Here is a 288358-nt window from a genome sequence, read left to right on the forward strand (position 1 = left end):
GCACTTGTTATTAATCAGATAAAGGGTGAATGGGAGACTCATCATGAGAAGCTGATCCCTTACCGTGACTATGCCAGACGTCTGTTGACATACTTTACCAAGGTTGAGCTGCACCACATCCCCCGGGATGAAAAACAGATGGCTGACGCTCTTGCTACTCTGTCTTCCATGTTTCGTGTGAATCATTGGAACGACGTGCCCGTAATCAAAGTACAACGTCTTGATAGACCCGCTCATGTATTTACTATTGAAAATACGCCGGATCAGGCTGATGAAGATGTGAATGATAAAAAGCCTTGGTATTATAACATCAAACAATTCTTGCAAAATCGTGAATATCCACCTGGTGCTTCCAACAGGGATAAAAAGACCTTGAGACGATGGGCTAGTAGATTCCTTCTGGACGGAGAAATCCTATACAAGAGGAACTATGACATGGTCTTGTTGAGGTGTGTTAACAAACAAGAAGCTGAGAAATTGATGCATGATGTACATGATGGTACCTTTGGAACCCATGCTTCGGGTCACACCATGTCGAGGAAATTGTTAAGAGCCGGCTATTACTGGATAACCATGGAGCGTGATTGCCACAAATATGCTAAGAGATGCCACAAGTGTCAAATTTATGCTGACAAGATTCATGTGCCTCCACATGCTCTCAATGTTATGTCTTCCCCATGGCCTTTCTCTATGTGGGGCATTGACATGATCGGAAGAATTGAACCAAAAGCTTCCAACGGACATCGTTTCATTCTAGTGGCAATTGACTACTTCACCAAGTGGGTTGAAGCTGCTTCCTATGCAAATGTGACCAAGCAAGTGGTAGTAAAGTTTATCAAGAATAACATCATCTGTCGATACGGTGTTCCCAACAAGATCATCACTGACAATGGTTCCAATCTGAACAATAGCATGATGCAAGCTTTATGTGAAGAATTCAAAATCGAACATCACAACTCTTCTCCTTATAGACCTCAGATGAATGGTGCAGTTGAGGCCGCTAACAAGAACATCAAGAAGATCGTTCAGAAGATGGTCACTACTTACAAAGACTGGCATGAAATGCTACCTTTTGCCTTGCATGGTTACCGTACTACGATACGCAGTTCAACCGGGGCAACTCCTTTCTCTTTGGTATACGGTATGGAAGCAGTTCTCCCTCTAGAAGTGGAGATTCCATCTCTTCGAGTGATCATGGAAGCGAAATTAACTGAGGCTGAATGGTGTCAAAGTCGGTACGATCAATTGAATCTGATTGAAGAGAAACGCATGGATGCTATGGCTCATGGACAGTTGTATCAAGTACGAATGAAGAATGCTTTTGACAAGAAAGTCCGTCCTCGAGAATTCAAGGAAGGCGAACTTGTATTGAAAAGAAGGATAAGTCAACAACCCGACCCAAGGGGCAAGTGGACACCCAACTACGAAGGCCCTTATGTTGTCAAGAAGGCTTTCTCTGGTGGTGCCTTGATTCTTACACACATGGATGGTATTGAACTCCCAAATCCTGTTAATGCCGATATAGTCAAGAAATACTTTGTCTAAAAAGAAAAGAACAGCGTGGTAGGTCGAAAACCCGAAAGGGAGGCCTAGGCAAAAATGCGCTTCCCGGTGGATCGAAAACCCGAAAGGGCGATCCAGGCAAAAGTTAGGGACAAAAAAAATGAATATGAAAAAGCTCGCTGAGATTGTACGCAACTCAGGCAAGAATGAGCGCCTCGATGAGCCGAAAACCCGAAAGGGCGGTTCATGCAAAAATGAGGTTGACAATAAAAGACAAGTAACTATATCTGGCAAATCACCATCACCCCTTTGGGCATCTGCAATTGTCAATGATCATCTTCATCAGAAGCTTCTGTACTTGTGAATTCAAAATTTCTATGAAATGTAGCGGTCATCGTGTTCAATGTATCACCAACCAATAAAATTACCATTTTCCAAGCTTTGTAAATCCGTGAAGTCATGCCTTTGGCTGACTTTCACTCTTCTACATCAATTTGAGCATGTGCTATTGTTTGAAACTCTATTTTTCTTTCTACTTTCAATGCTATATACAAAACACTTCCTTTCTATTTGATAGTGTCAATGTCTGAAACAAACATTTTTGAAAATTAAAACATCTTTTCCTGTCTATTTTGAAAACAAACCTGAGCAATAGGGTACATTTCAATGAAACATGCATGAATGAATGAGTGTCGATGTCTATTTCAATACATGTTACAAGCAGGTTACTCCCCAGGATGATCTGTGGTCAATGGCAAGAATGAAAAAACAGAATGAAAAGAAAAATGAAAATGAAAACAAAAGCTCGCTAAGTTGAAAACCCGAAAGGGCGGCTTAGGCAAAAATGAGCACCCCGCTGATTGACAACCTATGAAGGCAATTCAGGCAAAAATGGGGCAATGAAAAGAACTTTATTCCCCGTTGAATCGAAAACCCGAAAGGGCGGTTCAGGCAAAAATGGGATTGAAAAATGAAAGAATGAAATATTGAAAAGCATTGACCACAGATGCAAACATCCAATGTTTACCCAGCACTGACACGCCTAACAACGGCGACCTGTATCCAAGAATTTTCCAAGGGTCCCTCCTTTACAAGCTTTATTGCCCTCAGCTATGGTTTCGATACGTCTCTCAACGACAGTCTCTCCAAAGAGGTTTTCCCCTGTGAATATGTTGCAGCACGAACCACTACGTGCCCAATCTTCCAATGTTTCGTCTATCTCTGTGAAACTTTCTTGTCAAATTACAAACCAATCATGCATCTCAAGCATTCATACGTGCATAATCATGCATTTTATGTGCTCATACATTCAATAGTCCTGTTATACCATACATACATGCTGCATTTCCAATTTCAACTTTCAATTTAAATCAGTTTCCATTTTCAATTCAGTTCAATTTCTACTTTCAATTTGAATCAACATTCAATCTCCAATTCAACTCAACTTCAATTTCCAATTCAACTCAACTCCCAATTTCAATTCAATCCAAATTTCAACTGTCAAATTCAATTTCAATCTCCAATTTCAGACCAATCACAATTCCAATTTCAACTGTCAAAATCAATTTCAACCTTCAGTCCAGTTTCAATTCTCAATCTCAATTCAAATCAATTTCCAATTTCAATTCAAATCTCAACTTCAATTCAATTCAATTTCAACTGTCAAATTCGATGCAATCTCAACTCTCCAATCTCAATTTCAAATCATTTCAAATCTCAAATTTGATGCAATCTCAACTCTCAAATCCCAATTTCAATTCGAAGCAATCTCAATTTCAATTTCAACTCGATCTCCAATTTCAATCCAATCTCAATTTCAATTCAAATTCAATCTCAATTTTCAATCCAATCTCATTGTCAATTTCAACTCTCCAATCCAATGTCTATGTCTATGTCTCTAATCAATCTCAATTCTTAATCTCTCTTTCAATCTCAAACTTTCAATTCAATTCGAATCGATGTCAATTCACTCTCAATTTGCTTTTGGGCCAACAAAAATGGTCATGTCTATCTTTAAACCAAGTCAATGACAATTTACCCTCAGTTGGTATCTTGTTAAAACAGACTTCCAATTTGTATCTTGTTATCGGTCAAGTGGCTGGTTCGATCCAAAGAACAACTTGTACCTGCTTATATACCTATACTTCCGGACAAACGACAAGTTCGATCCAAAGAACAGATTGTACCCAGCTTATGCCTTGTTATCAGTCAAACGACAAGTTCGATCCAAAGAACAGTTTGCACCTACCCACATGATGTGGTGATGATCCAACGGCGAGTTCGATCCAAAGAACAGTTTGTATCTACCCTTTTGTCTATATCTCCAGCCAAACAACCAGTTCGATCCAAAGAACAGTTTGTGCCTACCTATCTGTTTGTATTTTCAATCAAGTGTCAAGTTCGATCCAAAGAACAGCTTGTATCTACCTATATGTCTATGTTTCCGGTCAAGTGCCAAGTTCGATCCCAAGAACAGCTTGCACCTATCTCTTGTTTTATATTCCTTGGTCAAGTAGCTAGTTCGATCCAAAGAACAGCTTGTACCCTATTCTCTTATCCCCTGGTTTGTCTACCCTGTCAATGTCCACCTGAATCCCCAGTGACATGACATGCTCCATAGACTCCAGTTGTTTGTCTTACGTTCATAATCAAAATATTGCATGGCATTCATGTTTTGAAAATCTGAAAACGTATTTTTATGTCCAAAAGCAGTGCAAATGTTAATATTTAAGTATCTTCGTCCCGTCAACTCTAAGACTTCGTCTCTTGACTCTCCGGACAAAGAAACTTAAATAGGGGCAGCTGTTATACCCTAATTTTGGACCTAAAAATACTTGTTCAATTCTTCTTTTCTTGCATTTCAAGTCATTTGAACTGTTTCTGATCAATTACATCTTTCTCTGCATTTTATTTCAATATTATTTGCAAAATTCAAGAAAAAGGGTATTTTAGTCTTTTCCTGTATTCAAGCTCATTTTAGTCCTTTAAAAATTGTTTGAGTCTTTTCAATTGGTTTGAATAAGTCTTTATTTCAATTCTATGTCAAAATCCATTCCAAAAATATCATTTGAGTCATTTTTGAGTCAGTTTAGTCCCTAGGGGCATTTTAGTCTTTTCATGTGTTAAAAACCTGTTTATATTCTAAAAATTGTCTCTGAGTCTTTTAAATCGCTTGAATAAACTCTTGCTTCAATTCTCTGTTAAAAATCCATGTTAAAATTTGCATCTGAGTCATTTTTAGTCATTTTAGCCCCAGGGGCGTTTTGGTCATTTCACATAAAATTTCTGATTCATTTTAATCTGCTTTGTTGTTTTTAATCGTCTCGTTTTACGTTAATTTTCAAATTACTTTTTCAATTCATTTTTAGTTTTAATTTTCATTTTGGTTCTTGTACTTTTGTTATTTGCATTTTAATCCATTTTTAAGTTTGTTAAAGTCAAAGTCAAGGTTTGTTACAAGTCAAGTGCCACATGGCATTGTTTCATTGGTCCAAGCATTCCCACATCACCTATAAATAAGTCAAGGTCATGGTCAAATAGAATTAACTAATCATTTTTTTCTTTCACCAATTTTATTTTCAATCATTTTTCCACAAAATACAAAAACCACAAAAAATCATTTTTCTCTTTTTCCCTCTTCTCTCTAACCGCCCCATTTCTTCTTCTCCCACCATAACAAAATTTCTCCTCCACCTTCAACCACCCTAACAAACTCCCTAACAACCTCTAACAACCTTCACTCTTCATCCCTAACCACCACATTCATCACCAAAAAGCTTCACAACCACCACAAAAAAACTTCACAACCTTGAATCCTCCATAACTAAACCTTCATCATCACCTTCAACTAACAACAATCATCATCATCATCATAATCCATCACAAACTCACACAATTCACCACTGAATTTTCTAGCACTCATCGACCACACCAATTACGAGTTCAAAACCATCACCGGAAAATCATCACCGAATCGGATTCAAGCACCACCGGCGATAGCAAAATCGAACTCAAACGGTGAATCACAGCAATCGGTCTCAATACCTCAACCAAGAAGCCAAGTCGGATTCGCGAATTTGAAGTAAAGGGGAAGAAGAGACCAACAACAACAACAACAATCGATCAGAAGGTAAGAGAGAAGTATTTTCGTTCTTCATTTTGCTCGATTTTGAAAGGTAGATCTAAGATCTTGTGTTAGTTTGCTGCAATTTTTGAGTTGATATTTGGAATGAGGGAAGAAAAAGAATTTAGAAAATGATGTTTGTTTTTGAAAACGATGGAGTTTAAGTTCCGACGCGGTGGTGCCACCGCCGACCACCGCGTCGGAAAATGCTTTGTTCACCGAAGAAGATGACCGCTGGAACTGTTTTAAAAAGAGAAGGGAGAGTGTTTTTTTAGGAAGAAGAACACAAGTAGAAAACGTTTTCCACCAAATAGCAAGCTAAAACTATCTTTAATACCTTTTCCAAATGTTACTTTATCTCTAAACCCATGTCCATAACCCATGACCCAAACCAATCCATACCCATGACCCAGCCCTTCTCTCATGTTTGGGCTTGGGCCCTCATGAGTTGTGGATTTCGTTTCTGGGAATTTACTTGCTGTTCGTATACTGCAAACTGATTTTTACACCTCTGCTTGTGTTCAAAACCTCTTGAAAATTTCACAAGATTTCTAATAAGTTTCTTGTATCTTTTGATGAATTTTGGTGTATCTTGCATGCTAAATCTTGATCACAACATGTGAAAAATATTTTGATTCTTGATTAGTGCTTTGTGTCAATTTTAGTTCAAATCTTGATGAAAATTTCTAAAGGTTTTTTGTGAAGTTGTGGTGATCAATTTTTGGCACTTGATACTTGCTTGTGGAATGTAATTACCTATTGGAACTTGTTTCAAAAATATATGTGTTCATGTTTTGTTAATTTGTGCACTTTTTGTTATGTTTCTTGTGAAAATTGTGATGTGATTTTATTCTTGAATTTTGATGCATAAATGTGACCTTGAATATGTAATCTTTGGAGTGAGCTTGCCTATTAAATGTGGTGTATGATTGCTGTCTTGGTATAGTTTTTTTGTGTGAATTTTACGTTGGTGAATAATGTGAAACTATCTTGTGAAATAAGGTGTATAAAGAACTTGCAATCTTTATGATCTTCGGTATAGTTAATGACCTTAATTCTCATGTTTTTTCCTTGAACTAAGTCACTCAAAAATTCTCTAATATCATGAGGATTTAGGCCTTTAACTATACCTTAGAATGATTTTAAAGGAATGTCAAGTCTCTTTCATCACTTTTAGTTAATTTCTCTTGTTACTTCATTTTCAAGTTACATTTACTTTACCATGTCTTTAGTGTGTTGTTTCTATTTCAATTGTGCTACTAACTCCTTTTGTTTCATGTCTCATATTCCATAGCATCTTGCATATTCACCTTGCATATTTCTCTTTTTTTCTTTCTATATTTCACTTGTAAGCAAATAGAATGTAAAGTTAGGACTTTGTAATTCCTTTTTTATTTTTCAAGTCTTCAAATTCTTGCAAGATCATAGAATGTATCTAGGCCAATGATGTAAAGGACAATGGACTCTAATGATGTACACTGACACAAGCACCGACACATGCACACACATCACATAGATATTTTAGATGTATGGCTAGGGTATGCATGTTTAGATGTATGTTTAGGATTGCATGTTTAGATGAATGCCTAGGACTTACACTTAGAAAAATCTTTTTCCAAAAGATATGAACAACATCACTCAAATCTTTTTCTTAATAAACCTTGGGGTCCAAAACCCCATTGATTTTCTCCTTTATTTTCTTAATCAAAAATTCAATGAACTTTAATCATACTTTGACTTTCTTTTGCAATTGACTAATTCCACCCCACTCTTTTCATAATCTCATGCCCTTGAGGCCTCTCTCTCTCTCATTCTTCAAATTCCAATTTTCAAACTTAAAATCAACCAACAAAAACAAAAACATTTTTGGAAGAGAACTACGGTGGATTTGATCCCTTAAACGGGTACGTAGGCAAGGAATCAAAATTCCTTCAATTCAAATAAAATAAAAATTCAAACACATTCTTCTCCCTCCAATTCTTCACTTAGTAAACCTTTAGGTGTAAATATCACTTTTAAATAGCATTTAAAAATAAAGCGCGCGCGTAGAAAGTAAAGACGGTTCCTATAGGATACTATAGTCGTTATGGGTGCCTAACACCTTCCCATAGCGAAAACAACTCCCGGACCTCGATTCTCAAGGGTTTTGCTTACTTTTTCCCTTCCCAAGAAAAAATAAGATATCACCGGTTAAAAAGGTTCAAACGTAATCAATGTTTGACACCCGAAAACCAAGATAAAACAGTGCTCACAATACAAATCAGATGCAGACTCAATGGACTTAAGAATTTCTAAGATATGACTTTGAGACACAGAAATTCTAAGTGAATGCAGAACAATTTCATCAGAGGTTTGGCACTTGTAAAAATATTGAGAATCTGTCGTTCAGCATTACCAAATCTCTAGGTCTTCACTCCTTTATATAGAGGTGTGAAACAGACGTTGTGAAATTGCCAGCACACCAAAGAGTCGTTGTTTGAAGCTTGATCTTTCACCAATGATCTTTTGCCTGATTTGGTTGTTGTCCTATGAAGAACCAATTTGAATTCCATTCCTTATCCAAAGGAACATCTATGCAGGCGAAGCCGTATTCTGGAGCTGTTTTCTTGTCTTGTAGCGTGGACACAAAACAGAGTAGTGGAGAAGGTGGTTGTACAGTTCGTACAATAGTACAATGTCAACGCTTTCGTCCAAATTGCAAGCACATGCCTTCCAACACCTTTGAAATGACCGTTGCAATGTTCCACTAATTTTCTGCTATGTTTTCGAATCCAATAGACAGCTTTTGCAATGTAGATTCTTCAATCTTTGAATCTTTTGCAAATCCAGTTGATCTTCAGCTTCTGGTGAAATGACTTCTGATGAGGCAGCTTCTGATGATGCAGCTTCTGCAGCTTCTGATGATGCAGCTTCTGCAGTTTCTGATGATGCAGCTTCTGCAGTTTCTGATGATGCAGCTTCTGCAGCTTCTGATGATGCAGCTTCTGATGATGTGGCTTCTGGACCTCTTGTCTTCAGGAGCACTATTCTTCAGGAGCGCTTTTACTATCTTCAGGAGCAGCTTGACTTCAGGAACGCTTTCCACTTTCAGGAGCGTATTGCCTTCAGAATCGTCTAAGCTTCATCTTCTTTTGCTCTTTATTTGCTCGTTCAGAACCAATTAATGATGTAACTTTTTAACTGTGGTCCTGTACACTTGAACAAATATTAGCTAGTCCAATTTACAATTTTTAATACCTTGTTATCATCAAAACTCTTTAAGGTTCATTGTTAAACACATTTTGTTACAACAGTGTCATCTTCCTGGGACAAGATTCCCTTCAATTTTGATTTTTTTTCTCTCCATGTTAGAAACTTTTAATCAACAAGTATGTAATTTTTTTTTTTAAGAAATATAATTTGGATTTTATAAAACTATATGGTGATGCATTTATCCAAACACCTTGACATAAGCTTATCAATGATAGTTTATAAATTAATGGGTTGATTAAGTAAATGGTCCCTATAAATATTCAGAATTTTGTTTTTAGTCCTTATAAAATAAAATCACACTTTTTAGTCTCTGTGACATTTTCCTTAAGTATTTTAGGGACCAAAAATGTTGACAGAAATTTTTGACAGGGACTAAAAATTAAATGATGATTGCAGAATTTTATAGGGACTAAAAAGTGTGATTTTATTTGGTAAAGACTAAAAACAAAATTCTAGATATTTATAGGGACCATTTACTTAATTAACCCTAGAGTTTCAAGTTAATATTATTTTATAACTAAATTTATTAATCCTCTTCAAAAAAAATTATTAATACAAGATTAATGATACTCAAAATCTAAGTTTCACTAAAGAGGATATGATTCCTATAAAATCCTTATTTATTAATTTTGTTACGTCTGCAGCAACTTAACCTAATTTTTTCCCGCTCATTTGCTTTATTAGATTTGCAATTATTTAACCTAACAAATTTCATCCAAAAAAATGCATCGCACCAATTTCATTCTATCCTCTTGCCTCTTTTTCTTCTACACTTATCCTTATTTATTAAAATTTTGTTACGTTTGCAACAATTTAACCTAATTTTTTCCTTATTTATTAATTTTGTTAGGTCTGCAGCAATTTAACATAATTTTTCCCGCTCATTTGCTTTGTTAGGTTTGCAATTATTTAACCTAACAAATTCCATCTAAAAAAATGCATCGCACCAATTTCATTCATATCCTCTTGCCTTTTTGTCATCGTTTGTATATATCTATTGTTTCTGTAGACTTTTTTTTTTTACAATAATTAATGTTAATATTCCTGAAGTCCAATAACTTTAAACCAAATATTCTCATACTTCTTTATTTTCATACGTCTTTAAAATTTTATTTTATGGCAAAGTATTATACCTTTTAACATATTATTTTATTTATGATGCAGACTATGAATATTATTTTCTACCACTATAAGCCAAGTATTGATAGCTTATTTAGGTGCGAAACTAAAGTCAATATTTGTTGGTTAAAGGATTTTAACCATAAATATGTTATGTTGTTTAATAAATTTTATTTATGAATTTAAATTATTTCAACCTAATATATTTATGTTTGCCCGAACACAAAAATTTGCTTATAATAATTAACCCGGACAACGCCGGGTTTTTAGGCTAGTAGTATATGATTCCTATAAAATAGTTTAAGGAGCGAGATGCACATCATTTAATATAGAACTCCCCTAAAGTTGACATAATATTAAAATCATATATAAGAAGTGTGTTAAGAGTACTTGCTTAGGATTATTTTTTGGGTAAAATTTTACTGTTGTCCTTTATTTTAATTTGCAGTTGTTTATAGATTAATGTTGTGTGAGATGTAGGTATTATTGTTTTTATGCCTCTTGAGTGAGAGTACCATAAGGTGATATACATTTTTGAAAAATCAAAGAGAGGGCAATATATCATTGTTCAAACTTCAAACTAGTAAATCATATAAGCATTTTTTTACCATGATATTTATATAAAGTTTTCACCGCCGCTTAACAGTGACTAATTTTCATCGGGGAACTTGTGAGGCACACAGAGTGGATTCTCCCCTCTTCACCAGATTTTTTCTGCATGAGTTATGAATCGAAATATTTAAGGGGCCCAAGTCCCTTACCACTTGAACCAATCTATTGTTGGTATATTTACTGCATCATTAATAGGTCAATATTTTTTGACAAAATTAATAAAAGGTCAATTAAGCCAACATTATTAATGTTTTATAACATGCGTGAGTAAATTAAAAAAGAGTAAATTACACTTCTCTTCCTTTAAAGATGTTTGAATTACACTCTCCTCCCCTCTTATGTTAAAATATACACTCCCCTCTCTTGAAAAGTAAAATGTATACTCCCCTCCCTTATAAGATGCTTGAATTATAACCCCCTCCCTTAATAATTAAATATGCATTACACTTTAATCTATTTTAACATAAATAAATATTTTTATGATATATATTAATTTTGATCCACCATTTCAGAAAAATTAATTCATTTCTTTATAATTTAAATGTCAATGATAATTAAATGTAAATATTTTGTTATTGATCTTATAATTTAGAGTATAAAATTAACTTTTGAATAACCATGCTTTATTGCCTTTAATAATTTTTCACATATTTTAATTTTATTTTGGGTTGTTTCATATGTTATAATAGGGTTAAAACTATATGTTAATGAATTTGTGAGTAAAAAATAGTGAAACATATGTATTCAATTTTTTATTATATTAAGATAGACTCGCAATACTATTTTTTGTCGAAGTGTATTAGATTATTATTTTTTTGCTAGATTATAAGAAATGAAAGAAAAAATATTGAGAGAGTAAAGTGTAAATTTTAACAAAAGAGGGGAAGGAAATGTAATTAAAGCTTTTCTCAGGGGAGGGAAGTGAAAAAATTTCTAATATGTTTTCAATAAGAGGGGAGGGAAGTGTATATTTTAAGATAAGATGAGAGTAGAGTGTAATTCAAGCATCTTTGAGAGGAGAGGAGTGTAATTTACTCATTAAAAAACAAAGAAGATTTACAATATTGTCTTCTAAAGGTATGAAAACTCTTGTTGTAATGGGTTTTGAGTATCAATATTCTTTTATTAAGAAAATTAATTATTAAATAATATTAACTTGAAACTCTAATTAATTTATAAACTAATCATTGATAAGCTTATGTCAATGTGTTTGGATAAATGCATCACCAAATAGTGCCTAGCCCTCCCCAGCCTAATTAACTAGACTCAAGTCAACTTCTTAAAAAAAAACTAGACTCAAGCCAAATTGTAAACACAAGAGACAAGATGATCCATCTCCCTTATAAATATGGCCTTAACTTCTTTGAGCAAAGGAACATAATAATATGCAGGAAATGGTGTAAAAGTGGAAAATATGTTTGGGGACTTCAGTCGCAGGAGAGATGACACCTTATGTTTTTAATGGCATAATTCTATAGCCAATTTTAACAGGAGTTGTCATCTTTCTTCGACTAAAGTCCATATACATCTTAACTTGTTTCATCGAGGAAATTAATTAAGATATCTTACGTTTTGATTCCTTCTATTTTTTCTTCACATGCAGACTTTGGGGGAGACATTGATTCCCAACTAGCACTACATTTTAATTCATCTATTGTTTTGTTTGCGGTAAGTACATTACTACTTATTGGGTCAATATTCGAGGTTTTTAAATTCCTTTTATAGAGATCAAACAGAGGAATTACTATAATTAAGTCATGACAATGGTTCAAGATTATGAATGTTAAAAAAAACTTATTAACCTTTTTTTATTTATCGAAATTAACTTATGTGATTTAGATTTCAGAGGCTTGCAAAGACCGATGAAAACGTTAATGCTCAAAGAACAACTACATCGTGTCTTCGTGGGTATGTACTTAATCTTTAGTCTTGATTTTGGAGAATGTGTTGTTCTTTCCTAACAACTGTATTGCTCACAATCCTTAGCTCAAATTATTGCAACTTTTGTCACCCATAACAACATGCTGAACCTGACCTTTGCATAAAGAATTCTTAATGATTTTGAAGGTGCAAAATTATAGAGATTTGGTAGTAATGTATTAAAATCAGCATGTTACTTTTTGCAAATAGTGATTTTGGAGACCTTCAAGTAATTTAATTGTACTATAAATATTAAAAAGAACACTACTACATTAATCCCCCCAAAACCAATAAGAACTCTAATTATAAGACTGTTATAAATCATTACATCAGGTAGATAAGTAAAATTAAAAATCAAGATGATACTACCAATCCAACTAATGGCTTTAGACTCCTGTACGAAAAAGGGAAGCAGAGATAAACACAGCCAAGCGAAACCAGGAAACGCCAATCCAAACTTGAGACGATAACGACACACTCCAACCAGCCTCGCTAATGAGACAGAAAAACCGCTGCAAAACTAAACGGTCTCAGCAGAACACACACCTTGCAAAAACGACCAAATAAAAATTGCAACACAACACCCCTCATCAGCTGACTAAGACTGAGCACTCCCCAACGATAAACAGATAACCAATTCACCGCAGAGCAGAACCAAACCTACTGAAAAAACCAACTGCTACTGACTATTGTAATATGGTTTCCGTGAATTGATAATTTAGAATACTACGGAATTCAACATATGATTTATTTTCCATTCTCCTCAACTGGGTTGTGAAAAGTTATATATGATATATGTAATATGCTTGGTCTAGTGTTGTCAAATAGCTTCTATAACGACGCTATAGTGCTAGTGTAGCAGAATTTGAACAAGTCGACGTTAGTACGAAATGTTTGAAGACCGATTTTGTTACAAAAATAAACTATCAGAGTACTTAATCATGTACTATGGATTTTTATTCAAATAATGTCACTCCAATATGAGGCGATTTACGCTCGTTACTGTTCTACTTGCATCATTGTTGATGATTATCCATACTTAATCACTTTCACATATAAGTTCTAAAGCCTAAAATAGTTTCAAAGGAAATTACCCAACTAGCTAGGCATCAACTATTCAACTTCCGTGATTGAATTAAACATATTGTTCAAAATCAAACTATAAATCAGACTAAGCAATTCAAGACAAACAAAAATTTAGATCGATAATGAATTTATTAAAATACACTAAACCAAGCACAAGGTGTACAAGGTATAGATTATTATAAAGTTCGAATTTACAAAAAATTGAGTGATCACACAAGCTAGGATCACAACATTAATCAGAGATTCAAACCACCCCAAACCTCAAAGGTACCCGATCAACCAACTGATACTAAGAAAAACACAATAGAACAGGTCCAATACACAAATCTAAGAAACTGAAAAGCTGCCGAAACAGTACACCAGAGATTGACAGACTAGTTCAAGCAGCCCCTGCAATCATACTAGAATCACCATGGACCTTTTGAATTTTTCTGAGCCTCAAAACACGCTATGGATAACCAAAAAACACAGCTAAAAAGATACGAAACAATCCCAAAATCCACTACTATTGGATGATCAAGCCTAAACTATTGAGAATAAAATGATAAACCTGGCCTGAGGCCTCAACATTTTATTGATGTGACTTGGTAATCAATTTACCATTTACTCAAGCACTCTCTTATTTTATTAACGTGCCTCTTCTTTTTTAATCATTCAAATTTCAAACCAGTTTTGGTAAATTCGCACTCAAAAGTAATTTTGATGTAAATCATCCAAACAACTTGAATTATGAAAAATCACTTTTCAATCAAGTTATCAAAACATAAATCACCTTATGTTAAAAAAAGAACTAACTCATGAGAGAACATAGTAGGACAAAAAAAAAAATGAGATGAAGGGGATGCATTAGTAGGTAGAGTAGAGAAGTAAAATTGGTTTAAGTAACCTAAGAAAAGAAAAGAAGAATAGAGTGTCCTTACTGTAAAGGGAAAAGTTACAAGGATGGATGGCTAGAGTGAAAGTTGAAAGTGAATGAAAAAGAGAAGTGGTGATGTAATGCAATACGTGAGTGCTATGCTAATTTTTTAATTGAAAGGAAATGAAATGCGAATATATATATATATATATAATAGCTACAAGAAGCATAGGTAGGAACATTATCAAAGAAAGAACTGAGTAACGGAACAAGCGGTGACTGTGTCTGAGTCTATTCAGAGAGTATGAAGGAGTGAATCAAAGGAAGAAAAATACCATTTCCCCTTTCTTCTTTACTTCACGCAATTATTATTATTCTCTTTTTCAATTTTCAATTTCTAATTTCAATACTATCATGGCTACAATATTCAGACTCGCTTCTTCCTCCTCTCCCTCTCTACGCCACGACGCAACACCACATAACTTCCATATTCGGAAAACCACCAGGGACTATTTTGTTCAACAACAATACAACATGATCAAATTGCTCTTTTATTTAGCAGAACACCTATTTATATGAAATTACAATTTCGATCTAATACAACACACAAAAATATTGAAACCATTGAAACAAACAACGTAAATTGGTGATAATAACAATGACAATAATTATGAACTCAACAATGAAAGAAATCACTGGGAGGCTTGTAATACTTGCAAGACAGAACAAACTGATTGAAGTAAAGTGAGAACAAGTAGTAAGATTCCAGCAATGGAAGCAGCAGTTTGCCAAGGAGTTTTGCCATAATCACGTCTGAGAGTAGCCTTCAACCTATGCCAAGGATTCTTACAAAAAGCATTTAAGTCTTTGCATAGAATAGAGAAATGAGAACTGATATTAGAATGTATAATATTTTTGCAAAGACTATTAAACATGTTAGCCACAGAATGATTGTCTCCAAACCAATTTTCCAGTATTTCGTTCTGAACAAGTATATCCGCATCCTTACCAGTATTTATAAGAAAATCCATAATAGTAACATAATCAAGAATATACGACTTCTTAGGGTAATGACACTGCTCCAAAGCAATCATATTCCGAAAGATAATTTCAATCCTATCGTGAACTATTAATTGAGGAATTTGAAGAACTCCTCCGGAAAACCTCAATTCAAGTAAATCACTTTTAGTGTTCACTTTAAACTTAACTCCAGCTTCTAACAACTCAGTTGCACTCGGTAGATGTATTATCCGTTCGTCGATCTCCTCTCTACTCGGCCGTCTTTCAATTGGATGTTTCAAATGAAATACCCTAATCAGATCAGTGAAGTGCCTTATACTAGTAATATCACCATTATCAAAAGACAAATTTGATTTATTGTAATAATCAAAATACTTAATAACGAGTACAAGAAAAGGAGGGATCTCTAAGTTAGGAACACTGGCATTTGTAGAACTAAATGAAAGATTGTAAATTTTTTCAATAACGAAAAAGGGAAGCTGATTTTCAAGTAACATTAAATCTAATCTTATACCAGTATCTAACCAAGGTTTATCATCATAAGGGTCTGTCCAAAAAAGTTGAATAATAAAACAGGAATCGATTAAGATTAACTTAACAAGTTCATCATGAGAAAATGGCAAGGTTTCAGAATAACATCGTTTGAAATGAGGTAAGATAGAATCTATGTAGCTGACCAAGGTGTTTAAACTTGTGTCGGTTCGTTGGAGAAAAGCTTTGAAGTGAATGAGTTTCTGACTTTCCATGTTTTGGAGCTGGGGTTGACGGTGGTGAAAGGGGCCAATGGAAACGACATTGGGAGTGTATGCGTCTTGGTTGAGTTTGCGAATAAGAGAGGGGACCTTGTAGATGCAACAGTCATCGGTTGAAGGTGGCTCTGCTGTGTTGAGCATCGCATTGATATCATCCACCAAGCCGGAGGATGACATATTGAGAGTTAGCAAGCAAATGAAAAGCTTGGTAGTTGGAATTAAGTTTCAAGATTTTTGACACTCCCTCTTATCCTTATTATATGACGATTTTCAAAAGGATTTTCATATATTTGTCAAAAGACTTGAAACTTATAAAAAGTACTACTATATTTGTCAAAAGACAATTATGATATCATTTAATATTTCGTAATGGTCAAAAGATTTTCAAAAGGAGCAATGCTATATATCTAGAAAAATAACATCAAGAATTCTTCAAGAATAAAGAATAGCCTATCACAATGCACTATTTGCCACAATTCAAGGAGGTGTGGCTGAAAAATAGGAAGTGGACAAATAAATCATCCAATTAAAATTTGCCAACTATTTCTTGAAAAATTCTTGAAGCTATTTTTCTTGAGAAGTAGCATTTTCCTTTCAAAAGTAGTCTAGGTGTAAAAGTGGCAAAATATGTATATGATCTTCATGGGTTATACCTGTCCTTTGGCACCAAGTAGAGAGAAAAAAATATGTATATGATCTTGCTAAGGGACTTGAAAGAAAGACAATAGATTTGGGTCAAGTTTAATGTATTAAAAATAAAGAGGGAAAATTTATTGTTTAGGAAATATATATTTCCTCTGCTCTTTTTTTAATTATTTATCCATGTGTGTGTGTTCTATTACTAGTATTTTAAGTGGATTCCTATTGAATTCGGACGAAGTTAACACCAAATCATCAAATTATATATTTGGATAGTCATGCTAAACACATGTAAGAAATTTGTATATTTTTCACAATTTTAGTAAGATTATAAATAAATTCTTTTTATATCCATCCGGTATCGCTCCACTACACATCATGGTGAATTGATTGCTTTTATAGTCGACCTCGTAGACATAAAACCAAATTGATTATCAGTAACTCAAGTCTCTTCTCTTACTCTCGGTTCAATCACTCATATCCATAACTTCATGGTATTTTTTTTTGGTTACACCATAACTTCATGGTATGACTTAAAGGTTTGATTCCTCTATAATTTTTACAATTTTTTATATCATCATTGTTCTTATAAATCATAATTAAATTGTTTTTCCTCACTCATCCGACATTCGCTTTGAACTCGTAATTTTGTTAAAAATTTAGGTGAGCCAATTATTGTCTCTATCTCGAAGACTTTTCCACATTTCAATTAGTATGTTTTAGGTCCAACTTTTTTTTTTTCCATTACTCATTCTTTTCAACACTTTTTTTTACCTTGTGTCCTTCACTACGATGATAGTAGTTATATTTTTTATCCTCGAATCAAATACCTAGCATGTTAGAGTCTTGTAAGATCGCATAATCTTCATTAAATAAATCAACACTAAATAATTTTTTCCATTTCCTATATATATATATATATATATATATATATATATATATATATATATATATATATATATATATATATATATATATATATATATATATATATATATATATATATATATAGACAAGGAGCATAAAAGAACGTAAGGAGCACCAGAGGCATTCAATAATTGTACAACCATAAAAAAATAAAAATAATAACATGAACATTAACCCAAAAAAACCCACGAAAAGTTTCTCTTGAACAAGCAACAAGTGAAAACCTGAATGAAAATGAAACCAATAAAAAATCACAATTGGGAACTAAATCAAGATGCAAGCTACCTCTTCAAACACAAAAACGACTTGTCCTTACTAGCCACACAAATCACTACTGGTTACAATAGAAAACATGTTCCACAAACCACTCATAATAGGAACAAGGGTCACCTGATATCTTACCAAAAAAACCATTTTCAAGAGGTAGATTCTATAATAGAAAATATAAATATATATTTTTTTGAAATATCAATATAATATATTCTTAAGTGCAAATATATTACGTTGGAGAGATTGAAACAACTACATCCATTTTTATTTTACTTTTTGAATGTCTAATGTTAGTAATTAATTTTTTTTAATAAAAATGTTAGTAATTAGTTGTTAGGTTAATATATACTCCTTCGTTCGAGTTTGAACTCAAGGTATGACTCAAACTTCTAATCTCTTAACCCAAACCAGCCGAGCTACCGTAAAACTTAACACCCCCTCCCCTAAACAAAAACTTCATATTTACTTTACTTTAATAATAAATGTTAGTAATTAGTTGTTATATTAATATTTACTCATTCATCGGAGTTTGAACCCATAATCTTCAACTCTTCATCTCTAAACTCATATGAGAACTGCTCTTTACCCAAACGTTTATGCTCATTCCCAAAGTAAATGTCCATATTGCCCCGGCGTGAGTTAACTTGCGCTGCGTGAGTTAAGTCACGCTACGTGATGTTATTTGCCCAGGCAGAGCCTCATTTCCTCATTTCCTCATTTCCAATCAAATCTCTCTCAAATCAGGCCACCAAACACAATCAAACATACATGTAAGAACTTCGATCGAGGGATGAGTCAAATACGTTAGTAACAGACCCTTTCGGGTTAACAGAACTAGACCCTTTCGGGTTTTTGAGTCACAAACATGCAGCCGCTGCAAAATGAGTACAAGTCTTTATCATTCAAACACAAAAACAAACCGTTGTCAGAGATCCACAAAACAAACACAAACAAACAACATCTGAACAAACAGAACAATAAAAGCACAAAAACAAACAGAACAATAAAGACACGAAACACAATCGGCGAGCAAATACACACGACCGGCGACGTAGCGGCAACGGAGTTCCACAAAGCAGTAGTCACAAACAAAAACAAAAAAAGCTACCGCAAACAAGAATTATCGCCACTGTGATACACAACACAGATCTGGTGCATATACCCAAGTACATCAAGAACAGTAAACCCAATAGTGGATCATGAGTTATTTTCTTGGGGGTACCAAAGTTTTATGAAATATATATTAAGTTGTTTGAAGGAATTGTCAAAATTGTTAACTAGTACTCAGTGGTTGATTTTGCTTGAATGCAGAGTAGGGGGTTTGGGTTTGAATCCCCGCAAGAACCATTATCAAACTCGCCAACTGAAAACTAGGTTTATTGATGGATTTCTACAAGGTTTACAACACATATGTAAGTGAAACCTAAACTGTGCAATATAACGATTGATATAGTATAGAAACATAGATATGGTTGACTTTGAAATCTGGAGAATACAAAACAAACCGCAAGAACCTCTATTTTTTCTTCACATTGTAGACTTTAGGCGAGACATCAGCTTAATTCATTTGTTGTTTTGTTTGTGGCAAGTACATTTCCCATCTACTATGCTGGGACCTTTTATGGCAGATATTGGTGCACAATCACCCTTTTTCTATATTTTTTGTGAAAGAGAAGTAATATATGATCTATTTGAAGCGGCGACAGGTATGAGAATGATATGCATAATTATTTTCGTATATATTAGAGTAGTGGCTGATCTATTTTACAGTTGGATATATAAATGTTTTGATTTCTACAATTATTATTTAACAAGGGTTATTGAATATAAAAACTGATTGTGTGAAATCCAATTTTTTTAGAACAAGTTGAAGACGTATAAACTTCATGAAATACAAGTCTATTTCTGTCCAAAACAAAATAAATACAACTCTTTGGGGGGTTTTTTCTTTCTATATTTCTTGGGATATAGGCTAAATTTTTGTTAAGATTATCTCCCCATTTTCTTTCACCGTTATTTGGGGTATAAATGTATAATTGAACAAGCTTATTCCTATGCCAAGAGTGATGGTTATTAGTTGATCAATATTATTTTCTTGCCAGTAGACGAAGTGGCAAACACCATCTGATACCCAATCTCACATAACTACGGTATTTTGAATTCGAACCCGAATGAAAGTGTCTAATCTAACAATATCGACATACCCAATCTCACATAACTACGGTATTTTGAGTTCGAACCCGAATGAAAGTGTCTAATCTAACAATATCGACATTAACAGATGAGCTAAGTCTTATAGATTATATTGATCTATACTATAGTAATCTTGTTTAATGCTTTATAAACTATAAATTTATATAATTTTGATGAGATTTTGTTTCTAAATGTGGATAACTAAGTAGGAAAACTCAACTATTGAATCCATTGTAAATGATTAGTTTCACTATTTTAGGTGTTGCTATTGACACTATTACATCTAGACTATTTAAAAGTTGCAGTGATGTTATAGCATTCATTTAACACTTTTTTAAAGGGACAATGTAATATAATTTTTGTGATTTGATAATTTGGAACACTATAGAATTCAGCATATGATTTTTTTTTCTTTTAAAAGGCAAAATTTATTAAAAGCACTAACCAAGCACAAGATGTGCAATGATTAGAAAAAACCAAGCACAAGATACAGCCACCAATTACACAAACTAGACAAATCTAACTTTCTAAAACCTGAGCAAAACAAGGATACCAAAAACACTAATTCATTGATCCCCCAAAACCAAAAAGATCACTACTTATAAGCACAGAGATAAAAGAGCAGCCTAGCGAAACCAGGAAACGCCGAACCAAGCATGAGACGATAACAACACACTCTAACCAGCCTCGCTAATGAGACAGAAAAAACGCAGCAAAACTAAACGGTGTCAGCCGAACACACACCTTGCAAATAAAAATTGCAGCAGCACAACGCCCTCGTCTGATTTTAATGTCACTCCAATATGAGGTGATTTACGCTCTTTACTGTTCTACTTGCATCATTGTTGATGATTATCCCTACTTAATCACTTTCACATATAAGTTCTAAAGCCTAAAATAGTTTCAAAGGAATTTACCCAACTAGCTTGGCACCAACTATTCAACTTCTTTGATTTAATTACACATTGTTCAAAATCAAACTATAAATCAGACAAACAAAAATTAGAATGATGATGAATTTATTAAAATACACTAAACCAAGCACAAGGTATAGATTATTATAAAGTTCGAAATCACAAAAAATTGAGTGATCACACAAGCTAGGATCACAACATTAATCAGAGATTCAAACCACCCCAAACCTCAAAGGTACCCGATCAACCAACTGATACAAAGAAAAACACAATAGAACAGCTCCAATACACAAATCTAAGAAACTGAAAAACCGCCGAAACAGTACACCAGAGATTGACAGACTAGTTGAAACAGCCCCTGCAATCATACTAGAATCACCATGGACCTTTTGAATTTTCAGAGCGCCACGAAAGCCTCAAAACACGCTATGGATAACCAAAAAACACAGCTAGAAAGATACGAAACAATCCCAAAATCCACTACTATTGGATGATCAAGCCTAAACTATTGAGAATAAAATGATAAACCTGGCCTCAACATTAAGTTAAACTCACTTTTCACCTAAATCAATTCTACAAAATCAATTCATTCAAAAACAATTTTTATAACCAAACACACATGAGACGTGACATTAGTTAGGAGTTTCTACCTGCACCCCTAGATTTTGCCAACCACACTATCAGGCCCATTTTGCTCAACAACAATACAACATGATCACGCTGCTTCTTTATAATAATTGGCATAACACCCTATTAATATGAAATTACAATTTCAATCTAAGTACACAACACACAAAAGAAAATGAAACTATTAAAACAAACAACTTACATTGGTGATAATACTAATACCAATAATTATGAACTCAACAATTAATGAAAGAAATCACTAGGAGGCATTAGGTTGTTATACTACTTGCAGGACAGAACAAACTGATTGAATAAAAGTGAGAACAAGTAGTAAGATTCCAGCAATGGAAGCAGCAGTTTGCCAAGGAGTTTTGCAATAATCACGCCTGAGAGCAGCCTTCAACTTATTCCAAGGATTCCTACAATAAGCATTTAAGCCTTTGCAAAGAATAGAGAAATTAGAACTGATATTATTAGAAGTTGTAATATTTTTTCCAAGACCATTAAACAAGATAGCCACAGAATCACTGTCTTCAAGCCAATTTTGCAGTATATTACTCCGAACAAGTATATCCACATCCGTACCAGTATTTATAAGGTAATCCAAAACAATAACATAATCAGTAATATGAGACTCATCATGGTAATGACACTGCTCCAAAGCAACCATATTCCGAAACAAAATTTCGGTCCAATCGTCAAGTAGTAAGTGAGGAATTTCAAGAACTCCTCCCGAAAACCTCAAGTCAAGTAAACACTCAGTTTTAGTGTTCACTTTAAACTTAACTCCAGCTTCTAACAACTCAGTTGCACTCGGTAGATGTATCATCGGTTCGTTGATCGTGATCTGGTGTCTACTCGGTCGACTTTCAATAGGATGTTGCAAATAAAATATCCTAAACAGATCAGTGAAGTGCCATATACTAGTAATATCACCATTATCAAAAGACAATTTTGATTTGTTGTAATAACCAAAATACTTAATAACGAGTACAAGAAAAGGAGGGATCTCTAAGTCAGGAACACTGCCATTTGTAGAACTAAATGAAAGATTGTAAATTTTTTCAATAACGAAAAAGGGAAGCTGATTTTCAAGTAACAATAAATCTAATAATATACGAACATTTAACCAAGGTTTAAAGATAATCTCACCATAAGAGTAGTATCTCCAAAAACGTTGAATAATAAAACAGGAATCGATTAAGATTAACTTAACAAGTGCATCATGAGAAAATGGTAAGGTTTCAGAATAACATCGTTTGAAATCAGGTAAGATAGAATCTATGTAGCTGACCAAGGTGTTTAAACTTGTGTGGGTTCGTTGGAGAAAAGCTTTGAAGTGAATGAGTTTCTGACTTTCCATGTTTTGAAGGTGGGGGTGACCGTGGTGAAAGGGGCCAATGGAAACGACATTGGGAGTGTATGCGTCTTGGTTGAGTTTGCGAATAACAGAAGGGACCTTGTAGATGCAACAGTCATCGGTTGAAGGTGACTCTGCTGTGTTGAGCATGGCATTGATATCATCCACCAAGCCGGAGAATGACATCTTGAGAGTTAGGAAGAAAATGAAAAACTTGGTAGTTGGAATTAAGTTTCAAGTCTTTTGACACTCCCCCTCGTATCCTTAAAATATTTGTCTCTACTTAATACTATTTAAAAAAAAAAAAAAATTAATCATACACAAGTGGAAGAGGAAGACCTTATTTAACATGCGAACAATTATATTTGTATAACTATTTGTGACAACTTTTTAAAAAATATTTTTTTATTAATAAAAAATAATAAAGAAAAATAAAGAGAGAATTAAAATATAATTTGATTATGAAACTGAAAATTATCAAAAAATTATTACAAAATAATTGTACAAATATCATTTCTTTTTAACGTATACATCCTCTAATCATAACTATAAGCATGATAAAAAAATGTATGATACTTGGCCTTTGTAGCCACATATATTGGATGAGATAATGTATGATACTTGGCCTTTGTAGCCACATATATTGGATGAGATTGTATGATACTTGGCCTTTCTTGCCCCATATATTTGAAGGGGAAAGACATAGTCACAAACATAAATGAATAGAGTTTGGACACACATAGTCCACATAAGTAGGGTCTTATTCTAGCGTTTTTAGGACATTTGTATATTTTTAGTTATTTTTATGACATTTTGGCGGATTTTGATGTAATATATTTACACTTCATGTGCGTTTTTTTATGACAATTTCATTAGTTTTTGGTTTTTATTTGAATTTCATTAGTTTTTAGTTATTGAATGAATGATTGATGAAAAAATTGATGAAAATGAATGAATGGATGGATAAATGAAGGAATGGATGAATGAAAATTGGGAAATAAAATCAATTTTGTTGTTCTATTATTGGACACGGGCACAACGTGAGTTAACTTACGCTGGGCTACAACCTAAGTGAGTAAAGTCACGTTGACGCGTAATCAGCGTGAGTTAACTCATGTGGGAGGTATTTTGGTCAGTTTATACAGGAGTGAGCAATATTTTAAAAGCATGATGGTGGCCATGGCAAAAGTCCAAGAAGCAATAGCACACCAGCCTTCACGGGTGTTTTATCTTGGTTTTTGGGTGTCAAACATTGATTACGTTTGAACCTTTTGAACCGGTGATATCTTATTTTTTCTTGGGAAGGGAAAAAGTAAGCAAAACCCTTGAGAATCGAGGTCCGGGAGTTGTTTTCGCTACGGGAAGGTGTTAGGCACCCATAACGACTATAGTATCCTATAGGAACCGTCTTTAATTTCTACGCGCGCGCTTTATTTTTAAATGCTATTTTGAAAGATGTTGTTAGACCTAAAGGGATTCTAAGTGAAGAATTGGAGGGAGAAGAATGTTTTTGGATTTTTATTTTAGTTGAATTGAAGGAATTTTGTTCCTTGCCTACGTACCCGATTAAGGGATCAAATCCACCGTAGTTCTCTTCCAAAAATGTTTTTGTTTTTGTTGGTTGATTTTAAGTTTGAAAATGGGAATTTGAAGAATGGAGATTGAGAGGCCTCAAGGGCATGAGAATTTAAGAAAAGGTGAGGTTTGATTAGTTATTTTGGAAAGGAAGTCAAAGTTTGATTAAAGTTCATTGAAATTTTGATTAAGAAAATAAAAGGAAAATTCAATGGAGTTTTGGACCCCAAGGTTTATTAAGAAAATAGTTTGAGTGAAGTTGTTCACATTTGTTTGAAAAATTGGTTTTTTCTAAGTATAAGTCCTAGGCATTCATCTAAACATACAATCCTAAACATACATCTAAACATGCATATTCTAACTATATAGTGATGTGTGTGCATGTGTCGGTGCTTGTGTCGGTGTACATCATTAGAGTCCATTGTCCTTTACATCATACCCTAGATACATTCTATGGCCTCTTTGCCAAGAAATTAAAAGCATGAAAGTAAAATTTTACAAAAGCTCCTAAGTATTACATTCTAATTTTTTGCATGAAATTGAAACTTAAAATGCAAGAAATAAAAATGGAGAAAGAGATGAGATATGGAATGCTTATGATGAATATGAAACATGAAGCGAAAGTGGTTAGTAGCACAAGATATAAAGCAAGTCAAAGATATCATAACAAAAGCAAGAAAATTTACATAAAAAAAACAAGCAAAAACAATGTGAAATAGGCCTAAAATTCATCATCAATGCAAGGCTTGAATATGACCTATAATCCTCATGTTTCAAAGGGTTTCCAAAGAACTTCAATTCAATTTTCACAAAGAGGATTAAAGGAATATTCACTACCAAGCATTTAAGACAAAAATTAGGCAAATTTCACATTATTTATTCACAAACAAAACTTGGAACACAAGGTATTAACAAATCACACTCCAAAACAGTAAAGAGCGACTCTAAATCAGGGGCATACGCATTGCAAACTCTCATACCAAGGACCAATATACCATAGCAAGACTTTGGGATCAAGAATATGCAAAATTTTCATAAGAAATTATCAAAAAGTGACACAAAGCCACAAGAAGTCTCCCTATATATTCTTATCAATTTTCAACATACCAAAATATCATGAGAAACCAATTTCAAGCATCAAAAATAATTGCAAGAGAGTTCACAATTTTTTGGAGGTTTTAACAAGGCTTTAACAAAATTAAAAGCACTAAACTAATCAAGAAATCAACATTTTCACCAATATTTTTCTAGCCAACATTAACAGGTAACAACCACCAAGAATCAACAAAAATATTAAGAAAAGCACTAGGAAAATTTTCTAGGAATTTTTTAAAGCAATTTTGAGTGCACCAGGGTGTAAAAAATCAATTTGCGGGGTGAAAATAGCACAAAAGTAAACTGGCAATTGAAAACAAAGTCAAGCAGGCCCAAGCCCAAATCCAAAATGCAGAAACGGGTAGGGTTATGGATCGGGCTTATGGGTTAGGATCATGGTTCATGGGTTAGCCATAAGTTAAAACGTGAAAGAGCTTCTTCTTCTTCCCCCATCGTTCCATTCTTTCCATTCTCTCATATTCATCTACTTCCTCCTTCATTTTTTCAGCACAACACTTGAAACATAACACACTCATGCATCGAATCACATCCTTTCCGTCATATTTCCTTGAGAAAAAACAATTAAACACAAAAGATTCACCTAGCTTTGGATCTGGAATCATGATTCTATCCTAAAATCGTTTTTGCAATTAAAACGAGTCAACCTTTTCGGTTGGCTCCAGATTTCAAGTTCCTCCCCTTTCTTAAACGTTCACTCTCTTTTCTTCTATCAATCGTTTTTCGTCTTTAAACACGCAGCATAAGCAGGAACAAATACACGCACCAACAAGAAAGAACGCAACAATAAACACGCCAAAGCTTAAATCCGACGCAAAGAATGGAGATTCAAACGAAATTGCACATGAATCAGCAACATATGAGAATTACAACATGATCACAGAGGAAGCACCAAACGTAGAACAACATGTGGAAAGAGGAAAGGATTACCTCACGTTCTTCGTTCGAAGCTTGACCGGTTGTGGATCTTGCTGCTGAAATCCTCGTTCTGATCCCTTGAATTGGACTGAAATCAGCTTCGTGTTCCTTCTTTCACGACCTGTTTCCGTCCTCCTTCTTGATTCTGGATTCGAATTCGCCGCTGCTTGTTCCGGTAGCAAGAAATTCGATGATGATGATGATGGAATGCAACTGAATCGAATTGTGCTTGGATTGTGAAGATGAGTCTATCAATTTGGCTTGTTGTTGTTGAACGAAAATGGAGAAGAAAACTAATTGGATTGTGGATGAATATTGGTGATGATGGTGGAAGGGAAAGGTTACGGTGGTGGAGTGGTGGATTTGAAGATTGGTAGTGGAAGAAGGAGGTTGTTGTGGTGGTTTGGAGGGTGGAGTTAGTTAGTTATGGTGGTGGAGTGGTGGTTTTTGTGGTGGAGAAAAGTTGTTAGAGATGGGGAAAGAGTTAGTTACGTGAGAGAGAAGAGAAGAGGGAAAAGAAAGAAAATTTATTTGTGATTTTTTTTGGAATTGTAAAGAATGATTGGTGAAAATGATTCATTGACCCTTTGACCAATTTATAGACTAAGTCATTAGCCTTGGACCAATAGGATAGAGACATGTGGCACTTGACTTGTAACAAACTTTTGTGGACCAATAACATTTGGACACGTGGCACTTGGACTCTAACAAACTTAAAAGGGATTAAAACGTAAATAACAAAAGTGCGCGAACTAAAATGAAAATTAAAACTGAAATTGAGTTGAAAAAGTAAATTGAAAATTAACGTAAAATGAGACGATTAAAAACAACAAAGCAGATTAAAACGAAACAGAGATATTATGTGAAATGACCAAAATGCCCCTAGGGGCTAAAAATGACTCGAAACGACTCAAATGCAATTTTAAAATGGTTTTTCTAACAAGGGATTTAAAGCAAGAGTTTATACAAGCGAATTAAAAGACTCAGAGACAATTTTAGAATTTAAACAGGGTTTTGACACATGAAAAGACTAAAATGCCCCTAGGGGCAAAATTGACTCAAAATGACTTCGAATGCAATTTAAAAATGGATTTTGACATAGAATTGAAATGAAGACTTATTCACACTATTTATACAAATTTTTAAAAGATTGAAAGAAATTTTAACACAGGAAATGACTAAAATGCCCCTAGGGGCTATACTGACTGAAAAATGACTTAACTGATATTTTTGAAATGAATTTTGACATGAGATTGAAACAAGGACTTATACAAACCAATTTAAAAGACTCAAACAATTTTCGAGGATTAAAATGAGTTGAATGCAGGAAATGACTAAAATACCCTTTTATGTGAATTTTGCAAATAAAATTGAAATAAAATGCAGAGAAAGATGCAATTGATCAGAGACATATCAGATGACTTATAATGCAAGAAAAGAAGAATTGGACAAGTATTTTTAGGTCCAAAATTAGGGTATAACAGCTGCCCCTATTTAAGTTTCTTTGTCCGGGGAGTCAAGAGACGAAGTCTTAGAATTGACGGGACGAAGATACTTAAATATTAACATTTGCACTGCTTTTGGACATAAAAATACACTTTCAGATTTTCAAAAAAAAAAAAAAACACATGAATGCCATGCAACATTTCATTTATGAATGCAGGACAATCGAACCGGAATCTACGGGCTGTGTCACACCACCAAGGGATTCATAGACATCAAGGTAGAAAGAACGGGCAAAAAATAGACAGGTACAAGCTGTTCTTTGGATCGAACTTGCCACTTGACCGAGAGATACAAACAAGAGACGGGTACAAGCTGTTCTTTGGATCGAACTTGCCACTTGACCGAGAGATACAAACAAGAGACGGGTACAAGCTGTTCTTTGGATCGAACTTGCCACTTGACCGAGGAGATACAAACAAGAAACAGGTACAAGCTGTTCTTTGGATCGAACTTGCCACTTGACCGGAAATACAAACAAGAAACGGGTACAAGCTGTTCTTTGGATCGAACTTGCCACTTGACCGAGAGAATACAAACAAAAGATAGGTACAAGCTGTTCTTTGGATCGAACTTGCCACTTGACCGTAAACAAAACATAAGCAAAGGGTACAAACTGTTCTTTGGATCGAACTTGCCGTTTGATCGGAAACATAGACATATAAGCAGGTACAAGTGGTTCTTTTTGGATTGAACCTTGCACTTGACCAGTAACAAAATACAAATTGAAAGTCTGGTTTAACAAGATACCAATTGAGGGTAAATTGTCATTGACTTGATTTGAAAATAGACATGACCATTTTTGTTGGCCCAAGAGTAAATTGACATTGGTTTGAGTTGAAAATTGACATCGACATTGACATTGACATTAGATATTGACATTGACATTGAAATTGACATTGACATTGGCATTGACATTGACATTGGCATTGACATTGACATTGACATTGGCATTTGACATTAACATTGACATTGACATTGACATTGGCATTTGACATTGACATTGACATTGACATTGGCATCGGCATTTGACATTAACATTGACATTGACATTGACATTGGCATTTGACATTAATATTGACATTGACATTGACATTGGCATTTAACATTAACATTGACATTGACATTGACATTGGCATTTGACATTAACATTGACATTGACATTGACATTGGCATCGGCATTTGACATTAACATTGACATTGACATTGACATTGGCATTTGACATTAACATTGACATTGGCATTTGACATTAACATTGACATTGACATTGACATTGGCATTGACATTGACATTGGCATTTGACATTAACATTGACATTAACATTGACATTTGATATTGACATTTGACAGCTGACATTGACATTAACATTTGACATTTGACATTGACATTAACATTTGACATTTGACATTGACATTAACATTGATATTGACATTGGGTATTGACATTGAATTTTGACAGCTGACAGTTGGATATGCAACATGTATGTATGATATAGCAAGATTATTGGATGTATGAGTACATAAAATGCATGATTATGCATGTATGGATGCTTGAAATGCATGATTGGTTGGCAATTTGTCAGAGAAATTTCACAAAGGCAGACAAGACATTGGGAGATTGGGCATGTAGTGGCTCGTGCTGCGACATATTCACGGGGGAAAAACCTCTTTGGAGAGACCGTTGTTGAGAGACGTATCGAAACCATGGCTGAGGGAAATAAGACTTGTAAAGGAGGGCCTTTGGAAGGTTCTTGGATACAGGTCGCCGTTGCTAGGCGTGTCAGTGCTGGGTAACCATTGGATGTTCGCATCTGTGGTCAATGCTTTTTCAATATTCTTTTCATTTTTCATTTTCAATCCCATTTTTGCCTGAACCGCCCTTTCGGGTTTTCGATTCACCGGGGAATAAATTCTTTTTATTGCCCCATTTTTTCCTGAATTGCCTTCATAGGTTGTCAATCAGCGGGGTGCTCATTTTTGCCTAAGCCGCCCTTTCGGGTTTTCAACTTAGCGAGCTTTTTATTTTCATTTTTTCCATTTTTCATTTTCATTCTGTTTTTTCATTCTTGCCTATTGACCACAGATCATCCTGGGGAGTAACCTGCTTGTAACATGTATTGAAATAGACATTGACATTCATTCATTCATGCATGTTTCATTGAAATGTACCCTGTTGCTCAGGTTTGCTTTCAAAATAGACAGGAAAAGATTTTTCAATTTTCAAAAAATGTTTATTTCAGTTATTGACATTATCAAATAGAAAGAAAATATTCTGTATAAAGCATTGAAAGTAGAAAGAAAATAGAATTTCAAACAGTAGAAAGGCTCAAATTGATGTAGAAGAGTGAGGGTCAGCCAAAGGCATGACTTCACGGATTTACAAAGCTTGGAAAATGGTAATTTTATTGGTTGGTGATACATTGAACACGATGACCGCTACATTTCATAGAAATTTTGAATTCACAAATACAGAAGCCTCTGATGAAGACGATCATTGACAGTTGCAGATGCCCCAAGGGGTGATGGTGATTTGCCAGATATAGTTACTTGTCTTTTATTGTCAACCTCATTTTTGCATGAACCGCCCTTTCGGGTTTTCGGCTCATCGAGGCGCTCATTCTTGCCTGAGTTGCGTACAATCTCAGCGAGCTTTTTCATATATTTGTTTTTTTTTGTCCCTAACTTTTGCCTGGATCGCCCTTTCGGGTTTTCGATCCACCGGGAAGCGCATTTTTGCCTAGGCCGCCCTTTCGGGTTTTCGACCTACCACGCTGTTCTTTTCTTTCTAGACAAAGTATTTCTTGACTATATCGGCATTAACAGGATTTGGGAGTTCAACACCATCCATGTGTGTAAGAATCAAAGCACCACCAGAGAAAGCCTTCTTGACAACATAAGGACCTTCATAGTTAGGTGTCCACTTGCCCCTTGGGTCGGGTTGCTGACTTATCCTTCTTTTCAATACAAGTTCGCCTTCCTTGAATTCTCGAGGTCGGACTTTCTTGTCGAAAGCATTCTTCATCCGCACTTGATACAATTGTCCATGAGTCATAGCATCCATACGTTTCTCTTCAATCAGGTTCAACTGGTCATACCGACTTTGACACCATTCAGCCTCAGTTAACTTTGCTTCCATAATCACTCGAAGAGATGGAATTTCCACTTCCAGAGGGAGAACTGCTTCCATGCCATATACCAGAGAGAAAGGAGTTGCCCCGGTTGAACTGCGCACTGTAGTACGGTAACCATGCAGGGCGAAAGGTAACATTTCATGCCAGTCTTTGTAAGTAGTGACCATCTTCTGAACAATCTTCTTGATGTTCTTGTTAGCGGCCTCAACTGCACCATTCATCTGAGGTCTATAAGGAAAAGAGTTGTGATGTTCAATTTTGAATTCTTCACATAAAGCTTGCATCATGCTATTGTTCAGATTGGAACCATTGTCAGTGATGATCTTGTTGGGAACACCATATCGACAGATGATGTTATTGTTGATAAACTTGACAACCACTTGCTTGGTCACATTTGCATAGGAAGCAGCTTCAACCCACTTGGTGAAATAGTCAATTGCCACTAGAATGAAACGATGTCCATTGGAAGCCTTCGGTTCAATTCTTCCGATCATGTCAATGCCCCACATAGAGAAGGGCCATGGGGAAGATATAACATTGAGAGCATGTGGAGGCACATGAATCTTGTCAGCATAAATTTGACACTTGTGGCATCTTTTAGCATGTTTGTGGCAGTCACGCTCCATAGTTATCCAGTAATAGCCGGCTCTTAACAATTTCCTCGACATAGTGTGGCCCGAAGCATGGGTCCCAAAGGTACCATCATGTACATCATGCATCAACTTCTCAGCTTCTTGTTTGTCAACACATCTCAGCAAGACCATGTCATAGTTCCTCTTGTATAGGATTTCTCCGTCCAGAAAGAATCTACTAGCCCATCTTCTCAAAGTCTTTTTATCTCTGTTAGAAGCACCAGGTGGATATTCACGATTCTGCAAGAATTGCTTGATGTTGTAATACCAAGGCTTTTTATCATTCACATCTTGATCAGCCTGATCTGGCATATTTTCAATAGTAAACACGTGAGCGGGTCTATCAAGACGTTGTACTTTGATTACGGGCACATCATTCCAGTGATTTACACGAAACATGGAAGACAAGGTAGCAAGAGCGTCTGCCATCTGGTTTTCATCCCGAGGGATGCGGTGCAGCTCAACCTTTGTAAAGTATGTCAATAGACGTCTTGCATAGTCACGGTAAGGGATCAGCTTCTCATGATGAGTCTCCCATTCACCCTTTATCTGATTAATAACAAGTGCGGAATCTCCATAGATGTCAAGGTGCTTAATTCTTAGATCGAGGGCTTCTTCAATGCCCAAGATGCATGCTTCATACTTAGCTATGTTGTTTGTGCAGTCAAAGGTTATTCGAGCGGTGAAAGGAATGTGGTGCCCCTGCGGAGTTACAATGATGGCCCCAATTCCTTTACCATAAACATTAACAGCACCATCAAACACCAATCCCCATTTGCTATTGGGATCTGGCCCTTCATTGATCAGTGGCTCTTCACAGTCTTTTGCTTTCAGATACATAACTTCTTCATCAGGGAAATCAAATTTAATTGGCTGGTAATCATCAAGAGGTTGACAAGCAAGATGCTCAGCAAGGACACTTCCTTTGATTGCTTTCTGAGCTTTGTACACAATATCATATTCAGACAACAATATTTGCCAACGCGCAATCTTTCCAGTAACAGCAGGCTTTTCAAAGATGTACTTGATTGGATCCATTCGGGATATTAACCAAGTTGTATGATTCACCATGTAATGACGCAGGCGTTTGGCAGCCCAAGCTAAAGCACAACAAGTCTTTTCAAGCATTGTATACCGAGTCTCACAGTCGGTGAACTTCTTGCTCAGATAGTAGATAGCATGCTCTTTCTTACCAGTCTCATCTTGTTGACCAAGAATACAACCCACTGAATCATCCAACACTGACAGATACATAATCAAAGGCCTTCCTTCCACTGGTGGGACAAGGATAGGTGGCTCTAACAGGTATTCTTTAATGCTATCAAAAGCTTCCTGGCATTCATCATTCCATACAACAGGCTGATTCTTTCTGAGCAATTTGAAAATTGGTCCACAGGTAGTAGTCATGTGAGATATGAATCTTGAAATATAGTTCAGTCGTCCGAGGAAACCTCTGACTTGCTTTTCAGTTTGAGGGGCCGGCATCTCTCTGATGGCTCGGACTTTGTCAGGGTCAACTTCAATGCCTCTCTGGCTGACAATGAAGCCTAGCAACTTTCCAGATCGTACACCGAATGTACACTTGTTAGGATTCAGCCGCAGCTTGTACTTTCTCAATCTTTCAAACATCTTTTTCAAATACACAACATGCTGCTCTTCATTACTTGACTTCACAATCATATCATCAACATATACTTCAATCTCTTTGTGAATCATATCATGAAACAGAGTGGTCATACCCCTTTGATAGGTAGCACCAGCATTTATCAAGCCGAACGGCATCACTTTATAACAGAACGTTCCTGATAGATCTCTGGCAAGTGCACCAAATACTATCGAAGTAGTAAAAATATCGATCCCACGAGGACTGTTTTTAATCTCAATAATTCAACTACGTTGTATTTTAGGATGTATAAAGGTTATTTTGATTTGCCACTAGGCAGTAGATTGGTTGATTTCATAAAAGTAATTGCTAAAAATAAATTGGTTTTCAAGAATAAGAGAGAGATGAGTTTAGGTCTATCGAATCATCTGTGTTCCCCTAATTGTTATGTTGCACCTATTCGTATGAATGATCTTCTAATCCCACGATAGTTAACAAAATAGTCCTAATCAATCCCTTGAGTTAGGACCCTCTTCTTAAACTACAGCCCCTAATCCCTTAGGTGGTCTAATAATCTTTGAAGGTTTAAAGCACGTTAACCTAATATCACTAATAAACGATTATCCATTCCTAGACTAACCATGTTTATTAGAACAATTCAATAGGTCTAAGTAGAAAGCTATGGTCAGTAGTCATTCATTCTCACAAAATCATATTTATATTTGATCAGGATATAAAAAGCATTAAGAACAATTGAATTGAATAAAGACTAGAATATCATTCACAATAAATAGAGTTTCACAACATAATATCTCAATTAGGGTTACAACGAATCATCTCAGACCTAACCTCTAATGGATTTAGCTACTCATAATAGTGTTTACAAATAACATAATCATTAGAGGTAATAAAACATACACAAAGTGGTTGGAAGATGAAGAAATCGTCCTCCTGGTCTTCCTTGCAGTTGCAAAATCGCACTTGGCTCTCTAGAATTCGTAACCCTTGTTTTTGGAATAGACTTCAGCATAAATAGGCACAGAAAATCGCCCAAATCGTGTCACGTTTTAAGTGAATCGTGACACGTTTTTACCTTCTGGAGCAAGAAACTGAATTAGGGCTTCACCAAATCGTGTCACGTTTTACCAATCGTGACACGTTTTCATAATGTCGAACCAAACCTTTCTGAAGCTCTTAAATCGTGTCACGTTTATGATAAATCGTGACACGTTTTCTTTCTTTGTATTTTCTTCAGTTTTTCTGCTCTTTTGCTGCATAAGTCTCCTTGTGAACTCCATTTTTGTGCTAAAATACATATAAAATTACGTAATGACAAGATGTCATCACAACCCCAAACTTAAACCATTCCTTGTCCTCAAGGAATTTACTTGCAAAGCTGACAATTGACAGTGAAATAACAATTACCTATTCAAGCAGTAGTACCCAAAAGTTCAACACCTTACTAGCTAATGATGAGCTAGTTTGACTTGTATGCATCCACCAATTCACAACTCCACGCAAATATTTGAAATAAGGTTCTACCAGTCGACATGCAGGTCTACATATTACCATACGCTTGAAAAGTTTCTCAACATCAATCAAAGTCAATATCATTACACACTTTGAGGTCTTTAAGGGTTATAACGGGGCTTAGGTGAAGGTGGGATAATATTTGGATAAGTAGGCTACACAAAATTTTGAGTTAGGCATTCCTACGGAAGTTAAGCACAAAATTCAATCCAACACATTCATTCAGCTAATAGAACCACAGTTGCAAAGGTACTAGAGAATATTTATAACTTTTAGGGACAATCGAGTTTGAAGTTACTCGTATGTTTCAAAGTTTGGTCCCTTTTTCATCATTCATTTCATTTTTTTTTTCATACACCAATTTTTGAATGTATTTTTGCATTTTGCATGACAATTCTTTTTCTTTTTGTTCTCTTATTCTCTAGTACCCCCACCCCAAACTTAATTGGTTGCAAATTCCAATAGCAACCCCAAACTTAATCTTTAGCAACATTCTACAATGCCTTAACTCAGAAAATACATTAAGGGACAAATCCTAAAAGTCTCTAGGCTTGTAATGTAGTTTGTCACCGAACAAAAAGTTCTAATCCTACCGGCTCAAATTGGCTAAGAAAAGGATAAATTTAACAATTAAAATCAGGGTAGGCTTCAAAAGGCTCACAGGACCAAGCACTTTTGCCTCAGTGTGTAATTTACAAAGACCAATCAATAATAGAGAAACAATGCAAGTTCTAGACATGTAGTTGCATGGAAAACTAATCTAAATATAAGTAAATTGAAAAACAAAATATGGCAATGAACCTTATGGCTGAGATTTCTGGGAGTATGTGACTACCTAGCAACGCCGTACACTTCGCCTTTGAAAACCAAGTCACTCCTCCTTTTGAACTTTTGGAATACCACTTGAACAACTATTTGTTATCAAACTGTAAAAAGTCAACTAAACAAACAAATTCATCAATAATAAACAAGTGCAGGAATAATTACATAAACGGGGAGTAAAACCGAGTTAAACTTAATTAAAAGCAATTAAAATTATTCGAACATAAAATTAAAGTTACATAACCAAAGTGCTGAAACAAAAACAGAAAAATACAAAATAATGGGCCATCAGTAGCCCACTCAATCATGCATCTGGTCCTCCGGAATCCAAGTATTGGGGTCCTCCTCTGCATAGGTATCCTCCCCAAAGTGCTGCCTAGACTGAGCTCCACCAGCAGCGAAGTCAGCTCGGATCTCCTGCTCTCTATCCTGAGCTCGACCTCTGGTGACATCAAAGTAGTGGTCCATAGCCTCCTCGGACCCATCAAAGCGCTCGAAAGACCCAGTCATCTTCCTCCTGTTGAGGCAGACCGCCTCAGTGAACTCCTGACCAAATCTCGGACGGTTCCAATACTCCTGATCTGACACCTCATTCATCCAGTTGGCATGGCCGAACATGTAGTCCAGCATCATAGGATGAATGGGTGCATAGGTACCCTGCTGACTGCTCCCCTCTCCAGCAAAAGTCTGACTCTGAGGTGGTGGCTGTGGCTGTCGTGGTGGTGGCGGCTGTGGCTGCCCTGCTGCTGCCTCGGCACCCATGATAGTCTGCATGCGGTCATGATAATCCTTGACAAAGCCATCCATGTAAGTGTCGGTGATGGGCTTCATCATTGCTGCACTCAAATCATTAGCAAACAAATCGCACTCCTCCTCCTCACAAAGCCAATTGATAAGGCTCAAATGAGGGAGTGCTTTCTTGGTACCTGAAGCAAACATATAGATATTGTCGGCAATTAACTCACCAACATTGATGGGTGCACCATCAAGAATAGCAGACAGCGTCAACAAGCGGGGCAGCGGAATCTCTGAAGTACAAGAGGTGCCCTCAATAGTTTGCACCACAAAAGATGCCCACGCCTTTGCATGGGGCTTGAAGTCAGCCCTCAACAGCATATGTGACCCTCCATGCCACTTAGCACCTTCAACACAAATCTGCAATAGCAACTCCTCCCACCTTTCATCATCCCAATTCTTGCACTCCTCCATCCTCCTCTTCACATCACAAATCTCCGGTGGCACAATCTCCAGCAACTGATTAATCCTCTCCGGGCTATAGTTTATCTCCTTCCCCCTCACATAGGACACATACTTCCTCCCCATATACCTAGCATTGGAATAGAATTCTATCCCAATCGTTTTGTTGGCCTGTTCAAATATCATACTCACAAGGGACTCCCACCCTCTCTCAGTGATCACTTGATGGAATTCGGGGTTGGAGATGAGTTTGGTGAAATCAAAACCTCTCTCCGGGATCACCCTATAGCCTCGGATGTCCTTGAAACGGTCACGGGCAGCAGTATTATAAAACCGGTGGTTGATGGACGGTGGGGGTGCGGTGTTAGGGCTAGGTTTGACAGGTTGTTTGCGTTTGGGGGCGATTTTGGCCTTTTTGGCTGGTTGGGCTGTGGCTTGGGACTTGCCTTTGTTGCGGGTCTCAACCATGGTTAGGGTTAGGGTTTGGAGAAAAATGGATATTAGGGTTAGGGTTGGAGTGGAGAGGATTGAGATGTTGGATTTGGTTTGTATGTGGGTGAAGATGAAGGTTAATGGTGATGGTTTGATGATTGGAAGATGAAAAGATGAAGATTTGTGGTAGAAAAGGGTTAGAAAATCGTAGGTTAGGGTTCTGGGAAAATTTTGGCAGAGTTTAGCTACTTTTGGAAGTGAATGGAATGAAAATCGTGTTGGGTATATTTATAGACTGGGAAAATCGTGTCACGTTTGGCCAAAAACGTGTCACGATTTGGTTTTGTAACGGTTAAATTTTTGAAACTGCTAAAATCGTGTCACGTTTGGGCTAAACGTGTCACGATTTCTCTTTTTGAAAATTTTTCTTGCCCAGAAATCGTGTCACGTTTTGGCCAACGTGTCACGATTTCTCAATGTCGAAATGCACCAGTTTGAGACTTAGAAAAAATTTTAGGTGCCAAAAATCGTGTCACGATTTCAGCATCGTGACACGTTTTTGGAAATGTCGAATGGCACCTTTTTTAACTTAGAAAAATTTCTGAGAGGAGCTTCAGAGGGAGGGCAAATCGTGTCACGTTTTGCCCAAAACGTGTCACGATTTGCACAGTATAACAAAAAATTTTCTTTCTTCTGTCTGTTTCAGCTAAAATCTTTATGTGTTTTTGAATATTTGAAAGCAATAAAAAGAAATAAGAAATACTACCTGAAATCTAAATGTGGGTTGCCTCCCACCAAGCGCTTCTTTACCGTCACTAGCTTGACTCATGACCACCCCTAAGGATCATTCAAAATAAGTCCTACCCTTGCCTTCGGTAGGTCGCCACCCAGATATGGCTTAACTCTTTGCCCATTTACCTTGAAACTTCGGTCACCTTCGTGTGTCATCAACTCGACAGCTCCATGAGGTGACACACTTTTCACCAAGAACGGTCCAGACCACTTTGACTTGAGCTTTCCAGGAAACAGTTTCAACCTGGAATTATACAACAAAACTAATTGCCCACAGTTAATATCCCTAGACACTAAGTTTTTGTCATGATACCTTTTAGTCCTGGCTTTATAAATGAGCGCATTTTCATATGCTCTAAGCCTCATCTCCTCCAGTTCATTAAGTTTCAAGAGTCTTTTCTTACCAGCGGCTTCTTGATCAAAGTTTAAGGTCTTAATGGCCCAGTACGCCTTATGTTCTAGCTCAACTGGTAGATGACATGCCTTTCCATAGACTAACTGATAGGGCGAGAGCCCGAGGTGAGTCTTAAAGGCAGTCCTATATGCCCATAGTGCGTCATCTAATTTTTTAGACCAGTCCTTCCTATTTGACGCAACTGTTTTCTCTAAGATTTGTTTCAGCTGACGGTTTGAAACCTCTGCTTGACCACTTGTTTGTGGGTGGTAGGGAGTTGCAACTTTGTGCCTTATGTTATACTTTTTGAGCAAATTTTCAAGAAAATTATTGCAAAAGTGCTTCCCCCCATCACTGATCAAGACTCTAGGTGTTCCAAACCTAGTGAAAATGTTTTTATGCAGGAAGTTAACAACTGTCTTAGCATCATTAGCAACACAAGGTATCGCTTCAACCCATTTAGTGACATAATCAACACAGACAAGAATATGAAGAAAAGAGTAAGAGGAAGGGAAAGGTCCCATAAAGTCGATGCCCCAACAATCAAATGGTTCAACTTCGATGATTCCTGATAGGGGCATCTCATTCCTCTTAGAGATGTTACCTGTCCTTTGGCATTTGTCACAATGTGCAACAAAGTCGTGGCAATCTTTGAAAAGGGTGGGCCACCAGAATCCATTTTGCAAAATTTTTGCCGCGGTTCTTTCTCCACTATGGTGGCCCCTATAAGCTGAGCTATGGCAATGCCACATGATACTATGAGCTTCCTTACCTGCAACACAACGTCTTATCAAACCGTCAGTTCCTATCTTAAACAGATACGGGTCATCCCACAAGTAGTGGTTTGCATCCTTGAAGAATTTTTTTCTCTGAGGATAGGTCATATCATCAGGAACTATGTTACCGGCCTTAAAGTTCGCAATGTCAGCAAACCAAGGCCTTTCTTCAATAGCAAACAGTTGTTCATCAGGAAATTCGGCCTTGATGGCCTTCTCTTTGTTTGTCACCTCATCATTTTCCAGCCTTGATAGATGATCAGCTACTACGTTCTCTACTCCTTTCTTGTCACGAATCTCAAGATCGAATTCTTGTAGCAAAAGGATCCACCTCAATAGTCGAGGCTTTGAATCCCCTTTGGTCAAGAGATATTTAAGAGCTGCATGATCTGTAAAAACAATGACTTTGGAGCCTATTAGATAAGAACGAAAATTTTCCAATGCAAAAATTACCGCAAGCAACTCTTTTTCAGTTGTGGAATAGTTAATTTGATTCTCATTTAAAACCTTGCTTGCATAGTAAATTGCATGGAAAAACTTGTTCTTGCGTTGTCCTAGAACTGCACCAACAGCATAATCACTTGCATCACACATAAGTTCAAATGGTACATCCCAATCGGGTGCAATGATTATTGGTGCAGTTACCAACTTGTTTTTAATCAAAGAAAAAGCATTCAAACATTCATCATCAAAATTAAATTCAGTTTCTTTGACCAAGAGGTTACAGAGGGGCTTGGAAATTTTTGAAAAATCTTTTATAAAACGCCGATAGAAACCAGCATGCCCCAAGAAACTTCTTATTCCCTTAACATTAACAGGTGGAGGGAGCTTCTCTATAACCTCTATTTTAGCTTGGTCCACCTCTATGCCCTTCGCACTTATTTTATGTCCCAAAACTATACCTTCGGTCACCATAAAGTGACATTTTTCCCAGTTTAAAACAAGGTTAGTTTCGGTGCATCGTTTAAGGACAGCATCTAGGTGAAATAAGCATTGATCAAAAGACTTACCAAACACAGAAAAGTCGTCCATAAATACCTCAATATTCTTCTCTATCATGTCAGAGAAGATGGAGAGCATACACCTTTGAAAGGTCGCCGGCGCATTACACAGCCCAAAGGGCATCCTCCTATAAGCAAATATACCAAATGGACAAGTGAAGGCTGTCTTCTCTTGATCTTCTGGAGCTACCGCAATCTGATTGTACCCCGAATACCCATCCAAAAAGCAATAAAAGGCTTGGCCAGCCAACCTCTCAATCATTTGGTCCATGAATGGTAAAGGGAAATGATCCTTCCTTGTTGCGGTGTTCAACCTCCGGTAGTCTATACACATCCTCCAACCAGTAACAGTACGGGTGGGTATTAATTCATTTTTTTCATTAGCCACCACCGTCATTCCACCTTTCTTTGGTACCACGTGGACCGGACTTACCCATGAGCTATCAGAGATAGGGTAAATCATACCTGCATCTAGTAACTTCAGCACCTCTTTCTTTACCACTTCCTTCATTGTTGGGTTAAGTCTCCTTTGAGGTTGAACCACCGGTTTGTATTCAGCCTCCATGTGTATTTTATGCATGCAATAAGCTGGACTAATACCCTTCAAATCAGAAATGTTCCACCCCAAAGCTCCTTGATTGTCTCTTAACACCCTCATTAATTTTTCTTCTTCCAAAGGTGTCAAGGTATTGCTGATGATTACTGGTTTAGAGGCATCCTTAGTGAGAAAAACATATTTCAAGTGAGAAGGGAGTTCTTTTAATTCTGGATTTTTCTCTCCTTCTCCACTCAAAATAGGAGCATCCATAGAGTGCTTACCCATTAATTCTTCTATTTTTACCGGACCCAACTCTTGCTTGCTTGCTGCTAGTTGCTTCACACAATCACTTACTTCAAGATCTTCATCATGCTCACAACTCTCTATAGAATTTACAATTGCTCTTTCAAGAGGTTGTGGTGGTTGAGGTTCACGAGAGTTGTCTTCTACTATTTCTTCAACAACATCAATCCGGTAACATTTGGGATTTTCCTCTCGGTGTTTCATTGCTTCGAAGATATTGAACACCACTTGCTCATTATGGAACCTCAACATTAGCTCTCCCATCTCAACATCAATCAAAGCACGACCAGTTGCAAGGAAAGGTCTTCCTAAAATGAGTGGCATATCTTCATCTTCAGCCATGTCTAAGATCACAAAGTCTGCTGGAAACACAAGATCATTAACTTTGACTAGCACATCTTCAAGTATGCCAACAGGAAAAGAGATTGACCGATCAGCTAAAGTAATGGTCATTCTCGTTGGTTTTGGCTCCCCACACTTGAGCTTCTTCATCATTGAAAGAGGCATCAAGTTGATACTTGCTCCTAGATCACATAAAGCTCTTCCAATGTCTACCGGTCCAATGGAACAAGGGATAGTAAAAGCACCAGGATCTTTCAGCTTAGGTGGTAGCTTCTTTTGAAGAATGGCGCTACAATTCTCGGAAAGAGAAATATTTTCATCATCTTTAGGCTTTCTTCTTCCTGTTAGCAAATCTTTCATGAACTTGGCATACAAAGGCATTTGATCAAGAGCCTCACTGAAAGGGATATTTACTTGAAGTTGTGAGACAAGTTGCATGAACTTCTTGAATTGTCCTTCCTCCTTCTTTTTCTTCTTCTCTAGATGAGGGTAAGGAAGCTTCACATATGATGGAATAATTTGTGGCTTGTCTCCATCTTTCAAGATTTGACTCTTTGACTTCCTCAAGATTGAGTCTTCATCTATCAATTTCTCACTTTTATCTCCCTCTATTTTTTTCTTCTTTTCATTTTCAACTACATCCTCATCATTTTTTTCAACTACATCGTTCTCCTCCACCTCAACTACTTCATCAACCTTCTTTGGAGCTTTTGGAACTAAAGGAGTCAAAACCTTTTTGCTCCTCAATTCAATAGCATTACAAGACTCATTCTTAGGGTTATCTTTAGTGTTACCTGAGAATCCGCCTTTACTTTGTTCAGCCAATTGCTTAGCTAATTGCCCCAGTTGAGTTTCAAGCATCTTCCTAGAAGCTTCATTGTTCTTTCTTTCAGCTTCTTGACTCTTCTTCATCTCTTCAAAGTTGCCTTGAGTCATCTTCATGAAGTTCATCATAGTTTCTTCAAGAGCTGATGGCTTCCTTTGTTGTTGTTGAGGAGGAGTAAGCATTTGAGAATTCAAAGCATTGTTATTTGAGTAGCTTAGATTTGGATGCTTATTAATGCCTGAATTGTAGTATTGATTCTGCCTTTGATAACCTCCCATGAAGTTAGCTTCTTCACTTGATCCTTCCGGAACGCATTCACCGTTGGGATGTTCTTCACCACATAAGTCGCACTTGATTGCAGCTACTTGTTGTTGTTTATGAGCCAAAGTGAACCCTTGAAACTCCTTAGTTAGAGCTTCAATTTGTTTGTTCATAGCTGCTTGGTTAGCAAGGATAGCAGTTTGTTCACTCACCCCAAACACTCCTCTTTCCTTCTTCTTAGCTTCAGCACGATACTCATTTCCAGCCATGTTTTCTATCAAAGCTTGGACTTCATGATCAGTTTTGCTCTTGAGACTACCTCCCGCGGAAGCATCTAAGAACATTCTAGTGTTTGGTGTTACCCCCTCAGTGAAGATTTGGAGGTATTGCTTCTCGGTGAACTCATGATTAGGGCATCTCTTAAGAAGCAAATTGAATCGCTCCCAAGCATCATACAATGATTCACCTTCTCCTTGCTTGAAGTTAGAGATCTCCATCTTCTTTTCCCAATATTTAGACATAGGGAAATATTTCTCCAAGAACTTCAGCTCTAACTCTTCCCATGTTTGGACAGTCCCGTTCGGTATTGTTAGCAACCAATCTTTTGCTCTTCCCGTCAAGGTGAAAGGAAACAGCCTTAGCTTCTTTTGTGCTTCAGTTACGGTGGCTGGTTGCACACAAAACTCGCAGGTTTCAGCAAAGCGGCTCAAGTGTTCATGAGGACTCATCGCTTCAGTCCCATCGAATTGCTTGTCCCTCAAACCGTTGAGGACAGTTGTCTTGATGTCGAAAGCTACGGGGTTAGCTGGTTGAAAAGTGTGGGTCAGTTGACCGCGATGAGTGGCTAACCCGTAGTCTCCTAGCTTAGGTCTTGGTGGTACAACTCCTTCTCCTTCCATAGTTGCAGATTTAGGAGAAGAGACTGTTTCAGATTCACTTGAGAGTTGTTCCGGTATTTGTTCTCGAACACCCGGTGGAACGGACTGAGCTAACCTTTGCGACCGGACAGCTTTCCGAAGTGCTCTAGCAGTCCTTTCAATTTCCGGATCGTACTCTAGGTCGTCAGAGCTCTGTTTACCTCGCATAAACAGCAAAATACCTTAGTAGCACTGCACAACGCAAAATAATCAAGTGAATATGAAAACAGAAAAATAAAAATAAAAAAAAACAGAAAAGTAAATTGCAAAAACCCTAAATTATAACGTAATTGCCTTGTTGAAATAATTCAACAGTCCCCGGCAACGGCGCCAAAAACTTGATAGATCTCTGGCAAGTGCACCAAATACTATCGAAGTAGTAAAAATATCGATCCCACGAGGACTGTTTTTAATCTCAATAATTCAACTACGTTGTATTTTAGGATGTATAAAGGTTATTTTGATTTGCCACTAGGCAGTAGATTGGTTGATTTCATAAAAGTAATTGCTAAAAATAAATTGGTTTTCAAGAATAAGAGAGAGATGAGTTTAGGTCTATCGAATCATCTGTGTTCCCCTAATTGTTATGTTGCACCTATTCGTATGAATGATCTTCTAATCCCACGATAGTTAACAAAATAGTCCTAATCAATCCCTTGAGTTAGGACCCTCTTCTTAAACTACAGCCCCTAATCCCTTAGGTGGTCTAATAATCTTTGAAGGTTTAAAGCACGTTAACCTAATATCACTAATAAACGATTATCCATTCCTAGACTAACCATGTTTATTAGAACAATTCAATAGGTCTAAGTAGAAAGCTATGGTCAGTAGTCATTCATTCTCACAAAATCATATTTATATTTGATCAGGATATAAAAAGCATTAAGAACAATTGAATTGAATAAAGACTAGAATATCATTCACAATAAATAGAGTTTCACAACATAATATCTCAATTAGGGTTACAACGAATCATCTCAGACCTAACCTCTAATGGATTTAGCTACTCATAATAGTGTTTACAAATAACATAATCATTAGAGGTAATAAAACATACACAAAGTGGTTGGAAGATGAAGAAATCGTCCTCCTGGTCTTCCTTGCAGTTGCAAAATCGCACTTGGCTCTCTAGAATTCGTAACCCTTGTTTTTGGAATAGACTTCAGCATAAATAGGCACAGAAAATCGCCCAAATCGTGTCACGTTTTAAGTGAATCGTGACACGTTTTTACCTTCTGGAGCAAGAAACTGAATTAGGGCTTCACCAAATCGTGTCACGTTTTACCAATCGTGACACGTTTTCATAATGTCGAACCAAACCTTTCTGAAGCTCTTAAATCGTGTCACGTTTATGATAAATCGTGACACGTTTTCTTTCTTTGTATTTTCTTCAGTTTTTCTGCTCTTTTGCTGCATAAGTCTCCTTGTGAACTCCATTTTTGTGCTAAAATACATATAAAATTACGTAATGACAAGATGTCATCAGTTCCCCATGGAGTGATGAAGGACGTCTTTTCTCTATCTTCAGGGGACATTCGTATCTGATTATAACCAGAGAAACCATCCATGAAGGAGAACACTTTGGATTGAGCAGTACTGTCAACAAGCACATCAATATGAGGCAATGGGAAGTTATCTTTCGGACTGGCTTTATTCAGATCTCTGTAATCAACACACATTCGAACTTTCCCATCTTTCTTTGGTACTGGTACAATGTTGGCAATCCACTCAGGATATTCAGCTGTCATGAGGAAACCCGCATCAATTTGCTTCTGCACCTCAGCTTTGATCTTAAGAGCCATGTCTGGACGTGACCTTCTCAATTTCTGTTTGACAGGAGGACATTCAGGTCTTGTCGGTATCCGATGTTCCACAATCTGGGGATCTAGACCCGGCATATCTTCATAAGACCATGCAAAGACATCTGGATAGTCGTGGAGAAGCTGAGTAATCTTCCTTTTCACTTCTGGCTCAAGTGCAGCACCAATCTTGATCTCTCGCTTGTTTTCTTCAGTACCCAGGTTGACGAGTTCAATCTCTTCCTGATGAGGCTGAATGGCTCTTCTTTCTTGCTCAAGCAGTCGAGTGATCTCATATGGTATCTCTTCATCATCCTCATCCTCATCTTCAGCTTCATATACAGGGAATTCAAAATTTGGAGGAACCATAGGGTCACGGTGTTCAACGGGTTTATTATGGTTCAATCTGCATAATATGATTGGGATGATTTTAGAAAAAGTTTTTCATGCAGATTTTTGAAATTAATAAGAAAAATACAGATGTTTTGGTTTTTTCTGGCATTACCATTATTTCCAAGAAAAAGGCACTAAAAAGTAAAAAACAAAGAGTCGTGAGAAAAACGACAACTTTTATTGATAACGGCAATGCCGAAACAAACATGCCCTTACAATGATATCACTTTCGCCTTGGGCAGAGCGAAAGGATTGTTATTTTGAAAACAAAAAACATGAGCAACAAAACACATTACATGGAAGCATGCATGACTAAGGGAACATCAATGGCTTCCCAATTTCTCACAGTGCCTCCTGGTGTAACAAATGTAGGCACGTGACCTCTTTCAGCAGCATTTTCAGCAATAGCATTGATGAACCCAGCACTGTAGAAGGTTCCCTTTGAAACAGCAGATGTTGGAGAGAATCCAAGGCCCTCTTTACGCTTGTTTTCCAGAATCTGAATCACTTTGCCCCAGCCAGCAGCTTGCCCTGCTTGAACAGCCTTCTGGGCGTCTTTCAGTGAAGCCATGCTAGTACCAGCCCTCCGGGGCTCTGCGCCCTCGACAGTCAATCCTTGAAATGATGTCCCTTCAGCAGACCCTGCTTCAACACAAGAGAACGATGACACTTGGCTAACTAGATATGCTTCCTCACCATGCACAGTGACAATCTTACCATTCCTCATGAATTTGAGCTTCTGATGCAAAGTGGAAGTTACTGCTCCAGCGTCATGGATCCATGGTCTTCCGAGGAGACAGCTGTAAGAGGCATTGATATCCATGACCTGGAAAGTAATCTGAAATGTCTCGGGACCAATGGTAATTGGCAAGTCTACTTCCCCAAGAACATCCTTGCGGGATCCATCAAAAGCTTTAACGAGATAGCTGCTACCCCTCAGGGAAATTCCATGACGGCTCAATTGCCTTAGTGTGGATTCAGGCATCACATTCAACGATGATCCAGTGTCCACCAAAACATTAGATATCATATCAGACCCACAGTGCACCGAGATATGTAGAGCCAAGTTGTGATGTTTCCCTGCTGCGGGAAGTTCATCATCACCGAATCCCAAACTGTTGCAAGCGGTAATATTACCCACTATTCCATTGAATTGCTCCACGGAGACTTTATGATCAACATAGGCCTGCTCTAGTATCTTCATCAACACCTTTCTGTGAGCTTCTGAGCTCATGAGCAGAGATAAGATAGATATTTTTGAAGGAGTTTGCAGCAGCTGGTCAACAATCTTATAGTCACTTTTCTTGATAAGCCTCAGGATTTCGTCTAGATTGGACTCTTCAATAGATTGGCCTGCTGGGCCAGTGTTTTTGTCAACAGGAGGAACAACTGGTGGAGTTACCGTGGCAATGGGTGTAACTACCTTCTTTTGAAACAAGGGCGGACGGACCTTTCCGCTTCTCAGAGTTGTAATTTCACTGGCAACATTGTCAACTGTAGCTGGGGATACCAGAGGCACTTCTGCTCCATTCTCAATCATGGTTGCACTGTACTTGTAAGGAATTGCTTTGGTAGAGGTATAAGATACCGGACCAGGTAACCTGATCACCAAAGGCTCAACATTTCTTGTTTGAGGTGCATTTTCAACAGGGGAGTCATGGAACACTGGCACAATCACACATACATCACTGGCAATCAAGTGCTTGTCATCCATCAGGCTCTGGATATCACCTTGCACAACACAACAGCCCATGGGATTTTGCAGACATTCTGAACAAGAATCATGATCATGTTTGAACAAAGAGGCCTGGCAGAGCTTGACATGTAATGGCACCAAGGGAGTAACGACATTGCGGACATCCAACATGGGATCCTCTTGAGGAGCGGGAATCCTTTCAAAAGCCTCAATCATATTGACAACAGCATGGTCTGGAAGTGGATTGCCGAGGACATGAGGAGCATTATTCTCAAAAGTCAACCGTCCCTTTTCTATTAGGTCTTTCACAATATACTTCAGAGCAAGGCAACCCTCAACGTCATGGCCTTGAGCACCCTGATGAAATTCACATGTTAGATCCTGTCGGAACCTGGGAGGCAATGGATTAGGCGGAGGCCTGCCTGGTCTAGTGACACAGTGTCCTTTGGCCAGTAGAGTTGGGAGCAGCTCACCATACCGCATTGGTATTGGTGGAAAGGAAGGTTTGGGTCGGGGACCCTGTTGTTGCTGCTGTTGAGCAGGAGGCTGTTGTTGCACTTGCTGAGCGATGGCATTGACGGGCACTGGTGGTTGGCCCGGTGGCAGAGGATATTGCTGGTAGAATGGTGGGAAGAAAGGATGCTGAGAGTACTGCATGTAGTGGTAGGGCAGAGGTAATTGTGTAGCCGCTGCAAATGGGTTACCAGACACCATCCCTACATCAGATTCTTTCTTCTTATGATGACCATTACCATATTTCTTTGGTGCACTGGTTGAAGATTCACCTTTCTCAAGGACAATAATACCATCTCGGACGGCCTCCTCTAGACGAGTTCCCATTGTAACCATATCAGAGAAGTTGTTTGGGGCAGAGACTATCATTCTCTCCTTATATTCCTTCTTCAGAGTCTTCAGGAATGTCTGCGTTAACTCTTCCTCATCAAGTCGAGGAGAAACACGGGCAGCTGCCCCTCTCCACCTCTGAGCATATTCTCGGAAGGTTTCATCTGATTTCTGAGACAAGGCTTTAAGAGAGTCTCTATTTGGCCTCAGACGGGTATTGAATTCATATTGACTTTCAAAAGCGGCAGCCAGATCCTCAAAAGTATGGATGTTGTCTTTGCTCAAGCTAGTGTACCAATCTGCCGCATCATCTGTCAAGCTACTCTGAAAGCAATGGATCATTAGTGCATCATTGTCGGCGTAGTTAGCCATCTTTCGGACATACCGGATAACATGGTTGTGCGGACAAGAAGTTCCATTGTATTTGTCAAATTCTGGCTCTTTGAATTTCTTAGGAACCTCAAATCGGGACACCAAGCATAGATCACGAGCTTTAGCAGGAGCACCATTGTTTCCTCGGCTAGCCTTGACCTCACGGAGTTCTCCAGCCAACTCCGTCAACTGTCTTCTCATAGCTTCCATTGCGGGATCTTGTCCACGCGGAGTATCGACATCAATTACCTGTTGCACAGTGTGTACAACAGGGTCGGTAACAACAGTAGTCACCTGAGGCATAGCAGTAGATACAGGAATCTGTCCTTGTCCAGCAAAACCAGAGACACCAGCAGCAGTATTAGGAGAATAGTAAGCTGAGAGACCATAAGGACGCCCATTGGGCATAACAAAACGAGCATCAGTAGCCACAGTAGATAGTGGGATAGACGGAATTGCTTCAGTAGAAACTGGGACAGATGTGGCTGGTTGTTCTTGTGCAGCCAGCAAAGCAGACATAGTGTCATGAGCTTTAGCCAAGTCTTCTTTCATAGCAGCCAATTCGGCACGGAGCCGAGCATTTTCTTCTTCAAAGTTAGCCATAATCCTTCTCTTGTGAAATCTTGTTTGGTGAATTCTATCTGGTTGATACACTTTGCGAGCACGAGCCACTTTTCAGACTGCGGCGGACAAAACCAGGAGGCAGTAAGCACGAGAGAAGCTTTTTGTGACCAATGAATGCATATGATGCATGAAATGTGTAAATGCATATGCAAAAAGATTCTTTTTATGTGTTATCGAAGGGTTTTTAGACAAATTAGAAACTTGTAAACATTACTAAACAACGATTAACATGAACGGGAAACAAATAACCAACATATAGTTTTTACAAGACGATTCCCTTTGAAATGCTAAGCCAAGGGATAGAATTTAAAATGTAAATCAACACAAAATGGAAATAACAACAGGAAATGGAGATCCTCAAGCATAGGAAGTGGAAGCATCATCCTCAGACTCAGACTCATAGCTGCAGTATCGTGCATAGAAATCACGGGCACCCCTAGCCCTCTTGGAGTCTCTCATAAGCAACCTATCTTTCTCTTCAATCTCCCTCTTAGCCTTAGCTAACTCTTTCTTCAGTGTCAAGACCTCATGAGTCTTCTGCTCATCCTTTCCATCCAAAGTCATGATCAAGTTCTCAGCCTCATAGTATCTAGACCTCCACTGATGTTTCTCCCGACTCTCCATAGCTAGATGCTCCTGATACATCTCCTGGGTAGGTGGGGGTAGAGGCAAAGGCATGGTAGGAACAGATGCAGACACATATCTCATAGAGGGGTAAGGCATACCAATCTCCTCAGCTTGGTTTATCACCCACTGTGTATAGGCCTCATGAGCAATACCGGACCTTACACCCATATGCTTTACCTCTTTCTTCCGAAGCTTAGTCCAAGCTTCCATGAAATCCTCTCTTATGCCTGTGGGAGCATTGGAGTAGTGAAAGAAGTAAGGAGCTGTAGCAAGATTGATGGGCTTATCTTTCATCGGAAAACCAAATTGTCGCAAAGCAAGCTCCGGGTTGTAGTTGATTCCACCCCGGGTACCAAGAAGAGGTACATTAAGAAACTTCCCACCACCAAAGATAATTTCCTTGACTCTAGAAGCTGGAGTGAGCCAAACCACTTCATTAGGAGTGAGAGCCATAATCCTCTGTGAAATAGACCAATTCTCCGGATTGGCGTGGAAAGACTCCGGAAGGTGCGAAATAAACCACCTATAGAGGAGAGGCACACAACAAAGAATGTAGCCACGACCCTTGCCAGTACGATCATGAATAGCATGGTATGTGTCAGCTAGCAAAGTAGGAACCGGATTCTTGGAGTGGAAGATCATAATGGCATTCATGTCCACGAAGCCATCAAGATTCGGAAAGAGAATAAGCCCATAGATGAGAAGTGCAAGAATAGCCTCAAGAGTGTCCTGACAAGTGGTATTGAGGTGAGCTTTCCCAAGAAGATACTCTGAAGTGAACCCTCGGATACGAGCCTTAGTGACAAGATTCTTGGAGACATCGGTGGTCTTGAGATAGAGATCCTTAGCAATAACCAATGGAGTAAGAGGAGGCTCAAGTCCTGAGAAAGGTACCCTCTTAGCAATAGATAAACCCATCAAGGAAGAATAAGCCTCTAGAGTAGGCACCAACTGAAAGTCTGGAAAAGTAAAGCACCGATGCTTCGGATCATAGAATTGCACTAGAGTGTGCACAAGCTTCTCATCCACATTAGTATGAAGAATAGGAAGTAAAGCCCCGTAACGACGTCGGAAACCAGTCGGATCCTTAACCTTGAGTGCCAAATCTCTCAAACTAGCCAAATCCACTTCCTTGAACTTGTAGGAATTAGTCCTCTTCATTCCTACAATGTTTACAAATTCAACTTGTCTAAGCCCTTCGATAACAATGCATGGAAAAAGTTTATGCATGTATGCATGTATGCATGAATGCATGATTATGTTCAAGTTCGGAGAAAACATAGTGGGTTGAGATTCAAAGTTGAGGAGTCATGGGTGGACACGGCGTCCGGTGAAACTAGGGCTTTAGGATAATAGTAACCGGGTTCTAAAAGGTTCCCAAGTTGCAACCTCTCCGACGTATCTCATGGTGTCACGAGACAACACTCGCTCCATGATTATCCGCGGAAGGTCTAACTTGAGTGTAGTATCGCGTGACGACTAAAACTCGAGACAACACTCGGTTTAGCCTCCGCACTACATCCTAGAAAATGGCCATGGATGGGTTTGGTTATCTACGGTTCATAGCGTCATAGAACAATTAGAAGTAAAGTGCCTAAACGCGACAACACGCGCCGACAACATCACCCCCAAAATGCCTCAGCTATGTGGGATTGATCGCATAATCCAAAACACGAGGCAACCCTCGGAATGAATTGTCGATTATATCCCTCCTAAATCCTAAGTTCACTCAGCCCGGGTGCAGGACTTTTGATATTCTCACCCCACACGTTTGCAAGAATTTAAACATTTATTCACATAGGAAAGCAAGTAAAAGAAGCAAGTAAAAATACAAGCGCAAGCGTGGAAATAAAGACTAGGCGTAACTCTCGAATCTCCCCAGTGAAGTCGCCAGCTGTTTTATCTTGGTTTTCGGGTGTCAAACATTGATTACGTTTGAACCTTTTGAACCGGTGATATCTTATTTTTTCTTGGGAAGGGAAAAAGTAAGCAAAACCCTTGAGAATCGAGGTCCGGGAGTTGTTTTCGCTACGGGAAGGTGTTAGGCACCCATAACGACTATAGTATCCTATAGGAACCGTCTTTAATTTCTACGCGCGCGCTTTATTTTTAAATGCTATTTTGAAAGATGTTGTTAGACCTAAAGGGATTCTAAGTGAAGAATTGGAGGGAGAAGAATGTTTTTGGATTTTTATTTTAGTTGAATTGAAGGAATTCTGTTCCTTGCCTACGTACCCGATTAAGGGATCAAATCCACCGTAGTTCTCTTCCAAAAATGTTTTTGTTTTTGTTGGTTGATTTTAAGTTTGAAAATGGGAATTTGAAGAATGGAGATTGAGAGGCCTCAAGGGCATGAGAATTTAAGAAAAGGTGAGGTTTGATTAGTTATTTTGGAAAGGAAGTCAAAGTTTGATTAAAGTTCATTGAAATTTTGATTAAGAAAATAAAAGGAAAATTCAATGGAGTTTTGGACCCCAAGGTTTATTAAGAAAATAGTTTGAGTGAAGTTGTTCACATTTGTTTGAAAAATTGGTTTTTTCTAAGTATAAGTCCTAGGCATTCATCTAAACATACAATCCTAAACATACATCTAAACATGCATATTCTAACTATATAGTGATGTGTGTGCATGTGTCGGTGCTTGTGTCGGTGTACATCATTAGAGTCCATTGTCCTTTACATCATACCCTAGATACATTCTATGGCCTCTTTGCCAAGAAATTAAAAGCATGAAAGTAAAATTTTACAAAAGCTCCTAAGTATTACATTCTAATTTTTTGCATGAAATTGAAACTTAAAATGCAAGAAATAAAAATGGAGAAAGAGATGAGATATGGAATGCTTATGATGAATATGAAACATGAAGCGAAAGTGGTTAGTAGCACAAGATATAAAGCAAGTCAAAGATATCATAACAAAAGCAAGAAAATTTACATAAAAAAAACAAGCAAAAACAATGTGAAATAGGCCTAAAATTCATCATCAATGCAAGGCTTGAATATGACCTATAATCCTCATGTTTCAAAGGGTTTCCAAAGAACTTCAATTCAATTTTCACAAAGAGGATTAAAGGAATATTCACTACCAAGCATTTAAGACAAAAATTAGGCAAATTTCACATTATTTATTCACAAACAAAACTTGGAACACAAGGTATTAACAAATCACACTCCAAAACAGTAAAGAGCGACTCTAAATCAGGGGCATACGCATTGCAAACTCTCATACCAAGGACCAATATACCATAGCAAGACTTTGGGATCAAGAATATGCAAAATTTTCATAAGAAATTATCAAAAAGTGACACAAAGCCACAAGAAGTCTCCCTATATATTCTTATCAATTTTCAACATACCAAAATATCATGAGAAACCAATTTCAAGCATCAAAAATAATTGCAAGAGAGTTCACAATTTTTTGGAGGTTTTAACAAGGCTTTAACAAAATTAAAAGCACTAAACTAATCAAGAAATCAACATTTTCACCAATATTTTTCTAGCCAACATTAACAGGTAACAACCACCAAGAATCAACAAAAATATTAAGAAAAGCACTAGGAAAATTTTCTAGGAATTTTTTAAAGCAATTTTGAGTGCACCAGGGTGTAAAAAATCAATTTGCGGGGTGAAAATAGCACAAAAGTAAACTGGCAATTGAAAACAAAGTCAAGCAGGCCCAAGCCCAAATCCAAAATGCAGAAACGGGTAGGGTTATGGATCGGGCTTATGGGTTAGGATCATGGTTCATGGGTTAGCCATAAGTTAAAACGTGAAAGAGCTTCTTCTTCTTCCCCCATCGTTCCATTCTTTCCATTCTCTCATATTCATCTACTTCCTCCTTCATTTTTTCAGCACAACACTTGAAACATAAAACACTCATGCATCGAATCACATCCTTTCCGTCATATTTCCTTGAGAAAAAACAATTAAACACAAAAGATTCACCTAGCTTTGGATCTGGAATCATGATTCTATCCTAAAATCGTTTTTGCAATTAAAACGAGTCAACCTTTTCGGTTGGCTCCAGATTTCGAGTTCCTCCCCTTTCTTAAACGTTCACTCTCTTTTCTTCTATCAATCGTTTTTCGTCTTTAAACACGCAGCATAAGCAGGAACAAATACACGCACCAACAAGAAAGAACGCAACAATAAACACGCCAAAGCTTAAATCCGACGCAAAGAATGGAGATTCAAACGAAATTGCACATGAATCAGCAACATATGAGAATTACAACATGATCACAGAGGAAGCACCAAACGTAGAACAACATGTGGAAAGAGGAAAGGATTACCTCACGTTCTTCGTTCGAAGCTTGACCGGTTGTGGATCTTGCTGCTGAAATCCTCGTTCTGATCCCTTGAATTGGACTGAAATCAGCTTCGTGTTCCTTCTTTCACGACCTATTTCCGTCCTCCTTCTTGATTCTGGATTCGAATTCGCCGCTGCTTGTTCCGGTAGCAAGAAATTCGATGATGATGATGATGGAATGCAACTGAATCGAATTGTGCTTGGATTGTGAAGATGAGTCTATCAATTTGGCTTGTTGTTGTTGAACGAAAATGGAGAAGAAAACTAATTGGATTGTGGATGAATATTGGTGATGATGGTGGAAGGGAAAGGTTACGGTGGTGGAGTGGTGGATTTGAAGATTGGTAGTGGAAGAAGGAGGTTGTTGTGGTGGTTTGGAGGGTGGAGTTAGTTAGTTATGGTGGTGGAGTGGTGGTTTTTGTGGTGGAGAAAAGTTGTTAGAGATGGGGAAAGAGTTAGTTACGTGAGAGAGAAGAGAAGAGGGAAAAGAAAGAAAATTTATTTGTGATTTTTTTTGGAATTGTAAAGAATGATTGGTGAAAATGATTCATTGACCCTTTGACCAATTTATAGACTAAGTCATTAGCCTTGGACCAATAGGATAGAGACATGTGGCACTTGACTTGTAACAAACTTTTGTGGACCAATAACATTTGGACACGTGGCACTTGGACTCTAACAAACTTAAAAGGGATTAAAACGTAAATAACAAAAGTGCGCGAACTAAAATGAAAATTAAAACTGAAATTGAGTTGAAAAAGTAAATTGAAAATTAACGTAAAATGAGACGATTAAAAACAACAAAGCAGATTAAAACGAAACAGAGATATTATGTGAAATGACCAAAATGCCCCTAGGGGCTAAAAATGACTCGAAACGACTCAAATGCAATTTTAAAATGGTTTTTCTAACAAGGGATTTAAAGCAAGAGTTTATACAAGCGAATTAAAAGACTCAGAGACAATTTTAGAATTTAAACAGGGTTTTGACACATGAAAAGACTAAAATGCCCCTAGGGGCAAAATTGACTCAAAATGACTTCGAATGCAATTTAAAAATGGATTTTGACATAGAATTGAAATGAAGACTTATTCACACTATTTATACAAATTTTTAAAAGATTGAAAGAAATTTTAACACAGGAAATGACTAAAATGCCCCTAGGGGCTATACTGACTGAAAAATGACTTAACTGATATTTTTGAAATGAATTTTGACATGAGATTGAAACAAGGACTTATACAAACCAATTTAAAAGACTCAAACAATTTTCGAGGATTAAAATGAGTTGAATGCAGGAAATGACTAAAATACCCTTTTATGTGAATTTTGCAAATAAAATTGAAATAAAATGCAGAGAAAGATGCAATTGATCAGAGACATATCAGATGACTTATAATGCAAGAAAAGAAGAATTGGACAAGTATTTTTAGGTCCAAAATTAGGGTATAACAACGGGTAGCACGTGGGTGACATTTATGACATTGGTCAATCACAATGTCACAAGTGTACAACAAAACAAAAAAAAAAATCTTGTAAAAGTGAAAGAAGAAAGCCGCCTATGATATTGTGATTGACCAATATCACCAACTACAATGTCGCACAGCTATTCTTCCATGGTCAGAAGACCAAATAAATAGTCTTTTAAACACACTCACATGAAGAGATTATCTTCAAAATATTTAATTATTTTTTTTATCAATTTCCATTTTATCATTACAAAAATACTTGTTTGTGTGTGTGACCAAACACTAGTGACCATGTTAGAATTTCTCAATGTTACCTCACCTCCACTTGACACAACAAGACTCCAAAACATACAATAGCACATTGGAGCAATCATACAAGCTAGTGGCAAACAAAAGCAAATCACACTTCGCCAAAAGTCACGAACACATAGGCCCACCAAGGCAAAAGGAGACGAAAGATTCCATAAAGAAACCATTGAAACAGAACAAGCTTTGAAGTGAATGAGTTTCTGAGGTTCCATATTTTGGAGCTGGGGATGACCGTGGTGAAAGGGGCCAATGGAAACGACAATGGGGGTGTATGCGTCTTCGTTGAGTTTGCGAATTTTAGATGAGACTTTGTAGATACAACGGTCACCAGTTGAAGGTGGCTCCGCTCCGTCGAGCATGGCATTGATATCATCCACCAAACCAGTGAATGACATTTTGAGAGTCTGCAAGAAAATGAAAAGCTTGGTTGTTGGAAAGTCTTTTGACACTCCCTCGTATCCTTATTATATCATATGATTTGATGCTGCTTTTTGATTTTCATATTTCTTATCTTCACATGATGACATGTGAAAAAAGCACGGTTTGTGGCCAGTGTGTCACACATGGTGTACAATAAAGAGAAAATTTAGTATTTGTACGCAGCATGAATTTAAAGTTAGGGGGGCCGAGTACAAGGAACACTTTTTTTAGCGAAACTTTAGTTACCTCTTGGCCGAACTCCGAATCACCATGACCGCTTTATCTTGACAATCAAAGTGTTAATACAAAAAGAGAACAACAATTGATTAAATAGAAGAACTTTTGTATGAGTGTGAAAGACATGAGATTTTTGTCACTAGAGAATAAAATCCATTAAGGACCAAATTATATTTTAATCCCCTATTTTTATTTTAGGTTTTAATTTGCTCATTTTTTACTTTAAAATAGTATTTTATTTTCCAAAGTTATATCATTATGTTTCATTCCATTTAAAATATGTTGTGGAAAGGACAATATGATACAATTTAATATAACATAACATATAAAACTAATGATATTAGTTTTTTATTAATCTAATAACACGGTGAACATTTTAATTGTTTGAAGCTTCTTCACTAATGGATTACCACTTCTTTTGCTTCACACATCTAAGTTTTATTCGTGTGATTATTTGTTCGAATTGACAACAAATATTGAGAATTCCTCATTCGATTTCATGAATTATTAACACAATATTGAGAAATTTTGGATCGAAAATGGGGTTCATGGTAGATGACTTGAATTTGTTAAGGAACACAGTCGCTGTACATTTGACAAGGAAAACCTTTGAAGAATTTTGATAATTGTTAATACCATGTATTGGAATTCATCGATTCAAATAGCCACACCATATATGATTGAAAACTAATTTCAAATCAAGCCACATACAAATAAAATAATAAAGCCATATACGACATACACAAACCCCTAATTTAATATCAAGAATAATTGAATCGATTTATACACAAATTGTGATTCAACCAAAATAGGGTTCATACGTGATAGCATAATTGTATCTATTTGGCTCTCATAACAATTGATAAAAGTTTAGAACTTAGTCATAGATCAATAGATACAAATTATAGCATATCATCAGTGACAAAAGAAGGAACAAGAAATTGTGTACCTTTGAATTAGGTTGATGAAGGATAAACGTAGACAACGCCGTCAACTATGAGAGGGATAACTACTCTCATTCCGTCTAGCTCTAGGTTTTCACCATGCATTCAGAATAATTAACGGGATGACGTTTAAATAGCTAAACGACTGAGGGCAGGGACCTCTCATTGGACTTAGCTAAATGGTCCAACCCATCACGGTCCATTTAGAAACAATAACCCAATCACACATATTCATCAACTAATTAGTGCTTAACACAATAGACCATAATTTATATTATAAGATTAACTTATAATAATTGATGATTGTCAATCCATAATTGATTAATTAATTTAATTAATCCAACAGTTCTCAGTTCAACGAGTTTAGCCAAACAATTTCATTTAAAAAGACTAGAATAGAGTATATATATATATATATATATATATATATATATATATATATATATATATATATATATATATATATATATATATGATAAAAACATCAAAATTATGTTGTCAGCTAGAGATTGAAGGGAATCCTGTCGCAAGAGGATGACACCACTAATATGATAATATTCATATCATAGACATTCATTAATGTACCATAGGCCGGTCCCATCACTCCTGGGACAGGATTCCCTCAAACCAACCTCGTATTGCATTCTCCTTGATTATTACTTGCTTCAATATGCAAACATATTTTATATATATATATATATATATATATATATATATATATATATATATATATATATATAGGTCGATTTTAGTCTTGGTCTTTTTATTTATTTATTTAATTTGTCCTTGCCATAAGTAACTTTAACCACATGCAGGAATTGCTGTGAAGTTGCCAGAACTTGGAAGTAGGAAAATAGAAATGTTGATGATGCAAAGATTTCAAAGTTGATGTTATAATTGAACCCCACCATTTCCCTTTCAAAGAAACTTACAAGCAGCTTACATTGATTAATTTATTAATATAATGAAATTGAAAGTTATTTTTGAGGAACTAGAGAATGCCACTTGTTGCATTTCGATGAACACAACGAAATAAGAGAGCTTCTTATTGAATGGTCAGCGGAAAATATTGGAAAGAGTTTTTCCTCGAGGGTCCAATTTGAATTCATTCAGCAGGAAAAAGAATACAGGCTGATAAATATAAGACAAGTTATGAGATACTTTTGTCTAGAGGTGTGGACTCAAACCGATAGATTTTTTTATGGTGGCCGGAGTTTGAACCCTGGATCTTACATATATTATACATTATCCTTATCAACTGAGCTAAAGTCACGAAGACACTTAAACCGATAGATTATGATATCATCTTAAATTTTTATATTAAAGTTAACTCATCTTCATCTTTACAAAACTGATTTATATATAATATAAGAGATGTGATAAAAGTTTAGCATTATAATCTCAATAGTAGAGTTCAAATCTCTTATGTCTTATGAGACAATTGTATGCTGTCTATGCTACCATTATCAATTTATCTTTAAAAGATTTCATGGTATTTTTATTTTTAAAATCTTATATTTGTTTTTTGAGAAATTAAAATGAAATATATTAAACCAAGAAGAGATCTTAACATGCACGAGTAGTGTAAAGATAGAGTCCAATTATGTTATAAATCAGATATCGACACGAAAAAATAACAAAACCCTAGCTATAACCCAAAATGGGCAATAGTTAGGTAACAAAGGTTCAAGCTCCGACAAGGATTTATCCACAAGTGATGAAAATCAAAAGTTATGTGTTTGTGTTTAGTTTTCAGCCACCAAAACCATACAAGTTTCACTTAGTAAATCGAAAAACAAAAAGGAGATTCACAAATATTGTCTTCAAAATGTATGACAAATCTTGTTGTAATGGGTTTTGAGTATGATTATTCTTGTATTAATAAATTTATTTATATAAAATAATATTAACTTGAAACTCTTATGAATTTATAAACTAATCATTGATAAGCTTATGTCAAGGTGTTCGGGTAAATGCATCACCAAACAGTACCGACCCCTGCCCAACCTATTTAACTAGACTCAAGTCAATTCTTCAAAAAAAAAAAAAAAAACTAGACTCGAGTCAAATTGTAAACACAAGAGACTAGATGATCCATCTCCCTTATAAATATGGCCTTAACTTCTTTGAGAAAAGGAACATAATATGCATATATGCAGGAAATGGTGTAAAAGTGGAAAATATGTTCAGGGACTTCAGTCGCAGGAGAGATGACACCTTCAGTTACTAATGACATGATTATGCAGCCAATTTTAATCTTTCTTCGACTAAAGTCCATATGCATTCTAATCTGTTTCTTCGTAAGGAAATTAATTAAGAACATCTTACATTTAAATTCCTTCTATTTTTTCTTCACATGCAGACTTTGGGGGAGACATTGATTAGCAACTAGCACTACAATTTAATTCATCTATTGTTTTGTTTGCGTTAAGTACATTACTACTTATTGGGTCAATATTAGAGGTTTTTAAATATCTTTTGTTTTCATGAGCTAAAAATTTATTAGTTAGAGTATGAAATATGACCTTTTTCTAGAGATCAAAGATCAAACAGAGGAATTACTATAATTAAGTCATGACAATGGTTAAAGATTATTGACTTATTTTTTATAGAGATTAAGCAACGATATCAACATTATAAATGTTAAATTTGTCCAAAAAAAACATTATGAATGTTAAAAAAACTCATTAACCTCTTTTTATTTATCGAAATTAACTTAGGTGACTTTCTCTATTTATTGGGATATAGGTCACATTTATCACCTAAGTTCATGTTAATTTTCTCTTCCCATTTTCTTTCACCATTATTTGAGGTATAAATGTATAATTGAACACTTGACAAATAAAAGTGTAAATAGAACAAGCTTATTCCCCCATGTCAAGAATGACGGTTATTTGTTGATCAATATTATTTTTTAGTTTGTAAACGAAGTGGCAAACACCGCCTATGATTGCGATGTCCTGATATTGAGTTTGAACCCAATTGAAGGCTACTGAAAGCTAAAAGCGAAACCAGGAAATGTTCAACCAAGCTTGAGACGATAATGACACACTCCAACCTGCCTCGCTAATGAGACAGAAAAAACGCAACAAAACTAAATGGTCTCAGCAGAACACACACCTTGCAAAAACGACCAAATAAAAATTGCAGCAACACAACACCTCTCATCAGCCGACTAAGGCTGAGCACGCCCCAACGACAACCAGAAAACCAATACCCCGCTGAGCAGAACCAGACCTACTGAAAGTACCAACGGCTACTGACTATGCAGAGAAAAAACTGAAACACCCACCACTAAGACCCCAAAACACAATCAACCAATACAAAATAAACAATCCATTGGTTAATTGAATAAACAAACCCACTTGACTTAGATTTTTATCTATCAACAAGAAGACTTGTTTGTGATACTTTTACACAAAGTGTTTAGAACAACAGCTGCTATCACTCATAACATGGACATCAATTTGCCATTACCTAAAAGGCTAAAACATCAAACAGAACAGTAGAATATACATCAAGGTCTAGGTATCCAAACACCAAACAACTTGAATTATAAAAAATCACTTTTCAATCAAGGTATCCAAACATAATTCATGTTACATTAAAGTCACTTTTTCACTTAAATCAATTCTATAAAATCAATTAATTCAAAAGCAGTTTTTTATCACTGTGGAACCAAACACATGAGACACGATGTTCGTTAGGAGTTTCTACCTGCACCCCTGGATTTTGCCAACTACACTATCAGACCCATTTTGTTCAACAACAATACAACATGATCAAGTTGCTTTATTTATATGAAATTACAATTTCAATCTAAGTACACAACACAGAAAATAATGAAACCATTGAAACAAACAACGTACAGTGATAATAATACTAATAGCAATAATTATGACCTCAACAATGTAAGAAATCACTAGGAGGCATTAGGTTGTTGTACTACTTGCAAGAACAAATTGTTTGAAGTAAAGTGAGAACAAGTAGTACAATTCCAGCAACAGAAGCAGCAGTTTGCCAAGGAGTTTTGCCATAATCACGCCTGAGAGTAGCCTTCAACTTATGCCATGGATTCCTACAAAAAACAATTATGTCTTCGGAAAGAACAGAGAAATGAGAACTTATAGTAGATTGTGTAACATTTTTCCAAAGACCATTAAACAAGTTAGCCACAGAATGACTGTCTCCAAGCCAATTTTCCAGTATTTCGTTCTGAACAAGTATATCCACATCCGTACCCGTATTTATAAGGTAATCCAAAACAGCAACATAATCAGTAATATATGACTCATGAGGGTAATGACACTGCTCCAAAGCAACCAGATTCCGAAACAAAATTTCGGTCCCATCTTGAACTGTTAATTGAGGAATTTCAAGAACTCCTCCCGAAAACCTCAAGTCAAGTAAACACTTACTTTCAGTGTTTACTTGAAACCTAACTCCAGCTTCTAACAATTCAGTTGCATTGGGTAGTCTTAACTTCCGTTCGTCGAACACGTCTCTACTCGGCCGTCTTTCAATAGGATGTTGCAAATGAAATATCCTAATCAAATCAGTGAAGTGCATTATACTAATATCATTATTATCAAAACCCAATTGTGATTTATTGAAATAATTAAAATATTTAATAGTGTGTTTAAGAAAAGAAGGGATCGTGGTGTTAGGAACACTAGCATTCGTAGAACTCAATGAAAGATTGTAAATTTGTTCAATAATGAAAAAGGGAAGCTGATTTTCAAGTAACAATAAATCGTATCTTATACCATTATCTAACCAAGGTTTATCATCATAAGGGTCTGTACAAAAAAGTTTAATTATAAAACAGGAATCGATTAAGATTAACTGAACAAGTTCATCATTAGAAAATGGTAAGGTTTCAGAATAACAGCGTTTGAAATGAGGTAAGATAGATTCTATGTAGCCGACTAAGTCGTTTAAACTTGTGTTGGTTTGTTGGAGAAAAGCTTTGAAGTGAATGAGTTTCTGACTTTCCATGTTTTGGAGCTGGGGTTGACCGTGGTGAAAGGGGCCAATGGAAACGACACTGGGGGTGTATGCGTTTTCGTTGAGTGTGCGAATAACAGAAGGGACCTTGTAGATGCAACAGTCAACGGTTGATGGTGGCTCTGCTCTGTCGAGCTTCACTTTGATATCATCCGCCAAGCGGGAGGATGACATCTTTGAGTGTCAGAAAGAAAATGAAAAGCTTGGTCTTTTGGCACTCCCTCGTATCCTTATTATATGAATATTTTCAAAATGATTTTCATATTTCTTATTTTATATTTGTCTTTATGATATCATTATTTCACAATTTTTTTAAAAATTATATCTGTAAATAAGCCTAATGGAAAATAAGCATTAATTATTAATTGATATTGTAAAATGACGTATAATTTGAAACAATTTTTTTAACATATGCTACATGTCAAGTTTGGTGTGGTCAGCATATAACAGAGCCTTTGATTTTGATTTTTTTTTTTTTGCGGTTCTCTATTTATTGGATGGGATATTGTGATGCAGCCTGTTGTGGTTGAAGATGCTAGCTTTGATATGGTTTTTCTTTTTGCGGTTCTCTATTTTTGGATTTTTGGTTTATAATAATTGTATGATCTAATTCTTAAAATAAAAATGAAAATGGGAGATTTTTCTTTTTTCTTTTAAATAAAAGGTTGGTAGTATCAATGATGTTGGTCTTCGTGGACCTCTAAAGCAAGAAGAAAATTGACCTCTAAAGCAAGAAGAAAATTGCTCTTCTCTCTTTTAAAAGCACTCATTCCCTTAACTTAGGAAGTTAGTTGTCGTTGGGTATTTTTCAGCGGCAATTAACTGATGTTGACAAATGTCGAGGAGCAGCTAACTTCCGTTGAGTTAAGAGAAGATTTACAATATTATTTTCAAAATGTACGAGAACTCTTATTGTAATGAGTTTTTATTATCATTGTTCTCGTATTAATAAATTTATTTATAAAATAATATTAACTTGAAACTCTAAATTAATTTATAAAATAATCACTAATATGCTTATGTCAAGGTGTTTGGGTATATGCATCACCAAATAATACCTACCCTTGTCCAACCTAATTAACTATACTCATGTCAAATTGTAAACACAAGAGACTAGATGATCCATCTCTCTTATAAGTATGGCCTTAACTTCTTTGAGCAAAGGAACATAATATGTGTAATACCCACACTAAACGTATCTAGAAAGTTTAGCGTGTGCATTAGTTTAGTACTGGATACATTAAAATTTACAACATTAAAACTTCGAATGAATATCTTATACAACAATATGCGTTCGTACAATAATAATACAACTCAACTTTTCTAATACATAGTAAATGTGTCCTTGCATATTCATATCATCCTGCAGCGGGTACGAATGAACACTTGCTGAAACATCCATTCAGCTACTAGCTTGTCATCCAACCTGTTTATCTGAAACAAATAAGGATTTGGATGAGACATAATGTCTCAGTGAGTTCTGCCTAATCCTAGGCTATAGGTAACCTCGGGGAAAACCTACGGTCACCACGTGTCTACAATACAACCTGACGGTTGATTATACGTGTGCGGGGACTTGCATACTTAGACAGTCGTGCATACTAGGGCAGTCATAAGATTCCTCTTACTTTGTTGTAGGCTTCACTTCTTATACGTGTCATGGCGGTCAAGGGGAATCTAAAACCGCATTGCCAAGAATACGCTCTACGTACTGAGGCCTAAGCATAACATAATCATGACACGATTCTAAACCGGACGATTAGGGGAAACCTAAGATCATCATCGAAATAACTTTCTCTACATGCTCTATTGCATAAATACGTTGTATCTAATAACATATCATTCTTGCTATCATACTAATTCCTGACGTTCTACGTCAAGGCTCTCTGACATAACATATAAATGTCTAATCAATATGCATAGTCAGATTCATTCATTAGGTTAGCGTTGATCAAACAATCAATATCTCAGTTCATTTTACGTAGATCCCCGGGGTGGAGTAAACCCGAGCACAATCCCTTTCTAACCGATGGAAACCTATCTAAGGTATAACCAACAACACTCCCTCAGTGACGTGCGGGTTCCTTACGGCTAACCCCGTTTCACCTAGTGGAAACCCCTTGAGCCAACCTAGTGTGGATCCCAAGAGACACGACATCTACTTGTTGCTTAAACTTTCTTTGTGAATAGATAACTAATCGTTTCACATCTTTAATAAAGTCTTGGTCTATACATGCATGAAGATTACATCTATATATGCTATCTCTTTTACCTCGGATCCCTATATGATCCTACTAGAGGTAAACTAAATGCTTGTTTAACTTCCTATGTGAAGAGATATCTAATCAATTCACGTCTAGTCATGCTTGCATGATCATTCTAGTTCCTATGCAAAGAGAATACTTTAAATCACTTCGCGTCTTATCAAGCATAATACTCATGCGTAGCATTCTATTTCTTTACAAGCTATTATAGTTCTTGACAAGCTATGTCAAGGCTCTACTTTCATTCCCTTCCTGAATGATTAATTTGCTACCTGAAGCGAGCAAACAGTGCACTTGCACACTGTCTACTCGCCTAGGCGAGTGACTTACTCGCTGTGGCGAGTTGGGGGCGAGCAACCCCCCCCCCCCCCCGTTCTGTGGTCTAGCTCGCCTAGCGAGCTACCTGCTCGCTGTGGCGAGTTGTGACAGTCCATCACTTGTAAAAATGGTATTTTTGACCCAAAAACCTCAAAACTAAGTGTCTCTATGTATATTATGACTCTAGTGGTCATAGAAAACCTGTAAAACCTTTGTATGGCAAGTATTTACAAGCTTAGTAAGCATGGCATAAAAAAAAGGGTACTAAACTCTATGTATAAACCCTAGAAATTCATGGTTATCTTACAAGAGTAAAACACATAATCCCAAGGGTGGAAAACTATCTAAGAACTCACCTAAACAAGATTCTCATAGCAGCTCCAAGTCCCAAGCTCAAGCAACCAAAACCCTAGCTCTTGATTCAACACCATTCCATGGCCTTAGCTCATCAATCCCACTTATTCCATCTTTCTCTTTGATTCTTGATCATGAAGAACCACATCATGAAGAAGTTCATGCTTCTATTTCCAACTTAACCAAAACCCTAACTTCTTGAAATTCTCTTGGTGAAAAGAAAGAGTAGTGGTAACAACCCAATCCAAGCTTCCAAGCAAACTTGCACAACATATATCTTAATTTGGAAGAAGTTTTGGAAAGGATTGAGGAAGAGAAAGAGAGAAGGAGGGCGTGGATGAAGAGAGAAGGAGGAGGAAATCCTTTGCCCAAAACCTAGAGAAAGAAAGGATAAGAGAAAATGAGATATTTTGGGGCCAAAACCATATAAATATCATTTTGCGTGCAATTACCATTATACCCTTGTCTCAAGCGTGATTAATACGACACTGATACTTAACTCGTATTTAGCTGACATCTCATAAAAAAATATTTCCGCCAAACTTTCTTCCCGAAACATTAATCATCTGGCACGATCGACTGGTAATATTCCGATACTGACAGGCGGGATATTACAATATGCATAAAGGCATCAAAGTATTTATACGTTGACGAAATGTTTAGGAGATTCAGTTGCAGGAGAGATGACACCTTCTGTTATTAATGACATATGATTCTATAGCCAATTTTAACGAGAGTTGTCATCTTTCTTCTACTGAAGTCCATGTGCATCCTAATTTATTCCATCAAGAGGAAATTAATTAAGAATATCTTACATTTTAATTCCTTTTATTTTTTCTTCACATGCAGACTTTGGGGGAGACATTGATTAGCAACTAACACTACAGCTTAATTCATCTATTGTTTTGTTTGCGGTAAGTACATTACTCAATATTAGAGGTTTTTAAATTCCTTTTGTTTTCATGAGCTAAAAAGTTATTAGTTTGAGTATGAAAGTTGACCTTTTCATAGAGATCATAGATCATAGATCAAACTGATGAAAGTTGACCTTTTTATCGTTCTATTGCAGTTCCTCCTGCTGGAATTAGTCTACTCCTATTAGCTGATGCTAGTAGGATTTCTTTTTCTAGATAGTTTTTTTTCTGTTCTTTTTTCCGATTCTACCAAAAAAAAAAAATAGATCAAACTGAGGAATCACGATAATTAAGTCATGACAATGGTTTAAGATTATTGACTTATTTTTTATAGAGATTAAGTAACGATATCAACATTATGAATGTTAAATTGGTAAAAAAAAAAAAGGTTAAATATGTTTTTCTTCCCTATAAATATACTAACTTTTCGTTTTAGTCCCTCTAAAATTTTCCTTTAACTTTTAGTCTCTATAAAATTTTCAATCACTACTTTTTGTCCCTATTTGTAAGTAGATTTTTGTATTTTTTTAATGAAATTGAGCAGAAATGTATAGAATATTGTAAAACTCCAAAAAAAATTAGAATTTTTAAACAAAACATAAATTAAATATAAATTTTTTACCGCCAAAAGTAAAAAAATTCATATTTAATTCATGTTATGGTAAAAAATTCTATTTTTTTGGGAGAGATCCTTATAATATTATAAATTTTTCTGCTAAATTTTATTCAAAAAGATAAATTCTACATATGAGTTTACTTTAAAAAAGGGACCAAAAATGAAGATGAAATTTTTTTGGAGGACTAAAAGTTGAAGAAATTTTTTAGAGAGTCTAAAACGAAAAGTTGACATATTTATAGGGACTAAAAACATATTTAACCAAAAAAAACATTATGAATGTTAAAAAAACTCATTAACCTTTTTTTATTTATCGAAAATAACTTAGGTGATTTGGATTTCAAAGGCTTGCAAAGACCGATGAAAACTTTAATGCTCAAAGAACAATTACATCATGTCTTCGTGGATATGAACTTAATCTTTATTCTTGATTTTGGAGAATGTGTTGTTCTTTCCTAACAACTGTATTGCTCACAATCCTTAGCTCAAATTATTGCAAACTCTCTAACAAGCTCTTCTATAGTTACATGTAAAGAATTCTTAAACTTAACAACTTTTGTCACCCATAACAACATGCTGAACCTGACCTTTGCATAAAGAATTCTTAGTGATTTTGAAGGTGCAAAATTATAGAGATTTGGTAGTAATGTATTAAAATCAGCATGTTACTTTTTGCAAATAGTGATTTTGGAGACCTTCAAGTAATTTAATTGTGCTATAAAATATTAAAAAGAACACTACTACATTAATCCCCCCAAAACCAATAAGAACTCTAATTATAAGACTGTTATAGATCATTACATCAGGTAGATAAGTAAAATTAAAAATCAAGATCCAACTAATGGCTTTAGACTCCTGTACGAAAAAGGGAAGCAGAGATAAACAAAGCCAAGCGAAACCAGGAAACGCCCAACCAAGCTTGAGACGATAACGACACACTCCAACCAGCCTCGCTAATGAGACAGAAAAACCGCTGCAAAACTAAACGGTCTCAGCAGAACACACACCTTGCAAAAACGACCAAATAAAAATTGCAACACAACACCCCTCATCAGCTGACTAAGACTGAGCACGCCCCAACGATAACCAGATAACCAATACCCCGCAGAGCAGAACCAAACCTACGCTAAGAAACTGGGTTGTGAAAAGTTATATATGATATATGTAATATGCTTGGTCTAGTGTTGTCAAACAGCCACTATAACAGCGCTATAGTGCTAGTGTAGCAGAATTTGAACAAGTCGACCTTAGTACAAAATGTTTGAAGACCGATTTTGTTACAAAAATAAACTATCAGAGTACTTAATCATGTACTATGGATTTTTATTCAAATAATGTCACTCCAGTGTTGATGATTATCCCTACTTAATCACTTTCACACATAAGTTCTAAAGCCTAAAATAGTTTCAAAGGAAATTACCCAACTAGCTAGGCATCAACTATTCAACTTCTGTGATTGAATTAAACATATTGTTCAAAATCAAACTATAAATCAGACTAAGCATTTCAAGACAAACAAAAATTAGATCGATAATGAATTTATTAAAATACACTAAACCAAGCACAAGGTGTACAAGGTATAGATTATTATAAAGTTCGAAATCACAAAAAATTGAGTGATCAAACAAGCTAGGATCACAACATTAATCAGAGATTCAAACCACCCCAAACCTCAAAGGTACCCGATCAACCAACTGATACTAAGAAAAACACAATAGAACAGGTCCAATACACAAATCTAAGAAACTGAAAAACCACCGAAACAGTACACCAGAGATTTACAGACTAGTTGAAACAGCCCCTGCAATCATACTAGAATCACCATGGACCTTTTGAATTTTCTGAGTGCCACCAAAGCCTCAAAACACGCTATGGATAACCAAAAAACACAGCTAGAAAGATACGAAACAATCCCAAAATCCACTACTATTGGATGATATTATGATAAAGCCTTAACTATTGAGAATAAAATGAGAAACCTGGCCTCAACATTTTATTGATGTGACTTGGTAATCAATTTACCATTTACTCAAGCACTCTCTTATTTTATTAACGTGCCTCTTCTTTTTTAATCATTCAAATTTCAAACCAGTTTTGGTAAATTCGCACTCAAAAGTTATTTTGATGTAAATCATCCAAACAACTTGAATTATGAAAAATCACTTTTCAATCAAGATATCAAAACATAAATCACCTTAAGTTAAACTCACTTTTCACCTAAATCAATTCTACAAAATCAATTCATTCAAAAACAATTACCTGCACCCCTAGATTTTGCCATGAACACTATCAGACCCATTTTGTTCAACAACAATACAACATGATCAAGTTGCTGTTTTATTTGGCAGAACACCTAATAGAATTTCGATCTAATACAACACACAAAATAATGAAACCATTGAAATAAACAACGTACATTGATAATAATGATAACAATAATTATGAACTCAACAATAAAAGAAATCAAGCTAGGAGGCTTTGTATTGTTGTACAACTTGCATGACAGAACAAACTGATTGAAGTAAAGTGAGAACAAGTAGTACAATTCCAGCAATGGAAGCAGCAGTTTGCCAAGGAGTTCTGCCATAATCACGCCTGAGAGTAGCCTTCAACTTATGCCATGGATTCCTACAAAAAACAATTATGTCTTCGGAAAGAACAGAGAAATGAGAACTTATAGTAGATTGTGTAACATTTTTCCAAAGACCATTAAACAAGTTAGCCACAGAATCACTGTCTCCAAGCCAGTTTTCCAGTATTTCCCTCTGAACAAGTATATCCACATCCTTACCAGTATTTATAAGGTAATCCAAAACAACAACATAATCAGTAATATATGACTCATCAGGGTAATGACACTGCTCCAAAGCAACCATATTCCGAAATAAAGTTTCGGTCCGATCCTGAACACTTAATTGAGGAATTTCAAGAACTCCTCCCGATTTTGAAAACCTCAAGTCAAGTAAACACTCACTTTTAGTGTTCACTTTAAACTTAACTCCAGCTTCTAACAACTCAGTTGCACTCGGTATATGTATCATCCGTTGGTCGATGTCGACTCTACTCGGCCGACTTTGAATAGGATGTTGCAAATGAAATATCCTAATCAGATCAGTGAAGTGCATTATACTAGTAATATCACCATTATCAAAAGACAAATTTGATTTATTGTAATAATCAAAATACTCAATAACGAGTACAAGAAAAGGAGGGATCTCTAAGTTAGGAACACTGGCATTTGTAGAACTAAATGAAAGATTGTAAATTTTTTCAATAACGAAAAAGGGAAGCTGATTTTCAAGTAACATTAAATCTAATCTTATACCAACTTCAAGCCAAGGTTTAAAGGGCCACACATCATAAGAGTATGTCCAAAAAAGTTGAATTATAAAACCGGAATCTATTAAGATTAACTTAACAAGTTCATAATCAGAAAATGGTAAGGTTTTGGAATAACAGCATTTGAAATCAGATAAGATAGATTCTGTGTAGCCGACTAAGTCATTTAAACATGCCTCGGTTCGTTGGAGAAAAGCTTTGAAGTGAATGAGTTTCAGACTTTCCATGTTTTGGAGCTGGGGGTGACGGTGGTGAAAGGGGCCAATGGAAACGAACTTAGGGGTGTATGCGTCTTCATTGACTTTGCGAATAACAGAAGGAACCTTGTAGATGCAACAGTCATCGGTTGATGGTGGCTCTGCGCTGTCGAGCATAGCATTGATATCATCCACCAAGTCGGAGAATGACATCTTGAGAGTCTGCAAGAAAATGAAAAGCTTGGTCTTTTCACTTTTGGCACTATCCCTCCCCCTCGTATCCTTATTATATGAAGATTTTCAAAATGATTTTCATTTTTTCTTTTTCTTATTTAGTTGTACTTGTCTTATGATGATATCATTTAATAGTATTCCACAAAAACCATGTAAAAAAATACTATTAAATGATTGCATTGCTTTTGATGTTTTTTTGGTTTTTTTATTTACTTTCTCTATTTCAAATCATTTTATATATATATATATATATATATATATATATATATATATATATATATATATATCAAGAAATCCATTAACGGAAAAATAAATATTAAATATTTATTGATATTGTAAAATTACATATTTAAAATAATTTTCTTTTTCTAATTAAATGACATAATTTGGAATGAATAGAGTATAACAAAGACCAAAAAGAGTATTTCCAACGACAATCCAAGTAATCATATGATAGACACACACCTAGAAGGTAGGTGTTATTTAACATATACTTCATCCGATCACTATTATAACCAATAATCAACTTTTTAGGTTTATCGAATAAATGATGTATTTGGTCAATAATATAGACCAAATACATTTATTTATTAAATGAATTTAAAAACTTAATTTTTGCTTATAATAATAATAATCAGATAGAGTACTACATGTCAAGTTTGGTATGGTCAACATGTGTTTGCCATTGCCACACACGTGACCAAAAATTGTGGCCGCAAAAGGATTCAACTTCATGTTAACCGAGTTCGCAAGATTCCTTTGTCTCAAAGAACAAATGTTAAAGATCTTTCCTTTGCATTGAATATGAGTAAGGAAACAATACATCGACGTCCGAACTTTTTTCCAACTTTTACATTCTTCATCTCATTTATCCTCAATTCTCTCAAACTTCATTGAGTCTTATAGTCTTTCAAATTCATACACTTTTTTTTTATAACTTCCTCCGGTCTTTATTATAAGAAAATTTTCAAAAAAAAAATTTGTCTAATTTTTAAGGTGTAGTTATTGTTTAAAAAACTTTTCTACCTCCATTTAATGTTTCTCTTTTTTATATTAGTGGATGTATTTGATGTTTCACAATTTTTATGAGGGTATATTTGTAAAAATATTCAAACAATTACATTAATTAATGAATGCATTGATTTTGATGTTTTTTGTTTTGTTTATTATAATAAGGATCGAGGGACTAGTATACTTCTTGTCAGTGGCGGTTCTAAGGCCCGGCGAGCCCGGGCACTTGGTCGGGATCCGGGCCAATTTTTTTGTAATTTCTTATGTAAATTCTCCTCATTTCTTATATAAACCCCTATAAATTGGGCAATTTCTTTAGATTTTTTATTATTTGCTTGCAATTTTTTATTTAAATCCCTATAAATGTGTTGCAATTTTGTTTTGCCCAGAACTTATAATAATTCTGGCTCCGCCGCTGCTTCTTGTCATAAGAGTGATTTTTTACTTCATGCATGATGGGTCCTTTTAATCTATCTTATCTTTATTTCTACTTCTTGTCAAAAGAGTGATTTTTTTTACTCTCTGCATGGTGGGTCCTTTTAATCTCTTTATATGATGTATTAATTATAGGGACACAAAAAAAGAAAGATTCATGTGGAAGTGTTTTTGTACCATGTTTCAATGGGATCTTTAGAGAGCAAGGTGGTGGCTTTGTAGCCTAAGATGGCTAAATGGATTAATGCTATTGTTTATGAGAAAATATTATGATATATACCTAACAAATTAATTCAAACCACGAGTTGAGATCCTCTCATATTACTACAATAAATGATGTTCATTATTATAATTTTGGTGTAAATACATAATATAAATGCACACATTTCTAAAATATATGACATTAATTGAACATTTATTCACTAAAACTATTAGTGTTATTTATTCACTAAAACACAAGAAAAACACATTTCTAGTTTTGGTGTTATTTTTCTTCTTTCTCGTCTAAAATTGGCATGTTTTTGAAAGAGTATACTTCTAGGGTACATAATTTATTTGATAATATACTTTTAGGCGACATAAGATTATTATTTTTCGTGTACATTCAAATTCATATTTAAATGTGGGCAATTTTTTTTTTAAAGGTTTCTCAACTGTAAAATCATATTTGAGACATATGCACTAAATGTGAATACTTCTATCTAAAATTTGAATATTAATTTACCATATTGTGAGAGTTTAATCCTTTTTGACAGTTTAATCTGGTTAGTTCTTTTAATCTTTATTTATTTATTAGATGAATTTAGTGTCATGCGGTGTAAATTTAAGACCCATTTTAAAGTATTTATTTTACCAAAGTCCATTTCAAGTTAGTTTTTGTCTTTCAATTTTGGCCAGGCATGTGTTCAAAAGGGTAAAGAAGATAAGATAAAAATAAAGAAAAAGAAAAAGATAAAGATCCAATGGAATAATTTTAGCTTTAGTTAAATTTTAAAAATACCAAAAGAAATTAAAAAGAAAAATAAATGATGTTGAGGTGTAATACTGTAGATAATTAATTGTAGAAAATAATATAACCCACAAAGGACTCAAACCGGAAAAAAGCACAGCCTTATTTGTATGTGTACCATGACTTAAAAAAAAACGATATATTGATTGATTCAAATTGATAGAGTACATCAAATACAATAACATGATAAAATCTAAGTCATCTGAATGTCCATGCTTTCGGTGTCACCTTCTTCATAGATACTCTCATCCGCCTGAATATATCAAAAACAAAATCCCTAACAAAGTCATTCTTGTATTTGAAACTGGAAAGCTCCTTACAATGAAATGCATGCTCTCCAAAGGTATCCAAACATGTCTGGCGGCTAATAGGACACACCTCATCAATCGAAAATAATAGAATCATGAGGAGATATCGGAGAATAAAGTCGCACTTTGCTGGTGACAAATGTTGAGCATGTGTTACTAAAAAAAACACCCAAAAACTTATTTTTGTCTTGTGGTCATGTAAAACTTCACTTTTATATATAGATATATAGTGTCGTGTTAACTAGTGTCTTGAGAGCATTGTTTAAGGATTCCATTACAAAAAAAATTATCTTAGAAAGACAAGTTGTTACTTTGAATAATGTAATAATTACATAACTTTTTAATACAAACTTACTACTTATGATACTTTAACCAATGTCTTAAGTCTTAATGGAGGGATTGCTACGCTCTAATGGGAGGATAAATAGGATTCGTTGTGACCTTTTATGAAGTTTGAACTAAGAGACAGTTGGATTTTTTATGACCTGCTTTTGTTTTGGAATTCAAAACTGAAGAAAATGATTGATCGGCATGATGTCATCGCAATTGGAAGAGAATGAGTCTTATTTTTATAAGAAACTCAAGATTGTTTGTTTTTTTCTTTAGAAACTAATTCAGCCAGCTACATATTTTGGGAGATTAAAATCTAACTTCACTCCATTTTTTAAATTCATGTAGAGTGTGTCTGATGGAAAATTTCTTTTTACAGAATTATCTTTAATGAATTTGAATATATCCAATAACATTTGGATGAAATTGTTTATGTCTCTTCCAACTTAATTATTGGATCTTTTTTAATCTAGTTTTTAGAATGCAACATTCTTAATTCTTGATGAAATTACTCTTGTGATCTCTTAACTTAATTTCATGTTTCGATTTGATCATTTATCTTTTTGTATGTTATTTTGTTTCTTCACTCATGTCTGCATATGAATTTTAAAACTTTAAAAAAAAATTTGAGCTATAAACTTTAAATCTATAGTTTTCTTTTGAGGCATAACATATATATTCAAGAACTAAATCATATTTTTGAAGTTATGCAAGGATGAATGAAGGATCAATATGATGCAAAAAAAAGATGTGATTATGTATATTTTATTACATATAAATGTAAACCAATTGATTGAGTTCAAGTGGTTAATGAGATCCACCAAAATAAAAATTATTCGAAAGAATCCTAATTCGATTTTTAGGTGGAACAATTATTGACCAACAAATGATGTGGTTATATGTGAGGTACATCAAATGTTTTTTTTGTTGTTGTGTAAATCGAGTATCATTTGCGCACTTATGCGGAGATTTATCTATTGAGCCTTGTAAAACTCAAATGTACAATAAATACTTCCTAAAAGTTTTAACGATATTGTGTGACACGCTGGATTCATACCTAAACATACATTAAGCTAGAAGAGGTCGTGACATCTCATCTAAGCGCTTTTGAGTATTTAATATGATTTTGCTCATCTAAGTATTTAATATGGTTTTGCACCTATTTTTTGTATATAAAATACAATATTATATCCTCTTGGATCTTGTGGAATGAAAGAAATAATCGGTTGTTTAAAAATCAGGAGTGCAATAGTTATCAGCTACTTGAAAAAGTAAAAAATTATTCTTTGTGGTGACTGAAAGCTAAACATGTTACTTTTGCTTTTGGTACCCAAATGTGGTGGTCGAACCCTCTAATGTGTTAGGGTATCAGCTAGCACTGTTTTGTTGTTTCTCATTGGATTGATTGTATTTTTGATAGTCTTTTTGGTATGCCTTGTGCTAAAGGGATTGATGTAGTTTTGTTAATATAATTCATTTTAGCTTGTTAACAGGGCCGGACCCTGGGGGGTGCAAGCAGCGCTATAGCACCGAGCCTCCCCAGGGCATGGGCCTCAAAAAAAATTTTATAGCCCACTACCCCCCCACACTAAAAAAAAAAAAAACTCTCATAATACATAATACATTAAAATTCCAACGCGCGTTCATTCTCTCACCATCACTCATCAGCGTTTCTGTTCTTCTTCGTCCTTCATGGTTTAAACTTTAAATCAAACACGACTGCCGATCATCATCACTTCCTTCAGCGTTTCTGTTTCTCTCACCATCACTCATCATCGATCATCCTATTGAAGTTTTCCCCTTTCCAAAACACACTGACACTGTTACTCTGTTAGGTAAATAACCCCTCTTTCCTGATTTCTTTTACTTCCTTTCATGGAATTGGTTGATTTTTGTTGAATGTTAAAATTGCTAAATACTTGAATAGAGATTGATAGAGATCAACTTAGGAGGAATCGTTGATCAAAGAATTTAGGGATTTGGAATTCTGGAAAATACACAGTCGGATTTAGATCGTGTCAGCCAATTGTGAGATTTTCCAGATCGAAAATTATCATGATAAGAGTTTAGAAAGTTTATAAGCTGAATTTTATAATTCCAGATCGAAATTTTCCAGTCGGATTTTTAATTTTATAAGCTTTTGGTTATTCTCTGTTTTAACTTGTATAATTGATAATGTTGCTAATTACTAATTATGTCTTTATTTTATTTTATGGTTCAACCTCAACATTGTATGTCTAATATGGTTCAACTTCGACATTGCGGAATTGCTTGCTCAAGAACAGTCAAGAATTTCAGGTTTTATACTTTTTCAATCTTCCTCTATGCCTCCTAAATTGCCTCCTAAATTTCCACCTAAGATTAGAAAGTTTCAGTCTGGTGCTGAGAAGCGTAGGAAAAAGAAAAAAGAAGCTGAGTTAATTGAATCCCAAACAGGAGCTCTTGATAAATTTATTGTAAAAGAAACACAAATTCCTATTGGTGATAGTTCTATTCCTATTGATGATAATGTTATTCCCATTGATGATAATGTTGATGCTATTCCCATTGATGCTATTCATGTTGATAATGTTGATGCTATTCCTATTGTTGACAATGTTGGTATGGATGTTGATGCTGAAAATTTGAATGATAATGAAGATAATAATCAAAATGTTGATGATGTTAATGACATTCACATTAGTGTAGATATATTTGATCCTAGAAATTGGGATTCTCTCGAGTCTAGAATGATTGAGTTGGTAGCTACAAAAGGCCCTAAAAGAGATTTAAAAATTATGACGGGTCCTAGAGATAAATTTTCTAGACGCTTTACGGCTAATTTGTATACTAGAACTTTATCAAATGGAGAGAAGTGTGATAGAGATTGGCTTGTTTATTCAAAAGAGCTTGATAGATTATTTTGTTTTTGTTGTAAAGTTTTCAAAAGAAGGATTGGTAGAAGTCAATTAGCAAACGAGGGTTTTAGTGATTGGTGTCATGTTGGTGATAGACTTAAAGAGCATGAGACAAGCTTAGATCACATTAAGAGCATGACTACTTGGTATGAGTTGCGTCAAAGGATGAATAGTTTTCAAACTATTGATAAAACAACTCAAAGATTGATTGAGCAAGAAAGGGATCATTGGAAAGGTGTTTTAAAAAGAATTATTGCAATAGTGAAATTCCTTGCTAAACATAATTTGGCCTTCCGTGGTTCTGTAGAAAAATTAGATGAAGATAACAATATGGGAACTTTTTGGGCTTAATTGATATGTTAAATGAATTTGATCCATGTGTCCAAGAACATGTTAGACGTATTACAGATGATAATCTTCAGGATAAATATCTTGGGCCTAAAATCCAAAATGAGTTAATACTTTTGCTTGCTTCTAGAATTAAAAATCAAATCATTGAAAAAATCAAGCAAGCAAAGTATTTCTCAGTGATACTTGATTGTACTCCTGATATTAGTCACCAAGAACAAATGTCTCTGATAATACGATATGTGGATGTTTCTTCAAATTCTGTTAGCATTGAGGAGTCTTTTTTAGGATTTTTGAATGTGAATGATACAACTGGGCAAGGGCTTTTTGATGTTTTACAAGATGAATTGAAAAATCTTGATCTTGACATCCTTGATGTGCGAGGACAAGGTTATGATAATGGGTCAAATATGAAAGGGAAACATCAAGGTGTACAAAAGAGGTTTTTAGATGTAAATCCAAGAGCCTTTTATACTCCTTGTAGTTGCCATAGTCTTAACTTGACATTGTGTGATATGGCTAACTCATGTGGTAAAGCTAAAGATTTTTTTGGAGTTGTTCAACGCATTTATACTATTTTTGCCAACTCTACTAAGAGATGGAAAATTTTGAAAGATAATTTAAAAGGGTTGACTCCAAAATCATTGTCATCCACTCGTTGGGAGAGTCATATAGAAAGTGTCAAAGCTATAAGAGCAGCAATGTCAGATTTTATTGAAGCTTTACTTGAAGTGTCAGAGAAAAGATCTTGATTCTAAAATAAAAAGTGAAGCTAAATCTTTAGCAACACATGAACTTGCTGATTTTGAGTTTATAGTATCTATAATTATATGGTTTGACATATTATCAGCAATTAATTTGGTTAGCAAGCTCTTACAGTCAGATGATATGCTTATCGATGTTGCTATGTCAAAAATAAAAGAGTTGATTTCTTTTTTTAAGAAATATAGAGAAAATGGTTTTAAGAAAGCCTTGGATGATGCTACAGAAGTTGCTATTGAATTGAATATTGACCCAGTATTTCCTCAAAGGCGCATAATTCGAAGAAAAAGGCAGTTTGATGAGGATTTGAATACCCCGTTGGTTGAGCAATCTGAAGAAGAATCTTTTAGGGTTAATTACTTTCTTTGCCTTGTTGATCAAGCTGTTGTATCTCTTAATAAGAGATTTGAACAATTCCAACAATATGAAGCTGTTTTTGGTTTTTTGTTGACTTCTGACAAGTTTAAATCATTGGATAATGCTACTTTGGAGTCTTGTTGTAGTAATTTTGAGAAGGCATTAAAACATAATGAGAATTCTGATATTGATGGGAGAGAACTATATCTGGAGTTAAGGTCACTAAAGGATATCTTGCCTGAAGAAGAAATGCGACCTATTCAGATTTTAAGATTTTTGAAAGGCGCGAGTTGTTTTTCTAATACAATTGTTGCATATAGAATTTTATTGACAATTCCCGTGACAGTTGCCTCCGCAGAAAGAAGTTTTTCAAAGTTGAAGTTGTTGAAGTCTTATCTGAGGTCTACCATGCTACAAGAAAGACTTAATGGCTTAGCAATGATAGCAATTGAGAGTGCTATGTTGCGAAATATACAATACGAAGAGTTGATTGATCAATTTGCTTCAGTAAAAGCGAGTAGGAAGACTCGTTTTAGTACCTAGAACGTCGATAAAGGTATTTTTCTGAACTTGTATTTTTTTTATTATTTATTATAATATGGATATTATTTGTGTTATTTACAATGATGATAATTTCTTATGTTTACGGATTTCATTTTCAATTTAAATAGGAATGGTAATTTCGTTTTGGTGTGAATGAAGACTCATTTTGCTGCCAGCTTTGTGGACGCATGGCTTTTGGTGGTTCTGTGCAGGTTTCCACTTTCCTTTTTTGCTGTTTTCTTTTAGGACTATCAGAATTGAGTCCTCTTACTTTTGTTGTTAGGTGGGTGTTTTTTTGGGAGGGTGGTTTGAGGTTCCTCATGTATATGGTAGTGATTTTCACCTTTGGGTGTACCGCATATATACGCCACCTTGTATTTATATTTTAAAAAATTTAAATAGAACATTGTTCTTTTAAAATAAATACATCTTTATTTTATTACGAGCCTCATTTTACTTCAGCACCGAGCCTCCAAATACTTTGGAACGGCCCTGCTTGTTAAAAAAAACTATGTCCTCTTAAAAAAAATACAATACATACACCTATTGATTTTTTTTTCGTTAATTAGAAATTTCTACTGTATACATATTGATTCGTGTTCTAAATCACCGACGTGTTTTTCTCTTTTATTTTATTTTCCTAGTTTTACCCTAACTTACATAATTTAATCTAATTATATTAAATATGTCGGCTGATTCAACATTTACTTGGTTGTTCCCTCTATGGAAATACCCTCCTTCGTAGCCAAGTTACCCTCCAAAATAGAGAATATTGGTGGGACATCGGTTTTAACATTTATTTGGCCAAAGCACTTTAGCTTCCAAAGAACCGGCAAATTCTAAACAACAATAGAACATTGTCAATAGATTGAAATATCATATATTCCATGGAAAGTTACAATAAAATGATTTTGGTTTTCTTCATAGGAGAATGTTAACGAGTGTCTTGAGACATTTGTTAAAGTTCTAAAAATAGTAAATTTATAACGAAAAATGTGTAATTATTGTATTGATTAAAGTAACAACGTGTATTTCTAAGATAAAATTTCCTTTAATGAAATTCTTAAACAATATCTTTAAGGCACTCGTTAGCACGACCCTTCTCGTTAATTGGTGGAATGTGTTCTATAAGGTGCGTTAACGTTGTGGTCGAAAACCACTCACACGTAGACATAGCTAAGGTGGTGCTAACAATGACTTCATTTTTTCGAGCGACCATTGCCTATTATGTATTTTTTGTATACATTACATTATAGTTCTCTTTCTAACTTGTGTAAGAAAGAAATACGATCACAAATGAAAGAAGCAATTGCGTTTGATTATAATTAGTAGAGATTAACGCCTTATAATTAAAGTGTTTAAGATATTAACCTCGATGTATCTCGTCAATGTATCTAAAAAGTTTTAGATTTATGTAACAAATTATATAGATGATTTATATGATATAAATTTCAATCCAACAATTAAATTTGAAAAACGTTACTAAGCGATGTTATACTGATGTAATTTGATCTTTCGTTTTTTACATAAAACTATTAGTGTTTATTCAAAAAATATCAAATAAACTAGATAAAGAAAGTGATCATTATAGAACACGTTGTGTCACGTTTTCAAATTGACCTTGAATTTAAATAAATATATAGATAAATAAATTGATCATTATATATGGGTGGTTACGTAGTAGCAGAAGTGAATAGGGAAGCAATGCATAAATTCAATCTAAGATAAAGAAAGTGGAGAAAGATGGGGAGGTGATGGAGAGGGAGAGACAGTGGCGGAGCCAGGACTCTGGGATAGGGGGTTTGAAGCTTTCAACTTCATTAGAGATATCAAATTTTTATGCAGTTATTTTCTCTTTTAATTATCATTTATTTTCTCTTTTAAACACTGCGACATACTTAGTGTAGTAGTAAAAGCTTCTTAAATCGGTTTTAGGATTTGTGTTCGATTTCCATACACTTTTAGAAGGAATTCAATTATTACAATTATTAATAAGAAAATATTACCAAGGATAAGAAAATAAAAGAAAACAAACTTGTCAGAATAATATGATGCCATGTAATCAAAAGTACAGAATAGTTTGGTTTATTTGCACATCAGAATAATAATTGTATTCTATCCCAACTAAACAAACTTACTTGTCTTTGAGAGGGAAACACAGAAGTGCATTTGAAATCAAATTTATATTTGCAGTACACAAATCAATCACGGTTCAGAGTCTTGCTCCAAACTACCGAAAAAATTAGACAGTTGAGAAATAAACTCAACATATGATTTATTTTCAATTCTGCTAAACTGAGTTGTGAAAAGTTATACATGGTATATGTAATATGTTTAGTCTAGTGTTGTCAAATAGATGCTATAACGGCGCTATAGTGCTAGTGTCGCGGAATTTGAACAATTCGACATTAGTGTGAAATGTTTAAAGACCTATTTTGTTACAAAAATGAACTATCAGAGTATTTAATCATGTACTAGGGATTTTTATTCAAATAATGTCACTCCAATATGAGGTGATTTACGTTCGTTACTGTTCGACTTGCATCATTGTTGATGATTATCCATACTTGATCATTTTAACATATAAGTTCTAAAGCCTAAAATAGTTTCAAAGGAATTTACCCAACTAGCTTGACATCAACTATTCAACTTCTGTAATTTAATTACACATTGTTCAAAATCAAACTATAAATCAGACTAAGCATTTCAGGACAAACAAAAATTCTATGGATAACGAATTACACAGCTAGAAAGATGCTAAACAATGCCAAAATCCACTTCTGTTGTGATGATCAAGCCTAAACTATTGAGAATAAAATGATAAACCTGGCCAGCACCACACAAACAATAGCAACCACTCACAGAAGAAGAAAAATAAATGCTGCACCATAACGGAACCAGACCCCGATGTCTTAACAAACAAAAACAGATCCCGATGCACAAATCGCACAGAAACGGACACACCAGACCCTGCACAAGATCAGAAGATTGCACTGACAGATAAAAAACTGAAGCCCAATAATGATATGACAAAGGAACCACCCGGCACCTGAACACTAATACCCAGCACCTAAACTGAAGACTGCACTATCAACAGCCACTCGGTTAAAGAGTAATTAAACCCTTTAGTCCTCGATGTAAGAATACTCCATGATAAAATCTTTGCCTCCTCCACCACCTTTTCCCAATTAAATCCGACTTGATTGAAAGTCATATCGTTTCTATCCTTCCAAACTGTAGAGACGTTTGAGTACCAAATTAAACCGAGGCTCTCTATAATATTTCTGTTACCAGACACAAGCCCTTTAAAAAAACGTAAGAGGAGCATACCCATCTTCCACAAAAGCAACCGGGATACCAAGCCAATTCACGGTCTCGCTCCAAACAACCGATAAAATAGGACAGCTAAAAAAGCTATGATTTATTGTTTCAATCATACCGCGCCCACCCAAACAAAGAACACGGAGTTCAAATAAACGCCTCTTTTGCTAAGATTATCCTTAGAATGAAGCTTATTAAGGAAAAGCCGCCAAACTAACACCGACAATATAGAGGGAATTAATGGATTCCACACATCTTAGGCCAACTCTACTTCTTCCAAGTCTACTGCACTTAATAGATTGTAGGCTCCATCCCCCTACTTCCAAACAATCTTTCTCTCCCTCCACTCTAGCAACCCCCAAAACCAAACCACTACAGACATCCACCATCTCCTCCTCCCATTGAAACAACTTTCGTCTCTATCTCCAATTAACAAACTTTACACCCTCTACTTCCACTATCATATCGACAACACATTTATCTTTATCAAGCGATAGATCAAAAAGTTTGCTTTTTTAAGTAAAATGGAGAGTGAGAGCATAAATGTAGGGATATATGGTAAAAATAATTAATGTCATGCTTTTTTGGTTGTGAGGTTGAAGACACTTGTCGTAAGTTCACAAGATCAAACGTGAGTTATGTACTAAATCAACTTGTCGTGGAAACTCTTAATAATTTTAAGTGATTGTTGTTCCAAAATCGATTCAAGGTTGGAGTTAGTATGGGTTGCATCCAAAGAAAAGCCTTCAACATTTTATTGATGTGACCCAGTAATCAATTTACCATTTATTCAAGTGTTGCTCTCTCTTATTTTATCGATGTTCCTCTTCTTTTTCAATCATTTAAACTAATTTTTGGTAATTCACACTCAAAGGTAATTTTGATCTAAATTATCCAAACAACTTGAATAATGAAAAAACACTTTTCAATTAAGGTGTTAAAACATAAATCACGTTACATTAAACTCATTTTCACCTAAATCAATTCATTGAAAAACAATTGTTATCACCGTGGAACCAAACACAGGCGAGACACGACATTAGTTTGGTGTTTCTACCTGCACCCCTAGATTTTGCCAACAACATTATCATACCAATTTTGTTCAACAACAATACAACATGATCAAATTGCTCTTTTATTTATCAGAACACCTATTTATATGAAATTACAATTTCGATCTAATACAACACACAAAATAATGAGACCATTGAAACAAACAACGTAATTATGAACTCAACAATGAAAGAAATCACTAGGAGGCTTGTACGACTTGCAAGACAGAACAAACTGATTGAAGTAAAGTGAGAACAAGTAGTAAGATTCCAGCAACGGAAGCAGCAGTTTGCCAAGGAGTTTTGCAATAATCACGCATGAGAGTGGCCTTCAACTTATGCCATGGATTCCTACAAAAAGCAATTAAGTCTTTGGAAAGAACAGAGAAATGAGAACTTATAGTAGATTGTGTAACATTTTTCCAAAGACCATTAAATAAGTTAGCCACAGAATCACTGTCTGCAAGCATATTTTCCAGTATTTCGCTCTGAACAAGTATATCCGCATCCGTACCAGTATTTATAAGGTAATCCAAAACAACAACATAATCAGTAATATATGACTCCTTAGGGTAATGACACTGCTCCAAAGCAACCATATTCCGAAACAAAATTTCGGTCCCATCTTGAACTGTTAATTGAGGAATTTCAAGAACTCCTCCCGAAAACCTCAAGTCAAGTAAACACTTACTTTCAGTGTTTACTTGAAACCTAACTCCAGCTTCTAACAATTCAGTTGCATTGGGTAGTCTTAACTTCCGTTCGTCGAACACGTCTCTACTCGGCCGTCTTTCACTAGGATGTTGCAAATGAAATATCCTAATCAGATCAGTGAAGTGCATTATACGAATATCGTTAATATTATCAAAACCCAATTGTGATTTATTGAAATAATTAAAATATTTAATAGTGAGTTGAAGAAAAGAAGGAACACTAGCATTCGTAGAATTCAATGAAAGACTGTAAATTTGTTCAATAACGAAAAAGGGAAGCTGATTTTCAAGTAACAATAAATCGTATCTTATACCATTATCTAACCAAGGTTTATCATCATAAGGGTCTGTACAAAAAAGTTTAATTATAAAACTGGAATCGATTAAGATTAACTGAACAAGTTCATCATTAGAAAATGGTAAGGTTTCAGAATAACAGCGTTTGAAATTAGGTAAGATAGAATCTATGTAGCTGACGAAGGTGTTTAAACTTGTGTCGGTTCGTTGGAGAAAAGCTTTGAAGTGAATGAGTTTCTGACTTTCCATGTTTTGGAGCTGGGGGTGGGGGTGACCGTGGTGAAAGGGGCCAATGGAAACGACATTGGGGGTGTATGCGTTTTCGTTGAGTGTGCGAATAACAGAGGGGACCTTGTAGATGCAACAGTCACCGGTTGAAGGTGGCTCTGCTCTGTCGAGCTTCGCTTTGATATCATCCACCAAGCGGGAGAATGACATATTGAGAGTAAGTGAAAAAAAAGATGAAAAGCTTGGTCGTTGGTATTATGTTTCAAGTCTTTTGACACTCCCTCTTATCCTTCTTATATCATACCTCCCGTCCCAAATTGTACTTCACTTTAGAAGAAAAAAAAAATTGTTCCAAATTACATATCGTTTTACAATACTAATCAAACATTAATGTTAATTTTTCTATTATATATCTTTAACTATTTATTACTCTCTCTTATTTCAATTCTTTAATTTATCTTTCTCATACCATTTATTAAAGACAATTTTGTAAAACAACTCGTAATATCTATTTATTTTCCAAACAAAATTAATTATATTTCTTAATACGTGTGAAACGTCATACAATTTGGGATTGAGGGAGTATGGTTTGATTTCAAAATGATTTTCATATTTCTTATTTGAGTTATGATACATAGACAATCTTAGGTGGCAATACACCTCTTGACATCCACACAAAAATCTGACACGTGGCCACGTGAAGCCACACAAACACACTTTCTCTTTCATCTCCTCTTCTCTCTTCCTAGTGCATGGGGTGTACAAGGGTGTATGGGAATAAATGGTGTCTATGTAACATTTTCCTTCTTATTTTCACACGATGACATGTGAAAAGGGCACGGTTTTCGGCCACAAGGTGTTGACACGTGCTAGTACAATTATTTGATGACTTTGACCAATTAATTTGACCAATTATCATATGTATATAGTCACCAGAGAGAAAGTTTTGGTGAGCTTAGCGCAATTGGTAAGAACAATGCATAATATATGTAAGGGCCGGGGTTCGAACCCCGAATACCACAAAAAAAAAAGTCACTAGTGAGAAAGAGAAAATTTGTGATGTTTACCACAACATATTAACTATATTTTTTTTACTATATATTTGTACGAAGCTTCCACCGCCGCTTATTGATGACAGTCAGTCATTCACTATTTTTAGAATCTTTTTAATTAAGTTTTAATTCCATTTTTATTAGTTTAATGTTTAATTTAAAGTCATTTTGAAAAAATTTGTCAATTTTAATTTATTGAGTCAAATAGCAAAAGATTGAGATTACAGGTTCATTATTGCTAAAGATAGTAGCCACATGACCAAACAAAAGAATAAAATATGTGTGTCACACATGAATAGTGTGGTGAGCCAATAAAAAAGTGTAAAGAATAGCATTTGAAGAAAACAATAGAAGCGGGCCTGAGAATAAGGTTTATTATTGCTAAAGTTAGTAGCCACATGACCAAACAAAAGAATAAAATGTGTGTCACACATGAATAGTGTGGTGAGCCAATAAAAAGGTGTAAAGAATAGCATTTGAAGAAAACAATAAAAGTGGGCCTGAGAATAAAAAGTCTACCCAGCACAAGTGTGGGATAGAAGAGAGCATATATTAGGAGACTTTGGACATCAGGAATTCATTCACGTTTTTGGTGATTGACGATTTGGAGAGAGCAAAGTGCGATTTTGAGACTACAAGACGGTTAGGAGGGCGATTTTTTCACTTACCAGTTCATATATGTATTGATTCCTCTAATGATTATGTTATTTGTAAACACCATTATGAGTAGCTAAATCCATTAGAGGTTAGGTTTAAGATGATTCTTTGTAACCCTAATTGAAACATGTTGATATGAAACTCTATTTATTGTGAATGACAATTTAGTTTTTATTCAATTCAATTGTTCTTAATGCATTTATATTCTAATCAAATACAAACATGATTTAGTGAGAACGAATGACTACTGACTCTAGCTTTCGACTTAGACCTAATTGAATTGTTCTAATAAACATGGTTAGTCTAGGAATGGATAATCCTTTATTAGTGATATTAGGTTAACGTGCTTAAACCTTCAAAGATTATTAGACCACCTAAGGAATTAGGGGTTGTGATCCAAGAAGAGGGTCCTAACTCAAGGGATTGATTAGGGCTATTTTGTTAACTATCGTGGAACTAGAGAATCATTCATAAGAATAGGTGCAGTATACCAATTAGGGGAACATCGATGAATCGAAAGACCTAAACTCATCTCTCTCTTATTCTTAAAAACCAACTTTATTTTCTGTCGTTACTTTTATGCAATCAAACCAATCAACTGCCTAGTGGCAAATCAAAAGAACTTTTATACATCCTATTTTACAACGTGATTGAATTATTGAGATTAAAATCAGTCCTTGTGGGAACGATATTTTTACTACTTCGATAGTATTTGGTACACTTGTCAAACGTCTATCACTTATCAATGACTAATCTTTATCGGAAAATTTTTGGGACACAGAATGAGTTCTCCCTTCTACACTGAATTTTTTCCATACGTATGAGTTAGGAATCAAACCCCTTACTATATCATTAAGTGGCTCAATTTCTTTATCACTTGAACTAATCAATAGTTGATATATTTACTACGTACATCATTAATAGATCAACAACTTTTTTTTAACAAAATTAATAAAAGTTGAATTAAGCCAACATTATTAAGGTTTTGTAACGTGCGTGAGTAAATTAAAAAACAAAGAAGGTTTACAATAATGTTTTCAAAAAGTATGAAAACTCTTATTGCAATGGGTTTTGAGTATCCTTATTCTTGTATTAATAAATTTATTAAAATAATATTAACTTGAAACTGTAATTAATTATAAACAAATTATTGATATGTCAAGGTGTTTGGGTAAGTGCGTCACCATATACTACCTACCTGCCCAAGCTAATTAACTAGACTCAAGTCAAATTGTAAACACAAGAGACTAGATGATATGGCCTTGACTTCTTTAATTTGAGCAAAGGAACATAATATGCATATATGCATCAAAATGTTTATATATTGAAGAAATGCTTAGGAACTTCGGTCGTAGGAGAGATAACACCTTCTATTACAAATTGTGTATTTGTATAACCAATTTCAATAGAAATTATCATTTATTTTTTTCAACTGAATGAAATCAAATATTGATCCCACGAGGAACAAGTCAGTCTTTCCAATATCTTCCATTGACCATTCAATAAGAAGCTGTCTCATTCCAATATCTTCAATCGAAACGGATGAACAAGTGGAACTTTCAATATTATAATAATAAATTAATCAATGTAAGCTGCTTCTAAGTTTCTTGAAAGGGAAATGGTGGGGTTAAATTATAGGCTTAATTACACTTTTCATGTGGAGAACATCTTCGTTGCTGGACATAGTCGCTGCGGTGGAATATCAAGGCTTATGAGTCATCCAGAGAATGGTATCTGCTCCATAGTAAGACATGAATTATACATAACACTAAGCTGAAACAAAATCGTTAATATTTACAATTTTTATGGTTTAATTGAATAATTATGCAGTGACTTTATAGATGATTGGGTGAAAATTGGTGATTCAGGAGAGGTGGAATTCAGTTATGAGGAAGAATCAGGATTGGTGACTATTGATTTGAGTGTGCCAGAGAAAGAGTTATATCAATGGAACATTTCTATTGATTTATAAATCATATACTTTTAGGTTGGTCATTAAAATTTGATGAGTCAATGTAGAGCTGTAGCAAGAAATATTTGTATTTTCCAGTTCTTCTAATGTATAACTAGAAATAAATGGATGAATATCACAATTTTTTCTATCAGTCACTTTTGCCTCATACAGAAGATATATTTGATAAATATTTCTTAAGTCCATGCATTTATTATTTAATTTTGAAGATATAACATATAATGAAGATTAGTTTAAAGCAAAACAACCCGAGTTATCAGCTCTAAACTCTCTGCAAATAGAACCACATGACCTCAACAATTTGAGGAGCCTTGCTGAGTTTAGCAAGAACCTCAGATTTAATCAAAATCGAGTTTCATAAAGAGAGGAGTAACTACTGTCACATGACAATAGGATAAGATAGATAAGCATACATAAGTAAAGCTTCTTCAAGCAGGGGGCACATGAAGATTATCAACCACATTGAGGACGACGGAAACTACAGTCAAAATTAAGAGAAAAATACATAAGTATTCAGGGTTCATTTTCTATGATGGAGTATTCAGTTTTCTTGACGTTAAAGCAAATGTAATGTCATTAGGTCGATGTAGAAACTTAGTGTAATCATGATTAAATAAAATCACATTTCAAGATAAGAGGTGGATTCACTTTGTAAGAAATTGACTCATAGTCTACACGATCGAACAATTTAAGCGACTTCTTTTTATTCAAAATACCTTCAAGATTTTTGCATACAGGTTCTGTTGGAACATGTGTGGAAATTGAGTAAAAAGACTAAACATAAATTCCCATGTTGGGTAGAACTAGTGTTGTGTGAATTGAAAAAAGTGGAAGTCCCACATCGGATGGAACACACACATTAGTAGTGTTTATATAGTGGGGGTGTACCTCTAATTAATGGGGGTACATAAGCACTAGAGAAAAAATATATATTGATATATATTTTATTATTTGGAAATGATAAATTAAATAATTAATTTAATCATTATTAGAAAGTGCTTTCTTAGTCCCCAAGTTTTGCTAAAATATTTTGGTACATAATATAATATATTTTTGTACTAAATTTAATATATTTTGGTACTCAATTAAGATATTTTTGTACTAGATCTAATATGTGAATTACTTAATCACAAAGTAATATGTTACTTGTTCCCAAAGTTTCTCATATTACTTGTTCCCAAAGTTTCTCACTTATTAGTTGTGAGTTTTCCCTATAAATAGAGAACTCACATAGTGCATTCCACACACCGAAAAGAATTTCATTGAGTTGTCGGGAATTCTTTTCTTCTCTTCTCCCTCCGACTTGTGTTAACAAGTTTCTTCTGCTTCTACTCCTTTCTGTCCCTTTCGGTTTCAAATAGAGCGGTTACGTACCGTATCGAGTGGCTTCGATCAATCGATTGAACCATATTTTTAAGAGTGTTCTTAAGACCATAGTCCCTTTTCGGTTTAATGTCCCTTCGGAATTAAGAATGGTCTTAAGCTCATAGCCCTTCGGAATAAAGAGTACTATTAAGATCATAGTCCCTTTCGTAATAATAATGTCCCGTCGGAATTATGAATGATCTTAACAGTATATAAATTATTTAAATATTTTTCTATTTGAGGAGAAATGGTGGTATCACCATATTTGAGTGGTCGTAGTACCATATTGAAAGTTTGGAGAACTTAAAAGTTAGAATGGTGGAAACACCATATTTGAGTGGTCTTAGCACCATAATAGAATGGTAATAATACCATATTAAAGTGGTTTCAGTATTAAAGAGTGGTCTTAGTACCATATTTAAAGGTGTAATTCTCGAACGATTTTCTACAGTGCAGTAGTTAATCGAACAGTTGTAGCTGGGCTTGTTTTATCCTGGAGGCGGCGTGGTTGATAGTCTACCTTGCACAATTTTGGGTAGTGCCACGAAACGTCTTAAAGAGAGCGACCTGGTCGTGACTCAACCTAGTAACAACTTCGGTAGATAATAAAATTTGGAAATTCAAATACAACAGTTTGAAAATCCAAAAACAACAATTTTAAGACGTTTCGATATGCTATGTCTACCGGAGAAGTTACTTATTGAGGTTAAGATTAAGGATAAATCAAGCTATAGATTTACATCTTTCGACTGAAACGATGAAGTGATTGTTGTTTCAATCAACAACAATAAAATTTTATTTGATGAAAACAATAATTTGTTACAAAACAAATTATTAGTTACAGAACCAAACAAGTTTTGATTGTTACAAAACATGAGAAAAAAAACGTTTGGAGCTCATAATACGAGCGTCGCGTATTTTTTGTTACAAAAACAAGAAAAAAATAATTTAGTTCCATTTGTTACAAAAATAGTAACAAAGAATGGAAAATGATAAAGTTTTATTTTTATATAAAACTTAATGTCCCTTACGTGTTATTTTAAAACAATAACAAGAATTGCCATAAATTTAATGGCATACTGGATATCTAGACATGTTGGATGCTCTAAATATTGAAAAGAATCTGAATTTCAGATTTCTATTGAATAAGACTGAGTTGACTCAGACTTAAAGAGAAACTTGTGTACCATGCATTCTTGTGGAAAAAGATTGCACCTTGATGGTACATTAAAAATTAAATTCTTCTATTTTATTAGTTGTGTGATTTTAATATTTGACATATCAAAATTGATCATGAACAAGAATTTAATTTTTGAGTAACTTGGACTTAATTCCAACGTTATATAATTAGACAATTTTATTTATTGCAGTCAAGATATATGAACCAAAAGTTCATATAAATCAGAATTTAGAGAATTGAATCTCTAAACATAATAAATTATGATATGTGTTAATTTGATGACACATAAATTAGAAATGATAAAATAATGTTTTTATCATATTTATTGATGACTGTGAATTTTGGAAAATAAAATTGATATGCTTGAATGTTCAATTTTTATAACGAAAATTGAAATTTATAAAGTACCCAAGTCTAAGAACAAAAATTCCAATTAAGAAATTTTTGAAGAAAAGACAATCCAACTTGTCTTATTTTTGAACTTGGGATTGTCCGGACTATATTTGGCTTAAGGACCCCAAGAGAGTTAAACTCACTAGTAGAGCCTATGAATGTGTATTCATTAGGTATGTTATAAATAACGAAGCATATAGGTTTTAGGACCTAAATGTTAAAGTGATCATAGAATTAAAAAGATGTTGATTTCTATGAAGTAAGTACCCCTGTAAATTAAAGAATAGTGGGGGCACTATATCTAATCACATTCATGTAATTAGAAATAGTTATGAAAACATCATATGAGATGTTATAGAACCTCAAGGAGGAAAGAAAGCTAGAATTGCTAAAGAGTATGAACTTGGTTTATACATTGGAAGAAGATCCATTAAGCCTTAAATAAGACATATCCTCATTGGATGTTGAATTTTGGCAAGAAGCAATAAACGATGAAATGGATTTTCTAGAGTCTAACAAAACATGACACTTTGTTGACTTGCCTCATAGTTGCAAACTAATCGGTTGTATTTGGATTTTGGAAAAAGGAACTAAAACCTGATGGAACGGTTGATGAATACAAGACTCTCCTTGTAGTCAAAGGTTTTAGACAAACAGAAATATATAGACTTCTTCGACATTCATTCACCAGTCACGAAAATCATATCCATAAGAGTACTAGTCCCTTTAGCCGCCGTTCATAACTCGATAGTACTCCAAATGGATGTGAAAGTTGCCTCTTTTTATGGTGAACTAGAAGAAGAAATCTATATAAAATAACCTGAAAGTTTTGCGATTCATGGACAAGAAAACAAGGTCTGTAAGTTAGATAATTATTTGTATGGTCTAAAATAAACTCCTGAGGAATGGCATGAAAAATTTGACATTCTAATGCTATCGAATGAGTATAAAGTGAATGAAAGTGACAAATAATATTTGCACGATCATAAGTCTCTATAAAGACGACTTGCTCATATTTGATTTAGAGATTCATGTTATGAATTATGTGAAATCATTGTTTATCAACAACATTGATAAGAAAGACCTAGACAAAATTGAAGTAATTCTTGGTTTCAGGATTACTAGATCAGAAAAAAGAATTTTTTTGATAAATCTCACAAAGTTGAGAAGTTCTTAAGGAAATATTATTATTTCACCGTAAACTTGCAATCATATATTATGATCAAAGTGTAAGAACACTTGAGATGGAGTTAAACAAACAGAATATGCGAGCATCATTGGCAGTCCTTAGGTAAGCCACTGAATGTATTAGACCCGACATTGCTAATGTCGTGAAACTCTTGTGCAAGTTTACTAGTAGACGGATGAGAAGCATTGCCATGCTATAGAAAGAGTCATGAGGTGCCTTGAGAAGACTATGACTCTAGGATTACTTCACTAGGAGTAACCTATTGTACTTAAATGGTACAAGATATAAAATAGAACATCTTTCAGATGATTATTTAGCTACTAGTGTTTGTATATTGAGCATCACTAGAGGAGTTGTTTGTTAAAACAAATGATATTGACTCAGTCCACTATGAAATTAATCTGAGATGAGAACACTAGAGAAAACTAGTTGAGAAGCAAGTTGACAAGATGCTTGCTAATTGAGATCCCTTAGTGGATAAAACCGTTTCCAGAAGTGTTAAATCATTGTGATAGTCTGCAGCTATTACAAAATTGAGAATCGTTACCACAATGGTAAGAGACGATTATTAAGGCACGAACACATAGAGAAATAGAGAGCTAGCTACTCTCAAAAGGAACGGTTAAAGTAGATCATGTACGTACTGATAAAGAATTAGTCAATCCTTTGACGAAAGGAATTACTAGAAAGAAAGTCCTAAACACATCCAATAGGATGGGACTAATGCCCAAAGGTCACAAGTGATGGTAACCCGACCTACATGACTGGAGATCCCAAGAAATAGGTTCAATGGGTAATAACGAGTCACAAGTGATAGAACATGCTATGATAAAAGTAAGAAAGCATGATTCCTGCAGCGATAGAAGGATGAGATAATAGAAACTCTTAATGAGATCTATACTCTATTTGGAGTGGAGTACATAGCTACAGGAGTACTCCTGATAGACTCACCTATACGAATGTGGAACTAAGGGCCGGTTCCTATGGGATTCGGGGCAGAATACCTAGAGCGTTCGTTAAAACCAGGATACACGTGCAAGGCCATAAACGCACGGGCTTTTAGAATACACCTTATGAAAAGGTTTGTGTGTGGGTTCTATGTCTGAGATAGAGTTCAATGCTGTAAGAAACTCTTGTTAATCAGAATTTTACTCGCTATGCAAAGGTTCAAGTTGTAGGCGACACCTTTGTTTACTAGCAAATCTTATGGAGACGTCTTTGACGTTATTTATGAAACCATTTTTTAAATTCAAGTGGGGGATTGTTGGAACATGTGTGGAAATTGAGTAAAAAGACTAAACATAAATTCCCATGTTGGGTAGAACTAGTGTTGTGTGAATTGAAAAAAGTGGAAGTCCCACATCGGATGGAACACACACATTAGTAGTGTTTATATAGTGGGGGTGTACCTCTAATTAATGGGGGTACATAAGCACTAGAGAAAAAATATATATTGATATATATTTTATTATTTGGAAATGATAAATTAAATAATTAATTTAATCATTATTAGAAAGTGCTTTCTTAGTCCCCAAGTTTTGCTAAAATATTTTGGTACATAATATAATATATTTTTGTACTAAATTTAATATATTTTGGTACTCAATTAAGATATTTTTGTACTAGATCTAATATGTGAATTACTTAATCACAAAGTAATATGTTACTTGTTCCCAAAGTTTCTCATATTACTTGTTCCCAAAGTTTCTCACTTATTAGTTGTGAGTTTTCCCTATAAATAGAGAACTCACATAGTGCATTCCACACACCGAAAAGAATTTCATTGAGTTGTCGGGAATTCTTTTCTTCTCTTCTCCCTCCGACTTGTGTTAACAAGTTTCTTCTGCTTCTACTCCTTTCTGTCCCTTTTGGTTTCAAATAGAGCGGTTACGTACCGTATCGAGTGGCTTCGATCAATCGATTGAACCATATTTTTAAGAGTGTTCTTAAGACCATAGTCCCTTTTCGGTTTAATGTCCCTTCGGAATTACGAATGGTCTTAAGTTCATAGTCCCTTTCGATAATATATGTCCCTTCGGAATAAAGAGTACTATTAAGATCATAGTCCCTTTCGTAATAATAATGTCCCGTCGGAATTATGAATGATCTTAACAGTATATAAATTATTTAAATATTTTTCTATTTGAGGAGAAATGGTGGTATCACCATATTTGAGTGGTCGTAGTACCATATTGAAAGTTTGGAGAACTTAAAAGTTAGAATGGTGGAAACACCATATTTGAGTGGTCTTAGCACCATAATAGAATGGTAATAATACCATATTAAAGTGGTTTCAGTATTAAAGAGTGGTCTTAGTACCATATTTAAAGGTGTAATTCTCGAACGATTTTCTACAGTGCAGTAGTTAATCGAACAGTTGTAGCTGGGCTTGTTTTATCCTGGAGGCGGCGTGGTTGATAGTCTACCTTGCACAATTTTGGGTAGTGCCACGAAACGTCTTAAAGAGAGCGACCTGGTCGTGACTCAACCTAGTAACAACTTCGGTAGATAATAAAATTTGGAAATTCAAATACAACAGTTTGAAAATCCAAAAACAACAGGTTCTTTTGAAACTAAATTACTAAAGAGTATGTACCTTTTGGAAAAATAAATAAATGCACTAATTCTACTTGATGCATATATTTTTTTGAGAGGAAGAGTTGAAAATGTAGTTGTTATTTCTTGAAGGTAATCGTAAAGTAGGGAAATTTATCTAAATTAAAAATTTGTTCTTTACTCCAAATTTTGTTGCACTAAAAAATTATATTATGAAGCCATGCCACCATGTTTATTATATTTTATTTAAATATCTCTTTCTCTCTGAGGATTTGGTAATATATCTCTGTCTCTCACCTTACCATTGGTATCATAAACTAAATAATTATAAGGTAATGATGCATATGTCATTGTATTTTGCTATCATAAGGGTATGTTTTAAGATCACAAAACTAAATTCTATTAGTACATTTACATATATAAAGTGTATCAGTTGCAATAAGGCTAAATTGCTTCTGTGTCCTATACATATACATATAGATACACAAAAGTTGTAGAAAATAGAATGTAAAAAATGAAAATATGAAACTTACACATTGAATTTAATTTTTCTACAGGCTTATGTGCAGCAACTTGAGTCAAGTAGATTAAAGCTTACACAATTGGAACAAGACCTAAAAGAGCACGCTCTCAGGTTCAAAAGTCAAATATTGTTATATAATATATAGTTTTTTTTATTATTATTATTTTTACTGATTAGTACATAACTGTTAATTTAAAAGGGTATATTCATAGATTGGAGTGGTGGTGTTGGAGGCAATATAAGTTCAGGTAAGTTTATTTTTCATTTTCATTTTTTGGGGTCATTTTTGAAATTAAGTGTATTTCTTAATTTGTCACATTCAGAAGAGGATATATTAAATTCATTATCACAACCTTTTAGAAATGATTTTATATATTTTGTCAAAAAAAAATATAGAATTTCTTTGACTGAAGATGATTCCATGTTCAAAGTTTTAACAATTTATATGTTACTGATGATCTCTCTACCAACCGGACTTAGAGTATGATTTTGTTTATTATAACTGTTTCTTCGATTAGTAATTTTATGCATATTCTCTCATGCTAACAACATTTATTCAATCAAGGATTATGCTAAAATCGATTCAAATATTTGGAATATCCTTGATCACTCAGGCAATTCTCACAATGCAATAAGGACTATTGTTTCCGCTCCTGATAGAAGGATTGAATATGCTGAAGGAATTTTACAACTTTGAGGATCTGAAACATGTTTTTTTGAACTACCTAGGGGCTGAAGGAATTTTACAACTTTGGTTTACTCGCATCATGACAATTGCATTTTGTATTGTTGTTAATGTTGAGGTTGATGGAGAGTGTTGGAAATATAATATAAATGAAGTTTCACTTTTCAAGCAGAAATAGAGTTCGGCGTATCATAAATGCATCACCATGTAGTACCTAGCCCTGCCCAGCCTAATTAACTAGACTCAAGTCAACTTCTTCAAAAAAAACTAGACTCAAGCCAAATTGTAAACACAAGAGACAAGATGATCCATCTCCCTTATAAATATGGCCTTAACTTGTTTGAGCAAAGGAACATAATATGCATATATGCAGAAAAAGGTGTAAAAGTAGAAGATATGTTCAGGGACTTCAATCGCAGGAGAGATGACACCTTCTCTTACTAATGGCAAGATTCTATAGCCAATTTTAACAGGAGTTGTCATCTTTCTTCGACTGAAGTCCATAAGCATCCTAATTTCTTCACATGCGGACTTTGGGGAGACATTGATTAGCAACTAGCACTACATTTTAATTCATCTATTGTTTTGTTTGCGTTAAGTACATTACTTACTTATTGGGTCAATATTAGAGGTTTTTAAATTCCTTTTGTTTTCATGAGCTAAAAAGTTATTATTTATAGCATGAAAGATGACCTTTTTATAGAGATCAAACAGAGGAATTACTATAATTAAGTCATGACAATGGTTTAAGATTATTGACTTATTTTTTATAGAGATTAAGTAACGATATCAACATTATGAATGTGAAATTTGTCAAAAAAAACATTATGAATGTTAAAAAAAACTCATTAACCTTTTTTTATTTATCGAAATTAACTTAGGTGACTTGGATTTTAGAGACTTGCAAAGACCGATGAAAACCTTAATGCTCAAAGAACAATTACATCATGTCTTCGTGGATATGAACTTAATCTTTAGTCTTGACAGATGAGCTAAGTCTTATGGACTCTTGTTTAATTATAAGCTATAGATTTATATAATTTTGATGTGATTTTGTTTCTAAATCTGTATAATTAAGGAGGAAAACTCATAACTATTGAATCCATTAAAGTAATTAGTGATTTTGGAGACTTTGAGTTAATCCCCCCAAAACCAATAAGAATACTAATTATAAGACTGTTATAAATCATTACATCAGGTAGATAAATAAAATTAAAAATCAAGATGATGCTACCAATCCAACTAATGGCTTCAGACTTCTGGATAAAAAAGGGAAGCAGAGACAAACACAGACGAGCGAAACCAGGAAACGCCCAACCGAGCTTGAGACGATAACGACACACTCCAACCAGCCTCGCTAATGTGACAAACAACGCAGCAAAACTGGTCTCAGAAGAACAACACACACCCTGCAAAAACATATTAAGCAAAGTACACCAATCCGGATACGTCGTCCACTTTCCAATGCTACTGAAAGCTAAAAGTGCAACCAAGAGAAACCAGGAAACGCTCAACCAAGCTTGAGATGATAACAACACACTCCAGCCAGCCTCGCTAATGAGACAGAAAAACCACTGCAAAATTAAACGGTCTCAACAGAACAACACAAACCCTGCAAAAATGACCAAATAAAAATTGCAGCAACTCAACACCCCTCATCAGCTGACTAAGACTGAGCATGCCCCGACAACAACCAGATAACCAATATTCTGCAGAGCAGAACCAAACCTACCGAAAAAACCAACCGCTACTGACTATGGTAATATGGATTCTGTGATTTGATAATTTAGAATACTATGGAATTCAACATATGATTTATTTTCCATTCTCCTCAACTGGGTTGTGAAAAGCTATATATGATATATGTAACATGCTTAGTCTAGTTTTGTCAAATCGCTTCTATAACAACGCTATAGGGCTAGTGTAGCAGAATTTGAACAAGTCGACATTAGTACGAAATGTTTAAAGATCTATTTTGTTACAAAAATGAACTATCAGAGTATTTATTCAGGTACCAGGAATTTTTATTCAAATAATGTCACTCCAAATGAGGTGATTTACGCTCGTTACAGTTCTACTAGCATCATTGTTGATGATTATCCCTACTTAATCACTTTCACATATAAGTTCTAAAGTCTACAATAGTTTCAAAGGAATCTACCCGACTAGCTTGGCATCAACTATTCAACTTCTGTGATTTAATTACACATTGTTCAAAATCAAACTATAAATCAGACTAAGCATTTCAGGACAAACAAAAATTCTATGGATAACGAAATTACACAGCTAGAAAGATGCTAAACAATGCCAAAATCCACTTCTGTTGTGATGATCAAGCCTAAACTATTGAGAATAAAATGATAAACCTGGCCAGCACCACACAAACAATAGCAACCACTCACAGAAGAAGAAAAATAAATGCTGCACCATAACGGAACCAGACCCCGATGTCTTAACAAACAAAAACAGATCCCGATGCACAAATCGCACAGAAACGGACACACCAGACCCTGCACAAGATCAGAAGACTGCACTGACAGATAAAAAACTGAAGCCCAATAATGATATGACAAAGGAACCACCCGGCACCTGAACACTAATACCCAGCACCTAAACTGAAGACTGCACTATCAACAGCCACTCGGTTAAAGAGTAATTAAACCCTTTAGTCCTTGATGTAAGAATACTCCATGCTAAAATCTTTGCCTCCTCCACCACCTTTTCCCAACTAAATCCGACTTGATTGAAAGTCATATCGTTTCTATCCTTCCAAACTGTAGAGACGTTTGAGTACCAAATTACACCGAGGCTCTCTATAATATTTCTGATACCAGACACAGGCCCTTTAAAAAACGTAAGACGAGTATACCCATCTTCCACAAAAGCAACCGGGACACCAAGCCAATTCACAGTCTCGCTCCAAACCACCGATAAAATAGGACAGCTAAAAAACCTATGATTTATTGTTTCAATCGTACCGCACCCACCCAAACAAAGAACATAGGAGTTCAAATAAACGCCACTTTTGCTAAGATTATCCTTAGAATGAAGCCTATCAAGGAAAAGCCGCCAAACTAATACCGACAATATAGAGGGAATTAATGGATTCCACACATCTTAGGCCAACTCTACTTCTTCCAAGTCTACTGCACTTAATAGATTGTAGGCTCCATCCCCCTACTTCCAAACAATCTTTCTCTCCCTCCACTCTAGCAACCCCCAAAACCAAACCACTACAGACATCCACCATCTCCTCCTCCCATTGAAACAACTTTCGTCTCCATCTCCAATTTAACAACTTTACACCCTCTTCTTCCACTATCATATCGACAACACATTTATCTTTATCAAGCGATAGATCAAAAAGTTTGCTTTTTTAGGTAAAATGGAGAGTGAGAGCATAAATGTAGGGATATATGGTAAAAAAATTAATGTCGTGCTTTTTTGGTTGTGAGTTGGAAGACACTTGACGTAAGTTCTAAAGATCTAACATGAGTTATGTACTAAATCAACTTGTCGTGGAAACTCTTAAAATTTTTAAGTGATTATTGTTCCAAAATCGATTCAAGGTTGGAGTTAGTATGGGTTGCATCCAAAGATAAGCCCTTCAACATTTTATTGATGTGACCCAGTAATCAATTTACCATTTACTCAAGTGTTGCTCTCTCTTATTTTATCGATGTTCCTCTTCTTTTTCAATCACTTAAACTAATTTTTGTTAATTCACACTCAAAAGTAATTTTAATCTAAATTATCCAAACAACTTGAATAATGAAAAATCACTTCAATTAAGGTATTAAATCATAAATCACGTTACATTAAACTCATTTTTCACCTAAATCAATTCTACAAAATCATTTCATTCAAAAACAATTGTTATCACCGTGGAACCAAACACACGCGAGACACGACATTAGTTTGGAGTTTCTACCTGCACCCTTAGATTTTGCCATCCACACTATCAGACTGTTCAACAACAATACAACATGATCAAATTGCTCTTTTATTTACAATATGAAATTACAATTTCGATCTAATACAACACAAAAAATAACGAAACCATTGAAACAAACAACGTACATTGGTGATAATAATAGTAATAACAATAATTATGAACTCAACAATGAAAGAAATCACTAGGAGGCTTGTACGACTTGCAAGACAGAACAAACTGATTGAAGTAAAGTGAGAACAAGTAGTAAAATTCCAGCAATGGAAGCAGCAGTTTGCCAAGGAGTATTGCAATAATCACGCATGAGAGTGGCCTTCAACTTATGCCATGGATTCCTACAAAAAGCAATTAAGCTTTTGGAAAGAACAGAGAAATGAGAACTTATAGTAGATTGTGTAACATTTTTCCAAAGACCATTAAACAAGTTAGCCACAGAATCACTGTCCGCAAGCAAATTTTCCAGTATTTCATTCCGAACAAGTATATCAGCATCCATACCAGTATTTATAAGGTAATCCAAAACAGAAACATAATCAGTAATATATGACTTATCAGGGTAATGACACTGCTCCAAAGCAACCATATTCCGAAACAAAATTTCGGTATCATCCTGAACTCTTAATCGAGGAATTTCAAGAACTCCTCCTGAAAACCTCAAGTCAAGTAAACATTTACTTTTAGTGTTCACTTGAAACCTAACTCCTGCTTCTAACAATTCAGTTGCACTCGGTAGATGTATCATCTGTTCTTCGAACTCGTCTCTACTCGGCCGACTTTCACTAGGATGTTGCAAATGAAATATCCTAATCAGATCAGTGAAGTGCATTATACTAATATCATTATTATCAAAACCCAATTGTGATTTATTGAAATAATTAAAATATTTAATAGTGAGTTTAAGAAAAGAAGGGATCATAGTGTTAGGAACACTAGCATTTGTAGAACTGAATGAAAGACTGTAAATTTTCTCAATAACGAAAAAGGGAAGCTGATTTTCAAGTAACAATAAATCTAATCTTATAACACGATCTACCCAAGGTCTAAAGAGGAGTCGATTACGATTGGATCCCCAAAAAAGTTGAATTATAAAAGTGGAATCAATTAAGATTAACTGAACAAGTTCATCATGAGAAAATGGTAAGGTTTCAGAATAACAGCGTTTAAAATCAGGTAAGATAGAATCTATGTAGCCGACCAAGGTGTTTAAACTTGTGTTGGTTCGTTGGAGAAAATCTTTGAAGTAAATGAGTTTGTGATGTTCCATGTTTTGGTGTTGGGGTTGACCGTGGTGGAAGGGGCCAATGGAAACGACAGTGGGAGTGTATGCCTCTTCGTTGAGTTTGCGAATAACAGAGGGGACCTTGTAAATGCAACAGTCACCGGTTGAAGGTGGCTCTGCTCTGACGAGTTTCGCTTTGATATCATCCACCAAGCGGGAGAATGACATATTGAGAGTAAGTGAAAAAAAAGATGAAAAGCTTGGTCGTTGGTATTATGTTTCAAGTCTTTTGACACTCCCTCTTATCCTTCTTATATCATACCTCCCGTCCCAAATTGTACTTCACTTTAGAAGGAAAAAAAAAATTGTTCCAAATTACATATCGTTTTACAATACTAATCAAACATTAATGTTAATTTTTCTATTATGTATCTTTAACTATTTATTACTCTCTCTTATTTCAATTCTTTAATTTATCTTTCTCATACCATTTATTAAAGACAATTTTGTAAAACAACTCGTAATATCTATTTATTTTCCACACAAAATTAATTATATTTCTTAATACGTGTGAAACGTCATACAATTTGGGATTGAGGGAGTATGGTTTGATTTCAAAATGATTTTCATATTTCTTATTTGAGTTATGATATATAGACAATCTTAGGTGGCAATACACTTCTTGACATCCACACAAAAATCTGACATGTGGCCACATGGACCCACACAAACACACTTTCTCTTTCATCTCCTCTTCTCTCTTCCTAGTGCATGGGGTGTACAAGGGTGTATGGGAATAAATGGTGTCTATGTAACATTTTCCTTCTTATTTTCACACGATGACATGTGAAAAGGGCACGGTTTGCGGCCACAAGGTGTTCACACGTGCTGTACAATTATTTGATGACTTTGACCAATTAATTTGACCAATTATCATATGTATATAGTCAACAGAGAGAAAGATTTCGTGAGCTTAGCGCAATTGGTAAGAACAATGCATAATATATGTAAGTTCCGGGGTTCGAACCCCGGATACCACAAAAAAAAAGTCACTAGTGAGAAAGAGAAAATTTGCGATGTTTACCACAACGTATTAACTATATTTTTTTACTATATATTTGTATGAAGCTTCCATCGCCGCTTATTGATGACAGTCAGTCATTCACTATTTTTAGAGTCTTTTTAATTAAGTTTTAATTCCATTTTTATTAGTTTAATGTTTAATTTAAAGTCGTTTTGAATAAATTTGTCAATTTTAATTTATTGAGGCAAATAGCAAAAGATTGAGATTAGAGGTTCATTATTGCTAAAGTTAGTAGCCACATGACCAAACAAAAGAATAAAATATGTGTGTCACATATGAATAGTGTGGTGAGCCAATAAAAAGGTGTAAAGAATAGCATTTCAAGAAGAAAACAATAGAAATGGGCCTGAGAATAAGGTTCATTATTGCTAAAGTTAGTGACCAAACAAAAGAATAAAATATGTGTGTCACACATGAATAGTGTGGTGAGCCAGTAAAAAGGTGTAAAGAATAGCATTTGAAGAAAACAATAGAAGTGGGCCTGAAAATTGAAAGTGTGGGATGAATTCGGACACCGTTGCGTCTGATAAGAATGCACAACTCCATCTATCATTTTCTGCATGAACAAATTGAAAGTTTAAACCAAATAAAGCCATTCTTTAAAGGATATTATCATTTCCTCTTGCCATACATCATCTGAGTTTTTTTAAGATACTTGAACAATCAATATAAATAGGATCAATGGTAAAACATTTGACAAAAGCCAACATGCGAAATATGAAAGAAACATCTTTATCCTTTCCTTTGCCTTTGCTTGGTTCACTTATGTCAAAGAATATAAAAAGGAAGATACTTGTTGGCAAGAACCATAAAAACTCCCTCCCAAGAAAAAAGAACCATAAAAACTAATTAAAATGAAAGAGAAAAGAGAAATAAAAAGGAAGATGTAATGCAATTGTTGTCCACTTTCACAAAGCACAAACCGTAGAAACTAAAGCAACCTTGCGGTTATTGTTTCTAGAGGGCTAGAATGTAACAAAGAGGAGGGGTATATTGACTCCAAGAGTAAGTCTAAAGACTTACTCCACATCCTCACCCTCTATTTCATCTAAATTTAATGGACTAGATTTAATTCTTATTAATAATCATGTAACCTCATTCACCTTAACCAATCTTATGATATTAATTACTGTTTTCTTCTTTTGACTCAATCATTATTTACCTTTTATAAACACATTTTTTTTTAGCAAACCTTTTATAAACACAATTAATCATTAGTAAGTTGGTAAAGAAATTATATAATTCCGAAATTATATAATTCCTAATTTTCGTCAAAAAAAAATATAATTCCTAATTATTCTTTACAAACACATCTCCTCCGCAATTTGATCATAAGTTGATGTTTTCATACATGTTTTTTTTTATTTTTTTTATTATCCATACAAGTTTTGCAGAAATGATTATTATTATTATTGATTTTATTCTTTTGAGGATTGATCGATCCATCAGTGAACTTTTATGTTGTTAATGCTAGTTGTGAATTAAATTTGACCGTGCCTTTAAATTTGAGTTAGAGTATCTTTTATCTATTTCTATCGTGGAAAAAATGAATAGATTTTTAATTTATTAAGATACGATTCTTTTTTTAAGAATTTTTTAGACGACCTCAACAATTTGAGGAGCCTTGCTGAGTTTAGCAGGAACCTCAGATTTAATCAAAATCGAGTTTCATAAAGATCAGAGAAGTAGCTTTTTGAAAATGCAGAGAAGTGTTATCAAATCTGATATATATGACTATTCCTAGCCAACCAAATTATGCAAATAACATGCACAACAATTGGAGCAATGAGATCCTCAATCTGAGTGCACCAGGACAAATTGCATACATAAGTAAAGCTTCTTGAAGCAGGGGGCACATGAAGATTATCAACCACATTGAGGACGACGGAAGCTACAGTCAAAATTAAGAGAAAAATACATAAGTATTCAGGGTTCATTTTTTATGATGGAGTATTCAGTTTTCTTGACGTTAAAGCAAATGTAATCTCATTAGGTCGATGTAGAAACTTAGTGTAATCAAGATTAAATAAAATCACATTTCAAGATAAGAGGTGGATTCACTTTGTAAGAAATTGACTCATATTCTACACGATCGAACAATTTGAGCGACTTCTTTTTATTCAAAATACCTTCAAGATTTTTGCATACAGGTTCTTTTGAAACTAAATTACTAAAGAGTATGTACCTTTTGGAAAAATAAATAAATGCACTAATTCTACTTGATGCATATATTTTTTGAGAGGAAGAATTGAAAATGTAGTTGTTATTTCTTTGAAGGTAATCATAAAGTAGGGAAATTTATCTAAATTAAAAATTTGTTCTTTACTCCAAATTTTGTTGCACTAAAAAATTATATTATGAAGCCATTCCACCATGTTTATTATATTTTATTTAAATATCTCTTTCTCTCTGAGGATTTGGTAATATATCTCTGTCTTTCACCTTACCATTGGTATCATAAACTAAATAATTATAAGGTAATGATGCATATGTCATTGTATTTTGCTATCATAAGGGTAAGTTTTAAGATCACAAAACTAAATTCTATTAGTACATTTACATATATAAAGTGCATCAGTTGCAATAAGGCTAAATTGCTTCTGTGTCCTATACATATACATATAGATACACAAAAGTTGTAGAAAATAGAATGTAAAAAATGAAAATATGAAACTTACACATTGAATTTAATTTTTCTACAGGCTTATGTGCAGCAACTTGAGTCAAGTAGATTAAAGCTTACACAATTGGAACAAGACCTAAAAGAGCACGCTCTCAGGTTCTAAAGTCAAATATTGTTATATAATATATAGTTTTTTTAAACTGTTAATTTAAAAGGGTATATTCGTGTGTGTTTGGTATAGCTTTTGCATCCAAGAATCACGGTGAAACACATCTCCCAATGCAAATTTTAAAGCAAAAGCCAAACTCTACTAATTGTAGCTTCTATGCAAACCGAGTTTTTTTTTCAATCCCACCGGTACACCAAACACAGGCTTCATAGATTGGAGTGGTGGTGTTGGAGGCAATATAAGTTCAGGTAAGTTTATTTTTCATTTTCATTTTTTGGGGTCATTTTTGAAATTAAGTGTATTTCTTAATTTGTCACATTCAGAAGAGGATATATTAAATTCATTATCACAACCTTTTAGAAATGATTTTATATATTTTGTCAAAGAAAAAATATAGATTTTCTTTGACCGAAGATGATTCCATGTTCAAAGTTTTAACAATTTATATGTTACTAATGATCTCTCTACCACCGGACTTAGAGTATGATTGTGTTTATTATAACTGTTTCTTTGATTAGTAATTTTATGCATATTCTCATGCTAACAACATTTATTCAATCAAGGATTATGCTAAAATCGATTCAAATATTTGGAATATCCTTGATTACTCAGGCAATTCTCATAATGCAATAAGGACTATTGTTTCCGCTCCTGACAGAAGGATTGAATATGCTGAAGGAATTTTACAACTTTGAGGATCTGAAACATGTTTTTTTGAACTACCTAGGGGCTGAAGGAATTTTACAACTTTGGTTTACTCGCATCATGACAATTGCATTTTGTATTGTTGTTAATGTTGAGGTTGATGGAGAGTGTTGGAAATAGAATATAAATGAAGTTTCACTTTTCAAGCAGAAATAGAGTTCGGCGTATCATAAATGCATCACCATGTAGTACCTAGCCCTGCCCAGCCTAATTAACTAGACTCAAGTCAACTTCTTCAAAAAAAACTAGACTCAAGCCAAATTGTAAACACAAGAGACAAGATGATCCATCTCCCTTATAAATATGGCCTTAACTTGTTTGAGCAAAGGAACATAATATGCATATATGCAGAAAAAGGTGTAAAAGTAGAAGATATGTTCAGGGACTTCAATCGCAGGAGAGATGACACCTTCTCTTACTAATGGCAAGATTCTATAGCCAATTTTAACAGGAGTTGTCATCTTTCTTCGACTAAAGTCCATAAGCATCCTAATTTCTTCACATGCGGACTTTGGGGAGACACATTACTTACTTATCCGGATTAGCACTACATTTTAATTCATCTATTGTTTTGTTTGCGTTAAGTACATTACTTACTTATTGGGTCAATATTAGAGGTTTTTAAATTCCTTTTGTTTTCATGAGCTAAAAAGTTATTATTTATAGCATGAAAGATGACCTTTTTATAGAGATCAAAGATCAAACAGAGGAATTACTATAATTAAGTCATGACAATGGTTTAAGATTATTGACTTATTTTTTATAGAGATTAAGTAACGATATCAACATTATGAATGTGAAATTTGTCAAAAAAAACATTATGAATGTTAAAAAAAACACATTAACCTTTTTTTATTTATCGAAATTAACTTAGGTGACTTGGATTTTAGAGACTTGCAAAGACCGATGAAAACCTTAATGCTCAAAGAACAATTACATCATGTCTTCGTGGATATGAACTTAATCTTTAGTCTTGACAGATGAGCTAAGTCTTATGGACTCTTGTTTAATTATAAGCTATAGATTTATATAATTTTGATGTGATTTTGTTTCTAAATCTGTATAATTAAGGAGGAAAACTCATAACTATTGAATCCATTAAAGTAATTAGTGATTTTGGAGACTTTGAGTTAATCCCCCCAAAACCAATAAGAATACTAATTATAAGACTGTTATAAATCATTACATCAGGTAGATAAATAAAATTAAAAATCAAGATGATGCTACCAATCCAACTAATGGCTTCAGACTTCTGGATAAAAAAGGGAAGCAGAGACAAACACAGACGAGCGAAACCAGGAAACGCCCAACCGAGCTTGAGACGATAACGACACACTCCAACCAGCCTCGCTAATGTGACAAACAACGCAGCAAAACTGGTCTCAGAAGAACAACACACACCTTGCAAAAACATATTAAGCAAAGTACACCAATCCGGATACGTCGTCCACTTTCCAATGCTACTGAAAGCTAAAAGTGCAACCAAGAGAAACCAGGAAACGCTCAACCAAGCCTGAGATGATAACAACACACTCCAGCCAGCCTCGCTAATGAGACAGAAAAACCACTGCAAAATTAAACGGTCTCAACAGAACAACACAAACCCTGCAAAAATGACCAAATAAAAATTGCAGCAACTCAACACCCCTCATCAGCTGACTAAGACTGAGCATGCCCCGACAACAACCAGATAACCAATATTCTGCAGAGCAGAACCAAACCTACCAAAAAAACCAACCGCTACTGACTATGGTAATATGGATTCTGTGATTTGATAATTTGGAATACTATGGAATTCAACATATGATTTATTTTCCATTCTCCTCAACTGGGTTGTGAAAAGCTATATATGATATATGTAACATGCTTAGTCTAGTTTTGTCAAATCGTTTCTATAACAACGCTATAGGGCTAGTGTAGCAGAATTTGAACAAGTCGACATTAGTACGAAATGTTTAAAGATCTATTTTGTTACAAAAATGAACTATCAGAGTATTTATTCAGGTACCAGGAATTTTTATTCAAATAATGTCACTCCAAATGAGGTGATTTACGCTCGTTACAGTTCTACTAGCATCATTGTTGATGATTATCCCTACTTAATCACTTTCACATATAAGTTCTAAAGTCTACAATAGTTTCAAAGGAATCTACCCGACTAGCTTGGCATCAACTATTCAACTTCTGTGATTTAATTACACATTGTTCAAAATCAAACTATAAATCAGACTAAGCAATTCAAGACAAACAAAAATTAGATCGATAATGAATTTATTAAAATACACTAAACCAAGCACAAGGTGTACAAGGTTTAGAATATAAGCTAGGATCACAACACCAATCAAAGATTCAAACCACCCCTAACCTCAAAGGTAACCGATCAACCAACAGATACTACAAAAAACACAATAGAACAGCTCCAATACACAAATCTAAAAAACTGAAAAACCGCCGAAACAGTACACCAGAGATTGACAGACTAGTTGAAACAGCCCCTGCAATCATACTAGAATCACCATGGACCTTTTGAATTTTCTGAGCCAAAATCCAAAAAACACAGCTAGAAAGATACGAAACAATGCCAAAATCCACTACTATTGTGATGATCAAGCCTAGGCATGGCCAGCACCACACAAGCAGTAGCAACCATTCCCTGAAGCAGAAAAATGAATACTGCACAATAACGGAACCAAATATCTTAACAAACAAAAACAGATCCCTATCCACAAACTGCACAGAAACAGACCATGCACAAGATCAGAAGACTGCACTCAGATGAAAAACTGAAGCCGGATAGTGATGTGACAAAAGGAACCGCCCAGACACAGCCCTTTAAAAAGACTTGATTGAAAGTCATATCGTTTCTAACCTTCCAAACTGTAGAGACGTTTGAGAACCAAATTACACCGAGGCTCTCCCTAATCTTCGTATTACCAGACACGGCCCTTTAAACAGATTAAGATGAGCATACCCACCTTCCACAAAAGCAACCGCGACACCAAGCTAATTCACGGTCTCGCTCCAAACCACCGATAAAATAGGACAGCTAAAAAAGCTATGATTTATTGTTTCAATCGTACCCAAACAAAGAACATGGGTGTTCAAATAAACTCCTCTTTTGCTAAGACTATCCTTAGAATGAAGCTTATTAAGGAAAGCCGCCAAACTAACACCGACAATGTAGAGGGAATTAATGGATTCCATACATTAGGCCAACTCTACTTCTTCCAAGTCTACTTCACTTAATAGATTGTAGGCTTCATTCCCCGACTTCCAAACAATCTTCCTCTCCCTCCACTCTAGCAACCCCCAAAAACCAAACCACTACAGTCATCCACCATCTCCTCCTCCCATTGAAACAACTTTCGTCTCCATCTCCAATTAACCAACTTTACACCCTCTACTTCCACTATCATATTGACAACACATTTATCTTTATCAAGCAATAGATCAAAAAGTTTGCTTTTTTAAGTAGAAAAAAAATTAATGTCGTGCTTTTAGGGTTGTGAGTTGGAAGACACTTAAGTTCATAAGATCAAACGTGAGTTATATACTAAATCAACTTGTCGTGGAAACTCTTAATAATTTTAAGTGATTGTTGTTCCAAAATCGATTCAAGGTTGGAGTTAGTATGGGTTGCATCCAAAGAAAAGCCCTTCAACATTTTATTGATGTGACCCAGTGATCAATTTACCATTTACTCAAGTGCTGCACTCTCTTATTTTATCGATGTTCCTCTTCTTTTTCAATCATTTAAACTATTTTTTGTTAATTCACACTCAAAAGTAATTTTGATCTAATTTATCCAAACAAAATGAATAATGAAAAATCACTTTTCAATTAAGGTATTAAAACATAAATCACGTTACATTAAACTCATTTTTCACCTAAATTTTCACCTAAATCAATTCCACAATCATTTCATTCAAAAACAATTGGTATCACCGTGGAACCAAACACATGCGAGACACGACATTAGTTTGGAGTTTCTACCAGCACCCCTAGATTTTGCCATCCACACTATCAGACCCATTTTGTTCAACAACAATACAACATGATCAAGTTGCTTTATTTATATGAAATTACAATTTCAATCTAACAAAACACACAAAAGATAATGAAACCATTGAAACAAACAACGTACATTGATAATAATAATAATACTAATAGCAATAATTATGAACTCAACAATGAAAGAAATCACTAGGAGGCTTGTACTACTTGCAATACAGAACAAACTGATTGAAGTAAAGTGAGAACAAGTAGTAAGATTCCAGCAATGGAAGCAGCAGTTTGCCAAGGAGTTTTGCAATAATCACGCCTCAGAGTAGCCTTCAACTTATTCCAAGGATTCCTACAATAAGCATTTAAGTCTTTGCAAAGAATAGAGAAATTAGAACTGATATTATAAGAAGTTGTAACATTTTTTCCAAGACCATTAAACAAGATAGCCGCAGAATCACTGTCTTCAAGCCAATTTTCCAGTATATTACCCCGAACAAGTATATCCACATCCGTACCAGTATTTATAAGGTAATCCATAAAAATAACATAATCAGTAATATGAGACTCATCATGGTAATGACACTGCTCCAAAGCAACCATATTCCGAAACAAAATTTCGGTCCAATCGTCAACTTGTAAGTGAGGAATTTCAAGAACTCCTCCCGAAAACCTCAAGTCAAGTAAACACTCAGTTTTAGTGTTCACTTTAAACTTAACTCCAGCTTCTAACAACTCAGTTGCACTAGGTAGATGTATCATCGGTTCGTCGATCGTGATCTGGTGTCTACTCGGTCGACTTTCAATAGGATGTTGCAAATAAAATATCCTAAGCAGATCAGTGAAGTGCCATATACTAGTAATATCACCATTATCAAAAGACAATTTTGATTTATTGTAATAATCAAAATAATAAATAGTGAGTTGAAGAAAAGAAGGGATTGTGGTGTTAGGAACACTAGCGTTTGTAGAAATCAATGAAAGAATGTAAATTTTTTCAATAACGAAAAAGGGAAGCTGATTTTCAAGTAACAATAAATCTAATAATATACGAACATTTAACCAAGGTTTAAAGAGATTCCCTTCATTATAGCATCTCCAAAAAAGTTGAATTATAAAAGCGGAATCGATTAAGATTAACTTAACAAGTTCATCATGAGAAAATGGTAGGGTTTCGGAATAACAGCTTTTGAAATCAGATAAGATAGAATCTATGTAGCAGACCAAGTTGTTTAAACTTGCGTTGGTTCGTTGGAGAAAAGCTTTGAAGTGAATGAGTTTCTGACGTTCCATGTTTTGGAGCTGGGGGTTGGGGTGGGGGTGACCGTGGTGAAAGGAGCCAATAGAAACGACTTTGGGGGTGTATGCGTCTTCGTTGAGTTTGCGAATAGCAGAGGGGACCTTGTAGATGCAACAGTCATCGGTTGAAGGTGGCTCTGATGTGTGGAGCATCGCATTGATATCATCCACCAAGCCGGAGAATGACATATTGAGAGTCAGCAAGAAAATGAAAAGCTTTTGTCGTTGGAATTAAGTTTCAAGTCTTTTGACACTCCCTCGCATCCTTCTTATATCATATGGTTTGATTTTCAAAATGATTTTCATATTTCTTATTTTCACACGATGACATATGAAAAGGGTACGGTTTTGCGGCCACAAGGTGTTCACACGTGGTGTACAATTTTTTGATGACTTTGACCAATTAATTTGACCAATTATCATATGTATATAGTCAAGAGAAAAAGTTCTGCGAGAAAGAGAAAATTTGTGATGTTTACCGGAACGTATTTACTATATATTTGTAAGAAGCATCCTCCACCGCTTATTAATGACTAATCTCTGTCAGAAAATTTAAAGAACACACAGAATGAGTTCTCCTCTGTCAACTGAATTTTTTTCCATACGCTTAGGAATTGAACCCTTGATCTTATCATTAAGTGGTTCAAGTTCTTTATCAGTTGGACTAATCAATTGTTGGTATATTTACTGCATCATTAATAGATCAATATTTTTTCACATAATTAATAAAAGGTCAATTAAGCCAACATTATTAAGGTTTTCTATAACAACCTCATATATCTCTTTCAATATTATAATAATAAATTAATCAATGTAACCTGCTTGTAAGTTTCTTGAAAGGGAAATAGTGGTGTTAAATTAAACCATCAACATAGAAATCTTTGCATCATCAATCTTCTATTTTCCTACTTCCAAATTCTGGCAACTTCACAGCAATTCCTGCATGTGGTTAAAGTTACTTATGGCAAGGACAAATTAAATAAATAAATAAATAAAAAGACCAAGACTAAAATCGACCTATATATAACTTTCAAAAATAACTTTCAATTAATCAATTCCATGATAATAATAAATTAATCAATGTAAGCTGCTTGTAAGTTTCTTGAAAGGGAAATGGTGGGGTTAAATTATACCATCAACTTTGAAATCTTTGTATCATCAAGCTTCTATTTTCCTACTTCCAAATTCTGGCAACTTCACAGCAATTCCTGCATGTGGTTAAAGTTACTTTTGCCTGCATATGTAACATGTTTGCAGGAAGCAAGTAATAACCAAAGGAGAAGGCAGTAAGAGGTTGTGACTATATATTTTGATGACACCATCTAAATACATTAAAACCAAACTTATAAATTTTGAGTTTGTGACTAGAACTCTCAATAAAAATATTTCGCTATATTAATATAACATGAATCTAACTGGAAACTGGTGTTGTGTTACACATTTGTTTTAACATTATTATTATTATATTATTATATAAGATTCATTGTTATCACTAAAGAGGATATGATTCCTATAAAATAGTTTAAAGAGCGAGATGCACATTATTTAATATAGAACTCCCCTAAAGTTTGACATAAAAATAAAAATTATATATAAGAAGTGTGTTGAGAGTACTTGCTTAGGATTATTTTATGGTTAAAATTTAACTGTTGTCCTTTATTTTAATTTGCAGTTGTTTATAGATTGTTGTGTGAGATGTAGGTATTATTGTTTCAATACCTTTGAGTGAGAATATCATAAGGTGATATACATTTGTTGAGTAATGTGCTATATCTATTTTATGTGTTTATCTCTCTCCAAATTGTGTACTTCCATTTATTTTATCAAATGGAGAGTGTTGTGAAAGTGCCTCAAAATTGAAGAAATTGGAATTCTGGTAGCAGAAAATCGATGGCCGATTTTCACAGCACGGTGGCCGATTTTGGACTCTGTTTTTTTTTTTTTTTTGTCTATTGGTTCGGCAAAAATCGGTGGCCGATTTGGAGCATTCGGTGGCCGATTTTGACAGCAGAAAATAAAACAGAAACGTATTTTCGGGACTAGATTTGATCCAGTTTTATTGAGGATTCTTTTACTATAAATATATGCATTGTATCAGTGTAAACCTTGAGATAGAGGGGGCTGAAACAAGGGTTTAGAAAGACAACAACAAATCTAGCGTTTGTATAGAGTTTGTCTCTTGGGAACAAACACTAGGGTTTGAGGGTTGATTCACCTTGGAAAACATTATTAGGATTGAGTCTCTTGGTTACGGGAAGAGATTGGGGCTTTGGGTAGAACTAGGCAGGAGACTTATTCTTGTAACTCATTGACATCTCTTTTGTAACGTTACTCATCATATAGTGAAACGGAAGGCTGCTCTCTCCCCCAGACTAGGTCAATTTGGACCGAACTGGGTCAACAAATTCTTTTGTGATCTCTCTTCTTTTCTCTCTCGCTGTTTTCTACTTTAGGCTTGTGTTTATAATTGTTCCATACACTTTGTTTTGGTTGCCTGATTATCCCTTGCTCCACACATCAAGTTTGTTATTGGTGTGATTTTTTCATCGAATCGTAACGTAACAGATCCTAACCCAACTAACACTACACCTTAATTCATCTATTGTTTTGTTTGCGGTAAGTACATTACTACTTATTGGGTCAATATTAGAGGTTTTTAAATTCCTTTTGTTTTCATGAGCCAAAAAGTTATTAGTTCGAGTATGAAAGTTGACCTTTTTATAGAGATCATAGATCAAATTGAGGAATTACGATAATTAAGTCATGACAATGGTTTAAGATTATTGACTTATTTTTTATAGCGATTAAGTAACGATATCAATATTATGAATGCTAAATTGGTAAAAAAAAGTTAAATATGTTTTTGTTCCCTATAAATATACAACTTTTCGTTTTAGTCCTTCTAAAAAATTTCTTCAACTTTTAGTCCCCATAAAATTTTCAATCACTGCTTTTGGTCCCTATTTTAAAGTAAATTTTTGTATTTGTTAATGAAATTGTGCAGAAATGTATAGAATATTGTAAAAATCACTCCAAAAAAAATTAGAATTTTTAAACAAAACATAAATTAAATATGAATTTTTTACCGCCAAAAGTAAAAAAAAAATATATTTAATTCATGTTTTGGTAAAAAATTCTAATTTTTTTCTGGAGAGATCCTTATTATATTATAAATTTTTCTGCAAAATTTTATTCAAAAATATAAATTCTACATATGAGTTTATTTTAAAAGAGAGACCAAAAGTGAAGATGAAAATTTTTTGGAGGACTAAAGTTGAAGAAATTTTTTAGGGAGACAAAAACGAAAAGATGACATATTTATAGGGATTAAAAACATATTTAACCCAAAAAAAAACATTATGAATGTTAAAAAAACTCATTAACCTTTTTTTATTTATCGAAAATAACTTACGTGATTTGGATTTCAGAGGCTTGCAAAGACCGATGAAAACTTTAATGCTCAAAGAACAATTACATCATGTCTTCGTGGATATGAACTTAATCTTTAGTCTTGATTTTGGAGAATGTGTTGTTCTTTCCTAACAACTGTATTGCTCACAATCCTTAGCTCAAATTATTGCAAACTCTCTAACAAGCTCTTCTATAGTTACATGTAAAGAATTCTTAAACTTAACAACTTTTGTCACCCATAACAACATGCTAAACCTGACCTTTGCATAAAGAATTCTTAGTGATTTTGAAGGTGCAAAATTATAGAGATTTGGTAGTAATGTATTAAAATCAGCATGTTACGTTTTGCAAATAGTGATTTTGGAGACCTTCAAGTAATTTAATTGTGCTATAAAATATTAAAAAGAACACTACTACATTAATCCCCCCAAAAACCAATAGATCATTACATCAGGTAGATAAGTAAAATTAAAAATCAGAGATAATACCAAAGGGAAGCAGAGATAAACAAAGCCAAGCGAAACCAGGAAACGCCCAACCAAGCTTGAGACGATAACGACACACTCCAACCAGCCTCGCTAATGAGACAGAAAAACCTCTGCAAAACGAAACGGTCTCAGCAGAACACACACCTTGCAAAAACAACCAAATAAAAATTGCATCACAACACCCCTCATCAGCTGACTAAGACTGAGCACGCCCCAACGATAACCAGATAACCAATACGCCGCAGAGCAGAACCAAACCTATTGAAAAAACCAACTGCTACTGACTATGGTAATATGGTTTCCGTGAATTGATAATTTAGAATACTACGGAATTCAACATATGATTTATTTTCCATTCTCCTCAACTGGGTTGTGAAAAGTTATATATGATATATGTAATATGCTTGGTCTAGTGTTGTCAAATAGCTTCTATAACGACGCTATAGTGCTAGTGTAGCAGAATTTGAACAAGTCGACGTTAGTACGAAATGTTTGAAGACCAATTTTGTTACAAAAATAAACTATTAGAGTACTTAATCATGTACTATGGATTTTTATTCAAATAATGTCACTCCAGTGTTGATGATTATCCCTACTTAATCACTTTCACACATAAGTTCTAAAGCCTAAAATAGTTTCAAAGGAAATTACCCAACTAGCTATGCATCAACTATTCAACTTCTGTGATTGAATTAAATATATTGTTCAAAATCAAACTATAAATCAGACTAAGCATTTCAAGACAAACAAAAATTAGATCGATAATGAATTTATTAAAATACACTAAACCAAACACAAGGTGTACAAGGTATAGATTATTATAAAGTTCGAAATTACAAAAAATTGAGTGATCACACAAGCTAGGATCACAACATTAATCAGAGATTCAAACCACCCCAAACCTCAAAGGTACCCGATCAACCAACTGATACTAAGAAAAACACAATAGAACAGCTCCAATACACAAATCTAAAACTGAAAAACCGCCGACTGAAAACTAGACCCTTTCGGGTTAACAGAACTAGACCCTTTCGGGTTTTTGAGTCACAAACATGCAGCCGCTGCAAAATGAGTACAAGTCTTTATCATTCAAACACAAAAACAAACCGTTGTCAGAGATCCACAAAACAAACACAAACAAACAACATCTGAACAAACAGAACAATAAAAGCACAAAAACAAACAGAACAATAAAGACACGAAACACAATCGGCGAGCAAATACACACGACCGGCGACGTAGCGGCAACGGAGTTCCACAAAGCAGTAGTCACAAACAAAAACAAAAAAAGCTACCGCAAACAAGAATTATCGCCACCGTGATACACAACACAGATCTGGTGCATATACCCAAGTACATCAAGAACAGTAAACCCAATAGTGGATCATGAGTTATTTTCTTGGGGGTACCAAAGTTTTATGAAATATATATTAAGTTGTTTGAAGGAATTGTCAAAATTGTTAACTAGTACTCAGTGGTTGATTTTGCTTGAATGCAGAGTAGGGGGTTTGGGTTTGAATCCCCGCAAGAACCATTATCAAACTCGCCAACTGAAAACTAGGTTTATTGATGGATTTCTACAAGGTTTACAACACATATGTAAGTGAAAGCTAAACTGTGCAATATAACGATTGATATAATATAGAAACATAGATAAGGTTGACTTTGAAATCTGGAGAATACAAAACAAACCGCTAGAACCTCTAACATTTTACTTACTTCTATTTTTTCTTTACATGTAGACTTTAGGCGAGACATCAGCTTAATTCATTTGTTGTTTTGTTTGTGGCAAGTACATTTCCCATCTGCTATGCTGGGACCTTTTATGGCAGATATTGGTGCACAATCACTCTTTTTCTATATTTTTTGTGAAAGAGAATTAATATATGATCTATTTGAAGCTGCTGCGACAGGTATGAGAATGATATGCATAATTATTTTCGTATTAGAGTAGTGGCTGATCTATTTTACAGTTGGATAGATAAATGTTTTGATTTCTACAATTATTATTTAACAAGGGTTATTGAATATAAAAACTGATTGTGTGAAATCCATTTTTTTTAGAACGAGCTGAAGACGTATAAACTTCATGAAATACAAGTCTATTTCTGTCCAAAACAAAATAAATACAACTCTTTGGGGGGTTTTTTCTTTGTATATTTCTTGGGATATAGGCTAAATTTTTGTTAAGATTATCTCCCCATTTTCTTTCCCCGTTATTTGGGGTATAAATGTATAACTGAACAAGCTTATTCCTATACCAAGAGTGATGGTTATTTGTTGATCAATATTATTTTCTTGCCAGTAGACGAAGTGGCAAACACCATCTGATACCCAATCTCACATAACTACGGTATTTTGAGTTCGAACCCAAATGAAAGTGTCTAATCTAACAATATCGACATACCCAATCTCACATAACTACGGTATTTTGAGTTCGAACCCGAATGAAAGTGTCTAATCTAACAATATCGACATTAACAGATGAGCTAAGTCTTATAGATTATATTGATCTATACTATAGTAATCTTGTTTAATGCTTTATAAACTATAAATTTATATAATTTTGATGAGATTTTGTTTCTAAATGTGGATAACTAAGTAGGAAAACTCAACTATTGAATCCCTTGTAAATGATTAGTTTCACTATTTTAGGTGTTGCTATTGACACTATTACATCTAGACTATTTAAAAGTTGCAGTGATGTTATAGCATTCATTTAACACTTTTTTAAAGGGACAATGTAATATAATTTTTGTGATTTGATAATTTGGAACACTATAGAATTCAGCATATGATTTTTTTTTCTTTTAAAAGGCAAAATTTATTAAAAGCACTAACCAAGCACAAGATGTGCAATGATTAGAAAAAACCAAGCACAAGATACAGCCACCAATTACACAAACTAGACAAGTCTAACTTTCTAAAACCTGATCAAAACAAGGATACCAAAAACACTAATTCATTGATCCCCCAAAACCAAAAAGATCACTACTTATAAGCACAGAGATAAAAGAGCAGCCTAGCGAAACCAGAAAACGCCGAACCAAGCATGAGACGATAACAACACACTCTAACCAGCCTCGCTAATGAGACAGAAAAAACGCAGCAAAACTAAACGGTGTCAGCAGAACACACACCTTGCAAATAAAAATTGCAGCAGCACAACGCCCTCGTCTGATTTTAATGTCACTCCAATATGAGGTGATTTACGCTCTTTACTGTTCTACTTGCATCATTGTTGATGATTATCCCTACTTAATCACTTTCACATATAAGTTCTAAAGCCTAAAATAGTTTCAAAGGAATTTACCCAACTAGCTTGGCACCAACTATTCAACTTCTTTGATTTAATTACACATTGTTCAAAATCAAACTATAAATCAGACAAACAAAAATTAGAATGATGATGAATTTATTAAAATACACTAAACCAAGCACAAGGTATAGATTATTATAAAGTTCGAAATCACAAAAAATTGAGTGATCACACAAGCTAGGATCACAACATTAATCAGAGATTCAAACCACCCCAAACCTCAAAGGTACCCGATCAACCAACTGATACTAAGAAAAACGCAATAGAACAGCTCCAATACACAAACCTAAGAAACTGAAAAACCGCCGAAACAGTACACCAGAGATTGACAGACTAGTTGAAACAGCCCCTGCAATCATACTAGAATCACCATGGACCTTTTGAATTTTTCTGAGCCTCAAAACACGCTATGGATAACCAAAAAACACAGCTAGAAAGATACGAAACAATCCCAAAATCCACTACTATTGGATGATCAAGCCTAAACTATTGAGAATAAAATGATAAACCTGGCCTCAACATTTTATTGATGTGACATGGTAATCAATTTACCATTTACTCAAGCACTCTCTTATTTTATTAACGTGCCTCTTCTTTTTTAATCATTCAAACCAGTTTTGGTAAATTCGCACTCAAAAGTAATTTTGATCTAAATTATCCAAACCACTTGAATTATGAAAAATCACTTTTCAATCAAGATATCAAAACATAAATCACCTTAACTTAAACTCACTTTTCACCTAAATCAATTCTACAAAATCAATTCATTCAAAAACAATTTTTATAACCAAACACACATGAGACGTGACATTAGTTAGGAGTTTCTACCTGCACCCCTAGATTTTGCCAACCACACTATCAGACCCATTTTGTTCAACAACAATACAACATGAGCAAGTTGCTCTTTTATTTGGCAGAACATCTAATAGAATTTCGATCTAATACAATACACAAAATAATGAAACCATTGAAATAAACAACGTACATTGATAATAATGATAACAATAATTATGAACTCAACAATAAAAGAAATCAAGCTAGGAGGTTTGTACAACTTGCAAGACAGAACAAACTGTTTGAATTATAGTGAGAACAAGTAGTAAGATTCCAGCAAAGGAAGCAGCAGTTTGCCATGGAGTTTTGCCATAATCACGCCTGAGAGTAGCCTTCAACTTATTCCAAGGATTATTACAAAAAGCATTTAAGTCTTTGCAAAGAATAGAGAAATGAGAACTGACATTAGAATTTGTAATATTTTTTCCAAGACCATTAATCAAGATAGCCACAGAATCACTGTCTTCAAGCAAATTTTGCAGTATATTACTCCGAACAAGTATATCCACATCCGTACCAGTATTTATAAGGTAATCCATAACAAAACGATAATCAGTAATATATGACTCATAAGGGTAATGACACTGCTCCAAAGCAACCATATTCCGAAACAAAATTTCGGTCCCATCCTCAACTGTTAATTGAGGAATTTCAAGAACTCCTCCCGATTTTGAGAACCTCAAGTCAAGTAAACACTTACTTTTAGTGTTCACTTTAAACTTAACTCCAGCTTCTAACAACTCAGTTGCACTCGGCAGATTTATTATCTGTTCGTCGATCTCGTCTCTACTCGGCCGACTTTGAATAGGATGTTGCAAATGAAATATCCTAATCAGATCAGTGAAGTGCCATATACTAGTAATATCAACATTATCAAAAGACAAATTTGATTTATTGTAATAATCAAAATAACCAATAGTGAGTTCAAGAAAAGGAGGGATCGTGGTGTTAGGACTCAAAGAAAAAGAAAGACTGTAAATTTTTTCAATAACGAAAAAGGGAAGCTGATTTTCAAGTAACAATAAATCATAAAATATACTGACATCTAACCAAGGTTTAAAGGGCCACCGACCACAAGCGCATTTAATAAAAAGATCAATTATAAAAACGGAATCGATTAAGATTAACTTAACAAGTTCATCATGAGAAAATGGTAAGGTTTCAGAATAACATCGTTTGAAATTTGGTAAGATAGAATCTATGTAGCTGACGAAGGTGTTTAAACTTGTGTTGGTTTGTTGGAGAAAAGCGTTGAAGTGAATGAGTTTCTGACTTTCCATGTTTTGGAGTTGGGGTTGACCGTGGTGAAAGGGGCCAATGGAAACGACCTTGGGGGTGTATGCGTCTTTGTCGTGTCTGCGAATAACAGAAGGGACCTTGTAGATGCAACAGTGACCGGTTGAAGGTGGCTCTGCTGTGTTGAGCATCACACTGATATCATCCACCAAGCCGGAGGATGACATCTTTGAGAGTCAGCAAGAAAATGAAAAGCTTGGTCTTATGTTTCAAGTCTTTTGGCACTCCCTCGTGTCCTTATTATATGAAGATTTTCAAAATGATTTTTATATTTCTTATTGTTATAATAAATTATATAGACATAATTATTATAGTTGAAATATAGACATAATTATTATAGTTGAAATATCTATCCAAATTGTCAACTTACAATAGTAAGTGATAATTACCTATTACCTAGGTAAATGTCAAATTAGAATAGTGAAACAAATAATTTCACACATGTAATAGTGGTAAATTTAGTAGTATAAATATCACACTTTGGTTCATGTAAAAATACACCATTATTGAGAAATCAAAATATATCATCCTACTTCTTTCTCTCTTGATTTACTTAGATTATAAAGTAGTAACTTATATCATCTTATTAGTTCACTAATATCTTAAAATAAGTATTTAAATATCTAAATCTTTAACACTTATTTAATATTTGTCTTTATGATATCATTATTCCAATTTTTTTTATAAAGTATATTCGTAAAAATATTCAAATAGTTACAAATGATTAATGATTGCATTGTTTTTTAACTCGGTCTACACTGATGTGGCACCCTAAGTGAGGTGCCACGTGTCATTTTTAAAAAAAAAAATTGCCTTGGGGGCAAAAACTACTACGGTTGCAAAACTTGGGGGCGGTTTTGTAGTTTTTTTTCTTTGGGAGCCAAAATCACAACTTTGGGAAAGTTAGGGGGTTAAAACTGCAATTAAGCCTATAACTTTAACTATTTATTACTCTCTCTTATTTAAATTCTTTAATTTAACTTTCTCATACCATTTATTAAAGACAATTTTGTAAAACAACTCGTAATATCTATTTATTTCCCACACAAAATTAATTATATTTCTTAATACGTGTGAAATACCTAAAACGTCATACAATTTGGGATGGAGGGAGTATGGTTTGATTTCAAAATGATTTTCATATTTCTTATTTGAGTTATGATACATAGACAATCTTATGTGGCAATACACCTCTTGACATCCACACAAAAATCAGACACGTGGCCACGTGGACCCACACAAACACACTTTCTCTTCCATATCCTCTTCTCTCTTCCTAGTGCATGGGGTGTACAAGGGTGTATGGAAATAAATGGTGTCTGTGTACCATTTTCCTTCTTATTTTTCACACGATGACATGTGAAAAGGGCACGGTTTGCGGCCATAAGGTGTTCACACGTGCTGTACAATTATTTGATGACTTTGACCAATTATCATATGTATATAGTGACCAGAGAGAAATTTTTCGTGAGCTTAGCGCAATTGGTAAGAACAATGCATAATATATGTAAGGTTCGGGGTTCGAACCCTGGATACCACAAAAAAAAGTCACTAGTGAGAAAGAGAAAATTTGTGATGTTTATCGCAACATATTAACTATATTTTTTTTACTATATATTTGTACGAAGATTCCACCACCGCTTATTGATGACAGTCAGTCATTCACTATTTTTAGAGTCTTTTTCATTAAGTTTTAATTCCATTTTTATTAGTTTAATGTTTAATTTAAAGTCATTTTGAATAAATTTGTCAATTTTAGTTTATTGAGTCAAATAGGAAAAGATTGAGATTACAGGTTTATTATTGCTAAAGTTAGTAGCCACATGACCAAACAAAAGAATAAAATATGTGTGTCACACATGAATAGTGTGGTGAGCCAATAAAAAGGTGTAAAGAATAGCATTTGAAGAAAACAATAGAAGCAGGCCTGAGAATAAGGTTCATTATTGCTAAAGTTAGTAGCCACATGACCAAACAAAAGAATAAAATATGTGTGTCACACATGAATAGTGTGGTGAGCCAATAAAAAGGTGTAAAGAATAGCATTTGAAGAAAACAATAGAAGTGGGCCTGAGAATAAAAAGTCTACACAGCACAAGGGTGGGATAGAAGAGAGCATATATAAGGAGTCACTTTGGACATCAGGAATTTATTCACGTTTTTGGTGATTGACGGCTTAGAGAGAGTAAAGTGCGATTTTGATACTACAAGATGGTTATGAGGGCGATTTCTTCACTCTTTTATTTATAATTTGGGACAAAGAAAGTGAACTTTTTCTTGTTAAAATTTAGGATGGTGGGAGTATTAAGCTTTGAAAGAATATAAAATATTAAGTAATATATATATATATATATATTTGCAAGAACTAAACACTGCGACATACTTGGTTTAGTAGTAAAAGCTTCTTAAATGGCTTTTAGGATTTGTGTTCGATTTCCAACCACTTCATTTCATTTTACTTTGGAAGGAATTCAATTATTACAATTATTAATAAGAAAATATTACCGAGGATAAGAAAATAAAAGAAAACAAATGTAATACAAAAAACCAAATAGAGTATATCGAAAGGCAAGTCAATTATCTCTAGTTGAGCCAAAAACTATTGTGCTAACATGAAAGTGAGACTAGTGTCATTTATAGGGTGAGGGAAACTTGGGTTATTACTTATTGGTGCAAAATCTTTGGGTCAGGTGGTGCAATGTTAAAATCTCATGAGGTTCAAGTAGCATTAAAACAGTGCCATCATGTGCAAAATTTAAAAGCCCAGGGGATGCAGCTGCATCCCCTCACTTATACGCTGCTCCGCCACTGGGGAGAGAGTATGAGATCTAGTCTCCTTAATATAAGAAAACATTATGATGTGAAAACTCCTTAATGACCTATCCTCATTGACGGCCAACTCACTCATTATGCAACTAGATGACCTCAGTTAACCAATATGATGTCATGTAATCAAAAGTACACAATAATTTGGTTTATTTGCACATTAGAATATAAATTGTATTCTATCCCAACTAAACAAACTTACTTGTCTTTGAGAGGGAAACACAAAAGTGCATTTGAAATCAAATTTATATTTGCAGTACACAAATCAATCACGGTTCAGAGTCTTGCTCCAAACTACCGAAAAAATTAGACAGTTGAGAAATAAACTCAACATATGATTTATTTTCAATTCTGCTAAACTGAGTTGTGAAAAGTTATACATGGTATATGTAATATGTTTAGTCTAGTGTTGTCAAATAGATGCTATAACGGCGCTATAGTGCTAGTGTCGCGGAATTTGAACAATTCGACATTAGTGTGAAATGTTTAAAGACCTATTTTGTTACAAAAATGAACTATCAGAGTATTTAATCATGTACTAGGGATTTTTATTCAAATAATGTCACTCCAATATGAGGTGATTTACGTTCGTTACTGTTCGACTTGCATCATTGTTGATGATTATCCATACTTGATCATTTTAACATATAAGTTCTAAAGCCTAAAATAGTTTCAAAGGAATTTACCCAACTAGCTTGGCATCAACTATTCAACTTCTGTAATTTAATTACACATTGTTCAAAATCAAACTATAAATCAGACTAAGCATTTCAGGACAAACAAAAATTCTATGGATAACGAAATTACACAGCTAGAAAGATGCTAAACAATGCCAAAATCCACTTCTGTTGTGATGATCAAGCCTAAACTATTGAGAATAAAATGATAAACCTGGCCAGCACCACACAAACAATAGCAACCACTCACAGAAGAAGAAAAATAAATGCTGCACCATAACGGAACCAGACCCCGATGTCTTAACAAACAAAAACAGATCCCGATGCACAAATCGCACAGAAACGGACACACCAGACCCTGCACAAGATCAGAAGATTGCACTGACAGATAAAAAACTGAAGCCCAATAATGATATGACAAAGGAACCACCCGGCACCTGAACACTAATACCCAGCACCTAAACTGAAGACTGCACTATCAACAGCCACTCGGTTAAAGAGTAATTAAACCCTTTAGTCCTCGATGTAAGAATACTCCATGATAAAATCTTTGCCTCCTCCACCACCTTTTCCCAATTAAATCCGACTTGATTGAAAGTCATATCGTTTCTATCCTTCCAAACTGTAGAGACGTTTGAGTACCAAATTAAACCGAGGCTCTCTATAATATTTCTGTTACCAGACACAAGCCCTTTAAAAAAACGTAAGAGGAGCATACCCATCTTCCACAAAAGCAACCGGGATACCAAGCCAATTCACGGTCTCGTTCCAAACAACCGATAAAATAGGACAGCTAAAAAAGCTATGATTTATTGTTTCAATCATACCGCGCCCACCCAAACAAAGAACACGGAGTTCAAATAAACGCCTCTTTTGCTAAGATTATCCTTAGAATGAAGCTTATTAAGGAAAAGCCGCCAAACTAACACCGACAATATAGAGGGAATTAATGGATTCCACACATCTTAGGCCAACTCTACTTCTTCCAAGTCTACTGCACTTAATAGATTGTAGGCTCCATCCCCCTACTTCCAAACAATCTTTCTCTCCCTCCACTCTAGCAACCCCCAAAACCAAACCACTACAGACATCCACCATCTCCTCCTCCCATTGAAACAACTTTCGTCTCTATCTCCAATTAACAAACTTTACACCCTCTACTTCCACTATCATATCGACAACACATTTATCTTTATCAAGCCATAGATCAAAAAGTTTGCTTTTTTAAGTAAAATGGAGAGTGAGAGCATAAATGTAGGGATATATGGTAAAAATAATTAATGTCATGCTTTTTTGGTTGTGAGGTTGAAGACACTTGTCGTAAGTTCACAAGATAAAACGTGAGTTATGTACTAAATCAACTTGTCGTGGAAACTCTTAATAATTTTAAGTGATTGTTGTTCCAAAATCGATTCAAGGTTGGAGTTAGTATGGGTTGCATCCAAAGAAAAGCCCTTCAACATTTTATTGATGTGACCCAGTAATCAATTTACCATTTATTCAAGTGTTGCTCTCTCTTATTTTATCGATGTTCCTCTTCTTTTTCAATCATTTAAACTAATTTTTGTTAATTCACACTCAAAAGTAATTTTGATCTAAATTATCCAAACAACTTGAATAATGAAAAAACACTTTTCAATTAAGGTGTTAAAACATAAATCACGTTACATTAAACTCATTTTCACCTAAATCAATTCATTGAAAAACAATTGTTATCACCGTGGAACCAAACACAGGCGAGACACGACATTAGTTTGGTGTTTCTACCTGCACCCCTAGATTTTGCCAACAACATTATCATACCAATTTTGTTCAAAAACAATACAACATGATCAAATTGCTCTTTTATTTATCAGAACACCTATTTATATGAAATTACAATTTAGATCTAATACAACACACAAAATAATGAGACCATTGAAACAAACAACGTAATTATGAACTCAAACAATGAAAGAAATCACTAGGAGGCTTGTACGACTTGCAAGACAGAACATACTGATTGAAGTAAAGTGAGAACAAGTAGTAAGATTCCAGCAACGGAAGCAGCAGTTTGCCAAGGAGTTTTGCAATAATCACGCATGAGAGTGGCCTTCAACTTATGCCATGGATTCCTACAAAAAGCAATTAAGTCTTTGGAAAGAACAGAGAAATGAGAACTTATAGTAGATTGTGTAACATTTTTCCAAAGACCATTAAATAAGTTAGCCACAGAATCACTGTCTGCAAGCATATTTTCCAGTATTTCGCTCTGAACAAGTATATCCGCATCCGTACCAGTATTTATAAGGTAATCCAAAACAACAACATAATCAGTAATATATGACTCCTTAGGGTAATGACACTGCTCCAAAGCAACCAGATTCCGAAACAAAATTTCAGTCCCATCTTGAACTGTTAATTGAGGAATTTCAAGAACTCCTCCCGAAAACCTCAAGTCAAGTAAACACTTACTTTCAGTGTTTACTTGAAACCTAACTCCAGCTTCTAACAATTCAGTTGCATTGGGTAGTCTTAACTTCCGTTCGTCGAACACGTCTCTACTCGGCCGTCTTTCAATAGGATGTTGCAAATGAAATATCCTAATCAAATCAGTGAAGTGCATTATACTAATATCATTATTATCAAAACCCAATTGTGATTTATTGAAATAATTAAAATATTTAATAGTGTGCTTAAGAAAAGAAGGGATCGTGGTGTTAGGAACACTAGCATTCGTAAAACTCAATGAAAGATTGTAAATTTGTTCAATAACGAAAAAGGGAAGCTGATTTTCAAGTAGCAATAAATCGTATCTTATACCATTATCTAACCAAGGTTTATCATCATAAGGGTCTGTACAAAAAAGTTTAATTATAAAACAGGAATCGATTAAGATTAACTGAACAAGTTCATCATTAGAAAATGGTAAGGTTTCAGAATAACAGCGTTTGAAACGAGGTAAGATAGAATCTATGTAGCTGACGAAGGTGTTTAAACTTGTGTCGGTTCGTAGGAGAAAAGCTTTGAAGTGAATGAGTTTCTGACTTTCCATGTTTTGGAGGTGGGGGTGACCGTGGTGAAAGGGGCCAATGGAAACGACATTGGGAGTGTATGCGTCTTCATTGTGTTTGCGAATAACAGAAGGGACCTTGTAGATGCAACAGTCAACGGTTGAAGGTGGCTCTGCTCTGTCGAGCTTCGCTTTGATATCATCCACCAAGCGGGAGGATGACATATTGAGAGTTAGAAAGAAGATGAAAAGCTTGGTCGTTGGTATTATGTTTCAAGTCTTTTGACACTCCCTCTTATCCTTCTTATATCATACCTCCCGTCCCAAATTGTACTTCACTTTAGAAGAAAAAAAAAATTGTTCCAAATTACATATCGTTTTACAATACTAATCAAACATTAATGTTAATTTTTCTATTATATATCTTTAACTATTTATTACTCTCTCTTATTTCAATTCTTTAATTTATCTTTCTCATACCATTTATTAAAGACAATTTTGTAAAACAACTCGTAATATCTATTTATTTTCCAAACAAAATTAATTATATTTCTTAATACGTGTGAAACGTCATACAATTTGGGATTGAGGGAGTATGGTTTGATTTCAAAATGATTTTCATATTTCTTATTTGAGTTATGATACATAGACAATCTTAGGTGGCAATACACCTCTTGACATCCACACAAAAATCTGACACGTGGCCACGTGAAGCCACACAAACACACTTTCTCTTTCATCTCCTCTTCTCTCTTCCTAGTGCATGGGGTGTACAAGGGTGTATGGGAATAAATGGTGTCTATGTAACATTTTCCTTCTTATTTTCACACGATGACATGTGAAAAGGGCACGGTTTTCGGCCACAAGGTGTTGACACGTGCTAGTACAATTATTTGATGACTTTGACCAATTAATTTGACCAATTATCATATGTATATAGTCACCAGAGAGAAAGTTTTGGTGAGCTTAGCGCAATTGGTAAGAACAATGCATAATATATGTAAGGGCCGGGGTTCGAACCCCGAATACCACAAAAAAAAAGTCACTAGTGAGAAAGAGAAAATTTGTGATGTTTACCACAACATATTAACTATATTTTTTTTACTATATATTTGTACGAAGCTTCCACCGCCGCTTATTGATGACAGTCAGTCATTCACTATTTTTAGAGTCTTTTTAATTAAGTTTTAATTCCATTTTTATTAGTTTAATGTTTAATTTAAAGTCATTTTGAAAAAATTTGTCAATTTTAATTTATTGAGTCAAATAGCAAAAGATTGAGATTACAGGTTCATTATTGCTAAAGATAGTAGCCACATGACCAAACAAAAGAATAAAATATGTGTGTCACACATGAATAGTGTGGTGAGCCAATAAAAAAGTGTAAAGAATAGCATTTGAAGAAAACAATAGAAGCGGGCCTGAGAATAAGGTTTATTATTGCTAAAGTTAGTAGCCACATGACCAAACAAAAGAATAAAATGTGTGTCACACATGAATAGTGTGGTGAGCCAATAAAAAGGTGTAAAGAATAGCATTTGAAGAAAACAATAAAAGTGGGCCTGAGAATAAAAAGTCTACCCAGCACAAGTGTGGGATAGAAGAGAGCATATATTAGGAGACTTTGGACATCAGGAATTCATTCACGTTTTTGGTGATTGACGATTTGGAGAGAGCAAAGTGCGATTTTGAGACTACAAGACGGTTAGGAGGGCGATTTTTTCACTTACCAGTTCATATATGTATTGATTCCTCTAATGATTATGTTATTTGTAAACACCATTATGAGTAGCTAAATCCATTAGAGGTTAGGTTTAAGATGATTCTTTGTAACCCTAATTGAAACATGTTGATATGAAACTCTATTTATTGTGAATGACAATTTAGTTTTTATTCAATTCAATTGTTCTTAATGCATTTATATTCTAATCAAATACAAACATGATTTAGTGAGAACGAATGACTACTGACTCTAGCTTTCGACTTAGACCTAATTGAATTGTTCTAATAAACATGGTTAGTCTAGGAATGGATAATCCTTTATTAGTGATATTAGGTTAACGTGCTTAAACCTTCAAAGATTATTAGACCACCTAAGGAATTAGGGGTTGTGATCCTAGAAGAGGGTCCTAACTCAAGGGATTGATTAGGGATATTTTGTTAACTATCGTGGAACTAGAGAATCATTCATAAGAATAGGTGCAGTATACCAATTAGGGGAACATCGATGAATCGAAAGACCTAAACTCATCTCTCTCTTATTCTTAAAAACCAACTTTATTTTCTGTCGTTACTTTTATGCAATCAAACCAATCAACTGTCTAGTGGCAAATCAAAAGAACTTTTATACATCCTATTTTACAACGTGATTGAATTATTGAGATTAAAATCAGTCCTTCGATAGTATTTGGTACACTTGCCAAACGTCTATCACTTATCAATGACTAATCTTTATCGGAAAAATTGTGGGACACATAGAATGAGTTCATGCATTTATTATTTAATTTGTGGGATAAATATTTCTTAAGTCCATGCATTTATTATTTAATTTTGAAGATATAACATATAATGAAGATTAGTTTAAAGCAAAACAACCCGAGTTATCAGCTCTAAACTCTCTGCAAATAGAACCACATGACCTCAACAATTTGAGGAGCCTTGCTGAGTTTAGCAAGAACCTCAGATTTAATCAAAATCGAGTTTCATAAAGAGAGGAGTAACTACTGTCACATGACAATAGGATAAGATAGATAAGCATACATAAGTAAAGCTTCTTCAAGCAGGGGGCACATGAAGATTATCAACCACATTGAGGACGACGGAAACTACAGTCAAAATTAAGAGAAAAATACATAAGTATTCAGGGTTCATTTTCTATGATGGAGTATTCAGTTTTCTTGACGTTAAAGCAAATGTAATGTCATTAGGTCGATGTAGAAACTTAGTGTAATCATGATTAAATAAAATCACATTTCAAGATAAGAGGTGGATTCACTTTGTAAGAAATTGACTCATAGTCTACACGATCGAACAATTTAAGCGACTTCTTTTTATTCAAAATACCTTCAAGATTTTTGCATACAGGTTCTGTTGGAACATGTGTGGAAATTGAGTAAAAAGACTAAACATAAATTCCCATGTTGGGTAGAACTAGTGTTGTGTGAATTGAAAAAAGTGGAAGTCCCACATCGGATGGAACACACACATTAGTAGTGTTTATATAGTGGGGGTGTACCTCTAATTAATGGGGGTACATAAGCACTAGAGAAAAAATATATATTGATATATATTTTATTATTTGGAAATGATAAATTAAATAATTAATTTAATCATTATTAGAAAGTGCTTTCTTAGTCCCCAAGTTTTGCTAAAATATTTTGGTACATAACAAGTGCTTTCTTAGTCCCCAAGTTTTGCTAAAATATTTTGGTACATAATATAATATATTTTTGTACTAAATTTAATATATTTTGGTAATCAATTAAGATATTTTTGTACTAGATCTAATATGTGAATTACTTAATCACAAAGTAATATGTTACTTGTTCCCAAAGTTTCTCATATTACTTGTTCCCAAAGTTTCTCACTTATTAGTTGTGAGTTTTCCCTATAAATAGAGAACTCACATAGTGCATTCCACACACCGAATAGAATTTCATTGAGTTGTCGGGAATTCTTTTCTTCTCTTCTCCCTCCGACTTGTGTTAACAAGTTTCTTCTGCTTCTACTCCTTTCTGTCCCTTTCGGTTTCAAATAGAGCGGTTACGTACCGTATCGAGTGGCTTCGATCAATCGATTGAACCATATTTTTAAGAGTGTTCTTAAGACCATAGTCCCTTTTCGGTTTAATGTCCCTTCGGAATTAAGAATGGTCTTAAGCTCATAGTCCCTTTCGATAATATATGTCCCTTCGGAATAAAGAGTACTATTAAGATCATAGTCCCTTTCGTAATAATAATGTCCCGTCGGAATTATGAATGATCTTAACAGTATATAAATTATTTAAATATTTTTCTATTTGAGGAGAAATGGTGGTATCACCATATTTGAGTGGTCGTAGTACCATATTGAAAGTTTGGAGAACTTAAAAGTTAGAATGGTGGAAACACCATATTTGAGTGGTCTTAGCACCATAATAGAATGATAATAATACCATATTAAAGTGGTTTCAGTATTAAAGAGTGGTCTTAGTACCATATTTAAAGGTGTAATTCTCGAACGATTTTCTACAGTGCAGTAGTTAATCGAACAGTTGTAGCTGGGCTTGTTTTATCCTGGAGGCGGCGTGGTTGATAGTCTACCTTGCACAATTTTGGGTAGTGCCACGAAACGTCTTAAAGAGAGCGACCTGGTCGTGACTCAACCTAGTAACAACTTCGGTAGATAATAAAATTTGGAAATTCAAATACAACAGTTTGAAAATCCAAAAACAACAATTTTAAGACGTTTCGATATGCTATGTCTACCGGAGAAGTTACTTATTGAGGTTAAGATTAAGGATAAATCAAGCTATAGATTTACATCTTTCGACTGAAACGATGAAGTGATTGTTGTTTCAATCAACAACAATAAAATTTTATTTGATGAAAACAATAATTTGTTACAAAACAAATTATTAGTTACAGAACCAAACAAGTTTTGATTGTTACAAAACATGAGAAAAAAAACGTTTGGAGCTCATAATACGAGCGTCGCGTATTTTTTGTTACAAAAACAAGAAAAAAATAATTTAGTTCCATTTGTTACAAAAATAGTAACAAAGAATGGAAAATGATAAAGTTTTATTTTTATATAAAACTTAATGTCCCTTACGTGTTATTTTAAAACAATAACAAGAATTGCCATAAATTTAATGGCATACTGGATATCTAGACATGTTGGATGCTCTAAATATTGAAAAGAATCTGAATTTCAGATTTCTATTGAATAAGACTGAGTTGACTCAGACTTAAAGAGAAACTTGTGTACCATGCATTCTTGTGGAAAAAGATTGCACCTTGATGGTACATTAAAAATTAAATTCTTCTATTTTATTAGTTGTGTGATTTTAATATTTGACATATCAAAATTGATCATGAACAAGAATTTAATTTTTGAGTAACTTGGACTTAATTCCAACGTTATATATTTAGACAATTTTATTTATTGCAGTCAAGATATATGAACCAAAAGTTCATATAAATCAGAATTTAGAGAATTGAATCTCTAAACATAATAAATTATGATATGTGTTAATTTGATGACACATAAATTAGAAATGATAAAATAATGTTTTTATCATATTTATTGATGACTGTGAATTTTGGAAAATAAAATTGATATGCTTGAATGTTCAATTTTTATAACGAAAATTGAAATTTATAAAGTACCCAAGTCTAAGAACAAAAATTCCAATTAAGAAATTTTTGAAGAAAAGACAATCCAACTTGTCTTATTTTTGAACTTGGGATTGTCCGGACTATATTTGGCTTAAGGACCCCAAGAGAGTTAAACTCACTAGTAGAGCCTATGAATGTGTATTCATTAGGTATGTTATAAATAACGAAGCATATAGGTTTTAGGACCTAAATGTTAAAGTGATCATAGAATTAAAAAGATGTTGATTTCTATGAAGTAAGTACCCCTGTAAATTAAAGAATAGTGGGGGCACTATATCTAATCACATTCATGTAATTAGAAATAGTTATGAAAACATCATATGAGATGTTATAGAACCTCAAGGAGGTAAGAAAGCTAGAATTGCTAAAGAGTATGAACTTGGTTTATACATTGGAAGAAGATCCATTAAGCCTTAAATAAGACATATCCTCATTGGATGTTGAATTTTGGCAAGAAGCAATAAACGATGAAATGGATTTTCTAGAGTCTAACAAAACATGACACTTTGTTGACTTGCCTCATAGTTGCAAACTAATCGGTTGTATTTGGATTTTGGAAAAAGGAACTAAAACCTGATGGAACGGTTGATAAATACAAGGCTCTCCTTGTAGTCAAAGGTTTTAGACAAAGAGAAAAATATAGACTTCTTCGACATTCATTCACCAGTCACGAAAATGCTATCCATGAAAGTACTAGTCCCTTTAGCCGCCGTTCATAACTCGATAGTACTCCAAATGGATGTGAAAGTTGCCTTTTTTGTGGTGAATTAGAAGAACAAATCTATATGAAACAACCTAAACGTTTTGCGATTCATGGTCAAGAAAACAAAGTCTGTAAGTTAGATAATTCTTTGTGAGGTCTAAAATAAACTCTTAAGGAATGACATGAAAAATTTGACATTCTAATGCTATCGAATGAGTATAAAGTGAATGAAAGTGACAAATAATATTTGCACGATCATAAGTCTCTATAAAGACGACTTGCTCATATTTGATTTAGAGATTCATGTTATGAATTATGTGAAATCATTGTTTATCAACAACATTGATAAGAAAGACCTAGACAAAATTGAAGTAATTCTTGGTTTCAGGATTACTAGATCAGAAAAAAGAATTTTTTTGATAAATCTCACAAAGTTGAGAAGTTCTTAAGGAAATATTATTATTTCACCGTAAACTTGCAATCATATATTATGATCAAAGTGTAAGAACACTTGAGATGGAGTTAAACAAACAGAATATGCGAGCATCATTGGCAGTCCTTAGGTAAGCCACTGAATGTATTAGACCCGACATTGCTAATGTCGTGAAACTCTTGTGCAAGTTTACTAGTAGACGGATGAGAAGCATTGCCATGCTATAGAAAGAGTCATGAGGTGCCTTGAGAAGACTATGACTCTAGGATTACTTCACTAGGAGTAACCTATTGTACTTAAATGGTACAAGATATAAAATAGAACATCTTTCAGATGATTATTTAGCTACTAGTGTTTGTATATTGAGCATCACTAGAGGAGTTGTTTGTTAAAACAAATGATATTGACTCAGTCCACTATGAAATTAATCTGAGATGAGAACACTAGAGAAAACTAGTTGAGAAGCAAGTTGACAAGATGCTTGCTAATTGAGATCCCTTAGTGGATAAAACCGTTTCCAGAAGTGTTAAATCATTGTGATAGTCTGCAGCTATTACAAAATTGAGAATCGTTACCACAATGGTAAGAGACGATTATTAAGGCACGAACACATAGAGAAATAGAGAGCTAGCTACTCTCAAAAGGAACGGTTAAAGTAGATCATGTACGTACTGATAAAGAATTAGTCAATCCTTTGACGAAAGGAATTACTAGAAAGAAAGTCCTAAACACATCCAATAGGATGGGACTAATGCCCAAAGGTCACAAGTGATGGTAACCCGACCTACATGACTGGAGATCCCAAGAAATAGGTTCAATGGGTAATAACGAGTCACAAGTGATAGAACATGCTATGATAAAAGTAAGAAAGCATGATTCCTGCAGCGATAGAAGGATGAGATAATAGAAACTCTTAATGAGATCTATACTCTATTTGGAGTGGAGTACATAGCTACAGGAGTACTCCTGATAGACTCACCTATACGAATGTGGAACTAAGGGCCGGTTCCTATGGGATTCGGGGCAGAATACCTAGAGCGTTCGTTAAAACCAGGATACACGTGCAAGGCCATAAACGCACGGGCTTTTAGAATACACCTTATGAAAAGGTTTGTGTGTGGGTTCTATGTCTGAGATAGAGTTCAATGCTGTAAGAAACTCTTGTTAATCAGAATTTTACTCGCTATGCAAAGGTTCAAGTTGTAGGCGACACCTTTGTTTACTAGCAAATCTTATGGAGACGTCTTTGACGTTATTTATGAAACCATTTTTTAAATTCAAGTGGGGGATTGTTGGAACATGTGTGGAAATTGAGTAAAAAGACTAAACATAAATTCCCATGTTGGGTAGAACTAGTGTTGTGTGAATTGAAAAAAGTGGAAGTCCCACATCGGATGGAACACACACATTAGTAGTGTTTATATAGTGGGGGTGTACCTCTAATTAATGGGGGTACATAAGCACTAGAGAAAAAATATATATTGATATATATTTTATTATTTGGAAATGATAAATTAAATAATTAATTTAATCATTATTAGAAAGTGCTTTCTTAGTCCCCAAGTTTTGCTAAAATATTTTGGTACATAATATAATATATTTTTGTACTAAATTTAATATATTTTGGTACTCAATTAAGATATTTTTGTACTAGATCTAATATGTGAATTACTTAATCACAAAGTAATATGTTACTTGTTCCCAAAGTTTCTCATATTACTTGTTCCCAAAGTTTCTCACTTATTAGTTGTGAGTTTTCCCTATAAATAGAGAACTCACATAGTGCATTCCACACACCGAAAAGAATTTCATTGAGTTGTCGGGAATTCTTTTCTTCTCTTCTCCCTCCGACTTGTGTTAACAAGTTTCTTCTGCTTCTACTCCTTTCTGTCCCTTTTGGTTTCAAATAGAGCGGTTACGTACCGTATCGAGTGGCTTCGATCAATCGATTGAACCATATTTTTAAGAGTGTTCTTAAGACCATAGTCCCTTTTCGGTTTAATGTCCCTTCGGAATTATGAATGGTCTTAAGTTCATAGTCCCTTTCGATAATATATGTCCCTTCGGAATAAAGAGTACTATTAAGATCATAGTCCCTTTCGTAATAATAATGTCCCGTCGGAATTATGAATGATCTTAACAGTATATAAATTATTTAAATATTTTTCTATTTGAGGAGAAATGGTGGTATCACCATATTTGAGTGGTCGTAGTACCATATTGAAAGTTTGGAGAACTTAAAAGTTAGAATGGTGGAAACACCATATTTGAGTGGTCTTAGCACCATAATAGAATGGTAATAATACCATATTAAAGTGGTTTCAGTATTAAAGAGTGGTCTTAGTACCATATTTAAAGGTGTAATTCTCGAACGATTTTCTACAGTGCAGTAGTTAATCGAACAGTTGTAGCTGGGCTTGTTTTATCCTGGAGGCGGCGTGGTTGATAGTCTACCTTGCACAATTTTGGGTAGTGCCACGAAACGTCTTAAAGAGAGCGACCTGGTCGTGACTCAACCTAGTAACAACTTCGGTAGATAATAAAATTTGGAAATTCAAATACAACAGTTTGAAAATCCAAAAACAACAGGTTCTTTTGAAACTAAATTACTAAAGAGTATGTACCTTTTGGAAAAATAAATAAATGCACTAATTCTACTTGATGCATATATTTTTTTGAGAGGAAGAGTTGAAAATGTAGTTGTTATTTCTTGAAGGTAATCGTAAAGTAGGGAAATTTATCTAAATTAAAAATTTGTTCTTTACTCCAAATTTTGTTGCACTAAAAAATTATATTATGAAGCCATGCCACCATGTTTATTATATTTTATTTAAATATCTCTTTCTCTCTGAGGATTTGGTAATATATCTCTGTCTCTCACCTTACCATTGGTATCATAAACTAAATAATTATAAGGTAATGATGCATATGTCATTGTATTTTGCTATCATAAGGGTATGTTTTAAGATCACAAAACTAAATTCTATTAGTACATTTACATATATAAAGTGTATCAGTTGCAATAAGGCTAAATTGCTTCTGTGTCCTATACATATACATATAGATACACAAAAGTTGTAGAAAATAGAATGTAAAAAATGAAAATATGAAACTTACACATTGAATTTAATTTTTCTACAGGCTTATGTGCAGCAACTTGAGTCAAGTAGATTAAAGCTTACACAATTGGAACAAGACCTAAAAGAGCACGCTCTCAGGTTCAAAAGTCAAATATTGTTATATAATATATAGTTTTTTTTATTATTATTATTTTTACTGATTAGTACATAACTGTTAATTTAAAAGGGTATATTCATAGATTGGAGTGGTGGTGTTGGAGGCAATATAAGTTCAGGTAAGTTTATTTTTCATTTTCATTTTTTGGGGTCATTTTTGAAATTAAGTGTATTTCTTAATTTGTCACATTCAGAAGAGGATATATTAAATTCATTATCACAACCTTTTAGAAATGATTTTATATATTTTGTCAAAAAAAAATATAGAATTTCTTTGACTGAAGATGATTCCATGTTCAAAGTTTTAACAATTTATATGTTACTGATGATCTCTCTACCAACCGGACTTAGAGTATGATTTTGTTTATTATAACTGTTTCTTCGATTAGTAATTTTATGCATATTCTCTCATGCTAACAACATTTATTCAATCAAGGATTATGCTAAAATCGATTCAAATATTTGGAATATCCTTGATCACTCAGGCAATTCTCACAATGCAATAAGGACTATTGTTTCCGCTCCTGATAGAAGGATTGAATATGCTGAAGGAATTTTACAACTTTGAGGATCTGAAACATGTTTTTTTGAACTACCTAGGGGCTGAAGGAATTTTACAACTTTGGTTTACTCGCATCATGACAATTGCATTTTGTATTGTTGTTAATGTTGAGGTTGATGGAGAGTGTTGGAAATATAATATAAATGAAGTTTCACTTTTCAAGCAGAAATAGAGTTCGGCGTATCATAAATGCATCACCATGTAGTACCTAGCCCTGCCCAGCCTAATTAACTAGACTCAAGTCAACTTCTTCAAAAAAAACTAGACTCAAGCCAAATTGTAAACACAAGAGACAAGATGATCCATCTCCCTTATAAATATGGCCTTAACTTGTTTGAGCAAAGGAACATAATATGCATATATGCAGAAAAAGGTGTAAAAGTAGAAGATATGTTCAGGGACTTCAATCGCAGGAGAGATGACACCTTCTCTTACTAATGGCAAGATTCTATAGCCAATTTTAACAGGAGTTGTCATCTTTCTTCGACTATAACATTATGAATGTTAAAAAAACTCATTAACCTTTTTTTATTTATCGAAATTAACTTAGGTGACTTGGATTTTAGAGACTTGCAAAGACCGATGAAAACCTTAATGCTCAAAGAACAATTACATCATGTCTTCGTGGATATGAACTTAATCTTTAGTCTTGACAGATGAGCTAAGTCTTATGGACTCTTGTTTAATTATAAGCTATAGATTTATATAATTTTGATGTGATTTTGTTTCTAAATCTGTATAATTAAGGAGGAAAACTCATATAACTATTGAATCCATTAAAGTAATTAGTGATTTTGGAGACTTTGAGTTAATCCCCCCAAAACCAATAAGAATACTAATTATAAGACTGTTATAAATCATTACATCAGGTAGATAAATAAAATTAAAAATCAAGATGATGCTACCAATCCAACTAATGGCTTCAGACTTCTGGATAAAAAAGGGAAGCAGAGACAAACACAGACGAGCGAAACCAGGAAACGCCCAACCGAGCTTGAGACGATAACGACACACTCCAACCAGCCTCGCTAATGTGACAAACAACGCAGCAAAACTGGTCTCAGAAGAACAACACACACCTTGCAAAAACATATTAAGCAAAGTACACCAATCCGGATACGTCGTCCACTTTCCAATGCTACTGAAAGCTAAAAGTGCAACCAAGAGAAACCAGGAAACGCTCAACCAAGCTTGAGATGATAACAACACACTCCAGCCAGCCTCGCTAATGAGACAGAAAAACCACTGCAAAATTAAACGGTCTCAACAGAACAACACAAACCCTGCAAAAATGACCAAATAAAAATTGCAGCAACTCAACACCCCTCATCAGCTGACTAAGACTGAGCATGCCCCGACAACAACCAGATAACCAATATTCTGCAGAGCAGAACCAAACCTACCGAAAAAACCAACCGCTACTGACTATGGTAATATGGATTCTGTGATTTGATAATTTGGAATACTATGGAATTCAACATATGATTTATTTTCCATTCTCCTCAACTGGGTTGTGAAAAGCTATATATGATATATGTAACATGCTTAGTCTAGTTTTGTCAAATCGCTTCTATAACAACGCTATAGGGCTAGTGTAGCAGAATTTGAACAAGTCGACATTAGTACGAAATGTTTAAAGATCTATTTTGTTACAAAAATGAACTATCAGAGTATTTATTCAGGTACCAGGAATTTTTATTCAAATAATGTCACTCCAAATGAGGTGATTTACGCTCGTTACAGTTCTACTAGCATCATTGTTGATGATTATCCCTACTTAATCACTTTCACATATAAGTTCTAAAGTCTACAATAGTTTCAAAGGAATCTACCCGACTAGCTTGGCATCAACTATTCAACTTCTGTGATTTAATTACACATTGTTCAAAATCAAACTATAAATCAGACTAAGCATTTCAGGACAAACAAAAATTCTATGGATAACGAAATTACACAGCTAGAAAGATGCTAAACAATGCCAAAATCCACTTCTGTTGTGATGATCAAGCCTAAACTATTGAGAATAAAATGATAAACCTGGCCAGCACCACACAAACAATAGCAACCACTCACAGAAGAAGAAAAATAAATGCTGCACCATAACGGAACCAGACCCCGATGTCTTAACAAACAAAAACAGATCCCGATGCACAAATCGCACAGAAACGGACACACCAGACCCTGCACAAGATCAGAAGATTGCACTGACAGATAAAAAACTGAAGCCCAATAATGATATGACAAAGGAACCACCCGGCACCTGAACACTAATACCCAGCACCTAAACTGAAGACTGCACTATCAACAGCCACTCGGTTAAAGAGTAATTAAACCCTTTAGTCCTCGATGTAAGAATACTCCATGATAAAATCTTTGCCTCCTCCACCACCTTTTCCCAATTAAATCCGACTTGATTGAAAGTCATATCGTTTCTATCCTTCCAAACTGTAGAGACGTTTGAGTACCAAATTACACCGAGGCTCTCTATAATATTTCTGTTACCAGACACAAGCCCTTTAAAAAAACGTAAGAGGAGCATACCCATCTTCCACAAAAGCAACAGGGATACCAAGCCAATTCACGGTCTCGCTCCAAACAACCGATAAAATAGGACAGCTAAAAAAGCTATGATTTATTGTTTCAATCATACCGCGCCCACCCAAACAAAGAACACGGAGTTCAAATAAACGCCTCTTTTGCTAAGATTATCCTTAAAATGAAGCTTATTAAGGAAAAGCCGCCAAACTAACACCGACAATATAGAGGGAATTAATGGATTCCACACATCTTAGGCCAACTCTACTTCTTCCAAGTCTACTGCACTTAATAGATTGTAGGCTCCATCCCCCTACTTCCAAACAATCTTTCTCTCCCTCCACTCTAGCAACCCCCAAAACCAAACCACTACAGACATCCACCATCTCCTCCTCCCACTGAAACAACTTTCGTCTCTATCTCCAATTAACAAACTTTACACCCTCTACTTCCACTATCATATCGACAACACATTTATCTTTATCAAGCCATAGATCAAAAAGTTTGCTTTTTTAAGTAAAATGGAGAGTGAGAACATAAATGTAGGGATATATGGTAAAAATAATTAATGTCGTGCTTTTTTGGTTGTGAGGTTGAAGACACTTGTCGTAAGTTCACAAGATCAAAAATGAGTTATGTACTAAATCAACTTGTCGTGGAAACTCTTAAAATCTTTAAGTGATTGTTGTTCCAAAATCGATTCAAGGTTGGAGTTAGTATGGGTTGCATCCAAAGATAAGCCCTTCAACACTTTATTGATGTGACCCAGCAATCAATTTACCATTTACTCAAGTGTTGCTCTCTCTTATTTTATCGATGTTCCTCTTCTTTTTGAATCATTTAAACTAATTTTTGTTAATTCACACTCAAAAGTAATTTTAATCTAAATTATCCAAACAACTTGAATAATGAAAAATCACTTCAATTAAGGTATTAAATCATAAATCACGTTACATTAAACTCATTTTTCACCTAAATCAATTCTACAAAATCATTTTATTCAAAAACAATTGTTATCACCGTGGAACCAAACACACGCGAGACACGACATTAGTTTGGAGTTTCTACCTGCACCCTTAGATTTTGCCATCCACACTATCAGACTGTTCAACAACAATACAACATGATCAAATTGCTCTTTTATTTACAATATGAAATTACAATTTCGATCTAATACAACACAAAAAATAACGAAACCATTGAAACAAACAACGTACATTGGTGATAATAATAGTAATAACAATAATTATGAACTCAACAATGAAAGAAATCACTAGGAGGCTTGTACGACTTGCAAGACAGAACAAACTGATTGAAGTAAAGTGAGAACAAGTAGTAAAATTCCAGCAATGGAAGCAGCAGTTTGCCAAGGAGTATTGCAATAATCACGCATGAGAGTGGCCTTCAACTTATGCCATGGATTCCTACAAAAAGCAATTAAGCTTTTGGAAAGAACAGAGAAATGAGAACTTATAGTAGATTGTGTAACATTTTTCCACAGACCATTAAACAAGTTAGCCACAGAATCACTGTCCGCAAGCAAATTTTCCAGTATTTCGTTCCGAACAAGTATATCAGCATCCATACCAGTATTTATAAGGTAATCCAAAACAGAAACATAATCAGTAATATATGACTTATCAGGGTAATGACACTGCTCCAAAGCAACCAGATTCCGAAACAAAATTTCGGTATCATCCTGAACTCTTAATCGAGGAATTTCAAGAACTCCTCCTGAAAACCTCAAGTCAAGTAAACATTTACTTTTAGTGTTCACTTGAAACCTAACTCCTGCTTCTAACAATTCAGTTGCACTGGGTAGATGTATCATCTGTTCTTCGAACTCGTCTCTACTCGGCCGGCTTTCACTAGGATGTTGCAAATGAAATATCCTAATCAGATCAGTGAAGTGCATTATACTAATATCATTATTATCAAAACCCAATTGTGATTTATTGAAATAATTAAAATATTTAATAGTGAGTTTAAGAAAAGAAGGGATCATAGTGTTAGGAACACTAGCATTTGTAGAACTGAATGAAAGACTGTAAATTTTCTCAATAACGAAAAAGGGAAGCTGATTTTCAAGTAACAATAAATCTAATCTTATAACACGATCTACCCAAGGTCTAAAGAGGAGTCGATTACGATTGGATCTCCAAAAAAGTTGAATTATAAAAGTGGAATCGATTAAGATTAACTGAACAAGTTCATCATGAGAAAATGGTAAGGTTTCAGAATAACAGCGTTTAAAATCAGGTAAGATAGAATCTATGTAGCCGACCAAGGTGTTTAAACTTGTGTTGGTTCGTTGGAGAAAATCTTTGAAGTAAATGAGTTTGTGATGTTCCATGTTTTGGTGTTGGGGTTGACCGTGGTGGAAGGGGCCAATGGAAACGACAGTGGGAGTGTATGCCTCTTCGTTGAGTTTGCGAATAACAGAGGGGACCTTGTAAATGCAACAGTCAACGGTTGATGGTGGCTCTGCTCTGTCGAGCTTTGCTTTGATATCATCCACCAAGCGGGAGGATGACATATTGAGAGTTAGAAAGAAGATGAAAAGCTTGGTCGTTGGTATTATGTTCAAGTCTTTTTGTAAGAGAATGGAATCGTTGTTCTTCTCATTACTGAATAGTATGTATATATACAAGTGTAGGTCAACTATCTAATTATGTTACAGCATAATTACAGGGAAATCATTAAGACTAATTATGGCAAATATTCTATTCTATCACACCCCCGCAGTCGAAGCGGGAGGTTCACGGACGCTTAGACTGGTCCGAAAATCATCAAAAAGAATACGAGGGAGCCCTTTTGTGAAGATGTCTGCAATCTGATGTCTGGAGGGAACATGAAGTACGCGTGCCTGACCACGAGCTACTTTTTCCCGAACAAAATGAATGTCCATCTCAATATGTTTGGTACGCTGATGCTGCACAGGATTACCAGATAGATAGATGGCACTAACATTGTCACAGTATACCAGAGTGGCATGAGGAATAGGAAAATGGAGCTCCAGAAGAAGGTTGCGGATCCAACAGGATTCAGAGACAACATTAGCAACACCTCTATATTCAGCTTCAGCACTAGAACGAGAGAGAGTAGGCTGCCTTTTGGAAGACCAAGAGATAAGATTGTCACCGAGAAAAACACAGTACCCAGATGTGGAGCGTCTAGTATCAGGACATCCACCCCAATCAGCGTCGGTGTAAGAGATCAGCTTAGTAATGGGGGACGGTGATAAATGTAGACCAAGGTGTATGGTACCCTGTACATAACGAAGAATGCGCTTAAGAGCAATCATGTGTTCTGTGCTGGGTGCATGCATGTGAAGACAAATTTGTTGAACTGCATAGGAGATGTCAGGTCTAGTGAACGTGAGGTACTGTAAGGCTCCTGCAAGACTGCGATATAAAGAAGGATTCTCATAAGGTGTGCCGGAGGAGGTGCTGAGTTTCTGTTTGGTATCCACAGGTGTGGCAGACGGTTTACAGGATGTCATGCCAGCACGCTCGATGATCTCAGAAGCATAGGTGCTTTGACTAAGAAAAAGTCCATCAGGATGACGAGATACAGCAATACCCAAAAAATAACTCAGGGGGCCTAAGTCCTTCATCGCGAATTCAGATGCTAAGAGTGACATAATTGACTTGCGAAGGGCATGAGTAGAGGTGATAAGTATGATGTCGTCCACATAAAGAAGAATGTAGGCCATGTCAGACTGTTGTCGATATATGAAGAGAGAGTGGTCTGATGTGCTATGTTGGAAACCAATGGTGGATACATAGTCAGCAAAGCGTTGGTACCATGCTCTGGGTGCTTGCTTGAGACCATAAAGTGACTTCTTCAAGCGACACACATAATCTGGATGATGAAAATCACGGAAACCCAATGGCTGATGCATGTAAACAGTCTCATTAAGATCACCATGTAAAAAGGCATTCTGGACATCCAGTTGATGAATGGGCCAGGATTTGGAGAGAGCAATGGTGAGCACTGTTCTGATGGTAGCAGGTTTAACCACCGGGCTGAAAGTCTCATCACAGTCCACACCTGCAACCTGTGACCTGCCATCACCTACAAGACGAGCCTTATATCGCTCAAATGAGCCATCAGAATTTTTCTTATGTCTAAAAATCCACATACATCGAATAAGATTAGCATCACAAGGACGAGGAACTAAATCCCACGTCTTATTTCTAATAAGTGCATCAAATTCAGATTGCATTGCGGATTTCCAATTCGGATCGGATAAGGCTAGTTTGGGGTTTTTAGGTATGGGAGAGATGATGTGGTCGGAGTGAGAGATTGATAAGTTAAAAATCTTGCGGGGTTTTACAATGCCTTTCATGCTACGGGTAGTGATGGTTCGTGTAGGTGGAGGTGGATTCGGTTGGATTGGTGATGGTGGGGTAGAGGAAGGTGTAGCAGACGAGCTGGTCGGAGAGGCAGTATATGGGGACTGTTGGTTTATTGATGAGGTTGGTTGATCAATTGTGGTTGTTGGTGTTGATTGGTTGTGTGTGACAGGTGGTAATATTTGATTTTGCCACTGGTGTATAATGTACGGGTGTAGGTCATTATCTAGGAAGTGATAAGAGTTCGGCGAGTGGGAATGCATCTTGGTAAAGGGAAATTGAGTTTCATCAAAGATAACATGCCTCGAAATTATTAATTTTCTGTTTGACAAATCATAACACTTGTAACCTCTATGATTCAAGGGATAACCCAAGAAGACACACGGAGTAGAGCGGGGTTGTAACTTATGAATGGTGGATGACGGAAATAAGGGATAACATAGACAACCAAAAGCTCGTAGATGTGTGTAAGTGGGATCACGGCGATATAAGAGTTGTGTTGGTGACTGATTTTTAAGTGTTTTACATGGAAGTATGTTTAACAGATAAGTTGCCATGTGAAGAGCATGATGCCAAAATGACGGGGGAACAGAAGAATGAGCTAGCATAGTGCGTATCATATTATTAATGGTTCTTATTTTTCGTTCCGCTTTCCCATTTTGCGAGGATGTGTGGGGACAAGAGAAACGAAAAACAAGGCCATGATCAGTGCAATATTTTTGAAAAAGCTCATTGTTATATTCACCGCCATTGTCGCATTGAAATGTTTTGACTTTTTGCAAAAATTGAGTTTGAATGAGTTGAGTAAGTGACTTGAACGTTTCAAACACATGAGATTTTCTGCTAATAGGAAAAGTCCACAAGAAGTTTGTAAAATCATCTAAAAATAAGACATAATATTTATGACCAGCAGAACTTAAAATTGGAGACGTCCATAAATCACTATGTAAAATGTCAAAAGGCATCAATGTCGTAGTTTGAGAATTAAAAAATGGCAATTTAACATGTTTGCCTAAAACACAAGAGTCACAAACAACAGAAGAATTAAAAGGTTCACAACATATGAACTTATTTTTGCGAAGTGAATTCAAAACAGACACGCCAGGATGACCAAGACGACTATGCCAAAGACTGGATGTGAGACCGGCAAAACTGGAAGAAGTGGTAACTGGATAAAGATCTCCACGACTGTCACATCTGAGAAGGGTGATCCCCGTCTGAAAATCAGAGACAGTAAAACCAAAAGGGTCAAAGGAAACAGAAACATTGTTGTCAGTGGTGAGTCGTCTCACAGAAATTAAATTTTTAATAATTTTCGGGGCATGCAAGACATGGTTAAGGTGAAGGGGTTGGTGAGATGTGGTTATTTGTGTGTGTCCGGTGCCGTGAATTGGAATTCCATGGCCACTGCCAACAATAACTTTCTGATTTGAATTACTTACTGGAGAATAAGACGAGAGATTACCTTGTGATGCGGCTGTGTGAGATGTCGCGCCAGTATCCATGTACCATTGATTATCAGGAGTGTGGAGTGACATGGTGTGCATTGCTGTCTCAATGTCTGTCGGTATCTGAGATGAGGTAGATGCTGCATACACCTGAGGACGCTGTCCTAGAATGCCTGGCTGCTTAGGAGGACCGGTAGGACGTGTCCATTGAGACGTGGGATATGGACACGGAGGCATAGTCCATGGTGGTGGAGTCCAACCCCATTGTTGCCAGGTTGGATACTGTTGTTGCTGCTGCTGCCAAGGAGGAGCGGACCAAGGTGGGGGGACGTTGGGAGCTCCAGACTGAGGTGCACTGCGGTTACCACGTCCCCCTCCACGACCCTGGTTGCCACGAGAGCGAGAACGGTTGCCGGGGCGGCGGTTGCCACGCTGAGAGGTGTCTTCAGTAGGTTTCGGTTGACTGGTGTGCATGGCAGCATGAGAGCCTGTGTTTGCCATCTTAGCCATACCGGCTTCTTCCAAAGTGAGCATGGAGCGAGCTTGATAGAATGCAGGAAGAGGATTACTCTGGCGAATCAAGGTGGCAACACTGCGGTAAGCTTCTGGAAGACCAGATATCAGTTGAAGAACCAAACGGTGATTGTTGACAGGAGAGCCGACATTTCTTAACTGGTCAGATAGCATCTTAAGACGCTGGCAGTAAGCAGAGACATTGGGAAAATCCTCCATGCGAGTGTTTGAGAACTCTTGCTCAAGAGTCACAGCACGAGCATTTTGATTATCCTGAAAAATGTCCTCCAAACGATTCCATGCTTCCATTGCAGTGGAGTTGGGTTCCAGAATAGTGGTCAACAAATCAGTAGAAATAGTGGAATAAATCCACTGAAGGACGGTGGCATCAAGAGTGGTCCATTGTTCATGTTCTGCGTCGGTAGGGGCTGGTGGTTCTTTTCCTGTAGAGGGAACAATATGATGAAGGACTCGATGCGAGCGAGCATGAATGCGGAACAATTCAGCCCATGTTCCATATTGATCCTTTTCCATCTCAAGAATAATAGGAATGTGGTTCCTAATATTGGAGACGGCAAGGGCAGGATGAAATTCTGATTTTGAACCTTTGAGCATGGTGACCTTGGGCTGGCCGGAACCACCGGTGGCAGCGGCTGAACTGGCATCGTCGGAATCAGACATGATTGGCAGCAAAATCAATTAGGAACAGTAAACCTGGTGCAGAGACAAATTGAACACAAATAACAAAAACTGTTACGAACAGAATTTCGAAACAGTAACTGTCACGGCACGAAGCAGAATTTCGAAACAACAAGAGTTTGGTTCCGAATCAGAGAAGCTACGGCGTGGAGGAAGGAAGGCACGGCGTGGTGGTTTCGTCGGAAGTGTCGAAACAGAGGCCGGAGTCGCGAACGGTGATCGGAAACGCGTGGGTCGCGGCGGCGGCGGCGCGAACAGGACAGATGGTGAGAGACACAATTGTCTTCGTGTTCGGCGGCGGCGGACGGTGAGGACAGAGGTCCTGTTGCGGCAAGGATTGCTTCAAGGAAGGAGAAGAAGCACGCGTTTCTGGTTTTGGTATTTTTTTTTTTTTTTTTTTTTTTTTTTTTAGAGAGAGGGATCGATTAGGGCTGATACCATGTAAGAGAATGGAATCGTTGTTCTTCTCATTACTGAATAGTATGTATATATACAAGTGTAGGTCAACTATCTAATTATGTTACAGCATAATTACAGGGAAATCATTAAGACTAATTATGGCAAATATTCTATTCTATCACTTTTGACACTCCCTCTTATCCTTCTTATATCATCATACTCCCTCCGTCCCAAATTGTACGTCACTTTAGAAGAAGAAGAAAAAAAGTTGTTCCAAATTACATATCGTTTTACAATACTAATCAAACATTAATGTTAATTTTTCTATTATATCTTTAACTATTTATTACTCTCTTATTTCAATTCTTTAATTTATCTTTCTCATATCATTTATTAAAGACAATTTTGTAAAACAACTCGTAATATCTATTTATTTCCCACACAAAATTAATTATATTTCTTAATACGTGTGTAATACCCAAAACGTTATACAATTTGGGACGGAGGGAGTATGGTTTGATTTCAAAATGATTTTCATATTTCTTATTTGAGCTATGATACATAGACAATCTTAGGTGGCAATACACCTCTTGACATCCACACAAAAATCTGACACGTGGCCACGTGGACCCACACAAACAAGCTTTTTCTTTCATCTCCTCTTCTCTCTTCCTAGTGCATGGGGTGTACAAGGGTGTATGAGAATAAATGGTGTCTATGTAACATTTTCCTTCTTATTTTCACACGATGACATGTGAAAAGAGCACGGTTTGCGGCCACAAGGTGTTCACACGTGCTGTACAATTATTTGATGACTTTGACCAATTAATTTGACCAATTATCATATGTATATAGTCATGAGAGAGAAAGTTTTCGTGAGCTTAGCGCAATTGGTAAGAACAATGCATAATATATGTAAGTTCCGGGGTTCAAACCCCGGATACCACAAAAAAAAAGTCACTAGTGAGAAAGAGAAAATTTGTGATGTTTACCACAACGTATTAACTATATTTTTTTTTACTATATATTTATACGAAGCTTCCACCGCCGCTTATTGATGACAGTCAGTAATTCACTATTTTTAGAGTCTTTTTAATTAAGTTTTAATTCCATTTTTATTAGTTTAATGTTTAATTTAAAGTCATTTTGAATAAATTTGTCAATTTTAATTTATTGAGGCAAATAGCAAAAGATTGAGATTAGAGGTTCATTATTGCTAAAGTTAGTAGCCACATGACCAAACAAAAGAATAAAATATGTGTGCCACACATGAATAGTGTGGTGAGCCAATAAAAAGGTGTAAAGAATAGCATTTGAAGAAAACAATAGAAATGAGCCTGAGAATAAGGTTCATTATTGCTAAAGTTAGTGACCAAACAAAAGAATAAAATATGTGTCACACATGAATAGTGTGGTGAGCCAATAAAAAGGTGTAAAGAATAGCATTTGAAGAAAACAATAGAAATGGGCCTGAAAATTGAAAGTGTGGGATGAATTCGGACACCGTTGCGTCTGATAAGAATGCACAACTCCATCTATCATTTTCTGCATGAACAAATTGAAAGTTTAAACCAAATAAAGCCATTCTTTAATAGATATCATCATTTCCTCTTGCCATACATCATCTGAGTTTTTTTAAGATACTTGAACAATCAATATAAATAGGATCAATGGTAAAACATTTGACAAAAGCCAACATGCGAAATATGAAAGAAACACCTTTATCCTTTCCTTTGTCTTTGCTTGGTTCACTTATGTCAAAGAATATAAAAAGGAAGATACTTGTTGGCAAGAACCATAAAAACTCCCTCCCAAAAAAAAAGAACCATAAAAACTAATTAAAATGAAAGAGAAATAAAAAGGAAGATGTAATGCAATTGTTGTCCACTTTCACAAAGCACAAACCATCATACTTATATCTAATCCTTCTTAACATTGCTAATGACTTTGCAAACCCTAAACCTAAATGGTTTTGGCTCCAAAACGATGCTGACCGTTGGATCTCATCATTTGGCTCAGCATGCATCTCATCCTCTGATCTAATTTGACTTCAAACTTTCATTTCCCCATATGCCTGATACATTAAATGCTCTTAGTTATTGCTTTCCACTATTCATGAGTACATTAAATGTTGTTATTGTTTCCCAAAATCCTCCTTCTCACGTTTTCAACTTCTTATGTTTCCAAAACTGAACCCCTCCCTCCCTCAGAGAAAAAAAAATCAAGAACTCATTCATTCTCCCCCTCATTTTTAGTTTCTCTTTCAGTTTCATTCCTTCTTCATATTCGCCACAGAATAACAAAAAACAACGTAGGTTAAATTCAAACCAAAATCGTAACATTCATCTTCATTATTATTTCTCTCTCCAATCGATTCAATTTTTCACAATGAACTAGAGAGTTCCTTCATCTCGAACTATTCGAATCGGCTGAGTCAAGCCTCAAGCTCCTGGTAATCGCACCATTTTCTGTGATGATCGTTAATCTAATCATCATCTTCGATTCAAGGGTCGCTCCATCCATTTCGTCGCATTGCACTTTTCCGATTTTGTTGCCAACGAAATTTTCGTAACTGTATAATCTTGATATTTTGGGTATTGCGTTTTTTTTTTTTTTTAGGATTTTAATTTCTGGATAGCTTTCTAAAGTAAATTGGTGATATTTCAATTGGAATTCAGTGAAATTGTAAGTATCGGAGATTCGGAGTGTAAGGATTGGAGTACGATGGTTCAGATGGAATATTTTGCATCAGTTTTAGGTACTCCCTCTCTCACTATTTTTCTCTAATTTGTATCAATTTGTTAAGGTTTAGAAATCTCTACCACCACTTTATCTTTGCAAAACATTTTCTTTTTCTCTCAATTGAATCTTCAATACCTCTTCTATTAGGTCAGAATTTATCTTACTTGATGGTTCTATCAAAATGGATTCTAAGTTTGTAGAAGAAAGTTATGAACTTTTTAACTTAAAATAGTTGGTTTCTCTATTCATTTGTGACATTTTGAACTATATCGTTTGTTAGATTGGTTGTTTCTTAATTTTTGTTTTGAAAAGTTTCTAGCTTTAGTTAAAAATAGTTGAAGAACTAAATGGGGTTGTGTGTTTCTGTTTAATAGAATTTCTATTTTGAGATGACGCCTTATTTGTGTGTTTGCTCATGATGTTTTTCTTGCTTTGTATTTTACTTTGTTTTTGTTACTTATGACGATTATTTTGGTTTTGTTTTAATAATGGAGGCCATGAAACATGAGCTTTATAAACAAGTGTTTGACAAAAGATATCTTTATAGCTGAGATGGTTTACTTAATTAGTTATTTAATTGACATCTGATTTATAGGAATGAATATGAAGTGTTTTTGTTTCTCTTGCAAAAATTTCATTCTATACTGATACATCTGCTAACATGGTTGTTTTGGGCAAGTTTTCTAATATTTTTGCCATTCTATAACATGATATACTTGATTACAATGAGTTTTACTTCTCTATTTAATAACTTGGGCATATTCATCGTTTCTTACTTGCTTTGGTATAGATTTATCAAGACATAAATGCCTGGAGAGGATTGATTAAATTCAACTGGTCAAATTGGATTTGTGATGTCACAACTCATAGTCTGATTAGTTTTAAACTACCTATACATGTTGTGATTAGTTTTAAAGAATGCTATAATAGACATTAAGTTATAATAGTTTAATCTTTGTTTGTTTATCATCTTCTACATGTTTCACATATGGAACTAATACAAAGTGATGAGGGTAGAACCTTGAAAGAAAAATGATTGCTATGGAAATATGATAATGTTCCTGGTATGAGTTAAAGTATTTTTTTTTAATTAAGAATGGGATAAAAGAGGCTCTCACTTATACTATTGAACTGGGTATTTAATAAGAAACTAAGACTTCATTACATATATCATATTTCACTTAAAGGAAGAATGTGGGAAATAAATAGGATTTTGAAACTTCTTATGAAGACTTTCTGTGTGCCTGATAAAAGAAGCATGCTGGAAATTAATTTGACAGTAGTACACATGAGAGTTGTGTGGATGAGTGCCTAACCTTTCATCTTTACTTCACACTCTATCTTTCACATGTTAATTACCTAATTTTTCTTAATTTCATCTAAATGAATGCTTTTTGTCAAGGTTTATGTTTGTTTTGAACTTTTAAAGCAATAAGAGCACCTCATGTATTTCAGGATTGTGAATTTGCTCAGAGAACAGTAGATATGTACCTTTTTATGAACAATAAGGCTCTTTTTGAGACTGTGATATAATATCTTATACTTAACAGGAAGCAAGATGCGCTCCAAATTTTTTCAGATGGTTCTAATTAGTATCAAATCAAAATTTATATGGTTCTAACTCCAAAATTTGTGTGCTCTAATTGTTGTGATACAATGTAAGTCTTATTAATTTATCTCTTAGGATCAGTTTTAACTGATTGCATTTTGTTTTCAGTCTGTCGGCATATTTTGCTGCTGCCAAATCTCATGATCATAAGGTGCTACAAGGGTCAAATTAGATCCACATGTTATGCAAGATGAACTTTCATTCAGTTTGGGTTGAAAGTGCAACAAGGAGAGCCACATGTGTCTCTAATTAAAGCAGAAAATGACAAGGCTCTAATAAGGACAACCACATGATATGCAAGAGAAACTTTCATTCAGTTAGAGGAGTATTAAGTTTGAGATTAGTATCTAGATTGTCTAACTTATTCTTTATATTAAACTAACTCAAACAGTTTGAAGCTTTATTTTTAGAATACTTCCCATTGCAACTAAGATCTTCATATAAAAAAAGTTTGGTTCCACATTGTTTTAAGTTTTGTAGTTTCAGTTTAAACATTATTTTTTTAACATGAATCCATTTATAGTTAAGATCATTCTAACATGAATCTTTCAAATAGTAATAATACAAAGACTGGGAAATGATGAACCTGATTTTAATTTGGAATTAGTAATCCTCAATAAGAGTTTTAGAGAAAATGAAGACTCTTATTTATAATGAACGAGAACATGTTTTTGTAAACAATACATGTGGTGCATTTTCATTCAACAATCATCTATTTTTGGGTGAACATTTAACAACCATCTTTATTCTTAGTGTTTATGAATTGAATTGTTTGTTTTAGGTACATTTTTGCTCTGGTGTATTTATTCTAAACATCCCTCACCCTTTGATGTTGTAACTGAGGCACTCAAGTTCAAAGTGAAACACATCAACATTGGGTTGAATGCCTTCATGTCAAGTTTAGAGACTTACAATCAAAGGATGAATTTGTTATTTGATCTGTGATGGCTCATAATGGGTGCTCCTCCACCACTCAGGAGTTAGGAGTATCAGCTATCTACTAATTAATGTTGAAAGCAAAACTGCAAAAAAGTTTAATTCACAAATTTTAGTTTGTTAATAGTTTTGCTTCATCCAAGTTCAAGGTTTAAGGAAATTGAATATTTGTTTTCATTTTTGTTTTAATAGACTGCGGGTTGGGTTTGTACTTACAAGGTTAGTAATATGTTTTCCAAACTGGTGTTTTTTCTTGGATAGTATTTTTGTAGTATAACCTGAAGAGGATTCTTGATACTCTTATTAATGTTGTTCTTTTTTTTATTGGCTGTTAACAAAATAATAGATCTCTCTGTTATTATTCTTAACTTGATGCTAAACCTTGCAACTTTTGGTTCTTCTAGGGTAGGCCATTGGTTCACAACTTTGTGGCAATGGGATGGGATGAATTATGAGGTTGTGACTAGCACATTTTGGCTAATGAGTATGTTCGATTGATGTCAACCATGACACTAAAACAGAAAAGAATATACGACACAATCATGACAAAAATTAATGTGAATAAAAAAAAAGTGATTTTTTAGTTAAAAAATTGATTTTTTTTCAAAAAAATCCAAAACAAACGGGGTCCCATATTGCAACATATTAGCTTCTCCATTGTTTATGACCCGGGCGGTAGCACGGGTAAAAGTTCTAGTAGAAACTAAAACAACCTTGCGGTTATTGTTTCTAGAGGGCTAGAATGTAACAAAGAGGAGGGATATATTGACTTCAAGAGTAAGTCTAAAGACTTACTCCACATCCTCACCCTCTATTTCATCTGAATTTAATGGACTAGATTTAATTCTTATTAATAATCATGTAACCTTATTCACCTTAACCAATCTTATGATATTAATTGCCGTTTTCTTCTTTTGACTCAATCATTATTTACCTTTTATAAACACAATTTTTTTTAGCAAACCTTTTATAAACACAATTAATCATTAGTAAGTTGGTAAAGAAATAATATAAGAGCAATGCTAGGAACAGTCACTCTAGCACTCTCTATTAGCCACTCGCCAGGATCCACTGCCACGTTACTCTTTTTTTAGTCCCTTAAACCGGTAACCGGGTGAACAAGTTTAAGCGTTTAATTTTTTATTTTATCTCAAATTTAATTCTCAAAAATCTGGTGTAGACATGCGTATCTGAAACACCTCAATCTCTTAGATTATCTCTCTACTGTTGTCGGCTAAAGGTAGAACGAAGAAGAAGATCCATAAGGAAGAAGCTCTAAGGTCATCTGAAGGGGGGTTTTGTTTTTCAATAACTCTGTGTGTGCCCAACCCATTAATCTGCCATCGCAATCTCTCTATTTGTTGCTTTAGATTAAAGAATGAGAATATAATGGTATGAATTTGCCATTAGAAATTGAAGGATTGGATGCATAGTTATAGGCCTGAGAAAATTAATTAACGGAAGATTGACAGTATTGGAATAATTTGATTTGGCTTATGAAATTTGGAAAAGTTTTATTTTTTGGTCGATGTTTAGTCGATTTAAATACTGAAACTTAGGTTGATTCTGAGATGACGAAAGTTACAGATTATTTGAGCAGAGACTCTGTTGTTGTGCAATTGTGATGAAGATCCACCCATATCCGTCTTTTTTCATATAAATATAAATAATAATAAAAAATAACAAAGAAATAAACTTGAGAAACCAGTAAACAAGTAGCTGAGTTTAAAGGAGAGGGTGACGTGGCCCAATCTGGGAGAGAGTGTCACACCGCAAGTGTTAAAGCGACTGCCGATAGCATCCCTCATAATATAATTCCAAAATTATATAATTCGTAATTTTCGTCAAAAAAAATATAATTCCTAATTATTCTTTACAAACGCATCTCCTCCGCAATTTGATCATAAATAATATATAGAAAAAAAAACTTCTCTACAACTATTTAACGATTCATTCTTCAAAAAAAAAAAATTAACGATTCAAATTACATACATTTTCCCTAATACCCATTAGTATGTGATTTTTAGAATGAGTTGATGTTTTCATAGATGTTTTTTTTTTGTTTTTTTTATTATCCATACAAGTTTTGCAGAAATGATTTTTTTTTTTGGTACAGAAATGATTATAATTATTATTATTATTGATTTTATTCTTTTGAGGATTGATCGATCTATCAGTGAACTTTTATGTTGTTAATGCTAGTTGTGAATTAAATTTGACCGTGCCTTTAAATTTGAGTTAGAGTATCTTTTATCTATTTCTATCGTGGAAATAAAAAGCCATAGATTTTTAATTTATTAAGATACGATTCTTTTTTTAAGAATTTTTTAGACGAGACTTGATTTATGAATGGTGGTGCTCGTAAGAGTAAAATATAGTAACGTAAAAGAAGGAAACTCCTCACGAGATTGTTAAGTTCATTAAATAAGGGGTCTTGTTAACTTGTACCCTAAGGGCATAAGATAAGAAACTAAATAAAGAAATTTAACCTTGGAAATTGTGCATTCATAATCTTAAAAGTAAAATAATCTTAAAAGTTCAAAAACTTATATTTTCAATACAATATTTATTGTTTGTTTCTATTTTAAGATCCTCATCTTGTGGCCTTAGGGCACAAGTTAACATTTCTCTTAAATCAATAGAATGAAATCGTAATTAATATTGTGAAAATGATTTGGTAGATGAAATCACATGATTATTAATAAGACATTAATCTAGTCCATTAAATTTAGATAAAATGGAGGGTGAGGATGTGGAGTAACTCTTTAGACTTATTCTTGGAGTCGATATATCCCTCCTCTGTAACAAAATATAAGAAATAACTAGATTTTTGACCCGTTCGTTGCACGGGTTTTCTCGACTATAATAGAGACCAATAAATAATCTTTAACCCGTAAGATCATTGATATGGTAGAAAATATTTTCTTCAAAAAAAAGGCAAAAGGATAGGAATGAAATTTGTGTGCAATGCATTTTTTTTTAGATGGAATTTGTTAGGTTAAATAATTGCAAACCTAATAAAGCAAATGAACGGGAAAAAATTAGGTTAAGTTGCTGCAGACGTAACAAAATTAATAAATAAGGATGTAATAAAAAAAGGCATGAAATTAAAAAAAATAAAAAAAAAGTGTAAAATTCTTGACAAAAAAAAAGTATAAAATAGAAGGATCATACGTGATCATTGATATGGTAGAAAATATTTTCTTCAAAAAAAAAGGCAAGAGGATATGAATGAAATTTGTGTGCAATGCATTTTTTAAGATGGAATTTCTTAGGTTAAATAATTGCAAACCTAATAAAGCAAATGAGCGGGTAAAAATTAGGTTAAAGTGATTGATCTTGTGAGCCTTTTGAAGCCTACCCTGATGTTAATTGATATTTTATCCTTTTTCTTAGCCAAATTGAGCCGGTAGGTTTAGATCTTTTTGTTCGGTGACAAACTACATTACAAGCTTAAGGACTTTTAGGATTTTTCCCAAAATGTTGTATCTGAGTTAGGCATTGTAGAATGTTGCTAAATAATAAGTTTGGGGTTGCTATTGAAATTTGCAACCAACTAAGTTTGGGGTGGGGGTACTAGAGAACAAAGAAAAAACTTTATGAAAAATACACACAAAAATGGTGTATCAAAAAAAAAGAAGAGAAAATAGAATGAAAAAGGGACAAAACATTGAAAATCCGAGTAACTTTAAACTCGTTTGTCCCAACAGTTACAAGTATTCTCTAGTACCTTTACAAGAATTGTTGTTCCAAAGGTGAATGATGGATTGGATTTGTGCTTTAATTTCCGTAGGAGTGCCTAACTCAAATTTTATGTAGCCTACTTATCCAAATATTATCCCACCTTTACCTAAGCCTCGTTATAACCCTGAAAGACCTCAAAGTGTGTAATGACATTGATTTTGATTGACGTTTAGAAACTTTTCAAGCGTATGGCAATATGTAGATATGCATGTTGATTGAGTGTGAACCCTTGATGACAGTCCGTCATATCACATTTTTAGTGTACTTTTATTTTTATGTTTGAACAATTTTATTTGCTTTGATGAAGTTTAACTCGGTTGTACCCCCCGTTTATGTAATTGTTCTTGAACTTGTTTATTATTGATGAATTTGCTTGTTTACTTGACTTTTTCCAGTTTAGTAACAAATATTTGTTCAAGTGGTATTCCAAAAGTTCAAAAGGAGGAGTGACTTGTGATTTCAAAGGCGAAGTGTACGACAGTTAAAGATAGGTAGTCACAACTCCCAGATATCATAACTGTAAGGTTCATGGCCAAATTTTATTTTTCCAATTTACTTATATAGAGTCTTCCATGCTTTTACATTTCTAGAACTTGCATTGTTTCTCTACTGTCGATTGATCTTTGTCATTAGCACACTGAGGCAAAAGTGCTTGGTCCTGTGAGCCTTTTTGAAGCCTACCCTGATATTAATTGTTATTTTTTTTTATCCTTTTCTTAGCCAAATTGAGCCGGTAGGTTTAGAACTTTTTGTTCGGTGACAAACTACATTACAAGCTTAGAGACTTTTAGGACTTGTCCCATATTGTTTTTCTGAGTTAGACATTGTAGACTGTTGCTAAATAATAAGTTTGGGGTTGCTCTTGCAATTTGCAACCAATTAAGTTTGGGGTGGGGGTACTAGAGAACAAAGAAAGAACATTATCATGAACAATATGCCAAAATGGTGTATTAAAAAAAAAGAGAAAATATAATGAAAAAGGGACAAAACATTGAAAATCCGAGTAACTTTAAACTCGATTGTCCCAATTGTTACAAGTATTCTCTAGTACCTTCACAAGAATTTTTGTTCCAAAGGTGAATGATGGATTGAATCCATACTTTAAATTCTGTAAGAGTGCCTAACTCAAATTTTGTTTAGCCTACTTATCCAAACTTTATCCCACCTTTACCTAAGCCCCGTTATAACCCTTTAAGACCTCAAAGAGTTCATTGACATAGCATATGGTAATATGTAGATTGCATGTCGACTGTGTGTGAACCCTTTTCATATTGTTGCGTGGAGTTGTGAATTGGTGGATGCGTACAAGTCAAACTAGCTCATCTTTAGCTAGTAAGGTGTTGAACTTTTGGGTACTATCGCTTGATCAGGTAATTGTTATTTTACTATCGATTGTCAATTTTGCAAGTAAATTCCTCGAGGACAAGGAATGGTTCAAGTTTGGGGTTGTGATGGCATCTCGTCATTACGTAATTTTTATGTAATTTTGATAACATTTTAGAGTTCACAGGGAAACTTATGCAGCAAGAAAAGTAGAAAAACTGAAGAAAATGCCGAGAGACAAAATGTGTCACGATTCAGATAATACGTGACACGATTATACAAGGCCAAAACATGCATTCGACATCGGGTAATTCGTGTTACGATGTCCAAAACGTGGCACGATTCAGGAAACCCTAATATATGTGGGTTGTTTCACAAGGCATAAACGTGTCATGATTTACTTACATCGTGACACTATTAGGCGAAATTCTGAGCCTATTTATTCTGAAGTTTATTCCAAAAACAAGGGTTACGACTTGGAGAGAGCAAAGTGCGATTTTGAAACTGCAAGACGGCTAGGAGGGCGATTTCTTCACTCTTTTACCAGTTCATGTATGTATTGATTCCTCTAATGATTATGTTATTTGTACACACCATTATGAGTAGCTAAATCCATTAGAGGTTAGGTCTGAGATGATTCTTTCTAACCCTAATTGAAACATGTTGATGTGAAACTCTATTTATTGTGAATGAAAATCTAGTTTTTATTCAATTCAATTGTTCTTAATGCTTTTTATATCCTGATCAAATATAAACATGATTTAGTGAGAACGAATGACTACTGACCATAGCTTTCGACTTAGACCTAATTGAATTGTTCTAATAAACATGGTTAGTCTAGGAATGGATAATCGTTTATTAGTGATATTAGGTTAACGTGCTTAAACCTTCAAAGATTATTAGACTACCTAAGGAATTAGGGGTTGTAGTTTGAGAAGAGGGTCCTAACTCAAGGGATTGATTAAGGCTATTTTGTTAACTATCGTGGAACTAGAGAATCATTCATAATAGGTGCAGTATACCAATTAGGGGAACATTGATGATTCGAAAGACCTAAACTCATCTCTCTCTTATTCTTAAAACCAACTTTATTTTCTGTAGTTACTTTTATGCAATCAAACCAATCAACTGCCTAGTGGCAAAACAAAAGAACTTTTATACATCCTATTTTGCAACTCAATTGAATTATTGCAATTAAAACCAGTCCTTGTGGGAACGATATTTTTACTACTTCGATAGTATTTGGTACACTTGTCAAACGTATATCAACTTGAAACTCTAAATTAATTTATAAAATAATCACTAATATGCTTATGTCAAGGTGTTTGGGTATATGCATCACCAAATAGTACCTACCCTTGTCCAACCTAATTAACTATACTCAAGTCAAATTGTAAACACAAGAGACTAGATGATCCATCTCCCTTATAAGTATGACCTTAACTTCTTTGAGGAAAGGAACATAATATGCGTATATGTATCAAAATATTTATACGTTGACGAAATGTTTAGAGATTTCAGTCGCAGGAGAGATGACACCTTCTGCTATTAATTAATGGCATGATTGGATAACCAATTTCAACAGAAGTTGTCATCTTTCTTCAATTGAAATCTATGTGCATCCTAATTTGTTTCATCTAAAGGAAACTAATTAAGAACATCTTACATTTTAATTCCTTCTATTTTTTGTTCTCCACAAGCAGACTTTGGGGGAGACATTGATTAGCTACCAGCACTACGGTTTAATTCATTTATTGTTTTGTTTGCGGTAAGTACATTACTACTTATTGGGTCAATATTAGAGGTTGTTAAATTTCTTTTGTTTTCATGAGCTAAAAAGTTATTAGTTAGAGTATGAAATATGACCTTTTTATAGAGATCAAAGATCAAGCAGAGGCATTACTATAATTAAGTCATGACAATGGTTTAAGATTATTGACTTATTTTTTATAGAGATTAAGTAACGATATCAACATTATGAATCTTAAATTTGTCAAAAAAAACTCATTAACATTTTTTTATTTATCGAAAATAACTTAGGTGACTTGAATTTCAGAGGCTTGCAAAGACGATGAAAACCTTGAAGCTCAAAGAACAATTACATCAGATCTTCGTAGATATGAACTTAATCTTAGTCTTGATTTTCAAATGGATTTCTCCCTTTCTCTATTTATTGGGATATAGGTCACGTTTATCACCTAAATTCATGTTAATTTTCTCCTCCCATTTTCTTTCACCATTATTTGAGGTATAAATGTATAATTGAACACTTGATACATAAAAGTGTAAATTGAACAAGCTTATTCCCATGCCAAGAATGAGGGTTATTTGTTGATAAATATTATTTTTTGGTTTGTACACGAAGTGGCAAACACCGCATATAATTGCATTGTCCTGATATTGAGTTTGAACCCGATTGAAGGCTACTGAAAGCTAAAAGCGCAACCAAGCGAAAACATGAAATGCTCAACCAAGCTTGTGACGATAACAATTAACAACACACTTCAGCCAGGCTCGCTGATGGGACAGAAAAACCGCTGCAAAACTAAACGGTGTCAGCAGAACACACACCTTACAAAAACGACCAAATAAAAATTGCAGCAATATAACACCCTCATCAGATGACTAAGACTGAGCACGCCCCAACGACAACCAGATAACCAATATTCCGCAAAGCAGAACCAGACTTACCAAAAGAACCAATCGCTACTGACTATGGTAATATGGATTCTGTGATTTGATAATTTAGAATTCTGTGGAATTCAACATATGATTTATTTTCAATTCTCCTCAACTGAGTTGTGAAAAGCTATATATGATATATGTAACATGCTCAGCCAAGTGTTGTCAAATAGCCACTATAACAGCGCTATAGTACTAGTGTAGCAGAATTTGAACAAGTCGATATTAGTACGAAATGTTTAAATACCTATTTTGTTACAAAAATAAACTATCAGAGTACTTAATCATGTACTAGGGATTTTTATTCAAATAATGTCACTCCAGTGTTGATGATTATCCATACTTAATCACTTTCACATACAAGTTCTAAAGCCTACAATAGTTTGAAAGGAATCTACCCAACTAGCTTGGCATCAACTATTCAACTTCTGTGATTTAATTACACATTGTTCAAAATCAAACTATAATTCAGACTAAGCATTTCAGGACAAACAAAAATTCTATGGATAACGAAATTACACAGCTAAGCCTAAACTATTGAGAATAAAATGATAAACCTGGCCAGCACCACACAAACAGTAGCAACCGCTCCCAGAAGCAGAAAAATGAATGCTGCAGAATAGCCAAACCAGACCCCCAATGTCTTAACAAACAAAAACAGATCTTGATCCACAAATCGCACAGAAACAGACAAACTAGACCCTGCACAAGATCAGAAGACCGCACTGACAGATAAAAAACTGAAGCCTAATAATGATATGACAAAATGAACCACCCAGCACCTAAACACTTTAACCGATCCCAAACAAACTAAAGGATTCAACAGCCACTCGCTTAAGAGAATACTCCACAAGAAAATATTTGCCTCATCCACCACCGTTTCCCAATTAAACCCGACTTGGTTGAAACTTGAAAGTCATACCGTTTCTATCCTTCCAAATTGATGTTTGAGTACCACATTACACCGAGGCTCTCTATAATATTTCTGTTACCAGACACAAGCCCTTTAAAAAACTTAAGATGAGCATACCCATCTCCCACAAAAGCAACCGGTCCACCAAGCCAATTCACGGTTTCACTCCAAACCACCGATAAAATAGGACAGCTAAAAAAGCTATGATTTATTGTTTCAATCGTACCCCACCCACCCAAACAAAGAACATAGGAGTTCAAATAAACGCCTCTTTTGCTAAGATTATCCTTAGAAGGAAGCTTATCAAGGAAAAGCCGCCAAACTAACACCGACAATTTAGAGGGAATTAATGGATTCCACGCATCTTAGGCCAACTCTACTTCTTCCAAGTCTACTGCACTTAATAGATTGTAGGCTCCATCCCCCTACTTCCAAACAATCTTTCTCTCCCTCCACTCTAGCAACCCCCAAAAACCAAACCATTACAGACATCCACCATCTCTTCATCCCATTGAAACAACCTTCGTCTCCATCTCCAATTAACCAACTTTACACCCTCTTCTTCCACTATCGTATCGACAACACATTTATCTTTATCAAGCAATAGATCAAAAAGTTTGCTTTTTTAGGTAAAATGGAGAGTGAGAGCATAAATGTATGGTAAAAAAAATTAATGTCATGCTTTTTTGGTTGTGAGTTGGAAGACACTTGACGTAAGTTCACAAGAGCAAACGTGAGTTATATACTAAATCAATTTGTCGTGGAAACTCTTAATAATTTTAAGTGATTGTTGTTCCAAAATCGATTCAAGGTTGGAGTTAGTATGGGTTAAAAGCCCTTCAACATTTTATTGATGTGACCCAGTAATCAATTTACCATTTACTCAAGTGTTGCTCTCTCTTATTTTATCGATGTTCCTCTTCTTTTTCAATCATTTAAACTAATTTTTGTTAATTCGCACTCAAAAGTAATTTTGATCTAAATTATCCAAACAACTTGAATAATGAAAAAACACTTTTCAATTAAGGTGTTAAAACATAAATCACGTTACATTAAACTCACTTTTCACCTAAATCAATTCTACAAAATCAATTCATTCAAAAACAATTTTTATAACCAAACACACATGAGACGTGACATTAGTTAGGAGTTTCTACCTGCACCCCTAGATTTTGCCAACCACACTATCAGACCCATTTTGTTCCACAACAATACAACATGATCAAGTTGCTTTTTTATTTAGCAGAACACCTATTTATATGAAATTACAATTTCAATCTAATACAGCACACAAACGATAATGAAACCATAGAAACAAACAAGTTACATTGGTCATAATACTAATAGCAAGCAATAATATTTATGAACTCAACAATGAAAGAAATCACTAGGAGGCTTGTACTACTTGCAAGACAGAACAAACTGTTTGAATTATAGTGAGAACAAGTAGTAAAATTCCAGCAATGGAAGCAGCAGTTTGCCAAGGAGTTTTGCCATAATCACGCCTCAGAGTAGCCTTCAACCTATGCCAAGGATTCTTACAAAAAGCATTTAAGTCTTTGCATAGAATAGAGAATTGAGAACTGATATTAGAATGTATAATATTTTTGCAAAGACCATTAAACATGTTAGCCACAGAATGATTGTCCGCAAACCAATTTTCCAGTATTTCGTTCTGAGCAAGTATATCCGCATCCTTACCAGTATTTATAAGGAAATCCATAATAGTAACATAATCAAGAATATACGACTTCTTAGGGTAATGACACTGCTCCAAAGCAATCATATTCCGAAAGATAATTTCGATCCTATCGTGAACTATTAATTGAGGAATTTGAAGAACTCCTCCGGAAAACCTCAATTCAAGTAAATCACTTTTAGTGTTCACTTTAAACCTAACTCCAGCTTCTAACAACTCAGTTGCACTCGGTAGATGTATTATCCGTTCGTCGATCTCCTCTCTACTCGGCCGTCTTTCAATTGGATGTTTCAAATGAAATATCCTAATCAGATCAGTGAAGTGCCTTATACTAGTAATATCACCATTATCAAAAGACAAATTTGATTTATTGTAATAATCAAAATACTTAATAACGAGTACAAGAAAAAGAGGGATCTCTAAGTTAGGAACACTGGCATTTGTAGAACTAAATGAAAGATTGTAAATATTTTCAATAACGAAAAAGGGAAGCTGATTTTCAAGTAACATTAAATCTAATCTTATACCAGTATCTAACCAAGGTTTATCATCATAAGGGTCTGTCCAAAAAAGTTGAATAATAAAACAGGAATCGATTAAGATTAACTTAACAAGTTCATCATGAGAAAATGGCAAGGTTTCAGAATAACATCGTTTGAAATGAGGTAAGATAGAATCTATGTAGCTGACCAAGGTGTTTAAACTTGTGTTGGTTCGTTGGAGAAAAGCTTTGAAGTGAATGAGTTTCTGACTTTCCGTGTTTTGGAGCTGGGGGTGACGGTGGTGAAAGGGGCCAATGGAAACGACTTTGGGGGTGTATGCGTCTTCATTGTCTTTGCGAATAAGAGAGGGGACCTTGTAAATGCAACAGTCAACGGTTGATGGTGGCTCTGCTCTGTCGAGCTTTGCTTTGATATCATCCACCAAGCCGGAGGATGACATATTGAGAGTTAGAAAGAAGATGAAAAGCTTGGTCGTTGGAGTTAAGTTTCAAGATTTTTGACACTCCCTCTTATCCTTATTATATGACGATTTTCAAAAGGATTTTCATATATTTGTCAAAAGACTTGAAATTATTTTTTTTTTTGAAAGGAAAAGACTTGAAACTTATAAAAAGTACTACTATATTTGTCAAAAGACAATTATGATATCATTTAATATTTCGTAATGGTCAAAAGATTTTCAAAAGGGATAAAAAAAAGTATGCTGGTGGAGCTAAAGTGATCAATGTAAGAGGGAGAATCAAAAGGGAATGTTTTCAAAAGTAGTCTAGGTGTAAAAGTGGCAAAATATGTATATGATCTTCATGGGTTATACCTGTCCTTTGGCACCAAGTAGGGAGAAAAAAATATGTATATGATCTTGCTAAGGGACTTGAAAGAAAGACAATAGATTTGGGTCAAGTTTAATGTATTAAAAATAAAGAGGGAAAATTTATTGTTTAGGAAATATATATTTCCTCTGCTCTTTTTTTAATTATTTATCCATGTGTGTGTGTTCTATTACTAGTATTTTGAGTGGATTCCTATTGAATTCTGACGAAGTTAACACCAAATCATCAAATTATATATTTGGATAGTCATGCTAAACACATGTAAGAAATTTGTATATTTTTCACAATTTTAGTAAGATTATAAATAAATTCTTTTTATATCCATCCGGTATCGCTCCACTACACATCATGGTGAATTGATTGCTTTTATAGTCGACCTCGTAGACATAAAACCAAATTGATTATCAGTAACTCAAGTCTCTTCTCTTACTCTCGGTTCAATCACTCATATCCATAACTTCATGGTATGACTTAAAGGTTTGATTCCTCTATAATTTTTACAATTTTTTATATCATCATTGTTCTTATAAATCATAATTAAATTGTTTTTCCTCACTCATCCGACATTCGCTTTGAACTCATAATTTTGTTAAAAATTTAGGTGAGCCAATTATTGTCTCTATCTCGAAGACTTTTCCACATTTCAATTAGTATGTTTTAGGTCCAACTTTTTTTTTTCCATTACTCATTCTTTTCAACACTTTTTTTTACCTTGTGTCCTTCACTACGATGATAGTAGTTATATTTTTTATCCTCCATAACTTCATGGTATGACTTAAAGGTTTGATTCCTCTATAATTTTTACAATTTTTTATATCATCATTGTTCTTATAAATCATAATTAAATTGTTTTTCCTCACTCATCCGACATTCGCTTTGAACTCATAATTTTGTTAAAAATTTAGGTGAGCCAATTATTGTCTCTATCTCGAAGACTTTTCCACATTTCAATTAGTATGTTTTAGGTCCAACTTTTTTTTTCCATTACTCATTCTTTTCAACACTTTTTTTTACCTTGTGTCCTTCACTACGATGATAGTAGTTATATTTTTTATCCTCCAATCAAATACCTAGCATGTTAGAGTCTTGTAAGATCGCATAATCTTCATTAAATAAATCAACACTAAATAATTTTTCCATTTCCTTTATATATATATATATATATATATATATATATAGACATGGAGCATAAATGAACGTAAGGAGCACCAGAGGCATTCAATAATTGTACAACCATAAAAAAATAAAAATAAAAACATGAACATTAACCCAAAAAAACCCACGAAATGTTTCTCTTGAACAAGCAACAAGTGAAAACCTGAATGAAAATGAAACCAATTAAAAATCACAATTGGGAACTAAATCAAGATGCAAGCTACCTCTTCAAACACAAAAACGACTTGTCCTTACTAGCCACACAAATTACTACTGGTTACAATAGAAAACATGTTCCACAAACCACTCATAATAGGAACAAGGGCCACCTGATATCTTACCAAAAAAACCATTTTCAAGAGGTAGATTCTATAATAGAAAATATAAATATATATTTTTTTGAAATATCAATATAATATATTCTTAAGTGCAAAAATATATTACGTTGGAGAGATTGAAACAACTACATCCATTTTTATTTTATTTTTTGAATGTTTAATGTTAGTAATTAATTTTTTTTAATAAAAATGTTAGTAATTAGTTGTTAGGTTAATATATACTCCTTCGTTCGAGTTTGAACTCAAGGTATGACTCAAACTCCTAATCTCTTAACCCAAACCAGCCGAGCTACCGTAAAACTTAACACCCCCTCCCCTAAACAAAAACTTCATATTTACTTTACTTTAATAATAAATGTTAGTAATTAGTTGTTATATTAATATTTACTCATTCATCGGAGTTTGAACCCATAATCTTCAACTCTTCATCTCTAAACTCATATGAGAACTGCTCTTTACCCAAACGTTTATGCTCATTCCCAAAGTAAATGTCCATATTGCCCCGGCGTGAGTTAACTTGCGCTGCGTGAGTTAAGTCACGCTACGTGATGTTATTTGCCCAGGCAGAGCCTCATTTCCTCATTTCCAATCAAATCTCTCTCAAATCAGGCCACCAAACACAATCAAACATACATGTAAGAACTTCAATCGAGGGATGAGTCAAATACGTTAGTAACCAGACCCTTTCGGGTTAACAGAACTAGACCCTTTCGGGTTTTTGAGTCACAAACATGCAGCCGCTGCAAAATGAGTACAAGTCTTTATCATTCAAACACAAAAACAAACCGTTGTCAGAGATCCACAAAACAAACACAAACAAACAACATCTGAACAAACAGAACAATAAAAGCACAAAAACAAACAGAACAATAAAGACACGAAACACAATCGGCGAGCAAATACACACGACCGGCGACGTAGCGGCAACGGAGTTCCACAAAGCAGTAGTCACAAACAAAAACAAAAAAAGCTACCGCAAACAAGAATTATCGCCACCGTGATACACAACACAGATCTGGTGCATATACCCAAGTACATCAAGAACACTAAACCCAATAGCGGATCATGAGTTATTTTCTTGGGGTACCAAAGTTTTATGAAATATATATTAAGTTGTTTGAAGGAATTGTCAAAATTGTTAACTAGTACTCAGTGGTTGATTTTGCTTGAATGCAGAGTAGGGGGTTTGGGTTTGAATCCCCGCAAGAACCATTATCAAACTCGCCAACTGAAAACTAGGTTTATTGATGGATTTCTACAAGGTTTACAACACATTTGTAAGTGAAAGCTAAACTGTGCAATATAACGATTGATATAATATAGAAACATAGATAAGGTTGACTTTGAAATCTGGAGAATACAAAACAAACCGCAAGAACCTCTAACATTTTACTTACTTCTATTTTTCCTTTACATGTAGACTTTAGGCGAGACATCAGCTTAATTCATTTGTTGTTTTGTTTGTGGCAAGTACATTTCCCATCTACTATGCTGGGACCTTTTATGGCAGATATTGGTGCACAATCACCCTTTTTCTATATTTTTTGTGAAAGAGAATTAATATATGATCTATTTGAAGCTGCGACAGGTATGAGAATGATATGCATAATTATTTTCGTATTAGAGTAGTGGCTGATCTATTTTACAATTATTTTACAATTATTTTTTGTGGATAGATAAATGTTTTGATTTCTACAATTATTATTTAACAAGGGTTATTGAATATAAAAACTGATTGTGTGAAATCCAATTTTTTTAGAACGAGTTGAAGACGTATAAACTTCATGAAATACAAGTCTATTTCTGTCCAAAACAAAATAAATACAACTCTTTGGGGGGTTTTTTCTTTGTATATTTCTTGGGATATAGGCTAAATTTTTGTTAAGATTATCTCCCCATTTTCTTTCACCGTTATTTGGGGTATAAATGTATAACTGAACAAGCTTATTCCTATGCCAAGAGTGATGGTTATTTGTTGATCAATATTATTTTCTTGCCAGTAGACGAAGTGGCAAACACCATCTGATACCCAATCTCACATAACTACGGTATTTTGAGTTCGAACCCGAATGAAAGTGTCTAATCTAACAATATCGACATACCCAATCTCACATAACTACGGTATTTTGAGTTCGAACCCGAATGAAAGTGTCTAATCTAACAATATCGACATTAACAGATGAGCTAAGTCTTATAGATTATATTGATCTATACTATAGTAATCTTGTTTAATGCTTTATAAACTATAAATTTATATAATTTTGATGAGATTTTGTTTCTAAATGTGGATAACTAAGTAGGAAAACTCAACTATTGAATCCATTGTAAATGATTAGTTTCACTATTTTAGGTGTTGCTATTGACACTATTACATCTAGACTATTTAAAAGTTGCAGTGATGTTATAGCATTCATTTAACACTTTTTTAAAGGGACAATGTAATATAATTTTTGTGATTTGATAATTTGGAACACTATAGAATTCAGCATATGATTTTTTTCTTTTAAAAGGCAAAATTTATTAAAAGCACTAACCAAGCACAAGATGTGCAATGATTAGAAAAAACCAAGCACAAGATACAGCCACCAATTACACAAACTAGACAAGTCTAACTTTCTAAAACCTGATCAAAACAAGGATACCAAAAACACTAATTCATTGATCCCCCAAAACCAAAAAGACACTACTTATAAGCACAGAGATAAAAGAGCAGCCTAGCGAAACCAGGAAACGCCGAACCAAGCATGAGACGATAACAACACACTCTAACCAGCCTCGCTAATGAGACAGAAAAAACGCAGCAAAACTAAACGGTGTCAGCAGAACACACACCTTGCAAATAAAAATTGCAGCAGCACAACGCCCTCGTCTGATTTTAATGTCACTCCAATATGAGGTGATTTACGCTCTTTACTGTTCTACTTGCATCATTATTGATGATTATCCCTACTTAATCACTTTCACATATAAGTTCTAAAGCCTAAAATAGTTTCAAAGGAATTTACCCAACTAGCTTGGCACCAACTATTCAACTTCTTTGATTTAATTACACATTGTTCAAAATCAAACTATAAATCAGACAAACAAAAATTAGAATGATGATGAATTTATTAAAATACACTAAACCAAGCACAAGGTATAGATTATTATAAAGTTCGAAATCACAAAAAATTGAGTGATCACACAAGCTAGGATCACAACATTAATCAGAGATTCAAACCACCCCAAACCTCAAAGGTACCCAATGAACCAACTGATACTAAGAAAAACGCAATAGAACAGCTCCAATACACAAACCTAAGAAACTGAAAAACCGCCGAAACAGTACACCAAAGATTGACAGACTAGTTGAAACAGCCCCTGCAATCATACTAGAATCACCATGGACCTTTTGAATTTTCTGAGAGCCACCAAAGCCTCAAAACACGCTATGGATAACCAAAAATCACAGCTAGAAAGATACGAAACAGTCCCAAAATCCACTACTATTGGATGATCAAGCCTAAACTATTGAGAATAAAATGATAAACCCGGCCTCAACATTAAGTTAAACTCACTTTTCACCTAAATCAATTCTACAAAATCAATTCATTCAAAAACAATTTTTATAACCAAACACACATGAGACGTGACATTAGTTAGGAGTTTCTACCTGCACCCCTAGATTTTGCCAACCACACTATCAGACCCATTTTGTTCAACAACAATACAACATGATCAAGTTGCTTTTTTATTTGGCAGAACACCTAATAGAATTTCGATCTAATACAGCACACAAGCTAAGAGGTTTGTACAACGTACATTAATAATAATGATAACAATAATTATGAACTCAACAATAAAAGAAATCAAGCTAAGAGGTTTGTACAACTTGCAAGACAGAACAAACTGATTGAAGTAAAGTGAGAAAAAGTAGTAAGATTCCAGCAATGGAAGCAGCAGTTTGCCATGGAGTTTTGCCATAATCACGCCTCAGAGTGGCCTTCAACTTATGCCAAGGATTCCTACAATAAGCATTCAAGTCTTCAGAAAGAACAGGGAAATGAGAACTCATAGTATTTTGTACAACATTTTTCCAAAGACCATTAAACAAGTTAGCCACAGAATCACTGTCTGCAAGTAAATTTTCCAGTATTTTGTTCCGAACAAGTATATCCACATCCGTACCAATATTTATAAGGTAATCCATAATAGCAACATAATCAATGATATATGACTCATTAAGGTAATGACACTGCTCCAAAGCAACCATATTCCGAAACAAAATTTCGGTATCATCCTGAACTCTTAATCGAGGAATTTCAAGAACTCCTCCCGAAAACCTCAAGTCAAGTAAACACTTAGTTTCAGTGTTCACTTTAAACCTAACTCCAGCTTCTAACAATTCAGTTGCACTCGGTAGATGTATCATCCATTCGTCGAACTTGTCTCTACTCGGCCGACTTTCAATAGGATGTTGCAAATGAAATATCCTAATCAGATCAGTGAAGTGCATTATACTAATATCATTATTATCAAAACCCAATTTTGATTTATTGAAATATTGAAAGTAATTGATAGTGAGTTCAAGAAAAGAAGGAACACTAGCGTTTGTAGAACTCAATGAAAGACTGTAAATTTTTTCAATAACGAAAAAGGGAAGCTGATTTTCAAGTAACAGTACATCAAATATTATAAGATTTTCTAACCAAGGTTGAAAGAGAAACCCACCATAATAGGATCTCCAAAAAAGTTGAATTATAAAACCGGAATCAATTACGATTAACTTAACAAGTTCATCATGAGAAAATGGTAAGGTTTCAGAATAACAGCGTTTGAAACGAGGTAAGATAGAATCTATGTAGCTGACCAAGGTGTTTAAACTTGTGTTGGTTCGTTGGAGAAAAGCTTTGAAGTGAATGAGTTTCTGACGTTCCATGTTTTGGAGCTGGGGGTTGGGGTGGGGGTGACTGTGGTGAAAGGGGCCAATGGAAACGACAGTGGGGGTGTATGCGTCTTCGTTGAGTTTGCGAATTTTAGAGGGGACCTTGTAGATACAACAGTCACCGGTTGAAGGTGGCTCCGCTCCGTCGAGCATGGCATTGATATCATCCACCAAACGGGAGGATGACATCTTGAGAGGTGAGCAAGAAAATGAAAAACTTGGTAGTTGGAATTAAGTTTCAAGTCTTTTGACACTCCCCCTCGTATCCTTAAAATATTGGGAGATTAGTCACTTTTGTCCCTGAATAGGAAAGGAGTCGTCACTTTAGTCTCTGAATGCAGATAAATTGCAAAATAGTCCCTGAATGTAGACTCTATTAGTCAATTTAGTCCCTGAATGCAGACTTCGTTAGTCAACTTAGTCCCTGAATGTAGACTCTGTTCGTCACTTTAGTCCCTGAAATTGACCAACAGAGTCTACATTCAGGGACTGTTTTGCAATTTCTCTGCATTCAGGGACTAAAGTGACTACTCTTTTCCCATTCAGGGACTAAAGTGACTAATTCCCCTAAAATATTTGTCTCTACTTAATACTATTTAAAAAAAAAAAAAAAAGTAATCATACACAAGTGGAAGAGGAAGACCTTATTGAACATGCGCAGAATTATATTTATACAACCATTTGTGACAACTTTTTAAAAAATATTTTTTTATTGATAAAAAATAGTAAAGAAAAATTAAGAGAGAATTAAAATATAATATGATTATGAAACAGAAAATTATCAAAAAATTATTACAAAATAATTGTACAAATATAATTTCTTTTTAACGTATACATCCTCTAATCATAACTATAAGCATGATAAAAAATGTATGAGACTTGGCCTTTGTTGCCACATATATTGGATGGGATTGTATGATACTTGGCCTTTGTTGCCCCATATATTGAGGGGGAAGACATAGTCACAAACATAAATGAATAGAGTTTGGACACACATAGTCCACATAAGTAGGGTCTTATTCTAGCGTTTTTAGCACATTTGTATATTTGAAGTTATTTTTATGACATTTTGGCGGATTTTGATGTAATATATTTACACTTGCGCATGTGCTTTTTTTTTTTTGACAATTTCATTAGTTATTGAATGAATGATTGACGAAAAAATTGATGAAAATGAATCAATGGATGGATGAATGAATGAAGGAATGGATGAATGAAAATAGGGAAATAAAATCAATTTTGTTGTTCTGTTATTGGACACAGGCACAACGTGAGTTAACCTACGCTGGGCTACAACCTACGTGAGGAAAGTCACGTTGACGCGTAATCAGCATGAGTAAACTCATGTGGGAGGTATTTTGGTCAGTTTATACAGGAGTGAGCAATATTCTAAAAGCATGATGGTGGCCAAGGCAAAAGTCCAAGAAGCAATAGCACACCAGCCTTCACGGGTAGCACATGGGTGACATTTATGACATTGGTCAACCACAATGTCACAAGTGTACAACAAAACAAAAAAAAAAATCTTGTAAAAGAGAAAGAAGAATGCCACCTATGATATTGTGATTGACCAATATCACCAACTACAATGTCACCATGTTATTCTTCTATGATGAAGACCAAATAAATAGTCTTTTAAACACACTCACATGAAGAGATTATCTTCAAAATATTTAATTATTTTTTTTTATCAATTTCCATTTTATCATTAAAAAAATACTTGTTTGTGTGTGCGTGACCAAACACTAGTGACCATGTCAGAATTTCTCAATGTTACCTCACCTCCACTTGACACAACAAGACTCCAAAACATACAATAGCACATTGGAGCAATCATACAAGCTAGTGGCAAGCAAAAGCAAATCACACTTCTCCAAAAGTCACGAACACAGAGGCCCACCAAGGCAAAAGGAGACGAAAGATTCCATAAAGAAACCATTGAAACAGAACAAGCTTTGAAGTGAATGAGTTTCTGAGGTTCCATATTTTGGAGCTGACCATGGTGAAAGGGGCCAATGGAAACGACAGTGGGGGTGTATGCGTCTTCGTTGAGTTTGCGAATTTTAGAGGGGACTTTGTAGATACAACAGTCACTGGTTGAAGGTGGCTCCGCTCTGTCGAGCATGGCATTGATATCATCCACCAAACCAGAGAATGACATTTTGAGAGTCTGCAAGAAAATGAAAAGCTTGGTCGTTGGAAAGTCTTTTGACACTCCCTCGTATCCTTATTATATCATATGATTTGATGCTGCTTTTTGATTTTCATATTTCTTATCTTCACATGATGACATGTGAAAAAAGCACGGTTTGTGGCCAGTGTGTCACACATGGTGTACAATAAAGAGAAACTTTAGTTACCTCTTGGCCGAACTCCGAATCACCATGACCGCTTTATCTTGATAATCAAAGTGTTAATACAAAAAGAGAACAACAATTGATTAAATAGAAGAACTTTTGTACGAGTGTGAAAGACATGAGATTTTTGTCACTAGAGAATAAAATCCATTAAGGACCAAATTATATTTTAGTCCCCTATTTTTATTTTAGGTTTTAATTTGCTCATTTTTTACTTTAAAATAGTATTTTATTTTCCAAAGTTATATCATTATGTTTCATTCCATTTAAAATATGTTGTGGAAAGGACAATATGATACAATTTAATATAACATAACATATAAAACTAATGATATTAGTTTTTTTATTAATCTAATAACACGGTGAACATTTTAATTGTTTGAAGCTTCTTCACTCATGGATTACCACTTCTTTTGCTTCACACATCTAAGTTTTATTCGTGTGATTATTTGTTCGAATTGACAACAAAGTTGTCTCATTTCGTTGTGTTCATCGAAATGGATCAACAAGTGGCACTTTCTACAACAACCTTATATATCTCTTTCAATATTATAATAATAAATCAATCAATGTAAACCTGCTTGTAAGTTTCTTGAAAGGGGAATGGTGGTGTTAAATTAAATCATCAACATAGAAATCTTTGCATCATCAATCTTCTATTTTCCCACTTCAAATTCTGGCAACTTCACAGCAATTCCTGCATGTCGTTAAAGTTACTTTTGGATGCAAGACCAAGACTAAAGTCATCTATATATACATATGTAACATGTTTGCAGCAAGCAAGTATGATATTTTGACTATATATTTTTATGACATGTCTGCACAACATATATTTTGATGACACCATCTAAATACATTAAACCCAAACTTATAAATTTTGAGTTTGTGACTAGAACTCTCAATAAAAATATTTCGCTATATTAATATAACATGAATATAACTGGAGACTGGTGTTGTGTTACACATTTGTTTTAACATTATTTTTATTATAGAGTAAATTACACTCTCCTCTCCTCAAAGATGCTTGAATTACACTCCCCTCCCCTCTTATGTTAAAATATACAATCCCCTCCCTTGAAAAATAAAATGTATACTCCCCTCCCTTATAAGATGCTTGAATTACAACCCCCTCCCTTAATAATTAAATATGCACTACACTTTAATCTATTTTAACATAAATAAATATTTTTATCATATATATTAATTTTGGACCACCATTTAAGAAAAATTAATTCATTTCTTTATAATTTAAATGTCAATGATAATTAAATTAAAATATTTTGCTATTGATTTTATAATTTAGAGTATAAAATTAACTTTTAAATAACCATGCTTTATTGTCTTTAATATTTTTTCATATATTTTAATTTTATTTTGGGTTGTTTCATATTTTATAATAGAGTTTAAAACTACATGTTAATTAAATTGTGAATAAAAAATAGCGAAAAATATGTATTTAATTTTTATTATATTAAAATAGACCCGCAACACTATTTTTTTTCGAAGTGTGTTAGATTATTATTGTTTGCAAGATTATTAGAAATAAAAAAAAATATTGAGGGAGTAAAGTGTAGATTTTAACATAAGAGGGGAGGGGAATGTAATTCAAGCTTCTCTTAGGGGAGGGTAGTGAAAAAATTTCTAATATGTTTTGAATAAGAGGGGAGGGGAGTGTATATTTTAACATAAGAGGGGAGGAGAGTGTAATTCAAGCATCTTTGAGGGGAGGGGAGTGTAATTTATTCTTTATTATATTATTATTTTGTAAGATTCATGTTATCACTAAAGAGGATATGATTCCTATAAAAAAATTAAGGAGTGAGATGCACATCATTTAATATAGAACTCCCCTAAAGTTGACAAAAGAATAAAAGTTATATAAAAGAAGTGTGTTGAGAGTAATTGCTTATGATTATTTTATGGGTAAAATTTATGATTATTTTATGTGTAAAATTTAACTGTTGTCCTTTATCTTAATTTGCAGTTGTTTATAGATTGTTGTGTGAGATGTAGGTATTATGTTTTTATACCTCTTGAGTGAGAGTATCATAAAGGTGATATACATTTTTAAAAAAAATAAAAGATAAGGTGATATACATTTTTAAAAAAAATCAAAGAGAGTGCAATATATCATTGTTGTTCAAACTTCAAACTACTGCTTTTAATTAGGTTGCTATCAAAAACAGAACCAATTGCTTGCTGCAGCACCCTAACATATTATTAAAATTAAAATTAAAATACAAAGGAATTGATATAAGCAAGAGATAACAAACCACGTAATTTCTTGTGTACTCCTCTTTTATTTCTTGTACTTACATAATTTGTGATCGTTTACTACAACATATTTACTGCATCATTAATAGGTCAATTTTTTTTTTTTACAAATTTAATAAAAGGTCAATTAAGCAGACATTATTAATGTTTTTTAACATGCAGAAGCTATGTTACGAATAAGACACTGACAAAAAAAAAAAACAACAAAACCCTAGCTATAACCCAAAACAGGCAATAGTTAGCTAACAAGGTTCAAGTACTTGCAATGATTTATCCACCAGTGATGAAAATCAAAAGTTAAGTGTTTGTATTTAGCTTTCAATCACTAAAACCGTAGAAGTTTCACTAAAAAACAAGAAGAGTGATATTTGTACAACCAATTTTAGACAACTTTTGTGACAACCACTTTTTCTCTCTTCTTATTGGATAAAAAAAATAGAGAGAGAAAAAAGAAGAGAGAGAATAAAAACACCTGTATTAGAGATACTATTGTAGTAGTATAAATAATTGTAATAACCCCATTAGTGGGATAACTCTTATCATTGTAATATTCACTTTTATCATCAATAGAAATAATCTTTGAGTTTTCTCTCATTCCTTCATTGGATATCATGTTTCCTAACATGGTATCAGAGCTAATCTGGTATCCACCTTGAAGGATATTTTCCGCTGCATTTGCTCGAGAAAATAAAATTTTCTCTCTTTCACTTTCTTTCTCTTGTTTCATTTTCTTTTCTTTCTCGATCGTTTTCATCAATTTCTTCAGCTTTGTTCTGCCATGATTCTACTTCAATTGCAAATTCGGTTTTCTTGATTTGAATCCATTTTCTGATTGATTTTCACCTTCGATTGGAGTTTCTTGCTCGAAATCATTCGTTATTGTGTTTTTTCCCAAATCTTAGGGTTTGCGATTCAGTTATGATCGCAATTTCTTTTCTCTTGATTCCCTTCTTGTTTCAATTTCTTTTCTGATCGAATTCACACCTCGTCTTCTCGGTTCAAATCTCGAAAATATGACATTCTTATTAGTCTCCTATCGCGATTCTTGCTTCAATTTTGTTTGAGTCTCGCGTTTTGCTTTTGGATTCTGTTCGATCTTGATCGTGTCAATTTTCCCCAATTTCTTAGGGTTTCACGATTCCGTGTTTTTCTTTCTGTTATTCCTGGCTCAATTTCATGTGTGATTCGAAGCTCTTGTTCGAATTCTTGATCAATCGGTTTTTTAGTTTATGAATCGTTCGATTTTATGGTTTAGTTTGTTCTTGCGATTGCAATTCGGTTTTCATCGCATTTGATTTACAGTTCACGGTTCTGCTTCTGTTCTGCACTCTGGTTTCGTTTTTCGACTCGATCCTCTTTGATTTGACCTTGATCTGGTTTTACCTGTGTCTCATCATTCGGCTTCAGAGATTATATTGGTGCATATAATTGCTGATTTGATATTGCATTACTACTGTTTTCCACACCAGGAATTTGATTTTTCTTGAAATACATATTTCCTTGGGGTTTCCATTTGGAATATGTGGTGAAGTTTTATATTGGTGTGAGGACTTGTGGCATGGTTTCTGCATTCTGCTACGACGTCGACGGTGGCTTGTTGATGAGATTGTAGTTGCGAGATTTGTTATTGATGTTGCTGTAGATTCAGTTTTATTGGTTCACTATTGTGGTTTGATGGAGCTTGGATGATCTTCTTGAGGTTTATTCTCTTAATCCCTTAGATTGATGTGCTTGTTATCAAAGCAATGATTATCATTTCGGGTATGCTGGTATGGTTATTGTTGCCTTTAACACCGGTTCTGATTTGCTTCAATTGTGTGATTGTTACCATTCAATATTACCATTCTCGTATAATTTGCATCTATGCTACAATTCTGTTGTTGATTGCAAAGTTTATGTTGGAAATTACTACTCTTTGAAGATAATATTGGTTACTTTCTACAAGTGGTAGTATCCATTGGTCTATCTTCTTTGCACTATTGGAGTTACCTTTTATGGACATATTGGTGATTAAAGTCAGTGTGCCATAATGTGATATTTGTTGAAGCTTCCTCTATGATAGTGGTGAAGATTTTCACCGTTTTTAGCTCATTGGATTTATTTTGGAGCTAGTTCTTTTTTTGTAATTGTTGGAGTTGTGCACCTGCTGCATGTTTATGGAAAAGTTCTTGGTTTGTCTCCAAACAATATTCTCATATGAAGATAGATGGCATTTTTGTGTTGGAATTTTCTGATGGTTGTGTATGCTTCTACTGCTCCAACATGACTCAAGATGAGATATAGGTTGCAGACTTTGCTTATGGTTGGATTCTACTTTTTTTGGCTGCATTCTGTATTGTTCCTGGATCGTTTATGAAGTTTCCCTACTGCTATTTTGTTCATGAAGATTGGTACCTATTTGCTGATATCTCTCTGTTCAATGTTACTTTTGATTGCATTATGCAAGTGGAAGCACCCTTTGAAGAGAAAATTTGGTTGTCAACTTTTGGGCAGGCCTATACAACACCTTCTTGTGTTTCTTTTTGATGTTTTTGGGCTGCATGACTGAATTTCTTATGTGCAACAATACTGCTGCACTTTTGGTCATTGACTTTGGATTATTAGTTTTCTCATGGTGCATCATCTGGTTTCTGGTTATGACAATTTCATGGTTACTGAAGGTTTATTTGCTTTCACTTGTTGTCCTGTTTAGAGCTTGTCTTTTGCAGGGGTGTACTGCAAGTCACCATTCAGTGCATTTCTTCTTCATTTTTCTTATTCGCCTATGATGGCCTTGACTTTTGTATTGTGCTTCTGTCCAAGGATGGTTAAGCGTCGTTTTCCTTCTTCTTGTGCTTCTGTCCATGATGGTTAAGCCTTGTTGTTGTGCTTCTGTCATGGATGGTTAAGCGTTGTTGTGCTTCTGCTAAGTGGTTAAACTTTACATATAGTTTCTGCTTGGTGGTTAAGTGTTGTGCCTTAATTGGCTTTGTCGATGTTGGCTTCTACCGGATGGTGGTTAAGCGTTGCTTTGATGCTTCTTCCTTCAATTGGTTCAACCTTGAGTTGTGGTTGCTTCTTGTTGGATAAGCACTTGTTTGATGACTATGTTTTTAACCAATGTGTTCCCAACATCTTTCCTTGTATTTTCTCATTTCAAGTTGGAAGTGTTTTGAACACCTTCCAACTTGAGGGGGACTATTAGAGATACTAGTTTGTAGTAGTATAAATAATTGTAATAACCCCATTAGTGGGATAACTCCTATCATTGTAATATTCACTTTTATCATCAATAGAAATAATCTTTGAGTTTTCTCTCATTCCTTCATTGGATATCATTTTTCCTAACAACCTGTGAGTATGAGAGAGAGAGAGAGAGAGAGAGAGAGAGTTGTCACAAAAGTTGTCAAAAAGTGATTGTACAAATATAATTTCTCAAAAAACAAAGAAGATTTACAATATTGTCTTCAAAATGTATGAGTACTCTTATTGTAATGAGTTTTGATTATCATTATTCTCGTATTAATAAATTTATTTATAAAATAATATTAACTTGAAACTCTAAATTAATTAATAAAATAATCACTAATATGCTTATGTCAAAGTGTTTGGGTAAATGCATCACCAAATAGTACCTACCCTTGCCCAACCTAATTAACTCGACTCAAGTCAAATTGTAAACACAAGAGACTAGATGATCCATCTCCCTTGTAAGCATGGCCTTAACTTCTATGAGCAAAGGAACATAATATATGCATCAAAATATTTATATGTTGAAGAAATATTTAGGGACTTCAGTCGCAGGAGAGATGACATCTTCTGTTACGAATTGCGTATTTGCATAACCAATTTTAATAGGAGTTGTCATCTTTCTTCGACTGAAGAACATCTTTTTCTAATAATTAAGAACTAATAATTAAGAACATCTTACATTTTAACTCCTATTTTTTCTTCACATGCAGACTTTGGGGGAGACATTGATTAGCAACTAGCACTACAGCATAATCCATCTGTTATTTTGTTTCCGGTAAGTACATTACTACTTATGTGTTGTTTCTATATTTCTTGGGATATAGGCGAAATTCATGTTAATATTATCTCCCTATTTTCCTTCACCGTTATTTGGGGTATAAATGTATAATTGAACAAGCTTATTCCCATGCCAAGAGTGATGGTTATTTGTTGATCGATATTATTTTCTTGCCAGCCAGTAGACGAAGTGGCAAACACCATCTGATACCCAATCTCACATAACTACGGTATTTTGAGTTCGAACCCGAATGAAAGTGTCTAATCTAACAATATCGACATTGACATATGAGCCAAGTCTTACGGACTCTATTGATCTATACTATAGTAATCTTGTTTAATGCTTTATAAGCTATAAATTTATATAGTTTTGATGTGACTTTGTTTTTTAATGTGGATAATTAAGGAGGAAAACTCACAACTATTGAATCCATCAAGGAGGAAAACTCAGATCCTGTTTTAATCAGGATGATGCTACCAATCCACCTAATGGTTTCAGACTCCCTGTACAAAAAAGGGAAACAGAGATAAAAGCACAGCCGAGCGAAACCAGGAAACGCCCAACCAAGCTTGAGACGATGACAATATACTCCAACCAGCCTCGCTAATGAGACAGAAAAAACGCAGCAAAACTAAACGATCTCAGCAGAACACACCTTGCAGCAACAACCAAATAAAAACTGCAGCAACACAACACCCTCATCAGATGACTAAGACTGAGCACGCCCCAATGATAACCAGATAACCAATACCCCGCAGAGCAGAACCGGACCTAATGAAAGTACCAACAGCTACTAATTATACAAATCAAAGGATTCGCAATCCATTGGTTAATTGAATAAACAAACCCACTTAACTTAGATTTTATAAAATGGACAAGGTGTTTGAACCTCCAAAATGGAAGGTGGCCAAAATCCCAAGCCATTTCAGAGTCTTGCTCCAAACTACCGAAAAAATTGGACAGTTGAGCAATAAATTCTACATATGATTTATTTTCCATTCTCCTCAACTGGGTTGTGAAAAGCTATATATGATATATGTAATATGCTTAGTCTAGTGTTGTCAAATAGCTTCTATAACGGCACTATAGTGCTAGTGTAGCAGAATTTGAACAAGTCGACATTAGTACAAAATGTTTAAAGACCTATTTTGTTACAAAAATGAACCATCAGAGTATTTAATCATGTACTAGGAATTTTTATTCAAATAATGTCACTCCGATATGAGATGATTTACGCTCGTTACTGTTCTACTTGCATAATTGTTGATAATTATCCCTGCTTAATCACTTTCACATATAAGTTCAAAATTACAAAAACTTTAGTGATCACACAAGCTAGGATCACAACACAATCACAGATTCAAACCACCACAAACCTCAAAGGTAACCCGTCAGCTAACTTATACTAAGAAAAAAACAATAGAACAGCTAGAATACACAAATCTAAGAAGCTGAAAAACTGCCAAAACAGTACGCTCGAGATTGACAGACTAGTTGATACAGCCCTACAATCATACTAGAACCACCATTGACCTTTGGAATTTTCTGAGCGCCGCCAAAGCCTCTAAACACCGTATGGATAACCAAAAGCGACGGCTAAATAGATATGCAACAATGTCAAAATCCACTACTATTGTGATGGTCAAGCCTAGGCAAGGCCCGCACCACACAAGCAGTAGAAACCATTCCCTGAAGCAGAAAAATGAATGCTGCACAATAACCGGACCAGACCCCAATGTCTTAACAAACAAACACTAATCCTGAACCAGAAACAGACATACCAGCCCCTGCACAAGATCAGAAGACTGCACTCACAGATGTAAAACTGAAGCCGAATAATGATATGACAAAAGGAACCGCCCAGCACGTAAACACTAATAACCACTCTGACAAAAACTAAAGGATTCAATGGCCACTCGGTTAAAGAGTACTTAAATCCTTTAGTCCTCGATCTAAGAATACTCCACAATAAAATCTTTGCCTCCTCCGCCATCTTTTCCTAATTAAATCCAACTTGATTGAAAGTCATATCGTTTCTTTCCTTCTAAATTGTAGAGACGTTTGAGAACCAATTTATACCGAGGCTCTCCCTAATATTCATGTTACCCACCTTCCACAGTCTCGCTCCAAACCACCGATAAAATATGGTAAACATGATAACAAATACCGAAGTTACGCCGAGATTATGTGATATTTACCATAATCAAAATTTACTTTAAAATATACTTTAAAATGACCTTTTTAGTATCAAAATTTGAAATACATGATATTATATGAATTGTTATAAAATGAAAATTATTACTACCATTTCACATTCAAAGTCACAGAGATACTCTTAGATAGTTTTCTACGACAAAATATAAGATCAAATAATTAACTAAACAGTATTTTAAACCAAGAGCTCATTTTTTTTAACTCTAATAATATCCCCTTACTTCTTTTCGAAGATTCTGCCATTACGGCACAGCCAGATTGACCAAAGTACTGCTATCTAGATAAGGTGTCTAAACCTTCTAAACTTCTTTGCATTAAAGATCCATCCAAAGTGACTAAAATGATTTAAACCATCACAGGAAGCACTGCTTTATTACCCAACCAACAGAATATTTGAGACCATATTGTCTAAGCAAAAGAACATTGGAAAAATATATGGTTCGAACTTTCTAAACTATTCCTGCATACCAAACACACTCCATCGTGGAAAGCATCGAATGTACCTCTATGCTGAAGGGCATCCACCTTTGGGAGTATATTTTTAAGCGATCTCTACGCAAACACTGCACACTTGGACCGACAAGAATACTGCCACAGTTCATTTACTGCCTGCATCAAATCGACGCTGCTATGAACCAGTGCGAGTTCTGCCAACAGCAGGTTTTACACGCTCTTGACAATTATGAGACGAGTGTTATCTTCTCAAATGAGAAATGGTAAACAACTTATTCTAAGATAAACCTTTTCAAGATTGATATAAAACATCAAAATACTTTTTTCTCTTTTCATTTATTGTGGCATTACAAGCCTATTCTTTGCATTTAATTAAAAATTAAACAAAAAAAGGATGATCGGACAAATAATATAATAAACAAATTACACGTGATATAAACAAAATGTGTGATTAGAAGGTACAAACCAACACAAGTAAACAACTAAATAAAAAATAGACCTCTTCCATATTGATAACAACCATCAATATAGTAATTCTTTTCATTTATTTTTGCATTACGAGTATATTCTTCGCATTTAACCAAACAAATTAAAGTTTTTCTCGAGTTTCTATTAAATCTCTATCTTAGTTGCTTCATTGGTAGCGATACTAACCAGACTCGTCTAACCCGGACATCCAATGTTCAAAATAACATCACTCCAGCACATAACATCTTTCTTGTCTTTGTCACTACGGTGATGGTGATTCATTTCCTTACAACCGAAGGAGAGTAAGGGAGTTTAATCAAGAAAATCACAATTGTTTTCAACAACAAAACCTCCACCAATGAGCAAAATGCCTATGTCATCATCTTCGTAGTTTCTATGGTGACAGATCTTCAACCATTGCAAACGGAAAACAACAAAATGATGACATGAGTTAGACAGCTGAATATTAAAAAAGCAAATAAGTATTTATGAGCAAAATAAAAACAAAATCAACTCAACATTATCATAAAAGAATTTCGATTATGATTCAAAAGCATAAAAACACAGTTAAAATAAACTGACATTTGTGACATTGGCCAACCACAATGGCACAAGTGTACAATAAAACAAAAAAAATCTTGTAAAAGAGAAAGAAGAAAACCATCTATGATATTGTGATTGACCAATATCACCATTATCGCCAACTAGAATGTCACCCAAATGTTACCTCACCACCACGTGACACAACAAGACTCCAAAACATACAATAGCACATTGGAGCAATCAATACAAGCTAGTGGCAAGCAAAAGCAAATCACACTTCTCCAAAAGTCACGAACACATAGGCCCACCAAGGCAAAAGGAGACGAAAGATTCCATTAAGAGACGCCTTCTTGAAAACTCCAAAAAAACTACCACCACCAACCCAGTTAAACTATATTCAAGCCATAAATACACGCAGCTGGTCTATACTTTGGTTATGATGGGTTTGAGTTGCATAGTTTTGCTTATGAGCCTAGGTTTGCTGCACCTTTTACTCCTCTACTTAATTATCAATGCTTCAAAAGTAATACTGTATTGGATAATTTTGGTTCGTTGGTTTATATGAATTAATTGGTTGTAATATTTTTATATCTTTCTTGGGTATGAAATATTACATGAAAACCGATTTTCAACCTTATCCAAACCAATGATAATACCGGAAAACGATCAACAAAAATATAGCACATCTCTTCCAAAAATAATTATTAAACCAGAAAATATTCAACAACAATAACTCATGATCAAGTTGCTTTTTTATTTGGCAGAACACTATTTTTATTTATATGAAATTACAATTTCGATCTAAGTACACAGTGTTAATGATACAAATACAAAATAAAGAAAGAGACAATAAGAACTGTAATAAATAAGAATTGAGAACAACGGGGGCTAAGGTTGCATAAAATATCAATAACTTAATATTACAAAAGAATATATATATATATATATATATATATATATATATATATATATATATATATATAACCTAGCGGACTACACTTCGTAACATAAAGGCTCAATAACTTAAGAAAGAGAGAATGATAACAACGGAGGCCAGGGTTTCATAGAATATCAATACACGGCACACAAAATAATGAAACCATTGAAACAAACAACGTACATCGGTGATAATTAATACTAATAGCAATAATTATGAACTTAACAATGAAAGAAATCACTAGGAGGCTTGTACAACTTGCAAGACAGAACAAACTGATTGAATAAAAGTGAGAACAAGTAGTACAATTCCAGCAAAGGAAGCAGCAGCTTGCCAAGGAGTCTTGCCATAATCACGCCTGAGAGTAGCCTTCAACTTATGCCAAGGATTCCTACAATAAGCATTTATGTCTTTGCAAAGAATAGAGAAATGAGAACTGATATTGGTATGTACAACATTTATGCAAAGACCATTAAACAAGTTAGCCACAGAATCACTGTCTCCAAGCCAATTTTCCAGTATTTCTTTGTGAACAAGTATATCAACATCCTTACCAGTGTTTATAAGGTAATCCAAAACAGAAACATAATCAGTAATATATAAATTGTTAGTGTAATGAAACTGCTCCAAAGCAACCATATTCCGAAATAAAGTTTCGGTCCGATCCTCAACTATTAATGAAGGAATTTCAAGAACTCCTCCCGAAAACCTCAAGTCAAGTAAACACTTGCTTTTAGTGTTCACTTTAAACTTAACTCCAGCTTCTAACAACTCAGTTGCACTCGGTAGATGTAACATCCATTCACCGATGTTGATATCCTTGATATCAATTCTACCCGGCCGATTTTCAATAGGATGTTGCAAATGAAATATCCTAATCAAATCAGTGAAGTGCCTTATACTAATATCACCATCATCAAAAAACAAGTTTGATATATTGAAAGAAAAAAAAAATTAATAGCGAGTTCAAGAAAACAAGGGATCATAGTGTTAGGAACAATAGCATTTGTAGAACTGAATGAAAGACTGTAAATATTTTCAATAACGAAAAAGGGAAGTTGATTTTCAAGTAACATTAAATCTGTTGTTATACCATCATCGAACCAAAGTTCAAAGACAAACCCACCATAGTGGTATCTCAAAAAAAGTTCAATTATAAAACCGGAATCGATTAAGATTAACTTAACAAGTTCACTATGAGAAAATGGTAGGGTTTCGGAATAACAGCGTTTGAAATCAGATAAGATAGAATCTACGTAGCATACTAAGTCGTTTAAACTTGTGTTGGTTCGTTGGAGAAAAGCTTTGAAGTGAATGAGTTTCTGAGGTTCCATGTTTTTGAGCTGGGGGTGACCATGGTGAAAGGGGCCAATGGAAACGACAGTGGGGGTGTATGCGTCTTCGTTGAGTTTGCGAAGTTTAGAGGGGACTTTGTAGATACAACAGTCACCGGTTGAAGGTGGCTCCGATCCGTCGAGCATGGCATTGATTTCATCCACCAAACCGGAGAATGACATCGTGAGAGGTCAGCAAGAAAATGAAAAGCTTGGTATATCCTTATTATATCATATGCATATGATTTGATGCTGCTTCTTGATTTTCATATTTCTTATCTTCACATGATGACATATGAAAAAAGCACGGTTTGTGGCCAGTGTGTTCACCAGCGAGAAAGAGAAAATTATTTTCATATTCCAACAATGTTGTGGTGTACAATTATTTGATGACTTTGACTAATTTGACCAATTATCATATGGACATAGTCACCAAAAGAAAGAGAAAATTTGTGATGTTTACCACAACATATGCACTATTTTTTTTACCATAATATTTGTACAAAGCTTCCACTGCAATTTATCAATGAGTAATCTACGTCGAAGAATTTGTGGAGCACACAAAGTGGGTTCTCCTCTCTCAACTAGATTTTTTTTCCATAACTTGTCTTATATTTATCGGCCTATATTCTTTTTGAGTTTTGGTGACAACTTCCTTTTTTTATTGGTCAAAAACAATAGAGAGAAAAAAAATAAAGAAAATACAACATAATGTAAGTATAAGAGAGTTGTTAAAAAATTGTCATAAATAGGTTGAATAAATATTATTTTTCTTCTTTTTTCTGCTGAATAAAATCAAATTGATCCCGCAAGGAACAACTCTTTCCAATATTTTCCACAGACCATTCAATAAGAAACTTGTTGCTTTGATTATTATGCTTTTGATGTTGTTTTACTATAAGATCTAGGTATAATTGTTGTTGATATTGTTTGAAGGAAGCAAGTAATAATAAGGAGAAGACAATAAGAGGTTGTTTGAGGGTATATCCTGTACATATATGAATATAATCATATAATGGTGTCGTATTGTTTTTATTATATTATTATATAAGATTCTTTGTTATCACTAAAGAGGATATGATTCCTATAAATTACGTTTAAAGAGTGAGATGCACATCATTTATTCTAGAACTCCCCTAAAGTTGACATAATAATAAAAATTATATATAAGAAGTGTGTTGAGAGTAAAATTTAACTGTTGTTCTTTATCTTAATTTGCAGTTGTTTATCATAAGGTAGTAGACATTTTTTAAAAAAAAAAATCAAAGAGAGTGCAATATATCATTGTTCAAACATCAAACTACTGATTTTAATTAGCTGACACCAAAAACAGAACCAATTGCTTGCTGCAACACCCTAACATATTATAATAATTAATTAAAATTAAAATACAAAGGAATTAGAGGGACCAAATAAAGTCTGGACAAACTGATAGTAAGCTTATTTTGTGAATACATTTCGATATCTTTCCATTGATATAAGCAAGAGATAGATAACAACCACGTAATTTCTTGTGTACTCCTGTTTAATTTCTTGTACTTATGGGTAATTCATATAATTGGTGATCGTTTTTTTTTTGTTGACCGAGATTTGAATCCCACACCTTGCATTTATTATGCATTGCCCTTACCAACTGAGTTAAGCTCACGAGGACATATAATTGGTGATCGTTTACTACAACATATTTACAGGTCAATATTTTTTTGACAAATTTAATAAAAGGTCAATTAAACAGACATTATTAATGTTTTTTAACATGCGTGAATATTTTTTTTTAAGAAGTTAAAATGAAATATGTTAAACAAAGAGAAGCTGTTGTGAATTCGATGAAAAATCACACCAATAATAAACTTGATGTGTGGAGCAAGTGATAGTCAAGCAACCAAAACAAAGTGTATGAGAGTTATAATCACAAACCAAAAGTAAAAAACAGCGAGAGAAAGAAAGAGAGAACACAAAAGAATTTGTTGACTTAGTTCGGTCCAAATTGACCTAGTATTGGGGAGAGAGCAGCCTTCCGTTTCACTATAATGATGAGTAACTTTACAAAAGATATATCAATGGGTTACAAGAATAAGTCTCCCGCCTAATTCTACCCAAAGCCTCAGTCTCTTCCCGTGACCAAGAGACTCAATCCTAATAGTGTTTCCCAAGGTGAATCAACTCAACCCTAGTGTTTTGCTGCCAAGAGAAAACTTTATACAAACCCTAGTTTGATTTCTAAACCCTTGTTTCAGCCCCCTCTATCTCAAGGTTTACTCTGATACAAGGTCTATATTTATAGTAAAGTATAACTCATAAATTTGGAACGAATATCACACTGAAAAATACCTTTCTTTCTTTTTTCTCCTAACATTTTCCACCTTGACTCTAAATTAGTGATTATTCCAATTTAACATCAACCACCATGCTCCTCTTTTCCTTGCTTCCCACTACACCATGTAGCTCCACAAGTTTACACCCTAACCTCTTCAACCATCGGAATGCTTTCGCCCTTTTGAAGATCCTTGTGTCCAAATTACTCAAGGAATTTTAGGTAGTTCCACAAGTACACACCTTAACCTCTTCAGCCATCAGAATGTCTTCCGCCTTCTCGAAGATCCTTGTATCCAAACTACACTAGGAATTTTAGGTAGTTCTACAAGACTATACCATACCTCTTTAATACGGAATATCTTTCACTTCCTTGAAGATCTACTTGTATCCAATCACCCTTGGCTTTTAGAGTAATCCACAAGTACACACCTGAACCCCTTCAGCCATCGGAATGTCTTCTGCCTTCTCGAAGATCCTTGCAGTCCAACTACACTAGGAATTTTAGGTAGTTCCACATGCATTCACAATAACCTCTTCAACACATAACATCTCCTGCTTCCTTGAAGATCACCTTGCATCCAATCACCCGTGGCCTTTTTTTAGGATAATCCTGCAAGCCGTGCTATACATTCTTCAACCTCCGGAATGCTTTCCGTCTTCATGAAGAAATCCTTTGCTTACCACTAGAGCATAACACCTTAGGTCCTCCATAGTTGTACCATTCCCGGTGTGTTCAACTCCACCTAAAGTTGAGCTTCCAATCTCTCAACTAGCAAATATGTACATCCCACTATGTCTTCAACCTTGAAACTTCACCTTAACAGGTAGATCATGAGTATTGTTGCCTCCGCCTCTCCAGACTGATCATGAGTATTCTTGCCACCGCTTCTCCAGGCTGATGTTGAGTGTTTAACGTCTCTCCAGGCGACCACTGCTCTACTAGGCATCATTCTCAAGGTGAGACACATCACCTTCTTCATCCTCCAAACAACACACCACCAAAACACCTACATCCTCATAACCCTCAGAGACAATATTCTCCAAGTCATCAAGGATTCTGTTGAACTCCGCAAGTTGCTCCATGATGTCCTTTGACTCCACCATCTTGAATGAGTAGAGTTGTTGCTTTAGGAATTGCCGATGAGCCAAAGACTTTGTCATATACAAATATTCGAACTTTGACCACATCGATTCCGCGGTTGGTTCCTTCGCTACATCTCTCAAAACTTTATCCCTGAGGCACAAGACAATGGCACTCCTGGCCTTGTCCACCATCTCGGTCTTCTCCGCTCGTGACATGGTGACCGGTAAATCACCTTCACCCTTCAAAGCTTTCTCACACTTTTAATGTATTAACACTGCTTCCATCTTTACCTTCCATAACCCAAAATCGTTATCTCCGGTAAACTTCTCAATATCCCACTTCGAACCCGTGGTACTTGATTATCCTTTGACCCTTGCCCCACGATGGGCGCCAATTGTTGTGAATTCGATGAAAAATCACACCAATAATAAACTTGATGTGTGGAGCAAGTGATAGTCAAGCAACCAAAACAAAGTGTATGGAAGTTATAATCACAAACCAAAAGTAGAAAACAGCGAGAGAAAGAAAGAGAGAACACAAAAGAATTTGTTGACCCAGTTCGGTCCAAATTGACCTAGTCTGGGGGAGATAGCAGCCCTCCGTTTCAATATAATGATGAGTAACTTTACAAAGGAGATATCAATGGGTTACAAGAATAAGTCTCCCGCCTAATTCTTCTCCCGCCTAATTCTACCCAAAGCCCTAATCTCTTCCCGTGACTAAGAGACTCAATCATAATAGTGTTTCCCAAGGTGAATCAACCCAACCCTAGTGTTTGTTGCCAAGAGCAAACTCTATACAAACCCTAGTTTGATTTCTAAACCCTTGTTTCAGCCCCCTCTATCTCAAGGTTTACTCTAATACAAGGTCTATATTTATAGTAAAAGTATAACTCATAAATTTGGAATGAATATCACACTGAAGATACGTTTTTTTTTTTCTCCTTTTGTGAAAGAATATTTGCATCGAAAATATAATATTCCCTTTCAAAATATATTTGCATCAAATCGTCCTTCATACGGTACAAAAATATATTTATTCTCCATAAATATATTATCAGCACAAAATATATTTGAAACAAATCTTTTATATTTTTGGCAACAATATTCTCCATCCATCAAATTTTGAATCATACTGCAACAGGAGATCCTAACATGCACAAGTAGTGCAAGGATATAGTTCAAAAGAATATAAATTTATGTTATATAAATAAAACACTGACACGAAAAAACAACAAAACCCTAACTATAACCCAAAACGTCAATAGTTAGGGAACAAGGTTCAAGCACAGACAATGATTTATCCACCAATGATAAAAATCAAAAGTTAAGTGTTTGTGTTTAGCTTTCAACCACCAAAACCATATATATAATTTCACTTTAATAAATTAAAAAACAAAAAGAAGATTTACAATATTATCTTCAAAATGTATGAAAAAGCTTGTTGTAATGGATTTTGAGTATCATTATTCTTTTATTAAGAAATTAAATTATAAAATAATATTAACTTGAAACTCTAATTAATTTATAAATTAATCATTGATAAGCTTATGTCAAGGTGTTTGGGTAAATGCATCACCAAACAGTACCTAGCCCTGCCCAGCCTAATTAACTAGACTCAAGCCAAATTGTAAACACGAGACTAGATGATCCATCTCCCTTATAAGTATGGCCTTGACTTCTTTGAGCAAAGGAACATAATATGCATATATGCATCAAAATGTTTATATGTTGAAGAAATGTTTAAGGACTTCAATCGTAGGAGAGATGTCACCTTCTGTTACTAATAGCATGATTGCATAACCAATTTCAACATGAGTTGTCATCTTTCTTCAACTGAAGTCCATATGCATCTTAATTTGTTTCATAAAGAGGTAATTAAGTAAGAACATCTTACATTTTAATTCCTTTTATTTTTCCTTCACATGCAGACTTTAGGGTACACATAGATTAACAACTACCACAACATCTTAATTCATCTGTTGTTTTGTTTGTGGTCGGTACATTACTACTTAGGTCAATATTAGAGGTTTTTAAATATCTTTTGTTTTCATGAGCTAAAAAGTTATTAGTTAGAGTATGAAATATGACCTTTTTATAGAGATGAAAGATCAAACAGAGGAATTACTATAATTAAGTCATGACAATGGTTTAAGATTATTGACTTATTTTTTTATAGAGATTAAGCAACGATATCAACATCATAAATGTTACATTTGTCAAAAGAAAAAACATTATGAATGTTAAAAAAAGTCATTAACCTTTTTTTATTTATCAAAAATAACTTAGGTGACTTGGATTGCATCATTGTTGATGATTATCCCTGTTAATCACTTTCACATATAAGTTCTAAAGCCTACAATAGTTTCAAAGGAATTTACCCAACTAGCTTGGCATCAACTATTCAACTTCTGTGATTTAATTACACATTGTTCAAAATCAAACTATAAATCAGACTAAGCATTTCAGGACAAACAAAAATTAGATCGATAATGAATTTATTAAAATACACTAAACCAAGCACAAGGTGTACAAGGTTTAAAATATAAGCTAGGATCACAACACCAATCAAAGATTCAAACCACCCCTAACCTCAAAGGTAACCTGTCAACTAACTTATACTATGAAAAACTCAATAGAACAGGTCTGATACACAAATCTAAGAAACTGAAAAACTGCCTAAACGGTACACCACAGATCGACAGAGTGGTTGATACAGCCCTGCAATCATACTAGAACCACCATGGACCTTTGGAATTTTCTGAGCGCCACCAAAGCCTCAAAACACGCTATGGATAACCAAAAAACTATTGTGAATAAAATGATAAACCTGGCCTCAACATTTTATTGATGTGACTTGGTAATCAATTTACCATTTACTCAAGCACTCTCTTATTTTATTAACGTGCCTCTTCTTTCTTAATCATTCAAACCAGTTTTGGTAAATTCACACTCAAAAGTTATTTTGATCTAAATTATCCAAACAACTTGAATTATGGGGAGACATTGATTAGCAAACTAGCACAGTTTAATTCATCTATTGTTTTGTTTGCGGTAAGTACATTACTACTTATTGGGTCAATGTTAGAGGTTTTTAAATTCCTCGTTTTCATGAGCTAAAAAGTTATAAGTTATTCGTTAGAGTATGAAATATGACCTTTTTCTAGAGATCAAGATCAAACGGAGGAATTACTATAATTAAGTTATGACAATGGTTTATGATTATTAACTTATTTTTTACAGAGATTAAGAAACGATATCAACATTATAAATGTCAAATTTGTCCAAAAAAATAACATTATGAATGTTAAAAAAACTCATTAACCTATTTTTATTTATCGAAATTAACTTAGGTGACTTGCATTTCAGAGGCTTGCAAAGACCAATGAAATTTTAAATTCATATTAATATTCTTCATGAAATACAAGTCTATGGGGTTTCTCACTTTCTCTATTTATTGGGATATAGGTCACATTTATCACCTAAGTTCATGTTAATTTTCTCTTCCCATTTTCTTTTACCATTATTTGAGGTATAAATGTATAATTGAACACTTGACAAATAAAAGTGTAAATTGAACAAGCTTATTCCCATGTCAAGAATGAGGGTCATTTGTTGTTCAATATTATTTTTTAGTTTGTACACGAAGTGGCAAACACCGCTATAATTGTGATGTCCTAATATTGAGTTTGAACCCAATTGAAGGCTATTGAAAGCTAAAAGCGAACCAAGCGAAACCAGGAAATGCTCAACCAGCCTCACTGATGAGACAGAAAAACCGCTACAAAACGAAACGGTCTCAGCGGAACACACATCTTGCAAAAACGACCAAATAAAAATTGCAGCAACACAACACCTCTCATCAGCTGACTAAGGCTGAGCACACCCCAACGACAACCAGAAAGCCAATACCCCGCAGAGCAGAAACAGACCTAAGTACCAACGGCTACTGACTATGCAGAGAAAAAACTGAAACACCCACCACTAAGACCCCGAAACACAAGCACCTCCTATACAGATAAAAGGATACACAATCCATTGGTTAATTGAATAAACAAACCCACTTGACTTAGATTTTTTTCTATCAACAATAAGACTTGTTTGTGATACTTTTACACAAGTGTTTAGAACAACAGCTGCTATCACCCATAACATGGACATCAATTTGCCATTACCTAAAAGGCTAAAACATCAAACAGAACAGTAGAATATACATAAACACACATGAGTCGTGACATTAGTTAGGAGTTTCTACCTGCACCCCTAGATTTTGCCAACTACACTATCAGACCAATTTTGTTCAACAACAATACAACATGATCAAGTTGCTTTATTTAAATGAAATTACAATTTCGATCCAACATAATAGACAAAATAATGAAGTAAAGTGAGAACAAGTAGTAAGATTCCAGCAATGGAAGCAGCAGTTTGCCAAGGAGTTTTGCAATAATCACGCCTGAGAGCAGCCTTCAACTTATGCCTAGGATTCCTACAAAAAGCATTCAAGTCTTCGCAAAGACTAGAGAAATGAGAACTGATATCACCATGTATAACATTTTTGCAAAGACCATTAAACAAGTTAGCTATAGAATCACTGTCTCCAAGCATATTATCCAGTATTTCCCTCTGAACAAGTATATCCGCATCCGTACCAGCATTTATAAGGTAATCCAAAACAGAAACATAATCAGTAATATATGACTTATCAGGGTAATGACACTGCTCCAAAGCAACCAGATTCCGAAATAAAGTTTCGGTATCATCCTGAACTCTTAATCGAGGAATTTCAAGAACTCCTCCCGAAAACCTCAAGTCAAGTAAACATTTACTTTTAGTGTTCACTTGAAACCTAACTCCAGCTTCTAACAATTCAGTTGCACTCGGTAGATGTATCACCAGTTCGTTGAACTCGTGCCTAATAGCCCGACTTTCAATAGGATGTTGCAAATGAAATATCCTAATCAGATCAGTGAAGTGCCTTATACTAATATCACCCTTATCGAAATCCAATTTTGATTTATTGTAATAATCAAAATAATTAGTAGTGAGTTTAAGAAAAGAAGGGATCGTAGTGTTAGGAACTCTAGCATTTGTAGAACTCAATGAAAGACTGTAAATTTTTTCAATAACGAAAAAGGGAAGCTGATTTTCAAGTAACAATAAGTCTTCTATTATACCATTGGCTAACCAAGGTTTAAAGGGAAACCCACCATGATAACATGTCCGAAAAAGTTGAATTATAAAACAGGAATCGATTAAGATTAACTGAACAAGTTCATCATGAGAAAATGGTAAGGTTTCAGAATAACAGCGTTTGAAATGAGGTAAGATAGAATCTATGTAGCTAACCAAGGTGTTTAAACATGCGTTGGTTCGTTGGAGAAAAGCTTTGAAGAGAATGAGTTTCTGACTTTCCATATTTTGGAGCTGGGGGTGATTGTGGTGAAAAGGGCCAATGGAAACGACATTGGGGGTGTATGCGTCTTCGTTGAGTTTGCGAATTTTAGAGGGGACCTTGTAAATGCAACACTCAACGGTTGAAGGTGGCTCTGCTCTGTCGAGCTTCGCTTTGATATCATCCACCAAGCGGAAGGATGACATATTGAGAGTTAGAAAGAATATGAAAAGCTTGGTAGTCGGTATTATGTTCAAGTCTTTTGACACTCCCTCTTATATCCCTCCGTCCACGTCACTTTAGAAGAAGAAAAAAAGTTGTTCCAAATTACATATCGTTTTACAATACTAATCAAACATTAATGTTAATTTTTCCATTATATATCTTTAACTATTTATTACTCTCTCTTATTTCAATTCTTTAATTTATCTTTCTCATACCATTTATTAAAGATAATTTTGTAAAACAACTCGTAATATCTATTTATTTCCCACACAAAATTAATTATATTTCTTAATACGTGTGAAATACCCAAAACGTCGTACAATTTGGGACGGAGGGAGTATGGTTTGATTTCAAAATGATTTTCATATTTCTTATTTCTTATATTTTTTTACTATATATTTGTACGAAGCTTCCACCTCCGCTTATTGATGACAGTCGGTCATTCACTATTTTTAGAGTCTTTTTAATTAAATTTTAATTCTATTTTTATTAATTTAATGTTTAATTTAAAGTCATTTTGAATAAATTTGTCAATTTTAATTTATTGAGGCAAACAGCAAAAGATTGAGATTAGAGGTTCATTATTGCTAAAGTTAGTAGCCACATGACCAAACAATAGAATAAAATATGTGTGTCACACATGAATAGGGTGGTGAGCCAATAAAAAGGTGTAAAGAATAGCATTTGAAGAAAACAATAGAAATGGGTCTGAGAATAAGATTCATTATTACTAAAGTTAGTGACCAAACAGAAGAAGAAAATATGTGTGTCACACATGAATAGTGTGGTGCGCCAATAAAAAGGTGTAAAGAATAGCATTTAAAAAGGAAGATAAAAAGGAAGATAATTGTGCCTTTAAAAAGGAAGATACTTGTGCCTTTATCCTTTTCCTTTGCCTTTGCCTTTGCTTGGTTCACTTATGTCAAAGAATATAAAAAGGAAGATACTTGTGCCTTTAAATTTGACCGTGTGCCTTTAAATTTAAATTTGAGTTAGAGTATCTTTTATCTATTTCTATCGTGGAAATAAAGAGCCATATATTTTTAATTTATTAAGATACGATTCTTTTTTTAAGAATTTTTTAGACGAGACTTGATTTATGAATGGTGGTACTGGTAAGAGTAAAATATAGTAACGTAAAAGAAGGAAACTCCTCACGAGATTGTTAAATTCATTAAATCAATAGAATGAAATCGTAATTAATATTGTGAAAATGATTTGATAGATGAAATCACATGATTATTAATAAGACATTAATCTAGTCCATTAAATTTAGATAAAATGGAGGGTGGGGATGTGGAGTAACTCTTTAGACTTACTCTTGGAGTCAATATATCCCTCCACTGTAACAAAATATAAAAAATGACTAGACTTTTGACCCGTGCATTGCACGGGTTTTCTCGACTATAATAGAGACCAATAAATAATCTTTAACCCGTAAGATCATTGATGTGGTAGAAAATATTTTCATAAAAAAAAAAGGCAAGAGGATAGGAATGAAATTTGTGTGTAATGCATTTTTTTAGATGGAAATTGTTAGGTTAAATAATTGCAAACCTAATAAAGCAAATGAGCGGAAAAAAATTAGGTTAAGTTGCTGCAGACGTAACAAAATTAATAAATAAGGATAAGGATGTCAAAAAAAAGAATGAAATTAAAAAAAAATCCAAAAAAAAAGTGTAAAGAATAGCATTTAAAAAGGAAGATATAAAGGAAGATAACTGTGCCTTTAAAAAGGAAGATTCTTGTGCCTTTATCCTTTCCTTTGCCTTTGCTTGGGTTCCCTCATGTCAAAGAATATAAAAAGGAAGATACTTGTGCCTTTAAATTTGACCGTGCCTTTAAATTTAAATTTGAGTTAGAGTATCTTTTATCTATTTCTATCGTGGAAATAAAGAGCCATAGATTTTTAATTTATTAAGATACGAATCTTTTTTTAAGAATTTTTTAGACGAGACTTGATTTATGAATGGTGGTACTGGTAAGGGTAAAATATAGTAACGTAAAAGAAGGAAACTCCTCACGAGATTGTTAAATTCATTAAATCAATAGAATGAAATCGTAATTAATATTGTGAAAATGATTTGGTAGATGAAATCACATGATTATTAATGAGACATTAATCTAGTCCATTAAATTTAGATAAAATGGAGGGTGGGGATGTGGAGTAACTCTTTAGACTTACTCTTGGAGTCAATATATCCCTCCACTATAACAAAATATAAAAAATAACTAGACTTTTGACCCGTGCGTTGCACGGGTTTTCTCGACTATAATAGAGACCAATAAATAATCTTTAACCCGTAAGATCATTGATATGGCAGAAAATATTTTCTTCAAAAAAAAAAGGCAAGAGGATAGGAATGAAATTTGTGTGCAATGCATTTTTTTAGATGGAACTAGATTGATGACCCGTGCGCCGCACGGGTCTTATGAAATCAAATAAGTATTTAATTATGTAATTTCCCAAATATGATAAGTGTAAGAGAAAATTAAAGTTAATGGGAGGAAATGGAAAAGTTGGGATAGCAAGTGGAGGGCGGTTTTAGAGGTTTGCTAATGAGGTGTAATTAATTAAAAATTAGTGTCGTGAATATATATTTTAAAAGCGAAATTAATTCAACCAAAACTTTTGTGCCGTAATGGTAAAAACAGAGAGAATGATCATCTGCAACCGGATTTAACTTTAATTACAGTTATGATAAATATGAAACAGCAAGATAATAATTGACATTAATAAAATTATAGGTATGAATTCAACACAAAAACAAAACAAAAAGTAACGTGTATTGCTATCATTAAACCTTAAAATATTAATCAATATTATCTATTTCAAATTGCAATCATTAAAGCTTAAAATATTGATCAATATTATCTATTCAAGCTTTTTCATTTTTTGCAAATTAATAGAAAAGTCAAATGATAAATATGAAACGATGACTTCATGAAAAGAATATTATTACCTTCACCAAATAATCTCTAATAGCCAAAAAAAACAAAGCTAATAAAGTTTTACAAACTACACCTTCAAAAATAAAAGAAAACAAAGCCAATAAAGTTATACGAACTACACCTTCAATGGCAGGTTGACAAACTCTAAAAAAAAAAAATTATTAAAAGTCATCTCTCAAGTTAATTAGCATTTTTTTTACTAAAGAAAGTAACTTAACAACCCCGTAAAAATAATTTAATCCAAGCTAAAATTTAAGCTGGCTCAAATAAATTATGCAATCCAAGACACCATCTAGATAATAAAAAATATATAGTTTTTTTAATCGTCAATGGAATTAGCAATGTTATCTTATTAGAAAAACAAAAATTGAGCTCAATAAAAACCACCTAGATAATAAGAAAAATGATTTAATTGGCATGCCTCTTGCATTCTAACAATGCTCTTCGAAGTGAAGGTATGACACAAAAATTAGGATTTGAGTTCTGTAAAAATAAAAATAAAAAGGTATGAAGTTACAAAGTAAAAAAATTGTCGGAGGAAAATCAAATCAGTGAGTATTTGCCACAAATTTAAAAGGGTTAATACATTTTTACCCCCCTGTAATATAGGCGAGTTCCGGTTTCCCCCCCTGTAAAAAAGATTCTTTCGATTCCAACCCTGAAATATGAAGATTCCGTCGAAAACACCCCTGGTCAAATCTGGCACACGCCAGGTGCTGATGTGGCGCGCCACGTCATCTTTTTTGATGACGTGGCACGCTGACTGTATATGCGAAAAATGACGTGGCGCGCCACATCAGCACCTGGCGTGTGCCAGATTTGACCAGGGGTGTTTTCGACGGAATCTTCATATTTCAGGGTTGGAATCGAAAGAATCTTTTTTACAGGGGGGAAAACCGGAACTCGCCTATATTACAGGGGGGTAAAAATGTATTAACCCAATTTAAAATTAGGTTAGTAATCTGCCATATACAACATTGGCAGCGAGTAAGCTACCAATAAACAAATGCAAAACATCAATTGCATGAAAAGATAAACAAAATGTTTGCAGGGAAGCTGTCATATACCTCATTGGCCTCTACCAAATCCTCTATTGTCATCATTTTTGTGTTTAGCATATTATTACACATAGAAACAACCATAGTAGAAGAAATTTGGCCAACACCTTGTCTCAATCTAACATCACCACCGAGCATCCTGCAAACGTTATTAAACATCACAACGCTGTTACGCTAGCTGGTGATTTTATAGTTAGAATGCTGAACAATGGGCATATATGAGAAAAATATATAAACTAAGTGTACTTATTCTTATATTCTTCTACTTCGTTTAAAACTCCAATAAAAATCAGCTTTGTAGCAGCACAAATTGAAGATACCACCGAAATACATTGACTGATTGACCTTAAATTTTTGAAGGACAACCAATTTTATGGCCACCAAAATACCTTGAATGAACCCTGAAGATTAGAAAAACAAAAACAGATTTAGTTCTAACTTTTGGTCTCAAATTGCAATTGAAACTGAAACATAACAATTTTAGAGTTTTCTAGCGTCAGAACTACAATTACGACCACACATCAGCCGCAATTTAATAGTTCATAGTGTAACTACGTTACAACCGCATTATAAAACCATGAGTAGAAAGCAATAGGACATAGAATGTTTACATGGAACAGTGAGGGTGATGGCAAAGAAAAGAATCAAGTGGCAACCTTTGATATAACTATTGTAAAGAGCATTTCAATTCATCATGTTTTGACTCCAAAAGAATAGAATCTAGACAAAATAAATAAATAACAATAATTATATTGAATGATTCATGTTCGTTGTAAATTAATGATAAAAGATATCAAATCCTATCAAACATATTACCAACACCAAAAATGCAATTCTATCTCCAAATTAAAATGTATATTTGCAAGGTTTGACAACTTACGAAAAATGGCAGAAGAACTTCAGGTGTGGCTACCCCATCTTCAAATGATATGAGAATAGTAGAAGAATAAGATCACTATGGAGGTAAACCAAATAGCAACACAATTAGTATAAGAGATATATCTAAGAAATATATTGCATACTCATTACCAATGATGCAAAAGTTACTAAAGCTAAGTTTCAATCATTGCATAACAGGTGCTACATATGACATAATTTAGTGTTTGAGTTACACATTTTGAAAAAGCTCAGTGATTTTCTCTCTAGTTATAACTTGTTAAGCATAGTGTTTCAAAGCACAAAAGTGAAAATGAAGAAACCATATCATTTAACAGCAATGAGGATGTTCCTCTACAAACATAGAGTCAACAAATTGAATGCATGGTTTTAAATACATGATCCTTTATGCTATGCATCAGTTATCATTCTTTTCCTTTATCTTCTCCTTATCCCAAATATTGTGATACAACACCAAGTTGAGTTAAGTTTGGAAACATACATGTAAAGGATAAATTTATATATAAATTCAAATGCATCCAAAACCATACCAGATATGAACATTTGTAACAACCATGAGTAATATTGCTACAAACCATATCATAAACCATGTCAAAAACACCACAAACCAAAACAAACAAAACTACATACGCAATACAATTCATTCTAATCGTGTTTTAGTGTATTCCTTTATGAAGAAGAAAAAACACTACTTGACAAAGATTTCAAAAATGAGTCTAGAAAATAAAAGTGAGAAGTATTTTACCATTGAAAATGTATAAGCAACTTCAACTTTTTTTTTTAAGCGAGAAAAGGTTGGAAGCAAAGAGCTAACCAACCCAAAATTCAATAAAAGAGTGAAACGAAATACAAAGGGAGGGGACTAGGCCAAAACTCCCAAATCAAGATGAAATTCTAAAAGAGGGCCATCCAGCTTTATCTCTAATAAAGCTACTGGTAGCAAATTGAGGGATAACTAACCAAGAAGTATAATTGCTCAAGGAAATACCATGCTTAGCTAAAGAATCCGCTACCTGGTTCCCTTCCCTATAAACATGAGAAATGACGCAATTTAACTTATTGAGAATCAATACCGCATTGTCCCATCTATTTCTTAACATCCAAGGAATCTTTTGGGAGTTTTTGACAGCAAGCAGAACCAGAGAGGAGTCTGTTTCTATCCATATGTTATTCCAGTGATGTTGATCAATAATCTCTATTGCTTTCAAGAATCCACATAATTCAGCCTGGTAAGAAGAGCAAGTTCCAAGAGGTTCAGAAAAACAGAAAAGTACCTCTGAGTTGTGATTTCTGAAGATTCCCCCACAAGCAGAAATACTAGGGTTGCCCTTTGAAACTCCATCAATGTTGCTCTTTAACCAATTATTTTGAGGAGGGTGCCAAACTACCTCTGTAGTAACTGTTGCTTTTGGTTGATGAATAACACAATTGAAAGCTTTAAGGATAGTGAAGTCTACAATGGAATTATTAGATGCTTTGGAGGTGTGATTTCCAGAAAGGGAAGTAGAAGCTATTACCATTGCAATTGTTGATCGCCAGTGGATGCTTTTGTTGTTGAATCTTGCTTGGTTTCTTGCATGCCAGATGATATTGATAAGATTAACCAAAGCAGCCTTGATTACCACTTTACACTGGGGAGACCATGGCCTATAACACACGTTCCAGATGTCTTCTTTAGAAGTGAAATTAAAATCCATGTTGATGGTGGCAGCTAGCCAATTCCAGAGATTTGAAGCAAAATGACATTCGAAAAAAAGATGAAAGGAAGATTCTGATGATAGCATACAAAGACTACACATTGATGGAATGTTACAACCTCTAATCATCAAGTTTTCGTCGGTGGGAACCTTGTTATGCATAAATCTCCAAACAAAAAGTGATTTTGCTGGCGGGATGTCTTTACTCCAAATGAATTTGGTCCAATGCAAATCCTGATAGCTCTTAGTTTTGAAAACATAAGCTTCCTTCAGTTGCATATCACCAGAAGAAGTATGCTTCCACAAAATTTGATCTTTCTTGGAACAATTTGGAATTGTCACTTGATGGATCATTTGAGTTATGTCAGGGAAATATTCAGTGAACCGAGGAGGAAGCTTCCAATGACCATTGGAAATGTATTCATTGACAGTTGATCGAAACAGACATGATGTTGATTCAGGAATGTTGAGCAGGTCAGAAAGAGGAGTGCCACACCAAGGATCATTCCAGAAGCTTATGTCTCTACCATCCCCTAAAAGCCAAATAGAATTCTTTTTAAGGACTACATACTCTTCCTTAATGCTACTCCAAAGTGAAGAGAAGATATGATGTTTTATGACTCTTCCATTTCTCAAGACCCTATCTTTTAACAGCGCGGCCCAATGAGCATCACAGTTGATTAAATTCGAGCAAAATTTCAAATTGGTGGCATGATTCAAAACTAATGAGAGACCTAAGATTTAATCCACCCTAACCATATGGTCTACAGATTTTGTTCCAAGAGACAGAAACCAGCTTTCTTTTTTCTCTATCCCCACTCCAGATGAAATTTCTAATTTTTTTTTCCAAATCTTTAAGCAATGTAATTGGCCAAGAATAAATAGAAATGATGTAGATGAGCATGCTTTGGATTACTGACTGAACTAATTGCACACTACCAGCCATTGAAAGTAAACTAGCTTTCCAATTTGATAGTTTGACTTTGATCCTGTCTGCAATAGTTTGTAAATAACAAGTCTTTGGTTTACCTTTAAAAATAGGAACTCCCAAATAATTAAAAGGCAAAGAACCAATGTTGAAGTTCAAGATGTTATTTATGTGGTTCAGCCTGATTTGATTGATGGATCTAGAGAAGATAGTAGATTTGGCATTATTGATGACCTGACCAGATGCTAACTCATATCTTGCGAATAAATCCTTGATGGCATGAATGGTAGAAATGTTACCTTTACAGCAAATCATTAGATCATCTGCATAAAAAGTGTGAGAAGGAACTCTGTAATTTCTGGTACCTTTAATAAGATTCAGCTTTCCTTCATCAACTAGTTTGGTTAAGCTTCTACTGAGAACATCTTCTGCTATGCAAAATAAGAGGGGGGATAGAGGATCCCCCTGTCTGACACCCCTTGTGCAATTAAAGTATCCATGTGATTCTCCATTGATAGAAATAGAAAGAAAAGTTGATTTTAAAATCACTGCAATCCAATTGCAAAAAGTGTCATTAAAACCAAAATGTTTCAATACTTGCAAGAGAAAGGACCATTCCATGGTGTCGAAATCCTTTGTGATATCGATCTTTAGAGGTAGGTTTCCCCCAAAAGACATGTTATGAAGAAGGTTAGCAGCCTCTGAAGCGGTACAGATGCAGTCCTTAATATCCCTACCATGAATGAATCCCATTTGATCCTTGGATATGATAGAGGGCATAATCTGAGCCAACCTATCTGCAATTATCTTTGAAATAATCTTAAATTTGAAGTTAGCCATAGCTATTGGTCTGTATTGATCAATTGAGATAGCATTTGGAGTTTTAGGGATCAAAGCAATGATGTTGGAGTTGTATCTAGGTAAAATCCAGCTAGTTGTAAAGAATTGAAGCACTGCCGCAATGACATCATCTTTAACAATGGACCAAAAATTTTGGTAGAAAAATGCACCAAACCCATCAGGGCCAGGAGCACTATCTCTGTTGAGGGCAAAGATGGCAGCTTTAATCTCTTGGTGAGAGGGTAACATAGTAAGCATTGAATTAACTTCATTTGTGACCAGATGGGAGATGACTTCCTCAGCAAGAGAATGGTCCTGCAAAAAAGTGTTAGTGCAAAAAAGATTACTATAGTAGTTAACAATATGATCTGTTATCTGAGATTTATCCGTAAGCACTTGTTCACCATCTTGTAAGGTTGTTATGAGTTTGGTGGAGGATTTGATTTTGGCTGTTCTATGGAAAAATTTAGTGTTTCGTCTCCCTGTAGATGCCAGTTTAATTGAGCTTTTTCTTGCCAGAACAACTCTTCTCTAGCCAGAGCATCTTCAAAAAGTTTGTGAGCTTCTTTTTCCTCATTCAATAAACTTTCACTGTGTCCAATGGATTGGATCTGGTCTTGAATCATATTGAGTTTCATTTCAGCAAGCTTAACATTTTCATGAACATTTCCAAAGACAAGTTTGTTCCACTCTTTCAGCTTTGATTTCAAGATTTTCAACTTCTTATTTAGAATAAACATGGGACAGCCAATCACAGTAGTATCCCAATAATCTTGCACAATGTTCTTACAATCAGTATGAGTGGTCCACATCCTCATGAATTTAAAACTTGATGCAAAAGTAGATTTGGATATATGGAAGTCAAGAAGCAATGGGTAATGGTCAGATTTGTGCTTGACTAGAGTTGTAACTAAGACAGAGGAGAAAAGATCAATCCATGCTTGATTGCAGATAGCTCTATCAAGCCTTCTCTCAGTGTATCTGTTTCTATCTCTCCCATTGGCCCAAGTGTAATCTGCACCTCTAGTGGGAATATGAATCAAGTGATTATTTTCAGACCAAGCTTTAAATTCTTCTATAGGCAGCCTAGATGGAGAGGTATTACCTCTATGTTCATGTGCTCCTAATATGGAGTTGAAATCTCCAATGAAGCACCAGGGCAAATCAAGTTGAGTTTGTAAATTATTGAGGGAGTTCCATAATTGTCTTCTAACAATGTAATTGGTTGAAGCATAAATGACAAATAAAGCAAAGTTTTGATTATTATCCGAAATTATGAAGGTTAATTGTTGGCTATCTGTGGCAATGATCTGTGGGTTAAGATGAGATTTGCAAATGCACCAGAGATTGGGTGGAAGATTGTGTCTAAAGTTGACTGCAAAAAGTTTAAGGTTCAAGTTTACTAACCATCAACTATTGAAGTTTTCAAAGTTCATCCAAGGTTCAGATATAAAAATAAAATCAGGGTGGTATTGTGTAATAAGATTTTTAAGGGCTAACCTTGAAGGGTTGTTAGCTAACCCTCTAATATTCCAGAAAATGCACTTCATCGAAAAGGTTTTGGAGAAACCTTTGATCTGGTTGGATATGCGCCACTGGTGATTTACAATGATTTCTTTTGAGTTTTTTTCTTGTTCTTGGGAAGCACCATTTGGAATCCCTCTTTGTCCACAATATTCTGAGGATGAGGTTTTGATGTATTTGCTGCCACTTCTGGGATAACGTCCTCTGCTTCAACTTCTGACATATTTGCCCATGATTTTTGCAGGAACATCATATCTTTCATAACTCTGACTGAAGTATTATCAATCTGCTCCTCCTCTTCCTCATCTGTCTCTTCCTGTGAGTTTTATTCTTGACTGTCAGCAACAAATGAACCTTGTGAAACTGGTTCAGTCTGCTCCAGAGTCAGCACTGGCTCAAATCTAACAATACTCATCTCATTTGTTTTTGTCGCATCTGTTTCATTCAATTCTTGCCCTAGCTGGTTGTCTTGCATTTTCAACTGTTCTTCATGACTCAAATTAACCTCATCTGCTTTGCCTTTATCTGCATAATTCTTTATTGTCATTCCATCCGCAGCCACCTCTTGATTTATTTCAGTTTGTTCCTCCACATTAACAGCCGGTTTGTCAACATCCGCGGCTTCCTTTGATATGTTCAGGTCCTTCTTGCCATCTCTTTTCTGAGCATAAATCTTTTTAGGTGGATTCTCAACATGCTTCAGCCCCAAACTAGTTTTATCTTGTCTGGCTTCAGATTCAGGGTACCATTTTTTTACAATAATCCACATGATGACCAATAATTCGACAGTAAGAACAATAATCTAGAAGATTTTCATATTCCAAATCAACATAGAATGCAAAGCCCTTTCTCTCTACAAGCAGTGAATACCTAAGGGTCTGTGTTTGATCCATATCAACTAATACCCTTGCATAAAGGCCAAAGGTTCTCTCTATCATTGGTTTAGCTGTGACAGTATCAGTGCAAATAGGTGAACCTATTCCACTAACTATAGAAAACAAAATATTCTTTCGCCAATATTCTTGAGATAATCCATAAATTCTGACCCATACCTGAGCATTGGTGTTTTGTTGAGATTTAGGACTGATATCCGGTGACCAGGCAAACAGTTTGAGAAATCCAGGGCTTAGGCTCCAAGAAGAGACTGACCTAACCCTTCTAACATCCTCTAAATTAGTAAAAGTGAATTCAAAGTAGCCTTTTCCTAGAGTTTGAATCCCCCATCGTGAAAGATCCTTCCAGATTGATTCCAGCTTCTTCCTTAACGAAACCACCGTCAGTGGTGTAGAGCCTTTTGGCCAGAGAACCCGACCATGTAAATTAAGCTTGCAATTATCCATTCCAATCTCGTATTCTGCATCTGGTATCGGGATAGCCAGGACATCTCCTTTGCTCACTGGTTGTGGAAGCTGCGAAACAGGGATTTCACAGATGTTAGACAAAGCTTGCGCAAAAGTTTTGAATGGTTTTGGGTTATTAAAGGCTGGTGTGATTGGTTTTGGATCAAGATCCAGGAATTTCCAAGGGTGGATGAAGGTTGACATGATGTATCAGAAAAAGGAAGGAGGTGATTGGAGACGGTGTGAAGTTTTAGGATGATGATGAACAGTGCTCACAAAAAATCGCCAGACTCTCTATCACTAGAAACATTCTCTCTCTCCAACACCTTTTCAAAATATCTTTTTGATGTGTTTCCATAAGCAACTTCAATTGGAACAACCTGCAAACAAAAAAAGTAGTGAACTTCGACAATCAACATGACAACATAAATGTCCTTCCAAAAATGCAACTTAACAAAATAAATATGACAGAGACACGGTTTAATATGAAAATGAAGCACCTATATTTTATATGTTCCCATTTCCCTGTTCAATAATTAGCAACCAAAAAAAGGTATATGTAATATTTGGAAGAACACTATTGTTAAAACTATTAACTCCTCAATGATAGTTGTATAAACAAAAGCAGAACCAATAGAGAATCCTCGAAATATTTTCTAAAGAATAGGGGGAAAAAAGACTAAATAAATTCGAAAGCAAAAGAATATTTTCCATAAAAGGAAATAGACAACATAGAAAGAAGAATAGACAATTGAGGAAGTAGGGTTTCACCGATATAATGCGCCAATTGCGCAGTAAAAGGTGGAATGTCAAACCTGAGGTAAATAAAAAACCTTTAATTTCAAAGGGTCACAATTGGTTTTGCACATCACCGAAAAAGTGAAAGATAAATAGACAACATAGAAAATTCATAAGCAACCGGAAAAATGAAATAGAGAATGGAACAATTCACAAACCTTCGATTCTTTCTCTTCCCTCTGTGCCTTAAAACCCTATCTTTTCTTTCCACTGCTGTCTCTGGCACGACCTCTGTGGTCGTAGTTCCGTAACCAACTTATGATATCTCCTACGTCACGTTCCTGTCCAGTACAACTCCAACCTCCATTGACGGCTACGATACCTTAAGAACACAATAAAGAAATAATAACATTCAGATTTCTAATTGAAGAGGTAAATTCAACAATCCACGACAAAAATTTCATAAATAAAAAAGCAATATGTCAAAGATCAACATTAAAAAAAACAATGAATAAATTAAGATTCTGATACCCATGACTATATTGTGAAATAGAGGAGAAGACATAGAAGAGAAAAATGAACAAACTGAAGACAAATAAAAAAAAAGAACTTACTTGAAGTTAGAAGACAGTGTCACTTGAGATTGATGTTATGAGGTATGCTATTTTTTCTCGTGAGAGAAAGATATGGATTGGATGAGGGAGAAATGATTGAGATCTAGAAAATGAAGGGAAAAGAAGAAGGAGAAACTGAATAGATAGAAAAAGAAAAAGTAGCGTGTGATGGAAGCAGTATAGAGGAGCGTGTGAAGGAGAAATATTAGCGTATTTTATTAGGGTATTTTGTTGAGATTGTTGACAGAGAAGATGAGTACAAAATTATTAGGGTTAAAACAGAAAATTTAATCTGTATGGTTTAGGTTAAAATTAGGGCTAAATTATGCTTCCGTGATAAATTTAATAATATAATAAAGATAATAAAGATAAAGATGAAATAGTTGTTTAGGAAAACAAAAGAGATAAATATGAAATAGTTGTTTCGGAAAAATAGGGCTATAGATAAATATGAAATAGTTGTAGGGCCAATTTGTTTCGAAAGTAGAGATAAATATGAAATAGTTGTTTCGGAAAATAGAAGAGATAAATATGAAATAGTTGTTTTGGAAAATAGAAGAGATAAATATGAAATATGATCAATGGCTAAAATTAAATGGCGCCTAAATGTGCAAGATCCAATGGCTTAGAAAAGTGGAGGGAAAAATGGGGGGAAAATATTAGGGTTAGGGTTAGCTTTAGGGGTTAAGCTTTAGTAAGTAAGATAAATATGAAATAGTTGTTTCGGAAAATAGAAGAGATAAATATGAAATATGATCAATGGCTAAAATTGAATGGCGCCTAAATATGCAAGATCCAATGGCTTAGAAAAGTGGAGGGAAAAATGGGGGGAAAATATTAGGGTTAGGGTTAGCTTTAGTTGCTTCGAAAAAAATAAGGCAATAAATAAAGAGACAGGATCCGTTGACACCAGGTGTAAGTCCAAAGACTTACACCAAATCTCAACCATTCAATCTAATAATCTGTTGGTTCACAATATTCCATATGTGGAACACAAAGTAAAGAGGCGCACAGAATTTATTCCCTCTTTCCCCTTTCTCCTCTATTTCACATGTTAGTCTATCAATTTTCTAGAGAATCATTATACAGGTGAAACATAAATTCATAAATCAATCAAAGATTAGCCGATTTTCTTTCCCATGTGCCTGCCTCTGTTTCATCTATATGATCCATTTTTATCCAGCAAGTGTTTATTTGCGATTAAAATTCCCCCAACGTGAATTCACGTGAATTCAACTGTCTGTACACAATTATTCAAGTGAAATCAATATTTATGGCGTGTTCTTTTAAGCTTTATTGATCAATTGCATATATAGAAGAAGAAAAAAAAACGTTTTATTGATCGGTGGCAAAGAACTGTTGATGACTGTGAAAATTATAATTTAAGTGTGATTAGATCTAATGTTGTGAAAACTTACTTGATTCTTTTAAGTTTGTGGATTACTATTTGATCGGTGGCAAAGAACTGTTCATGGAAGAAGAGCAATTTTAGGAACAATTTTAGGAATTAAGTTGAAAACGTTTTATTGTGTGTTTTGTTTTTGAAGGATCACCGAAACATTTGTTTTCATAATTAAGACCATTGGATTTATTAGATTGAATGGTTGAGATTTGGTGTAAGTCTTTTGACTTACACCTGGTGTCAACGGATCCTGCCTCATAAATAAATATGAAATAGTTGTTTCGGAAAACAGAAGAGATAAATATGAAATACTTGTTTCAGAATAATAGGGCTATAGATAAATATGAAATAGTTGTAGGGCCAATTTGTTTCGGAAGAGATAAATATGAAATAGTTGTTTCGGAAAATAGAAGAGATAAATATGAAATAGTTGTTTCGGAAAATAGAAGAGATAAATATGAAATATGATCAATGGCTAAAATTGAATGGCGCCTAAATGTGCAAGATCCAATGGCTTAGAAAAGTGGAGGGAAAAATGGGGGAAAAATATTAGGGTTAGGGTTAGCTTTAGTTGTTTTGGAAAAATAGGGCTGTAGATAAATATAAAATAGTTGTTTCGGAAAACAGAAGAGATAAATATGAAATAGTTGTTTCGGAAAAATAGGGTTATAGATAAATATGAAATAGTTGTAGGGCCAATTTGTTTCGGAAGTGGAGATAAATATGAAATAGTTGTTTCGGAAAATAGAAGAGATAAATATGAAATAGTTGTTTCGGAAAATAGAAGAGATAAATATGAAATAGTTGTTTTGGAAAATAGAAGAGATAAATATGAAATATGTTCAATGGCTAAAATTGAATGTCGCCTAAATGTGCAAGATCCAATGGCTTAGAAAAGTGGAGGGAAAAATGGGGCGAAAATATTAGGGTTAGGGTTAGCTTTAGGGGTTAAGCTTTAGTAAGTAAGATTTGTTAGGTTAAATAATTGCAAACCTAATAAAGCAAATGAGCGGGAAAAAATTAGGTTAAATTGCTGCAGACGTAACAAAATTAATAAATAAGGATGTCAAAAAAAAACATGAAATTAAAAAAAAAAATCCAAAAAAATAGTGTAAAGAATAGCATTTAAAAAGGAAGATAATTGTGCCTTTAAAAAGGAAGATACTTGTGCCTTTATCCTTTCCTTTGCCTTTGCTTGGTTCACTTATGTCAAAAATATAAAAAGGAAGATACTTGTGCCTTTAAATTTGACCGTGCCTTTAAATTTAAATTTGAGTTAGAGTATCTTTTATCTATTTCTATCGTGGAAATAAAGAGCCATAGATTTTTAATTTATTAAGATACGATTCTTTTTTTAAGAATTTTTTAGACGAGACTTGATTTATGAATGGTGGTACTGGTAAGAGTAAAATATAGTAACGTAAAAGAAGGAAACTCCTCACGAGATTGTTAAATTCATTAAATCAATAGAATGAAATCGTAATTAATATTGTGAAAATGATTTGGTAGATGAAGTCACATGATTATTAATAAGACATTAATCTAGTCCTTTAAATTTAGATAAAATGGAGGGTGGGGATGTGGAGTAACTCTTTATACTTACTCTTGGAGTCAATATATCCCTCCAGTGTAACAAACTATAAAAAATAACTAGACTTTTGACCCGTGCGTTGCACGGATTTTCTCGACTATAATAGAGACCAATAAATAATCTTTAACCTGTAAGATCATTGATATCCTTTAAATTTAGATAAAATGGAGGGTGGGGATGTGGAGTAACTCTTTATACTTACTCTTGGAGTCAATATATCCCTCCAGTGTAACAAACTATAAAAAATAACTAGACTTTTGACCCGTGCGTTGCACGGGTTTTCTCGACTATAATAGAGACCAATAAATAATCTTTAACCTGTAAGATCATTGATATGGTAGAAAATATTTTCTTCAAAAAAAAAGGCAAGAGGATAGGAATGAAATTTGTGTGCAATGCATTTTTTTAGATGGAATTTGTTAGGTTAAATAATTGCAAACCTAATAAAGCAAATGAGCGGGAAAAAATTAGGTTAAGTTGCTGCAGACGTAACAAAATTAATAAATAAGGATGTAAAAAAAAGACATGAAATTAAAAAAAAAATCCAAAAAAAAGTGTAAAATTCTTGACAAAAAAAAAGTATAAAATAGAAGGATCATACGTGATCATTGATATGGTAGAAATTATTTTCTTCAAAAAAAAAGGCAAGAGGATAGGAATGAAATTTATATTATCTGTACTCTTCTGATACGTATCGGGAAATATCGGAAAAGTATCGGATAATTATTTTTAAAAAAATTAAAATTTAATGATCGTATACATACGTATCGGAAAGTATCAGACAGGTATCGGTGCAAGATACGCAGGGGATACGGTACGTCACCCATTTTAAAGTATCTAGGCTTCATAGATGTCATGTAATCAAAAATACACAATAGTTTGGTTTATTTGCATAATTGTATTCTATCCCAACTAAACAAACTTACTTGTCTTTGAAAGGGAAACACAAAAGTGCATTTGAAATCAAATTTCTATTTGCGGTACACAAATCAATCACGTTTCAGAGTCTTGCTCCAAACTACCGAAAAAATTGGACAGTTGAGAAATAAAGTCAACATATGATTTATTTTTAATTCTGCTAAACTGAGTTGTGAAAAACTATATATAGTATGTAATATATAGTATGTAATATATAGTGTTGTCAAATAGACGCTATAACTGCGCTACAGTGCTAGGGTCGCAGAATTTGAACAATTCGACATTAGTGTGAAATGTTTAAAGACCTCTTTTGTTACAAAAATGAACTATCAGAGTACTTAATCATGTACTAGGAATTTGTATTCAAATAATGTCACTTCAATATGAGATGATTTACGCTCGTTACTGTTCTACTTGCATCTTTGTTGATGATTTACTGTTCTAAAGCCTAAAATAGTTTCAAAGAATTTACCCAACTAGCTTGGTATCAACTATTCAACTTCTGTGATTTAATTACACATTGTTCAAAATCAAACTATAAATCAGACTAAGCATTTCATGACAAACAAAAATTAGATCGATAATGAATTTATTAAAATACACTAAACCTAGCACAAGTGTACAAGGTATAGATTATTATAAAGTTCAAAATTACAAAAAATTGAGTGATCACACAAGCTAGGATCACAACATTAATCAGAGATTCAAACCACCACAAACCTCAAAGGTACCCGATCAACCAACTGATACTAAGAAAAACACAATAGAACAGCTCCAATACACAAATCTAAAAAACTGAAAAACCGCCGAAACAGTACACCAGAGATTGACAGACTAGTCGAAATAGCCCCTACAGTCATACTAGAATCACCATGGACCTTTGGAATTTTCTCTTTCGCCACCAAAGCCTCTAAACAGCGTATCGATAACCAAAAGCCACAGCTAAATAGATATGAAACAATGCCAAAATCCACTACTATTGTGATGATCAAGGCTAGACATGGCCAGCACCACACAAGCAGTAGCAACCATTCCCTGAAGCAGAAAAATGAAAACTGCACAATAACGGAACCAAACGTCTGAACAATCAAAAACAGTTCCCGATCCATAAACTGCACAGAAACGGACCCTGCACAAGATCAGACGACTGCACTCAGATGAAAAACTGAAGCCGGATAGTGATGTGACAAAAGGAACCGCCCAGACACAGCCCTTTAAAATGACTTGATTGAAAGTCATATCGTTTCTAACCTTTAAAATGGTAGAGACGTTTGAGAACCAAATTACACCGAGGCTCTCCCTAATCTTCGTATTACCAGACACAGCCCTTTAAACAGATTAAGATGAGCATACCTACCTTCCACAAAAGCAACCGTGACACCAAGCTAATTCACGGTCTCGCTCCAAACCACCGATAAAATAGGACAGCTAAAAAAGCAATGATTTATTGTTTCAATCGTACCTCACCCACCCAAACAAAGAACATAGGAGTTCAAATAAACGCCTCTTTTGCTAAGATTATCCTTAGAATGAAGCTTATCCAGGAAAAGCCTCCAAACTAACACCGACAATGTAGTGGGAATTAATGGATTCCACACATCTTAGGCCAACTCTACTTTTTCCAAGTCTACTGCACTTATGCTGTGTTTGTTGTAGCGGTGGAAGTGAAAAAAAACGCCTGTTTGCACCGAAGCTACCTTTTGTAGCTTTGTTATTTTCACGGTAAAACTGCCTAGGGACGCAATATTTCTGCTTTTGCCGCATATCCAAACAATCACTTAATAGATTGTAGGCTTCATCCCCCTACTTCCGAACAATCTTCCTCTCCCTCTACTCTAGCAACCCCCAAAACCAAACCACTACATGAAGTGGATAAAATAGTCACAAGGAAGGGGGTTTGAATTGTGACCCTTTAAAAATTAACCTGCAACTTAAGAGTGATTCTCAAGTAGTTTACTTGGAATAGTTAAGTTAACTTTCTGACTTCAGAACGTTCTGACGTTCTTGTGCAGATTATGCAGAAACTAATTTAATCAAGTAACTGTGTTGTGTGTGTTTAGTGTATACTGTATTTAAAGAGTAAAGGGAAGAGAGAATCAACACACATAAGTTTATAGTGGTTCCCCCAATGTGGGTTAGTCCACTTCTCACAATCTTGTGAGAGTTTCCACTATGATGCTTGAGATAACCTCTCAAATCCTGCACCTTACAATCTGTGTTCACCTGAACACTTACAACTCTGTATTCTCTAAGCCTCAGCAGGTTTGCACCTTGTTGCTAAGTTAACCACTTAGACTTTTACAACCACTGCTCAAACTAACACTTTAGTACCCCTAAAGCTAGATGAGACTTTGTTACAATTTGTATGAAGGTTTGAATGTTTGTGAATCAAACAGACAAGAAGAAAGAAAGAAGAAGTTATCTTAAAGATAACAAAGAGTATTGATGTGCACTAAGTAAATGAAAGCCTTAGAGATTGATCAATTTCAGTTTGCAAAAGCTTCAAACAAACTATGTTGTTTTCTTGTATGCTTTGCAATTTGTGTGGAGTTTGAATGTTTGAGAATCAAACGGAGGAGGGGGAAGAGAAAGTTATCTTTGCACGAGATAATAGAGAGTATTGATGTGCACTAAGGAAACAAAAGCCTTAGAGATTGATCAATTTCAGTTTGCAAAAGCTTCAAACAAAATCAAGTTGTTTTCTTGTATGCTTTGCAAATGGTGCAAGTAATGTTGAGCCTTTGATCTCTATTTATAGAGTTTTTGGGCTCATATAGCCGTTGTAAGGTGACCAATGGTGTTATGCCACATATCCTGGGCCCCACAAGCTTTTACTTGAAAATATGGGTGAACATTCTGACCATCAGAATGTTGTTGCGTTCCCAGGATGAACATCAGAATGTTGATGTGTTCTTCATCAGAATGTTGATATTCATGATGTTCTTCATCTGGGTTCATTAAAGATGAATGTGTGATGAGTTTCTGGGCTTGTTCAAGGCGTGACATGAGATTTGTTGGGCTTTATTCACCAAAAGGTAACTTCTCCATATGCTTCAAAAGTTGCTGGAAAAGTAGGATAAAGTTTGATTCAAATCTGCCTTGGATATTGTGCAGGAAAGAGAGGATAGTGGGTCTGCAGCTTCAGGCCCATGCTTCTAGGAGATTTGCTTGATTTTGTTCAGAGTACAAGTTATCTCTGATGCAAGATCTCCTTTTGCTACCTTTTTTATCTTTCCACCAATTACACTGTTTATAGCTGGAAGCATGTGCAGAAGTGAACATTCTGACCATCAGAATGTTTCATTTGCTCTTACTTTAGGATGATTTGTAAGACTACTTTTGATGTAATCAATCCTAATAGTAGAGATACAACTGAAGTGCAGTGAATGCAACATCTAGGATAATATTCTCATTGGAATAATCCTAGTACTTTAATGTTCATAGTCTTAGATGAACATTAAAGATCTTTTTGACATAGTTCCTTATCCATGCCTTTATTGTTGATAGATCCATGCAGATGTACTTTTCTGGACCTTTTATTCATGTCAAGTGTACTTGCATGTTCTTCACGTTCTTGATGATTCTGGGTTTGCTTATCAACACCCTTCTGAACTTCCATCAGAATGTTCTGATCAACTCACTGATCAACATTCTGAACAACATTCTGAACTAACTTTTTGAACTCAGAGTTAGTTCATGAATTCAAATGTCCTTTGATTTCTTGTATCTTGGTATGATTTAAACTTTGTTTGTTTCTTGGCTAATTACTCACGAACGCACAAATACCAAGAACCATCAAATTCCATTAATCCTTTAATCACCATAGATGTCTTTAATGATTTCTTGATCCAAAGTCAAAATCATTGTCTGCATAAGATATGTTCATGTCAAATCTGTTCTTGCATATTCTTGGTGTGTTCACTGATTTATGGGTTTGCTCTAATGAACCTTCTGAGCAACCTTCTGAACAACCTTCTGAACTCCTTCTGGGTTCAAACATATAAACTTCATAATGTTTCTTCTGGGTTCCTTCCTTTTTGACGGTTGTACTTTGTGCTGAACATTCTGATGTTCTTCAACACTTTGAACCTTATGAAGGTTGTTTATTTATTTCCTTCAAGAACTACTTGAAGCATATAAATGAGAGATCATTTGTCTGGACAAACAAGATGATTCTTTCTTTGAAGTCCAAAAGAATATTTCTTTGCATCTAGTTCATCATTGCATGTAACTGATGACTTTAAATATTCTTGTTTATCCATGAAGCAATCCTTTAATATTTCTGGATATATTCAGGGTTAATGTTCATGATTGTTATGAACTCCATTCACATGAACATTCTGATCTCTGTTCATATGAACATTCTGAACTCTGAACTTCTTATCTTCAGAAGCTTTGGAAGTGTGATACTTTGAGGAGGTTCTGAGAATCTTCCTAACTTGTATGCATATTTCCTTTTATCTTCTTTACCCATGGTGGATCTTCAAATCATATAACATAAAACTCAATGTGAGTTTTGTCACATAACTTCAAACACAATCTTGTACAGCTTGTGATGTAAGTTCTTCCAGCATGATTCAAGTTCTTTCGTCATGATTCTTGAGCTATGAATCTTCATGGAGATATGATCTTGTTGTTTCAACTTCTTTCATTGTTGAGTAGATATGATGCACTTATCAATGTGGGTGGCTTCTAGCTTATCCACTTATGTGATTCCTGTTCTTTTAACAAAAACTCAAGTGCAACCATCAGTAGATCACCATTCATAAAACTTATTATTTATTCCACGAGGTTTGTTATCATTAAAACATTCATCAAAAAGATTTTTGCTTCAACAATCTCCCCCTTTTTGATGATGACAAACCTTTTGAATAAATATTAAGTTTTATGATGGAAATAATAATAAATGTAAGAATGTTCATGGATATGCAATTAAACTCCCCCTAAACACATGCAAGAGTTTAATTCTTATCAAGCTAATTAAAATCCCCCTCAACATATGGAAAAGGTTAATTCATAACATTCTTCATTAATTAAATCCATTTTAGATTTTTCTCTCCCATAATACATATGTCTCCCCATCCTAGGTTTTTCTCCCATCATATATATCTCTCCCCCTTTTGTCATCTATCAAAAAGTAGTGGGGGTGATATGAAGGAAAAGTGACATAATTTTGGAAGGTAAGAATCACAGGACATTGCATGTAATTCACAAGTGCATTCATATATTAAACTCACGGTTTAATTAAAACACAATGCAAGGATCATGAGCAATCATTATTTCAATCAGTTGTGTAAACAAAACATGAAAAATGATAACATATGCAAACATATTCAAAATATGAGATATTTTTCTCAAAAATTGATAAAAGAAAAAAAAATTTGTCCTTGGTTTCAATGTTTTCGAAAAGATTGATATCTTCAAGTATAGAAAACTCCCCCTAAGTTTTAAAGATGAATATCCTATTACATTTCAAATCTTTTGATTTTCTAAGAAAATAATTATTTTCTTTTACTTATTGTCATATCAGATAATTTTTCATCTTGACAAAGTCATGCTCATAATTTAGAAAATGATTAACTAATCTAAATTGAGTCTTTAACAGAGAAAAGATCAATTAATCTTATTCAACAATTTTTGAAATTGAGAGAAAATGAAGTATTTGTGGAAGTGGTGAAATCAGAGTTTAGAAAAGATCTTTCTCTCTTTACAATATTCACATGTTGGAAAATATTGCTGAGTTTTTTTCAAAAGATGAAATGCTTCAAAGTATCATTTGATGCAAGATAGTTTCTTTAAAAGAAATCAATTACAAGCAACAATTTTTGACACAATTTGTGGAAAACACACATGTTTACAATCAAGTATATGCAGCAAATTTATGCACAAACACATATTGATATGTCATTGATGTTTACAACTCTATCTTTGTCTTCAATTTTTGCAATTAAAGTAAGATAATTATTCAACAATGTTTAAAACAAACTTTCATGCTCAAAGCAAGGCCAATATAAGTTTAAGAACAAAATATGCAAACCTTAGAGCAATATTTGAAGATTATAACAAGATCACACACAGCATCAACATGAAGATCAAGTATATAAAAAATCTTCTAATGCTAATTCAAACATAAGATTCATTTAAAATCATGTTCGAGGAATGATATTTTCATAAACTACATCAAAAACAAGTGAATATCTTCACGTTTCAGATTATTCTGAAGTTTGACAAATTAAGCCATTTTTTATGTTTCAAATCAATGAACAATCATGATTCAACATTTATGATCAAACATAAATCTTCCTATCAATTATTTAACAACAATGATGATTTAGTTTGCAACACATGTTAATAACTCAGATAGAAATGCATCATAATCATTTATTTCAAGTGTGAAAAGATAAGTATTCACAAAATGATGTAACACATTTAACATGATAATTAAGAAGGGATTTGGGGCAAACAATGAGAGATTATTATGCATAAATTTATACATAACAGAAGCAACCCCTTGTTAAATTATAAGAACTCTAATTCATTTTGAATGCACCCTTAATATATCTTGTTAAAACATAAGACATCATGCAATGATTTTAATCATCAATTATGACTTGTGCAGTTGCAAATGAGTATAATACCATCATGAAAGGAGTATAAACAAAGAGTGAAAAAAGTTATTGCCTTTAGGGTTAAACATTTGATATAAGCACATATTAAACATGACATAATTCGATGCATTCAATCATCATATTTATTATAGGTCAAATAAATGTGTACCTTTAGGATGATGTCCCTCACTTTGAGATTCAATGAATAGAGCATGATTCTCTTTCTTTGAAATACTTTCTCATCTGGATGGAGAAGTCCAAGCATCAATAAGCATAACCTTCTGAAGCAGTTTAATCATCAGTAGCTTTCTCTTCTTCTTAGTCTTTCCATCTTTCTGATATGAGTGTCTTTTAACATATCCAGATGTTTCAGGATCTGCAGGCATATGATCAATAGATGGAATGCTTTGTTCATGATGAATGTTTCTTTGAACATTCTGAACTTGAGTTGAAGGAATTGTTCCATCATTTTCCATCTGAGAATCCTCAAAGACACTTGCATTGAAGTCTGAGCTGAATTCCTCCATATTCAGATCAAAACCAGCTTGATTTCCAGCTAGCTCATCCTCATTAGATTCCTTTGTGGTAGTGTTTTCACTAAGCATGTTTGTAGCTAGAGCTTTAGCAACATCATGCATATCTTGATCTTTTAATGGCACAGGATCATTTCCCATATCAGATTCTAGAACAATTTCTTGTTCATCAAACTGGAGGTCACTCATGATGTTTGTAACATCACTTCAGATTTTGAAATTGTTTCAGCAGTAGAAGATTTAAGGGATCCTTCTCCAATAAAAGCTTCTAGCTTTGTTAGCTTTCTGAGGTATTTTTCAGAAGCTTCTTCAATTTCATTAACCTTCTGAAGCTGTTATGCAGAAACTTCATCAACTTTCTGAGTTCCATCTTTTAGTAGCTGCACCAACTTTTATGAATTCATGTTTCAGTAGTTGCATCAGCTTCCTGAACCTTATTGGTTGCAATCTCAATTTTTGAGGTATTGCTTCAACTTGCTGACTTTCATTCTCAGCAACATCAACTTCCTTTTGAAGTTCTTCAACATTATGAGCTTCATAAACTTTCTGAACAGCTTCCTTAGCAATGTCTGCAACTTCTTGGAAGGTTTCTTCAGGGATGTCTTGATCCATTGTTGGAAGATTCTCATTGTTGTCAAATTCTTTATGTTAAAGATTTGATAATCTTTCTGATACACTTCACTTTTTCAGAGACATCTTAAAATGCTTGAATGTGAGTGTGAAAGCCAATTCATATAAAATATGAGAAGTTTTCTTATTCTTCAATCATATATTGCAGAATCATGTGGTTGAGATTAAAAGACAATCTGTTGAGAACATGATATATGATACATGATCAACATTAATGACATTCTCAAACACTTCCAGTCATTGTAGTGAGTGAATGCAGAGATTGTTTTAGAATCTTAGGTAGAAATTTGATATTGGAGGACTTGGATTTCTCCTTGTTGTTTGATCCAATATTCTCTAATCTTCCAAAGTTGTTGAATCTTCTTTGAGTAAGAACTCTTGTTGACCAATTTTCTCAATGTCGACTATTTCTAGCTTGCTTGAAAACAGAGGGATGAACATTGAAGCTTTCAATTTTTTTTTTTGGATTGAGTAGCTTCAGCATCAGGAGCATTTTCTTGAACATTCTGATCTGCAGACACCTGAACATTCTGATCTTCAATTTCAGATGTTTCTTGAACATTCTGAATTGCAGTCACTTTGAACATTCTGATCTTCAGTTTTAGATGTTTCTTGAACAATCTGGACTGTATCCTGAGCATCTTGAAACACATCAGTGTTGAAGTATGAGTTTAGATCTTCTATGTTGAGATCAAAACCAGATGAAAATTCCATGTGTTCATCTTTTTGTACTTGCGCATTTCCTTGACTCATTATTTGTGAAGCCAAGATTTCTGCATCTTCCTGAGTGTCTTTATCAACTTTGTGAGAAGCTTGCTCAGTATTTTCTTCAACTTTCTGATCTTGGTCAGAAGGGTTTTCTTCAACATTCTGAGGTGTGTCAACCTTCTGATGTTCTTCTTCAGCATCATTCACTGGAGTTTCTACAGCAATTTCATCTTTCTTATGAAGAGATACATCATCAACCTTCTGAGTATCATCTTCTGTGATTGAAGCAGCCATATGAGCTTCTTGAGGTATCTCATCATCTTCTATTCGAGATACAACCTCATCTTGCACATTTTCTTCTCTAACAACTTCATCTTCTTTCTGAAGATGTTCTTCATTCTCACCAGCAACAATCTGAACTTCTTTTCTTGCAAGCTCAGCAACTTGTTAAAACATCTCCAGGACTGGAGGAGAATGAGATTCATCATCTTCCATGCTTTCAGGAGATCCATCTCCTTCTTACTTCTGTATGCTGGATAGGTTTTTAACCTTCTCAACTCTTCTTTTCTTCCTAGTTTTTTGAACCTTCTGATCTGCATATCTTTTCACAGATCCAGATGTTCTTGAAGTTGGAGGAGATGGCATGTTTGAAGTGGTGATGTGAAGTTGTCCTAAGGTTTTGGTTGTGAATCTCATGAAGGTGTATTTACTTTCTTCACCTTCTAGGGATACGTGTGCAACCTTAAAGATGAGAGTCATATGGATCCCATATGACAACTCAACAACTTTTTGTTTGACAGCTAAACAAGAATCAATCATGTATTGAAGGATTATATGAAGCAGAGGTTGAGTTTTGTTTTGATCATGAGATGATACATAAATTAGTATCAGCATCAAAGGTTCCACATCTAAGGAGTAAAGTGTGCCTAATTATGTTATGGAAGATTTTAGGGACATCTTTAAGATTTGTGGAATCATGATCAGGTTTGGTGTATTCTAGGATAGGTTGTGGTTCATGTTTAGGTGATGACTTTATACTTCCAATGCAAGTTTGTTCAACTCCTTGTCGGAGTAAGAACCTCGTTGGTGGGGAGTTGTAAGTACCTTTGTCGGTGGTCTAGGAACAATGAGGCGTGCCCTGCCCCTTGTGAGCCCTAGGGAAGGGAGTCCACTTACCTAAACCTTTTTATACCAAAAAAAGCCAATGCAATAGGATAATAAATGCTTACTTGATTTTGGGGTAGAAGTTGACGTTGGTTGACTTAAGATTGAAGGAAATCGCACAATTTGGGAGCAAAATCGTATTTGAAATTTTGAAACAAAATAGTTTATGTTTCTGCCTTTCCTGTTCTATACCAGAATGCCACGTGAGTTAACTCACATTGGTATGTACCAAACATGACTTAACTCACGTTGGCTCAACGTAACTTAACTCATGTTGATGATGCTGAACGTGATTTAAGTTACGTTGGAGTTATTTTAGGGACTTTGAGGTGGGAAAGAGCAAATGACAATAGAAAAAAATGGTTTCCTATCCACTAATGCATAGTTTCAAATATGGTAAACATAAAAAGTATTTAATAAACGCTTCCTAAGATGAATCGTTTGAAAAAAACTCAAGTTTAATTTCTGATAGAAAAAATTCTTAGTCAAACTTTACTTTCATATCTACCGAATTCCAGATTATTAAGGTCTCATTCCATTAAAAACTGGAGAGTTAACACCACAAAAAATACGCTAGACACAAGCCTTTCAATTGTTTATGATTTTTTCAGGCAAAATTGTTTATGGTTAGTATTTAATAAAATTAATGTGCATTGGTATCTACATGTTTTTCTTCAATTGTAATCCCTATGAATAACATCGTTACACGTTACTCATTAGTAATAAATAATATTTTTAGTGAATATTTCAATTATGCATAAATACCTGATGGTTAATCATAATATTGGAGTATACAAGGTCATGTATCTTTGAAAATACTATTATTTTTTAGATCAAATTGTGAGCCAGTTATAATATAGCTATATTTTAGTGGTAGCTACATTACCAAAATAAACTACTAAGGTAACCTGCGGAGAGCCATTAAAACATTGGCAAATCTAACAAACAATCTAATTTTATTTCCACCACAATTCATGCAATGTCACCCTCTTCCCTCTCATCTCTATAAAACCAAGAACAAGAAAAACAAAAGGTAATACCCCTTCAAAGAAATAAAGAAAAATTAAAAACAAAAAAATTGTGAGAGTGAAAGAGAAAATGGGTTCATATACCTTCTTCTCTTCCATTCTCTATTTTTTCCTCCTAGCCACATTGGTCTCATCTTCCCCATTCATATCTGGTACATTAATTTCTTCAAGTGGCAACATTTTCGAATCATGGAAATAACGTTTCATATGATCAATCATGAATATTTAGATGTTCATATTTATTAAAATTGGTTTATTTTGGTTTGAGTTTTTATTTTTGTTTCAATTTGTTTTGACACAGATGACATATTTGGGCCTGGAGCATCTAGTGGCCGTGCCCTCCTACAAACTAAGAAAGGTAATTAACATTTTTTGTTATGTATGTGTCTCTTTTGATTTTACTTCTAGTTTTATCTTATAAAGGCCACCATGAATTTATTTATGATTTTCATTCATCTTTAATATGGGTTTCCTTTGAATTAAAATGTGGAAATCATAATGTAACAAGGTAGCTTAAATGATGTTAGTTCCATTGATGATAACTTGATTTTTTTAAAAATAAGTTTTTCGTCCCTATAAATATATAAATATAGTGAATTTTGATTTTAGTCCTTAAAATAAAATTGAAATTTTCATCCTCACAAAAAAAAAAAATCGTCCTTAATGGCCAATTTATATTCATATAATGTGAAGATTATAACTCTTTTATGGTAAAGATGTATCCATGTTATGTTAGTTTATTATGTTCAACATTTATATGGTTCAAAAAATGTCAAAATTATATCCATTAGGGACCAAATATAAAACAAAAAAATTTGTGAGGATGAAAACATCACATTTTATTTTTTACGGACTAAAATCAAAATTCACTATATTTATAGGGATGAAAAACTTATTTAACTTTTTTTTTGGTTTGACTAAAATATGAACATCTAATTTCATTAGCAATATAATCATAAACTTGGTACTTTTTCTCATGATATGTGCAATTAACAAAGAGTTTTTGACGCGTGAATCAACACAAAAATATTGACATTTTTAATATTTCATTAAAAAAAATATGTTAAAAATAAAAATGAAACTAGAAAATAAAATAAACTACATATTTACTCTATAGTCTATACTTTCCTTTTCATTTTTTCAATACCAAACTTCTTATGTAGTTTTCAATCAATTATTGATCCAATAAGTGATTTATTTTTTATAAACTTCTTGAATTGTGCAGCTTGTAGAGTTAATTTTGAGAATTTTAAGAACTACACAATCCTAACAAGTCAATGTAAAGGACCAAAATACGCTCCAAAGATTTGCTGTGAGTCATTCAAACAATTTGCTTGTCCATTTGCTGAGGAGATCAGTGACTTGACAACTGATTGTGCTAATGTTATGTTTAGTTACATAAATCTTCATGGAAAATATCCACCTGGCTTATTTGCTAAAAACTGCAAAGAAGGGAAAGAAGGTCTTGATTGTGGATATTATTAAAAAGTTTAGGCACAGTCACACATATGTTTCTTTGTAAAGATAAAATGATTTGAAGATGTTGAATGATGTAATCAATTTCTTTATCATTTAATTTTTGTCATTGTTGTGTGTGTCCTAATAATTTTATTTGTATTTGTGGCTATGTAAGTCTGAAACCTTGATTGTGACCAAGTTAAGTTAACCAATAGTATTAACCGTTTTAGTAGTGACCAAAATTGAGCTGTTTGATTGGGCCTACAAATTTAGCAACTATAGCCCACTATTTAGCTCAATTTCGGCTTTTTTATATGTGATTTTTTTTTAATAAATGAGATGATAATAGTTATTGAAAACTCACATACACATAAGAGTCGGTGTGTGAACCCGATCATGTTGTTCGACTTAACACTTTTAGCATTTTGGCTAATTTTTTATTTTGAACGGCAAAATTTATTAATCAAGTCCCTGCACAAGACGAACAAGGACCAACAACAAAAATTGCTTCCTATTCCTAAAAAAAAAAAAAAAATACTTCTCTAAAAAAACAACAAAAATTACGAAATAAAGACAACGTATATAGACAGAACACCCAAACGAAAACTAATAAAAACACTAATACAAACACCTTCTAATCGAGTGCTACACCAAAACTAAAATCAACACTCCTTAATGTTATGTGATCAACCTACCTTTTTGAGTCTAAAGAGTTCAGTAACTCAAAGCCTAAGGCCTGATAAGTTTGTTGGCCCTACCAAATCATCTATATTGCCTGTCCCTGATGTTTGCTCCAAGGTTAATGAAAAAATTGTTTTATTTGTTTGTTGGTAAAAGAAACTATTAAATTATTTAGTACAAAATTATTTCCCTCTTGTTCAAACTTTTTAATCTTGATATAGAAAATACTACCGTTCCCTTCCTTTGTTTTGCATTAAAATAAGGCAAGTCATTACAATACCATGCTAACCAGAGGTCAAGGATTCTACAACTAACAAACCTAGACAATCTAATATATGAAATTTGAATTTTTGAAGACTTGTATATCATAACATACAAAAAAGTTTTGCAAAATCTCAAAAGACATTTTCATAATCTACGTTGATTTCATTCAAAAAATAAAGACTCCTGCATGTTGTTCTGCCACCCTTGACCGTAGTAAACTAGATAATCTCTTTTGAACATAGTATCAATGGTACTTTTTTAATCTGGTTATGCTATGCTAATTTGGCCATAAACTATTCAACTTCTATGATTTAATCACACTAAAAATCAAATTTCTATGATTTAATTTTACTGTCTAATCTCACCACCTACCTTACCTTGTATATAAAGCAAACCTTACTCCCAAAAAAAATCTTCTCTTATACAGATATACCAAACTATACTTATATTTTTTTTTGCATCAAACTACATCCCTCCCAAACAAAATTCACAATTTTACTGTTAGTAAAACTTTAAGTAGAAGGTGTAGTGTCACTTGAAGCGTTAAAATTTAAACTAACAAGTAATGACTTAAGCAACAACAAATGTGAAAAACTAATCCTCTAGTAACAAAATATGTCTCATTGATTTTTGTTGTTGAGGTGTCTTATCGAAATTATGAATTAGGAATCGAACTAATTCCGAAACCAAGAATTATAATATATTTTTTCATAACAAAATTTAGATTAAAAGAGGTACATTTTATATACAACTTACCAATTACGGATTTTCAAACTAAAACTCAAGTCACAATGGTTAGTGAGCAGAATATTCAACCATATGTGTCAACTGCATTTGGGAAAACCACATATTATTTACCAATGCAAGTTTGTTCAACTCCTATTATCGGAGTAAGGACCTCGTTGGTGGGGAGTTATAAGTACATTTGCCAGTGGTCTAAGAACTTTGAGCTATGTCATGCCCCTTGTGAAGGGAGTCAACTTATCTAAACATTTTTTATACCAAAAAAACCATGCACTTCCTCCATTTCACAATGAGTGTCATTTTAACAAAAAAATAATTGTATCAAAATGAAGGTCACTTTATATTTTCAATGCAACTTTAATTGTTGCGGATTCCAATGAGAAAACCACACCAATAACAACTTGATGTGTGGAGCAAGGGATAATTAAGCAACCAAAAATCAAAGTGTATGGAACAGTTATAATCACAAGCCAAAAGTAGAAAACAACAGCGAGAGAAAAGAAGAAAAGAACACAAAAGAATTTGTTGACCCAGTTCGGTCCAAATTGACCTAGTCTGGGGGAGAGAGCAGCCCTCCGTTTCACTATATGATGAGTAACGTTACAAAAGAGATGGATTACAAGAATAAGTCTCCCGCCTAATTCTACCCAAATCCCAGCCTCTTCCCGTAACCAAGAGACTCAATCCTAATAGTGTTTCACAAGGTGAATCAACCCTCAAACCCTAGTGTTTGTTCCAAAGAGACAAACTCTACACAAACCCTAGATTTGTTGTTGCCTTTCTAAACCCTTGTTTCAGCCCCTCTATCTCTCCAAAATAGTCTGATACAAGGCCTATATTTATAGTAAAAGTTTTGCTTAAAATTTGGAACAAATCTGCACCAGAAAATACGTTTCTGTTATTTGCTGCCAACGCACCATCGTGCCACGATGCGACCCCATCGTGCCACGAAATTTCCAGTGACTTGCCTCAAAAAACTGAAACTTCCATCGTGCCACGTTGCCCTTCCATCGTGCCACGTTGCTTCTGCAGATCCTGATTTTAAGTTAACTCTCACATTAATTTTTTTTCAACTTTGTCCTCAATAAATACTCTAATTTTTCTCTCAACAATTTTCCAATGCAATCTTTCTCCAATTTTGTTGTTCCACGATTTCAAAATCACTCAACATATCATTTTGACATGTGATGCTATCACTGGTATTATAACTAGAAAAAACACCACAATCACATGTGTCACTAGTGCAAATTGTGCAATTCAAAACGATTATATTTATTAGCGATGACACCAAGAGAATGTATATTGTGTTATGGGACGACATTATCTTAAGCTTCACACTATTGAATTCTATCCAAGCTATTCAATAGAGAGAGAAAACTTAGTATCAATTTTGTTAAACAATTGGCCGATCATTGATGCCGTTATATGCAAGATGAAATCAATAAGCAGCTCACATTACATATATTTCACGTTTGCCTTTTGATTTGAAGGTAAATGTAAATGTGTGATGTGAAATTCTTATCAAGCTTCACCTAGTAAGTAATAGCCCTAAAAATCAATCAGTTACACAACATAGTTGATCCTAAAATTTTCTCCATTTAATTGTTTAGATTATTTGAATCCAAACAATGCAAATTATATTGTTTCATTGTCCCATATCACTATATGCATTCTTATTGTGTCCCAAAGTAGAATTGTTTTGAAATGTATATCCTACACCAACTGTGCATGTAAAGGTGAGTTTTTTTGTTATTATATCAATGATATCATTAAGTGTCAAAGTGACATTTTGATAATTTTGAAATCAGAAACAACATATTCGAATGTAAATCAAAAGGAAAATATATAGAACTTTAAAATGAATGGGATGCAATACCGTTTTTTGCCTCTCTTTTGTGGGATTGAGTGAAGTGCTTTCTAATAATCAGAGAGAGGAGGGAGGAACAACGTTGTGAGAACCGTATGATGTATGTAGCAGTTAGAGGGACTTAATCTTCGAAGAACGGCTAAGATTAACAGAGCAAATGTTCGACACCATTAGAGTTGAGTGACTTGACATCCGTCTGGCATAAGAGTTTCCATCGTGGGACGGTTCTTATCTAAATAAAAAATTATTATCAAGGCAAAAAAAGTATTAAAAATGCAAAGAGAATGAGGGGTAACTAATTTGAAGAAAGGGGGAAATTTTTTTTACCTGTGTTGAAGAAAATCTGAGAATCAAGACAAAGCAAATGTACAAAAATAGTCTATTGAAGGAAAAAAAAATTGAGTTGTCGAGATCCATCCCTGCCATGGAAGAAAATCCGAGACTCCAAGAAAATTTGTTGATGAAAAAAAGATGATGTTATGAAACTCCATCACAAACTCATCGCGCCCTCTGTTGAAATCTATCACAACCTAAATTTTGAGGGTTGATAAAAAATAATGAAGTTGTCACCAAAGTTTATCAAATAGGGAAAACATTGGAAAAACTTTTTAAAATGAAAAAAAAATTGTTGTTGAACCAATACTTTAGGTTTGGCTCTACACGGAAGATATTAACGCCCCACAACAATCGTTCGAAAACTTACCTTTAAATAATTGTTCAAAATTTATGTTAACTTTAAAATATTTATTACTCATACATTATAATTCAATTTTTAAAATATTATTAAATACAAATTAAAATTCAATTTTTAAATGAAAACAGAGAATTTAATAAATTGGAAAATACAAAAGTTTTATTATTGTATTTGGCAAGAGTGGTCTTCTGCTTTTACTCTTCTGGTAAGGTGAAGAATTCAAAACTACTTAGTTTTTCGGTAGAAAGTGATTGTGTGTTGGTTGATTTTTCTCTGCCTTTCTCACTTTTTGCTGTCCTATATATACTAAAAACTTAGGTTAAAGTGTGAGAAAGATGACAAAATTGTAAGTTTGGTGGTTGGAGAGCTGAAACACTAAAATAGATAAGAGTAAAAAGTAAATAAAAAGGAAAAATTGGATTGTTGCCAAAGAAGAAAAATTTACCGGTTGTATTGCTGTAATTTTTCTTTTAATTTTTTTTTCTTTCTATTCTCTAATTTCTTTGTATTTGAAATAGAGATAATCCCTTCTTCTCCATTTTGCGTTGTTTTTGAAATAGTGGAAACATGGTAGGCATGAGCATGATTAGTTTTATGGTGATAAAGATTGATTTTTGACTAAATTGATTTTAGAAAATTGAATCGGACTAAAAATGATTTATATTTGCATACATCTATGTAAAAATGAATTGAACAATAATTTTCAACGTGAAAATCAATTTAAAATCAAAAAATTTAATTTCTACCTTCAAGTTAGAATCAATTCATGGGAGCAAAAATAATACTATTGGAGAGCAACTAAATATGTCAAAACCAATTCAACATCTCTAAGATTAATTTGACTTTTCTAAAAGTGGTACCAAATATAGACATAAAATGAGAATTATGTGCGCCTTTTTGTGACTGTAATTTTTGTAATTTTTTTTAAGGAAATAATTTTTGTAATTAATAATTGAAATGAAGGGGAAAATTTTGGTTTTTTAGGTTTTATGACAGGCTTAACAATGATGAAAAAAAATGATGAACAACATTAGAAATGTAAAAGATGTCTTTAAATCAAGCACATGAGGACTAACTTTAGAGGGAGACATCCTAACTAATTTATGGGATACTACTTAGTTTTCTTTTTAGCAAGTTAAACAATTATTTTGGAGCAATATTTTCCCTCCTCTTTTCTAAAATGGGTACATCCCTAATAGAATTAGGAGGTGTAAAAAGTTCATCACTAACTTTACTGACTGTCGCCAGAACAGTTATATGACCCATGAGTGGCCCATTAAAAATTTAGGCCGAATTTAACTTCTTGTTGTAGATAGTTGCTTTTTAAACATCTCAAGTTCACTTATAATCAGGTCGTAATTTCTGATCAACTATTTTTATGTGTAAAATTCGATTGAGTCGTAACTCCCGACCAAATTTTTTCATCAAAGTGAACAGTTTTAAGTGCCTGAGGTTTAGTTGACTTTCTCCTTGATTAAACCTAAACTACTTAATTTTTTTTTATTGTTTATTTCAGACAGCAAAAATTTCCTATATGGTTTGATTTTCTTTTTCAAAACAAAAAATGGTTAGATTTTATATTAATCAAACTATGGAATTTTCTCTAACAATCATTTCCTACTTTATTAGCTTCGATTGTCATTTGGATGATATTTCTTGCACACTCTTTCTTGCGTTTTGATTATGAGCACATGTCATTGTAGAAACTTTGTTTTTCTTCACATGTATCAGCTTGATTAGCCTTTGTGTTAATAGCACTTCACAATTTTAAAATTAAGTAACACAGTTTTATTTCTGCATTTTGCAGAAATCATGGGTGTGCATACAGGGCCGGACCTTGGGGTGTACAAACCGCTCAATGGAACTGGGCCTCCACAATGTATGGGCCTAAAAAAAATTATAGCCTAGTAGTACTACTAAGTACTACCCGACTACTCTCCAAGTTTCCACTTTCCTTTTATGTTGTCTTGTTTTAGGCATATTAGAATTGAGACCTTTTGCTTTTGATGTTAGGTGAGTTTTTTTTTTTTGTGGTGGTTTGAGGTTCCTCATGTGTACGGTGGTGATTTTCACCTTTTGGTGTACAACATATATACGACACCATATATTTATCTTTTAAAAAATTTAAATAGAACATTGTTCTTTTAAAAAAATACATTTTTATTTTATTACGAGCCTCTTTTCACTTACAAAGCCGAACCATCGGATTCGTAGGAACGACTCTGGGTGCATATACAAATAAGGTTGTGCACTTGTGCTTTTCTCGTAGTTTGACTCCTTTGAGTTTTCTCATTTTCCTACGATTAATTATCTAAGTATTACACTCAAGATCATTTTTTTTCTTTTTAATTTCCTTTAGTATTTTTATAATTTAAGTAAAGGTAAAATTATTCCATTGGATCTTTATCTTAATTTCTACTTTGAAATTATTAATTTATCTTCTTTGGTTCAATTTAGTTTTGCAAAAGTGTCAACAAAATTTGACTAATTGACATGGTTATAACTTTCTACACCAGGTTTTTATATTTGATTCATGGCATGATTGATGGAGTAGATTGTGTACGTTGCACACTTACATTTCTTGTTGTAGTTGATTCAACAAGTGGTCAACAATTTGATATTTTAGAACGCATGCCTCGGCCAAAATTGAAACAAAAATGACATAAACTAACTTGAAATGGACATTGGTAAAAGAAAAAAAAAACTTGAAAATAGGACTTAAATTTACAATAGAAGATTAAACTATCGAAAAGGATTAAACTTATATGATAAATTAATGTTTAAATTTTAGATAGAAGTATTCATATTTTGTGCATGTGTCTCAAATATGATTATTTACCGTGGAGAGCGCTAATAGGAAGAAAAAAAGGTAAAACCATTGTCCACATTTAAAAATGAGTTTGAATGAACACGAAAAATAATAATTTTATGTCGCCTAAAAGCAGGGCCGAACTTTAGGGTGTGCAAATAGCTCAATAGAACTGGGTCTCCTCAAGGTATGGGCCTCAAAAAAAAATTATAGCCCAATAGTACTACTAAGTACTATCCCACTAAAAAAAATTCCTTATTCTCTTTCTCTCTCTGATACCAGGCGTTTCATCACCATCACTCCATTGGACTTTGCTTTTCTTCTTCCCCGATTTGATTTCCTTTTCCTCTTATGTTGTCTTGTTTTAGGCCTATTAGAATTGGGTCCTCTTGCTTTTGGTGTTAGGTGGTGTTTTTTTGACCGGGTGGTTTGAGGTTCCTCATGTATAAGGTAGTGATTTTCACCTTTGAGTGTATCACATATATACGGCACCTTGTATTTATCTTTTAAAAAATTTAAATAGAACATTGTTTTTTTTAAAAAAAAATGTTTTTATTTTATTACGGGTCTCTTTTCACTTATAGAGTCGAACCTCCGGATTCGTAGAAACGGCACTGCCCCAAAGTATAGTATCAAATCATTTATATACCCTAAAAGTACACTCTTTTTATAGAAGAGAGAGATGAAAAATAGCACCAAAATGAAGTGGTGTGAATTAGTTTGTTAGGTATATATCATAAATTTTCTCATAAACAATAGCAGCATTAATCTATTTAGCCATCTTAGGCTACACCCTTTCTTCCAATACAAGGACCATGATTGGCTCTATTTAAGCCACCACCTTGCTCTCTCTATGATTCCATTGACCTATGAACAAGAAATCTTGCAAATTGTTCAATATGCATTTAAATTAGGAATTTTATCGTTAGCGTATGCTAAATGCTAAATTAAGCCAGACACAATTTGTGAGCTATGATGACTACCTCTAAAACACGTCGAAATTATACCAAAATGGAGGCCTAAATAATGAAGAATATTTCAAAGTAATAGAAACACAATCAAGTAGGCAATTAGGCATATCATAGTCTTCTCACCAATCCTTCCACGTTTATAACTCAATTAGAAATTAAATTCCAACCATGACCAAAATCGACACGTAGAAATTAGTGGCTAAATTGACCAATCATATATAGACAATTAATTTGACGTGTTCTATACAATTGTTTAAAACTAATTGAAAGGAAAATAAACGAAGTCAAGTCAACTATATAGATGTAACCAAAGCATATAACAAAGGAGTAGAAATTTAGAAATTATTTCAATGTGTTTGTTTGGCACCAAAGCATAACAAAGGATCCATTGATTGAAGGACAAAATAAAAAGTTTCCCTATAAAAAAAGCTCAAAAATCTTTTACGTTTCTTAATTTATTTGTGTTACAAGTTTCACCTTTTAATTTAAAAAAGAGTTACTTTAATTTGGATTCATTTCCACTAGAAGATATGAATAGTTATAGTGGTGCTAACGAATCAACTGACATTCATGGTTGATCGTTTGATTGTATGAAAAGATATTTGAATTAGAAGTTTGAACTTTGAGACTTCCACTTGTGTGTGAGAATTTACTTTGACTTTGTTATTTCGTCTATCTATTGAAAAAGGGGGGACAATGGTTTATGTGATCATAACTTAGTTGGTTGAAACATTGCACTACGCAGAAACGGGATTCAAATCTTAGATTGTTCACTTATTCACCCCAATAAATGAATTTATAGTCATTAAACTGCTTGATAAAAATGAGACGGTTATCTTTTTAATAATATTTTAACCGTAGATAGCATTTATATATTTTTAAGAAAAGATAACTAAAAAATCTATTCTCTTTGTCTCTAATCATATGATACACTTTTCATATTTTTAGTCACTACAAACTTTAAGATACTCTACAAACTTCCACACATGTTAATTGAAAAAATGCAAATTTGTTTTCTCTATCCTATTAACAGAAGTTAACAAGCGGCACCTCAAAAATAAGTTAAAGTTTAATTTATATATATCGTCAGTGTAAAAAAGTTTTACAAATACATTCAAGGATGTGTTGTCATATCAATTAATGAGATACGACAACTCATGTGTTTTTAACTCATTATTGATGTAACCACATATCATTGGATGCATGTAGATATATTGTCATTAGTTTTGTAACAACTTTTCCAACATCCTAGAAATACTAGTTATCCAAATACCCATATGATATATCGACACAGTGTTTTGAAGATTTATTTTCTTTTGCTTTTACAAAAATTCTCCTATGTTAAAAAATAGATGTTCAAATATCATTTCTCAGGTATAAAACGTCGCTGAAAGTATATATAAATTAAACTCAATAAGTTAAGAAACTAAAAGATATTCAAGTAAGAAAAAAACAAATGAATATCCATTTCATTTCACAAAGTTTTAGTCCTTGTCTAACACCACCACATCCCAAGATTCCATCAATGTCTTATTTCACATGTAAAAAAGAATAACAAAAGTAGAGTATCATCAATTCAGTGGTCACTGAAATGCATGATTGAAGTCAAGGCAATTGAAAGAGTCTCATATACACCATACATTACAATCTATGATTCAACAAACCTTGTAATCAATCTCATTTTGCACTTAAATGTGTCTCATTTTGCACTTCTCAAAATTAAAGACAAAACAAACATGTATACTTTAACTATTTTCTTTCTTCTACTAGAAAGAAACACTAATTCAATGATCATGCTAACTAAACTTGCACATATATAAACTACACAGCAAGTGGCAGGTTAAAATAATCTCAAACAAGACCATTTTTTTTGCATGTTGGTTTGTCTCATACACATTGTCTAGGCCGGAAATTTTCGTTCGACATCAATTTGGTGATTAACGTTTCGAGCCTTTTTGAACCATTTTCTGGTCTAAGGACAGTAGTGTTGCCAACTACCAAGCAAGGATCGGTCCCGTTCTCCCTGCTTCCTATGCACCAACCGCCAGGAACAGGCATTCCAGGATTTCGGGATAATAGTTCGGAGTCGATTCTGTCCAAAACAGGGTCTTCTCGATGGAACTTCCTTGCAAAGGGAGCATTGCTGTCGGTCATAACTTTCATATCAGCAACTGTGAGGTAGTGAGGATGTTGCTTCGGAGGATTGTCCCATGCAATGAAGTGTAGATCACTGTTGACGGTTGTGTTTCTGAACTCTTGAGCATTGCAAATAACTGTATGGAAGTATCCTTCAGGAGAAGATATGAAATTTGAATAGTACATGAGAACGGTTCTCGGTAAATTGTCCCATCCCCATATGACGTAGTCGATGAAAGGTCTAGAGAGTACCATCCAAGCCGAACCTAACAAGACAGAAGTTTTAGGTAATCAATATATTACAATTTGTTTGCGTCTTCAGCACATATAAACCAAACTTCTATGCATTTTCAAATTCCAGAGATTAGTCACGACACGTAGAAATTTTAAGAATACACAAATTAGTTCAAATATAGCAAATAAAAGAATTTCAAAGCACTGAAAATGGATCTATGATACAATGTACAACAGAAATGTACCAGCTACATTTATCACAGCTCACTTAGCTTAGGATCCAATTTAAAACTGACCCTATGTAAAACCGATAATGCATCAATATTGTCCTAGGACGAACAACAGATCCTAAACGGAGTAAATTGATTAATAATAGAAATTAAGAATTAATACAGTTGAAAAGTAAGTACCACGAATCAGTCACGCTGCTTACTACCTAGCACAATAAGAAAAGATAATTACATAGTCGCAACAAGTGATTCTTTCCGACAGACACATAAAACATAGAACATAACTCATGACACTATGAAATGAATACAAAAAAAAGTTTCATAAGCTTTAACTGCCTCGCAAAGAATTGAACTAACGATAACATGAAATGAATACAAAAAGGTTTCTTAAGCACCAACACTTTAATTTTCTCACAATCTATGAACTTTTGGAATAGTAGCTTCTTGTATAAGTTGACATTAGTTTCTAATCTCAATTTTCTCATAAACTCTATCATTTAACTTCTATGTGAACACCGAAAATAAGCTAATCACTTTTCCACAAGTGATGTACCGTAAACTCATGTCAATTGAAAAGCTCCATAAGATATGACAATGTTCAAAAAAGTTGTATAAGTAAGTTAGTTTTTTATCTTGATTTTCTCATTTAACTTCTCTATAAACACCGAAAAAGAAGCTTCTAAAACTTTTTCACAAGTGATGTACCATAAACTCAGTTCAATCGAAAAGCTTCGTAAGATAGGCTGAAAATGTTCAAGAACGTACAAAACCACTATGCAAACATGAAGAATATCTATAACCACATGAACATAAGAAAATTGGAAAAGTAAAAAAGTAAAAGGAGACATAAACCAAGCAGACAAGAAAAAGAATCTTCACCTGTGAAAAGCTTGAAAGCAGTTGGTCTACTTCTCCTCTGTGTAACCCAAAACACATCTTGCTTCTTATTCATGTACAACCCCGGATCAACGATTATCGGCCTCGCACGCTGATGACTAATAAACAACACAAACACATCAAATAATCAATCTCCATCCCCAAAATAAAACAAAGCAACAATAATGGATAAATGAAAGGAAAACTCACTCTTTCCATCCAATGTCACTGGTATGATCGATGAAATTAAGATCGCGCGGCAAGAAGCTAAATGTGTGAAGCAGATCTACTCATCCAAAAACAACAAAACAAAAACAACAATCAATTCTCTAAACCAAACATCATCAAAAACATACAAAATCTTAAATTTCAATCCTTGATGTAAGATTTCATCTTACTAATCACCACAGCCACATTTTCGCGACATCAATAACATTAAATCTGTCTCAATGTCAACAAGTTCAACTAAAAACTTAAACAAAACAACAACCAAACATCATAAAAAAAAAACATATAGAATCTTACATAACAGTCCTCAACCTAAGATTTCGATCTACAAATCTCCAGAACCATGTTTTTGCAACATCAATTACATTAAATCTGTCTCAATTTCAACTAAACCTTAAACAATGTATCAAAAACACAAAGTTGAAAGAGAAAAAACACAAACATCATAAAAAAACATACAGATTTCATTCTACTAATCATCACAACCATAAACATAGCAATCATTCTCAAAACCAAACACCATCAACATACAAAATTCTAAACCTCAATCCTCATGCTAAGATTTCATTCTACTAATCACCACAACCATAAACATAGCAATCAATTCTCAAAACCAAACATCATAAATCTGTCTAAATTTCAATCCTCAACCATAAAAAAACATACAAAATCTCAATCTCAATCCTCAACCTAAGATATCATTCTACTAATCGCCACAACCAACATCAATAACATTAAATCTATCTAAATTTCAACAAATTCAACTAAACCTTAAACAATGAATCAAAAAGACAAAAGTTGAAAGGAAAAAAACACAAACCATCTTGAGTAACAAGTGGATAATCAGAAGCACTAAGATTGATAAACCAATCCCAATCACCACATTCCTTCAACAAAATAGCAGCAGCATGAAGAGTATTAGCAACCATAGTAGGACCTCTATAAGTAATAAGATTCGCCTTAGTAATCATCTTAACATTCTCAAATCTCTTAAACAACTCATGATTCATCACAAACTCAAACAGATCCGCACGTTCTTTTGCAGAACTTTCAAGATCAAGATGAACAACATAACGGTTATGTGGATGATACATAGCAAGAAGCACCCTTTTGACAGAGCCACCGTCTCCGGCGGAGCCGGAGATTAAATAAGCAAGACGTGGTGGTGGAGGGAGGGTTGAAACTGGTAAAGGCTTGATTTTATTTTCAACAAAAACTGAATAAGAAGCTGAAATGGAACGGTAAAATGGTAGAATGTGTGTGCCTTGTGGTGATGTTAGTGTTGCAATGAAGAGAAGAAAAAGAGAGAGAATTGAACCAATTGCAAGTGGGAAAATCCATTTTCTTTCTGGTGATTGATGATGATGATGATGGTTTTTGAAGTGCATGTAATAGTTCTTCAATTTCTTCATTGTGTTTGAGATTGTTGTTGTTGGGGTTTCTTTTTCTGATGTAAATCACAGAAAAAGAAAACCCTTTTGAAGATTTCTTCACCAATTTGTTGTTTATGATGTTAGATTGAAGAAAGATTGGATTTTGAGATGTGGGTTGTCTGAAAAATTTGATTTTTTTGATGTTGGTGTGGTTGTGTTTTAAGGTGGTTTTTTTTTGTGGAAAAAATGGTTTTTGTCTTTGTGTGTTGTGTGTGTTCTGTTTTGATGTTCTTGTTCTTTCTTACTAGGTTGCTGGATTTTGGAGAGAGATAAAGAGAGATGAGAGAGAGAGAGAGAGAGAGAGAGAGGAAAATAATCAAATATAACTTATATGGATTTTTGGAAGGGAAAATATAACTTATATAACCAATTGAAATTCAACAACAAGGATATAATATATGAATATACATGAATGTAAGACAATTTATTTTGGTCAAAATGAATGTAATGACTATGTATTTCTTGAAGAAAAAATATGAGTTTTTATTTTTATGTTTTTTGTTGTGTTTTTGGTTAATGTTTGAATATTTTGTGTTTCAATGAAAATGAAGGGATAATTTGGGTATTTTGTATGTGAATGTGGTGACTTTGAATACACTCTTGTTAATGAGTTTTTAATTAATTTTACAGTTATGGTTTGGTTTAGGGTTAGTATCACTATGAGTGGGTTAAGGGGAGGGTGGGATGAGAGTGAGCCTAGGTTAGGGTTAAGAATTTATTTAAGATTATTAAGAAGTTTAGATGCAATGAAAGATAGAGTACATATATTGAAAATTTTTTGCTAACACACTTTTGGATATCAAAATTGTAAATACGATATCAACACACATTTGAGTTGTTAATATGGTTTTGAAATATAATATCAGTTTTCATACATTTAAATAAATATAAATATACATGTACACTTTATCGTCTCTTATTAAAGAAATGCACGTAGTATGTAGTAATATATTTGTAAAGATGCTATTTTTACATAATTACCTTAAATTTAATGATATAATAGGAGTGTCAAAACTTGAAACAATTGGTGAGTCAAAACAATAATAGGATAGTCAAAACAAATTTATGTTTCCTAATTACAAATTGGTAGAGTATTTTGTTAGTATGTAGTAATATATTTATCTAGAACGTATGCTACTTCTACATAATTACTTTAAATTTAATGATATAATAGTACATAATTACTTTAAATTTAATGATATAATAGGAGAGTCAAAACTTAAAACAATTGGAGAGTCAAATCAATACTAGGAGAGTCAAAACAAATTTATATTTCCTAATTTTGTTAGTATGTAGTAATATATTAGTAAAGAAGTATGCTTTTTTTACATAATTGCCTTAAATTTAATGATATAATAGGAAAGTCAAAACTCAAAACAATTGGAGGGTCAAAACAATAATAGAAGAGTCAAAACAAATTTATGTTTCCTAATTTCAAATTTGTAGAGTATTTTGTAAACAAATAATAATAATTACATGTGAAGGTTTGATATACAAGGATTACAAGTATGGAAAGTGAGTCTTATAATCAAGTAAGAAAGGAAGTTTGGTGATTTGTTATCTTTTTTAAGAAAACGTTAGTGTTTGTATTAAAGGGGAGAAAAGGAATACAAAGGTAAGGTTATCTGTAGTATAATTTAGTTTAGTAGGAGTTATCATTATTAATCTAAACATGAAAACGGTCCATTAAGATTTTGTGTGCAAAGAAAGATATGGTTGCCTTAAAAAAATAAATTAGTTTGGTGTTTAAACAGTTTTAGCAAAATTAATTTGAGAAAGTAACAGTTTTAACCTTTGAAGTGATTGGAGTAGTGTTGTGAGTACGTGATGTGTCAACCGTTTGTTGAGGAAGGTGGGAGGTGGTTTTACTAAGAAATTATTGTGAATAAATAAATATATTGTCTAAAAATAGTTTCTTGTTTTTCATCAAAAAAGTATAGTTTCTTGTTCTTACACCATATATAATCTATATAGATTTGGTATATTCTAGTAAGTCAAAAAAATATTTAGTCAAATTACCAAAAGAAAAATTAGACAAAGAAAAAGGTCAAGAAATATATTTGGAATTTTATAGTTTTTTCAAAATTGTTTAAAATAATACATATATTGGTATCAAAATAAATAGTGTTCTATATATTATTTATTATTAATGGTTATACAAATTTTCATTTTCTAATTTAAAAGATATAAATATTTCACTGCAAAGAATATATAAAAGTTATCTTAACAATAACAAGATTATAATTAAAAAAATCAAAATGAGTCAAAATTATACATTGACTTTTTTTTTTACAGAATTATACATTGACTTTTTTTTATTTTAAAACATTCATTATTTTAAGATAAAATAAAAATACCAAAACCACTAAAGTTTTAGAATGGTTGGAGCATTATTTTGTGTTGGAGTTTTTTTTTTTAGGTTAACTCATGTTTTACATAATTTTCGAACGAACATTAGATTACCAAACATCAACATTAGGAAAAATTATTGATAAAAATAAGAAATATTTTATTTATAATTTTTTCAATCAATTTATTTTTTTGTTTTTTTTATAACTCGGTATCCGGTTCAAGAATTGACTAATCTGAATGGATCAATCCCACTGTCCACTTGCAGAGTCTCGTTTAAAACTAGAGCATAGTTTTGTATGGACTTAACCCACCAAAATTAACGTAGGAGGAAATCGAACCTGAAACCTTAAATATATATTTCAGATTATTAGTCTTTAAAATTTATTTTAATTATTACGTTGAACTTATTGTTACACAAATGAGACAAAAAATTTATCCACAATTTTCTTAAGTTGCACTTTAGCTTCATACTTATGTACGTAGGAGAATAATGAGAACTAAAATCAATGATAAATAAGACAAAAGTGGAAGATTGAATCCAAATCAATAAAATTATTTTTATATTTTATATGGGGGACAAACTATTACATGAGATTATAAAAATAGCAAAAAGGATGTTGAGGAGTATCAAGAGGTTTGTGGGCTAAGGATAAAGAGTCTTGTTGGGAGAACAAAAGTGTTTCGGATGAAATTAGAATCAAACCATAATGTTTTAAAGATTGATTTAGGTGTAAAAATGTTAAATACCAATCCTTAGACACCAAGGAGGGCAACAAATATATACATAGGCTTGCTAAAGGATGGGAAAGAAAGTCAAGATATGTGGATCAAGTAAAGTATATCGAGGATGAAGAGGGTAAAAGTTTTGGTTCATAAAAAAGATATAAAAGATAGATGGACTTAAGAAGTATTTCCACAACTTATTTATCGAAAGATATGAGATCTTATCTTATTCTAACATGCTAGATATTAGAGACGATGATAGAAATTATAACTACTATCGTTAGAGTGCACGAGGTAAGAGAAGCGTTGACGAGGGTGGATAACAGCAAGGTTGTTGGGTCTAACAATATACCTTTTGAAGTGTGGAAATGTCTTGGAGATGAAGGCGTTGTGCGACTTATCAAACTTTTTAACAAAATTATGAAGTCAAAGCAAATGCCAGATGAGTGAAGAAAAGACATTAATTATGATATATAAGAACAAAGGGATGTACACAATTACGCTCATTATATAACTTGAAGTTTATGCGAATGGGGGCTTGAACATAGTCTAAGAAAATAAACCAAAGCTATATAATCAATATGCTTTTATTCTTGAGAAGACAACCGTAAAAACAATTTATTTACTACAACGTATGATGGAGTGATATCCGATTGATAAAAAATACTTGCACTAAATTTTTATTGATTTGTAAAAGGTGTATAATGATAGAGTGTCTAGGGATATTTTGTGGAAAGCCCTAGAGAAAAAATGGGTTAATACTTCTTATATTCAAGATATCAATGATATTATTGGTGAGGATGCAAGATGTGACCACCAACGATTTTCCCAAAACAATAAGATTGGCTTAAGGGTCATCCCTAATCCGTTAATTTTCTTACCTTAGTTTTGGATGTACTTACATAACACATCCAAGGTCAAACACTGAAATGTATGCTTTTTGTAGACGATGTAGTCTTGTTTTTAGGGTTGTGGGAGAATATGAATGGGATGTTGGAGTCTTTAGAAGCATGACAAAGTATATGAAGTGTAATTTTAGCAAAAGATGACACACTTCTAACTTAGAGGTGAAAATTGAAGACCATATCATACTACGAGTTACATTGTTTAAATATATTTGGTCCATAGTACAAAACAAAGGAGAAATAAAAGAAATGTAAATCATTGAATTCAAGATGAGTGGTTTAAATAGATAAGAACTCTGTGTTTTACGTGATACAAAATTAACACTAAAGTTAAAGGGGTAATTTTATTAGGCAACTCTAAGACTAGCGACGTTGTATGGAGCAGAGCACTGGATAGTAATGATCAATCACATTAATAAAATATACGTAGAAGAGATAAGGGTGTAGTTTTGGATGTGTGGTAATGTTAGATAAGATAAGATTAGAAATGACTACATAAGAGAGAGGGTCGGGTAGCACCTATTGTAGAAAAGATGATGGAAACTAAGATCAGGTGTTTTGGGCATGTGGAGATACACCATGTAGTTGTAGTAATAAGAGTAGACCAAATAGATGATAATCATATCACTAGAGGCACATGACGACATGGAAAAGCTATAAGATAAATTATTAAGAAAGATCTAGATATTAATGGGTTGGATCAAAATATTGTTTATGATTGAACATTATGATGCAATTTGATCCATGTAACTAAAGATAAAGATGAGTTATCCCAAACCAACCCACTTCGGCCAGATGGGCCGTCATAGATAAATGAGTTAGAGCAGGGTAAACTTGTTTTCATAATGGGTCACTAAAAGCGAGTTTGATCCAAAGAGTAGTGGGCTATGCGGCTCGCTGGGCAAGCACGACCCATATACACATTATTGTTTTGAAAGACAATATTTACTAAACATTGTGTCTTACATGTGAAATTTTGATTGGCAAAGAATTAACTATCATTATGGTATATGCAAATCAATGCAAATACACTCCATATAAATTAACATCAGTCAAATATACCACATACCTTGAAGGTGAGAAAAACACAAGAAGGGGGGGGGGGTTGAATTGTGTTTTGAAAAATTCTTCGTTTCTCCTAAAAACTGAACACACTGATCAGAAGCTAAGTGAGACAGCTTCTGAAGTGATAATCAGAATCTAAATGCAGCGGAATAAAACAAAGAGAGAGAAGAAGAACGACACAAAGCAATTATACTGGTTCCTTCCACCATCCGGAAGTAGTCCAGTCCCCCTTGCACTTCCAAGGAGATTTCACTAAGAGTAATATCTGATTACAATTGCTCAAGCACACAAGCAAGAGACTTCCTTTGCTCAAGCACACAAGCTAGAGACTTACTTTGCTCAAGAACACAATCAAGAGACTTCCTGCTCAAGCACAACTACAAGAGACTTCCTAACTAAACAAAATTACACAGAAAATTGTTTAAGGTTGAACACTTGATATACAATCAGAGGTGCTCACAATACAAATCAGATACAGACTCAATGGACTTAAGAATTTCTAAGATATGACTTTGAGACACAGAAATTCTAAGTGAATGCAGAACAATTTCAGCAGAGATTTGGCACTTGTAAAAGTATTGAGAGTCTGTTGTTCAGCATTACAAAATCTCTAGGTCTTCACTCCTTTATATAGAGGTGTGAAAGAGACGTTGTGAAATTGCCAGCACCCAAAGAGTCGTTGTTGAAGCTTGATCTTTCACCTTTGATCTTTTGCCTGATTTGGTTGTTGTCCTATGAAGAACTAATTTGAAATCCATTCCTTATCCAAAGGAACATCTATGCAGGCGAAGCCGTATTCTGGAGCTGTTTTCTTGTCTTGTAGCGTGGACACAAAACAGAGTAGTGGAGAACGTGGTTGTACAATTCGTACAAATGTCAACGCTTTCGTCCAAATTGCAAGCACATGCCTTCAAACACCTTTGAAATGACCGTTGCAAATTTCCACTAATCCTTAGTAGCATTTTCGAATCCAATAGACAGCTTTTGCAGTGGTAATTCTTCAATTCTTGAATCTTTGCAAATCCAGTTGATATTCAGCTTCTGGTGAAATAACTTCTGATGAGGCAGCTTCTGATGATGCAGCTTCTGATGATATGACTTCTGCAGCTTCTGATGATGCAGCTTCTGATGATATGACTTCTGGACCTCTTGTCTTCAGGAGCACTATTCTTACTTCAGAAGCGACTTAACTTCAGGAGCACTATTCTTACTTCAGAAGCGACTTAACTTCAGGAGCACGTTGCCTTCAGGAGCGTCCAAGCTTCAATTATGTTGTTTCCTTTGCTCTTTATTTGCTCATTCAGAACCAATGATGATGTAACTTTTTAATTATGGTCCTGTACACTTGAACAAATATTAGCTAGTCCAATTTACAATTTTTAATACCTTGTTATCATCAAAACTCTTTAAGGTTCATTGTTAAACACATTTTGTTCCAACAATCTCCCCCTTTTTGATGATGACAAACAAAAGTATTTAAAAATTGATCAATTGTTGTTAATCTAATTAACAAGTTGACTTTGGGGTTCTGAGGTTTGTAAGCTCAGAATCTGAGGTTTGTAAGCTCAAACTCCCCCTGAGTCTGATAGTCTTTAAGGTGAGGTTTGTAAGCTCCCCCTAAGTTCTATCCAGGTTAATTAAATTCATTTTTCGCACAATAAAATTATCAGAGCTTTAAAAAAAATGAATCATTGAAAGAATTAATTTAGAGATAAGAAGAATGGTTCAATTAATTTTACTTGAATTTTGATACTCCTTCTTTCGTTCATAGCTTATACCAATAAGGTAAAAAATGATAGAAGTTTTTCAAAAATTTCAAATGCACTTAATGGGGCTCAGAGCCTTTAAATACTTGTCACATATACTCCCCCTTTTGTCATTATCAAAAAGATTAAAAAAAATAAGCATAAAAGACAAAAAGATTTGAGAAAAATTCAAACATGAAGAGAGTATAATAGGAAAATAATTAAGTCAATCAGAGCAATGTAAATGAACAAGAATATCCAGGCATTATACATAAATCAGAAGTAGCTAAGCAGTCAGAACCATTAAGCATTCAGAAGCATAGAGAAATAAAACAAGATGGTTTCAGAAGCAAGGACTAAGAATTTAAAAACAAGCAACAAACAAAAGATAACACTAAGGTGTGCAACTAAGGGTTGGTTTGTTGTTGTTTCTTCATCTTCTCCATTTCTTCAATTTTCTTCTGCAACTGGTCTTCAAGAAATTGTTGCCTTTGGAGAAGAGCCTGTTCCCTTTCTCTAGCCTCTTGCTGCCGCTGTGCCATCTGTTTCTTCAGAAGCTTACACAACCTTGCTTCTCTGGTCAAGTAGTCCATTTCTAAGAAGAAAGGCTGGTTTGCCAGGAGCAGTGTAGGATTTCTAACTCTGAGACTCTGATTCAGATTTTCCATAAGCCTTCTGACTGAAGCTTGCTTGACTCTGATGCACTTAGCCTTTATGTTTTCAATAAGCTCAGTTGCTCGGTTCTGAAGAGATGCCCAGGAGTCTTCATATGCGTTGGTGAGATCAATTGTCCTCCTTTGATCCACCAGATTATGCATTTGAGAGAGAATAGAGAGTAGCTCAGCATCAATATATCCAGATTCCAGGGTGTTTGTGGGTGGTTGTTCAAGAATTTCAGGATCAGAATCACTAAGTTCAAGGTCTTGAACAGGGCTAGAAATTGGAATGGTGATGTGTTGAGTTGGGGTTGAGGTTGATGGCTGGTCAGAAGCAATGCGTGCGGTAGAGGTTAAGTCTTGGACATTGACTTGAGAGTTGTCAATATCCATGGGAGTTGGTTGGGGTTCAATGTGCTCTGGTTGGGTTTCAGTTTCAGTTGGTGGTTGTTGTGGTGAAGTTGATGTTTGAGTGTTTAATTGGGGGTCAATGGTAGCTGTTGGTGATTGTGGGGGTGTTGTGGGTTTATGTGGTTCAGGTGTTTGTTGATGGGGGTTTTCTAAAACAACATTTTCAGAAGCAGCTGCTTCTGGAGTTGTTTCAGAGGCTTTTTCTGAGATAGACTTGTCTATAGGTAACTCACCTGAGTAGTGGAGAGCAAGACTGTCTAAGACAGAAGTGTCTTCTTCTTGCTCAGTTGCTTGTGGTAAAGGGGGTGAAATGGGGGTAGAGGTGACTGGAATCTGAGATACCTTGACTGAAGAGCTAGCTACTGAAGTGGTAGCACTAGGTGCTTTCAGAACCGCTTCTGAAGCTTTAACAGCCACTTCCTTGACTTCTTCAGACTTCTTCTTGAAGAATTCATCACAATTCTCCAGTTCTGAAGCCTTGAGCCTTTGATCCCTTTCCAGATTGTGCTGAGCTTCTTTCCTTTTTATCTCAGCTAGCATCTGAACAGCTTGCTCATCAGCTTCTTTCTCCATATCAGAAGTCACTACAACCATTGGAGTGAAGGTTAGTTCAGATACCTTCTCTTTATGCTCATTACCCTTTATCCCATCAAAAGCTTTGTTCAGATGCTCTTCTGTGATGATGGACTTTGATCTGCCCTTACTTCTTTTCTCGGGAATAGAAGCAGCCCTAATTCTCTTCTTCTCCTGTAAATCTGCTAACTTAAAAGCAGCAATTTCCTTAGCCATTCTGGCCTTGGCAGGAGTCAGCTCAACCATAGAGCTTTTTATATCAACAGGTGCCTTTTTCTTCTTCAGCTTGGGTTCAGCTTCCTCTTTTTCTACTATATCCAAAGCTTCATCCAGTTTTTCCTTGTGATAAACTGTTTCAGCTTTCCCCCTCTTTCTTTTAACATCCTTCATTTGCTTGCCTTTATCAGTAGCTGCTTCTGATGCAGTAGCACTCTTAACCTTCTTCACTTTAGCAGGAACAGCTTCCTCCTGAGTGCTTGCATCTTCTTCCAAGACATACTCAGCTACTGATTTAGCCAAGATTTCAGGATTACTTTCCTCAAAGATTGAAGGAAAGTTCCTGATAATCTCAGTTTCTTCTGTGGTCATCTCCAACCACTTTTCATCTTCAGGAGCCTTCTTGATAAACTTCATAGAGAATAAGCTCCTGCTACTGATAGTCCTTTCAGCAGTAGACACTTCGAAGCAATTATCAGAAGCACTCCTTGTATTTCTCAAGAAGTCCAGCACTCTTCCTTGATGAAAGATCTCAGACAATAATCTTCCATAAGGCACTTGCTTCCTTCCTCTGATAGTGCTTTCATTTATTGCCCAGCAGAGATGATCCATTACGTATCTTGGGAAGTTTATCTTTTCCAGAATAGCCATGAAGTAAATTGCTAGCTTCTGTTGGTTGTTAGGTTGATCAGACCCTCCTGCTCTTTGAAAGAAGCAATCATTACTGAATTTCACCAACATCCTGTTGTGAATCTCCATTTCAGAAGGCTTGGCATCTTTCTTCCCACCCAGAAGAGTGTTGTAATAACCTTGTAGCAGGACATCTTCCTTTTTGACTATTTCTTGGAATCTTCCCTCTGCATTCATTCTACAAGCTTTAGCTATAACGTCTTCAGTGATGGTTATAGGAATGCCCATCACTTCAGACCTTATTTCTAAGCTATCAAATGATGTAGGATTCATATCCATGGTCATTTTCCCTTTCTTTGACCCAGCTTGTTTGCTTACGACTTTTGCAGGCTTTTCATTGTACACTTCAGCTCTTAACCAAAAGTCCTTGACCAAGTTCACATACGTTGGCCCATTTAGCATCTTGAAATACTCAGACAGCTTCTGAGTTTCTATCAATCCTTCCATTTTCACTTCGTACTTCTTGAGTGAAGCAAAGTCCACCGGTGACTCTACTTGAACTATTAAGGATTTCCATGGAATATCCATAGTCTTTTCTTTGTAGACTGACCCAGATTCTGGTGCGCTTTGCATGTTTGATGTAGATTCTGAAACTTTTGAGCTTGATGATGCCATTTGATGATTGACGAAGATTTGAAGAAGATGAAGATTTTAGGGTTCTAAGGTTGAGAGAATGCGCTTACTTCGCAAGAGGTTTGAGAGCAAATGTGTTTGTTGTGAGTGAGTAGTGTGTGAATTGACAAAGTGTTAAAAGTAAAACGATTGCAATTCAGAAGAGACAAACAAACATAACATTAATGACAAAATTGGGGGCGCGTGAAAAGTACTTTCAAAGCTATTAAATCATCATTGCCCTTTTAGTTATACACCAATACATACAGGCCACGTAAGAAGTTCACAGAGTAACTACCAAGTTAGTGGGCCAGAAGTTACTTTTTAAAAAAAAATAACTCCCAACGTTTCCACTAATTCAACTATTCAGAAGCAATAAATCCAGCTTCTGGACTTCAGATGCTGACGTCATCATCAGAAGCGAGTTTTCCTCAGAACCTCAATAAAGAGCTTCTGATGGACTACTGCTTCTGAACTAACTTCAGAACCTAAAATCCTATTCAGGAGCAAGCAAACATCTAATCAGACACGTAGTGCATGTTCAAATTTTTCTTTATAAAATCAAATCTTTCAACAGTTAAAGGCTTAGTAAATATATCAGCCCATTGATTTTCAGTATCAATGAATTGTATATCTAAAATTCCTTTTTGAACATAATCTCTGATAAAATGGTGTTTGATTTCAATGTGCTTAGCTCTTGAATGCAAAATTGGATTTTTAGACAAACAAATAGCAGCAGTATTATCACAATAAATGGGAATACTGTTAGCAGTTATCTGATAATCTTCCAACTGATGTTTCATCCAAAGTAGTTGTGTACAACAACTTGCAGCTGAAATGTATTCTGCTTCTGCTGTAGACATAGCAATAGTTGTTTGTCTTTTGCTAGCCCAGGATATAAGATTATCACCCAGAAATTGACAATTGCCACTGGTTGACTTTCTTTCAATCCTATCACCAGCATAATCAGCATCACAGAATCCAATTAGCTTATAATCTAAGGATTTCCTATAAAGGAGTCCAAGATTAGTTGTTCCCTTCAAGTACCTGAAGATTCTCTTGACAGCAGTCATATGAGATTCTCTAGGATCTGATTGGAATCTTGCACACAAGCATACACTGAATAAAATATCTGGCCTAGATGCAGTGAGGTATAACAAAGAACCAATCATACCTCTATACAGCTTCTGATTTACTTTAGCTCCTTCATCTTCTTTGCTTAAGGTGCAAGTAGGGTGCATTGGAGTGTTCATCACTTTACAATCTTCAAGTTTAAACTTCTTCAAAAGCTCCTTTGTATATTTAGACTGATGAACATAGACTCCATCTTTGCATTGATTAATTTGAATGCCAAGGAAGAACTTCAGCTCTCCCATCATGCTCATTTCAAATTCATCCTGCATTAACTCAGAAAATTCCTTGCAAAGAGATGCATTAGTAGAACCAAATATTATATCATCAACATATATTTGCACAACAAGAATATCTTTCCCAAGGGTCCTTCTGAAGAATGTAGTATCAACCTGTCCTCTTTTAAAATCATTCTTGATTAAGAAATTACTTAGTCTATCATACCAAGCTCTGGGAGCTTGTTTCAAGCCATATAGTGATTTCTTCAGTTTAAAAACATGGTCAGGATATTTAATATCCTCAAATCCAGGAGGTTGCTTGACATACACTTCTTCTTCTATGACACCATTTAGAAATGCACTCTTGACATCCATTTGATATAATATTATGCCATGATTAACTGCATAGGAAAGAAGTAACCTGATTGCTTCCAATCTTGCAACTGGAGCAAACGTTTCAGTGTAATCAATGCCTTCTTGTTGACTATACCCTTGTGCAACAAGTCTGGCTTTGTTTCTTGTTACTTCACCTTGCTCATTCAGCTTGTTTCTGAATACCCATTTTGTTCCAATAATGTTCTTGTGTTGAGGTTTGGGTACCAGATCCCACACATCATTTCTTTAAAATTGATTCAACTCTTCTTGCATAGCTAGGATCCATCCATCATCTGAAAGTGCTTCATCAACTGTTGTAGGTTCAATCATTGAGATTAGTCCAATCATTGACTCTACTTGTCTGAAATGTGATCTTGTTCTTCTTGGACTATCTTTGTTTCCAATGATTAGCTCCTCAGGATGTGAAGACTTGTGTTTGAATGTGTTTCTGGGAGGATCTTCTTGATGTGAGCCATCTTGTGCTTCATCAGAAGCAGCTTCATCCTGCGCTTCTGATGTGGGTTCAGCTTCTGGACTATCTTCAGATTCAGCTATCTGATCAGGTTCTGGAGTAACTTCAGGAACATGTATCTCTGCAAAACTTTCATCTTGCTTTGAAGTTTTATCTTCAAGCTCCTTGTCATCAAATTTAACGTGCATAGATTCTTCAACACAGAGTGTTTCTGAATTATACACTCTGTATGCCTTTGACCTTTCAGAGTAACCTAAAAAGATTCCTCTTTGGGCCTTGGCATCAAATTTCTTTAGGTAGAGCTTGTTGTTCAGAATGTAACATGTACATCCAAATTGATGAAAGTAAGAGATATTGGGTTTTCTTCCTTTAAAGAGTTCATATGCTGTTTTCTCCAAAATAGGTCTGATATAGATCCTGTTTTGAACATAGCATGCCGTATTCACTGCTTCTGCCCAAAAATGTTTTGGTAAATTGTTTTCATGAATCATGGTTCTGGCCATTTCTTGTAAAGTTCTATTCTTTCTCTCTACAACTCCATTTTGTTGTGGTGTTCTAGGAGAAGAGAATTCATGGAAAATTCCATGTTTTTCACAAAAAGCTTCAAATGGCTCATTTTCAAATTCTCCACCATGATCACTTCTGACTTTCAAAAATTTTGATTCTTTTTCAGATTGAATTTGAGTGCAGAAGCTACTGAATACATCACACGCAACATCTTTACTCTTTATGAATTTCACCCAAGTCCATCTGCTGTAATCATCAACAATGACTAATCCATATTTACTTCCATATAAGGATGCAGTACTCACTGGTCCAAATAAATCAATATGGAGTAATTCTAAAGGTCTTGAGGTTGAAACGATGTCTTTGGTTTTAAAAGATGATTTCACAATTTTCCCTCTCTGACATGCACCACAGAGTGCATCTGAATGATAGTCAATGTCTGGTAGCCCTTTCACAAGTTGCAACTTACTAAGCTTAGAGATTAACCTCCAGTTAGCATGTCCCAACCTTCTGTGCCACATCCATTTCTTATCATTTACTGATAGTAGGCAAATTACCTTCTGATCAGCCAGTTCAGAAAAATTGATTTTATAGACATTGTCAACTCTCTTTCCTTTGAACACAATGGATTTGTTTTTCTTGTTGATTACTGTACAGTTGGGTTTTTCAAAAAGCACATCATAACCATTATCACAAAATTGACTAATGCTCAAAAGGTTATGTTCAAGACCATCTACCAACCATACATTATTAATTGAGGTAGAGGAATTACCAATAGTTCCTGTACCTATGATCTTGCCTGACTGGTTGCCTCCAAATTTCACATTTCCTCCCTCTTTCATTGTTAGGCTGAGGAACATGGACTTGTCTCCTGTCATGTGTCTTGAGCAACCGCTGTCTAGGTACCATGATCTTTGCTTTGGCACTGCTCTTAGACATACCTGCATCATTGACATTTTTAGATTTAGGTACCCATTGTTCTATGGGTCCTGGAAGGTTAGTACTTAAGGCTTTACTCTTCACTTCTTGTACCTTGTGCTGTGAGTTGGGTTGCTTCTGATTAACCATCACCTTAGGTTTTGGTACTTCAGAAGCAGTAACTGTCTTCTTCTGAAACTTAGACTTCAGAACCCCAGATTTTGGTTTCACCAGACTCTGAGGAATAGGTTCTGATCTTTTCAGGATCCTAACCTTTGAAGTCTTGGAATCAGATTTGATCATAGCCTTTGACTTAGAGTTCTTTGGCTTTGAAGTAATCTTAGCCTTAGAACTAGAAGCTTCAGGTTCTGATTGAACAACAGTTTCCAACTCAGCCCCTTCTGGTACAAAGAAGGTTTTCAGACCTTCCTTGATGCATTCACAACAAGATTTTAGATTGGTTTTCTCAAGTTTCACTTCTGGAAAACCAATTCCTCTGCCATTGTTCTTGTAAATGCTATAAATCGTAGAAGCTACTCTGCTTCTGTCAATGCCAGATATAATAAAATCTTCAAGAGCAATTTCATGGTTACTTAAAGGTTTTTCATTACACTTTTCTTGTAGCTTCTGACATAAGAACCTGAGCTGATCTTCATATGTTTTACACATGAAGTCAAAGCCCCTAAGTCCTTGTTCAGAAGCTTTCAGATCCAATAGAGTTGATTTTTGCTGTTGTACCAAATCAACATATTTTTCTTTTAAATCCTTCAACTCATTGGTTCTTACTTCAAAATGTGTAAGAAGTTCTTTAAGTGACTTAACAAGTTCATCTCTGGGAATTTTGGAATATACCTCGTTTTCATCTTCTGAGTCTGAATCTGATCCAGCTTCTGAAGTTGCTGTTGCTACCAACCCAACAGCTACCTTTGCATCTTCATCAGCTTCCTCTTTATCAGATCCAGATTCACTACCCAAATCATCCCAGGTTGCCATTAAACTCTGCTTAATCTGCTTCTTAAATTTGCTTGGTTTGAATGTAGACCTCTTTGACTTGTCCTTTGACTTTTCTCTTTGAAGATCAGGGCATTCAGCAGTGAAGTGTCCCGGCTTCTTACAGTTGAAGCATCCCTTCTGATCTTCTTTCTTTGAGCTTCTGGAGTTACCCCTTCTAGAGAGAAACTTTCTGTTCTTCTTGGCCAGATATTGAAGTCTGTTTGAGAGCATGGCCATTTCAGCAGCATCTGGTTCAGAATCTGAACTTGACTGTTCTTCCTCTTCAGATTCAACCACTTTGAGAGCTTTTGATGACTTGCCTTTGGATGGAAGAGCTATTGATTTACTCTTCTTAGTAGACTCATGTTCATTAAGACTTAACTCATGAACTTTGAGAGAACTAACAAGATCTTCGACACTTAAAGTGTTTAAATCTTTAGCTTCCTCAATGGCAGTCACCTTTGGTCTCCATCTGGCAGGTAAGCTTCTGAGTATCTTGCTTACATGATCAGAAGCAACATAGCTCTTCTTTAGAATCTGTAGCCCAGAAACTAAGGTTTGAAACCTTGAGTACATCTCCTCAATAGTTTCATCATCCTTCATCTTGAATAACTCATACTGATGTACAAGCAGGAGAGCCTTTGCTTCTTTGACCTTCTTGCTCCCTTCATAATTTGAACAAAGAGAAGCAAACATAGCTTTAGCAGTGGATTTGTCACTCATCTTCATGTATTCTGCTTTGGGTATGGCAGTGACAAGGGCTCCTCTGATAATATGATGCTTCTTGTAAAGTTTCCTCAGTTCTGGAGTATATTTCTTTCTATCCACAGCAGCTCCTTCTTCATCAAGGACTAAATCACCAACACCATCTTCCAGAATATCCCATAATTCTTCATCTAGGCTCATGATGTAACTGTAAAAGTTGGTCTTCCACCAAGCGAACTCTTCAGCATCTCCATTGAACTTTGGAATTTTTCCAACACTGGATTTCTTACTATCACTATAATCATGTGAGACATGTTTATAGCTAGTATCACCAGAACCAGTAGGAGGAGGAATAGACATGTTTTTCTCAGATCTTTGACTGTTGCACGGTTAAGTGTTACACAACAGACCAAAGCTCTGATACCAATTGAAGGTGAGAAAAACACAAGAAGGCGGGAGGGGGGGGGGGTTGAATTGTGTTTTGAAAAATTCTTCGTTTCTCCTAAAAACTGAACACACTGATCAGAAGCTAAGTGAGACAGCTTCTGAAGTGATAATCAGAATCTAAATGCAGCGGAATAAAACAGAGAGAGAGAAGAAGAACGACACAAAGCAATTATACTGGTTCCTTCCACAATCCGGAAGTAGTCTAGTCCCCCTTGCACTTCCAAGGAGATTTCACTAAGAGTAATATCTGATTACAATTGCTCAAGCACACAAGCAAGAGACTTCCTTTGCTCAAGCACACAAGCTAGAGACTTCCTTTGCTCAAGAACACAATCAAGAGACTTCCTGCTCAAGCACAACTGCAAGAGACTTCCTAACTAAACAAAATTACACAGAAAATTGTTTAAGGTTGAACACTTGATATACAATCAGAGGTGCTCACAATACAAATCAGATACAGACTCAATGGACTTAAGAATTTCTAAGATATGACTTTGAGACACAGAAATTCTAAGTGAATGCAGAACAATTTCAGCAGAGATTTGGCACTTGTAAAAGTATTGAGAGTCTGTTGTTCAGCATTACAAAATCTCTAGGTCTTCACTCCTTTATATAGAGGTGTGAAAGAGACGTTGTGAAATTGCCAGCACCCAAAGAGTCGTTGTTGAAGCTTGATCTTTCACCTTTGATCTTTTGCCTGATTTGGTTGTTGTCCTATGAAGAACTAATTTGAAATCCATTCCTTATCCAAAGGAACATCTATGCAGGCGAAGCCGTATTCTGGAGCTGTTTTCTTGTCTTGTAGCGTGGACACAAAACAGAGTAGTGGAGAACGTGGTTGTACAATTCGTACAAATGTCAACGCTTTCGTCCAAATTGCAAGCACATGCCTTCAAACACCTTTGAAATGACCGTTGCAAATTTCCACTAATCCTTAGTAGCATTTTCGAATCCAATAGACAGCTTTTGCAGTGGTAATTCTTCAATTCTTGAATCTTTGCAAATCCAGTTGATATTCAGCTTCTGGTGAAATAGCTTCTGATGAGGCAGCTTCTGATGATGCAGCTTCTGATGATATGACTTCTGCAGCTTCTGATGATGCAGCTTCTGATGATATGACTTCTGGACCTCTTGTCTTCAGGAGCACTATTCTTACTTCAGAAGCGACTTAACTTCAGGAGCACTATTCTTACTTCAGAAGCGACTTAACTTCAGGAGCACGTTGCCTTCAGGAGCGTCCAAGCTTCAATTATGTTGTTTCCTTTGCTCTTTATTTGCTCATTCAGAACCAATGATGATGTAACTTTTTAATTATGGTCCTGTACACTTGAACAAATATTAGCTAGTCCAATTTACAATTTTTAATACCTTGTTATCATCAAAACTCTTTAAGGTTCATTGTTAAACACATTTTGTTCCAACATACCTTTGAGGAAAAAAATAACCTTTCCCCTAAATTGGTTTCCTTGTACATAACAATCCTAGGAAAAGATTTGAACTGAAACACTCTCTCTCTCTCTCTCTCTCACACACACACACACACAGAGACACACACACACACACACATAAACATATATATATATATATATATATATATATTCATACATAAAATACATTTATAAGCTGCTTGAATTGATGATGTTACAATAGCATCTACAGAAGATAAGGACTCGTCTAAAGCATGAACAAGGAAGACATTTACGGCTATTACAACATTATGTTGGTGTCCATCTCACATTGCTCTCTCTCTCTCTCTCTCTCTCTCTCTCTCTCTCTCTCTCTCTCTCTCTCTCTCTCTCTCTCTCTCTCTCTCACACACACACACGTGTACGCATGATCTCTCACACTCACATAGTAGCAACCCTCTCTCTTTTGCAGCTTCTCTCGCACGAACAAGAAAAATCGAGAGTCACACACACATACACGACCAATTGCTGAGTGGAAGAATAAGGGAAGAACTTCTAATTTTTTAGTTTGAGCCTATTATTTTTAAAACATATTAGTTCAAAACTATTTTTTAAACAAAAATAAAAGTTTTCAATTATATTTTTAATGAGCTGGTCCAAAGTCTAATGACCCAGTTCAGTCTGACCCATAAAAAACGCAGGCCCGATATCCCAAAAATATAGTATCACTTCTTTTATATGCAGAGTAACTTGTGAATTTGAGTAATTTACAAGAAACTATATTTTAATGTCAAATAAATAAAGAAAATCTTTTTTAAATGAATATTTCCTTGTAAGACAATTAACTTTTACACTCCGGACTTGTGTATTGTTAAAGTTATTATTTGACTTTCTTTTTCTCTCGAGCATGGTTTAATTGGTACGGACATCATTTTATATGTGCAGAGGTTGAAGTTTAAATCTCGAGCTCCCCGTTTATTCATGTTAAAGGTAAATTTCTAGTCAATAGACTACTTGACGAAAATAGAGTTATCATTTGACTTTATGTCTCGTAAAAGTTATGAATAATAGTTGATATTTTATTTTGAGTTTTTTATCATGTGCCAATTTGCACATGTTAGTAACTTTGATTTGGAACTTGTGCAGTTTATATTAAATATATAGCTTTTTAATAAATAAATGTTGTTTTTCAATAAAAAGTTACTACTTTTATTTGCTTTTAAGATATAACATATGCAATATTGCACAATAAACCTTTTATTTTAAGCTTGAAGTCAATTTTTATTATGATTATCAATTTTTACCTGATTTGCTTATTATCCCTGGAAAATAAAATTATCGGTTTTAATAATTAAAAAAAATATAAATGTTTGCTTAATCATTGTCAGATTTAGATTCTGTATTTTAAAGAACAACAGGATTAAATGTTGACTAATCAATTGCTACCTATAAGAGTACTAACTACATCCCCTAAAAAAACAGTACCAACATTATGCTTATTGATCAACCAAAATCAAAATTTTATACATAATACAATGAAGTTAATTATTTTTTTCATCCTATTCTCTGTTTTCCTCTATTCTATATCAACATTATAGATTTGACTCCTCTAAATAAAATGATCACGAAAGAGAATAATATCAAATGTTAATTAATAAATTAAAAGTAGATATCGTATATATATCATAACAAATCATGAGTTTATTTAAATAACAACCCTTAATTTTTTTCATATAACAATGTTTTTTTTTCTTTCCATTTTACACTTTATTCACTTTAGAAGATCCATATTTCAACATTATCATTATGTTTCGTTCCATTTACTCTAGGATATTCAAAGTATCTCGTCAGATGATAATATAGTTTTTTTTTTAATGGGATAATCTAGTTGTTTATATTTGGTAATATTTTGAAGAATATGATTTTTTTTTTGGCGTTTTATCTGCTGACAGTTTGTAGATACCATATTTATGAACTGTTTTTTGTCCGTAAATATTACTATATTTGATGGGAAAAAAGATTGATTCATGTCCCTATCTTTGTTCCCAATCTTAAACCATGTACAATGGTTACTCTCATTCAACACCATTCAACACCAACTTTTTCAATTTCCAACACTCCACATCATCTTCTCTCTCTTAATTCAACACCCATTCAATTTTTACTCTCTAATGGTTTTCATTCAACACCCTACCCCACCACTTTTTATTTCTTATTCTTATTTAATTTTTGTTTTTATAATTACATAAAATTATAATTATCGATTATAATTAAATTAAAGTAATACAATTAACAATTTATTTTTTAGTTTAAAATGGAAAAACAAAATTTTGTAAAATAATTTATTTTTATTTTCTTAACTTAAAATGTAATACAACAAACTAAGCACGCGACACACAAATAATAAGATTAAGAGAGTGAAAAACTTGGTTTTTGTTTATGTATCCAAATGAAATGATCCAAGTCTCTATTTGTAGAGAAAAAAAAATTACGAATTTTAGTAAAAAAATAAAAAAATAAAAAAATTATTTGCAACGAAATAATTGAGTCCAAAGCATTAAGAAGATTAAAAATTGAAACAGCCAATCATGTTGCACCACCTGTCCCTCCTTCCCACAGAATTCGTTTTCTCTCTCCGTCCTCTGCACACTCACGCTCCTTGTCGGCGCGTGTGCTACACGCGCCAGGTTTTGGCCAATGAAGCAGCGCCGCGTGGCATCCGGTGCAGGTTTCAATTGTGTTGAATGGGTTCATCATCTCTCTCATCCATGTCTTCATTCAACACACATTAAACACACCATTGCAATGCTTTTGCCTGTTGAATGTCAGATTCAACACAACCATTGCAAATGGTCTCCTCCACGTGACAACCCAATTAAAAATGGAATGCATGCACAACAAAAGAAGTCCATTTCAATCGTGGCAACCCTATTTTAAAAAAATTAGCTCTTACTTTTGTTTAATAAATGTGTGTCAAAATATTGGATATTCCAATAGATAAATATTAATAATTTTTTATAAGAGTAAGTAAATCCACTTGAATAAATGATTAATTAAATTTTTTGTTTAAGGGAACTTTGATGGCTTTGATCGAATCTGGAGGCTAGACCTATTCCTCAACCTTTCCAAATTATTAACTAATGATGATGACGTTTTAGTTAGTAAAATAAGGGTCTTGCGCTTACAAAACATTTGTTAAAGATTTAAAAAGTAAAAATAATTGATAATTTTTATGTAGTATTGATTACACAAAGTTTTAAGATAAAATTTCAACTAATCTTTTTATCAAATGCCTTCAGGACACTTATTAGCTTTCCTATAAAACAAAGAGAAATATTGATTATCAATTTGTTATGATACATAGGTGCAAAAATATGGAAGAATGAATATACACGGTTAATTATTGAAGAGTAGCAATCTGTATATGGATGGAAGGGGTGAAAGTGAGGCAGCTAGAAAAGTTCATTGATAAAGTGCACTACTACAAAATTGGGTTTATATAGCACTTTTTTTTAGCTTTAGATAGCGCTTTTGAAGCGCTACTATTAGGGCTGGGCAAAATTAACGGTTAACCGAACCGAACCGGTTAACCGAACCGAACCATATTAAAATTAACTGAACCATTTCACAAATTTATGAACTGAACCATTATTTTGATAACAGTTAATTAACCGAACCGAACCATTAATAACCACAGTTATCCAAACCGAACCGAACCATTAAGCATATCTATTTAAAACCAACTTATTTAAAAAAAAACAACTTATTTTAAAATAACTTATTTTATGCAAAACAACTTATTTTAAAATCAACTTATTCAAAACAGCTTATTCAAAATAACTTATTCAAAATAGCTTATTTATGTCAAACAGCTTATTAGGATCTCTTTTTTCAAAATAACTTATTCAAAACAGCTTATTTATACAAAACGGCTTATCAAGATCTCTTTTTTCAAAACTACTTATTCAAAACAACTTATTTATGCAAAACAGCTTATTAGGATCTCTTTTTTCAAAATAACTTATTCAAAATAGCTTATTTATGTAAAACAGCTTATTAGGATCTCTTTTTTCAAAATAACTTATTTATTTATGTAAAACAGCTTATTAGGATCTGTTTTTTCAAAATAACTTATTCAAAACAGCTTATTTATGTAAAACAACTTATTAGGATCTCTTTTTTCAAAATAACTTATTCAAAACAGCTTATTTATGCAAAACAGCTTATTAGGATCTCATTTTTCAAAATAACTTATTCAAAACAACTTATTTATACGAAACAACTTATTAGGATCTCATTTTAAAAAACAACTTATTCAAAACAAGTTGTTTCGAATAAGTTATTTATGCAAAACAACTTATTTATGTAAAACAGCTTATTAGGATCTCTTATATCATATGCTGCTACACATCGTATATTGTCCTATTTTGCCTTGGAACTCACGGAAACAATTTATTCAAGGCATTTAGACTTTGCAGTTTGCACTCATTTCCGAGACAATTGTGCATGAAATCTTGACAAGTATGAATCTTAGTTCTTTATATCTCTCTTAACTTGAAGGGAATTATTTCTCAAAAATAACTAAAGCGCTTGAGTTGTTATGTACTGGCGGTGGTTTGTAGAATTGAAATTGGCATTAGGTGAGAGCAGACATGGTCAGACAAGTGGTGGTTATAAAAGATATTTCAATCATGGAGGGATTCAAATATTATATTTCACTATGCCAGTGCTAATTATTATTTTAATTTATCTTCTACTATATTTCAATCATGGAGTAATATTAAAATAAACAAAAACAATCATCCATGATCTCGTGTATTTCGTGCGTGCACCTTATCTTCTTTTAATAATGTTATGTGATATGAGAATTCTCCACAAGCAACAATGGCTTCTTCTTCCTTAGCCAAGTCTTTGAATTATGCTTTGCGTGCTCGCCGTATCAGCCACAGTTTCAGCTCAACCAGGATCTTTTCATCTTCCCCTGTCTTTGTCGAACCCCAAACCAGCAACGATGATCTCAATATTGCCAATGATATTACACAGGTCGGATTCATACTATTTTTTGATTTGTTTTTTCTTATTTCGTAGTATGCAATTCAATGATGAATCTCCTTGTTTTTAATAAGTTATTTTGAAAAAAAGAGATCCTAATAAGCTGTTTTGCATAAATAAGCTGTTTCAAATAAGTTATTTTGAAAAATGAGATCCTAATAAGCTGTTTTGCATAAATAAGTTGTTTCGAATATAGAAAAAGAGATCTTAATAATTTTTTTGCATAAATAAGTTGTTTTGAATAAGTTATTTTGAAAAAATAGATCCTAATAAAATGTTTTGCAGAAATAAGCTGTTTTGAATAAGTTATTTTGAAAAAAGAGATCCTAATAAGCTGTTTTGCATAAATAAGCTGTTTTGAATAAGTAGTTTTGAAAAAATAGATCCTAATAAGCTGTTTTGCATAAATAAGATGTTTTGAATAAGTTATTTTGAAAAAAGAGATCCTAATACGCTGTTTTGCATAAATAAGCTGTTTTGAATAAGTTATTTTGAAAAAATAGATCCTAATAAGCTGTTTTACATAAATAAGCTATTTTGAATAAGTTATTTTGAAAAAAGAGACCAAAATAAGCTTTTTTGCATAAATAAGTTGTTTTGAATAAGTAGTTTTGAAAAAAGAGATCTTGAGAAGCCATTTTGTATAAATAAGCTGTTTTGAATAAGTTGTTTTTTAAAAAGAGATCCTAATAAGCTGTTTCTATAAACAAGTTGTTTTGAATAAGTTGTTTCTTGAAAAGAGATCCTAATAAACTGTTTTACATAAATAAGTTGTTTCGAATAAGTTATTTTGAAAAATGAGATCCTAATAAGTTGTTTTGCATAAATAAGCTGTTTTGAATAAGTTGATTTTAAAATAAGTTGTTTTGCATAAAATAAGTTATTTTAAAATAAGTTGTTTTTTTAAAATAAGTTGGGTTTAAATAGATATGCTTAATGGTTTGGTTCGGTTCGGTTAATAGGCAAGAAAACGGTTAACCGAACCATAACTTTGGTTCGGTTCGGTTACTTCCAAAACTTAAACGGTTCGGTTCAGTTATTCCGAACCATTTCACCAATTCGGTTAGGTTCGGTTCGGTTAATATGGATAACCGAACCATGCCCAGCCCTAGCGCCATTTATAGTAGGCTACTATAAATGGCGCTGGTAAAGGTAATATAGCGCTTTTTTTTGTCTAAAGCGCTAGCAAAGGTTCTCCTTAGATAGCGCTTTCAAAAACAAACGCCAACTAAAAGGGGTTAAAAATAGTGCTTTTAGTTTTAAAACGCTATGTAACACTAGGTTTAGATAGCGCTTTATACAGAAAAAAGCGCTAGGAAATGCATTTAATTTATATTTTTGCCAGGCTTTTTTTTTAAAGTAATATATATATATATATATATATATATATATATATATATATATATATATATATATATATATATATATATAGGGTTTTGTTACAAGCCACCCTTTGGTGGTGTCTTTTAACAAGTCACACCTTAAGGTGTGATTTTCACTTTTTAGTTATAACTTTGCTAAAAGACACCTTCATAAAAGTAAGTTGGTGTCTTTTCGCAAATGCCCATAGAGTAACTTGATAAAAGACACCTTCATAAAAGGTGTCTTCTATCATAACCCATATATATATATATATATATATATATATATATATATATATATATATATATATATATATATATATATATAAAAATTTTCTAAGGGAAATATATATATTTTTGACTCATTATAATTGAGACTATTATTTATCAAATAAAACTTAGATATATCATAAAATGTATGTATATAAAGCATAAAAGTCAGAAATGTATAGCCACTAATTTGGTAATATGGATATCTCTAAGTTACAACTAATTAGTTAACATAAAGATCAAAATATTCTATATGGTAGCGTGCAGCACTCTTCATCTATCTTCTTGGTCGTCTCAACATTTTTATCCAAAACAAGCAGGCAAATCATTATTCGTTTCCAAATTTCGTTAACTCTCCTCCACCTGAATATATAGCAGAAAACATCATTAAGCAATAACACTATATTATATTATATTAGAGGAAAATTCAAAATACTCATGAGTACAAATTCAAAGTACTACTCATGAGTACAAATTCAAGCAAAATTATAATGTAGATTAAAACCACTAGTCCACTACCACTTCTAGCAAATATATTTAGAAACATGAAACTCACTTTACCAAAAATATATCATATAACTCTTAGGCTGATCATGAACTAACACCATTCTTCTTGGATTTCTATTAGTTTATCTTTTGAGTATGTCAAACACTTGAAACCATCAATGTACTGCATATATTATAACATCAAAAATAACCATGTTACTTAATAAAACTTAATTATATACAAATAGAGTCAGAATCCGTTGACATCAGGTGTAAGTCAAAAGACTTACACCAAATCTCAACCATTAAAGACTTACACCAAATCTCAACCATTAAATCAAATTAATCCAATGGTTCACAAATGTTTCCTAAGAGATGCATGATAGTCCTTTTTCTCGTTATTCATGGTAAAACAAAAAACCCTAGATTTACAACAAATTCAAAGAAATCATACACCACTTGTGCAGTTTAATCTTGATCAATTTGTCCTGTGCAGTTTAATCTTGATCAATTTGTGGCTAAACCTCAATTTTCTTCCCTACACTTTGTTTCTCCATCGAGCAAACCAGATCTTCGTGATGGAAAAAAAAATCAAATTTGAATACGTTGGAACCTAATTTGCGATTGATGCAGTCAAGTTTTTTAGACGAAAATAATATTAGTTTGATCAATTAATCATGAGAGAACAAACCGTATTAAAATTAAGCTTGGATCCTAAGCTGCGGTTTTCACTGTGCACATGTGTTGGAAACAAATGGGCAATAAAAGGGAAATAGAAACAACTTTGTCACAGAGTGGGTTCACATAGATAAATTAAGCCATATGAATTAATTTGTTCCCATGAATAACGAGAAAAAGGACTCACATACTTCTCTAATGAAACATTTGTGAACCATTGGATTAATTTGATTTAATGGTTGAGATTTGGTGTAAGTCTTTTGACTTACACCTGCTGTCAACGGATCCTGACTCATACAGATATTATACTTTAATATAAAAATAATATACCAGCTTTGAAATCTCATTTAGATTAGAAATGAGAATCTCTTTCATAAACCTCATCACAAAGTACCCGCAATCTATACCATTTTCTTGGCGAGGATACTACAAAAAATAAAATAAGTAGTTGTATCAATAAAATTATTTATATTTATACACAAATTTTTTAAAGTGGTTATGTTATATTATTAACACCTGATATCACCTACACAAATGTCCCCTACAACAATAGTTTCTATACCAGTAAGTCCCAACCCCATATTCCATACCTTGAAGCACAAATATAATAGATGACATCATAAGATTTTCCTTAACATGGCTCTCCCTCACACTATATGTATCACACCTTTCAATATTCAATTTCCTCAGCATTAATCAATTCAAATATGCAGAATTTTCATAGTTATAGTGGACTTAACATCAAGCTACATCTTCTTAATATCTGGCTTGTCACATTCAATAGAAACTATTATCAACCAAGTAAAAACTATCCACAATTTTCACTTTTCAGACAATAATTATTCACATATCATATCATCACTTAGTAAGTATGATTTGTGTATTTTGCTTCTCTACTTCGTTATGTATTTTTACAAACAATATGGATACTTGATGTTTTCTTATCCAAACATCAATCAACAAAAATAATATGAATTTCCTATTTAAATTAAACAATCAATGAAATGAGCAACCACAAACAGTCAATGAAATAAGCAAACATAAAAACCCAAATTAAGTTTCACAACAGAAATTCAATTTCACAGCAAAAACCACATTCAGTTTCACAGAGAACAAATTCAATCTCCTGTTGTCAAATTCATCCTAAATACTAACACTGTGATCTTAATTTTAGTGTGAACCCTAAAACAACAATATGAAAAATTGAAGAGTAATTGAGTGAAATTGACAAAGGAAATGTAAGGAAAGAATGAAGATGATACCTAGAATGAAGAATTGAGTATTGAGAAAGTTGGAACTCGAACAGGAACAGTGAGATGATGAACTGTAAAGAAGACTGAGATAGAGGTGGTGCTCGTAAGATCTCATGAGAGGTCGTGGTTTTGGAATGAATCCGAGGAGACGATTGATGGTGATGAATGAAAGAACGAGAGAAACGTGGTTATGGAATGAGAGTTGCACGATCTGTGAAGGTTTTGAGGAAAAGAGGTTTGAACTTATCTTAAGAAAAACAATACGTTTTATAGTTGATTTTGTTTTTTTTTGTTTAGGATCCAAAATACTAGCACTTTTTTTTTTTGGGTCAGTCAGGTAGCCTAGTGGCTAGAATTCACCTTATAAGGTGAATAAGTAGGGTGTCTGGGGTTCGAACCCCGGCCCCTGCATATAATAATGCATTGTCCTACACCAACTGAGCTATGCTCACGGGACAAAATACTAGCACTTTTAGTTAATATATAAAACATTTATTTTTAATAAATATATGATAAAAAACCAAAGCATAAAACGTAGGCTTTTAGTTAATGTATAAATATAAATTGCGTCAAGAAAAAAAAAATTACTACCCAGAGAATCGAATTGGTGACAAAATTTAATGTAAATAAAAAACACAAAAGGCCGGCCCAGAGATAAATTTAATGTAAATAAAAAAGAACAGAAAAGGCCTGCCCAGATATTCGAACTGGTGACAACAGGCTAACTGAACATATACTATACCACTCGGCTATGTAAAATCAATTGATATATAGCCCAGAAGGCTGGCCCAGAGAATCGAATTTGTGACAAAATTTAATGTAAATAAAAAACACAAAAGGCCGGCCCAGAGATAAATTTAATGTAAATAAAAAAGAACAGAAAAGGCCTGCCCAGAAGAACAGAAAAGGCCTGCCCAGAGGATTCGAACTGGTGACAACAGGCTAACTGGACATATACTATACCACTCGGCTATGTAAAATCCTATGTAAAATCAATTGATATATAGCGCTTTTCTTAAACTATAAACACTATTAAACTCAAACCAACCATAGCGCTTTAAAAGCGCTATTTAATAGTTGATCCAAAAATAGCGCTTCCTATAATAAGCACTATCTAAGAGAAATATTTTTTCTTTTTTTAATATTTATTAATTTTATTGAATCTAAAGTGGCGCTTTTTAAAATTTTCTATATGAACTAAATATCAAAGATAGCGCTTTTTTATAAAAACGCTAGCTAAAGCCTCCGTGTTTTGATTTATAGCGCTTTAGTGATAAAAGTGCTATTAAAGAGGCGCTATATTTTCTCAATTTTGTAGTAGTGGTGGGATAAAGTGTGTCTTGATCGAGAGAGTGAAGAGACGGGGGTGTGCATAGTGGGATAGTTTAATTTTACTCTGCTTGATAAATGGTGATCGAGAATACATGCGGAGTAGGAGTGATTATGGATTAAAGTTTTGGTGGTTCATCATGGGTTGGCTTATGGGATGGTAATTGGTTGGATGAAAACATGTACAAATAGTGGGTAACAAGTTCAACTTACTTTTTTGGATTCATATGTGGTTAGAGAGTGATCCTTTATGCGGCAAATCTTGAACATTTTTTTTTAGTTAGTTGAGAATCAAATTATGTCATGCGCAATACTCCGCATTACATACCTTGATTTGAATTGTTGTTAATTAAAAATTTCAGAATCTACGTTGTGAATATTATTACTCGATAACGATTTAGTACACTTGTTAAATCTAAAATCAACCAACCTAGGTTAAATGCTCGGGAAATTGTCAATTTAATTGCTATCTGTTCAGAACTTTATTACAAAATTGACTACTTTTTTCCATGAAGAAATATGACCTCTTTTTTTTAGAAAGTACTTGTTTGATCACAAGTTTTTTGACACTTTATTTAGGCACACATACACAATTAAGTAAAGATAGAAAGGGATATAATTAAATGATATTTATTCTAAAAATTATTAAATGAAATGTATTTTTATTTGTGTGTACTCATAGCACTCGTGATAAATTCAATTTATTTACTAAGGAAAAATATATGCCCAAAATTTGCGGCCAAGCAAGACTTCTCTTTTTTAGTCTATACTTTGATATGTGAAATTATAAGTTGATTATTTGGTATGAGAGAAACCTCGAAGAGAGAAGCCAATTTTTCACAACTTCCCCTGAGGCTGATGATGGGTTCTAAAAAACATAGCATGGATATGAGGTTTGAGGAGAAACATTCAATAGAGGCAGAGAATACTATGATGAACGATGCATGCAATAAAGTCCATAGTCTCATAGAAAAATTAGCTATTTCCTCAAGTTTTTGTGTGTAATTTAAGAATGATAAGAATCAATTTGTGGTTTGATACAAAGAAGGCATGGTTTTTGTGATAGGTGGTTGAGATGCACCGAGGTCGAATCTTATCGTGGGAGGAGACGATGATACATTTTGTTTTTTTTAATGGATGATGAGTTCGTGAAGTGTAAGGTGAGAGAGTCATTAAATTCGTCATCGATGGACCATTTAATTTTGCCATTAGATGAGATCAATGGTTTAAATGTATTAAAATTAAAAAAGATAACAAATAGAACTATCCACACACAATCTGTTGTACCTCACATTCTTGATTGCAAGCACATGTTTGTACAACGAGTTGTTAACAATGATTGTATAAATATCATTTCTCTTTGATATTCTATGCTTATACTAAATTTGGTTTTAATTTGTGTTGGTGATTAGACATCTTTACAAGTTCAATATGAAGTTGTTTACAATTTCATTCACCAAACGCGACAACTTCATCGTCTTTGATTGCGGATTCCGACAAATCTTGTTAACTGAAAATCCTCATCCAGAAAATGGCCTTTTAAATTGTTGTTCAATCAAGGAACGCTGATGTGCATTGATTTAATTTGATTTTAACGACACCCATAATAGAATGGGATGTGGAAAATAAATCAATAATAGAAACTTAATCCAAAGGGATTTGGAACTCTATAACATGAAACAATTTCAGATCTAAAATGAGGAATCAATTTGAGTAGTGTTAGACTTTAGAATTAATTTGAGTAGGGTTAGACTCGAGAATCCTTATATATACTAGTTCATACATATAATAAGATAACTAACACAATTATACAATAACTACTCAATTATACAATAACTACGGAGTAACTAACTAATATAATATATCTAAAATTCTTATAAAATAAACTACTGAGTCATTATTTTTTCTTTTTTTTTTGAACATATGTCATTATTTTTTCTATCCTTTAAGTTTGACAAAAATATCGGGTTGATCCTTTAAGTTTTTTAAGTTTTAAATATGTCATTGAAGTTGTTAATTTAATTCATTTATTTGAAGTTTTTAAAGTTTTCACACAAACTCGCCACAACTTCTTGCAATTGTTCCGCCATTTGTATGTTGTTCATTCGTAAGTGTTGCTCGTTACAAAGCACCCACAAATAAGTATCTTCGTTAGTACCGTCAAAAATCAAAATCGTCATATCCATTCTTAAATCAGCGTAAACAAAAACGATGATGAAAACACCAAATAGCACGACCCAAGTTGAGTAGAATCAACCTCCAAATTTAATTTATAGGGAGAAACCGGAGACAAAAGAAGGAGAAATTGAATTATTTTCTTTCATATTCATAATGAAGCTATACAATCCTTATATATACCAGTTCATACAAATAATAAGATAACTACCATAACTATACAATAACTACTTAGAAACTAACTAATATGAAACACCTAGAAGACATCTTATAGAACAAACTACTAAGTCATTATTTTATTATCATGGATCTTATGAGAATTTAAGTAAAAAATTTATCAATTTTGCAGAGATCTTAAATCTTGAATCTGTTATGTATAAGTGTAATATCCCGCTTATTAGGAACCGAGGTAATATCTGAAAACAATAAAATGCGCACGTTTAAGGCAAGGGGTATTTTTGGATTTTCACGCTAAGTGGTACTTAAGCATGTTGGGACCAACATTCTTCACAAGTTTTTTCTCACTTCTCTATCTAGGATTTTCATAAACTCATTGCTCTCCCTTCTCTCTAGAATTGTCACCACTAATCTTCACCAAACTTGAATTCTTTCATCCAATCTTCTCTCAATCCTTCTCTAAGTTAGAGATCAAGCAAGAATAGAGTTCTATCAAGGGTGTGGGTAAGGAAGTTGGAAGCAAGCTTCACCAAAATAGTTTCTTCTTATCTAGGGTTTTCCTTCCTGGAGTTTTGCTATCAAGTTTAGAGTGTTTGAGCTTAACTTCAACTTCATCAAGGTGAGTTCCTAGTTAGTTCCAACCATGGGATCTTGTGTTTATGTTTGTAAGGAAAAACATATATTTTTAGGGTTTGTACATAGAGAATGTTACCCCTTTTTCATGCCATGCTTACAATACTTGCTAAGACTTGTACATAGGACCCTTTATATGATCAATATACTTATAATATGCCTTGGGATGCTTGGATTTGAGGTTTTTGGGTCAAAAACTCCAATTTTGCAGGTGCTGGACTGTCACAGCTCGCCACATCGAGCAGACAGCTCGCGAGGCGAGCTAGAAGTCAGAACAGGGGGTCTTGCTTGCCCCCAACTAGCCATAGCGAGTGAGTCTACTCGCCTAGGCGAGTGAGCAGTGCATCAGCGCACTGTTTTGCTCGCCTCAAGCCCGACAGTCATCCTTCGAGTTGATTTCTCATTATGCGGTATTTTTCAAAATTAAACCCCTCATAACAAGACTCTAAGGCATAGGCTTTTAAATGTTTTCTTGAAAGCAAACAAGTATTTACAATGTATAGAGAAGCATGGCATACGAGATATATAGCAAGTGGTGATCTGGTAGCAAGTAATACCTAATGGAAGTGAATGGAACTAGAGCCTCGACATAGTTTGTCGAGAATTAGAATGATAATCATGAATACATATATATGATAAGATGCGATGAATATTTTCTATGCTCATGAACAAGAATGAACTTGTATGTAATTTACTACCAAGGGATCGATCAAGGGTATAACTCGTATAGTTTAACCTTACATGTATGCATAAGAACAAGACTATTACAAGAGGTAGGTGTTCGTGTTTCTTGTTATCCACGTCAGGGGGATACGAGAAGTTCTCCAAGGGGAATGGTTCAAGCCGCAAGGGACCCGCATGACACTGAGGGAGTCCGATGTACCCTAATTAGGTTTCATCGGTCATGTATGGGATTGTACTCGGGGTTACTCCACCCGGGGCTCTCCGTAAAATGAATTAAGATAATATTTGTTTGAACCATGCTAACATAATGATTAAATGAATATAACTATGCATGATTATGATTATGTTCGATGTTAGACATGAACTAGTATTGGAATAGAGCAAGGAAAGAATATTATGTCGTAGACGATCTTAAGTTACCCTATTCGTTCGGTATAGGTTCGTGCAATGATTATTACATGTTTAGGCTTCGATGCGTTAACGTATCTTAGCAAAGCGGTTCTAGGATCCCTCGACCGCCTTGGCATGCATGGTAATAGTAAGCCTATAACAAGTTAAGATAGAGTTAAGACGGAATCTAGTATACACATCCGTCTAGACAAGTATGACCACACACATATAATCAACCGCTAAGTTGTATTCTAGACACGTGATAACCATAGGTTTTCCCCGAGGTTATCACTAGCCTAGGGCTAGAAAGAACTCACTGAGGCATTATGTCTCATCCAACTCCTTATTTTGTTCAGGTTCACAGGGTTCTCGAGGAAAAGGTAAAGAAAAAGCTTTGGATTGATCATTTTCGCATGGGATCAACTTGTCATCGAACTAGTGGAAGCATATGTTATATTATCAGATGTTTAATTATGTACTTTGTAGCTAGACTTGTATATCAAACTTTGGCGTGTAATAATGTAACATAAAAACTTTGGGATGTCATGTATCTAAACTCTCGACTCAATGTCGTTATCCATAATGTATAATTAATGTATCCAATATCAGTTTTAGCGCACATTTGAATATTCTAGACACTTTCAAATTGGGCGTTACAATAAGTATGACATAGTGGTACATATAAATTTGTGCCGTTATACACTTGAGATTGTAATAAGGCAAGTTTACATTTTTTTTTTATAGGGAGAACAAATCCTATTTTTTTAGTTTAATGGTAGTGGGGTGATAGTTCAAAATAATTTTACACACACAATCAATCAAAATATTTCGAATTGCAACGTAAACTAAAAACATCAATTTATGTGACAATTCTAAATATTTTGATTGGTTGTATGTGCAAAATTGTTTTGAACCGTCAACCCACCACCTTTAAACTCTTTTTTTTAGAAGCCAAAAAAATAAATTTCTCAATAGATGCGAGATGGACCTTGAAGGATGAGACTCCTTTTATATATATATATATATATATATATATATATATATATATATATATATATATATATATTAAGGATCCTCTCCGTTTGGTTAAAATAAATTAAGAATGTCATTTAGTAAGAGATATATACAAAAATGAATAGATGGTGGGTCCTACTACTACTTAAGTTCCACCACCATTAATTATTTATATATTTTTTCAAACTTCATTGTGTCTTTATCTATCTAAATAAAAAAAATAGAAAAAAAATGGAGAGAGTATCAAATAAAGAGGAGCATAACTCCTTTTTTATTTTATTTTAATGACTATGTTTAATTTGATAGAATAAGATGAAGTCGAATGGAATGAAGTCCTTTCTATTGTTTGGATTTATAAAAAATAAAATGAAATGAAATGGAATATTATGGAACTCATTCCATCCGGTTCCAAAATTTTCTTCAATTTCTCATTCCACTCAAATCGAAGGGTATGCAAAGGATTATGGAACCAACAATTTCTATAGTGATGATTTCTAAAAATTGTTCCACAAAAAAAATGGAACTTGAGTTCGTTTGAACGATTCATCATTTTATAAAGCTCATTGACCATTCTTTCAATACATTAAATATAGTAAGTTTTTAAGAACTTTATCTTTCTCTAAATAATTTATCTATTCAATATATTAGAAATTGTGGTGTTTGACCTGTTTGATTAATTATTTATTAATTTAGAATGTTTAAAGAGTATCACTTAAAGCATTCGTTAGAGAGATCCTTAATTCACTAGAGAGTTTTTATCAAGAATTTATCAAGAAAATGTTTCAACCAATTAAATTCGTTATTTGGCGGAAATCAAGGGAGATAATGGTGTGTAATTAAGGAAAGGTGTTAGCAAATACACTGTCTTGAAATTTTCTTGATAAATTTTATCACTGTATCTATCATTTTCCATAAATAATTATATGTAGTTTATGTGTGTGCCTATTAATATTTAATTGAGGTTGTGATCAATTAAGCATTTCCGCTATTAATTATGTAGAGTAGCAATAGTTCAATCCAAACAAAATAACATATTTATTCTTCAGATATTGATAAATACGCCACTTCAAATATTCATTTCGCTTACACGTTGAGAGATGTAAAAACCTAGAGAAATAATATTTGTGCAGTCATTTTAGGAAAACTTTTGGACTATTCTCTTTCGTACACTCATTGTGTTTTTATTCTATCTCTATTATTTTTTTCCAACAAAAAAAGAGAAGAAAAACGTCGTTCCAAAAGTTGTCATGAAATAATTGTACAAATATCATTACTCAAAACCTATAAAACGTTAATACAAACACAAAGGAATGCACATTGATAAATGGAGAAAATCGATAAATGGAGAAAATACAAGAAATTAAATGTAAACAAATGTCGGTGTCGGCCAAAAATACGCGTCAGCAAAGCTAATCTTAAGATTTTGTGGTCCCTGGATCAACTAAACTAATAGGTTCCTTCTTAATCATGTTTTTAGATTTTTTTGGATTGCTGCCACCACGCCATTGGTTCTATTACTCAAAGACTAGTCACACGGTGCGAATCTTCTGGTTGTGGATTCTTTGCTTGGTCAGAGTTTGATGTGCTCGAAAGGGCTTTGATACTTGTTGTGTTTATTGCAGGGGGCTGTTGGTACGTGAATGCCCGTGGTGGCGGTCGGCTCATACACCATTCCATTGCGATTTTCAATCCGTCTCAATCATTTTTTGATTGAAATCAGATAGTTTCAAAGCCCTCGTAGGTCTACCTGTTTGATGTTGGACTGTTTGGCTCGAAAGAGACATTAGGTTTGTTGTTGTTGCAAGGTGTTGTTGGTTATTGGACTTGTTCCGTGTTGACGGTTGGTTCATACACCGCATTTTAGACATCCACTAGTGTTGTTTTCATTTTTTGGTATCACCTGGTTGGGTTGACCTACGCTTTGTGTGAATTTATTAGGTTAGGTTTATGTCCCCCAATTATTATTTTTTATTTCTTTCTTCCTTTTTTTTAATAATATATATGAGCACTGACATTTTATGTCATTGTGCTTTTGGCTTAAAAAAAAACTTAATTAAAGAATATAAAAACAATTAATATATAATTAACTTATTACATTAAAAAATCAATTTTTAATATTAAATAAAACATGCATATATAATTGATTTTATCTAACTGTCATGAATAAACAACAACATCAAGTACATGCATGAACCACCCATATATTTGGAAAATAATACATGTTTATGGTATTATTCATGTGTTAAATATTGCTCTTCGAGTCATGCAATTAAATCACAAATAACACCACCAACTACATATACAAACCACCAATATATCTTATAAAGAGTACACATTTTTCTTAATTTTCATATATTAATTATATATTTTGAGACATGTTTGTCATGTGAGAATAAATATTATATATGTTAGAAATAGATAGTGATTGTACATATTAACCTCAAATACACTTATGTGTAGTATGTATTTTATGAAAAATATATAAATTATATTATTTACCACTTTGAAATTAGACGAGAAAGATCAACAACGTTAATTATTTATTTAGTCTCTAGTCTCTTATGTATTCTTTTGTATTTTTGAATTTTTGCATCTATATTATATATAAAGAAAACACCCCTTTCAGCTCTTTTGGGCTAGCTTTTTCCTTTCCGAAAATACCCTCAATTTTCAATATAAATAACACATGTAACAAATAGATAAGAATAAATTGAAATATTAAAAAATATAACAAACACGATATTAATATATATATATATATATATATATATATATATATATATATAGTTTTTTTCCTTTATAGATCATTTAAAAATTGTAACAAACTAGATATAAGTATATTTATTTATACTTACTTTTTCTTTATTTCAATTATACCCTTAAACAACTTTTTATATAATAAAGATTGTTGTTGGTGTCATTAAAAAAAGAATTAAGAGTATATTTATTTTGTTATATTGTTGGTGTCATTAATATAGATAATCATGATTAATTTGCTTTGTCATAACTTAAAAACAACAAACATTTATATTTTTAGTTTGAATCAAAATCACAATTTATTTAAAAAAAACACCGTTTATAATTTTCAAACATTAGCGCAATAAAAAGAGCGGAAAGACGGGCACGTGAGTGTCTGTCTCTTCGCTAGTAAATACATAAAATAAAGTCAGATTTGCAAACGTACGAGTATCAAAAACCATATTCCTTTGACTAATACTCCAATCGTTCCTTTTTAAATGTCGTTTTAGAATAGTAACATCAAATTAAGGAAGTGCATTTTTGCTATTGCTATTGCTTCGATCACTTCTCTGGCAATAGCAATATCTTGTACGAATCAAAGCAAACATAAGTTACTGGAATCAAAGATTAACAAGCAAACACAGGTTATGGAATCAGAGATCAACAAAGCAAAAATAGGTTATTGAATCTACGTCAAAGATTAACAAACAAACACAGGTTATGGAATCAAAGATTAACAAAGCAAAAATAGGTTATTGAATCTATGATTAACGAAGCAGACATAGGTGATTGAAATCAAAATTAACAAAGCAAACATATAGCAACTTACATGAGTACCGAATCCGGCGAGGTTGCCGACATCCACAGCCGGCAACACTGTACGGTAAATCAGTTTTGTGTTTTAGTTTCTATCGGATGTAGAAAAACCGAATGGAATACACTTACCTGAGCACCGACGTCAGCATCCACGTTATGTCCATCGTTATAGAACTAAATGTTTCAAAATATATATTTAATCTTGAATTAAAAATAACATGTTTCACTTCTTCTTTATTTTATTTTCTTTTATCTTATTCTTAGTTTGCTTATCTGATGCTACCTGCACACTTCAATACACGTTTGAAGAAGATAAGTTGTTCTCTATTATTTGTCATCATCAAAACCACATAAAAGTTACAATGTTCTTGAACAAATATAACCATAGCAATCAAAACTAGTGTACCACATTTCGTATTCAACTTATATCCTACAATACCCTCATTCAAAAATGGACCACATTTGGCGTTTTTTTCTTTTTTTATTCAACACACTTGATTCATGCATAAATATGTTGTCTAACAATAAAATTCATGATTTTCCTTTTCCTACCATGAAAGGTTATAAAATAATGGATATTCATTAAAATAAAATAAAACAATGTATTCTTATGATTGTTAAGTTTTTTATGTGATCTCTTTACTAAGTGTGTTAAAGGGACAAACACAACACAATGATGTACTTAAGAGACATTTAATAATGACTTCAATTTTAAGAAAGATTTTTTACAACTACATAAGTACTATAAATTATGTAATTGGTGTAAGTGGAAGATGAGCTTTATAAATTAAAGTGATAAACCTTTTTGCTACATGTAAAAAGGGAAAATATGATTAAAATTATGATTATCTTTCTTTTCATATTTTGTTTTGCAATGAACATTGAGGGTAAGCCATTTTTTATCCCTTTCATATCTCCTTATTTACTTTGTACTAAATATTTTTTATGGAAAATGTTAACGAGTGCCCCCGGGGCACTCTTTAAGCACTTTAAATGGTAAGTTTTTAATGAAAAGTTGTGTATTGAATGCATTGGAAATTGTAATAGTTAACTTTTTAAAAGAATAATTACTAAATTTGGGATGCTTAAAGAGTGCCCCAGAGACACTTGTTAACAAGATCCATATTTTATTTATCCTTTTTGCACTCATTTATTTCTATTTTCATTACAGCATTTAAATGTAAAAGTGATGCCGATTGTCATTGCGAGCCTACTTTGAAACCAAAGTGTAAGTGCACAAAATGTGAATGTTTAACAGTGTGGATTGGCCCACAAGATTTTGTTCCCACATGATTCTCTATATTTTTTTTGAAAGGATGATTCTCTATATATTTAGTCGAAGACCAAATTTCATGGGTTATTTCATAAGCATCCAACAATTTGAATTATTGCTATTTTTTTTTTCAATTTGAAGAACCAGGATTTGTACTCCAAGATGATTATAAAGAAATGAAATAAAACAACAAATAATAATATTTAAATTGTCTTTTATCTCTTAATTTTAGAGATATTGTCATGACCTTCAGTTTAGATATATCATGTTTTCCTTCAAACCTTACCACCTAACAAAATATATTTAATATTAGTTAACAGTGTTTATGTTTTTTCAAAGGCTAGATTTTATATTTATGTCATAATATTGTTACACTTGTGATTTTTCTAACACTTGAATTTATGTTTTTCTTACATTTTAATTTTTTAACAACCACAAAGTTTGTGTTTCGTTTTAAAAATATGGATAACTAGAACGCCAAGCTCAAATTTCCTTTTTCTATATAAATAAAGTGTGATCAATATATTTTTTCCTTCAAAAATAAAACTTTCATAGCAAAAGTCAATATGATTATGTAAAGTGATATTTTATCATAAAAATGGCATACATCTAATTTAAAATTAACACATATTAGTATTTGTAAATGAAAATCAGAAGTTATTGTTTTTATGCATATTTAAATGCTGAGTTTGATAATGTTAACATCCATTTGAATTTAAGATCACACTCCAAATTAATGTATAAGAATAAAGTTTTTCCATCTCTTTAAATCTTTGAGCTTTCATCACTAGTATTATTTGAGAGAGATCTTGAGCTTTCTTTTGAGAAACATGAATTTTGCAATTTCCCACAGTTTTAGGGAAGGTTACCAATTGGACGACAAGCTGGCCAATTTAGGGTTATGTGTTCAAAACTCAGTCTGGTTTAATGAAGTTCATTTGATTATTCTCCAAGATCAACAATGGAATAGTATGATTGCTCTATTTTAGACTTTCTTGATAAGGAAGGGTTTTGGTTCTTGTCTCCCTCCTTCTTGTTTGTTTATTTCTTTTTATTTTTCAATTTGGTGTTCGGTCTCAACATTTGCTTTAAAATGTGAGTGTATATTGTTGTAGAAGTGACTGAAAATTGAAGAAATTGGAATTCTGGAAGCAGAAAATCGATGGCCGATTTTCAGAGCACGGTGGCCGATTTTCAACTCTGTTTTTTTTTGTCTGTTGGTTCGGCAAAAATCGGTGGCCGAACCAACAGCAGAAAATAAAACAGAAACGTATTTTCAGGCCTAGATTTGTTCCAGTTTTATTGAGGATTCTTTTACTATAAATATAGACATTGTATCAGTATAAACCTTGAGATAGAGGGGGCTAAAACAAGGGTTTAGAAAGGCAACAACAAAACTAGGGTTTGTATAGAGTTTGTCTCTTGGCAACAAACACTAGAGATATAGGGTTGATTCACCTTGGGAAACACTATTAGGATTGAGTCTCTTGGTTACGGGAAGAGATTGGGACTTTGGGTAGAATTAGGCGGGAGACTTATTCTTGTAACTCATTGATATCTCTTTTGTAAAGTTACTCATCATTATAGTGAAACGGAGGGCTGCTCTCTCCCCCAGACTAGGACAATTTGGACCGAACTGGGTAAACAAATTCTTTTGTGTTCTCTCTTCTTTTCTCTCGCTGTTTTCTACTTTTGGCTTGTGTTTATAATTGTTCCATACACTTTGTTTTGGTTGCTTCATTATTCCTTACTCCACATATCAAGTTGTTATTGGTGTGAGTTTTCATCAATATTGGATATTCCAATAGATAAATATTAATTAAATTTTTTATAAGATTAAGTAAATCCACTTGAATATATGATTAATATTTTTTTTTGTTTGAGGGAACTTTGATATAGCTTTGATCGAATCTGGAGGCTAGACCTATTCCTCAACCTTTCCAAATTTTTAACTAATGATGATGACGTTTTAGTTAGTAAAATAAGGGTCTTGCGCTTACAAAACATTTGTTAAAGATTTAAAAAGTAAAAATAATTGATAATTTTTATGTAGCATTGATTACACAAAGTTTTAAGATAAAATTTCAACTAATCTTTTTATCAAATGCCTTCAGGACACTTATTAGCTTTCCCATAAAACAAAGAGAAATATTGATTATCAATTTGTTATGATACATAGGTGCAAAAATATGGAAGAATGAATATACACGGTTAATTATTGAAGAGTAGCAATCTGTATATGGATGGACGTATGATTCTTTTGAATCAGTCGTGCTCTTGTTATTGACCTATTTTCTTTCTTCAAGGTGCCCACAAGTATAATATCCTATATTTAATTTTATATAAATATTTCTTAAGGGGTGAAAGTGAGGCAGCTAGAAAAGTTCATTGATAAAGTGGGATAAAGTGTGTCTTGATCGAGAGAGTGAAGAGACGGGGGTGTGCATAGTGGGATAGTTTAATTTTACTCTGCTTGATAAATGGTGATCGAGAATACATGCGGAGTAGGAGTGATTACTGATTATGGATTAAAGTTTTGGTGGCTCATCATGGGTTGGCTTATGGGATGGTAATTGGTTGGATGAAAACATGTACAAATAGTGGGTAACAAGTTCAACTTACTTTTTTGGATTCATATGTGGTTAGAGAGTGATCCTTTATGCGGCAAATCTTGAACATTTTTTTTAGTTAGTTGAGAATCAAATTATGTCATGCGCAATACTCCGCATTACATACCTTGATTTGAATTGTTGTTAATTAAAAATTTCAGAATCTACGTTGAATATTATTACTCGATAACGATTTAGTACACTTGTTAAATCTAAAATCAACCAACCTAGGTTAAATGTTCGGGAAATTGTCAATTTAATTGTCTCATTATGGTCCTGCTATCTGTTCAGAACTTTATTACAAAATTGACTACTTTTTTCCATGAAGAAATATGACCTCTTTTTTTTAGAAAGTACTTGTTTGATCACAAGTTTTTTGACACTTTATTTAGGCACACATACACAATTAAGTAAAGATAGAAAGGGATATAATTAAATGAAATTTTTTTATTTGTGTGTACTCATAGCACTCGTGATAAATTCAATTTATTTACTAAGCAAAAATATATGCCCAAAATTTGCGGCCAAGCAAGACTTCTCTTTTTTAGTCTATACTTTGATATCTGAAATTATAAGTTGATTATTTGGTATGAGAGAAACCTCGAAGAGAGAAGCCAATTTTTCACAACTTCCCCTGAGGCTGATGATGGGTTCTAAAAAACATAGCATGGATATGAGGTTTGAGGAGAAACATTCAATAGAGGCAGAGAATACTATGATGAACGATGCATGCAATAAAGTCCATAGTCTCATAGAAAAATTAGCTATTTCCTCAAGTTTTTGTGTGTAATTTAAGAATGATAAGAATCAATTTGTGGTTTGATACAAAGAAGGCATGGTTTTTGTGATAGGTGGTTGAGATACACGGAGGTTGAATCTTATCGTAGGTGGGGACGATGATGCATTTTTTTTTTTTTAAACAGATGATGAGTTCGTGAAGTCTAAGGTGAGAGTCATTAAGTTCCTCATTGATGGACCATTTAATTTTGCCATTAGATGAGATCAATGGTTTAAATGTATTAAAATTAAAAAAGATAACAAATAGAACTATCCACACACAATCTGTTGTACCTCTCACATTCTTGATTGCAAGCCGTGTTTGTACAATGAGTTGGTAACAATTTTTGTGACAACTTCTCTCTCTCATTAGTTAGAAACATTAGAAAGAGAGCTAGATAGATAGACAGATAGGTAAAACATAGATAAATTAAGAAAGAGAGAGTGACAAAATAACATGAGTATGAGATATCAAGTTGTCACAAAAATGATTGTATAAATATCATTTCTCTTTGATAGTTTATGCTTCTACTAAATTTGGTTTTAATTTTCTTTTATGCATTGGTATCAAAATAATGGGTGTGGTGATTAGACATATTTATAAGTTCAATATGAAGTTGTTTACAATTCCATTCACCAAACACGACAATTTCATCGTCTTTGATTGCGGATTCCAACGAATCTTGTTAACTGAAAATCCTCATCCAGAAAACGTCCTTTTATAAATTGTGTTCAATCAAGAAACGCTGATGTGCATTGATTTTAATTTTTAACCACATCCATAATAGAGTGGGATGTGGAAAACTAATCAGTAATAGAATGTGGGAAAAAGATGGGACCAAGATTTGCTACAATGATAAATACCGAGTTACTTGTAGTTTTCCTCAACAAAGGGATTTGGAGCACTATAACATGAAACACAATTTCTGATTTAGAATGAGGAATATGATAGTCCCAATTTGAATAGGGTCACTCTAGAATTAATTTAGAGGGAGAAATCAAAGATAAATGAAGGAAAAATTGATTTATTTTCTTTCATATTCATAATAAAGCAATACAATCAGTATATATACTAGTTCATGCATATAATAAGATAACTACCACCATTATTCAATAACTACCACAATTAAACAATAACTACGAAATAACTAACTAATATAATAGAGTCAGGATCCGTTAACATCTAGTGTAAGTCAAAAATTTTACACTAAACCTCAGTCGTTCAATCTAATTAATCCACTAGTTCAAAAAACTTACACACATAATTGATTTTATCTCATTCTCATGAATAAACAACAACATCAAGTACATGCATGAACCACCCGTATATTTGGAAAACAATACATGTTTCTCGCATTATTCATGTGTTAAATATTACTCTTCGAGTCATGCAATTAAATCATAAACAACACCACCAACTACATATACAAATCATCTTCAAAAAAAAAACTACATATACAAATCACCAATATATATATCTTATAAAGAGTACACATTTTTCTTATTTTTCATATATTAAATATATATTTTGAGACATGTTTGTTATGTGAGAATAAATATTATATATGTTAGAAATAGAGAGTGATCGTATATATTAACCTCAAGTACACTCATGTGTAGTATGTATTTTATGAAAAATATATAAATTATATTATTTACCACTTTTAAATTAGATGAGAAAGATCAACAACATTAATTATTTATGAGTAAATTACACTATTCTCACCTCTAAGATGCTTGAATTACATTTTCCTCCTCTCTTATGTTAATATATACACTTTCCTCCCCTCTTATTCAAAACATATTAGAAAACTTTTCACTCCCCTTCCTTAAGAGAAGCTTGAATTACATTCCCCTCACCTCTTATGTTAAAATCTACACTTTACTCTCTCAATATTTTATTTTCATTTCTAATAATCTAGCAAAAAAAATAAATAATCTAACAAACTTCTAAAAAAAATAGTATTACAGGTCTATTTTAATATAATAAAAAATTTAATACATAATTTTCTCTATTTTTTATTCACAATTTCATTAACATGTAGTTTTCAACCCTATTATAAAATATGAAACAACCCAAAATAAAATTAAAATATGTGAAAAATTACTAAAGACAATAAAGCATGATTATTTAAAAGTTAAGTTTATACTCTAAATTATAAAATCAATAGCAAAATATTTAAATTTAATTATCATTGACATTTAAATTATAAAGAAATGAATTATTTTTTCTTAAATAGTGGTTCAAAATTAATATATATCATAAAAATATTTTTTTATGTTAAAATAGATTAAAGTGTAGTGTATATTTAATTATTAAGGGAGGAGGTTGTAATTCAAGCATCTTACAAGGGAGGGGAGTACAAATTTTACTTTGCAAGGGAATGGAGTGTATATTTTAGAGTAAATTACACTCTCCTCCCCTCTTATGTTAAAATCTACACTTTACTCCCTCAATAATTTTTTATTTTATTTCTAATAATCTAGCAAAAAAACCAATAATCTAACACACATAGGAAAAAAAATAGTATTGCGGATCTATTTTAATATAATCAAAATTTGAATACATATTTTTTACTTTTTTCACAATTTCATTAACATATAGTTTTAAACCCTAATATTAAATGTGAAACAACACAAGATAAAATTAAAATATGTAAAAAATTACTAAAGACAATTAACTATGGTTATTTAAAAGTTAATTTTATACTATAAATTATAAAATTAATAGAAAAATATTTAAATTTAATTATCATTGACATTTAAATTATAAAGAAGTGAATTTATTTTTCTTAAATGGTGATTCAAAATTAGTATATATCATAAAAATATTTATTTATGTTAAAATAGATTAAAGTGTAGTGAATATTTAATTATTAATGGAGAGGGTTATAATTCAAGCATCTTATAGGGGAGGGGAGTGTATATTTTACTTTTTAAGGGATGAGAGTGTATATTTTAACATAAGAGGGGAGGGCAGTGTAATTTAAGCATCTTTGAGGGAAGGGGAGTGTAATTTACTCTATATTTTAACATAAAAGGGGAGGGGAGTGTAATTCAAGCATCTTTGAGGAGAGGGGAGTGTAATTTACTCATTATTTATTTAGTCTCTAGTCTCATATGTATTCTTTTGTATTTCTGCATAAATACATAAAATAAAGGCAGATTTGCAAACATACTAGTATCAAAAACCATATTCCGTTAACTAATACTCCATCCATTCCTTTTTAAATGTCGTTTTGGAATAGTAACATCAAATTAAGGAAGTGAATTTTCGCTATTGCTATTGCTTCGATCACTTCCCCAGCAATAGCAATATCATGTACGAATCAAAGCAAACATAAGTTACTGGAATCAAAGATTAACGAGCTATGGAATAAAAGATTAACAAAGCAAAAATAGGTTATTGAATCTATGATTTACGAATCATGACATATGTGATTGAAATCAAAATTAACAAAGCAAACATATAGCAACTTACATGAGCACTGAAGCTGACGAGGTTGCCGGCATCCACATTCTGTACACCGTCGTTGCCAGCAACAAGGTTGCCAGCATCATTACCGACGGCAATCTGTACAATAAATCAGTCGTAAATCAGTTTTGCGTTCTATTTTCTATCGGAGTCATAAAAACCCTATGGAATACAACCATATAGTAATTACCTGAGCACTGATGCCAGCATCCACATTCTGTCAATCGTTGTTGCCGGCAACAAGGTTGACGACGTTGAAAATTGTCTACTATATTTCTAAAATTATAATTGCGTGCTTTTTGAATGAAATTGAATGCAACTGTTATAATCTTCAGTTGTTTTGATCTATGTATACCTACACATTTTTGCATCTATTTCATTTTTAATTATTGTTGTTTTTTTATTTTATGTTAATGTATATATGTATTAACTTATATGGAATGGTTTGGTAAGTTGATCTTGAATCTTGATTCACTAATTCATAGTTGGAAGATTAACAAAACAAGGTTGGTATGTTTTAGGCATAAACCTTATCTTGGTAAACTCTATGCTCTCCAACAACGTCCTTATCTAGAGGGACAAATAAGACATTTACTCCATCTTTGAATCAAATATATTTCAAAATGTTTCTAGAATTAATATATTACAAATGGGGGAGTTACATTACTTACTTATATTACAAAGAGTCTGTTCATGTAGGATATGATAGAGTCTAATAATATAAAATATTCTCTTCAAGCGAACCGACCTATACTCCGTAGGGGACTGGCAATGTGGTTGGAATAAATACACATTTAATTGTGAATTCAAATGTGGAAGATAAGATCAAGTCATACGACCCAATCAATAGTTCAAGTCACACACACTCTCATCATCTATTATTTTTTCGAAGAGTTCCCTTCAACTATTCATGCATATCAAATAAAGAATGCAATTTATTTTGTTAAGTTGAAGGGAAATATCCAAATACATGTCTTATTATTATTTTTTTTAATAATGCATATTTGTAGCAATGAAATACTATTACTTCTCTCCAAAATGGAAGATAATTTTTTAGGGCAAATCAAGTTTTGAAGTAGCCATACCATTTTTTGAAATATTTCATAAATAAACCCATAAGGTGTAGAAATTAGATTGAACTTATGCAGTATTCAACATAATTAATTTAGTTGTTTCATCTTTTTGAAAGCTTGAAATACTGTTATAGGTAAAAGAACGTGTACATTTTTTACTGTCCCATATCATTGGTGCATTCGATGGCGTAGTCAGGTCAATTCAATTTCAAATTTGAAATTTTTCAAGGTCTTTTTATTTATGGAGTAACTCTTAGATCTTCTATGTTCTTAAAACCCATAAAGTTCTCATCAATATGTTTGATTATTTTTGGAGTGTGACACACCTCGTTTCTCCTTCTCTTTCAACAAACTTGATGGTCACATGGACGGTAACTGCCTCCGGTACGAAGGTAATGGCTTCCGGTTCCATGTGATTTTTATTTTAGTTTATGTCGTTTCCTTCGATCTTTCTTGATTTTGCTTCTAGTCACATCATGGTTTTGGGTATGCTGTATTCTGACTGCATGCATAGAGCACTTTTTACACAACAAAAACTAAACAAAAAGGTCCTTGTGCTCAAGCACTAAAGTTTCAAATCACTTTTTACAAACCCTAGCTTACAATACTGAAAATTGCTTAACGGTTTGAACTTTATCATGTATCTGTTGATCGATAGTTACTAATTCATTGACACATCAATAAGACTTTATCCTAAAATAAACAGTACTAAATAACTTGCCTTAAATCACTTGCAAATTTTAATTCATCTTAGAGAATTAAATAAAAAATCATCTTAGAGAATTATAAGGGCCTACTCACATTTTTTATTAGTTTCACCTCAGTAACTTTTATATACACCTCCTCAAAAACCATAATTTCTACCTATGCATATACGAACCCTAAAGACACCTTAAATACATCATTAAGGCCTAAAAAAGTTACCGAGTACTAAGATACCAAACTTATCAAATAATATCGTCATGCTGGTCATATGAGGTCTTCCTTTTGTTGTGTAGACGTGACTAACTCAATCTTCGTAACTCATGATCTGTGTTTGTTTTTTATGCTAACACGAGCATGCTAACACTATTTGCGTAACTTATATTCATAACAATATGATGAGTACCAGATGGTTCTTTTATCATGCTCTTAATACCAACTACCCAGGTCACTTGAGGAATACTTGATAATCTTCATATTTAGTGTGATTATAACTCAATTTGTTGATTCATACATCCCTAGATGATGAGTAATAAATGGTCCATCCTTTATCACACATTCAATATGCACTCCTCACAACATTTAGTACGTGGACACTTGTTAAGGAATATTATATAAGGAAATATTGTCTGAGAAACCAATTAACAAGACCCTTTTCCATTTTATACCCTTATTTTATTTTCTTTTGTTTCTTTTCTCTTTCTTTAATTTTATTTTATTTTCTTTTGCTTTGTTTCACTTCTTTATTTTCTTTTCTTATATCTTGTCTATTCTTAGTTTGTTCATCATATACTACCTGCACACTTCAATACACGTTTGAAGACAATAATTCTTATATGGACACAAAGCTTTGGTCTCACTCACAAAAAATAGAAAATTTAATAATTTTTTTTTGGTTACAAGAAAATTTAATAATTAAATAATGAGTGTTTTTTAAATAATTATGTGATATTCATTTTTATGAGTGTGTGATCAAATCATATGTCTAAGGCCCCGTTTGTTTGAGATTTTTTTAAAAAAAATCTATTTTTTGAACTAAAAAATCACTTTCCATTTTTGTAGTGTTTGTTTAAGATTTTAAAAAAAATCCATTTTGTTAAAAAAATTCATTTTTAGCCTCAAAATGAAAATCTATTCCAAGTAGTTTTTTCAAAATACAAGGAACTTAAGTGTAAGAGCTTCAATTTTTTTTAAAAAAAATGAATTTTATGTTAGTAAACAAACTGAAATAGCTTTAGATATTTTTAGAAAATCTTTATAAAAAAATCTCTAGATTCTTTGAACCCAAAATCTATTTTGTTTAAAGCTGAAGCAAACACACCCTAAATCTTTAGGTCCACACAAAAATGGCTTATTTGAAGATAAGTTGCTCTCTACCATTTGTTATCATCGAAACAATAAAAGTTACAATGTTCTTGAACAAATATGGTTCTTATAGTAGCCATAGCCTAGGGTTTGTTCACATGAAGCAATCAAAACTAGTGTACCACATTTCGTATTCAACTTATATCCTACAATACCTTCATTAAAAAATGCACCACATTTGGCGGCTATAATTCATCCGAAGTCGGCATCCACATTTTGTCGATCGACGTTGCCGGCATTGTTACTGGCGACGATTTGTACAATAAATTTGCATTTTAGTTTCTAACGGATCAGGCAAATATATCAATATCGTAAGTAAATCAGTTTCATATTCTAGATTTTATCGTAGCAAATAAATCACTAACGGAATCAAACACAACCGTACATTAACTTGCCTGAGCACCTAAGCTGGCATCCACATTATGTCCACCGTTGTTGCCGGCAACAAGGTTGCTGGCATCGTAATCGGTGGTGATTTGGACAGTAAATTCACATTTTAGTTTCTAACGGATCAAGCAAATAAATCAATATCTAAATCAGTTTTGCATTCTAGATTCTGTTGGATCAAATAAATCCCTAATTTACACCACCCGACAAAGTCGGTAAACGACAGACGCAGCTGGAGGGAAAGAAAGAAAGCGTTAAGCGTAAAGAAAGAAAAAAAGAATAGTTAAAGCACGATGAATGAAAGAAAGAAAGCATACAGCCGTTAATGACTCCCGTCGCTGTCGGCGTTTACTCCAGCTGCATTGTCATTTCCAGCAATCGCGTTGTCGGTAATCAAATCATCACCTTCAGCATCTTCAACGTCCACCTTCTTTTCCGCTGCGTAACTGAACTTAATTTTCACTTGACTGAACTATGTATGAACGAACTTTCTGTAACTGAGTGTGACTCAATGACTTGTAGAAACCGTTAGAATTGACGCCAAAAACAAAATAAAAAGAGAAATGAGTTTTGGGTTAAATCACTTTTGCATTTAAATTACTTAAATAATTGTTACATTTCATTCATGGCCATGATCACTCTTACACATTTAATTTTTGGGTTAAAATGAGTATCAATATTTCAAAGAAAAAAAAAAGAGTATCAATCATAGAAACTTACATATTTAATTGTAATTCTTTTTTAGCGGTACCAAAAACAAATGCAAATATTTTAATAAAGAAATATATTTTATGAAATGTAAATAATTTTATGAATAAGATTTAACATAAAATTTTAATAATAATGTATTAAATATTTTATTAGTACTTTCATAATAATATTTATAACATCCCCTCACAAAAAAAAAAAAACTCTAAATAATTTAATAATAAACAAAATCATCTATATTCCATAACAACTCATATTTTTTTTCTTGAAAACTAATTTTCATTATGTTGAATATTTTTGTGCTACAAATTTTCTCTTCATAATATTATAAGAATCTCTCTAAAAAAAATTAGAATTTTTAACAAAACATGAATTTAATATGAATTTTTACGGTTAAAATTCATATTTAATTTTTGTTTTGTTAAAAAATTCTAATTTTTTTTTGTGATTTTTTTTTACAATATTCTACACATTTCTGCACAATTTCATTAAAAAAATATAAAAATTAACTTAAAAATAGGGAACAAAAGTAGTTATTGAAAATTTTATAGGGACTAAAAGTTGAAGGAAAATTTTAGAGGGACTAAAACGAAAAGTTGGTATATTTATAAGGACCAAAAACATATTTAACCCTATTATTTATTATACCATATAAAAAACTAATACATGGGGAGCCAAAACCGGATGAGCCATGTTGTCAGCTTAAATGTGATGGTGGATTGGGGTTTAAGAGACCACATTGTATGAATGTGGGTTTCTTGATGAAGATGATGTGGAACCTTACAGAAAAATCGGATGAGCTATGGTGTAGAGTTCTTATTAGCAAGTTTGGTAGAAATAACGATCTTATGATTTCTTGCAACTCTCGGCCTTATGATTCCCCCCTGTGGAAAGCTTTGGTTGGAGTTTGGAATGATTTTCAACGCCATGTTTTTTTGGCAAATAGGGGAATATGGAAGACATACAAATACTTGGCTTGATGATAAGTGGGTCCCTAATAAGAGCGAGCTCCTCCCATCAACTTCCAAAAATTTCATTGATACTACCATTTTTATGCAGGATGTTTTGAATGCAGAGGGAGATTGGAACCTAAGTTTTTTTGTGTGAAAATTTGCCAACTAATATTGTGAATCAAATGCATGCTTTACCAACCCCGATTGATGTGGATGAGCCTGATGTTATGGGACGAGAAGACACTAGTACTCATTAGTTTACCATTCAAAGTGCTTATAGGTTGCAATATGGAGATATTCATGCCTTTGAAGGAGATTAAAATTCTTCGTGGGACTGAAAAGGACCTAATCGTATTCAAACTTTCATCTAGCTTGCGACCCAAGAACGCATCCTTACCAACTTTCGTAGAAGCAAGTGGGGAGTGGGTATATATCCCCTTTGTTCTAAAAGATGAAACTACCATTCATGTGCTCTGGGATTGGGTCTATGCAACTCAGGAATGGCTTCACCTAGTTCCATCTAATTTCATAACTAATTTCTTTACCTTTGATTGCAGGGACTGGATTTTCAACAACATCGACAAGCTTGGCATATGTGCTACTACTAAGAACAGAAAGACCATTTTCATGTCATCTTGTTGGTTCTTATGGACGTGGAGAAACAAAGCTATCTTTGAAAATAATTTTCACCATCCAAACAACCATGTCATGGCGATCCAAAACTTTGCCCAACTCTTCCACCTCATCATAATCTTCAAATAAAAGAGACAATCTACGTAGGTTGGGACAAACCCTCTGAAGGTTGGATAAAACTCAACAATGACGGTGCTTGCGAAGGTGGTGGAGAGAATTCTGGATGTGGTGGCCTTTTTCGCAACTCATACGGAAGATGGTTAAAAGGATACTTTAGAAAGATTGGAGTGTGTGATGCGCTTCATGCTGAATTGTGGGGTATGTATCTTGGTTTAGATATGGTTTGGCGAGAACATATTCCACAACTTATTGTGGAAAGCGACTCTAAAACTCTTATTGATATGGTTGCTCGTAATTGTAAGTTTAGTGGAGCCATTCCCATACGTCGGTGAGGCATATTTGCATCCTTTTGGCTTTAGGTTGACATGTCCAATTTCGTCATACTTGGAGAGAGGGCAATCGTTGTGTCGATTGGCTGGAAACCTTTAACCTTTCTTTAGACTCTTTTGTTGTTACTAGATTGGAGTATCCATCCATCTAGTGAGCTCCATAGGTTTCTTTTTGATGATATTTCTCTTTGGATTTGTCTGTATATAATGGTATAAATATAATTAATTTGTTAGTACCTTGGAGTTTTCTTAAATATATCTACACAAAATTAATTCAAAATTTGACTTTTTTTAACTATAATTAAATATAAAAAAACATGTTATTAAATCATTAAATGTTAGTATTTGCCTGCACAACGAATTTGAAGTTACAAAATATTCACCTATACCAATATCTAGAAAAACCTTTATTAATAATTTCTAAAAGGTTAAAATATGTCTTTAGCCTTGCACTTTGATCATATTTTAACATTTGTCTTTGCAATTGTTTTTGTTTGGCATCGATCCCTAAACTTTGTAAAAAAATTGCAATTGATCATTCTGTCAAGTCCATGTTAAAAAAAAATTAACGTTGTGCCACGTGGACCAATTATTACACGCCATGTGGCGCACTAAAAGTCAAAATATTTAAAATTAAAATAATCCTTTTTGAAGAAGGATTAAGCTTTAATTGTATTGCGTCGTCTTGTTTCTCTAACTGCGATGTCTGCAAACTGAGTTATGTCCATGGGGACTATTTGTCAAATTATTAAAATTGATCAAATAACTGATAGGCTAATTAAAATTATATGTTATATTCTAAAATCATAAAATTAATTTAATAACAAAAGATTTAAATTTTATTATCATTGAAGAATATAATTTTTTTCATATATATTTACTTTTTAAGGAAAGATAACGTATATTTTAGCATAAGACGGGAAGGGAGGATAACTTAAGGTTCTCTTATAAAAGAAAAGTGTAATTTACTTTGAAAATTATTTGCTAGTAATAAATAACATCTTAAATATTTAATAGGCTTAAATGCAATTTTTTTTTGACAAAAGGCTTAAATGCAATTTTGATGCATCTATTTTGAAAATTTTGGGTCCCCCAAAATTCAAAGCATTTTTCTGGTCATCCTATGATTTAAATGAAGTGGCGCAGTCATTAATGACGTGGTGTTGAAGTGAGATTGGTGAGTTGGAAAAATATTTTCCTTATCATTATTGGTTCACTACAAGAAACATTACATTTTGCCAGGGGCAAAATCCCTGGGAAAAGGACAGAATCCCTGGCAATCTGGACGTTTGTGAGGGAATTTCCCAGGGGCACAAGCACTCGCAAAAGCGCTCGTCGCTAACCCTTTGCCAGGGGTTACACCCCTGGGAAAAAAACGAGGGCCTAAACCCCTGGTAAACGGCCTGGTATTTTCCCTGACATAATCCCTGGCATTTTCCCTCACTTTATTCTGCAACTCTCTGACTCTGACTGCCATGACTGACTGACGACTGACTGATGGGAAGTCAAGTCAGTTCGAAAAAAACCAGGGACATGCGAGGGGTTTAACCCCTGGCAAACGTCCATATTA

The 288358-nt window shown here is 34.0% G+C and overlaps 15 protein-coding genes, 7 long non-coding RNA genes, 1 other non-coding gene and 4 pseudogenes across 24 annotated transcripts; 10 read left to right on the plus strand and 17 right to left on the minus strand.

Moving 5' to 3' along the window:
• Window positions 1-14983: 14983 nt before the first annotated feature.
• Window positions 14984-16474, minus strand: LOC146912332 (UPF0481 protein At3g47200-like). The gene has a single exon (XM_085720425.1). The coding sequence runs from the start codon at window positions 16418-16420 to the stop codon at window positions 15164-15166; it is 1257 nt and encodes a 418-aa protein (XP_085576551.1). The 5' UTR covers window positions 16421-16474; the 3' UTR covers window positions 14984-15163.
• Window positions 16475-21749: 5275 nt separating this feature from the next.
• Window positions 21750-23496, minus strand: LOC146912333 (UPF0481 protein At3g47200-like). Its single transcript, XM_085720424.1, has one exon. It carries the CDS (start codon window positions 23357-23359, stop codon window positions 22091-22093), a length of 1269 nt encoding a protein of 422 aa, XP_085576550.1. The 5' UTR covers window positions 23360-23496; the 3' UTR covers window positions 21750-22090.
• Window positions 23497-38466: 14970 nt separating this feature from the next.
• Window positions 38467-45263, minus strand: LOC146912334 (uncharacterized). The gene is made up of 2 exons (XM_085720711.1): window positions 39563-45263; window positions 38467-38665 (listed from the first exon to the last, which is right to left on the minus strand). Exons 1-2 carry the CDS (start codon window positions 43945-43947, stop codon window positions 38467-38469), a joined length of 4584 nt encoding a protein of 1527 aa, XP_085576837.1. The 5' UTR covers window positions 43948-45263.
• On the plus strand, window positions 43262-43367 carry LOC146912335 (small nucleolar RNA R71). The gene has a single exon (XR_015017242.1). It is a non-coding gene; the product is annotated as a small nucleolar RNA R71 (small nucleolar RNA).
• Window positions 45264-61576: 16313 nt separating the features above from the next.
• On the minus strand, window positions 61577-63152 carry LOC146912336 (UPF0481 protein At3g47200-like; annotated as a pseudogene).
• A 6351-nt stretch (window positions 63153-69503) lies between these two features.
• On the minus strand, window positions 69504-71070 carry LOC146912337 (UPF0481 protein At3g47200-like). Its single transcript, XM_085720426.1, has one exon. The coding sequence runs from the start codon at window positions 71040-71042 to the stop codon at window positions 69762-69764; it is 1281 nt and encodes a 426-aa protein (XP_085576552.1). The 5' UTR covers window positions 71043-71070; the 3' UTR covers window positions 69504-69761.
• A 5410-nt stretch (window positions 71071-76480) lies between these two features.
• On the plus strand, window positions 76481-79502 carry LOC146912338 (uncharacterized; annotated as a pseudogene).
• Window positions 79503-83454: 3952 nt separating this feature from the next.
• On the minus strand, window positions 83455-85634 carry LOC146912339 (UPF0481 protein At3g47200-like). The gene has a single exon (XM_085720427.1). The coding sequence runs from the start codon at window positions 84882-84884 to the stop codon at window positions 83637-83639; it is 1248 nt and encodes a 415-aa protein (XP_085576553.1). The 5' UTR covers window positions 84885-85634; the 3' UTR covers window positions 83455-83636.
• Window positions 85635-95340: 9706 nt separating this feature from the next.
• LOC146912340 (uncharacterized) lies at window positions 95341-96883 on the plus strand. The gene is made up of 3 exons (XR_015014729.1): window positions 95341-95672; window positions 95761-95809; window positions 96176-96883. It is a non-coding gene; the product is annotated as an uncharacterized LOC146912340 (long non-coding RNA).
• A 3414-nt stretch (window positions 96884-100297) lies between these two features.
• Window positions 100298-103879, minus strand: LOC146912341 (UPF0481 protein At3g47200-like). The gene has a single exon (XM_085720428.1). It carries the CDS (start codon window positions 101643-101645, stop codon window positions 100383-100385), a length of 1263 nt encoding a protein of 420 aa, XP_085576554.1. The 5' UTR covers window positions 101646-103879; the 3' UTR covers window positions 100298-100382.
• Window positions 103880-110030: 6151 nt separating this feature from the next.
• Window positions 110031-111553, minus strand: LOC146912342 (UPF0481 protein At3g47200-like). The gene has a single exon (XM_085720429.1). The coding sequence runs from the start codon at window positions 111486-111488 to the stop codon at window positions 110202-110204; it is 1287 nt and encodes a 428-aa protein (XP_085576555.1). The 5' UTR covers window positions 111489-111553; the 3' UTR covers window positions 110031-110201.
• A 4772-nt stretch (window positions 111554-116325) lies between these two features.
• LOC146912343 (uncharacterized) lies at window positions 116326-117486 on the plus strand. Its single transcript, XR_015015678.1, has 2 exons — window positions 116326-117111; window positions 117263-117486. It is a non-coding gene; the product is annotated as an uncharacterized LOC146912343 (long non-coding RNA).
• Window positions 117487-119250: 1764 nt separating this feature from the next.
• Window positions 119251-120908, minus strand: LOC146912344 (UPF0481 protein At3g47200-like). The gene has a single exon (XM_085720430.1). It carries the CDS (start codon window positions 120812-120814, stop codon window positions 119555-119557), a length of 1260 nt encoding a protein of 419 aa, XP_085576556.1. The 5' UTR covers window positions 120815-120908; the 3' UTR covers window positions 119251-119554.
• A 4860-nt stretch (window positions 120909-125768) lies between these two features.
• Window positions 125769-129012, minus strand: LOC146912345 (UPF0481 protein At3g47200-like). The gene has a single exon (XM_085720433.1). It carries the CDS (start codon window positions 127365-127367, stop codon window positions 126114-126116), a length of 1254 nt encoding a protein of 417 aa, XP_085576559.1. The 5' UTR covers window positions 127368-129012; the 3' UTR covers window positions 125769-126113.
• A 7530-nt stretch (window positions 129013-136542) lies between these two features.
• LOC146912346 (uncharacterized) lies at window positions 136543-137906 on the plus strand. Its single transcript, XR_015014891.1, has 3 exons — window positions 136543-136874; window positions 136963-137011; window positions 137378-137906. It is a non-coding gene; the product is annotated as an uncharacterized LOC146912346 (long non-coding RNA).
• A 3271-nt stretch (window positions 137907-141177) lies between these two features.
• On the minus strand, window positions 141178-142577 carry LOC146912347 (UPF0481 protein At3g47200-like). Its single transcript, XM_085720432.1, has one exon. The coding sequence runs from the start codon at window positions 142523-142525 to the stop codon at window positions 141263-141265; it is 1263 nt and encodes a 420-aa protein (XP_085576558.1). The 5' UTR covers window positions 142526-142577; the 3' UTR covers window positions 141178-141262.
• A 6772-nt stretch (window positions 142578-149349) lies between these two features.
• LOC146912348 (uncharacterized) lies at window positions 149350-153061 on the plus strand. Its single transcript, XR_015016428.1, has 2 exons — window positions 149350-150164; window positions 151866-153061. It is a non-coding gene; the product is annotated as an uncharacterized LOC146912348 (long non-coding RNA).
• A 9386-nt stretch (window positions 153062-162447) lies between these two features.
• LOC146912349 (UPF0481 protein At3g47200-like) lies at window positions 162448-164077 on the minus strand. The gene has a single exon (XM_085720434.1). The coding sequence runs from the start codon at window positions 163994-163996 to the stop codon at window positions 162743-162745; it is 1254 nt and encodes a 417-aa protein (XP_085576560.1). The 5' UTR covers window positions 163997-164077; the 3' UTR covers window positions 162448-162742.
• Window positions 164078-166672: 2595 nt separating this feature from the next.
• On the plus strand, window positions 166673-167473 carry LOC146912350 (uncharacterized). The gene is made up of 3 exons (XR_015015481.1): window positions 166673-166963; window positions 167057-167157; window positions 167301-167473. It is a non-coding gene; the product is annotated as an uncharacterized LOC146912350 (long non-coding RNA).
• A 2098-nt stretch (window positions 167474-169571) lies between these two features.
• LOC146912351 (UPF0481 protein At3g47200-like) lies at window positions 169572-171228 on the minus strand. Its single transcript, XM_085720435.1, has one exon. It carries the CDS (start codon window positions 170991-170993, stop codon window positions 169734-169736), a length of 1260 nt encoding a protein of 419 aa, XP_085576561.1. The 5' UTR covers window positions 170994-171228; the 3' UTR covers window positions 169572-169733.
• A 12932-nt stretch (window positions 171229-184160) lies between these two features.
• Window positions 184161-185771, minus strand: LOC146912352 (UPF0481 protein At3g47200-like; annotated as a pseudogene).
• A 7365-nt stretch (window positions 185772-193136) lies between these two features.
• On the minus strand, window positions 193137-194393 carry LOC146912353 (UPF0481 protein At3g47200-like). The gene has a single exon (XM_085720713.1). It carries the CDS (start codon window positions 194391-194393, stop codon window positions 193137-193139), a length of 1257 nt encoding a protein of 418 aa, XP_085576839.1.
• A 3964-nt stretch (window positions 194394-198357) lies between these two features.
• Window positions 198358-205712, minus strand: LOC146912354 (uncharacterized; annotated as a pseudogene). The gene is made up of 5 exons (XR_015016432.1): window positions 200065-205712; window positions 199303-199377; window positions 199079-199142; window positions 198669-198823; window positions 198358-198561 (listed from the first exon to the last, which is right to left on the minus strand). The product of XR_015016432.1 is annotated as an uncharacterized LOC146912354 (transcript).
• Window positions 205713-221574: 15862 nt separating this feature from the next.
• Window positions 221575-223282, plus strand: LOC146912355 (GPI-anchored protein LLG1-like). The gene is made up of 3 exons (XM_085720437.1): window positions 221575-221734; window positions 221884-221940; window positions 222808-223282. Exons 1-3 carry the CDS (start codon window positions 221653-221655, stop codon window positions 223065-223067), a joined length of 399 nt encoding a protein of 132 aa, XP_085576563.1. The 5' UTR covers window positions 221575-221652; the 3' UTR covers window positions 223068-223282.
• A 9442-nt stretch (window positions 223283-232724) lies between these two features.
• On the minus strand, window positions 232725-236540 carry LOC146912356 (beta-glucuronosyltransferase GlcAT14B-like). The gene is made up of 4 exons (XM_085720438.1): window positions 235595-236540; window positions 234757-234832; window positions 234550-234665; window positions 232725-233472 (listed from the first exon to the last, which is right to left on the minus strand). The coding sequence occupies exons 1-4, from the start codon at window positions 236184-236186 to the stop codon at window positions 232958-232960; spliced, it is 1299 nt and encodes a 432-aa protein (XP_085576564.1). The 5' UTR covers window positions 236187-236540; the 3' UTR covers window positions 232725-232957.
• Window positions 236541-260086: 23546 nt separating this feature from the next.
• Window positions 260087-265120, plus strand: LOC146912357 (uncharacterized). Its single transcript, XR_015016435.1, has 2 exons — window positions 260087-262347; window positions 262522-265120. It is a non-coding gene; the product is annotated as an uncharacterized LOC146912357 (long non-coding RNA).
• Window positions 265121-272949: 7829 nt separating this feature from the next.
• On the plus strand, window positions 272950-273865 carry LOC146912358 (uncharacterized). The gene is made up of 2 exons (XR_015016436.1): window positions 272950-273271; window positions 273556-273865. It is a non-coding gene; the product is annotated as an uncharacterized LOC146912358 (long non-coding RNA).
• Window positions 273866-288358: the final 14493 nt, after the last annotated feature.

Source organism: Medicago sativa, chromosome 6 (assembly GCF_051527215.1).
Source record: "Medicago sativa cultivar Bolivia chromosome 6, Bolivia_mono, whole genome shotgun sequence".
Classification (NCBI taxonomy): domain Eukaryota; kingdom Viridiplantae; phylum Streptophyta; class Magnoliopsida; order Fabales; family Fabaceae; genus Medicago; species Medicago sativa.

Bases quoted from the DNA above. Each gene is read 5' to 3' on its own strand.
- LOC146912342 (XM_085720429.1), bottom strand. From the start codon at position 111,488: ATGTCATTCTCCGGCTTGGTGGATGATATCAATGCGATGCTCCACACA.
- LOC146912347 (XM_085720432.1), bottom strand. From the start codon at position 142,525: ATGTCATCCTCCCGCTTGGTGGATGATATCAAAGCAAAGCTCGACAGA.
- LOC146912345 (XM_085720433.1), bottom strand. From the start codon at position 127,367: ATGTCATCCTCCCGCTTGGTGGATGATATCAAAGCGAAGCTCGACAGA.
- LOC146912349 (XM_085720434.1), bottom strand. From the start codon at position 163,996: ATGTCATCCTCCGGCTTGGTGGATGATATCAAAGCAAAGCTCGACAGA.
- LOC146912333 (XM_085720424.1), bottom strand. From the start codon at position 23,359: ATGTCATTCTCCGGCTTGGTGGATGATATCAATGCCATGCTCAACACA.
- LOC146912351 (XM_085720435.1), bottom strand. From the start codon at position 170,993: ATGTCATCCTCCCGTTTGGTGGATGATATCAATGCCATGCTCGACGGA.
- LOC146912353 (XM_085720713.1), bottom strand. From the start codon at position 194,393: ATGTCATCCTTCCGCTTGGTGGATGATATCAAAGCGAAGCTCGACAGA.
- LOC146912355 (XM_085720437.1), top strand. From the start codon at position 221,653: ATGGGTTCATATACCTTCTTCTCTTCCATTCTCTATTTTTTCCTCCTA. The intron at 221,735-221,883 runs GTACATTAATTT...GTTTTGACACAG, and splicing joins ATCTTCCCCATTCATATCTG to ATGACATATTTGGGCCTGGA. The intron at 221,941-222,807 runs GTAATTAACATT...TGAATTGTGCAG, and splicing joins CCTCCTACAAACTAAGAAAG to CTTGTAGAGTTAATTTTGAG.
- LOC146912337 (XM_085720426.1), bottom strand. From the start codon at position 71,042: ATGTCATTCTCCGACTTGGTGGATGATATCAATGCTATGCTCGACAGC.
- LOC146912356 (XM_085720438.1), bottom strand. From the start codon at position 236,186: ATGAAGAAATTGAAGAACTATTACATGCACTTCAAAAACCATCATCAT. The intron at 234,833-235,594 runs GTTTGTGTTTTT...TTGGATGAGTAG, and splicing joins TCCACTTGTTACTCAAGATG to ATCTGCTTCACACATTTAGC. The intron at 234,666-234,756 runs GTGAGTTTTCCT...GTTGTTTATTAG, and splicing joins AGTGACATTGGATGGAAAGA to TCATCAGCGTGCGAGGCCGA.
- LOC146912334 (XM_085720711.1), bottom strand. From the start codon at position 43,947: ATGCGAGGTAAACAGAGCTCTGACGACCTAGAGTACGATCCGGAAATT. The intron at 38,666-39,562 runs GCATTGCCATAG...GTATAATTCCAG, and splicing joins GAAGCTCATAGTATCATGTG to GTTGAAACTGTTTCCTGGAA.
- LOC146912339 (XM_085720427.1), bottom strand. From the start codon at position 84,884: ATGTCATTCTCCCGCTTGGTGGATGATATCAAAGCGAAGCTCGACAGA.
- LOC146912332 (XM_085720425.1), bottom strand. From the start codon at position 16,420: ATGTCATCCTCCGGCTTGGTGGATGATATCAATGCGATGCTCAACACA.
- LOC146912341 (XM_085720428.1), bottom strand. From the start codon at position 101,645: ATGTCATTCTCCCGCTTGGTGGATGATATCAAAGCGAAACTCGTCAGA.
- LOC146912344 (XM_085720430.1), bottom strand. From the start codon at position 120,814: ATGTCATCCTCCGGCTTGGTGGATGATATCAGTGTGATGCTCAACACA.